The sequence below is a fragment of the Chamaea fasciata genome, unplaced genomic scaffold, assembly GCF_029207755.1.
Source record: "Chamaea fasciata isolate MVZ Bird 193981 ecotype frontalis unplaced genomic scaffold, bChaFas1.0.hap1 SCAF_5, whole genome shotgun sequence".
Taxonomy (NCBI): domain Eukaryota; kingdom Metazoa; phylum Chordata; class Aves; order Passeriformes; family Sylviidae; genus Chamaea; species Chamaea fasciata.
The window spans coordinates 15,532,653-15,821,010 of NW_027094090.1; the positions used below are offsets into that span (position 1 = coordinate 15,532,653).

At 37.2% G+C, this 288,358-nt stretch overlaps 2 protein-coding genes across 3 annotated transcripts; one reads left to right on the plus strand and one right to left on the minus strand.

The window, feature by feature from the left end:
- Positions 1-19,740: 19,740 nt before the first annotated feature.
- Positions 19,741-62,860, minus strand: CERK (ceramide kinase). Of its 2 annotated transcripts, none has more exons than XM_066182936.1 (13): positions 62,607-62,860; positions 53,693-53,806; positions 52,370-52,492; positions 50,276-50,401; positions 49,714-49,777; positions 45,524-45,669; positions 36,234-36,308; positions 34,544-34,696; positions 33,637-33,742; positions 30,938-31,008; positions 26,743-26,945; positions 23,439-23,647; positions 19,741-22,485 (listed from the first exon to the last, which is right to left on the minus strand). In XM_066182936.1, exons 1-13 carry the CDS (start codon positions 62,743-62,745, stop codon positions 22,386-22,388), a joined length of 1,629 nt encoding a protein of 542 aa, XP_066039033.1. In that variant the 5' UTR covers positions 62,746-62,860; the 3' UTR covers positions 19,741-22,385. The 2 variants fall into 2 exon arrangements, with proteins under 2 accessions (XP_066039033.1, XP_066039032.1); XM_066182935.1 differs by having other exon boundaries at positions 26,743-26,948.
- Positions 62,861-89,600: 26,740 nt separating this feature from the next.
- On the plus strand, positions 89,601-232,370 carry TBC1D22A (TBC1 domain family member 22A). The gene is made up of 13 exons (XM_066182937.1): positions 89,601-89,790; positions 92,123-92,179; positions 93,899-94,239; positions 94,537-94,716; positions 108,420-108,490; positions 112,585-112,713; positions 113,845-113,907; positions 119,470-119,584; positions 140,968-141,077; positions 150,926-151,001; positions 164,266-164,393; positions 200,659-200,754; positions 229,123-232,370. Exons 1-13 carry the CDS (start codon positions 89,729-89,731, stop codon positions 229,249-229,251), a joined length of 1,557 nt encoding a protein of 518 aa, XP_066039034.1. The 5' UTR covers positions 89,601-89,728; the 3' UTR covers positions 229,252-232,370.
- The last annotated feature ends 55,988 nt before the right edge of the window (positions 232,371-288,358 follow it).

Here is a 288,358-nt window from a genome sequence, read left to right on the forward strand (position 1 = left end):
GGTTCAGCCCCTGAGTTCAGTATCAGGGACTGAGGCCAGAGGATGTGGGTTCCTTTCCATGGCAGGGACATGGACACAGGGAAGCTGGACCACCCAACTGCACTAGATCAACTGGCCTCTGTTGAGTTTTGTATTTGCTGCCTCTCTCAGTCCCTCAATAATCAACAGAGCTGGCACACACATCTCCCAAAAGATATATAGTGGCACTTTTTGAGATGGGGAATTGACTCACAGAGACACCCTCTATTTGAATTTTTCATAAACCTTCAACCACTTTATCTGCTTCTCAAACCTGATCTCCTAGCTTTTACTTCAACAGTCCCCAAATAGGAACAACTCCACATAGCTAATATTTCCTCCTTTTTATTTCAGACACAGAGTATGTCTTAAAATGATACCTGTGTGAGCTATTAGAAAGGTAAGAATCAGTGCTACTACAGTGACAAATTTTCTTTGCCTAGAAATGTCAGAGCCTTAATGTACCCTATATACTATATTGGATATGGCTAGAAATAGAAATCTTTATGCCAATTGAAAGGAAAAATTCCCAGTCTCCCAATTCTAGAAGACTTCAAAATATCTGACCCTTAAAGTAGGAATTATTTTCTAGCATATAAAACCCATTTTTGAAATGTTACAGCTAATTCTTGGCTCAAAATATCTGGACTAGTAATCATAAAAGCTCTTGGCTCTTGAGAATGGAAGATATGAAAAACAGACCTTCCAGACTACCAAGATTTCTCCTAAACTTTGTAAGTAGGTTGTTTTAATTTTGTTTTCTCGTTGGTCAGTTGTTTGTCTGTAACAAGCTTATGGACTGGGTTAATTCTCACAACAGTCAGGAACATCCTGATTTTTACCTGCAGCACATAAATAAGAGCATGTACTGATGTTCCTTCCCCAGAAGGCACTAAATAGCTCAACTAGACTTCCCAAATTATTATTCTGTATAAAGCAGAACAAGCAGCAGACCATAATACTCTAAACTCCATTAAATTTTTGCATTTTAAATATGATTTGGAGTAGGTTTATTAGGAAGAAGGAATAAAGGTAATGGAATTTTGCCTCTTCATCAGCACCCTCATGTGTGTCTCTTACCCAAGATAGATCACAGTGGATTTGTATTTACACAAAACTGGGCAAATGTGACCTATAGATCTGTGTATCTCAGTGCTTCCCAGAATTCATTAGTAAGCATTTGCAGTAGGTAGCAGGTGGAAGAAGTGGAAAATATTTCACAATTAGCTGGTGAGGCATGGCTTGGGCATTTTCCCAGTGACGTGACATTTCAACTTGGCAAGGTTTCACTACCAACCTCCTTATCAGTGTGCAGCCATTTCCCATTCTTATCATCCTGCTCCACATCAGGAATGTTGTTCCAGGATCTTTGAAATATGGTATGCTTCCTTCCCCCACAGAACACCTTTATTGCTCTGCCTTCCTTGTGCCTGGCAGCAAAAATTAGGTCAGTATATTCTATGCATTGAAGACAAACTAATGTGACATTAAACAAAAATTCATACATGGATGAAGAAAAATGAGACAAAATATCTGTACATACTGACAGATTGTTATGCTGTGATTTATCTGGAACAGAAACATCAAGCCAGTTTACCTCCTTGTATCATACCACAGCAGTCACCAGATCATCCTGTCTGCCCCCCCTATTTAATCAAGCATGAGTCTGAGAGAACACTCGAGTGGTGAAGGCACAGACATGACTGTGTGGGGATCACAGGAGCACATCAGCTCTACAGTGTGTGGGCAGGGATGTACCCTGATACCTTTTTTGGATGCAAACCCCTGACTGCCTCTGCTGCAGATCCATCACCTTGCTTTGGTGACAAGCATCTATCCCACGTCATTCCTCACTTCTGGAGGTAGTCTTCTGTGACAGAGGGAGGCTGTTTGCATGGGCACTTCTGCTGCACATTGCTACACTCTACATGTCTTGCCATATATTTGTGATATACCAAATGACAGGTGCGTGTCTTAATAAGTTCTACCGGGGGCAGGAATTAGTAGATGAGGGAGCACACAGCAGTGGAAGCATCTGGTAGGAAGAAAAAAGATTGTCTTGTACTCTGTCAAGTGTAATTAGAGTTGCCAGTTGTCGTTTCTGCTAGCGCTTACTTAAATAAGTTTCTCTGATGAGAAACTATCTGACAAAACTCAAAAGCATGTAAATTTATGAACAACATAGTACCAAAATGGTCTTATTATTAAACAGTTGTGTTGGAGTTCAATACTCTCTGAGTAGCTTGTTTTGGACATGCTATGGGTGAAGGGTGTAAGGCTTAATGTCAAAGTTATCCATTTGAAGATGTTATATAGAATTTCTGATTTAGCAGAGTGATATAAATTATACTTAAAACATAATACAAATGTAAATTGCATTTACCAGAATATAGCAACAGTTCAAATCACAGTACAAATGTGATTTCCCACTACCATTCTCTTTAATATGCTCACTATCACAGTGGGGGAAGTTCCCAGTTGCCAAGAAGGAATGTGTAGATTGAAGCCCAGGCCATTGCTCTCTTTGAAATGCTTTTGCTGGTTGCCTAGTTTAAACTCTATGTGAGCCTTCTTCCATGGCTGATCTCTATCAGTCAGTCTCAAGTCACCAGCCTTACCAAAGAAGAGGTAAAGATTTCAGCAAGTTGTAAAACTGTTACATTAAAAATGCTCTCAAAATAATTTGCTTTCAACAATAAGCTTTGGGGGAGGCTGGCAATAAGTGTTCTACAGTCTAATTAAGAAGGATAAGCATTTGTTATTTTTAATTGTGTCTGACAACATATTTAATTTCCCCTTCCTGGAGTGCAGCACAGAGGGGCACTTGCAATCCATGCCCCAGCACACTCTGAGGGTATCATGCTGGGAGAGAAGCAGTGCACACCATCCAGCTGCTGCAAACAGCATTTCAGATCTTGTTTTAGATTCTAATCCTTCCTTTAGCACTTTTAATTAATTATAAATATTTGTTACTTTGTTATTATAATAGTGTGTCATTATATAATTGCTTTGTTCCTGTCACCTGAAAGTATTTAGAAATTTTAAGAAAATGATGATGCATTTTTTGTGTTTTCTTGGCAAATTTAAATTTAAATTATGGCTCTTACACAAAACAACCCACAGCTGGACACCTGTATGACCAGTGCAGTCTGTGTTCAGTTAGGAGTTTGACTTTATTTTGGGAGCTATAAATATAGTGGGAGATGGAAAGCATAAATAGAAACCTCTGAGCACAGGTTTTAAGGAAGGGGAGCAAATGAAAAAGATGCTTTGAATGTGATGGCTGGGGAGGAAATATGTATTAGCCAGACATGAACTGTAGTCACGTAATAAACTCCCATAAAATCGCAGAAAACAGCAGCCCTCCACCCCTCTCAAGACACTTCAGGGAGTAATACTGAATGGTGGTTTGTGAGGTCAAAACATCCACATGAAATGTTTTTTAAGAACAGAAACAAAGTCATGAAAATTGATGAGCTAAAATAACATAATATACCCAAAACCAAGGAGTAAACTCCTGACCCTCTTACCTTCAAATGGCACAGTCCCCTCAAGACATGCTAGAATGGTGTAGGAAATAGAATTATTTGCCCAATTTATACAAACTCACTGAATCAATGAAAGCCCATGATAATGGTAATACTTTTGAGATAATATAATTCTGCTGTGCTCCTCCAAAGGGCAAATTTGTCCTCAGGCTAGGTATATGCCAGGTGGATGCTGGCATCTTCCTATGGTATGGCTGGGGCTGGCAGCACCATTGCTCAGGCTCTCACTGAGCTACGGGCAAGCTTTCATAGCCATTTTATCAAGCCATATTGGCAGTGAAGAAATATCACAAGGAATCTACTCTGCACATGAATTACTTTTTAAGTAATACGAGCAAAATAATAAAATAAAAGGTTGTCTCTTCTGGAATAAAAGGCAAAGAGAAAAATGGACTAAATGTATCGAGAGCATTATTAATTATCTATAGGCCAAGTGACTGAGTTTCATCTGCCCTAGTTAGGGCTCTCAAAGAGTGAATTTCCCCCTCTGGGAATGAACTTACACTGAGTAATGATGTAATTGCCCCAGACAGCAGATCTACTTCCCCTGGATTGCTAATAACACCCCAGATATCCAGACACTATTTCGAGCCACTCAGCCCCATTTAGGCTCATTTGCTGGCTCACACCCTCATGCCCAAGAGGTGACTGCAAGATATGCCATCCATCACCCAGCACTCCCATCCCTGCCTTTCCCAGGCAGATGCAGAGTCCTGCTCCCTTGTGCCCAAGGGCCCAGTGGGCAGTGAGGGCCCAGCTCGGATGGGACAGGGGCTGGCCACACGCGTGAGAGCCATGTCACAGTTATCCATCTCTTGGAAAGCCTCATTAAGGGATGGGGCTGCCGGACAAGCTGCCTTCTTGCAGCCACAAGTGCTACTCCAGCACAAGTCTCTGGAGAGGTGGGCAGTCCCCAGTGCACAACGCAGCCTGGGTTACCGGAATCCTGCCCATCATCCATGTTATAATTTCCATGTTTTAGGCTTCCCCAAATTTTTATGAGGACATGTGCACATTGTGAACCTTAACTCTGCTGGAAATAAATAGGGGACAAGAGAAAGAGAAAAATATGCAGGTATTTGGTGATTATGAAAGAAAGAAAGAGTTTCCCATACTCAGCTTCCCACTCCTCACACATACTCACCACAGAAGAGCCCAGAGAGGCAGAAATCCTCCTTGGAAGCATCCTCAGATGCATCAGAGTCACACAGGAGCTTCATACCCCAACCCACATGCATGACTCACAAGCCTTCCCCCACTATGCTATATCATGAAATGTTCTGCCATTACAGACCTCACTGGGCCTTTTTCCCCATTTGGCTGAAGTTCCCATGCATTCACCTTCGAAGACACGCAAACAAGCTGCCCACATGGATAGGGGATCCCTCCAGAACAGAAGTTGTGGGAGATGGTTGGCTTGTCTTGCCTGCATGTATCCCCAGGGAGCAGTGAGAGCCACATCAGAGAGTTTGGAGGAGGTGAGGAGCCAAGGAGAGAGAGGGTTTATGTGGAAGGGGCTGATGGAGGAGTCACAGTTATCACTCAGACTGAATCAGTGACAGTGGACTATGACTGCCACAGGAAAGGAGTCATCAGCAGGAATTTGGGGCGGGGGGGAGGGGGAGGTGTGTGCGCACTACCAGTCACTGCAGTGGGCCATTGCTGTCATAGTGTCCAAAGGTGAAAACAGCACCATGGGCTGGCATACCAATCCTTTCCACCCCACAGCTTCCACTTAACGGGATGGGAAGGAACTCAAGGCCTAATTTTGGGCTCGTACTAGAGGGTATGCGAAGAAATTAGTTTCTTGATGTACTTGCAGGGCACGTTCACAAATTCCCTCAGAGACCACACACTAACCAGTACTAGTCATCAGCCTGGGCATGCATGGAAAAGAGCCAGCGGCCAGAATAGTTCCAGTAGGTTTCACAGACATCTCAGGAGAGGTGGTGACAGCAATTCTGCTGACAGCCTGTCTAAAGGCCATTGCAAAGGCACTGCATAATGCACATACCCTGCTTGACCTAAGATTTTTGATGCAGACCTTGTCCATGAGACCTGAAAACTGGATTGTAGATGAAAGTCAAAGGATTTAACAACCAAAGAGCCTCCTGCAATGCCCAAGTCTGCTCCTTTAGGTCCTCTGAGCAGCAACTAGTGGTAAATGCACCAGGCTGAGTGTGGCAGCTTGCATTCAGGCCCTGTCTTCTGTCTCCTGCTGTTTGTGTCTCCAGGTATAACCTCTCCTGCTCCTCAGCCCAGGTCACCACCCATTCCTGGCCAGACCTACCAGACCATAAGCCATCGTCCTGCCCCACAGCAGTAATGGATCCCTGGCAGCATAGTCAACCAGCTTATTTACACCAATCTAATTTATTTTATTTGCCAAAAACATTTGCTGTTATTTTTACCTCTGATAGTTTCTAACCCAGGTGACATAAAAAAACTGAGACAATGATGACTGAGATTTTAGCTGAGTACAAGATTTAAACAAAGCAGCTGCTCTGGAAAGAGCTCTGAGCCCCAGTGCTGTTGCTTTCATCTGGGTCTGAGTGGGCTCTGTGACACTGGGAGGCTCATGCTGGAGCATGGTACCATTAAAGGATAGGAAGACACAGCAACAAATGAATTTTTAGCAGAACACAAGCCATGAATATTGACTCTAGCTGGTGACCATGTGTTTAGTCTTAAACTTATAAGAGCTGAAGAATGACCCAGATTACTACAAGTATCATTATTTTTTGTTTTGGTATTGTTTACCATTCTGGTTTTGGGAGTTGTTGCTCCTCCCCCCCCCCCCCCCCCCCCCCCCCCGATGTTGGCATGAGTAGATGGCAATATCACGGTCTTACACATTTAATACCATTTTGGGGATGCCATTTTTCATGTACATTATTTACTTCCAGCACAAAGAATATATTATTATTCAATAGGGCAAGAATTGAGTGTCAAAATGCCTCTGGTAATCCTGAATAATAGATTGATCTGTATTTATACATGTTTTGGTCTTATGAGTTGCACTTTTAAGACTCTCTCAGTGAATTGTTCATCAGTATGATCCTGAATTTGTGCCACTTATGAACTATCAGCACAGGGGTACACTCTGCTATTGACAAGGCAACTAGCCTTCAGCACTGTGGTCCTGTTCTCCTTGCTCCAACATCAGGGACTAGCCTCATTCAAAAAAAAAACAAACAAACAAAAAGATACCTAGGCAGTAGCCATGGCCATACACAACTTGGTCACTGTAGTCACTTACCTCCGTGCTCTGGGCAGGGTAGCACTACAGCTCCTGCCCCATGCCAGCTGCTCGGAGGGGAGCCGGTGCCATCACTCTCTGCTCAGAAGATGCAGAGACACTCCAAGACATGCCACAGTCCTGCCAGCATTGTAGTAGGTGGAGCCTACCCAAGTGCACAGGAAGCTGGCTGGTAGAAAATTGGCAGAGGGGGGAGATGGGAGGTGTTGTCTCTGAGAGATACAAGCTGCTGGCAGTCAGTGGTGTCTTGCCCCTGTGTAAGGCAGAAGCCCTCTAGTTCCCTCTGACTTTGTAATTTCCCCATGTGGTGCTTTCCTGTCATGTCTGTGAATGCCCTCAGCACTTGTCAAGCCATGCCTGAAGTACCACATTCACTTCTGTCCTGATAATTTAAGAAAGACACAGAAAGAGGATCCCAAGGAAGGCTATGAAGATGAGCAAAGAACTGTAGAACCTGCCCTTTGAGGAATGAAGGAGTTATCTTTTTAATCCCCAGGGAAGAGAAGGCTCAGTGTGGATCTAATTAAGTATTCCAGTACTTAAAGGGTGTCTACAAAGAGGATGGATGTCCCCTTCTCTTCACAAGGCTGCTTGTGGAGTAGACAAGAGGTCACAGGTAAAAGTTGCACCAGGAAAGGTTTTATCTCAACCTAAGAAAGAAATTTTTTACAGTGAGAACACTAATTCACTGGAATAACCCCCTCAAAGATGTGGTGAAGTCCCTGTTGTCAGAGGTTTTCAAGATGTAATTGGTTAGGATGCCAGGTAATGTCATCCTGGCTCCTTCTCCCACAAAAGTCCCTGGAAACCTGGGCAGTTCTATGACTCTGTGGTTATGGCCTTGCATGAAAACAGTTCTTCCAGTCAGAGTTCTGCTCTGTTAATGATGGCATCATAAGCGTGTACATCCATCCCCTGTTTCAACTCTGAGTATAACCATCTCTGAGTTATGCATGTACTTCCTCACAAATGGCAAATGGTAAGGGAGCATTGGCCACGTGATAAGCAGCTATCTTCCTTTGAGATTGTAGGTCTGGTAAGGGCCATGGAGAATCTAGCTTAGGAGTCCTTAAGAGCAGGCATCTTTCAAACCCATGAAACCACAGACTTTTATACTTCAGGCACTTGATACAGCTGAAAGTAATTGCTCCAGTGCTGAAAACCAAAATTGTTCTCTAGGGATGATAGTGTTCTTTAGTTAAAATCACAGGAAAATAAATAACTTACTTTTCTAAAAGAAAGCCAAAAATGTCATTTAGAGCAGAGCAATCATTCTTAAAAGGCACCACTTGGTCTGACACGACTACAGAAACAGCACTCTTCTCAGGAAGGAGCTTCTGTGGTTATTATTGTAATTTGTGCAGGTCCAGCTGCCTTGCCAGCAGCATGTGGAGCAGCTTTAATCACCATTTTAAACTAATGTGGCAGATATTTATGATAAAAACAGTGGTGTCAGCTGTGTCAGATGCTGTAAAAAAAACCTCAAAACAATCTGCTGTCAGATTGATTAAAAAACCCCACGTTTTCCTCTGAAATAGCTGAGGTAATTTAAGAAAAAAATATAAAGAACAAAATTAATTTAATCAAACGATTTAAATAATAAATTGAAGCTGGAAAAGCCTCCTGGGGTTACAAAGAACATGTTTATATTGTCAGGTGTGTCAAAAGGAAGATTAGACAGAGATATTTTACTTACAGGGAGGAGGAAGGGAAAATTGTTTCTCTCAGTTTTCTGCTGTCAGAGCATCCCAGAAGTGCCATATCCCACCCAACACAGCCAAGTGATGTCCCCTGACAGCTTTCTGCCCTCCTCAGACTCACACCAATGAGAACACTTGATTCCCCAGAGTCAGAAACAGTAGGAAGTCACCTAATGACTTCCTCTTCTGAGCCTGCTCCTAAAACAACAGCTTGGGGTGCATTTATGAGTCATGGTCTGGCACTGCCTGTCCTGCTGTGGGGCCACACAACAGGATGAGCATGTGGCTGTGTTTGCTGTGGTATTGTATCACCCCTCCTCTCACCGCCTTGGTGATGGTGGGCTGGGATCACACCTCTGCTGATTTCTAAGCACAGCAAATTTCTAACAGGCACAACTCCAGAGAGTGAACCTCTGTGAGGAAATACATCCTGTTCCTCTGTGCTTGCTGTGCAAAATGATAAGGCTAACGTCCATCAGGTGAAGGCAGGGCTAAACCAGTTTGGCTTATATGGTATATGCAGCCATAATCCATGCTAAAGAGTAAGAACATTAGAAGGGACGTGTATGAAAATGATCAGTCAGCCCTGTGTATTAATCATAATTTGAGAAAAAACCCCCTGTAAACTCATCTCCTTGGTTGTTTCTGTATTTTTAATGGGAAAATTAATATGGGGAAACAGAAAAATTAAACAAGCTGATCACTCAGTGCCATGCATTAAATGCTATCATTCAAGAGTGTTGTACACAGAGAACAGCAAATATTGTAGATATGTCAGTAATGATTTAATGTTACTGAAATAACTTGAGAATATAAGCTCTCCTTTCCATTGTCAGAATAGCTAGATGTGTTTGATTTAGTTCATTCTGCTGTGCCGTGTTGCTCTGCTTTTTCTGCTAACTCCACAATTCAACCTTACAATTGGGAATTCAGATAACACAGCCCTTCACTTCTGATCTTAGTTGAATACCAATGCCATAATTTTATGCTTCCTTGCTTTCTCTACTCCCTGACCTTTCATGTTTCTTGAGGGACATCTCATTTCCTCTAGCTTTCAAACACCTTAACACACTTATTTCTTTATATTGGTGATACAATTAAGTACACATCCTTAATTGAGTTACAAGCAAATACATGGAATAATAACAGGGTGTTTATCTTTGTCAACCCTAGACAGGTAATTAAAAAGTCTCCTTCACAGTCTTCTAGGCAAACAGAACCATTTAAACTGATATGTCGTCTTTACATAATGTCAATAGACTGTCTTTTCCTCTCCTCTGTTTAGACGGCCTTGTGTATTCAATAGAAAATGCAAATTTGCCTTACTCAAAACTCAGCTGGAAATAAACCTAACACTCCTATTAGTCTAGTTCCTCTGGCTCAGAGTGCACTGAATTAGAATAAAAAGTTACTTCATTGCTAGAGCTGACAGAGCACAATTTCAGAGGTCACACCTTGGGTGCAAAGTCTGTTCAGATTTTCAGTCCAATACTTCCTGATATGTGCTTGGATTTAACATATATATCAGCTAGGCAAACCAGCAGATTTTCATCCGTGGTCAACTGATGTAGCTGTATTAAAGGTCAGAGGAGATGATTTCCATCAGCTGAGGACATAGCTGACCTGCCAGTCATGTCTTGTCCTTTTGCCCTTCAGAAGAGGAGGAAACCCTCTGGCATTCAGGAAGGTACTGACAGCCAAAGGCTCTGTTGAGGAACAGCTGCATTTCAAAACATTTATGTAAGGCTGTTAAAGAGGAACGGTCACATGCCAAAGGCTCCAAAGCACAGTCAGTTTGGATTTTGTAATCAACATGCCACTGGCTGAGACTTGGGCTCAGCCAGTAACCTGACCTGGGATACATCAACTTGCAGAGGTCTGGCTTCAGCTTGTAGTTTGCCCTGCTGTGTATTATTCCTCCACTGCTCCCCCACAGGGATTGGGTACTTCTCCTGCTGCCTTTTCAGTAAATTTGTGTTCTGTCTTATCATTTTCCACTACAGGCCCCAGGGACTGTAATGCTCCTGAATTAAAAGATGCCTGCAGAAACACAGACTACCCAGCCCTTTTGGCCACAGGAACAGCCATTTTCTGGCCTATGGCATCTGATGAAAGCCAGTTACAAGCATTAGGATGGATGCATTTCAATCGAGTGTTGTGTGGATTATGGATCCCGTTGTAAACAAGCCAGCTCATAGTAAGAAATGCAAGGAACACTTGCCCTGAAATCACTCCACCCTATTTTCTGCAAAATTGCTCTTACACATATATCATTGCTCTGCTATAGAGAAGAAAATATGTAGAGCATAAATATTGACATTCATATTGTTCATACTTTTACATGCTAAAGAAATCATTATTTTTTAAAGGCTTTCAATAAAGATGGCTGTTGGAAAGTTAAGAGAGGGAACAAACACCTTAGCAGTGCCTCACAGGAGTTCTGTTTCCTTGGAGATATGTTTTAATGTAGAAGTAAATAAGAAAAGCTCACAGTTCACAGCAATGTGCTTCTTTTACCTAGTCTTTTAGGCAGAAAAGAAGTATGAACATGACAGTGCCTTACCCCAGTGGTGATGTTACGTAGCCTCATATCAGTGATACTTGGTTTTTAAATGCTCCCTTGGGGAACAGGCACTTATTTGCAATTGAACTATACATAACAAATAACAATTTCCAATTGCTATTGTTATTCATTTATTATACATCAATATTCCCCCTTGATAAAAGGAGTTTTCAAGAATTTTCACATGCTTAGACAGAAAAAGACTCACAAAGCCACAAAGCCACAAACCCAAAACTGATCAGTATGGCTTGGATATACCATCAGGCAAAAAACCCTTGGGTGCTCAAAGACATGTCCAGATGTCAAACATCTTCTCTCAGAGATGTACAAGTAAATGAGTGCCTTGTTTCAGATATATTTCTGCATCACAAAATGAAACAGAAAAGTTCTAGAAAAGAAACAACATAGAGAAGAGCTTGATACCCTGTGTGCCAGAGCAGCAAGCAGCCAGACTGAGGGAGTGCAAAGGTGGAGAAAATGAGACCAAAGGAACAGAGAGCAGTCTTATCAGTCCAGTAACACAGGTACTGTACTTTAACTCCCGAAAGTAAAACAAAGGAACGGGAATAGTGAAAAGTCAGGATGGCAATGAGGAAGTGGAAAAGCTGGGGGAGACCAGGAGTGCTCAGAAATACTGCTGTGGCCATAAAAGGAACAAACAGGGCTGAGTCCTAGAGCCAGGAACTGGCAGAAAAAGAAAAAAACCCACACCAGATCTAGTCAGGTTTGCTCCTACCTCCCATACACCACGTGGCACTGACTGAAAATGACAGATCATCTGGTCTATCCTTGCAGGCTCTCTGCCTAACAGATCTGGCAGCTGATTTTCTCTGTTTGTGACATTTGTCCACACTTGCTTAGGGCAGAGCAAAGTGAGAACTAGAACTAGCTGAGATTTGGTGAAAACAAATATTTAAGCCATCTTTAATAGTGTGCCAAAGACACCTGCAACACGGGCAAATTCAGCTGAGTTGAGAAAGTTGGTATACGAGCAAGGGTGCCAGATGTTAAAATTTATGATTGTACTTTCCCCCTGCTTGACCTGTTCCTGTCCCTTTTTAAGGAAGACATTGCTCAAATTGTTCGGTTCTTTGAGACAAAAAGCAACTACATAGCATCTATCATTGTTTAATCACATTGAATCCTGTAAAGAAAATTAAAAGTAGAAATCACCGGTGTAAAGTGACATGTAATTTGAACTGAAATGCGTTACTGCAAATCTCATCTGTAGGGAGCCATAGGAAACGGAGTTGCCAGACTTCCTTAAAAATGCCTGCTGTATTTGAAATGTGGAGTTATTTTCCAGAGAACTAATTTTCAGTAGAGGGAGCTGCAGGATCAGGTCAGACTTAAAACTCTGAATAGCAGTCTGCAGATAAGGTAGATTTAAAAGTATTTATGTCAAAATGTAGAATTATGAAACAGTACCAGAGAGTTTATTATCATAAAATTATTTAAACTTTAGAACTCTCCACTGTGTCTTAGGGTGTGGAAAAACAAGTGACATATATTACTGCATGTAATGGCATTGTTCGATGTTTTACTGAAAAATAATCTTCTCTTTTCCTGGATTATAGGCACTGATTTGCAATACAAAGACTCCAAAAGCAAAATGAAGCTATATTTTTTCCCTTATTGAAAGATAGTGGCAATATTTTGATATGGTAACTGTAGACTGCAGGTTCAGAGACTCAATCAGTGCACATGGGAGAGCAATAGGCAAAGTTCTCTGTGCTGTCTCCATCCACTCATATTTGTATGCAAAATGATCTGCTTCTACCCAAAGGCAAAAGTTGAGTGTGTGCAATTTTCTGTGGATGTGTAATTTTCAAGGGTTATTCTTTAGGCTCAGCACGTGCTTTTTCCTCTGACACGTCTGCCTACCAAGGCAGGCCAGGCAGTGACATCTGAGCACAGTGCTGTTCACAGATGTTTAGCATTGCTCAGGCTAGAAAGCCTTCTTTGTGCTGACACCACTGTGTCAGCAGTGTCAGCCAAGATGGAAAAACAAGATCTTGACAGGTTCTTGAACAGAGAAAAATGAGGTTACAGCAAAATATTTGATGTTATTTACAAGTCTTGTACTGCATCCAAGAATGCAAGCATGTTTTCCAGTGGACCTGCATGAAGAGGTGTCGAAAATAAATAGACTTTTGTCACAATTATTTTATCATGTCAAATTGCTCCCAAATATTCACAGTCAAAAATATGCTGCACCACAGGAGCGGCAGCAGTAGGGCTGCTCTTCCGTCACTCACTTCACTGCACCAGTCCTCTCCATGACACATCCATGTCACCTGGCATGTGACACAAACCCAAATGACAAGGCTGTGCTCTTCCACCTGAATTCTTATGCACCACCATAGGTCCTGCTGCTCTGTATAAAAGGTCATGATGCAGCAACCTTCCAGTGTCAGTATTCTTCCTGCTCATTAGGAGGTTTTAACAGACCGGTATTCGCAGAATCACAGAATATGCTGGGTTGGAAAAAACTCACAAGGATCATCAAGTCCAACCCTTGCCCTGCACAGCACCATCCCCAGGAGACACACCCTGTGCCCAAGAGCATTGTCCAAACACTTCTAGAGCTCTGTCAGGCTGGTCCTGTGACCACTGCCCTGGGGAGCCTGTTCCAGTGCACAACCACCCTCTGGGTGAAGAACCTTTTTCTAATACCCAACGTAAACCTCCCCTGACATAACTTTAGGCCACTCCCTCAGATCCTGTCACTGGTCACCACAGAGAAGAGATCGGTGGCTGTCCCTGTTCTTCTCTTCATGAGGAAATTGTAACTGCAGTGAGGGCTCCCCTCAGCCTCCTCCAGGCTGAGCAGACCAAGTGACCTCGGCCACTCCTCATGTGGGTTCCCCTCAAGGCCTAGCTGGTGGCAAGAAAAGAAAGGCAAATATGCAAACAGGGGCTTGGAGAGAGCTTTGGGTAGGTAGGAAAGCCACCATGCTGCCAAGCCATTATTTAAACAATGGAGGATGAGTAACTTGCTGGAGGCCACCACTCATGAGATCAGGCTTACAGTATCTTAGTGATCTGGGACTTGCATCAGGACCTTTCTGCCTTTCTAGTACAACATAAGCACCTACAAGCACTCAATTTTTAGATCAAGACCTGACTTGCCAGTGCACTGGCTTCCAGGCCTCATTGCTTTCAGTGAGCTGGCTATGCTCAGCCCCTCCAGCTCTATTGCACTGCAGTCCACAGTCACCAAGTCCATTACAGACATTGTTAACACCACCTCTGCCCTCTCCTCTGTTTTGTATAAGCTGTTCTGTCTGCTCCCTGTTGGTTGTTGCTCCCAGTGTCACGTCTGCATTCTAGAGGCAGAGCATGGGCTGTGTCAGAGTCATCCTAACACGAGGTCCTTTGCCAAGCATGCTCCACGCTGGTGCTCCTGAGGGCCACAGGTCACCCCTGCTCACCCACACCAGCTGCCCAGCCATGAGATACCCACCTCTTCCTCCTGGTACAGAGCCGGGTTTCCCAGCACACATTTCAGCGTGTATGAAAGACAACAACTGCATAGGCATCAACAATATGCACCCTTCTGCTAAAATGTCTGAGGCCCCAGCTCAAAGATAATGGCCACCTCATTTCCTGGTGGATGTCAGCTGATTACATCTTCACATGGCCCACAGCCTGTTGGTACTGTCTAAGGCATCAGTTGATGTCAGCAGAAAGGGCACAGCATGGGTCATTATGGTGCAATGTGAGTCGCCCAATCTTTCTAAATATAGCAGAGATGCATTCCCACCTGAGTGGCTTCAGGAAAAACACTAAAACCACAGTTGCTGTAGTTCCTTCCACTGATATCTTGCATTAGGAGCATAGGAAGGCATTTTCTACTCCACAGGAAGCTCTGGCTGTCACTACTGTGGGATGTGTGTGGTGTCCTGGAACAGAAGAGAATTCAAATACAGCTTTTTAAAAGCACAGATACAAATTGTGCTTATTTTTGATTTGGTACAGAGTTTTGGTACCTCAGTAGTTTGTTGGAATGAAGAAACCAGAACTCCTGGTACAAACCAATGCAAGCAGCCATAGCCTCCCACTCCCCTTGCACGTGCAGTGTGAGGGGCATTGTGTTGGGCTACTTCAGTAAGGCCAGTGTGAAACAACAACCCTTCCATGGCCTCCTTTTTCCTCTGTTTTAGCTCCAGTGAAAACACTGAACACAGTCACCTTTGCTAATAAATTCCTGCTGTGTTCTCATAGCAGTGTTTACAGGACAGATTTACCCCAAAACAGTGAAATTTCCTCCAATAAATGAAGGCAGGACAGACAATGCCTGCAATGGCCTTGCCAAAAGCAATTACCTCAGTCCCAAACCTGAGCAATTGACACAGGTACGGTGCAATGCTTTACTTTGTGGGTGGCTGAGTTTGGACTGCTGAGTCTGCATAGCCAGTGATCTTCGGATATTCCTGCTCACTGCATCCTTCTTCTGCACTGGTCCATCCATTAGTGCCAGGTGTTCCCACCAAACAAAAGCTTCAGGATGGACTCCCTGAGCACAGGAAGCAGCAACCTTGTGCTCCTTTCCCACCTCACCTTCTTCCACTGAGTCTGTAAACTCTTTTATGTAGCAAAAATTACAAATTCTTCTGTTGGCTCAAAGCTTTGCCTGCACACAGAGAACAAACAGTACTATCTGCTGTTCTGGTGAAAGAATATGCCTATGTTTACTCTTTCCCAACCCCACTAGTAATGTGCTGAGGATTTTCTGAAAGTCTTTACTAGAAAATTACAACCACAGCAACACCCAGGTGTTCAGGTTTTACCTGTTTTCCATAGAAAATTCAAACACTGTGAGACACAATTGAAATGGGAGGCTCCAACTATCTGAGAGCTACTTATTGGGCTGTTCTTTGGTCTAGGGGCAGGGCAGTATCTACCAGCAGAGTAATACTCAGAGTAGTTGTTTATCTGATAGGTATTGCTGAGGGGAAATATCTACCTTAAATGCACCCATCAGAGCTTTAAACAGCATTCTGTGAAAACATGGTATCTAGGTACTAAACAGTATCTGATTTGATTGAAGACTTTATGCAGCTACTCATTCTAGAGAAACCCTGCGAGTACCAGCTCTCTTCTATAAAGCCCCTTCTTTGGTGGTAAACAAAAATCAGCTTCAAGTGGTTTTTCTTATCAAGCGGTACTTGAATATTGTGGGGGTTTTCCTTCTCTGTCTGAATAGAAATACTGTTTAGGCAAAGAACAGGAGACTGAGAGGCAACAGAATAGCCCAGGGAGTGAATTCCCCAAAGGCAACAAGCTGCTCTCTGTGCCCATATGTAAATACAGCTAGGGAGATTCAGCTAAGTGAGTGACCACGGCTTTCTAGCTAAAAATCTTTAAGAAATTTGATAGCTAATCTGCTTTGCTGAATATCCATCACTGAAAGCTCAGGAGAACATTACACATTCTAGGAACTGCACAGGTATTTCTGTAGGGAAGCATTTTCTGTGGGGACTCCCCTGATGTTACAAGGTTTATGGGACAGACCCTTAGCTGGCTTGAGTTGCTATCCCACCACCTTGACCTCAGCAGCAATGAAGCACTAACCTAGCATTTCTTCTTGTTGCCAGTCTCCCCTTTCCTAAAAGGCAACTGCTAAATATTAACAGAAAAAACAATTTTTGGGAGATTAAACTGAACAGTAATTTCAGAATGTTTCACATTGCTACAGGAAACCATGAAGCTGCTTTTACAATTCTCCTTTAACAGCTCTTCTAGCTATGCTGCTGTTATGGTAAAGTCTGTGAGTGGAAATACAGAGGGTGACACAGCATTTTTTAAGAAATACATCTTCATAACAGTGATGAAGCTTTTATTCTCTCTAGCAGTTGTAAATAGTCAAACTTCTAGCAATCTACTCAAACCTTTAGTGCTAGCTTTACTGTGCAGTTACTGTACACAAACCTAGGCAAAGCTTTCCAGCAAAATAAATGGGGGGGGGGGGGGAAATCTGTATTTTGTTTTATGTCTTCTTTTATTTTTTTTCTTTTTAATATTTGTTTTGCAGTCGTTCTCTTTGATCCTTTCCAGAATTTCGTCTTCATGGATTTTTTAATTTGTATCACTTCTGTTATTCATCCAGTGGTTTTCCTTTATAAGTAATTATTTTTCCTCTTATATTTTTCCTGTCCTACACTATTGAAATATTGAAAAAGAAGATTCAACCCCATTAATTTTATTTATTACTGGAGGATTTCTATGAAATAAGCCAGAAAATTGCACCTTAGGTGAAACAGCTACCAACACGAGCAAATCATCCTTTCAGTCATGAAAGAGTATCAAAGAAGCCAACATTTTTTGAAGACAACCTCATTGGCAGTTTTGGTAGGTACATATTACCTAATAATAATAATAATACATATTATTTTTCAACAGCAGGAAATTGAATAAAAATAGTTAATCTTCTCATTGCAGAATACTTGAAAGGCATGGCTGAAGAATAGATGCCCCATCCCCTCTAATTAAGTGGACTAGTCATGTATTAATTAAGAATATGCATAAGCCTTTGCAAGATGCAGATCGTGTACATGAAAGTGAGTAAGACAGAAGTCTGAGAAGACTGTTGCTTCATTATGGACAGAACTAATTTACTGAAACTTAAACACCAGTCAGAATCTATTAAATTACTTAACTCTCCTGTTGAAAAGTTCAAATAAGACCCATGTCACTAATGAGAATAAAAATGATGAATTCCTATTACTCATTTACTTCACAGGGACTAAGGCAAGAGTTCTAGGGAGATGAATTCTGTGTTCAGTTTGGCCCCTCATTAGAAGAGGTGCCGGATTGTGTCCAGAGCACAAGTTTGGTGAGCAGCTGCTGAGGGAGCTGGGGGTGTTTATTCTGCAGAGAAGGAGGCTCAGAGGAGGCCTTATTACACTCTACAAGTGCCTGAAAAGAGCTCGTAGCCAGGTGGGGGTCTCCATTTCTGTGTAAAAGCAATAGAACAAGAGGAAATAGAGGAAATGGCTTCAAGTTGAGGCCAATATGAACTTTAGACTCAAGCTGATCTTCAAAGTCCCTTCCAATCAAGTTCCTATGAAGCTGTGTCAGGGGAGGTTTAGATTCAGTGTTAGGAAAAACTTTTTCATGGAAGAAATTATCACGTGTTGGAACAGACTGTCCAGGGAAGTTGGCTGAGACACTAGCTCTGGAGGTATTTAAAAGATGTGTACATGTGGCCCTTAGGGACATGCTTTAGTGCTGGACTTGGCCATGCAGGTTTAAGCATTGGGCTTAAAGGTCTTTTCCAACCTAATTGGTTCTAAAATTCTATTACTCTAATACTTGAATTGCAAGACACATGGTCAGAGAAATTTCTGGTTGTAGACCATCCTCCTCAGGATGGGGTAAAAAATGATTGAAAAGCTCAGGAGGTCAAGCTAAGGACAGGGGCAATTACAGTAAGGGGCAAAACAAAGTCATCTTGGGGAAAATCAATTTATTGCCAGTTGATAACAGAGTAAGACAGAAATAAACCCAAATCTAAATGCACCACCTCCTCTCCTTGCTCTCTGCCACATTCCTATGCTCAGCTGCACTTCTGACTCTTCTACCTCATCCCCCCTGCCTTGAGCAGTGCAGGGAGGAGGAGAAATGGGGGTTCTAGTGAGTTCAACACTTTATCACTCTCTTACTTCTTCCTCCTTCCTGAGGTGAAAAACGTCATCCATGGGCCACAGTTCCTGCCAAAAATACCTGCTCATGTATATGCTCCTCTCCATGGCTGCAGACCCTGCCAGGAAACTTGCTCCAGCACGAGCTCTCCATGGGTTGCAGCTTTCCTGGGGGCACATCCACCTGCCCCACAGGCTGCAGGGCAATCTCATCTGGTGCCTGGAGCACCTCCTCCCCCTTCTTCACTGACCTTAAGTGTCTGCAGGATGTTTACTTTCCACTCACTCCTTTCACAGCTGTCAAGCAGTACTTTTTACCCTCTCTTATTTATCACAGAAGTTGCTATCAATGCCATGCCATGAGCTCAGCTTTGCCCAGTGGCAGGTCCATCTTGGAGCTGGCTGGGGAAATGACTGTCTGACATGGGGGCATCCTCTGCTGCCTTCGTCCAGAAGTCACCCTTGCAGCCCCCCAACTACCAAAACCTTGCCACACAAAAACAATACACTGCAAAAGCAGAAGTGTCTACAGTGCTGAAAAACATGTGCTCCTTCTGTGCCAATTGTTTATCTACAATGAACACGTTTTACTTATTAGAATACATACCTCGTCTGTAGCAATTACTGCAACAAAACCCTAGACCCCCCATCTATTTACCACATACTATTTATAGTATAATAAATATTTCACGCTTCTTAGAAATGCAGTTTCTTTTAACTTCCATAATAACTGTGAACACCTGCATTACAGTAAGTTTCATATTTAGTTTACCCTTGTAGAGTTACTTAAGTATTAGCCTAAGTCCAGCTTCACTAGTTGCTTTCCTTCACTCTCAGTGTTCACACTCATACTTGCCGCAAAGCTGTCATCAACCCAACTGCAAGGTTATGAATTGCTTGACTTGGTTTGATCTGCTCACAGTGGTTACACTAAGCATACTACTGCCTGATTTCTGTCAAAGTGAGGTTTTTTTCAAATCAAGTTGTGAAAAGAAGAAAACCAATGTAATGTTGTACAATGCAGTTTTATTTTTCTAATGAAATGCCCTCGCATCATAAAACAAAACACATTTTCTAATCTTGAAGCCAGCAAGATTGGGAAAAAAGAAAAATCAAAGCTGGTTTTCCTATACATAATTTCCATACTAAGATTACATTCGGAGAAAAAAATACCCTAGAATTAAAATGTAAGCAGACATTACTTACACAGCTCTCTTAAAAATAAACTGGACATGTCGTACAACTCACATATGGTGCTTTGCTAGTTTAATATGCTACAAATAGAATTATTCAAATGCAACTATGCAGCTTTTCTATTACCTAAGACCTTTAAATTTTATTATGTTGCAATACCTTTATTATTTACTTCACACTTCTTTACCATACTATACAATGATCTTTCATACTTTTCTGGTGGCTTTTTCTCAAAAAGGAGACCTTCACTGTGGCTTTCTTTGGAAACACCAAGCACTCAGTTACAGATACTCAAATATTCAAAGCATTTCAATATACATTCACTATGAGATTAAGTCTCCATTTTTCAAGTAGGGGTCTCATGACTTGCTAGCAAACTAATGGAAAGAGCTGGTTACTCTTTATTCCAGATCTTATTGATGACAATGTACTCCGGATAGCTGCAATGCCTCAAACTCCCTCACTGTTGGTGAGCTGAGTGTATACCATTACCTCCTGCACAAGAATTACTGTAACTTGGAAGTCTTGGGTACTCTCACAATATTCATGGACTAACCACAATAACCATAGTAATTTTTTAACAAGTGACACTTTCAAAAAATATTCACATTTGTAGAACTGCATAATTTCATTTTCAATGGGATGTTAGTTCAAAAGAACTATTTCACTTATTAAACATGGCTTTAAAAATACAGTATATATAACACCTGTGTTACAAGTGTCAGAAAAACACTGCATGAATAAACATTTCAACTCATTGTATTAATAAGGAAAGCAAAGAGCAGTAGTTTTGGAAAAGTATTCAAGTATTTTCCTGAAATACTATATAACAAAATATAGATCCTAAACTTTGTATGATTGTACTTGAGGCAAATATAATTTGCAAGTGCTTTTTGTCATATAGAGCAATATGAATAATACTTTGTAGTAAAGATACAGAACACAATTTTGATAATACACAAAACAGGAATGTAAGTAACTTCAATAGAAAAAAATAACCTGCCATTTATAACAATATTCAAGTGCTTCAGTAATGAAATGACCAATCACCATGGCTTACACATTGACCACATATATGAGAGACATGAAACTAACACAAGCTGGTCAGAAGTACCAATAATTATACATTAATACAGACTCATCAGCTGTCTGGACGCAAAAAAACCCTCAGACAAAATCAGTTTTAGAGAGAATTTTGAACTTAAAGAAACACTTAAGAAAAGATAGAATAAAACAGGGGCTAACTTGTGTCCTCAAACAGGAATAAATCTCTACAAGAAGAGCACAATTTAGCCCCAACCCTGGACACAAAACATTTATGTGCCACAATACACAAACCTATATACAACTTAGACAATCACTCCATAGCTCTATATGACAGTCTAATTTTTTTTTTATAAAAACAAATCAGCACAGTGAATTCATGATTTGTCAGATGTCAGTTTCTTCCCTTGGCTTCACAAAGCAAATTATTTTGTTTCCTATTTAATTAAATTATTTTAAGGATTTTCAATCATCAAATCGTATTTCTGAACTTAACACTACAACATCTTATTTTGCAAAGACATTTTAACGTATGGAGTAGAATGTCCAAAGAATTGTGTACTGAAGAGAGAAGCTTTTAATATGTTAATATCAGGTATTTTTAAAAATTAAAACTTGCTGGTGTTTGAGAGCTTATTTGTATTTTCCTTTCCTGTGCCTTTCTGATATTATACAAGTACTCCTGCAATTTGCTTGCAAGACTTTTACAGTTGCACTGTGTGGTATTTGGTATCATCCAAACAGTCATAAAACCTTTTATAATCACAAAAAGCATGATGCAAGGAAACCTTCAAAGACAGAATATGTAGGATGAGGTGTGACTGGTATATAGTTGTGCTTTTATTTTTCAAATATCTGTACACTATTATTGTTATTACTTAAAGCCAGGAATGTGTATTTGAATTGCATTGATAAGTTGCAAGGTATTGTCAGAATAACAAAATGAAAGATTTCAATGGAAAAAAAAAAAAGCAAATGACAACACCGTTGTCCAGCATTTAAGCCACATGCAACTACATAACACTCCCAGCAGAAGACGTCTTCTCAGACACTGAAAATGTTTCATCTTGGTGCCAGTGGCAAGTCCAATGTTTCATAACATTTAGATATTATTGCAACACTACTAAATTAGCTCTCTAGAAAAGCACAGAGTATTTATCAGTTATCATGAATACACAGATATAGGCCAATCCCATCTTTTCTAACATAACAGATTACATTGCTCCAAGATACATTTTAATGATTACAGTTTTTTTAAAAAATGACACAATACAGTAAGATGTCTAAAATTATAGAGAAGCCATAAAAAAAACAACCTAGAAGTTTAAAATACTTGTCAATTTGACTAAAATGCATATTTACTCAATTTCCTTGAGCTTTTATTTCTTCTTCTCCCCATTGGAGGAACAATGTCTATAATAATTGTTCAATGCTACTCTGGCTGTGGGCAGCTTCATCTTTACGGTTTTCCTCAATTCCCCTTGCAAACAGTTTCATTAACTGGCAGTGAACCCTGAAAAATAAAGAAATTAGTAAGAAATAAATTGGTTCCATATATTTAATTCTAATAATCCATTAATTTCAAACAGCTGGACAAAGTTACTTACATCTGACTACAGAAACCATGCCCTCATTTTAGATACAATCCTCCCCTGCTCAGAGGGCTGGATGCTTTCACCTATCCTCTTCTACTCCCCTTGTCCACACAAGAAGTTCTATGGCACTTAGATGAGCCAATCTTTTACAATATAGAGCATTTATAAAACTCACCTTTGAACTGCTAAGTGATTATATTTTAATGCAACACACTTGTATGTAGGTATTATGGGTTTGGTTCCCTTTGTTATAAAAACAACTAACAAAACCAGGAACCAAAACTAATCCAAACAAAATCAACAAAAACAAAAAACCAACAGAAAAAAAAGAGAACACCCCAAAAAAACAACCTTTCAAATTTCACAAACTTCTTTTCTAACCTGATTATTTGCACAACTGCGAAATTCTTCCTCCGTATGTGAAGACTGGAGATAAGACTCTGTGCTGTGTGCAAAAAACCACGAAGTATGGGGCATACTCTATTTCTGTGAGACAAGGATTCTTACTTAAGCTAAACAGGAAAAGCTGCTGCTCAGCATAATGAGGCATCCCACACATGTAAACAGAATCCTTCCAACACCATCTTCACTTTCAGCACTTTAAACACATAATACCAGCTCCTAAGAAGTAAGTATGACATCAAAGGTACAGCCATCCATCTCACTCAGAGTGATCATTTACAACATACATGGTTGCAGTATTCTCTGGAAAGGATTCAAAATGGCAACAAAAATATTCATTAGGTTCATTATCAGAAGACTGAAATTTGCTATGCACAGGCATCTTTTAGGGATGACTTTATAAGTATGTTTAAAATCAGTGAGAAGGCTTAATCTGTTCTGCTCTATAGACAGAAAAATCAAAGTTTACCTCACTTCAATTGCTGAACTATCCAGAGTTTCTCCATCACAATTCCAGGTGCTATTAACAATATTACAGCAACAGGCTGGATGATCTCTGCAGAACTGGCCAAAACGTTTCTTTCCTATGTCCATTACATTGCTCTCGTTGTCTTCTGAAAGCTTTGATGTAAATTGAAAACACTTCACCCGATAAACGTCTACAAATGGAAAGTCAAACTAAAAAAAAAAAGAAGAAAAAAAAAAAGTAAGCAAATCAGGCAGTTGTAAGTAAATACAGTTGATGTATAAAGCAACTCAGCATGCAGCATTTTGTACTCAAGGAAAGTCTGTCCACTCCAGTTTTCTAGAGAAGCTTACCTAAGGTATAAAGTGATATTTGTTTGTGAAAAACTGCACAAGTCAAAAGCAATAAAGCCAAAATGAAACCTTCCTTCTCAATGGTCACTGTATAGTGCCTATTATAGCAAAATTGCCTAACAAAAGCTGTATGGAAGACCATCCCACCCCGAATTCACCTCCTGACTGAGGCCCTGGACGGCAAGCTGATGGAGATAAGATAAAGTGGCTCAGGTCTGGGCTGGGGGAGGAGAATACATTCCCAGGAGAATTAAGCCCAGCATCTGCATCTTCGGGGTGGAGACCACAGCCCCGCGGTTCTCAGCTGCCAGGCTCGAACAGACCCATACATCAAAGGGGGGAGAAGGAGAGGATCTGGGTGTGCGGTGAAAAAGCCTCTGGTCAGAAGCAGGGACTGCCCACGCCCCCGCTGTGCAGAGGAGCTCAGCTGCAGGGCCCCTTCACCCCAGGAAAGGCGCATCCAAGGGACATCCACATGAGGGACAGCAGAGGGGGTGTAATGGCCCATCAAAGGCTGCCCTCATAGGAGTCCTCAGATCCCGCACCAGAGCACTGCACATGATGCAAAATGATGCAACAGATCCACAGTCTTGCAAGGGACAGTGTCAAACCTACTGTCTTCAGGGGAGGCACTTGGGTGTTCCCACCTGCCCAAATGTGTATTAATCCACTGGACTCTGTGCTCTTCAGCAGGGGATCCACACCACCAAGAAAACCAGATGGAGGGAAACAAATCCATGGAAGGGTGATACGTTTCGACTTAATCTGTCTCTCCCAATCCCTCTTGTGTGACTCAGCCTCCCCGCCCCCCCCCCCCTTTTTTTCTTTATTTCTTCCTTTCTTTTCTCTTTCTTTGCCTCTTTTACTATTAAATAAAATATATCAGGTTTTTGGTATCAACATCTAACCTCGTTTGGTTTTAATCAAGTTTTGGGGTGTATTTTGAACCTTCCTGGGTTCAATCCATTTTATTCATAGAGACTTAGTTTTCTTTGCTCTTCTGTGCTTAGACTGGATCAAAGCACAAAGTCAGAAAGGTTTGGGTTGCATCTTTGCACCATCTTTAGGATCTCTTCAAGTACAGTCGTTAAGACACATAGGCTTTTCTGAAAGTCTTCTGCTTTTGCACTTGGAACAATGCCCTGAAGGCAAGAATTCCATGGCAGTGTGAGCCCTTTACTTCTCAAGCCTTCCCCTCAGCCTCTGTGACCAAACCACAGAGTGGGAGGTACATGAAAATAAGAATAGAGGGTAGTATTTTTACATTAAAAAAAACAACTAGTTAATTCAGCCAGAAAAAGCAGGTCAATTAGAAGACTGCTCTTAAAACCGAGACTGCAGATTTACACTATGATACTGAACAAATGCTTTACAACAGGCGTCATTAATTGAAGGGACAATAAATTAGAGGATCCCCCATCCTGCCCTGAAAGCAACTTAACAGCTAACTATTCAGCAAGCTGTATCGAATACAGACAGGTCATTTAGCAAAGGCCATGGAGTATATCTGTGTGTGTCTACTGGAAGGGGACGGCAGGGAATCAGATGTGAAGAAAGTTCACTCACAAACCAGTCTGTACTGATATACATACAGTCACCCTTTCCTTCTTTCCTTCCTCCCCCCCTCCCCATTCCTTAAGTTTTCAAGACAGGTTTCCCAAGAAGTTTTTATGGTGGACACAAGCCTGAGCTAAGGACATATGTACAACCCAGCATTTAATCTCCACTTCAAAACCAGCATATCCCAGAGAGAAATGGGAAGCATTGGAAAGGAAATGGCCACAATGACAACCAGAAAAAGCAGAGATGGAGAGACTTCCTAGGTCTTAAGTTCCCTCAGAGAACTGTGAAGTCATCAAACTCTATGCTTGGAAACAGTGGCTACTGGTCCAAACTGCTCAGATGCAAACGGTGATATCCATGGCTGCATTGTCACCTGTGTCTATGCAGAGAGCACCCAAGCTCTCATGTCTCAAGCCTAAGCAGAATGTTGTCCCTTGACAAATGTTACAGCCAATCAGAAAGGTAGTAAGGGATGGCTCCAAATGGTCGAAAATATCAAGGGGACAGTGAGTGAGGAGGAGTGAAGGGAAGAGGAGGAAATTGAGAACAGTGGGAAGGACGAATTTGGACACATTCACAATGTGGAAATAAAGGAAAAAGAATATATACTAATTCTTTCACAATGGAAGAAGACTAGCATCATAAACATGAGAGATTTGTTACTGCTTTTATGCACTAGATATGACATTAGTCCATTGTTCAGATAATTTCCAGAAGATGTTAATAATATCAGGTTGTGACAAATATTAAATACGTGCAGTCACAGCCATAGTTCTGTTTCAAGAGATATTACAATCCAAAGCAGTGATGAATCTTCCCACTTGACAGCTACAACACATGCAAGAAATAATTTTGAAGCTGAATGCATAAAGCTCATATCCTGGTCACTTATATGTAGTAAAATACTGCTAAAAGCCTGCAGTTTACAATCAAATTGCAGTTCTGTTAACTTTCTTCTAAATCACATTTTTATACAGCTCACAAAAGTGATTTATTATTCTTCACCACATCTACCTCGGCTATTCATGCTGTGAGTAGTTTTTCATGCTATAAGCAGTTTTTCATGACAACTACATGAGGGCACAGTTGTGATAAAATAACTTTAAATATTGTTCCAACAGCAAATACACAGAAAATGTTACAAAACTGAATTCAGTTGGCAAAAGTGGAATTTTGTTAGAATGCTGTGGCCAAGGAGTTGACTGGTAAAATGTTTTGAGCTGCCTTTTTTTTTTTCATGGTACACATTCTGAGACTGCATCACACAAAATGTATAAATTTTTAAAAACCAAACAAACCTGCTTTATAGATACTATTTCTGTCCTGTAAGAATATAAAAATTAACACCTTTGATGGACTCTGTATAATTCACTGTCAATAGGAATACACACCTGATCATCCTGGTTTGTGTGTCTGACAAGATACTGTAGAAAATCAAATCTGGAGCATTTCCGAACTAGAATGAGGTCTGCTGAGCCATCTGCCAAATGAGCTGCTGGTGAAAGACCTTTTGGACTTCGTGGACAGGCACAGCTCATGTTTACTGCATTGATAGCTAGAAATTTCCCTTTTATAACCTTCCATTCTTCTCCGCCTTCTGAAACACATCAACAAAGACGTGGAGATAGGTAATCATTTGATCTACTCACAAGAACACTAAAAAGCATTCGACGGCAACTTAAAAGTCTTCCCTGGGCATATCCACGTACTGTCAGTAAATAACTAAAATAAACTACATTTAAAAATGATGTTTTTAGGTATCTGTTTTTCATACACTAATAGAGAGAGTTGCTTTTTCCCTTCAGACTGTGATTATCTGCCATAGCTGCCTGCCTGTTCTGGCATATGCATGTCAAATTCAGGATCAGTGCTATTTGGGAAAACCTGCAAAACCATAGGAAGGGAAAAGACAGAGGCAAGTTACAACTCTTGTAGTGTGAAGGTTCAGAGGGATTAACTTTTTAAAATTCCATTTTTGCTCTTCAACTTGTTAATCTGAAATAAACAATGATGTAAAGATTATAGTTTAGTACTTGGTTTCTAAAGCAATATTCCTCTTCTGCCTCAATGCAGCAACTTAATGTTTTTAAAAAGTCAAAGGGAAGGGATGACTCAGCGTGCAGCAAGGAAGCATATCAGGAGTCTGTGTCCACTCTAGCCCCAAATGTCCCAAGATTAGAACTATTAACAGAGTGAAATGTTCCTGTGTGCAAATCTTCAGAGATTTCTGGAAAACAACACAAAGCCTCTTTCCAACACCTTGAAACTGTGCTGGAGATTACATCCAGACTGAATTTGAATGTGTGCTGACATTGATACTACCAGGAAGCAGAGGAATTTTCTAGAACAAAGAAGCATTGGTAGGCAATGCAGAGTTGTTTCCTAAACTGTATTTCCTTGAATATGGATAAAAATACATGAAAAATGCCTTTTTTAGTTTTAGATTACCTTTAATTGTCTTCCTTACCACAACAAAAAAAAAAAGCCAAAGAGCAGCCATAACACTTTTTCTCCTACAAGTATAAGTGGACTCATTTCAAATGAACAATTCCACAGAAGTAATGACTGCAGAATAGACTATGGACATACATGTTGTTCTAAGACTGGAGTGCCTAAGAGTGAAGTGCCATTAGGGATAAAATTAAGGAATGAACAAAAAATGCTCAAGTTTGTTTATGTAAACAAGATAAAGATTTTGAGGAATGTTAACTGGTATGGACTTGAACATCTAACATTATTCAGTTCCCCACATTTTAGTTAACTTACAGTGATTTTCAAGGTGCTTTTCTGATGGGATTATGATGATGTTTATGCTATGTATTTCATGTCCTGAAATTCTGATATTCCTTACTGTCTCAGTTCTAGGAACTTCATGTTTACTTTAGAGAATCAGCATTACAATTGTCGAGGTTATTTTGAAGTCTATGATGCATTCATTTTGAATTGACATGTTCCAAGCTCTATACATCAGGAAAAAGAAAAAAATTGTTTCCAAACTATTTTGTAGCTGTTCTTCACTCTTTGAACTTCTCCTGTTTCCTGGAATTCATTGAAACTTCTTACTATCCACTCTCTAGTAACAGAACCAAGAAAACCAGGTTGCCAGGAAAAAACAGGTAAGCTTATAATGTGACAAAAGACTTTAAGAAAACAAAAAAACTTTATTATAATTTTTCCATCTAGACTATCTCCTCTACATCCTGAGAAACAAATCAGAAATAGCAAGAAAAAAACCACAGCTTTTAAATTCAACATTTTTGCTCCATTTGCCACAGTGCTCTTTAGTATTGCTTGCTTTACTGCTGATCTTTTTATGTTGCTTTCAAATATGACATTACCGAAAGAAGTAATTTAAATCAGATTCAAAAGGCGCATCTTAAGAGAGATGAGACATACCTAAATGTCAGACTATAGAATGACTATTCAGGCTGCAGGCAAATGACAGGACCCTGCTCTGAGATGAAGGTAACTGAACAGAACATAAATGACTGGAACTGGAAACAACAGGCATTTTCTGATACACAAACATCAGAATGTTAACATCTCCCTTTACTTATAAATCCTTTTGCTGTTTCTCTTAGAAGCATTAGTAATTTAGTCATCAGTGTGTCTAGATATGTGTTAACATTTTAAATATGCTCAGTGTAGTAAATAAGTCTCAAATTACTTAAGGTAAAATGCTTATTTATGTTACAGTAATAGATGGTTTCCATCTGGTATACATCCCAGCATGTAACCCAAAAACACCTTCACTGTTCAAAGTAAGAACGAAGTCAGGGTATCAATCACCTTTTAAATGAACAACTGTTTTCATAACCATTCTACAGTGTGTGTCACTGTAACAGCACAAATTATTTGCTCAAAATATCCTACAGTAGGGCAGTCATAAGCAGGGAGTGCATAAGTGGCACTCATTTCAATGGCCTATTGTGTACACACTGCAAGTTGCTGGAATCAGCATAAAGTACTAACATAACATTTACTCAGCACATGCAAGGAGACTCCTGCACAATACAAAGAAATATGTTCAGCAACAACCAATCAAGCATCCTTCTAAACTTATCTGAACTATACACAAACCTAGCAGGCACAATGAAGAAGTCAGCCAAGACACCCTGCTAAGTGAAAAGCTTATCTGAAACGGAGATTTTAAATCCTTTCTATTGTGAATCAAAAGTAGCTATTGTATTGTTTCCTTACCAGTATGCATGGATAAGAGACTGGACTGCAAAGAAAGCCAGCTACCAGAAATGAAATGGAATAAAGTAAACAATATCCTACATAATCAGTTGCTTAATGTCATCTGCAATGTTGGCTAAAATGGTCTTGATTGCTAACTAACCTGTAGCTTTCTAGTAGCTCCTTTGCTGGATGAAAGGTAACAAAGAGGCAGATTTACAACCATTTTAAACAGTTGTTTAAACGAGAGGAAAGAGAAGTTATGCCCATTATAAAAAAAAAAAAAACCCACACAAGTGTGCACAGGGAATGGGGAAAAAAGAGAATAAAGATAGCATAACGGGAGAAAAAGGACAGAAATCTCATTTATCGTTTATAATGAGTATTGGTGGGATGTTGTATGGAAATACTAAAGTCTACTAGATCAGCTACTAGCTGCCCAAGTTCACAGCCTCACAGTAGGGTGAGATTTGTGCCAACACAAATTTTTAATCCTGATCTATTCTAAAAGTTATCTTAATGAACTGCTTCCTTCTATGACAGCTCACAGTTTATCCATTCAGTCCTTCTCACAAAAACCCATTGTCCTAGCTCACAGAATATTGTTTTGCCTAAAGAAAAGAAATTAAACACACTGAAATATACAAGTAATTAGTATAATTTTATCAGAATTTTCTGAGGTTTGGGTGGAGAAGATACCTTACATGTTCTTAACAGACTCAGAATCATAGTATCATAGAATCATTTTGTTTGGAAAAGACCTCTAAAATCAGAGTCCAAATGTTAATTTAGCACCACTAAACCATATCTGCCCAAGTGCCACAACCATGTGTCTTCTGAACCCTTCCAGGACACCACTTCCATGGTCAGCCTTTTCTAATGCTTGACAACCTTTTCTGTGAAGAGATTTTTCCTAATATCCAAACTAAACTTTCCCTGGAATAATTTGAGGTCATTGCCTTGTAACCTGGAAGGAGAGAGAGAACACTACAAGGCTACAACCTCCCTTCAGACAGTTGTAGAGTGTGATGAGGTCTTTCCTGAGCTTCCTCTTCTCCAGGCTGAACACCTCCAGCTCCCTCAGCTGCTCCTCACAGGACTCCTGCTCCAGACCCTTCACCAGCTCCATTGCCCTTCTCTGGACATGTTTCAGCACTTCAATGTCCTTCTTAAAGTGAGGGGCCCAAAACTGAACAAGGATTCCAGGTGTGGCCTCACTAGTGCTGAGTACAGGGGGGGACAATGACACTTACACGTGTTTTCTGTAAACTGAAAGAAACAATGGATTATCAAATATCTCAGAATGTTTAAAAAAGCAAAATACGTGCACACTTGAACTGGTATCTTCTGAAAAAGAGTAATTTGTGTAATACTATCACATTTTACTTTTTTTGGTGAATTAATTACCTTCATGTTTTAATCCATGTTCCTTGTTCTGTTCTGCCAGCTGTTTCTCACTTTTCTTGCAAATGTGACATCTGAAAATAAAAATACCATTCAATTCCTGAAAGTCCTCCACTATTATTAATTTCAACTTTTTTATTTTACCCAGTCAATACAAGATCTTCCCCCATCACAAGATGCACCACAGCACTGACAATCCTCATGCGGCGTGAATCATCATAGCCCTGCAGGCAGTGCAGTTATTTAAGTACAGTTCTGAAGATTACTGGATGTCAGAGGTAACAGCAGCAGAGAGCCACAGGATCACACGGGTTGGATGGCATCTCTGATGTGATCCAAGTTGGTCTCACAGCAGAGCTCAAAGTTGTTCCTACAGGATCAGGATGTTCAGTGTCTTATTCAGTTGAGTTTCGAGGATTTGTGAGGGTAAAGTCCGCAGACCTCTGGGCACCTTGTTCCAACATTTGACTGCTTTAACAGTGAAAGACACTGACATACTGGAGACAGTCCATCTCACAAGTGCTGAGTGCAGGGGAAGAATCATTCCTGACTATTGACTTCTTCTCTGCTTAGAAAATATAAGGTGGGCTTTCCTTGCTGCAAGGACATACTGCTAACTCAGGTACAGCTGTTGCTCACCAGGATCCTGAAGTTATTTCTGGCAGAGCTGCCTTTGATCCAGTCAGTGCCCAGTCAACACTCTTGCATGGGACAATTCCACCCCAGGTACAGGACATCCACATCTTCTGAACTTCAGGAGATTCCTATCAGCCATTTCTTCAGCCCATGAGGATCCCTCTGAATAGCAGCCCTGACTTTCAAGATAAACCACACCTCCCAATCTGGTATCATCCATAAAATTGCTGAGAGCACACTTTCTGAGACTGTCCCCATCATTAATAAGGATGTTGCACAGTATTAGGCCCAATATTCCCAAGGGACACCACTAGTAATTGGCTGCCACCCAGACTTGGCATTCACAACTTTTCTAGTAGTCCAGCCAGTTTTTCACCCACCCACTTACCTAGTCCACACCTCATCAACTTAAGTCTTAAGAATACTACAGCCAACAGGACCAAAAGTCTTGCTAAAGTCAAGGTATGCAACACCCACTGTTTCCCCTTCATCCAGGAGCTTGGGGACCTGTGCGGCCTGAGGTGAGACTACATTAGTGAAAAATGGGGTAACGGAGTAACTTTGCAGCCTTTTCAATGTATCTTATCACTACGTTCCCCATGCGACTAAGGCAGCAAGCCCACAGTTCGTTCAGCCTTTTTTATCATCAGTTTCATTATTTAATTATTAATTATCATAATTTAAATAATCCCTTCATAAGAAGCAACACCCTTCACATCCCTCACTGATTTCAACTTTGCCTGAGCTTTGGCTTTCTCAATTACATTCCTGCATGTTTAAGCAATGGCTTTTGTGTTCTTCCAAAGTAACCCATTCCACTTTCACCTTGTCTTTGCTACTCAGTTCCTTGCTTGTCCAAATTGCTTTCCTATCCTGGTTATTCAAGTTTCTGAGTATCAGAATGGATTATTCCTGAACTTTGAGGAGGTACCAACCAACTTTCCCATGCCTCTTTGTACTCCAGGACAGTTTCGCATGGAAGACTTTGCACTCCCACAGTCACCACTGCCAAAACTGCCCTCAACCATCACATCCCCACTTTTTATCTTCTGTTACAAGACCAGCAGAGCAGTTGTTCTAGCCAGCCTGTCAATCACCTCATTACCACACTCCAGGATTCTCCTAAATTGCTTGTGCCTGGCCCTACTGCCCTTCCAGCAATTACCAGGAAGTAAAAGATCCCCTGTGAGGCACCAGGCATTCCTTAATCCATTCCTGAGACCTGGATGACAGCTTTCTCCATCTGGAGCCTCCCCTGCATCAGGGTACCTGATGAGTTGGGATAGTTGCTCCAGCTGATACTTGAGTCTGATCTCTAGTGTGCCACAGCACTAGCACAGCAGTCTTATTGTTTCTGGACAAAGTTTGTGGCTCCTTGTATCCTGCTGTGCTGTTTGGTGCTGTGATGAGTACTTTATCTCTGATAGCTAAATTCATGTGTAAAGAATAATATAAATACTAGTGTGTAACTTCAAGCGGGTGAAAACGATGAGAAAGGAAGGAGCACTGGGAGATTAAGGCAGGCCCCCTGACTAAGGAAACAAGTGAAGAATATCACACAGAATTCATACAGCATCACAGTAGTATACAAAGAAACAGGCTAAATAGGCTGATTCCCAAGAGGACTTGTCCTCAGGACAAGCCATGCCAGCTGTTGTTACAGCACTAAAACAACTACTAAAATAGATCCAGTTACAATGTGAATGCTTGAGAACTTCTGAATTATTATTTCCATTTGTAGAAGCTACAAGGCTTCTTTAATTTTTGATTTCTTAGTAGTAACACAGCACAGTATCCTCAGCATCTAGTAACTGGGTCCTGTGCTGTTATATTTTGCTTCACTTAAATTGAGGGAGGAGGATAACCAGCTAACAAAATTTTATTAGATTTTTGTTTAATGACCTGATAAAATGAGGTGTTCTTTTTAATGAGTCAGTAATTGTTTTTACATGCTTATCTCTTTTAGAGTAAGTGTTTTCATATTAAGACCAACAGTTCTGTAACCTCTATTTATGTACAGGCCTTTATAAATCACACTGAATATCCAGAGATAAACATTAGCCTACCCCGTTCTGCAGCTCTCTTTATCTCGTGGAGATCCATGTGTGTGTTTTGCTGGTTGATAAGCAATTGTTCCTTCATAATAATGATGAGAAAGAAAAGTCTTGAAGCCTACATAAAAAAGGCATTATGCAGCATTAAGTCTCTATAAATCCACATGGCAAACATCTACGCACGCATTCCTTGATTTTTCGTCTCATCTCTAAGGACTGCAAAACAATAGTAGCCCTCCTCAAGCTCAGAAGTCTTTTTCTTACGATGTTTTAGACTGTAAGGTACAAGGAAATACACAGCACCACTCCAAAGTTTAACATTTGTCAGAAGTGCCATTATTTCACTTGACATCTTTAAAAAACCACCTAAAAATTAAGTAATGTATCACTGCTGCATCTTAAAATTGGCCTGCACTAAAATTTTCCTCATGCATCCTCTTTCCCTCGCACAAGAAAAATCAAACAAGGCAAAAGATACTTTCCACTAGCATATGATTTATCAAAGTATTAGGTAACATGATTAAATCACTCATCTCTCTCTAATGAGCGCTAGAATAAGTGCAAAATTAACAATTCATTCCATCAGCTGAATGTTCAAGACAAACGAATGCCTATCTTGAAGTGACTAAAAAGAAAGTCAAAATGATTAGGACAGAGAAGTTATTACTTTCTAGGCCATTTTCAATAGGTGGCACATATTCAACACAACTTTACTGAGCCCACTCTCAATGTTAACCCCAAAGTTACAGAGCTTTTTATAATGTGATCCAATATACTTGATGCTACAAGGAGTTTAAAATCAGGTTCAGTCTATTTCTCGTGTTTACAAGCTTCAAAGAAGGTTGGTTTGGAGAGAGTAAACCAGCTGCTCCAATATATTTACATGCTGACAAAAGAATGTAGTAATTAAAAAAATTACCTGAGTAGTCATATCTCATTGGACCCATCCACCGCTTCTTCTCACTATCTTTTAATATATCTCCATAAAAACCATAACCCAGCAATGACACAGAGTATTTCAAAAATGTGTTGTTGTGATGTACAGAAGAGACATCCAGAGGCTGACAGTCACCTATGAAGATTAGAAGTGCAAGAGTCTGTCAAGCCTTATCAGCAGCTGCAAGCACAACAGTAACTTTAACATTGCAAAGTCATTAAAAATGAAAAATACATATTGCATTTATGTCCATATATTTGTCAAATGCATATACTTCTTACACATGAAGAAAAGGAAAAATAATTTTTAATACTAATTTATCACCTACTTTAAAAACATTAAACCCTAAGTGAAAAGAAAGGGCTCAGTAAGCTAAAAATGTTGAATGAAGAATTGACACTCCTTTACCCTGCAGCAGTAGGAAGGGATAGAGTCAGGGAACTATTTAGATTGGAAAAGACCTTTGGAATCATCAATTCCAAATGTTAACCAAGACCTGTCAAGGCCACTGTTAAGCCATGTCCCTAAGTGCCACATCCACACATCTTCTAAGTGTCTACAGGGATGGTGAATCAACCACTCCCCTGGGCACCCTGTGTCAGTGCTTGACAGCCCCTTTCCCTAAGCAGATCAATGCAGCATCTCCTGTACATCTCCTGGGAACTACTTAAACCCCTATGTCATACTATCAGAGGATAACTGAAGCTGGAAGGAGCCTTTGGGGTTTTCCCATCACACCTTCCACTCAAACCATGTTCAGCTATGAGGTCAGATCAGGTTACTTAGGGCTTATCCAGACAAGTCCTGGAAATCCATAAGAACAAAGAGTATACCTCTTCTCTGATGTCCTACTCATGCAAGTTTTGGAGTGCGTGTAGGATGGTGGGAGTTGTGGGGGTGGGTTTTTTTGCTTGTTTGGTATTTTGGAGGGGGTTTTTTTTTTTATTTCACAGGAAGGTTGGACAAGATGATCCACTGAGGTCCCTTCCAACCTGACCCATTCTGTGATTCTGGGACTTAACAGGACAGCTCAAATACTATGATATACTAAAGCCACATCTTTCGAATCCTAGTCCAAAGGCCTTAAGTCCACAGATGCTGAACAGAGTTAACTGCAGGTTAGTAAGAGAAGCAGACGTGTAGATCTTTGCAATACCAGATCCTAAAACTGCAACTGTTGGATATTCAGTAATAATACCAGAAGGTATCACAACGCTAACTTGGCAAGGGAATATTGAATTGCCCAAGACAATTGGACACGCACAAAATACTACTATTTAAGTGTACATGCATTTCTTAAAGCTTTCTCAAAGACAGATATACATATATACAGAGAGCTATATAGTTCAATAACTGATGCTGCTTATTGCATTTTACTATTTTCAAAAGAATGACAGGATTCAAGAAAACTTTTTCTAAATACTTAAGCACAAAATTTTCTAAATATTATGATCCCTTGAAAACAATGAATTACTGTAGAGAAAACAGTTAGTTTTCAACCTCCTGTATTTCAAATCAGAGACTTAAATCCCCAAAAAAACCCCTTTGTATTTCAACTCAGCCATTATGTTCAAATTATATTTCACAGACAGAAAGAAAGAACTAAATGAAAATAGTATTTTGGGCTACTTTCATCATTTTCATAACAAAACAGCAAACTGCAACTACTCACCTACAATAATATGAAGAGCTGAAGTTACTGGATCAGAAATGCCAACAGTTGAATAGCATATGCAATCTGTTGATCCTGAAAATAAAAAAAAAAATAGGCATCAATTTGTATCTTTGCAAAACAAGTATTATTGGCACAGTCCTCCAAATAAAAGCATTACATTCCTTTGGTTTGCTCCTTTCTATTTTATGGAACAAAGTAAATACAAGAATACTCTATTATTATTTTTATTATTCATACTGTAACATTCCCTCCCTCCTCCCACCACGAACACAAGCTATTGCTCTCCATACAAACTACAAAAATTTCACAACATAAGCAATAAATATATAGTAGTCAGTGAAGGGAAGTAAGTTAATTTACACAGAAAATTTCATGATTACATTACAGCTTTTACACCAAATGAGGCAGGCATACATTGATTCATTCTCCTCTGTTTAAGATTTCTTGCTCATTGAGATCTCATGAAAAGAAGAGAAATTGACTGGTCTGCTGTTTTGGTGGTACTGGTATAAATTCCGGGATGTCATCTTATACCAGAAACTTCTGCTCTATTCTATTATTTAAAAATTAGTAAAAATACTTGCTTTCAGGAATCAGTTTCTAGATAGGGTAACAAAATGGACAGAGATGTACCTTTACAGTCTTGATGTAAAATACCTACAAGAAGAAAGGGGGAAACTTTAGGTCTTACCTATATGCTGTTTAGAAATGGACAATTCTCCCTGTTCCCTATGGAAAACAAGAGCCTAACATAGGGATCTGGTTTCTACTCTGCAGCAGGGACTTGGAACTCAGATCCAGACATACAGAAGTGTATTTGTTGCAGCACCTAACTTGGAATTTATCTTACAGTTTCTCCCATCCCTTCCATGAAACTGAATTCCTCCAAAGTCAAGGGTAGATATCTGAAAAGATAAACTTTGTCCACATACATATTCTCATAATTCCTACCAATACATTAGGTGGAAGAGCAGCTCAAATACAGCGTACTTGATTTCTGAGGCCTTATCAAATTAAAATAGAAACTAAAAATGGAGGAATGAGTAACCATTATTTAAAAACCACTTTTAGTTCTTTTTCACTTTGGAAATAGTCAGGGCACCAGCAGTTAGGAATAAGAGCAAAGAAAATCCTTTCCTTTTCAGAAAATTGACACCACTTACCCTGCCTGTGAATGGCACAACAGAAGCTTCTACCAAGACAACACTATGCAGAAATCTGCCACAGTGAACAAGCAGCAGCTTCAGGAGCCAATTAAAGAGAATATAAGGGAACTGGAGAACAAAAGAAACAATGGGTCTAAATAGACCTCTCACTACAAGAAGGTGCCAGTGTACCACTGCAGGCATATGATATTGCAGGACAGAGGACTCCAATTTCCCTCAGTATCACAACAGACAAGGTACACCGATGATGATCTTGTGTCACATGTAAAGTTCTATAGCAGAAAATATTAAGTGGACTTCTGAAGCTGAAGCTATACTTTACTGACAATTTTCATATTGTCTCCAATGCTGATAAACAGAAAATTCTGACTACTTTTGAAAAGAAAAACAATCACTGAGATCTGACCTAAACTTCTGCTGCTGAATGTACAAGCCTAAGACTTTATCCAACATTTTTCATTTCTTCCAGATTTGTGTGCATTCTGCTCCTAGAACTACCACAATCACATTTGTCTTGATGTAAACAGAGCTTCCAAGCAGCTTCATACTACAGATAAGAGGAGAAGAGGGGAATTCATGCAAGCTACATTTCAACACCAGAGGTTCATCTCCCTATGATCTTCAATATTCAGTTAAAAGCTGGTTCATCTGTTTGGCAATTACACAGAACTTACTTTCATTTCTATTCATTAACTAGCAAGGAAGGGCTAAAATTAAAACTGAAGTCTGAATTAATTCTGAGATTCTAAAATGGGAGACTGGGGAACATCCCAACAGTAAAACACTGTTGGTTTCTTTCCTGTTGGAGCTGGTAGCATGGAGCAACAAAACCAGTGACCTATTTACATGGATGTAACTACTATGGCATTCCTCACACACATGAAAAGATAATGTAACTTGCCCTAACACCACACCAAGCATGAACCTAACAGTACTCATTTAAAGGTCACAAAAATGTTCATGATGACTAAGGGTTTGAATCCTTTTGAATACCAAACCAAATAAGACTTCTAGATCATTAGGTGGATCTTCACTAGATGTGGAATCTACAACAGCTGAAACAGCACTCCGAACAGATGCACATGCAAACCCACCAAAATCTGGGTCATTTCATCAGTACAAGTTTAATAGGAAGAGCAGGATTAGAATGTAAATATAGCTCGAATAATATGCCATGATTAATATATTAGAGATAACATATGCCAGAGCACTCAGTTCAGGCAAGAAGCTTCCCATAGAGCATGACTCTTGACTAATGTTAAGTGGTGGTGTCCTGGGTTGAAGTATATTCTATCACCATCTTCACGAACTGTTGAAACCAGGCGAGGCAGTGCTCCCTGCCTCCCCCACTCTGGATTATCTTCTGCTAATGGGCCCATCAGCACCTCTGCCACATGACTCACAGATAAGCCCCTCCTGGGCTATCTCCTGTTAATGGGCCCATCAGGCCTTATCATATCTCACTCACCATCCCATTGTGAGATGCTCCGCCCAGAGGGAGGAACCAAGCATTCCAGCCTGGATATAAGCTGAGACTCTGAACACCAGAGCAGCCCTTACCCACTGGATTTCCAGAGGAACAGAGCTACCAGACCCTTCTACAGAATCACTGCTTCAGGAAGACCACCTCACCCAGACTGCTTCCATCACTCTGCTCAGGTTGTATTCTGACTCTGTCAGTGGTCTTTTGTATTATTGCATCTATTTTATTTTACTTTCCTTTCCTTTCCTCTCCTCCTATTAAATTGTATCTCTGACTTAGAACCTCTCATTTGTTTTGCTGTCAAACCACTACAGGCGGCTATTGTACGCTCTGGCTAAACCAGAACAGAAATATTATTTACATATTCTCCCAGATTTTCTTTGGGGATTTTTAAGGGCAACAGCCTGAGTGAAGGAACATAAAAGAGGTTTTTATGGGTTGCAGAGAACTACATGTAAATCTGAAGAAAGTAGCTGGACTGCTTACTAACTGGGTCCTAATTCACTTAAAAAAAACCACAGAAAATATTTAGTATAGAAACTAATTATTGCATTGGTTTGCTAGTAGAGAAGAAAATCAGCATGCAAAGCAATGATTAAGTTTCAGGGTAAGACACACACAGCTGCGTGTGTGCACGTTACACTGCAGACAATATGCCAAAGCTTCTGTTCTGGCCAAAGACAGCTTGTCAGGAATAGCTGATGGCAGCTTCAGCTTGAGTCAAGGTACTCACACACAAGCCCCAGTGGAAGGGTCTTAGGAAGCAAAACATCTGCATGAGACAGGCAGATGCAACAGAAGATCAAGAAGCTCTGCTGATCCTATTGACCAGATGCCCCCCGCTATAAGTTTAGATGCCCATCTCACTTGCAGACATCAAATGTAAGCATGAAAATCTGAATGTCAGTTTCAAACTGAACACTTACCCTAAGGAGATTAATTCCTTTTTCTAAAATGTCACCAACCACCAGTGCTGCAGATAACTCCGCTTGCCCTCCAACTCCCCTCTAGTACTACAATCATCATGCATAGGGCCAGTACATTTCAACAATGGTGGCTCCACACCACCATACCATATGTAGAGGCTGAATGTCTGAATTCTCCCAGCTGAAGCTTTCATCCCAGATACTTTGATGTTAAGAACTCACTAAAAACATGAAATATGTAGAGGGCACAACTACTTGTCTTTGTTAAAGTAGGTATAATTACTTTGCACTTTTACCATTCAGCACTCATTTTCCCCAAAGTCTAGTTTTTATTAGGAGGTATCATACATCCACATAGTTGTTATACAGGCAAGTTCTTCTGTGTTCTTTCCCTCCGCAAGTGTGAAAAATGCAATCTAGTATATAAATACACTTAATGATACAAAAATTAAGGAAATCCTTCCTTTTAATTAATCAATTGAAAGGAAGAATAATCAAGATATTTATTAAAGTATGAAAGAGCAGGTACCCTGCATAAGTAAGCTTTGCTAAAGCAATATTAAAGAAAGCAAAGTGAGAGAACAGCATTACACAGCTGTTATGTACTACAGTTAAATCACCAGATCTCCCCTTTGCATGTGAACATTGCTAGATATTTGTGAGCAGACAAGTCATGCAGACGTGTATAGTCAGACACCACTTCACAAGTTTAAACTGGCAACAAAAGCACCAAAGTGGTTAAGCAAAATCAGATAATTTGCTGGTTGTATGGTAGAGTTCATGCCATTGATAGGTGGACCAACAACAGACAGTCAAAGTGCTAGATTTAATAATCTGAATCAAGATTAGACTACTAATTTACAAGTAAGGTTCCTTAAACCAAAACACACACATGGTGTGGGCTACAAATATTCATTTTTGTGCTTTTATTGATTGAAAACTAAACAAATTACAAATGACTGAAGTACTAAATGAAGCAGGTGACAGAAGCAAGTCAGCTAGATGTTGATCCTCTGGAAAACAGCGAATTTAATAAAGAAATAGAAATACTTTTAGAGCTCATGAGTGTTGCTCTGTGTGAGACACTCTTGACAGAGGCAGGTGTTCCCACGGCACTCACAGTGTCCTCAGACAAATTAGTATAAGAACAGTACTTGTAGTGAAAATAGGTAGAATAGCAACTTCAGTGGGAGTCTCATAGCTGTTCAGAGTTTTTGTGAATCCATAATCCATTAAGTCATCGCACAGACAAAATGTCAGGTAAGCTGACCTAATGACAGAGTAACTGCATGCTTTTGGACGAAAGAGCATTTAATATTTTGAAAAATTCTACAAAACTGCCCTTCTGAGATTTTTAAATCAGAAGGAGCTGGCACATTCCAAAGTAAGGGGAAAAGTTACCGCTGCAGTGAGAGATGAAGGGTCTGAGCTTACACCTATGTACCTACTCAAAGTTTTATACATCTTCCTTTCTGCAGATAGAAACCAAGAAGTTTAACATCTGCAGAACAACAGACTGGCTTAAAAAGAAACATCCAGAAAGACGTTGACGTAGGATTTTTTTGGCAGATAATTACTTCAGCGTAAGTTCAGTAACACAGAACAGCAAAAATAGATTTATCTAATGATGGCAGATTTTAGAGATGAAATAACTATCACAGGAATATTGACTTACTTGACTTCATGGCAGGCCCACTATATTAAATGCAGTATTTAGCCCTAAGACTCTAATTTGAAGAAGTTTAATGAATTTCAAATACTGAAGGAGGAACATAAAACATGCACTTCAGATTTCAAAGTGGATATACTCAACTTTGAAATGAGATGCTAACTAAATGTCAAAGATCATTAGATCTTTGTAGCTGAGAAGGCTGAGAGCAGATCACTTGGAGTACTTAAACAAGAAAGATAGCTTTTATTGCTATGCTTTAACACATTTTAAGATAATTTTACACTCTAAATGACAGTGATATGAGTCCAGCCACACTTCAAAACTTGACTTGAATTTATTTTTAAGTTTGTGAATGAATCCTCCATCTTTTTCCTGTATTACATTTATACAAAAGCCTGTACTGTCTTCAGCATTCTTAACTTCTACAGTGACACAACAACAGTCTGACTATAATCATACTGCATCCTTCAATCCGAAATATTACAGAGCTGACCACCAGAACACAGAGTGATCTGGATACAACTAGAAGCCTAAAATCACTATAGTTACCAATTTTGTGTCTATACTTTATTCAATATTCCCAAGTGCTATGATTTTCCCTTACAGTGGGTTGCAGACTTGGTTTTTGCAATGACTGCAGTACAACAACACAGAGTGAAGTGGGGTTTTTTTTTCCTATCTGCTAAGATCATTAAAAGTAATTAATCTAGTATGTTCCTTTAAACTAAGAAAGAACACAGTTGGCATCTTTGTCCTCCTATTTTGTGCCAAGTGTAGTAAGAACAGCAAATTACTTACTCCAGAGGGGGGAATTTTAATACTGAAACATCTGGATGAAACCTCAGTGTCCAAGCTGTATCAGGAATGATTCTATGGAGTTCTTAAGTTGTGTGGAGACATATTACTAGTCTGAATGCAGTGAGACCACATGGCTGAAAGTGCTTTCAAGGCTGAGAGGAAGAAATAACTAAGCAGAGGTTTTCAGAGATGCACTAAAGCTTCTAAGTACTCTTAACAGCAAATCCTTCAACAGTCAATTTGCACTGGCAGATTTGAAGAATGGCTGCAACTAAGAGAAATTCAGAAGTTAAAACTGCCATTTGAGTAGAAGTCTTTTATCCATGTCAATAAAACCACAAGCTTTTTAAAAGAAATGCTCCATAATGCATAAGAATAAATTATATTTTTCAACCGTAAGATACACTAAGGAAAGAGGCTATAGGGAAGCTGACACAACTGTAAAAAATAAAAAAGAAAAGAACCAAGCAGAGACTTGCTCCAGGAATTCAGAACCATGATTTACAAGTAGTATTCAACACTCAAAAAAAGAACCTGCACAATGGAATTCTGCTGTGAAATAAAGCTTATCACTGAAACCCAGCCATATAGATGAGTTTTTTAGCATTAAATCTCTTTGTAATTTGTAATTTCAAACCTTTGTACAATTAACTTGTCAGTCTCCAAGCAATGACTATCTGCTGAATTCAGTGTTTGTTTGAATACAGAAACTGTTTAATCACAACCACAAACCACAACCTGCCACGTTTCTCTTAACACAACTTGATATAAGGAACTAAGTGATAAAAAAGGCGAAAACACTCATCCACTCTCACCTTACCCCAAGTTCCTGTCATCACTGAGTAAACCATCTCTGTGTATCAGAAGACACATAGAGCTTTAGATCTTCATCTCTAAACTATCGGTAGTCTTTGTTTTCAATATCTATTAATGAGTTCTTAGGATATTTAAAAAAGGTTGGTTATAAAGAAGTAGAAAGAACACAATGGATGAAGTTTTATTAGATGTATGATTAGTACTTCATTATTACTTTTGAATACTGTTGTATTTCAGGATTGTTGGTTTAGTTAAAAAAAAAAAGTCTTAAGAATTTCACTTATTTTTGGAACAGACTTCTTGCAATAGTGATAGAACTAGAGAATATTTTGGGGTCAATACATGGCCAGAAGTCCATTATATCAAGAAAAGATGAATAGAGAACAGCTTCACCATGGGCTGGAAAAGTACAAACCAGAACAAAAGCCGAAATCTTGCTGCCTTCAGGGAGGGTTTAGCTATTTCATACTCAATTCAAGGGCACTGTAATGACAAGATTTGTTCAGTGACTTGACTACCTTTTTTAGTAAATAAGCACTTTCCCATATATACAGTAATGGATCATTTTAAATACCATTCAATATAAAAACAGATCAAGATATATATTATCCTCTCTATTTCCAAACACTGTATTAATAGAACTTGAAGGCCAGCTTCCTTACATATCATTATAAATAATTTTTGAGGGATCTGAATAATGACTTGGAGAATATTTGAACTATAGCACTGATTACAAAGTGTACCTCATGTCAGTTCAAGGAATAGAACATACAGTATACATCCAAATATCAAAAGATACAGTGGACAAAACACAACAAGCAAAACATGAAAATATGTAAGAGAAATGACTTGATACATGTTTACAAAATTAAATTTATCATTGAAGATCATACTTTTTTGGTGCAGTTGGAAAAAAATGCATTAAGAAAACGTTGAAAAAGCAAGGTTAATTTTTACTGAGGACAAAGAAACAGCTCTTAATATTGAGGTTCTGATTTTTCAGTTCTATCTTCTTATGGTCATATCACTAGTACGCAAAATCTTCTGAAACCAGTCATGTAAGCAAAAAACTTCAGTTCAAGAAATTTGCCCAAGTGAGAAAAAGAAGAACACTTCAAGTTCTATTCTTGTGAAGTTTATTATACATACTGACTTTAATACAAAGCTTTAATAAATAAAATCAGAATATACTTAAATATAGTAGGAGGGTGAAAAACCGTAAGGGGATATTCACATTGTAACTTTTAGATACCTGACATTTATTATACTGCAAGCAGAAAAGATTAGGCTTCTTGCAAGGAACAATTCAGATCAGTTGGGTCTGGATACATTTTTCACAAAGATGTAAGGAGTATAAAATTAGTCACCTACAGCTTGAGAGTACAAACATCATACTTCACTTGCTGTATTTTTACAACCTGTGCTAAATTTTCTCAGAAGCCTTTATTTTAATTCTAACCAGAAGCTCACGCTGTTTATTTCATGTCCAGTTCTTTAATTGAAAGCCCAAGCATGAGACAAGAAAAGTGAACAGCATAGAAAGGATACTGGACTGTCCATCTGTATTCCTACACAGACCTCAAAATTACTGATTTTGTTAAAGAGTTAAAACAGTTAATTCAGTCCTGTAAGAGAAAGCAAAGTTGTTAATCTGCATTGCAGGAATCTTTGAGGACCAAATGGGCAGGATGAGGTAACAGCTGGGACTCCAGATTGAAAACAGCTAGACTGATCCAAAGAATGCCTTTATGGTCAATAATAATAACAATAATATATCGAGAAAGACCTCAATTTGAAGAATGAGCTCTCTCAAATGACAGCAGTCAGGACTGCCTGAAAAAGTGGCTGACATTGAGAACTGTGAATGGGCAGCACCTCTGACGAGGGGAAGAAACTGCAACTTGGTCTGGAAAACGAGAACTGTTCCTCAGCTGTAGATGCCCAGTAATTGCTGTGAGAACACATGGAAGAAAAGAGAGTCCAGGAATCTTAGCATTTGTTTGGAGTTTGCCAGATCCACGGTAAGTTCTCATTATAATTCTAACTAAATTAATGGAGGATTTGGAACTGGAAAAATATCTATCAGGTAAATTTCTGTTTAGTAAATTCCACTCCTTTATGTGTTTAGAAGGGTACTACTGTCAACATCTTATCCCATATTAACACACAGTAAGCCAAAAAAAAAGAAATAGTAATTAAATTCTGAAGTTACACATTAAGATTTGATTTCCTTTACAAAATATTCTTCCTAAATAAAATTGCATGTGATTGATAATTTTATATGGATACAAACAGCTTTAGTTAGGTGTCTTGATAGAGTATCATTGCTCAGATCTTACACTTAGGCCTAAATTCAAGAAGTTATGAATAGGAAAACATTTCAAGAATTAATTAATAAATTAAACTGAAAGTTAACCCTTTCTTACCAGCAGGAATTATGCCAATCCTTATATTGCACTGGACTAACGATGCTTTGGGATTATTTTGGTCTATGCCAGAGTCCTTCTGTATTCTTCCAATGAGACCATGCATCACTTCACTGAACATGCCGTCCCCACCAACACAAACAACACTGCCAGGAAACACAAATTAGAATGCACACTAACAGTCAATAAACAACACGGCAAGTGTTCTACTTAGGGCATGCACTGGGCACACCAAAAAACAGTTGTTCTATTCACTTCCTCCATTTTTACAGGATATAGTAGCCCACAGTTAACTAGGCAATCAATAAAAAGCAGAAAAAAATTTCAAGCTACAAAACCGCAAACATACCTAGACATATCTGTTACATTAGGAAAAAATGTTGGAATGCAACTTGCAAAAGTCTTTATCTTCTACTACTGTGTGCAGACAGACAAATGTTAGTAGAAATTCACTATACAAATAAAACACTGAACAAGACCATACACACAGCTTTCCAAGTACACAAACTGGAAACAGAGTACCTTTACTAAAAAGGGAAAAGTTAATATTTCCCACTTCAGGCAGAAGTGTATTTTACACTATTTAATAGGAATATACAGTAGATGAAAGTCAAAATCCAGAGAAGTGCATGCCTGCATCTTCTTTTGAACATGCTCAGATCCCATCAAACAGACAGAAGTCATGTGTATCTACACAACCATTCATAATGAGACGGAGTTCTAAAAGTTACCAGATGCAAAACTTTGTTTCACAAATATAATTCAGGTTAGAGCTGGTATTACAGCTGCACAGATCCTGAATACGTTAAAGCTCAGCAGAGAGTCCACAGCCAAGCAAATACTAGGAAGTAAAAAGACTCTTTTAGAGCAGAATACATTTTATGAACAACAATCAAGTGCACTCTGCACTATGAAAGCATAAACATTCTTTAACCAAAAAACCTAATTCAAATATACTTTAAAGGAACACATGAGAAATCCAGAGTTACATATGTAGTTCCCAGCACACAAGTCTATGAATGTGTACTACTGTCTACAGCAATAATTTCCAACTCATGAACTAATACTCTTTCACATCATCAGCAACAGGTATTGCAGAATGAGCACTTATTGCACAAGACAATCTAATTCTTAAGTATAGATGATTTAAAGTTAGTTATTATTGCATTTTCAGCAGATGGAAAGCTTGAAAAAACCAGTTATTTTTTTCCATGAATGGCGAGAACAGTCTTAAAAATGTGAACTCTCCAACTCTAAGTTAAGACCTAGGAGACTGAGAGAGAGGGAATAAAAGGATACTTGTTTTCAATTTTTGTAACTTTTTTCTCTTCCCATAGCTTAACTACACTATTCCTCAATTTTAGCCTTATGTTTCTCTGCAGACTCAAAAAAAATGGGTTAATGAAAAAAAAAATTTCCACGTCAGTTCAAGGTCAGTGTTGTCGCAGTACTAGTTTGCTCAAAGCTCCATCCAGCCTGGCCTTTAACACTTCCAAGGATGGGGTATCCATGACTTCTCTGGGCAGTCTGTTTCAGTGCCTCTCCACTCTCACAGCAAAGAATTTCTTCCTTAAACCTAATCTAAACCTTCCCTCTTTCAGTTTAAAACTGTTCCCTGTTGTCCTCTTGTTACATGCCCTCGTAAAATGACCCTCTCCAGCCTCCTTTTAAGTCCCCTTGAGGTACTGAAAGGTGCTCTAAAGCCTCCCTGGAGCCTTCCCTCCTTCAGGCTGAACAAGCCCAGCTCTCCCAACCCGTCTTCATAGGTGAGGTTCTCCAGCCCTCTGATCATCTTCTATATCAAACACTATATCCAGGCTCAGAAGGGACAGTTACATGAATGTCTACACCTATCAAAGGTAAATATAATAAAGAACTTCACATATGCAATAATAGCAGAACCAAATTCACAGCAATCATCAGAAGACCAATGTACAAGTCAGACATATGCTGCACATGTGAAGGCCCCTGGTGAAAAATGTCTGAAAGAAACATCTTAGAGTGACTCTTACTCTTGGGCTTTGTTTTACTAGAGGGCAAGCATTTCACTTTTTAGATAGAGAACAGCAAACAACATCTGCTAGAGAACTTCAGAAGCTGATCCACAAGGTCCCTTCTAATCTCAACCATTCTGTGAACTAACTCAAAAAGTAGGAAAAAGACCCAGACAGAAACAATTTCACAAAGGCTTGTGCAAAAGGCATAGGTATAAGGAACCACAGTGATACATGTCATTTATTCCAAACATGACTATTACCTGCATGATACTACAGCATGTTCTAACTGTTCTGCACAGTGATGTACAAAACCCTGCTATAGTGTAACCAAATGTGTATTTTAAGTAACTGTGCTTAAAGAAAAGCTGTTCTATCACTGAGCTATTAGGTGACTACATTCATGGTAAGAAATTCCTATGAGGCAAAATAAGAACAACAAACAGGAAACAAACATAAGATATTTAAATTAGCTGTCTAAAGTAAAACATTTGAAAATAAGTAAAGCAATTATCATTAAGAATCCTGTATCTACTTGCAGAATTCCACATACGGCTTTGCCACATGGGGAATCTGGAGATGAAATGAAGAAATTCATCAGTGAATGAATGGAAAGCCACACATCAGAACCAGTCTATGGGGACAGCTGAACATCAATTAGATACAGGAATCCAAAGGACCTTTTACTGTATCTGAGGAAAGTCAAACCTGAAGAAACAGACATTTATGTGGATTCAACCTTTTTTTAAATTTTCCAGATGACCACATCATCTGTAATTTAAAAAGTAGTATTAATTCCAGAAGTCCTTAGTAACATCACTGTTGACCATAGAAAAAGAGTTGTATGTGATGGACAAAAAAAAAAGGCTGCAGATCCCAAGCAAACTGCCATTCAGGCCCGGCCCAGCCCAGGAATAGAAGAACCATAAGATTCTAAAAAGATTCAGTTCTCTGGCCTATTGTTCACCTTGTTAGAGAGACAAAACAAACAAAAAAAAACACCAAAGGGAAAAATCTACAATATGAGACTTTGAATTTGCCAAAAACACTTTAGATACCACCACAATTGGTCACTGCCACTTGCTGTAAGAGACAATTTGCTAGGAGTGGACATGGGCTCATTTGCCTCCCTTTCTGCTCTGTCTTGAAATTTCACCAACCATCAGTACACTTATTTCAAATCACAAATCAAATGAAAAGGAAAAAAAACAACTAACTAGGTTTTTCTAGGATCAATGTTTCCCTTCCTTGAACTTCTGAAAAATAAAGAAAAATCACAGTATAGACAAAACTGTTTATTTGAAGGCAAGTCATTTTAAAGCAGTGAAGCCTGGGAAGTCAGCTTATAAATGTAATTTCTTACTAACACCATTTCCCAACATCATGCCCTTACTCAACAGAGACAATGTATATAGCAAAGTACTACAGCAAAAGTACTCTGAAAAGACTGAATGTGTTTTCTTTTTGCACCTTATCAGTTTAAATGTACCTGTCAACAAGCACAAGATACAAATTTAAAATACTGTAGTTATGAGACTTTAACTCTTTTCATGTTTTTTTCAGACTTAAAACTTGTATTATGTCATGAACTGGAAAATGAAATTACTAGCATTTTTATTAAAATATTCTGCTTCTACAGCAGACTTAATAATGGCATGCAAGATCACCATTCAGTCAGGTCTTATTTTAAAGCAGTAACTTCAAAACAGAAGAAATGCAAATAAAGCCAACGATATAGCCACTATTGAACAGTCATCTACAGCAAGACAAACTACCTGAAACATTTCTGAACTGTCCATGGTTTTTTTACACACAGGCTGAATGCTACTGGTAATGTTCTAAACTCATGTATGTCAAGACCACAAAACATTTCTGGGTAGCTTTTGAGCTACAACAGAATGCTCAACTGAGCAGAATTAATGTTACATTCATCTTTTAAAAACAAATCTCATACAAACACTGTTAAACTATGCTTGCATATATTGTGTTGAACAAGTTTACTGAAACAGTTTATTTTTCTTTCTGTACTCCTAAATGTGGATTTCCTACAAAAAGGAGCATGCCCCAGGACTTCCAGCTGTTGCAATAAATGTATTAGTAACGAAGGCCACCATTTAAAATTAGAGACAAGAACAGACCAATTACATACTGTATCAGCTCAAAAATAATTTTAAAAAGGCAAGTGAAGTTACTTACCCATCATATTTATAAATATTAACTTCAAATAAGTTGTCCTTAGCATGGTTAGCGTGTTCAGTTACTGTGAAGAAATAAACACATTAAAATTTATTATTTAAAACAATACTATAAAGCTGTATATAATATAGAAATATAAAAATTATTTAATTAATAATCATGATTCTATTACCAATGTGACTATAAAACACCCTGTCCATAAGATGTGTCTTAGAAGATTTTTGCCAGGGGAAGAATTAAAGGAGACAAATATTTCAGTAAAAATTGTGCGAACGATCAATTCGTTCTAATGGTGAAACTGAAAAAGAGAAGAAAGGCAGTGTATTTTATTAAGAGCTCAAATAGCTCAGGAGCACCAGTAGTTTTATTTTAGTAAGCAGGAAGCTGATAGAAGGTTGCCTTTTATCTGGCTACCTATGCTTTAATTAGAAAACCTTCTCTACCACTTTGTTTCATTTCCTTAGTAAGAAAAGGTAACTAACAGAAAGAACTTTAGCTACTCAGCAATGTTTTAAAGAGTTCATACTATGCTCATTAAGAAATTGAAGTATTCATTACTCACTAACAACATCAGTGGATATAGAAGCAAGACTGAAGAGTGGAGCAACTTTCTGTTCATAAATCCTCTTCCCTTGTCTTTTTCCTCCATAGGGATTAATATACACAAGCAGCTGCTTTGGTCTAGACTCTGCAGTAAGGAAAACCACAGTATACTGCTTTTGTACACAAACCAAAAATGCATCAAGCCATACAAACCCAAACCTATTAACATCAAAGCAAATGTATCATAGAAGACTTGTAACTTTTTAACACAGAGCTATAAAAGCCTGCTTTATCTGCTCTCTTTATTACACTAACACCGACAGTATTGAACAAATTGTTAGTAAGACAGCAGGTCAAATTCAGAACCATTTCTTCTGACTCCCCATCTTACATTCTTACTTGTCGTTCTTGCAGTATCCTCCCACTACAGGATTTACTCTAATTACATGAGTGTTACGGGCATACAAGATGAAAAGGGCAGCAATAGCAAAGCCACTTTTAAGCGAGGCATACATAAAAATATTTTTACATAAATTTATTTAAACTTTCTTGTTCCTTTAATAACATGGTTAAAATCCATTTCCTTTCTGTGATCAAGTCATACTAAGAATGCCTCACAAAACTACATACTACACAGCAAGTGCTTTTCCTACAGTGTTAGTTGTCCTGAAGTGTTACCCCTTCCCCTCTCCAAAAGCACCTTTGTTTTTACTATCTCAAATGTGTCCAAACAGTTATGGATTTACGCTAGTAGTGTCAATGAAAACAACTATTACACCTCTGGATTAACAGAGATACAAAACAGTAATGCTTGCTGCACCTAGAAAATCTCCTTTTTATGGAACAAAAACCTTAACATCTGTACTTCCTCAAATTCTAGATTATTAGCTTAAAATGAAAAAATATCAGACTTATTACAACAGCACAATTTTACTACAAATCCACCCAAGCTAGATACACTGAGTGGTTTAAATCTGCCCTACACTCAAAGCACTATTCACCCCATCTACGAACATATTCCCTTTCCTGAAGAAATTTGTTACCAATAAAATGAACAACTGCACTCAAACAGAATTGACTGCTCAGGCCACAGTTCACACAGGTGTGCTGAATGGGTGCACAAACCCCATTTTTTTGAAAAAGGCAAATGTATCTAACGTAAAGTATACAAAAAACCATTAACATCTTCCACTGCCTGTTCAGAACAGTTTTTCTTAAATATTTATTTTTATTCTGTAAGTTTTAAGTATTTGCTCGAGTCCCACTGCAGGTGTACTTGCGTCCAATGCCTTCTCCATTTCTGTATCTCAGACTGGCCTCAGACCTACACTGTAGGGATCTCATCCCTAGTCCCTGTCTCCAGCTCCAGCTGCTCTGCTCTGGCCTCCCTGGATGGATCCAATTACTTTATCTCACCTGGGCTGTAAACTGGACCTGTTTCTATCCCCATCCCTGCTCTGCCCACCCTGCTCAGAACAGTGGGCAGCAAGGGCACTGCCTCTGCTATGATCACCCTTGACCTCCTTTCTGTCATAGAGTTACTCTGCTTCTGCTGCTTCCTGACATCTATCAAGGTATCTCTTTCAGGAATAATGCCTTCAAAATTACTTTTAACCTCCCATGAAGTAGATGTCCAAGAGTCTCAGAAAAGATTAATGGGAACTCTTACTACTTAAGACACGTTTTATTGATGACAGAGTCTGGAAAGGTGAAACAGACCCATAAATCTTCCACTTGCTACAGTCCTTGACCTCAAATCTCTAGAGTACCTTAAATCCCTGAGCTGACATCTGCCCATTACTTCTTCCAATGCTACGACAGTCATTTAAAGCCACTGCTAACCTTCAAATGTGTCTCTATTTTGTGAAAATAATTTATATCTGGGCAAAATGATATGACACCAACAGTCCTGAATGATTAAAGCACTCAGTACAACTTAGCAAATAGGTAAGATAATGTAGTGATAAGGAAACACTTCAACTCTTGGCTCCCTCAATTTTTGAGTATAAGCTGCTCTTAACAGTTCTAAAAAGCAGATATATCCAAATAACATTGATTGATGTACAAGCCTACAAAATGATGGTGCAAATGTTCATAGTTTATTCAAACTTACTCTGCATTTCAAGTAATTCCTTCAGCACCTGTATCCACTGATTACATAAGTGCTCCTCAACACACCAGAATGTCACATCACTGCACCGCCAGCGGTGATTTCGGGCTTTCTTCACATAATACACTATTTAAATTAAAAAAAACAAACCCAAAACAACATAATGAGATGGTTCTATGAAATGAAAAATGCATTTCCAAAAGATCTCCAAAATACTGACCTGTAATTAACCTCCACTACACACTTCTACAAATGACAGAAGCATTCAGAGTGTGAGCAGCACATTTGTAGAGTCCAAATGAAAATATAAGTGAAAACACTTGCTACAAGCAGACACCTAAACAAAGACTTCTTTTTAAAGAAATCACTTCTTATCAACTTATTAGAGACATATTATAGACTTGTTCAGAAGTTCACTGAGCTTATGTATTATCTGTATTAATGTCTGCAATAACTACTAAAAAGCCACAAGCTTAAGAAGATAAGCCATATTGACATCGACTCTCATGTGACCAACAGGGTAAATTTCATTCTATAAAGCTGAAATTTGAGAAAAAAAGATTTTGTTTTCTTGTGCATTAAGACCTTATATTTACACTTCACATACAGTATCTCCAATTACCCTTACTGGAGGATTAAAGGTGAGGAAAATACTCCACAACATAAAATTTTGGCATGTCATCTTTTTGGCACAGAAGTCACCACCCTTTTCCCAAGGCAGATACTTATTTCTGGCACTTTAAGAATGCAGTCAATAATACAAAGGAACTTTCATGCATACATCCTGATGGTTAGGGGTAATTTACAAAACTCCAAATATTTAGGACTCATTCTTTCACCTTCTCTTACTTTTCCAGTCAAGAAGTAGAAAGCAGGTGTCCTGCTGCAGAGTCATTCAGCAGCAAAAAGACACTAGGGTGGACAGTCAGACATTAGTTTGAACTTCATTAAAAATAACTAAACAGAGAATGTGTTCTTAAAGGAAGAATTTTCTTTTCCAAATAGGGATCTTTAAACAGAAATCAAAAGATTTTTGGTGGGGGCTCTTTTGTTTGTTTTTTGTGGGACTTTTGCTTGGGTTTATTTAATTTTGGGATTTTGGAGGGCGGAGTTTGGGGGGGGTGGTTTTTTTGCGGGTGTTTTTGTTTGTTTGTTTGTTTGGGTTGCCTTTGGTTAGTGTTGGTTTTTTTGGGGGGGTGGAGTTTTTTTGAGAACATAATTTCTTTTTAAAAACCCCAAAACTTTGACGATTCCTTTCAACTCTGCCTTAAACTACCTTCAACAGAATAGCGAGCACAAGCATCCAGAGACTGTTACTTGCCTTACCTGTGAAAGCATGTAGCTTTGCCATTTTTTGCCATCTGCCAATGTTACGTTGTTTCTTGTTAAACTCAGTTTCTTCTACAGCAATGATCTCAGAGATGGGTACAAAACAGTTTTCTGTACGAACACAAGATGTTACATGTTAGAACCCTCAAACATCACCTGAATGATTACTTCTATACCTAATATGATATAGACATATGATTAGAGCAGCTGCTCAGTAAGCACAAGCAACAGCATAACTAGAAATTTTCTGAAAATTTTTAACTTTCTTTTGTCTTTACTCAAAGCACATAATCCATAACCACCTACAAACTACCCAAAACAGTATTTAAAATGTCTATGATTTCTCAGAAAATTAGGTATTTTGTGTATAAAAATATTTTTGCATGAAGCCAAAATCCAGTAACATTGATTTCAGAGTAAATTAAACTTCCCGTCCTACAAGGCCTAATCCAGATACTTGACAGTGAATAGCACAAGCTATTTCAAAGAACGGGCAACTAAATCTAGTGCACAGACTATACAGGCTATTTGTTATTCTCAAGTAAGTAGCTGGCTTAAGAAATGGCATTCATATGAATTCTCAAGATTTTAAATCCCACTAAGCTTTTAAAGTTTAGTACCTCTTAAGAAGAGAATTCTAGATGTTATGTTTATGTACTGTGAAATATTTTCCTCGTATCAACTTCAAAACTACTGTTTTTCAGAATTAAAGGCCTCTTGATCTCAGACTATGAAATACTTTCCTCCAACTTCATTCTCTTTTCTCTTAGTTTCTAAACATCATCTCAGACCTCTTAAGTCCTGTCAAATTGAAGACTTTTGTCTCATTTTCATTACTGATTTCAATGCTGCTTTGTTGTTACTTCATCTCAAAAAAGTGAATCTTAAAATGTATGCTTTGTATTTATGTACAAGCAAGTGCTCTCCCTATACATACACATTAAATAAAGATTTATATTGTTATAATAATAGTCTTATGCAAATAATCTCTTATTGGATAAGAATTATAATATACTTGCTTCTCTCAAATATACAGTGATACCAAGATATTGAGATATTCAACACATAAAATACAGACAATACCACTGTCACCGGGGTTTCTTCTACACTTCATTTTTGTTATTTTCCAGCAGTACAATGGTAGCGGTGAGGAACATAAAATGAGTGAAAAGTTTTCCTGACCTCTTCACAGTGACAACTGCAATTCATTTGCCACTAATTCACTTTTATTATTTTTACCCATCCTATTTAATTGGTTTAGTCAAGAGAGTCTTTATGTATCATCACATGTATTAACAATTTGTGGACTACTCACTAAGGGGGTTTTGGTATTTGATGTGATTTATACTCATTTAGTGTTTTTATCTTCCCAGAATTTTTCAGCATGATTCAAAAGAAACGTAGCCTTCAAACTTTACACTGAGGTCCTTTAGGAATCTGATTGTATTTGAATGTTACAACTCAAAAACAAACTTCAGCTTATAATAATTGCATTTACTACATTCAAGGCATGATAGGGAAGTGCAGCAGTCACATCATGTTGTTACAAAGATCCAACAGCAGAGATAAACTCTGAGATGTATAGAATGTGTACTGTACATATGCACACGTAAGACTACATCTAGTACTGGAAGCAATAGTTATTTGGTCTTCCAACAGATACAAGATCTGCTAAGGGATCTCAATAAGATTAACCTCTTTATCCAAGGAAAAAGAACTACAGAACAGAGATGGAACAAAAAAAGAAAGGAAGCACATTCTTTAATCTTTCTTTCCCAAAACTGCTTTTACTTATTTTTCTACTGGCTCTGCCACTGATCCATATGTCAAAATATGAAAGAAAATTTGTTGCATCTATAAAGATTGCACTTAAATGGTAATTTATTTTGTTACTGCTCAAGGATATGCCATAAAACTTAGAAACTAAATTTAGATAAATATTTAAATGACAGTGCTCTAAATAACATTTTTGGAAGTAGTTGTACATAGTGCATACTTATTAGCACGTATGCTGGGAGCAGCAACTGATGTAATTGTCTTATTAGGTATTTTTTATATAATAAACCTGTCCAACTGTACAGAGAGCTAATGGATTTTAAAGTACTTCCAAATTTGTATCACTGAGAGCCTTTCTTTAGAGTATATACTTCAGCAGATATTACACAGTTTCTATTAACCTTGAAACCACTTATAAGCTCTCCTAATTCTGTGTTCCCCCTCTGACAGTTGCATGACTGTTTTGATTTTCCAGCAAATCTCTTCACAGATATGGCAAAAAAAAAGCAAAAGTAAATATTTTTGTTTTATATGCATTTTTTTCATTTTATGGCATCAGAGTTACAAATCTGAAAACTAGATTCCTGAACAATTGGGGGAGGAAAACACCAAAGGAACAAAAATGAAGAACAGATCCCACCTTCCATCTGCAAATCTTTGGCTTTGGTGAAAGTCTGAAGAATTTCTGTTCTGGGAATATTAGCTCTTCTGATTATATCCCTCAGTACTACTTAGCACCATAAAAGCAGCTCCACTGTCCTGACAGCATACTGCGATCTTAAGGCAGTCAAAATCACATACTACTGAACTACTGAACCCAGTAATTGCAGATGGAAAGAAAGATGCAAATCTGTCTCAAATAACGTGTTATTCAGAACATTCCCTACTGCTTATAACAACAAATTCTAGTGTGTTTGAATAAAATTCAAGAATTTCTATCAGTCCAAATATCTCTATCACTATTTGACTTAGTGCTACACAGAATATTGTTTAATCACTTTGCAAACCAACTACTTAGTCCCACCCCTCCTCCTTTTCCCCAGAAGGAAGAAGCTTTCAGGGTGAAGCAGAAACCTTCAGTATAGCACAACAGTCCTGTTCCTCTGCTGTTTAGTCACCAAAACCTGTCCCATAAAAAACACTAATACCCCAGCCTCTCCTGAAGGTTCACATATGTACAAATTAGTCCTTTCCCACACCTACTTTTGTAGCGTTTACCCTATTATCAAGTAGCATGAGACATTTATTTCACTGACATAGCATAAAGGTGTTCAAAGGCCTTTATGTGTTCCTCCTAAAATATGGAAAGCCTTATTGCCACATTAACAAAACAAACCCACACAAAAAAAAAGTTGCTTACACCCGTACTACAAGATCAACATTAATGAAAAAAGGTTGAAATATGGGCTCAGACAATGTCAAACAAAGAACTTTACTTGGCTTAGTCCAATCTATTCCACCAAGTAGCACACAACAGCTTCTAGACAAAATTTTCACCGTGGTCAATTACATGGTGAAAATTACAATTCACATTAGAGACAAAGAGTTGACCATCCAGAGACGGTGGATGAAAGGGCATGGCAAAAACAAGCAAGAAGTTAAAAAGCCAAACAAAGCACACAGTAAACAGGTGACGGTCTTCTCAGCACTCTGGCTGTGCCAGTCATTCTGGGTCACAGTGCTCTTAATCTCAACATTCTTCCTAAAAGCAAACTGATAAATCAGAAAAACACTGGATTAGATGCACACTATTTCTCCCACATTAAGCAAGTGGGAGAGGAGAAAAAAATACCCACAGAAACAAAACCAAGGTAAGCACACAAATAGTGGGCTTTCTTTGTGTAAAATGCAGCCAGCAGTTGGGAAGTGTTTTTCTGTGTCAAGAAAAGATTTTTGGTGTGTCATTGCTGTCTGCCACTCCCACAGAACACTTCCTGAGTTTGTGAGCAGTCACTCAGAACTTCAGTCAAGACTTGTTCATTCATCACTGCCAGCTACCTCTCCTACAGACTAAACTTCCCCCTCACAAATGTGTTAGCCCAAAGCGACCAAGACACATGCACAAGCACAAAAACATTGCTGATCACAGCATTTGGTTTATTCTCAAAATTCAGCTGAGGCCTACACGGATGCAGTGGCATTTAGAGTTAAACTATTAGCATATTCTCATGACATAAAAGTAAAAAGCTGGGATATAGGTTTAAAGAAAAAAGTGTATTTTAAGTCACTCTGAAAACTAATTTGCTGTTAGAATCCACATGAAGGGTCAAGCTTTCAGGTTTAAGATTTGCCTTCACCTAAAAGCAAGAGAAGAGGAATACTTTAAATCAGAAGGTACATGGTATTATACCAATCATGCATTACAGAAAGCTGTGTTTAATAAACACTAGAGAAGGTAGGATATAGAGCAGAATTACTGACAATTCATATCCTAAGGGAGGAGGAAGAAAAAAGGTAACATGACTGATTTAAATCAAAACTGTGGACGAGTCACAGTAACATCCAAAGACCATGATTTCACCATGTACAACCATGTATAAGGAAATTTGCTTCTTTTATTTTAAAGTAAATCTTCAAGTACTTCGCAAACCAACAGAGCAGCTTTACTATGATCATGTAGTTACTTCACATCACATGAATCTGAATCAAAACACACCAATTTGAACTTGAGTCAACTTGAATATTTAAATCATACAATTGAATGTCTTCCTATTGTTTCTTCTGCATTCCTAAATAAAATCTTTTCTGCTCAACTATGAATATTTCAATGATAAAGCAGCGCGTAAGATGCACATATTTACCTTAATGGGGGGAAACAACCCAGCAAAAAGTTGCATGCTAAAGAACACGTATTATTTAATGCAGTGTGCATCTCCCTTTGAGTAACATATCTTCCAGAAGACAACACATTCCAAAGAAGCAATGCCTCCTGGAGCAATTATTCCCCACATCCTACTTGTGTAATATAGTTGTGGCATTGTCTATAGAGAAACACGGTTCACATTTCTGCACACGCCCGCTGCAGATAGGAATGACTGATGACAGATGACCTTGACTAAGGATGTGCCAACACTCTGCAAGTACCAGGTGCTGGACAGACCTTGTAGCCAAGCTGGCCCACCCTCTGCTAAGTACCCTGTTTATCAAACTGAGATTTCTTTAGAATCCACCAGAATGACATCAGTGCTGTGAACACTAGTTCTGAGTCTTCCTCAGGCGGTTGCTTTGGAAAAGACACGTGGAAGAGAATTCTGAAATACAGAGGCTAAAAGAAAGCACACATCTTAAGTGAAGGCATAGAGTTCAGGGTCTAGTTTGGTCATCCCCTTCATGCTTGTACTTGAATTAAAAAAAAAATCCTAGAAAAATGACAGGAGAATCTCATTCTGCATTTGTAATGTTTTAGTACCAGGCACAATAAAACCTTAGCCAATGCTTCTGAAATACCTCTAAGTATATGCATACATTATACATTCTGCTATGGATTTGGTACAAAAAGTTTTATCATGTGCTACTTGAGAAAAACCTGACTGTGCCATCAACATGAGGCAAATAATAAAACAATTTAGCTGACCAGCTTTGCATACACTATTTATGATTCATGACTAACTCCCATGGAGAAATGTTACAAGGTTGAAAAATAATGTTCATCAGAAAATTTGAAGATGAAGGTATCCCTAGGAAAAAAAGATGCAGAGCTGAAAGTCACAGAGAAACACATGAAAATTCACAGGTAAAACTTTTTCATATAAGTTCAAACATGTCTAACCATCTAAGAACAGGAAACATTACGCTGAAGAGAGAACTTGAAACTACGATGCTGATAAACAAAGTCTAACAGTAGGAAAGAAACTGTACTTCAGAATTTAAAAATGTACCATGACTTGAGCAAACATTTGATGTTTTTGTTATTGTTGGTATTTTCCAAATGATAGCATTAAAAAGAATTCTCCTGAATTAATACTTCTGCATTTTGACAGAATAGGATTTAAATACATACATACAAACAAATATATATATATAAATATCACTGTAGAGAGATGAGGAAACAGAAGAATATCCCCATAGTCTCTAAACCTCTATTTTCCTGGACAACAGGACAAAGTCTGTGTTGTTTCCTATCTGTTCCTGATTTTGGATGCAACAGGGAAAGGGAAATATTTCAAAACTTCTACAATACACCTAGCTATAGGGCTAGTTCTGTATAAGCCAAAGTCTGAAAACCTTGAAAAAACATATACTAAACAATTTTTATTTATATACTTAAATTCAAGACAGTAATAAATGCTCTGAAAATAAGTAGCCCTGCATTTTTACAGTTTAAGGACAACTGCTTCACTGTAATAGCTACCTACTAAACAAGAAATGTAGCACTTTCATACTGCATAACTTAGTCTGTATTTAGACAGTGTAGTCATGTAGTCAAAGGCTAAATGGTAGAAAGATACCAATCTTGGTCAAGCAACTCTTCTGAAATTATATGCTTCTAACTAACCATCTTCCATATTATTAAGTTTATTTATATATTGTCATGTATGCTGCTCATATTTCCAAAATAATTGTAGAGAACACAATGAATCATCACAGGTCTTAAAAAGAGCTTGGAGACAACAGCACAGCAATACAAAACTGTGATGATATTAAAGCTCGAGTGCAGAGAACACATGAATTAATGAGGGTGTTATGAAGAGAAGGTACATTATCCATTGTATTGATCCCTACATAAATTATACTAGTGCTTCCAGAACACTTAGGAATTTCTTTTTCTTCTCTTTTCTCTTGTGATTTCACATCATGTTTTTCAAACTCTTGTAAAGAGCTGTGTTACAAGACAGTGGCTGCACTCAGTAACCAAACTTGCCTCTTAGGGCATCTCCAGCTGGGTACTACTTCAGAAACTGCCACATATAGACTCTAATTTACTGTGTCCCACTCTCCTTCCACCATTCCCAGAATTCTGATATTCAGAACATGCTTCAGGGCAGGTTCATATACTGTTTGGTCTACCAGGAGCAAAGCAAGAAAACTTACAACTTAAAAAGTAGTTAAAATTCACAACTGCAGGCAGCTGTAAACTTTAGAGTGCTCATCATGAGAGAGCTAGTGTGAATCTGTGGCACTCCTGCTTGGTCTAAAGGAATTCATCAGAGAGGAGAGTGGCAATCCCCTTGAACTTGCTCTGGCCTACACATCAACCTCCTAGTGACTTTGCAAAGGCATTTTTAAAAGGATTTTACACAATTCGACCAAATTATCTCCAAAGTAGGAGCTATTTTACCTAGTGGGAACAATTATCCCGAAAGACCTTGAAATTTTCTATTTTAAATTTAAGATAGAGGTACCTTTATCTAAACTAATTTTATTTCATTTTGAAAAGTATACAGCCTACTTTTCACAACAATGCCTTAAACTTGGCAGAACTAAAGAATCAATTTGTCCTTAAAGTCTTAAGTTCCTTTAACTGAGAAAAGTTCAAGAATTTTTGATTACTTTTTTCATCAGTATTGTGGATAAACACTAGATTATGTCAAACTACTTGCACAACAGCAAGGGAAGGATAACAAACTCTATTTTTATATTATGAATAACAAGGGTTGTACTTGAAACATAACCAAATTTCAGTTATGTAAACTGTAACACCAAATTCTTACAATTCTTGAGTTCTCTTTCTCCTTTTTCCCTCACCTTCTTGAAAAAAGCCTCAGGCTGATAAGATATTATGATAAAATCTGAAAAATATTTAACAAAGGTACATGGTAAGAATGGAGTATTTAACTACTTAAGTTTGGGGACTTGCCTGGGATTGGAAACATCTATATTCCAATCTTTCTCAGATAAAACTTCTAATCAGCCTTTCTATGATTAGTTTCTCACTGTCTCATGTCCTGCAACCTCTAAAATGAGGATGACAGCAGTTTCCAACTCTACAGCAGCTGCTGTGAAAAAAAGGGCATTACACATTTTGAAATGTTCACATGCCATGTTAATATGGCTGTACTAACAATGGGAAAAATTACTATATAAAACCCCCAGGGTCAAAGACCCTGAAAAAATACCTCTTAAAAGTAGAGTAGAAAGTTTGATATGCAAACATTGTCAGAAGTTACTCTGAATTTTTTCAGGTATTTCCATCGGTGACTTCTCACATTTCTATAGTACCCCTTTTGTGCCGTTAGCATAGTTATGTACATCCACACTATGCTAACTGCACAAAAGGGGAACTACAGAAATCTTTGTTACCACGTTACCAAACTAGTAGCCTACATTAAGTATTTCCAATGCAGTAAATCTCAAAAGTTAAACTTTCTTTGTAAAATTTCCACTAAGCCCTTAAGAAAGCTAAGTTTTTCAAAAGCTCAAAAAAACCAACCCCAAAAAACAAAACAAAAAACCCCAAACAAAGAAAAAAATCCCCAACAAAAGTAGTTATCGCCTAAGACACTGCCTCAGTATGAAAGTGGTTTTAACCACAAGTCCTGCTGTAACTAAAAACAACCAAAACTGCTTTTAAGGTTTTTAAAGTCCCTTATGTACCGCTACGATTCCTTTAAATACATTAAATACTTTAAACACACGCTTCTCCGTACTCGCGGCGCCAGGAAACAATGAGGTTCAGCCGAACAAATCTGTGTTTTGCTGGGGCAGCTGCGGGGACAGGTGTCCCCACCAGCGGCACGCTCGGAGCAGATGCTCGGCCGGGCTGCCCCGCGACACGCGGGACGCGCTGCGCTCACTGGCAGGGGCTCAGCGAGAGCAGCTCCCGGCTTTGTTTCGGAAGGCACAGCCTTCAGCACTCAGCACAGCCGGCTACTGCCGCGGACCGTCCTGCCTGCATCTCCCCGCTCCGAGCGCCGCGTGGGACCGGGCCACCCTCCGCCTGCCCGTCGGACTCTGAACCCCAGAGGCGACGCACAGGCGCCCAAGGGCAGGAAGCGCTCACGCCGACGGAGCTCTCCGGATGCTCAACGAGCCCCGGCCGCAGGCCGCCCCCGCGTTCCCGCCGGCAGCCGCGCCGCCGCCGCCGGGGACGCTGCGGACGCCCTTCCCCCGCCGCCGAGGGCAGGCGCCCCTCGGGCGGCCCGGGCCCGCCCCAGGCCGCGGCAGGTGCGCCCCGGCCCCCGCCCGCCCCACTCACCGCGGGCTCGGCGCGGCGGGCGGGGGTCGCGCCAGGCCAGCCGTCCCCGCTCCTCGTCTAAGGTGACCTCCCAGGAGCACCGCCCCAGCCCCAGCGAGGACACGAGCCGGGGCCGGCGGCCGGCGGGGAGCCGCTCCATGGCCGCCGAGAGCCCGGCCCGCCGCAGCCGCTACCGCATGGCCCGGCGGAGCGGGCGGGCGCCGCGGGGTGAGCCCAGCAGCTGCTAACGGCGCCCCCGGCCCGCCGCTACCCCGGCCGGCCCGGGCGGGGCGGGAGCGGCGTCAGCGCTACGCCAGCACCGCGGGGCGGGGCCGCGGCTCCCGGATCGGCGGCGGGGCGGGTAGCGGGGCACGGTTTGTTTGCTCGCCCCGCCGGAGAGGGGCTCATGCCCCACGGCCCGCGGCGGAGGCTCTCTCGCCCCGAGCCCCCGGCTCCGGGCAGAGGCTCCAGGGCTGACACTGTAACGGGCTGGAATTGCTTTCGTGGGGGGTTTTGCGGGACGACGAAACACCTATGTCAGTGACGGTGGACTCTTCCCTATTTCCCTTTAGAGAGTGAAAATGCAATGAGTACACATAAATATCTGGTGACACAAACCTCTCTATCTGACTTCACCTCCCTTTACATAAAAAAACTTTTTGGGTTTGCCTTAAATATAGGGAGAGTAATTCACTATAATTGAACTCTTAATTCCTTGCTGCCTTCCCTCCTTAGTGTTGCTGAAGTGTATAACCATCAGCATCCTACCAAAATTACGGGCCAGACAGAGCAGCAGTACCCATCTCCTACCTTCCTCCAAATCTGAGTACTTTCTACAGAGTTTAGTAGGAAATGTCTCTGGTCTCTTTTTACCTGGGTCCAGGCCAGGGCCAGCACTCCAGCTGGCTTTGCTCAGGCTGAAAAAGCTTCTGCACTTCAGCTCTGCTCTGTACTTTATAATATACTCATATTTTACTCACATTTTACACGGGGGAGTGACTTTACACAATTACAAGGGAGAATAACTTTAAATTGAAAGAGGGTAGGTTTAGATTAGATTAGATATTAGGAAGAAATTCTTTACTGTGAGGGTGGTGAGGCACTGGAACAGGTTGCCCAGAGAAGCTGTGGGTGCTCCATTCCTGGAAGTGTTCAAGGCCAGTGGAAGGTGTCCCTGCCCATGGCAGGGGGTTTGGAAATACATGATCTTTAAGATCCTGTCTAACCTATTCCATTCTGTGATTCTATGATTTCATCTTCTGAAAACAAATGAGTTAGGCACTGTCATCCAAGTTAGATGTTGAAGATAGTCTTCCTGTACAACAAATGCTAGTTGTCATCTATCACAGTCATTCCAATAGTCTTTCCTCTGGCCTTGAAAGAGAAGAAAAAAAAATTACCTTTATTGGGAACAAACCTAGGTACGCCACACTTCCACAATTTCAAGGAATACTTTGTCAGTTGGTTTGTTCTTTGCATTCTTTAGTCCCACCACAAACACCTGTAGAGCTCTTTATACTAAGACTTAAAGTTTGTTGCAAAAATCCATTGTGAGCAATAGTCTGCTAAGTGCAGTTCTGAGCAATCATTAGAGCAGTCATTAATATCTCACTGGTTCCTTGTATTTTGCCACCTAAATCATCTCTTATCATCCATCTTGCATTTGCATGGTGTAGCAGGTTGACCCTGTTTGGATGCCAGGCATCCACAAAAGCCTATTGCTCGCCTCTGTAGCTGGAAAGGGAGAGAAAATGTAACAAAGTGTTCATGATTGAGATAAGGACAGAGAGATCACTCACCAAATACTGTCACAGGCAAAACACGCTCAAAGTAGAGATATTAATTGAATTTATTACTAAGAAATTTAGAGCAGAATAATGAGAAATAAAGTAAGACCTTAAAAACACCTTCCTCCACCCCTCTCTCCTTCCCAGCTCCACCTCCTTCCCTTGCAGAGGAAGGGAAATGGGGCATGGGGGTTACTGTCAGTTCATGGCACATTGCTTCTGCCACTGCAGGGAGAGGAGTCTTTCCCCTCCTCCAACACGAGCTCCCTCCCACAGGAGGCTGTTGCTGTTGAACCCTTCAGACATGCTCCAAGATTGAGTGGATCACTAATGCAAAGCTGTTATCTTAAAAATATTACACAGAGGTACTTATTTATCATTTCTCCAATGGGCAAAGTAGATTTAATCTTTTATAGCCTACAGTCACCAGAATCAATATTCTTACACTGTGATCCATGTTAGCTGACAAAGTAAAAAGTTTATTCCTTTTACCATTCCTGCCTATGATGGTTTCCTTTTATTCTTATTAATTTGGAAACTCCTTTTTGCTTACTTAAGGCTAGAGTCTTGAACTGTAAAATACAGAACTGCTAAAATACTTTCTGGTCTGTTAAAAGCCTACTAAGGTGTACTAGCACCACTAGCAGGAATGGCATCCTCATTTCTTAAATTTTAGATAAGAGGAAGCCACTTCTTTCTTCCTTGCACACTGTTTTAGTGTTTTGTTCACAGAATCACAGAATGGATAAGATTGGAAGGGATCACAGTGGGTCACCTGGTTCAACCTTCCTGCTCAGTCAGGGCCATCCTAGAGCACATTGCACAGAATTGCACCAAGATGGTTCTTGAAAATCTCCAGTGAGGGAAGCTCCACAACCTCTCTGGGTGACCTGTTCCAGTCCATGGTCAGCTTGACAGTAAAGAAATTCTTTCACATATTCTGGTGGAAACTATCTCTGCATCAGTTTCTGCCTGTTGCCTCTTGTCCTGTTGCTTGGCACCACTGAGCAGAGCCTGGCTCCATCTTCTTGACACCCACCCTTCAGATACTTGTATACATCAATAAGGTCTGCTGTTATTCTTTTCTTCTCAAGACTGAAAAGGCCCATCTTCCTCAGCCCTTCCTCATAAGAGAGATTCTCCAGTCCCTTAATCATCTTTGTTGCCCTCCACTGGACCTGCTCCAGGAGCAACATGTCTTTCTCTTGTGTTGAGGAGCCCATGATTTGGCATGCTCCGTGTTGCTACAGGAATGTCTTGCAGGAATTCTTACCAGTGCTTTGTTAGGTCTGCTCTGGTACTCTCTGGTAGTTCCCCGAATATCTTCAATGAGTACATCTGTCTTTAGAAAGTAAAGTCAAATTTGAGCCAACATATTTTTATTTTCAATCAGTTTTAGTACTTTATGTTTTTCTTCCCCAATTGTAACAGAGAGATAATTTCTAAAGGATGACTGATTAAGTAGACTAAAGCAAACACATCAATTATTGTTTTACTACTTCTTACCTAAGGCTTTAATTACCACTGAGGGGACATTACTGTGGATACAGTGATGCCAGTAAATTGCAGGATTCATTGCCTTGGTGGTAAAGACACCCCATCACAGGGCTATACCCTGAGAGATGGCATGGTTGTAAAAACACTTCACTTTATTCACAGGTCCAGAGAGGCCACAGGAAAGGTTGCAATTGCAGTCAACTTGGGAACAATAATACATTACATAACAAGTACAATTCACAATGTCAAATGGGAAGAATGCAGGAAGGTAGCACAACTTAGTAAGTTGATTGCTATGATATATTTACTACCTATTTAGAAAACAACACAGTGTTTAAATCCAGATTTCTCTCCTCAGTGTCTGAGTTTAGAGTAGGTCATTAATCTCAAATGACACCAAGTTAAGTGGTACAGCTGTTACTCCTGAGGGAAGGGGTGCCATCCAGAGGGATCTTGACAGCCTTGAAGAGTGGGCCCTTGCAAACCTCAGTAAGTTCAACATGGGAAGGTGCAAGGTCCCACACCTGGGTCAGGGTAATCACCAGTATCAATACAAGATGGGGGATGAAGGCATTGAGAGCAGCCCTGAGGAGAAGGATTTGGGGGTGCTGGTGGGTGAAAAGTTGAACATGACCTGGCAATGCATTCTTGCAGCCCAGAATGCCAACTGTATCATGGGCTAAATCAAAGGAAGTGTGACCAGCCTGCCTCATCCTGGGAGACATTTCTCCCCCTTTACTCTGCCCTTGTGAGACCCCACCTAGAGTGGTGAGACACTGGAACAGGTTGCTTAGGGAAGTTGTGATGCCCCATCTCTAGAAGTGTTTGAGTCCAGGTGTGATGGGGCTTTGGGCAGCCTGGTGTACTGGAAGGTGTCCCTGCCCATAGCAGGAAATCATTCTATGACTCTGAGATTTGTATAAAAGGTACTTAACTCTAGCAACTCTGTTATACTGAACAGGATCATTACAAGATAATGCAGGCAGTCAATTAAGGAACTCTTCTCAGCAGGTACATCTATTTAATCAACAGCAGCAGAGACATATTCTTCAGCATGACCTGCATTATCAAAATATTGATTTAAATCATTACAAACACCAGCTATCACTCTTCCAAATATCTGGCAGGTGTACTTCTTCATTAGGATCCTGCAACTAATTTATTTTCCATAGTGAAAATCAAGCATGCCCTTGTAGTATTTTGGCAGAGGTAGAACGTACTGTGTATCCAATTTTATCTGAGAGAGTGAGTCAAAAGTGAAAAATATCTTAACCACAGTGAAAGCTAGATAATTCTCACATAAGTATGCTGAAAAATAAAGAAGAATCATATTCTACCATAATTGGCCACTCTATGTAGTTATGTGTTGGAATTCTGGAAGGAATCACAGATTTGTAGCAGGAGCTCTGAAAAACACAGCTAGTCAGAGACACATAAGGGAGCCCTTCAGCTGCTATACCCAGTGCTTCCAGTGGGATTATTGCTGCCTCAAGGACTCCTCCATGTCCCAATGAACATCTGCAATTATGCTCAGTCCCACTGAGGGAAGAGAAGGAAGTTCAAGATCAGAGAAGGAGTTCCTAATATTGTTCCTTGAATATGTATACGAGAGTCAGCTGTGGTTTTGTCCAAATGTCTAGTGCAGAAGTGAAACTTTAATCTCATTGCTCAAGAATTTAAAACTGGAACCAAAATCATGAAAGGGATTTTACCTTTTCATGTTTGTTTTTTCATTTCTACTGCCCACAAGTAACTATGAAGTATTTCTTTTCTTCCAAAGAAAAATACCCCAAGAAAGTTTTCAGAAGGCTGCTTGGGAGTCATAAAAAAAATTTTAGCTCAGCTCATGTCAGGCAAATTGGAGTACTTACACATGAATCAAATTCTGTTCTCAAATACACACACAAATCACATTAGAACCGTGTAAATACACCAAGAGGTCAAATCTGGCAATTGAAATACTTTTGGAAAATGAAAACTAGCTGACAAAGACAATAAAACAGAGGAAAATAAATCATACTTAATATTAAAATGCTGACTAATGTTCTAATTCCTTTTCTACTATCAGCAAACAAAGACTAAAGCATGAGTAAATTATTCTTTCTGCTGATGGAAAGAATTACATCACCTTCTCTAGAAAAATACCTGAGCTATTTTAAAGCTCTTCTACACTTTTATCATAAAAGCTTAAATTGCATTTGTTGTTGGAAATGATGGGGGGGGGGGGAAGAAAAGAAAAGAGCGATTTTAAAGGCTTGTTAAAAAGGATGATTGCAGCCCTTTATTCACTTGAGCCAAAAGGTAATTGAGAGAAAGTTGTTGATATAGAGCAGAATGTGGGAAGAGATCCAGAAGGTACTTTGTTTTCTTGCGAAGGGAAATGTTGCATGCTGTTCCTGAACCATGGAAATTTACAAAATCCTTCCTTTCTTCCAAAACTCCAACCTCCCTGAATATTCTCTGCATAAACTGCCTATCACTGTGAAAAATACAAAGTATTATTTGTTTCAAGCTGTTGTAGCTGTGGCTCCCACCTATGAATATACACAGAAATACTGATTTGTGTTTCTTTGTTTAGTTCCTTATTTCTATTTTAATTATCAGTCTCAACCAAAGTACCAGATGAGGTGTAAGACCCCCCTCCCCCTCAACTAACTGCATCCTTTTGAAAAACAATGAAACCTAAAGGTCCCTATCTGCCAGAAAGATGATGCTCTTTGGCAGTGTCAGACCAACCTTCCAGTACCTAAAGGAGTCCTACAAGAAAGCTGGGGAGGGACTTTTTACAGTGGCATGGAATGAGATGACAAGGGGGAATGATTTGAAACAGAAAAAAGGTAGGTTTAGATTGGATTCTAGGAAGATATTCTCTCCTGTGAGGGTGGTGGTGATGGTGAGGCACTGGCATGGGTTGCCCAGAGAAGCTGTGGATGTCCCCTCTCTGGAAGTGTTCAAGGCCAGGTTGGATGGGGCCCTGAGCAACCTGGTCTAGTGAAAGGTGTCCCTGCCCAAGGCAGGGGGTTTGGAATGAAATATTTGAGGTCCCTTCTAACCCAAATCACTCTATGATTCTGTCAGTCTATGAAGAAAGTGCTGGTGACATCAGACAGTTTCTCTTTTCTGCCCACTCCTAAACTGTATAATAAGAGTCTGTTTTTCTCTACAAGATATGCTTTGTTGATACTTCCAGTCCCTCAAAGCTGCAGAAAACCTGCTCTTTACCAGGCATATGCAGACCTTGCCTGGAGCATGCCCAGGCATTTTTTACAGAATCATATACAGGGACCCATCCTCGAGAAGAGCTCTAAGAGGCCTTAACTCTGGGCAGGCAGATAATTTTTTATAGTTCTGATATCAAAGTATTATCAAACTATGTATTATGTTCAATAGCAACCTCCCTCATATGTACTAACTTTTATACATTCTGAGTATAAGAACAGTAGGATTTTTTTTTATGGTTTATAACTGCCTAAAGGGGTTTTTACGCTATTACAGGGCATGTGTGTGCCACCAGCATGACACTGTGGACAAATTTCAAGTGTGAACTCCAATCTATGCAATAAAAGAGCTTCAGTTTGAAAGTATTGTTAACATAAGTATTTCTACCATCACCAAAGCAACACATTTTTGCCCAACTCATTTTTAGACCTCTAAGTGGAGCCATTTTAACTGGATCTTTTATTCCCAGAGTGCTTCTCTAAATGCTTTGCTTCATCCATGTCAGAGCTCTTCTAACTTGCATCAGACAGCATGGCCTTGATAAACTAAAAATAAAGGAAAATTATTCTTACATTTAAGATGGAGCGACTTATTTTTATGCCACTTTTAGAAGAACACACTGTAAAACTACTAATCAACACAGCAAGTGAAATAATAGGAAAGCACAGGGGAGAAAAAAAATCCTCTACAGACTGTGGAGGCAGTAGAAATAGCCCCTTTCCAAAGAGGATATAAACCAAACTAGTTTCTGTTTCTCTGAAGCAGAAAAGAAAAATCTGGAGAGTATACTTATAAGACTTAAAATAACCAAAAAGTGAAATATTTTTTAAATAAAACAATCTCATAATGAAAAATATTATTTACTTCCTTCAGTTCTGGATAGCCTCATTAACAACACAGGAACTAAACAGAAACACAGATAATCAGATTATCAGCACTAGCACAGCCCCATTATTTATCATGACACTTCAGACCAAATATTACCTAAGATATACTTGGTTGGACTAATTAGTCCAAGAGATAAAACCAGATAAACTATCTAGTAATTAGGCAACCATGGAAGCAGCTCTGTGTGCACCACCTCCACCATGGTCTTACTATAATAATATATAAATACTATAGAAATACTCATGATCATCTTATTATACTAAAATAAAATAAAAAAAAAAATTAAAAAACATATGAACAGCAATGTTATCCATGACAGTCAAATCAATTCTTCATTTCCAAGTATCAGTGGAAATATCCGTAGCCTCCCAATGTTAATAAATCAAAAAAACATAAACAACACAGACATCAGAATGTTTATGCGAGGAATCTACTTTCCTACAAAGAGTTCTTGATTCTGTATAGCTGCCAGGATTAAAACTTGAACTGATACAGGCTGAATCAGATAGAACATAAACCTAATTCATATTATTATATTAGATAATTTGAATTTTTTCCCTTATCACCAAGGAAATGACACTGATGTATCATTCCTGACTAAAGCTATAGTCATTCCTGTGAGCATAGGTAGATTGAGCTCACTCAGGAGCAAGTGAAATGCCTAATGACCAGTTACCAAAAAATCCTCCTACTTCCTATTTGACATTTGGAAGGCTTTTCAACACTTTCATCAATTTTTCTCCTTTTGAACTTATCACCTATCAAATATGCTATGAAATGCAAACATTCACACCAGCCTTTTTGGAAGACATTTTGACTGATATTCACAGGCTCATGCGTTTTTCATTACGTCTACATGACTATGAATAATTGGTTAAAGATGGATCTTGAATTCCAGCTTCTTACAGGGGCAAGAGAAGTTCTAAGACAGCCACAAGACAGCAGAGTTACTACATGAGGAAGAAGGATGCTCAGAAGGGCAAAGACATTTGCCTAAAATAAAAATATTTCATGGATTAAACTCTGTCTTTCTTGTGAATACTGTCAATTTTAAATTGAATAGCACAAAGTTAACTTTGCTGAAAGTCCATTTTGAAAAATTAATTATTTATAATCAAGATTTATATTTTCATATATTCCTTTAAAGTATTCCACCATTTTGATTTCAGTAGAAAAAAGCAAACCTACACAATATCTTTAGCAGAACAAAGTTATTCAGATAATATAGGAGTGTATGAAATTAAAAAATAATATTTATTTTCCCCATCTTATTTGTTGGGACACAGTTTTATCAGTCATATTATGGATTCATTGTATAACTGGAAAGTTCACAGGTGCACAATTTTTTTTTTCATAACTACTACCTTTGTAAAGACAAAGATCCTGTTTGTAGATTCTTTCAGAGTTGCATTTTCAGATTTAAGGTAAATGAAGGAAGGGTTTTTTTTCTTTGAACAAGAGTGAATTTTCTCCTAGGCACAAGTTTAGTTAATTCATGTGATATAATTAACAACATTTCTTTCTGTGATTAGTCCAATATTAAAAAATACAATATAAACCTAAAATAAAGACTTAGAAATGTAGGTGAAATGGTCTTTTTCAGACCAAGGTTCTGAATGGTAAGATCAAAGATGGATTGAAGCAGTTTGTCTGAATAGAGTAATTTTCACTTTCATTGTTTTTCAAATCGCTGCTGTAGTAGAGAGGATGACAGCTGGTATGAAGTTGTCTGAATCAGTGATACTAGAATGCAAATACATGCCAATACTTTGCATAAAATTCACAAAGCAGAGTTATTTATGCATATGTCTTTTGACATCTCAGCATGCATATTGACTTGAATTGACATACTTTCCTTTTGATTTTCTGGTATATTTAAATGGAAAGCTAAGAATGAGAATATAAAATCAGGCACAGTAAAAAAGAAGGCAACGGTGAACAAAGAGGTTCAGCTCATAACTGAAATTAAATATTAAGTTCTAGTAAACAAATATATTTAAGCAACTTTTCTGTATCCAACTTCACAGTTGTTCAAAGGGATGACAGTCAGTTTGGGAATAGTTATGAGTATACTGAAAAGAAAATTTGAAGACAGAAAAGGAACATAATAAACATTTATAAGCTGTTTGTCTTACCAGGTGGCAATGGCTGACTAATTTGGAGCACACCATTTCATCAGAAATATATTTAGAGCTGACTAGTCTACATGTCATTTGAAATATAACTTACACGAATTGTAGCTTTTGATGAAAGTTATGTGTTTTTAAAAGATTGCACAGGGCTTTAGTCAATCAGCTAATTTAGTAAGACCTACGAATCAGACTTCAGTGCAATGCTTTAAAAAATCAATCACCTCAAAACTATCTCCAGACAGTGTAATGTGAACTGTTTTGCAAAAATCATGACTCTGAAAGACACAATTCTAAATCATTATGGATAAGAAATGACAATTAGGAGTAATCAATGTTTCAAAAAAGAACCTGAAGTGCAAAGGAACGATTCAAACCAATTGCTTTTATGGTTGTAGCGGTAAGTGGGAAAAAAAGATTATATTCTTAATGGCAGATTCTTTGTCTTGATTAGAAAAGAATATGCAGTAATGAGACTTGAACTAATAAAACATTTGTACTAGATTTAGCTGTGAAAAACTTCCTCCTCTGTCACAGTAGGATGGGCAGGGGCATGTAAGGGGACAGAACAGCAACTTATAATAGAAACCAGGGAAGTAGTATTGAGTTAAAATAAATATTCAGTCTAATTAGACTTGTACAACATTTCATTCCTCTTGCCTTTTTTAAAAAATAAATTATTATTATTGTTATTATTATTATTATTATTATTATTATTATTATTATTATTATTAGGCTGTGACTAGAATTCTTAGGAGAGAAGCTAATGCAATGCTATATGCTTTCGCAGCTAGCAATCACTGGCTACTGAGAAAGCATGTGCGACTGACTGCCTGTACCATATGGTTAATAATCTCAACATCACAAATCGTTCTGGTCTTACATGGAAGTGTTACGAACACTGTGGGATAGCACATGAAGTGGGGAGAGAGAAATGGAGAAGTGTGCTACAGATTGCCTCTGTAAAAACCAGAAATGCAACTCTAGACTTAATAGAAGCTGATAGTACCCAAAAACAAACAGGATGAGCAGAAGGAGATAAACCCCCACATCTTCCCTTTTTAACCAGCACAAACCCCTGCACTCACCATGCAGTGTTTCAAAGACAGGCAATGAATGTTTCATGTGGCTGATTAGAGAAACATGCATAGCAGTGTCGACAGCAACACAGCATGAGGTTGGGGTAAAACAGACAAACTGCTCCTACTTATTTGAATCAATGACATTGTGACTCTCCAGAAACTATCAGATAAAAAGCAACACGAGTAATAACAAAACTGAAGAAAGACAATAATTCCTTTCGCTCTCTGAAGATGCTGCAAAATGTGGGTATGGGTACAGGTGTGCATGTGCAGCCAGATGGAAAATCATTTACCTGAACCTCCAAATTCACTGGGTAATAATGATTTTAACACCTCACCCACTATTTAACACTTCAGAGTGATGAAAGTATAATGCAGCTAGAGTTCTTCATCTTTGAAACTTAATTTGCTAATCCTAAAAGTCTTAAAAGTTTCTCCTTTCTGTGTTCAACTCTCTGGTAATCTACTTACCTGTTCAGAGAGTGTGATACATGAGAATAAATCATGCTTTCTTCACAGAAAGTGAGAAACAGCCTAATGAGTGTTAGAGTGTTGTCTCCTAAATTACTTTTGAAGGTATGAATTATGAAAAGGCATAAACATATGTGGTTAAAGCAGACTTAAAATTCAAGTCCTCACCTTCGCTTCCTATCCCTCTTCCACTTCCTGGACAGATGCCAGAACTCTGAATTTGGACTCAAACCATGGAAGCCATTGGATTTCTAATCTCCTCTGACACTGTTCACAGTTTCAGTTTTTTTTCTGATTTTTTTGGTTTTGTTTAGCACATACTTGGGTGCTGAAGCCAACTGTGATCCAGCTGCCTAAAGCAAAGTGCCCAATGCTAATTGAGAGGCCTCTGGAGAGCCAAGATGCCTGTCTGGAACAGGCAGATTATGACACAGGGCCTCACAAAAGACCCACCTGCTCTGTAGCAGTAGCCAGTGACTGGGGGGTACCCTACAGCTACTCTACATCTAGAACAGCACTAAATGCCTGGGTTTGAGCAGCAGAATATCATGCCTTATGGCTGATGACACTCCCTATCAGGGGCACCTCAAGAATTTTATCACCTAAATCCCAGGATTAGTGTCTTAGCCAAGGGAACTTCTAATTAGATTCATTTTGTCCTCTACTAGAAGCGCAGTCAGATCAAAGTGTGTCATGCTCAGATGCCTTACCTATCCATTATAAGAGGGTTGGGAGGTTCCCCCTTGTTTAGATGTGAGCTGATTTCCCAGTTAAAACATCTCCATTGTGTCCAATGCTCAAGGAAAAATGATAGGCACAAACTGGAGCACCTTTTGGTAGCATATTCCACAACCAAATCAGGAATGTTCTTGAAAAGCATTGCAACACCTGATTTGGTTTTCTTCTAAACAGAATCTGTTTCATGGGTACCACAACTGTCCTCAGAACTTACCTAACAGACAGTAAATGAAGTTTACCAAGGTATTTGCTTCAAAACTGTATTATTGCTCTGCACCATATTGCTAACCTAGATCTGGTTGCAATGCTCATTCAAAACTTATATTTAGCTCAGGGCTTCAAGACCAGACCATTTATTTGGTTTTATCAGCTTCCCTTTTTGGTGTAGTAGTTTCCATGGTTTAGAAAATTTTTAAAATTTTTAGAAATTTTTTAAAAAATGCACCTCTCCTGCCTTTACTGGCCTTTGTATGTCACCAAGGCTCCAAATCATCATGAATACCTAGCAAAAAATGGGTTAGGACAACTCAGAGTTGATGACCACTACCTGATCTTCCATAGTTTCATGCGTTTCAAGTTCCAGCTACAGTTCAAGTATTCAAAAAGCCAAACAGGTTTCAAGGAAAGTGATGGCTGAGTTATAATAACCTTAAGCTGACACCTCAGTAACTTCAAGAGACAGCAGCTAATTTAGAAACATTTTGGTGACCACCAGACTAAAATAGCCTGGTTTTAAACAGTTTTGTAAGGGTGAAGTTATTATCAGGCTCAAGCAAATCTTGTATTCACCCATCTGGAACTGAATCTAAAGAGACACCCTCTACAAAATCAATATTTGGCTCAGTAGCTCACCTCATTATTTCCTCTTCCCCTATATACCAATAATACAACACATAGTGCTTATTTGTTCACTGCTACAAGTGATGTATCACATCTTAAATAAATAGTGTAGAATGCCTGATTCCTTTCATATCTATTTTTTATTGAAAGATGTAACAGACAGCTAGTGAAATAGCAACTCTGTGAAATCACAACCATGTTCATCATCATGGTCTCAAAGATGCTGTTACTGTAAGGGGGCAAGTGCTAACACACTTGTAGTTACTTCTAACGGCATGTAGAAGGTTCCTGTTTTTGGTTTAGGACTTCAGAAGAACTAGCTGTCAGGGTATGTTCAGTCAAACCTGCTTCTAGGGTATTTTTGAGGTATTATCATACCATGCATCCTCCTTTTCACATATTCCAGCTGACTGTATGGGATTAACTTAGTCACTTTCATATAGTCTATCCAAACTATCCTGCACTGCTGGGACTTTTTTATAAATGACTCAATAAAGATTCAATCAATCCAGCTAAACCCCAAAAGGCATCATATAATTTTGTCAAGAACAGGTACACAGAATCCTGCATTGATCAGAAATCCACAGGTGGGTGCATTTTCTGTGGAAATCTCTGACTCATACAGGAGCATGGTAAGCACAGAAGGGCTTCTTTAATTTGGTGAAGAAGCAATTTCATGCTGATGCAATAACTAAACCACACAAGCAGTCAAATTTCAAGTTTATTCCTACCAATTAATTTGGAAAGCATAATACATTTTCCTCTTTAGTAAACAACCTTTTTTTCCCCTTGGAGGCACCAATGTTTGAAAATTGATAGTGGAAGCAGAAAATCAGTCTATAAACTAGTAGCTTGCTCTAAACAAGAAAATCATCTTGTTTAGAGCCAGCTACTAGTGAATGATCAAATCCTGCATGAGATTTTGTAGCACACAATAGCTCAGGAGTAAATGTTCTTCATTATTTGAGGGCAGTGCATAGCATAAATGCATAAAATAACGTAAGCATTGCAGTCTCTAAGATGCAATCTCATTTGCTAATATTCGTTGTGGGGGAAATGGTTGGTTTGGAATTTGGTTGACCTTTACAATGCCCATGGGAAGCTCTCTCAGACAGTCAGTTTCTTCCACTGTGCTTTAAAATCCAGTTTATTTCTCAGCGGGTAAAAACTTTGATCAAATCAGTGGTTGTTCAAAAAATTATAACATTTTTATCTTTGATATAAAATGAGGCAACTTTAGGAATAGTTTCAAGGTTTGTTGGAAATGATTCAAATCACAAACACTTTATTACAATGTTCCAGGACAAGCAACATGAGTTGGTTTTAATAGTTACCCTTTAGTTACCCTTTTCTCAGGCTGCTATGACCTCCCATAACTGGGCAGCAGTCTGAATTGCAGCAGTGAAGCTGCAATGAGAAGCCATGAAGATGCTTTGGAACCCATTATTACTTTGATCAAATGAAGGAAATGTTGGGCCTACTATGCAGTCAACAATCAATTTTTCTACCCTTAATTGTCATTATCATGAGTTAAACCCACAATGTCCTGCTTCCTGCTCAGCATAAAACACGCATTAGAAACATCCAACTGGTGAAAAATGAATGAGAAAGGAACAAAGGTATTCCGCAGATTTTATCAAGACTTTTTTATTACTATGTATGAATTATATATTAATCAATAAATAGTAAGTACTGTTTAAAAAGATTTAATGCTGCCTCTTACATAAAAACCACCCTGATTTTCAGTTACTGATTTGTTTTCAGCCTGCTTATGTAGGGCCACTAGAATAAAAACAGAAATGTAAGGGGTGTTTTTTCTGAAAATTCTAATGTGAAAAGACAGTAATTCACAGCTTTTATATTATAAAACATAGCAAAGAAGACAGAAGCACTGCACATCACTCAGTTCAGATGACTTCTATGTTGAAGTCTTGGGAAGAAATTAATCATTGTTGTAAGTAGGCAGAACACAGCTGGGAGTGGCTGAATTGTACTTGCAACCAAGGCAAACTGAACAGCACTCTGTAGGGCAGCTCAGCTGGATTCCTGAGCAGTGAGAGGCTGCTAACCATCACAGCTTTTAAAACACCAGAGTAGTAAAAGCCCACCAAATGGCTGCAAGAAAGTGTTTGGTCTCAGACCCAGTGGGAATTTCCTCAGATTTCAAATAGTGGGGACCATATGCCAAGATCCCTGCAGCACTTCCTAGCTTGAAAGTAAATAGCTGAATGTATTTGGCACAGTTTTTACTACTGCTGCTCAAGCAGCTTTTGTATTAGTTTGCACAGCTATCATAGCACTGGAATTAAAAAGAATTCTTTTCTAAGTCAATAATTTTTTGCCAAATCTCTGGGAAGTTTGTATAGGGAAAGTATGAATTGACTAAAAACCCACCTTAAAAATAGATGAAATGTGAAGGGATTTTTACTCATCTGAAGCGGAAATCACCCTTCTGTGTAGAAAGACAACACTTCCAAGTGTGGGTTAAAGTAGGATGTGCCCTCCAAAATTCAGGAAGAACTCTTTTTCTCCTTCCCTGTATTAACATATTTCAACCCCAATCTTAATGTTGTCAATGTTGCAGTTACTCTAAGAAAGACATTTTGTTTCCTAATACGCTAATTATTAAAATAGGTAAGTTCCAAAAATGCAGATTAGCACCACCGTGGTCGTGCTTGCATGAGAAAGGCCAAGTTCAAACATCATGCCAGAGCTCCTTGGTCTGCAGCTGACTGACACCTGGACATGCTGAAAATGATGCCTGACTTTATCTTCAAGACTGAGATTACCAAAACATTACCACACTGAGCAGTATCAACACATCTACTTCAACAGTTGATTTGCTGGCAGACTCCAGGGAGATCTCTTATCTTAATGTTATAATGAGATATTAATAGCAACCTCAGAGAAAACTGCTTCCTCTTTCTCAGAGAGGAATTATCAGGAAGTGTGAAACTCCATTTACGGTAGTATAAAGGATGGAAATGTGGTCACAAGGAAGGTGCTCCCCAGCTCCTCCTCTGCCAGTGGGAAGATGCTCCTGAGCTATGTCCTTCTTTCAATAGCAAAAATTGAACATTTAAAGTCCAATACTTCGTCAACAGAAAACTGAAACCAAGATAATGGGCTTTGATGTTAGTTTTATATCAGGGATAATAAGACAAATTTTTATTTTTGCCTGCATAAATGAGAAAAAACGTTGATTATGTGTGAAAGGATAGTGAAAACTACTTATACACTGCTGCTACAAGTTCAGTTTGTTGCATAATAGAGAACTAATGAAGTGGACTAATTCTAACAGAAGGGACCAAGCCGTAAACCCCAATCCTCTCAAAAGCACACAAGGCCCGTCTTTCTTGTGTCTGTTAAAAAGCTCTCAGATATTCTCTGGGAAAAAAAAGATTCTTCATTCAAGGTTACTGTTCTTAGAATTCCTAATATCTGTATCTGAGCTTTTTAGAAAAATCAGTGTTTCTCAGAGCAGTGTGAAACCTTTCCACCTAGGTTCAGTTTCTCCCAGGCATCGTATATGTGTACTTTGAGGCCTATCTGCTAGATAAAAATCAATAACAATGCAAGTTAGATGTGCAGGTGGAAAGAGAAAAAAAAGACTGCATGAAAGAATAAACATTCAGAGAACCACAGATGAGTATTGCTGGCTGATTTCTTCAGGACTCCTAAGCCTACAATAGATCTCTCAGATATTGATCCTTTTTCCTTGGTATCAAAGAGATGAACAATCCCACTGAAGTTTTCAGGAGCTGACAGATGCTATGAAAGGCTTTTCACAAGAGCACTGATAAAGTTCCTTGCCTGTTTCTTCTGCTGAAAAATCATATGGCTTCACTGTTGAAAGAAACAAAACAGCAAACAAACACTGAGGAATTCTTTTAAGGTGAAATAAGTATACAGGCTGACCTTGCCTTCCAGATGCAGAGAATCACATTGTTTCTGTATGAAAAGCAGGCTTTGATTAGGTTTGCAGAAAATAACCATCATTTTTTTCAATAATTTTGAAACTCTTATAAGCCTAATATTATAATCAGAGCTTTTATAGTGGTTGTAGTAGTTAAATTGAGCTAGAATGACAAGGAATTCTTCGATATTTTCAACACCCCAGAACACAAGGAAGAACCTGGAAGCATTTTTGACAAATTAGGCCTGAACAAGTAGGATAGAAGTGAGTAGGCATTGTTAAGAATGCCTTCTTGTCAAGGTAAATACATCTGTTTACTCTGATAACACCAATGAGCAACTTCTTTCTATTAGACAAGTCAAATTAATTTAAAACTCTACTGAGTCTCTATCACACTTTGTATAAATAGACAATCTAAAAAGAGTAAGGAAAATATATACATCATGGAAAGATTTTGAATTCTCCTTTTTTTCCTCTCCTATATTAAGGTTATTGGTGTCATTAATTTCCTCATCAGTATAAAAGGAAAAAGACCATCACAAAGTAATTCCATGTCGTTATGCATCTGAACTCTCAAATTAGATTACTTGGGACTTGAGCCAATAGAAGAATTAAAGGAGTCAATGGGAGTGTTAAATGATGCTTTGATATTTAGCAAGGTAGTGTTTTCCCCTCAGATGACAGGCTGTTCATAAGGAGCTACAGGACTTCCATACAGCCTTTTTGCTAAAGCCACTGCCAACTGCATGAAAAGGATACAAGAAGAATGCAAAAAGTTTTTAAATCTATTTTGCTAATCAATCACGTGTTATACACTAGTGATATTATCCAAAGCAATACTAGTTTAGCACCCTGATCAACACTAATCCCTTCCAAGCCTTGTTTCTCAGCCAGAGGGCTGAGCTTGTTCCAGCAGAGAGCCCTTTAGCTGTATCTGTCCTGCCTTTCCCAGCGCACTGGCCCAGAGGCTTGTGGCTCTGGTTTGTCTCAGCTGCAGGTCCCGAGGCAAACAGAGGTCAGCACTGGCACTGCAGCCTGGCCAGGGAGACGGCTGGGGGGACAGGGGGATGGTCTGCAGTACTGCACCCTCTTCAGGACTGCAGCACTGCACCCTCTCCAGGACTGCAGCACTGCACACTCTCGAAGTTAAGCCTCTGGGGGCTGCCAGCCCTTGCACCCCACCCACTGAAGCGCTGCCAGGGCTGTGTGGTCACACAGACCCAAGGGTAGCCTTGTCTGGTCTCAGCAGCAGGAAAAAGGCTAAAAGCTTTTCCTCTCTTCCCCACTGAATTAATTCTTGGTTTGTGAAGTACTTCCTTCACAAACAGAGTATACTATTTAAATGGCCGAAAGGCTGAAGCCTAATGTGGGCAAAAGATGCATTTTTTTTTATTATCTGAGGTTGGCAGACATATATTTACAGGTGAAGCACCCCATTTTCCTGGGCAGAGAGACAAATCAAATCCCTAGAGCTTCATACCACGGGAAATGCTTTGGAATGTACTCCAAGTGGTCCTTTATAAAATAACAATGCAGTTTTGAGTCAGCAGCTACTCATCAAAGTATTGATCCTTTCCTGGCATAACAACATCTTGTTTAGATGATGACATAATGTTTACAGTAGAGCCAAGGGCACCTCAGCCCCTCTACAGACATGCTTGAGCACACTGAAAAAAGCAATGAGATGCAGGGCTGATGAATAGCTCTTTGCCTTCAAGAAAAGAAAACTTGAATGCAAACAAGGATTATGCTTGTTTCCCATTTTGAGATGGGTGAACACGAAAGTAGAAGCTTCAAACTTATAACAGAAAATTTCCAAGGCTAAGTTAGATACTGAAAGGGTGTTAGGAAAAACATCATGACCAAATTCAAAGCCTTCTAAAGGCAATTTTATCCTAGATCCATCATTTCTAAAAACTAGATGAAAACTGACCAGTACATCTCTGCCATAATGATTTTCTCATTAATTTTACTGGTTTTCAGCATACTGCCAACTATTAGCAATGAAATAAAGTGGACATTTTCTTCTATTGTGCAGTGTGAAAGAGAGAAAATTGGGATAGTATAAAAAATACATGTAGCTGCTGCAGTGGTGATTTACTCCTTCACTGTTCCCATATATTCACACTTCAACTGGGTAATTATTTAAGAACTATGAAGAAATTGCCTGTTACTGTTTCCAAAGGAAAAGGTTCCAAGATAGGCCCCCCTCCCAGCGGAGAAGGTGCCAACTCTCGTGACAAGAGATAGAGCAAATTTCCAGACAGAAGTTTAGATTTTTCGTTGGGCTGACATCCATGCAGAGCCATGTGGCCTCCTTTCTTCACTACACAAACACAGGAAAGCTCATTTTGAGACTTTAGACACAGCAATTTAAATAAATTTGTTCCATTAAATTTCCTTTTGACAGAAAGATGAAAAGTCCACTATTCTTGGTGATACTATAACAAAATCACATTTTAATTTGATTTCAAAATAAGAGTAAGCACCTGTATCTAATATGCAATCATACATATACATATGCCATATCTAAAACAATATAATACTGTTGAGAGTTTAATTCAGTCAAAGAGAGTTGAATAATACCAAGAAATTAGAAACAGAATAGCTTTGAGAGAAATTCATAGTTTGTGCATCCTAAGTGATGGTTATGATCACCTCCTCTGATTTTCTGCACAAAGAACACAGATTTTTCACACAGTAAAAACCTCAGTCAGGACTGATGAATTATAGTTAAAGCATAATTTTAAAGCAAAAGTTTTCAGCAATATAACTGAAACTAGTAATACTTTCTCTAGCAATACTTTCCAATAACTAATTCATGTTACGGCTCTGCTATATTCTGGAGTAATGATTGCCATTATCATTACTTGAAACTTTAAATTTTTGCCATTAATTAATAGCAAATTAATTCAAATTTTTAGAATTTGAATTTTTTGAGCATTAGTAAAAATGTTGGCTAGCATTGACTGAGAACTGATACAAATAGAAGAGCATGGCATACCAGTTTATATAAGTCGTAGACAACAAAGATGGTATGGGATCAGACAGATAGTAGTAATAATTACAGTGTTATTAATATATTAATATGGGAACAAGAATACAGTATGATATGAGTTTGTTTTTGTTTGTTTGGTTTTTTTTTAAGATTTGTAAAAGAATAGACAAAGTTTTATCTGGTAGAAATGCACCTGTTCTTCCTTCAGCTACATTAATTAGTCCAGTGCAAGACACAATCTCTTTAAGCAAGCCTTTCCTCTCACAAAACAAAATCAAGAAGGAAAAGACACAGAAGTTTTCAAACTCCATTAGTATTTCAATATTGTTCCTGTTCTACAGGCCGTGGCTGGGTTTCAGTGTTGGAGAGGTCTAATTGAAAAATTACACATTGAACATAGCTATTTGCTCCGGTTACTTGTGAAATCTTATTTTAATGACCATGCATACTAGAATTACTACCATTATACTTCAGGATTTCAGTAGAAGAGATTAAACCTTTGAGCTCTTTCAATTTAAAATGGCTTTAACTTCTGAGAGCTTTCTGTGATTAACTTACCATTTTCTCTTCAAAACTTAGGGACTCTCTGGTGGTTTTACATCAGTATTTTCAGTTCCTTTCTTGCACTAACATTGCCAGTCCTGAAAATACTGTCAAGAGCATCTAAGCAAAATTGCAGATTTTCATTTCAAGGTTTAGAAGCTAAGCTGTTCTCTTTTATTACTTTACAACATGATGCTACATGCTATGCTATACCAGAAAGTGATAAGAATAGTAAAATGCTTAAATCTTGCCTTTTAGTCTGAGTTATCTTTTTTTCACTTAGCTGAAAACTGTCTGCTATTCCTACCCACTTCTCAAAAGTAACAAGATCTAAAAAGAGAAAAATAGCAAGTTTTGATTTTTCCCCCAATTCCCTCAACAGTATTAAATATGGGAAAACATTTATCGTCTTCAGCTAAAGGCTACTTTGTAAATTCAACTCACTAACAGAATATACCTCTTGGATGAGGAGAAGCAACACCTAAAAGCAAATGTATAAAATACTTTGTTACCGTTATCATATATTTTCACCCAAAAATCTGTAGGTACTCCCAGTTTCTTTGCACTATAATTTTGGTTATGTCTCTTTCACCAAGCTCTCAACCTCCCTGCTACTAAATCCTAAGCCTTGCCAAGAATCTTACTGGTAAAATGGGCAACTCAGCCAACAGCATTACCTCAGGAGCACTCAGTAACTCTTTTCTACTGAAAGTCATGCTGGAAAACTCTGTTACTGGGACTCCAGATGCATTATCGTCATTACACTCCTTGCTCATGTTTACATTTGCTCTCCAACAAAGGCATACACAAACCATGAAACTAGCAATAAATATTCAATAATGGACAGTTCATGAGACCTGATACAGACTTACCTCTTAAGTAGCAAATTCCACTCCTCTTTCAGAAGAAAAAACCATGATATGACTCACTTGAATTGAATAACAACTATAATGTATTACACTGAAGATACTTCTGGAAGTGATATCTACTCAATACACTGTAAGGCCAGCTGTAATTTTTTTTGGTTTACCCAGTATTTTTCATTCACCTTACACTACCTGAACTTACTCTATCGCTAATCCTTTTTTACAGAAATTGTATTAAAACGATTTTAATGCTGAAAATATGTGGAACACTAAGAAAGAAGAGAAGAAGACTTTTCTGTTCAAGTGTACATTTCAAGTGCTATACAGAGAAACCCTGAAATGGGATTAAAAAGCAAAGAGTGAAACTTAATTACCTTCTAATACACATTTGGATCAAAGAGAAATTGAGAGATAAATAGGGTCAAATAGCATGGTAAAGGCATCACTATCTTCAAGAAACACTAATGAAAATGAATCCTTCCCATAGACACAAATGATATGAAAAAGCACTAGCAGCGGCTTTGAGACTTGAAAAGATTTGTCAGTGCTAGACTTAGATACAGAGATCCAAGAGAAAAGCATAAAAGTACTGGTGATGAAGCTGGATAGTCAAAGACAAGGCGAGAGAAAAAAAATCCCCAAGCCCCAAAACTCAAATCCTGCAGCTTTCAGTCATAAATATTGTGAGATAACAAATGTGTCCTCTCAAGATAAATGGTAGATATCAATTAACACATAACTTGAGGCATTCTAACACCTGAAAATATCTGCTGAAGATAATCCATTGAAATTTCTATGTATCCTCATGTCTCCACTACTCTTAGGTACATGGGAGGAGTTAAAGATTTACATCTAAAGAGCTTTTTTTGACCAAAACAAGAAAGGGACCAAAGACATGATTGATGCCACTGGCATGCCAAATGCAATGCCTCCATGCTGAATACACTGGAAACAATGGACCAAACATAAAAAGAAAGACCGACTGTCCAGAGAACTAACTAAAATAATGAAAAAGTAAATAATGCTGATAAGTACTTCAGTCTGCTGGTGTTTTTCCTGAAATTTGAGATTAAGTTGTCCATTAGAAGAAAAATGACCAAAACAGAGTGGTTGAACCAAAGCACCTAAGCTTGCTGTTGAATTCCTTCTTAGAGTTACAAGACACTTTGTTTCAGGTGCTTTCTCTAAAAAATTTCAGTAATACAAACTGTGAAAAGAAGAAAAAAAGTGAGGCACTTAGTAAGATGAGGATGGCTGTTTAAAACAGAAACTTAAGGGATCCGAGAGCCCTGCTCACTCTCATATTACATGCCCAAATCTAGTTTTGCATCCAAATACATTACAGATGATTCTTAAGGAAAAAAAACCAAACTGAATTGTAGTATCAGAAAATCTCCAGAGACACATCTTTTACATTGTCCATGTACATGCCCAGTTTTTTAGCCTAAAGCAATAGCTTTGCTATATGTTATGATTTACTGTAAAAAAAACAAACAACAAAAAACAAAACAACAACAACAACAAAACAGGTTCTGTGTTGTTCCAAGGAGCTGCCTACTCTCAACTGATCTGAGAAATGGTATTGCTATCTCCTCATCAAATCACTGAACTAAGCAGGTCTCCTGGCATCTCTAAAGCTCTCCCAGTATCTTGAGACCTTTTAACTTCAAGAAACATAAAATAATGCTCCACCGATTTTGCTTTTCACCTTGTTCTGATAGTAAGCTGAACATGCAATTCAGAAACTGATATAACTGATATAATTTAAAGAAAATAAGTTTCTCTCAACAATGAACATAAGACAATTATCATGGCTCAGAGACAAATATACACTGATTTATAACTCTGGGCTTGAAGTTCTGTCATGCTGTAATGCTATGTTTAAATGGTTGCTGTATGTAGAGGAGGCACAATTAGATGGAATTTCAAGGAACTAGAAATACATTTGAAAGAGGACCTGTTGTTTTTGCCAACTTCTCTGTCTTGTACCCAGCACTTCCACTTACAAAGTGTCCTTCTTTCTCTGAGTCATTTAAGCCTTAACTGCATATTGTGTGAGACTTCAGGAAAGAGCATTTCCACCCACTGGGCTGCTGGTGAGCAGCAGTCCTTGGACACAGAGTGCCGTGCCAGGCTACACCCAGCAGGCTGTGTTAGCTGATGTGTGGACACAGACAAAAGTAAAGCCAAAAACCTCCACCTAAAAGGTATGAAATGTTAACATGAGCATTGCCACTAATATTTTAGTGAAACACAACTTTTGAAAACTTCCCATATCAATCACTCTTCTAGACAGAGAAACAAGAAAAAGACATTTACCCCAAATCAGCACATAGTTATATATTTTTCTGTCTCACAGCCTTCTTTCACTAATTCTGAATGGAGTGTGAGTGTGCATGATTCCACGTGCATTATCAGTGTAAATGTATTTTTGCAAATTTGCTATTATTTTCAAAATCTTTTTCAATTCACTAATTGAAAGGAAAGGCCACTTACAGAGAAAATGTTACAAAATGCCACAGTGATGGCTTGTCTTCAATGATGACTCCTCCTGGCCATTACTCACTCATGTTGATTCCTTCTCTTTTCCTCTCCAATTTTCTGGAGAAAAATTGCCCCACCCTGACAGAGGTCTTGTGACCATGTGATTTGCTGGAACATGTCTAATTGTTTGTTTGCTCTTTGAACGTAGCTACCCAAGAATAACTGTTGTCTTCCTCTCTCTGATTCTACCAGAATTCTGATTTTGCTTAGTAACTTCACTCCATTTGCTCAATTTTACTTTCAAGAACTTTTTCTTTCATTATATTCACAAAAAAATACATGGAGAAAATGGCTTGGTAGAAAGACATGCCCATGGACCAGACAAAAGAGTGACCAGCAACCATAGAAAGCCTTGTGTACTTCAGAAGAACTTCCACTAGTTTGTAAGAGAAGTAAAAATGTGCATAAAATAATGCTTCAGCATGGAAGTGTCTCATTTGAATTCCCTTTTTTTCCCTGTTGACTAAAGCAAACAGAAAAAATGCATGTATAGACACATGGCCTTGTCAGCTTGTAGAGTGAGTTTAAGCCACACCTCACAGTTGCAGCATGTTGCTGACACAGCAGTGTAAGGATCAGTATGAAAAAGCACTCCCCAATTTATGCAATGTCATCTGCAAATCCTCCTGGTCTGAGTGCAGCTAAGTTAGCAGGGGAGTGCTGTTGGCAGCTCAGCTAACAATCATATACCCTCACCAATCCATACCCTCACATCTGCTGTCAGAAAAAACTCCTTTTCCCAAGACACCACTGCACCTCTGCAGAGAAGTCCACCTGTGTAACCACAGCAGCACAGCAGCAGCTCTCCAGAACACGAGCTAAAACCCAAATGGAATGTCCACCTGGATGCACAGCTCACCACTAAATAAACATCTCAGTGCCTATTTTGTTCAAAACATTGCTAGTGCAAGCTGCAACACTCCTAATTTTGGTCAGCCAAGAGCATGACTACATGTGCACATTCTAGAACATACAGAAACTTCCCAAGCACCCTCAGTAACAGTCACCAATGCAGATTCTGAAAAGTGCTCAAGTTAAAGGGAATGAAAAGCAGAAAAAAAAAAAAGAAAAGAAAAAAAAGAAAAAAAAAAGAAAAAAAAAGAAAAAAAGAAAAGAAAGAAAATTTTGAAAGGGAAAAAAAAGGGAGGAAATGAAAAAGAACGAAGTCTACAAAACACCTTGTAGCTCAATACGTTATTTGACCATACTGGCAACAGACCACTTCCAAATGATAAGTTCTTGCGTACAGCTTTTCATGAAACAAAACAAATACTACAGTAGATACTTTAATATTTTTTATTATTCTGAAATAACAGAAATTCCCATAGAAATGGTACCTGAAATATTACTGCAGTCCCCATGAGGCAAAGCCTAGTTAATACAGCAGATTTGAAATAGCTGGTTGGATGTTTGGATGCTCCTGAGGACTGTGCTCAGCAGCTGCAGTAGGAGAGTCCCAGCAGTGACTGTGGTGCTATTGCATTCCTTGAATGTCAGCACCTGGACACCAGCAGTTCTCCCCAACCTGTGCACACCCTCAGCTCTCCATGCTGCATTTCTGTAAAGTTAAGCAGTAACACTGCTAAAATACATGCTCAGACCAAATGCTCCTTCCCTAGCTGTGACCTTACCTTCCTGTGAAACTCAATTAGTACCATTTGATAAGTTCTCTCCAAGGACACACCCTTTGTGGCCAGATCCACTTGAGTGGTGGGCATGAAGATTTGCACCTAACTTACCTGAGGAGGTCTTGAAAGGTTCCTCCCTCCAAATCCTTTGCATCTCCAGAACCTTGGCAACACAGGTTTATGTCAGGGATAAAACAAAACTCAGGAGAAGGAGAAAATATAAAATTAAATGGGAAGGAAACAAAACCAGTATCCTAGACTTGAAAGTCAACAGCAGCCAGCTCTGTAGGACTTCAGTCCCCACAGGTCTAAAACTGCAACTCTTCACGGTAGCAGAGGAGGGCATTTGCAGTTCTTGATACAAATGTAGCCCCATTTGAAAGTCAGATCTATTCAGGGAACAATCCATGCAACAGCCAATTGTTTCCAGCACAAAATTCTGAACCACATTAAAACCTCAGGCACAAGGTAACATACACATAATACAATGAAATATTAAGAATACAGTTAACCTTGTACTGCCTTGATTATATAACTCAGCAAAACCTCCACTGCTAAAATGAACCAGAAGCTCCACATGGCTGTGCCAGACTGACACAAAAATCAAATGGTGTCACTTCAGGATTCAGGTCAACTGTCACAAGGATGACAGATGTCTTGGGGCATCTAGGCTGAATCTATGTTTCCCTTTGATAAATATCAACAATGAACAAATAAAAACAGCTGAAACACAATTTTAACATCCATATTAATGGTAATGATAGAATGTATGTTTTATGGATTTATCACTTTTTTGACTGTCACAAGTGAAATATCTCATTTTTGTATTCTAGCAGCAACAAGTGTAATTTAAATTTATCTAGTTACGACCACGCAAAATTCCAGTCATGACTTTGCAGGCTTCATTTCACTTTAGCTAATAGACACAGATAATATTACATTTATTTTTCTTGTGTATTCCATTAATGCTGATGATACTCAAGGTCCAGAATCTGTAAGATGAATCTTATTTAAAGGGCACATATGGATAAACTGATACTTCCTACAGCACATATATCTATGAAAGGCATTGAAACGACACCTTTCAGATCAGGTCTTGTACTATATGCCAGATTTTTGGCTTCATTATGGCAGAATGTTCCCTGCACAATCGTTGACATGTTAAACTATATGCTAAATTGCATTGAGATGCAGCAAAAAATCCTGTAACTCAGCACTGTTTTCGCAGGAGCCATACTGCAAAGAATAACATAAAATCATATTTTTTGGGGGGGCAGAAGTGATGTATCCTTGGATCAGAATTGCTGGGAAATCTAGATACAAATAAAACCCCTCAGTCTTGTGCCATCTCAAAGCCATAAAGGAAGTGGGCACAATGATTGGAGAACTTTCAAACAAAGGCAGCTTGAATTCCCCCACTCCCCGCTCCCCATCCCCACTAACTACGGTGATAACTGGAAATAACTGTAAAAAGATAAAGTAGAAAAAATGTGATGGATTTTGTTATAAACCGATGGCCGCTGATCGTCAGTTAACGTCTCCCTCCATTTACAAGGTGAGTTTTGCACTTCTAAGGAGTACTCTGAGGAATTGCTCTGTACGGTTCAATCAAAAAGGATTAAAGACTGAGAACGTCACACTCGGAGAGACGCGGAGCGATCCCTGAGTTCCAGGAATACCTCGCACGGGGAACACTCGCGGGAACGCCCGTGACGGGGCCGGGCCGGGGCCGGGCCGGGGCCGCCACATCGAGGCCTCCCCGCCCACCGTCGCGGCCCCTCGCTGCCATTGGCCCGAGCGGAGCCACCCGGCAGCAATCTCACTTCTGGTTGGCTCAAACTTCCGGGCCCCTTCGGGGGCGAATAAGGCGCGGGGTTGTTTTCCTGTCCCACGATGGCGGCGCTCAGTGGCGCTTCTGTGGAAGGGAATGGCGGGGAGTGAAGTCTGAGGGAACGGGCCGGGGCCGCCAGCGCGGACGGGGATGAGGTGACGCCGCCATGGCGAGCGACGGGGGCAGGAAGCAGTTCTGGAAGCGGAGCGGCGCGAAGGTGCCGGGCAGGTGAGAGGAGCTGCTGGAGGTCGGTGTCGCGGGCCCCCGCACGGTGCCGGGCCAGGGAGGGCGGCTCTGCCCGTCCGCCTTCGCTGTGGACCCAACGCCGGCTAGCCGGCCGGGACCTGGCGGGTCCTGTGAGTCTCCGCTGCAGGGACCGAGTCCGGCCGTGACCCGGGTGCCTTGATAGCTCAGTGTTCGGAGCCTTCCAGTGCCGGGCACCTCCAGTGGTCTGGTGGAGATCGCTGGTGGTCAGTTAGCGTTGGTTATAAGTTACGTCAGAAAGGTTGTTAGGTAATACCCTGAATGTGCGTTCCCAGCCTGACATCGTGGTTAAAGGAGTTAACGTGATCTTCGGAATGTATTCGCCGGGAAATCGTGAGTAGGAGACTGTGTTTGTAGCTCTCAGCAGTGCCAAGTTAGGATGTTTTGAAACTTGATGTAAGTTATGACATTTTTGAAATACTTTGCAGGAAACTGGATTTTCTAGGCATAGAGACATGTTTTAGTTTCTGCTACATATTTCAGAATTTTGTCGGTTTCTCAACTTTGTTCCTCAAGTGTGAGCAGCAGAGAAGACGTTGTGTAGTGCAAAGAACTACAAGCACATTCTCCCATAACATTTTCCTAGGGAGTAGATCCCCGAAGTCACGTAAAGCCTTTTGGCTGTTGCCTCAAGCTGGGAATGCATGTTCAGATTATTATTTAACAATAACATTCTCTGGTCTTATCCCTAAATTGTTCTCACAGTACAGTTTTCTATATTCTTTCTGTAAGAATGATGTGTACTTGTGGTTCTCAGAGAACAGTAACTCTATATTTTATGTCCTTTACGTGAATTCAGCAACATAGTCCTGCTCATCATTTGCCCTCTTACATTTTCAGTTTCCCATAAGCACTATCTGGGAGTGGCTTTGTTTCTTTAGTTACAAACTAACTTTTTCAGTCAATCTGTTGTCCTTCTTCCAATGTTTTCTTTGTAACTTGTTGAATCTCTTAGGGTAAACGCTTCCTCCCTTGCGCAGGGTCTATATATAGTTGCAGTTAATTTGCAGGCTACTGCAGGCTTGGGGAAAAACAAGGGCACTGTGGAGAACGTGCTTTTGATTTTGATTTATTTTTTTCATGGCATGGAGAGGATTGTTGTTGCTTTCTGTTTGAGTGGATTTTTCATTGCAGTTATTTAGAGGATGGTGTAAGGAAAAGGCTCATTATATGTGTGTGGAAATGGACAGTAACACCTGACCCTCATGTGAGCACCGAGCGGGAAACGTGCCTGTGGAGAGGATGGTGGTGTATGGTTCTGTGGAAAGGCTGGTGGAGAATTTATTTTCATGGAATCGCATAAAAATGATTAAGAGTTTTGATAAACCACCATTTTCAGTCACCACTAGGGCTAATTTCACTGGTGTAAATGCTGTACCTGTTGTGAGAATCTAAGCCTTTCTTAAAATCTGTTTTGACTGCAGTCTATTTGGCTTGTTTCTGTCTCAGGTTTACTGAGGTAGGACTTATTTATGGTCTGGAGATTGTTTTTGGTATGTCAGGAGGGCATGCTTGTTCTTTGTGATTTTTATTACAGGTTTGGATAGATGTTAATGTCGCATATGACTGATTTCTCTTACAATTAGACAGTTCTGTAGTAATAATTTCTATTATGAGGCCACATGTAAGTCTTGATGTGTCTTCTGTGGCATTTTTTTACTTACAAAGTAGTGTTATACCCAATAACTGGGAGGTAATGAACTTCTAGTTTGTAGAGAGTTTTGTTTTCACACAATAACATGCTATTTTGTAATGTTAGAGGCTAGTGAATAAGTCTGTCTTTGGGAGCTTGTTTCAAAGCGTTCTTTTAATACTCCTATGGCTTTTGTTCTCTAACCTGTCACCTTCTTCATTTTTCTGTAGCTTTGTCATCCTTGTACTTTAGTAATGGTTAAAAATTTTCTGGTTGGATTTTAGATGACAAGGGTACACAGGAGATTAAATCTTTATAGATATTTCTTTTTTAAATTTTTTGTAAGAGATGAAGAAATGATAAATCTGAGAAGAGAATTTTTGTAGATTCTTACTGCAGAATCTAACTTATTTTTTATTTTAATTCCTGGTTAGGAAAATAAGATGGCCTTAGCTTAGGTCTCACAAAGAGTTCCCCTTTAGCAAATCTATGATTTTTATTAAATTACTTCTTAGTGTGCACTTCAGTTGCAACTTCATTATTTTTAGGTTTTGAAACAGAACAGTTCGAATACTTCAGTTCTGTTTATTATTGACTATTTAATACACAGAAACTCTCCAATTATTTATTATATTTGTGATAAGTCTCTTTCTTTTCCTTTAGCATTCAACATGTGTATGGAGCTCAGCATCCACCTTTTGATCCATTATTGCACGGAACGTAAGTTAACATGATATTTAAATATTCCAAATATTTTGTGTCTCCTCTGTCTTCTCTTTATTTTTTCTCCTGTTGGCTATAAAGTTTATTCTTAATCTTCCTTTTTCAATTTTTGTCATCGTCATGACTTCTCTTTTGTTCTGACTTCTCTTTTGTGGCTTCCTGATGGTTACCATATTTGCAGGAACAAATCAGCTCCTTCAGATAACTAACACAGATTGCCAACTGTTATTTTTTATTTTTGATGCCTCATACATGGAAAATTGTGGTAAAGTAAAAAAAAAAATAGTGTTATAAAGACAAGTATTTGGTTGGGAGGACCTCATGCTTCTACTAGATTTTTTTTCAAGGACTGGTTTCAGATAGTACAAGAAGTAAACATTCTAGTTAATTTTCAGATGATGTAGGGTTGGACAGAGTTGAAATATGTGAAACTAAGGGGAGAATTAAAAGAAATGAGATTAATTGGCTCATAATATGGAGGTATAGAACCCAGTAACAAAACCTGGAAGTTTCTTGCTTGTAGTGACAGAACTAGAGAAGGACTGTGCTGTTTTAGACAGTGATGACAAGTCAGGTGGAAGTGTAAGTATTGTAGCACCTGTTTGGGAAGATACTCCCTGTAAGACATAACAGAAACATTTTAACTGATATTATATGAGAACTGGGTAAGAACTTTTTCTGATTTGCAGTTCTGCCTGCCTTATCTTAATAGAAAAAAGAAAAACTAGCCCAGGTGGAGAGACAAAGAGAGCAGAAATGAACTCAAGAACCATCCTGATGCAATTCTGTGCAAGATGACCCTGCTGGAGCAGGGAGTTTGGGCCAGATGACCATCTGTGATCCCTTCCCATCTTACTCATTCTGTGAAAGCACAATTAAATTAATGGCAGTAACTTCTTTATTTTTTGGGAGCAGACTAGGAAACCCTCTCAACTTTGTACCTTATTTAGCTCTCTTCTGAAGGGTGATGTGGTTGCTCTTCATTCCTGTAAGTGAGAACAAATGCCAGGCTGGAGAGGAATACTTGGTTCATATCTCATCCTGTGTGTTGACAGAGGGGCAAAGGGTTGGGAGATGGTCAGGGTCCACTCAGACTGGTAACTAGAAGAAATATCTTTCCTCTGAGAAGGGCAAAGTTCTGAAGGAAATCCTTGCTGGCATGCCTGGATGGGAAGGAATGATAGATTTAATGAGTCTTAAGGTGAGACTTGGTTTGTTTATGACAGTGATTGTGTTGTGTGATTGCTTGTGATGGCTTAGGAGTAGACCATGACTTGATTGCAGCTTCTGTGCTGAAAGGGCTGAAATCTACAGAAGTGGATGAAGCAAGAGCAGTGCAGTGTGCCCTGGCTATTTTATAAGCTATTCTAGTAGCAATCTGTTCATGTGACTTTGGGGTTGGTCTTTTTTTTTTTTTTTTTTTTTTTTTTTTTTTTTTTTTTTTTCGTTTTTGTTTTGTTTTGTTTTCTTAAGTAAAGGGAAGGAAAGATTTGTTCAGCTTCTATTCAAAGCAACAAAGTGTCAGTTTTTACAGCCCTTGTTCTCAGATTTCTTCATCTGTACCATACCATGAGTGGATGTAGTGTCAACCTGAGTGGAGAGAGATAAATATTTGCTACCTGTGTAGTGTCAACTATGAACTTTTGTGGTTTTGTCCTACTCACTGTTTTGCTTCCTTACTAGTTTTGTAAATTTTGTTTATTTGTTTTTGAACAGCTTGATAAAACCAGGTTCAAAGCCGCCTACAACTCCAGTAAAATTGAAGAAAGTCAGCACCTTCCAAGAATTTGAAAGTAACACAAGTGATGCTTGGGATCTTGGAGATGATGATGATGAACTCTTAGCAATAGCTGCTGAAAACTTGAATACAGAAGTGGTCATGGAAACAGCTCACAAAGTAATTCAGAATCACAGCAAGCTACAAGAGCAGCATAAATTTCAGGAAGAACATCTACAGGAAGAAAAACAAGAAGAATTTGCACATCTGACTTCAGTTGCATGTGGTGATAATAGGCTTGTTAAATCAGTCAGTGAAGGTCATACATCGAGTTCGTTAGGTATGAAAACATCTTCTATTCAGATTCTAGAAATTCATGATTCTAACAGATTCTAGAAATCCATGAACCTTGCTATTAATATGATCTCTGATGTATTTTAATTGTGGAATTCTGCATCAAAGAGAAATGTTCCTTCTGCTAAATCCAAGTAATTTGAAGTCCAAACTTCTGCTATACTTGAGTTTGCATTTTTTCAAAAACAGAATTCTATTTTAAATTTACAAATTAAATTCAACTGAATAGCAGTCTTCTCAGTAGCTGAGGCTAACTGCTATACTTCTTTCTTTTTCCCTTCAGATAATGCTAGTGAAAATTCTTCTATGCAGAGATCACAGTCACTTCCACAAACTTCCATACCTCCCTTGACAAGTGGGATGGCAGACTACAACACCTCAGTTACTCCTGCATTAAGTGAGAGAGAAGCATCTCGATTAGACAAATTTAAGCAGCTACTTGCTGGCCCAAATACAGATCTTGGTGAGTGTTTCTCATAGGAACTGTGGATTATATCTAAATTATTCTTAAACTGTAGAATTTTCCTGTTTGATGTACTGTCCTGCCATATGGTTTGGTGAGAATCTAATCCTTTCAACATTGAAAATTGATCTTGCAAGAGGAAGAATAAAATTGAAGGCTTGTAGTACTCCTGCTTTTAATAAGTTACTTGCATGTGTCCTACTAATATGTAGGGTGTTTGATGGCTTCTTGTTCTTTCTCACATTTTCTTCCTAGTAGACTAATCTCTGTAGAAAAAACCCCAAAGTATAATTAGCTGTGTTTATTGTTAATGCCTGATAATGGAACAGCTTGGTGTATAAGTGTGATTTTCATGCTTGGAAATAAATAGGAGTGAAAACGATGAGGCATGTGAGTATTACTGCTGGTCTACTCAGTGAGCCTTCTTCATGTTCCCAGGCTGATACAGTAGGGCTGTGTCTCATCTCTGAATGCTGACAACAAGTCAATGGGAAAACAAATGTATTGTCAGATAACTTGACTGCTTCCTTTGTATACTGGATTTTAGCTGCTGAATAGTCAATGCAAGTGCTCAGAGGGTATCACAGAATCGAATGGCTTTGTATCCCAAGTGAAAATCTGAAGCAGAATTAGTGCACTGCATTTGGAGAACTTGGTGATAAGGAGTTGAGGGCAAAATAATGAATAAAGAAAACATCTTTGATGTAGACCATTCTGAAAGATATCTCCAGGAAACTTGCAGAAAGAAGTAGAAATTGTTTGCAGTTCTTGGATTGATGCTCTCCTGCCTGATCATTATCATGGGGCTTCTTCAATATAATGCAGTCCAAGCTGTGGCTTTTTTCTTTTTCTATGCTGTGTCTTATTGTGAGATTGATGCTGGGAAAGTACAATTATGGAAACTATAATAACTGCATGAGATTGAGCATTTCAGTGAGTTATAGGACATTCTTATGAAATGCAACTTTGAATAAAGGGAGGTGTTAAAACATATTTTGCATGAACTTGAAAATGATAATCAAATATTGCTTTTTAGCCCTTTGGTCTAACAGGTGTTATGACCTTTGTGATTGTGACTGACATGAAAACTCATAGCTTAAGAATGTTGTGTTGGTAGAAATCTTTGTTACATAAGGCTGCAAAATCAGAGGAAAGACAGAGTTCAGTTTTAACCTATGCATTTGACTTTTGCTGTGTAATTAGTTGGGAATACTTTACCAGTAAATAAGATTTATAGATTAACGGAAAATAATTTTGAAGAAATTTTCTACTATTATTAGGAGTGCAGTCACCCTGCGTGTGGTGAACTTAGTCAATGCTATTTAAACCAACTATTTTCTTTTCTTTTTTTTTTTCTTGCTATTGAACTTTATGAATCTCATACTGAAATATATCTAGAAAAGTGAAATTTGAGTATGTTTCCTTGATATTAAAGTGTGAAAAATATCTAGTAAGCTCTCAATATTATTTCTTGTACAAGCCACTAAATAATTTATTTTCTACATCTGTTTATAGGAAGCTTGTCTTTTTCTTGCTGTGCGAACTGATAAGTGCAGTTTGAAGTTGTGTGAATAGAATTTTATGCTCAATCTTGATTTTTTTGATGCAAATATTTTGACTTTTGTGTCTGGAATATGTCCAATAGCACATATATCATCTACAGGTAATAAATGATTTTTTTTTAGTAAAAGAAATAAACTTGTTATTGATGACATGCAAACTCTTGATGATCATGAAGCTCTTAGAAGTAGATTGTATGTGATAGTAGCGCTTGGACTGCATTGTTGGTACATGTTAGGGAAAGTGTGTGTACACATACATACATACACACACAAATGTGTATATGCTTATTGTCATATGCGCAGTTCATCAGAATCTGGTGTGTGCGTGTCTATATGCATTTTTAATGTACGTATTTTTGAAAGATGTTTGGTTTAGCTCTGTGCTACAATGTTTAAAAAGTATTCTTGCTTTATAATGACAGCAGTAGCCTGGGAAAGTGTTGCAGGTTGTGTGTGGTGGTTTTTTAAAATTTGTTATTGGGGTGGTTTTTGTGTGTGTTTGTTTTTTTTGTTTTTTTTTTTTTTTTTTTTTTCCTTCCCTCCTGTTTTTCTTCAGAACAATACTGGAAATGTACTAAGGTAGAGACTAGGCAATAATCTCCAAGCTAAAATCTGTGGTGTGTGATATAGGGACAGGTGGCTATTCTGTTGCAGATGGCTTATTCTGTCTGTGTATGTATGTGTATATTGATGTGGTATGTGTGGGTCTGTTTTGTGTTAGGGCCACAAATAGTTTGGGCTTTGTTTGACACAATGAACTAAATTAGTAAGACATGGAGACATTTTTGTAAATATTTATTGTCATTTCTTTAAGTATTAGGCTTGGTTTTGTTTGGAAGTAGAAGTAACAGAAATAAAGTATTTCTATTGTGGTTTTTTTCCTTGGTGTAGTTTTGCACGTTGTTGAAATAGATTATGTAACAAGTCCTTTCAAGGCAAAATAAAAGTGTGTTATTTTGTGGAACTGTAGCCATGTCACGCACATATTCTCTCATCATAAGGGGAGAAATCAACATTGACTATGAATACAAAGTATTACAAATGACCTGAAATCCTTTCAGTCACACTTGAATAATCATTATCCTAAAAATATAGTGTAAAATGCAATTTTAGTCTTGGACGCCAACTAGAGGTGTGAAAAGAGTGTGTTCTTTCACAAGAAAACTTTTAAAAAGATGGATTATGTTTATAAATTTGTAAGTAAAGATTATTTAATCATTGCAAACCACTAAAAGATTTTGGAGTTGGGTTTGGTCCACAGACTGGACACTTTGAACTTGTGGAAATAGGTAGTAAGTGCAAGAAATGTGGGCTGGTGGAAGGAGCCTATTTTGGTTGGATGGGGACTTGAGGACTGACCCCTGTCCATTCGATCATAGTGAGGTGCTTGGGTGCAGGTTCAGGAAGCAGAGTGGGGCTGTTGGTAGGATAGCTGAGTTCAGGAGACACCTGCAGAGTAGACTGTAGAGTCTGTTTGTCTGCATGGCTTCCCACTCCCAGTCTGCATGCCAGGTTATTCAGCAGGAATAATTCACAGTAGTTCTGTGCAATCAGCCTGTGTTTATGCTTGACTTGCAGTCAGTTTGCTGTAGACTTACTTAATTTCAGGTCTTGTCTTTCCTTGTAATGGACCTTGTGTTACTGAGTGAAGATGGGCTAGTAGAATCTTTTGCAAACAGTTGCTTGCTTTAAGAGGAGGGAACAGAACTTTAACAAAGCAGTGTAGGGGGAGTATTTCTGAAAAGAAATTTTTCTTTCCTTCACAGACCACTTCGTACATATTAGAGGAACAATACTGCTATGTCTATCAGGTTTCCAGTTAAAGTTTAGTTTTTTTTAATAAACTTCTGTTTTTCAGTCATCTTGTAAAATGCTTTAGGGAATTGTTCACTGTGCAAACACAGTGTAAGCAATGTTGATAAAATCGGACATAGCAACAAACCAAGTTATTGCATACTTGCAACTTCAGCACAGCAGATGTATGATGGGTTTTTAATATAGATTTAAAAGTTAGCTGATTAAAGCATTTCCTTAATTCCTTCTTTATCTTCAAATCAACTATTTTTCTGCTTTTTTACACATGTATGGCTAATGAGTATGTAATTGGATGTGAGAAACATGTTTATTTAAGTAAAACAACAACCAATGGTAAGCTTGGTATGCTGTGTTGATTTAATAAAGCTTCATACCATTGTAATGCTACTGTTATGCAACATAACACATGTATCATTTCAGGGTCAAGCCAATGAATTTCTTCAGTTTTAAAATTGTTTTGCATATTAGGGTGACTCTTTTTTCTATTTAATCATGACAAATCCCAAGCTGAATAAAATAATAAAGTTTTAGCATGCTACCTTGATAAAAATAATAGAAGGCCCTGTAAAAGCACCCATGAAAATTGTCAAGTATTCCCGTCTTAAATTCACTCTAGCTGCTGTACACACTCAGGAGCATTTCTCACTGTACTTTTAAAAAAACCTCATCTATTTCTCCCTTCTTCTGACCAAATCTCAAAAAAGAAAACCTTTTCAGAGGGTACTACAAGCTGCTGAGTTGGGTGCTGTCTCTTAGCTAGTCTTTGCTATGGATATAGTGGATAATGTTGTGAAGTCTTACAGAACGTGTTAAGAATAGCTGAACTTTTGATTAAGTGGTAAAAACTAATTGTGTAACTTTACAGGATTTAAAAATGCTGTAATCTCAGATTATCTCATAACAATAGCTGATTGTCTCTGTGTATTGTAATAAAAGAATTCAAGAGTGGCTCTCTAGAAATTAAGTTCAGGAAGAAGACGTGTTAGATGTCTTGTTTTCCCATCACAATGGTCTTCTGCATTGTTGCAGCAACTTGACAAGCATGATTTTTCTATTCATGGTCACATCCATTCTAGATTTATATCAAACCTGATCTAACACAGTAATTACCTTTTCTTTCACTTATGGCTCACAAATCTAGTATTCTGTTACAGCAGTCTGTTATGTCCTGTAAAATTTCTTGCCAAACTGGTGCTATTGAAAAGTTTCAATAACTTTACAAAATGCATTAATTGAAATGAACTTGATTAATTTTGTTCCCAGCTTCATTAATTTATCTGCACTAAGCTACACAGTGATTTATCTTTATGCTCCTAGTACATCCATGTCATTTAGAATTTTAGTGCCCCCTGCAGCTGTGAATTACTTGTAGTTGATCATGTGAGTGCCTATTCTTCTTTCAGTTTGTTGATATATAGTATAAAGTTAACATGTGTCCTACTGCTGCTTCGTGTGACGTGCCATTAATCATATGTCTTTTCAAATTATCATCACCAAAAGGTGTTCTCTCTGATTCTTGTTCTGTTCTAGTTAGCTTTTTGTCTACAAAATGTGCTTTCCTTTTTAGCTAATAAAAACAATTAATAAAAAGGGCAGTATTCTACCTGTAGACTTTCTTATTTATTAATTCAGAGTCTCCTGAAAGAAATGAATGCTAAATATTCATTATTTATTCCTTTTTTAGTTCCTTTTTGCAGGATTGGTATTTTGTCTTCCTGTTTTCTGTGTTTTAGTCTCATAACTTGTATTTTCATTTAATAGTAAGCATTTATTCTGATTACTGCTCTAGTGGAATATTTCAATATAAATGTATTAACTTACGATTTTTCATTGTAATTAGATGATAATAGTTTCTTGAAACAATTTTGAGAAGATTTTGCGTAGTTTGTTTCTTCAGGATATGTTTCTCTTATTTAGTTAAGATCCTAGATTGACATAGTAGTTCCAGACCTGTGCTGATTCTAGTGATTGCTCCAGTCTGGGTGCAGGATCTTTCACTTGCTCTTGTTGAGCTTCAAGGGTTTTCCTGGGCCCACCTCTTAAACCCGTCCAAGTCCTTCTGGATGGGGTGTGCTTCTTCCAGCAGATCCCCGGTGTCACAGCTTGGTGTCATCTGCCAGCTTTTTGTGTGTGCACTGAATCCCTCTGTCAGTGTCATCCAGGAAGAAACTAAATGGTTTTGGCCCCAGTGCAGACCTTGGTGGGACACCACTCATTACTGTTTTCCACTTGGAGTTGAGCTATTGACTGGAACTCTCTGGATAAGAAGCTGACTGAATGTCTGTATCTAACAGCCCATCCCTCAAACAAATCTCTCCAGTTTTAGTGGCAAGGATGTTGTGGGGGACTGCATCAAAGGCCTTACAGAAGTACTGTAGTTTAATTGTAGATTAGTATTGTTATCTTTAACAAGGATTTGGTCATTCTGACTTGAGCAAAGACTCCTTACTGTTATGTGTTCCAAACACCACCTTTCATTGAATTAAATTTTTATTGAGAAAAAAAAAAAAAAAGAGTAAGACTGAACAGCTGTAGCTCCTATTAAAAAAACAAGATAATCCTTCCCTTTTCTCAGTTCTGAAAAAGGAGGCTGTAACTTGAAGCTTTCCTCTTTTTTGGTCAAGAGTTTTGGTATTCAAGTATGACTCAAATTAATAAATGGATAATAGGCATTGTGAACTACACAGATGAGCCTAGTTCTGTGGTTCTGGACTTCTTGCCTATGTATCGAAGATTTATGTGATTTTTGTTAGTATTAAAATAGCTTAGAGAATAAGCAGTTTCTTTTTGTGAGGATGTCCACAGAGAACCTTCCAGGTTAAAACCTGCTCAAGAAGTATGGTCTTAGTACAGTCCTTAAAACTCCCATTAACTCCATTAACGAACAGTAGAATTCTGTACTATGTCTTTTTCCAAGTGGATTTGGATGTAGAGCGTTACAGTGGGACCTTTAAGTTCAGCTGGTGTGAAGAGGTTACTGTTAAAAAATCACTGAATTATCATTCAAATTCCTGTGTACACACAGAGTTGCATTGGTAATTACGACTGACTCATCATCAAAAAAAAAAAGGAGTTAGCATTCTACTTGCAATTGGAAGATTGATTAATTAAAAGGGTTTTCTTTGTGTCCGTTAAAATTGTAGCAGAATTTTTAGGAGATCATTGTACTCATTTGTGATCAGGTGTTCAAAATCAGTCTGAGTCTTAGCCATGTGAACAATACAGTGAAGAGGGATATTTTAGTGTGGATGAACTGGGAGAGAGGTACTTATATGATGAATGTTGTTGTAGCTTTTGCATTTGTATGGCTGTTTGTTTGTTTCTGGTGTGCCATCTCCCTTCCTTACCTGATATCATCATGAAAGCTGAACTTACACTTTGTGAAATCTGTATTATCCAGTAGAATAAATGGGTGAGAGGTTCAGTGTTCTCTTGAAGTTGCAGACTGGGGGAGCAGCTTTGCCTCTTCCTGTGATGTCCTGGAGGCTTTGTGGCAGGAGAGGGACTTCCCAGGAATGTCACCAACAAGACTACTGAGAACTCTGAACATGCTCTCTGTCCTGAAGCTTTTGAACATCGAGATTAGCAATGTACATGTTGTAATGAGTGGCACATACAGCTTGTAAGTCTGTCTATGAAGGCTCAAGGAAGTATAATTAATCCTTTAGGTTTTCTTGCCAGCATCTCTTTCGCTGTTAATAAAGTAGGAGCATAAGTCATTGTTACTTCATTAGCAGCATGCTCAGAACTGGAAGATGTACATAAAACTTGTCTGGGAAGATAAACTCAGTGGGGCAAATTTCACTGTGTATGTCTGTGGTATGCTGCCTCCCTGATGCAGATTATTGGTTAGGTGTGCTCTCACGTGTATTTTAGCCACAATGGACAACTACTCTGGATGTAATGTATGTTTGCAGTTAACTGAGAAAAACTTACCTGAATTAGAGGTTAAGGGCTAGGCTTATACAAGAATTTGATATAATAGAACCTGATGTAAATCTAAACTAAAATAATACTTCCAGTACAAGCACTGGAGTAAAGACTCATAATTAAATCACTAAGAGCTGCCTTTTTTTTTTTTTTTAACATTCAGGATAGGGTTTAAAAGCTTCTCCCTTAGTTGTACGTGAAAAGTTAGAAACTGCTTCAATGGCATCAATGTAAAAATAGAAACAGTTGATGATTCACAGAAATTGGATGTTTTGGGAGAATGATAAAAAACAACATCTATTGCCACAGTTGTTCTCCATTACTTATCATTTCGATCACTGGCTTCACATATTGCAGGTATTAGCAGTTTCCATAATCTTTTTGCCTTAGCTTTCCTAATGGCTTGCTTTCTTGTACCTTGTAGCACCAACGTCTTCTGCTTCTGCATCTGACTTTTTATGTGAAGTAGCAGACAAGATGTACTTTCCTACTCTTTTCAAGCAAGGGCTCTGAAAAGGATCTTATCCTCTATTTACAAAGGTGGATTGGACTTTATTTCCTGTTTCTGCAGCATTCAAAATAATTCTTTGTTCCAGTGAGATTAAGGGCAGTGTTTGATTAAAAAAAAAACCAACAACTAATGAAGTGCCTAACAGAGCTATTATTCATTTTGAAAACCAGTTGCTGTGGTTGCCATAGTAATAACAGGCCCTCTATTAAAGCTATTTTCTATATGTACTGCCTGTGTTATAACATGCTGTTGGGGGAGCTGCAGTTCTGTGCATCTATGCTTTTGAAAGAATTTTCCTGCTTTGTATAGTTAAAATATCCAAGGAATTTATGTTATAGGAACATAAAACATGTAAATCTAGTTTATCATATCTGTCAAGGAGTTGCTCATGCAGGCCATCACTTCATGTAGCCATTTATAGTAATCTCAATGAAATAACAGCTATATCAAAAATGAATAATACATATGGAGAAATTTTGAATTCCTTTAATATTTCTTATTTTTTATGTATTTGTAATGGATAGAATGATTAGCTTGTAGTTCCAAGAAAAATACTTTGTTGTTTGTCCTCATGTGTTTTAGGTGTAGTGGGTAATAACTCCAGTAATAACTTCAGTAATTGCTTGTACAGTTGAAGGCTGGTAAACTAATGGCATGTTTTCTTTTAAAAATTCCCCATGAAATATTTATGGAAGATGAGAAGTCTTTAAATCTAAATGCAGTAAAAGGGTACTCCTAAGAGTTCTGTTAAAACAATTGCTTTAAACTTTTTCTTCCTCAGGGAAAGGAAATGTTTCTGTAAATGTATTGTAGTACACCAGATAAAACAAAATTTTTCCCAACATTTAATTAATCATATTAATTTGAAGCATTTTCATACCCCATTATCCCATCATAATAAGATATCCTAAAAGCAACAATGTTTCTGTGAAATGTAACTGCTGTCTTTGGAGCAGAAGTGATAGTTGGCTAGTGCCAGAAAATTGAGATACTTTTTGTCTAAAATCTGTGGGGATTTATAAATTCTTTCATACTCATTGGTCACTGAATTATGTTAAATAATGAGGCAGCTGAAAAACAGTAACAATTGGGGTTTAAACTCTTTCTTCAGAAAGTATCCTTTCAACTTGGGACAGAGTTCACAGACAGGGTTTTACAGATACTGTTTTTTGATCTGACTAATTTCAGCTGGTTCTTTGCTCACACTTTCAACAAGTGATTGTGTCTGTAATTAGAATGTTTACAAATGCTCATTTCCAAAATAATTGTTCTGGAAGTTTTGGGAAATATTAATTGTATTGAAGCAAGAATATTTTTTGCAGTGCTATCTTGATTGAAAATGTGTGTCTGATTTGTAGGTACTATTAAAACTGTTGTAGAAAGTCTGTGCTTGGGAACATGCTCAGCAGCTCAAAACTAGGATGTCTAATTCCCTGGGAAATCTACAAGGGGAAGGAGTTGCTCTAATGACAATTCATTGAAGTTATGCTTTGACTAGGGAGAATGTAATGCTTCAGTCAATGACAAATAGTTGAATAATTAATTTAAATATTAAGTTCATAGAATAATTTGGGTTGGAAACTACCTTTCAGCTTGTCTAGTTCAAAACCCCTGCAACTGGCAGGGACATACTCAACTAGATCAGGTTGGTCCAAGACCCTCACCCAGAATGTTTCCAGAGGTGGGGCATTCACAACTTCTCTGGGCAACTTGTTCCAGTGTTTTACCATCTTCACTGTAAAAAATTTCTTCCTTATCTAGTCTGAAGCCACTCTCTTTCAGATTAAAACCATTACCCCTTGTCATAACAAAACACTGACAAAAAATCTGTCCCCATCTTTCTTATAAAGCTCCCTTTAAGTATTGAAAGGCCACAATGTCTGCCCGGAGCCTTCTCTTTTCCCAGCTGAACAGCCCCAACTCTCTCAGCCTGTCTTCATAGGAAAGGTGGTCCAGCTGATGCCTGATACCATGAGCAAGGCAATATTAAGATGGTAAAAAGCAGCTTCCTTTAATGAAGGACCTTCATGGTGCAAATATGGCAAGGTGCACACATAATACAAGACCCTGACAATTTTATTAGTTTAACAAATCAGCATACTGAGAACTGGAATGCAAGTATTTCAATTATGTGTTGTTATTTGATTTTTAGGAACTCACCTGTTGAGTCATTTTTGAGAATAAAGCCCATCTTCAAGACTGTAACAGAGACACTTGCTGTAAAATTTAGTTTTGTATGTCTGATAAAATGCACATGTAGTTAAGGTATTTTAACAGCAGTATTATTATTTAGCTTCACTGACCGTCTTTTATGTATGTCTAAAATGGTGCTCTTGTGTATATGCTTCAATTTTTTTTTCTTGTCACCAGAAGCATTTTTATTTTATGTTAGTGTTAGACTAAGTCTTCCAGGAGCAACTTCTGTCCTGCTGTTGTAATTGTTGTTGGAAAGGGGTAGGGTCCTTTGTTTTCTTTCCTCTTGTTTTGGTGATGAACCATCAGAGGAAATCATAATGTGATTTGATGCTTTAGCAATAGTGTCATGAAGGGTCAGACTGTGTGCTTTTGGGGTTTGCTACTACACCTGATAAGAATTCTTGCATGGCCCCTTCGAGTTTTACTGTATGCTCTTTGTCCCTGGCAAAATAGTAGTTGAGCTCACCGTAGTGCAAAGTAATGGCCAGAATTTTATATTATTTTTTGGATTAGTCTGAGATCCTAGAATTTTGGAAGACTGTGATACTGGACAGCAGTCAGTGTGAAGAAATAGAATTATCACATACCCAGGTCTAATGGTTTATGATGGAATTGACTTAACTCTCAGATGTGCAATCATCTAACAGTTCTCTATCCTGAAAGCAATTACTGTACCACTTATGAAAGCAAAGCTTGAAACAAGAGCCTTGAGAAAGTTCAGAAGGATGGCATGACAACAGAACAGAGGAGGCTGTTAAATACAATAGGTTATTAAATACAATTCAAAAGGTAAAGTTCTGTGTCAAATAAGGAGAGCAGAGCAGAATATGAATCGTGTCAGGCCAGATAAATGGAAGCATTGCTAAAAGAGAGTTTGAGAAACAACTTAGAACCGTAGAAAAACTAGCTTTAAATGTTTTTTTTCTCAGATATATTGGGAGAAGGAACATCACCAGAGATTTTGTAGGCCCAGCAGACAATCTAGGTGTAAAAAGAGCTCCCAGAGAGGATAAGGCAGTGGTAAAGCAACATAAATAATTATTTGTGCTCAGGATGGAAGAATGCAGGGATGTGTTCACTCGCAAATCCTACATGATGGATAAACAGAGAATCTGTTTCAAATAAGTGTTATATTGTAAAAAAACCCCGAAAAACCTAAAAACTCACAAAAAAACCCAAACCAAAAAAACCCCAACCAACCAAAAAAAAAAAAAACAACCCCAAAAAACCCAACAAAACATTTGTCCTTGGTTTTTACTTCCATATCCAGTGCAGAGATTTCCTACCAGAAAGAGCAGTCCTTTTGAACCCACTCCCAATAGTAGGTGGTATTGTTTGGAATTGTGTGATAGCCCAAGCTATCCCTAATAAAAGGAAATGTATGTTCATTGCAGAATAGCATCAGGAGGGGAAGGAGGGGAAATAAGTTGTGTTCCAATTTGCTTGTGTACTTCCTATCTTTGGCCTTAAATGAGTTACTTAAAAGTAAGTAGAATTTTTATACTGGGTGATTTGGGATGATCTGTCACTCATTTAATCACATGCTTCACATTTCTGATTGTGACAGTAGATCTACATATTTTTCTTCTTTATAATTTCTTTTTCTTTACATGGGCTGTTGTTAAAGGTTGGTACCCATGTTTGGACTTGGATTCGTATTGAGTCGAGTTAAGGGTGGAGCAAGAAAATGGAAAGGTGTAAGATTAGAGTGGGTTTGGTGGGTATAGAGTTGAGAATGGACAATTGGGTTACTAGAAAATAATAAAAGTAGTTGCTGAGTTACAATTTATTTTCAATTTTCTTCATATACTAATTATGTAATTTGTAAATGGTATGACTGTGTAAAGGTAGCCAAAACTTGAAACTTGAGCAAAATGGTTGTGTAAGGAAGTAATAAACTGATGCACTAAATCCTTTTCAATTCAGCCTGGGCACAAATAGATTAGGCCCAGTAAAGCATATTTGTTCATAAATGCTGCACAAGGAGGAATAGAGCAGGAAGATGCAGAGTTGGAGATTTTGCTTTTGAAGTCTTGGGGCTTTGATTGGTATTAAAACAACTGGAGCTAACTGTCTTACTTGGAGGTGGAAGGGAAATACATATATAATTTGTAGATTGTTTAGTCAAGGCAGATATCTTTCTTTTAATTGTTTTTCTTCATAAACTATACAAAATACTGTTTTTCTACTCTTGTTCATATTATATATTTAGTTTGCCTTTACATCTTCTGAGCAGTTCCTTCCTTTCTGGCTTTTAGAAATACGTAACCAGTATTACTGTTACTTATGCTGTAGATGCTTGGTATCCTGGGAATTTACTTGGCATCAAATCATGGGTGGAATTGAAGCTTGTTGCAGAAGTGGTAGGAGCTGCAAGCCAGTGCTGAAGCTGCTTGGAGGCTGAGCAAACTCCCTGGGGTGTGGAGAATTACTGTAGGTGATGTGAGAAATTGCTGTATGTAACAAACCACAGTGTGAGAAGATGACACAAGTTGTAGATAGCACCCTATGTGTGCCTGGATTTGACAACTAGTAAAGGGGGAATTGTGTGACAGCCGCCCAAACAGAGCCATTGAATGGAGAGAAGCACTGGGATCACTTGGGGAAGTGCAATGTTACAAGACCAACAGTGCGTGATAATTGTTTCAGAAATACCAAATTTGGGTATAGCAGTAGCAAAGCTGGGGCCATGAAGGGAAGAAATAATTGTAGTGGTTTGTTAAATGGGGACAGAGAAAAGGAAGTAAAAGTGGGCTGGAAAAAGTTCAAAAAATGGGAAACAGGGTTAAATGATGTGACCAGGTGCTGTCTGGGGTTTCTGTTGGGCAGCTTGTGAGTGATGATCACAGCTGGAGTATGACAAGAAATTGAACTTGTTTCAGTTACTTACTGCATCTTTTCCCATTGAATCCTTGTGTTTGCTGTGATAGCATACTCATTTGAAGTGTATTTGTTGTGCCAGCTTGTGACTTTTTGAACTTATCTCTTAATATGTGTTTATAGTCTGTACAAGGTCTGCTTTCATTGTTTCTTTGAGACTTTGATTCACACTGAACTCCAGTAGTGTCATATTTTTCTGATGTTACTGATCCTTTGGTCATTTTTTTATTCTTCCAATGCCTCTCAACTTCTTGAGATGAAGGATAAAGGAGGAATTTACTGTGAAGTGTGAAATTTCTTGGGGTTATGTGTATGAGCATGCTTTTGTGCTTCCTCCATCCGTGCATATTTAGTCTGCAGAAGTACTGTGAAGTTCTTAATGTTTTTCGAAAGCATATGCTGCTGTTCCTTATTTTGTGTAGACTTTAATAATATTACAACTGCTTTACCTGCTTTGATACACTGTTATCCTTTCATATGTATCTCAAACATACTTGGAAGAATAATACATTTATGTACTAAGTTGCCAACTGAGACAATATGAGGCAGGTATACCAAAAAGTAATGCTGAGAAATACTCCAGAGAGTATTACTGTATCACACTCAGTACCTGTTACTATAGGTGTCCCTATGGATAACAATTAGCCAGTATTTTATTAATGCAATTAGGATTGCCCTATATTTCTGTATTCACTGGATTTGCTGAAAAGCCCATTGTTGTAAAGACCTGTGGGCTAATTTGAACATATCTGTGTATGTAAACTGGTAGTAGTTTCCTTGCTTCTCATGAAACCATTGTGTTTTAATAGATGAATTGCGAAAATTGAGTTGGTCTGGCATTCCCAAACGGGTTCGTCCAATTGCATGGAAGCTTCTTTCAGTAAGTTGTATTTTTTTTTTATTATTCCTCTGCATTTAGTACTACCAGCTTTTTCAAACATTGCAAGTGATTTTTGCATGAATTGTAATCCATCAGTGATGGTTGGAAGCATGTCTTATGCTGAATTGTAATGGAAGTTATGTTCTTTTACTCAATTTCAAGATTAATCTATCAAACTGAAAGGAGGGGGATGAGAAGTAGTAGTAAATCATGCTAGCTGTGTATCTTTTCTTTTCAGTCTGGCTTTTTTATGAAAGAGGGGCTTGTGATAACAGTGGCTTCTTTCAACCAGTTTTGATGGAATGGTGGAGAGTTCAAAGACAAGTACATTCTTAACAATTTTCTTGAAAATAGACACATAGTAGGGGAAGCGAAGACTATCAGCGTCCTATGAAAGGCTTCATTCTGACTTCACATTAAAGTAACTGCAAGAAAGGCTTAACACTATAGTGAGGAAAAGCAGTGATAGCATCTATAGGTTTTTTTGACTGATTCTTCTATAGTGCTTTAAGATGAACAACTCTGAACCACTGTGTCAATTAAGTTGTGGCATTGGCTCTCCTGATGTCAGACCTGTGCCAGTTCAGAGAGACAGCCTCATTAAAAAGCTAATCACTTTCTTATGGTGTGAGTTTTTGGCTGGCTGAGCATTCTGGTCTTTTCCCTATGGCCAGAGGATTTTGCAATGGCTGTAGCTTGAGAGTAGGTTGGCTGAAGTACCATGGAGGTGTTTCAGTTGGGCATCAGAGAGAGGCTTGTGGGAATATGTAGTTCACTGGGTTTGGTGTTACAGAACAGGATTTTTTTCATCTTGGTGTTTGCACTGTGTTGAAAAAGGTTCTTCTTCAAAAATACGGTTTATTCTTCATAGAGGTATTTTTCATTTCAATCTTTTCAGTATAATGCTTGTGATGGCAAACAGTTAAGCATTTTACCTGTTGTTTATCTCCTTGTGGTTGGGAGAAGGTTTATGAGGATGTTTGTATTAAAAAGAAGCAGAACTCTCATGATGTCTGCTCTTCAGAGGCTGTGAAAGATACTTTCTCAGCAAATCTTCATACATTTAAGAACTGTTTAAAATTCTGAGTTATGCACACACCAGTTTAGCACTATCGAATTTCTCAGAGAGTAGACTTAAATAGCTTTGCTTTTTATGGAATAATTCTGTAGGGAATGCAGAGTATTTACTTCAGATTGACACTGATTTCCAGTGACTGAAAGAGTTTCTCTTGCTGAACTAAATTTGCGGCTTAGTTCCTTCTAATGCTAAATGCAGATGCAGCTTAATGGTGGATATTCAAATATCCTGCTGTAATTGAAATGAAACATGGAGCTTACAATTTATTTTAGCTCTGTTTCCAAAGTTTTATGTGATTTTGGTAGTAAAAAAGGCATTTTTTTTCTCTTGAAGTTTAGGATGTCTGTTTTAAAATACTAAAAGTAAGAAAAATTACAGCTAACTCAAAGCTGACTTTGAAACATAGTAAGCTAAAGGATAAGCATTTTTTTAAGTTCTGAATCAGAAGATTGACACTGAAGTTTTGAGAGTTGGTATTATGCAAATTATAAAAATATAAAATGAGCTGACTCCTCTTGCTTTTCAGTAAGAGCATAGGCTTTCCACAACCGTCAACTTAATTTTGTAAATTGATTTTAGTTTAGTATCCGTGGTCTAGAAAAATGCCTAAGTGTAAAGTTCTCTTGTTCTGTTGCTTTAACAACTCCAGTTCGGGATCTATTTCAGTTCAGTTTTCATCTTGCCATACCTCTGCAAAAACTTGCCTTCAGATTACTTTTTTTAATACTTTAGCAATTAGTGGATTTTTTATCGAGTAAGAAATCTACACAACTGTGGGTTTTTTTTGGTTTTTTTTTGTTGTTTGTTTGCTTTTTTTTATACTTCCAAGTTGGCAGTATTTTGAAAATTTGTAACTTTTCTTAAGTAAGTCCTGCTGTGATCTCTTATCTATTATGTTGTCCTCATTTAGTATGTTTTGGAAACACAAAGATGAGTTGCTTAGTAATCATTACTTTTCTGTACTGTAAGGCAGCATTTTCTGTCATCTTCTTTCCCAAATGGGAAAGAAAAGTGCTTTCAGTTTGTGTGGTCATAAGGTCCACCATGCTTTTCCCTGATGGTAACCTAACAGTGAGCTACTGTTAATGTCCCAGGTAAGGGGGAGTAATTATGGTAATCCCTGGAAGTGTTTAAAGCCAGGCTGGATGGAGCTCTGAACTACCTGGTCTAGTGGAAAGGGGGTTGGAACTAGATGATCTTTAAAGTCCTTTCCAGCAGAAACCATTTTATGATCTCTACAGTGCACCAGGAGGTCCTGGGGAAATAAGTGTTCTAAAAAATCAAGTTATATTTTGATTAAAGATGAGTTGTAATACTAAAAATCAACCAGAAAACTGAAGAAACTGAGGCATAGTCATGGTTTTAGGATATGTTTGTTTCAAAATTATTCAGAAGCCTTATTTAAAAAGCCCAAACTTAATTTTTTTTCAGGGAATGGAGTACACTTGGTGTTATCTGAAGCAGATGATGATTATCTTGTTTGTAAAATCAGCCTAAAAACTGGAATTTTAAAAACATGATTTAAGAAATTGATCAGTTGAGATATTTGTTACACAGTCAGCAGGTTAATAATATTAACAAGTGTTTGATGAAGACAGTTTTTCGATGTAATACTCTGTTGATGTTATGCATGTCTATGGGAAACAATATATATATAAAAAATAACATTATTTTTAAAATATAGCAAAAATGTTAAGTAAACTCTACCTAAATAGGAGGAAGAACTATACAGGCTCTCTTCTCTTTTGAATAACAAAACTGAAGATCTGTTCGCAAAAGTCTTTGGAGGAAATTAATGAATAAACAGATTTAACTCTCCACTGATATATTTGCTGCTGATATGTTGCAAGCCTTCCCAACTTTTAAAAATAGAACCTAATTTGTAAAGTGAACAGGAAACAGGACATGTTGAATTGAAAGATTAGTTCAGTCTTTGAAACTGAATATTGGCAAAAAGACTTGCTGAGAAAGTATCAGTGTCCTTTAAACAATCACATTTGATTCCCGAACTGAATTATTTTCTAATGCAACCTACTACCGGGTTGCATTATCTACTATCCTACAGAGAAGAAACCATAACTATTGACAATAAATGGATGGCAGAATTCAGTATTTAACATAAAACGCTGGGACAGGATATTAAATGTTAGACAAAGTCTTTAGGCAAAAGTGAGGCTGGTGGGATTTAAAGTAGTTGGAATCAGACACAAGTCTGTGTATCTTAAAGGAATTCATTTTGCCAAAGAAAGTACCTCTTAAGGTATCTGGAATGTAATATGGCTTGTACTTATTCTGTTGTCATTATAAACTAAGTAATTAAAGTGTACAGGAATAACATTTTCAATAACTTTAATAAAGAATCATAGAATTGAATAGGTTGGAAAGGACCTTTAAGGTTGTATAATCCAACCATAAGCCAAACACTGCCAAGTCCACCACTGAACCAAGTCCCTAAGGGACTGCATGTCTTTTAAACCTCCAGTGATGGTGACTCAGCCACTTCCTTGGGCAGCCTATTCCAATGTTTGATAATCCTTTCCATGAAGAAGTTTTTCCGAATTTTGAATCTAAGCTTGCCTTGCTAATGTATATAATTCCTTCTTGAAGGCAACTGAGTTAATACTCATTTAAAAATTTAATAAAATTGCTCCAATACTGGCCACATAGAAATTAAGGAACATGGTATTAAATTTACCTGAACTTCTTCATTTAAGCTTTTCTCCTCAAAAGTCAACGCCATCTTAGAGTTTTTGATGAGAAATTGAATTTTTTAGGGGAAAAAAAGGAAAATGAAGAAAAAAAAAGCAGCTATTTTTATAAGGTTTTTGTATCTGAACTTTTGTACTACCAGTTGGAGTGATTAGAAAAATAATTTAGTAAAGGATTAGTTAGATTTGTGTGGGAGTACATGGCACTACATCAGTTTTTTAGATCTCCTGTCACATGTAATCAATTGCCAGCAGTGCTTTTTTGTAAGGCAGAGAGTAATATCCTTCTCATTTCACTGTTTTTTCAGGGCTATCTTCCTGCAAATGTGGACCGAAGAGAAAGCACTTTACAAAGAAAACGCAAAGAGTATTTTGCATTTGTTGAACAATACTATGATTCCAGAAATGATGAAAACCACCAAGATACCTACAGACAGGTAGAGCACCTACTGAATTGAATTTTATCTACAGAACACTTGCTAAAGGACTTAGAGATTATTTTTGAACTTTGGTACTGTTTTTCTCTTTCTTTAATCTTACCAGATGGGCAATCCTCTAATAATTTTCCTAAATTTCAGGAACAAAAATTTGAAGTAGTTTTGATCTGAAATTTGAGGTAGTGGATTTCCCCTAATTTCAGCATTAGTGTTGCTATGGTTTTCTGTTTAAAAATAGTTGTATTTTTAAGTCTTTCATCTCCCGCTCAGACCCTTTTTTAAATGAGTGGAGATGGACAGGGAGAGTACGACAGTGACGGTTTCTTACTGGCTCCGAACTTCTGCTTAAGAAGTTGAAACTATATATGGTGTGCAATAAACATAGGGGTGTCAAACTTTCACGCTCACCCAGATATGCAGATAACTTTTCTTCAAGTTTGTAATGAAATGAGTAGTTTGTAATGCTAAGCAATGATGCTTTAGCCTTCCTTGGGACAGAAGAAGCTGAGATCTTCCTTTCAGCTTCAAGACTAACTTTAGTAGCAAGAAATATCATCACTAACATAAGGCTTGTGAATGGAACCCAAAATCATCACTTGAGCACTCTTGCATAACACTCCATTGTGAAGTTTGGAATAAAGATTGTAGAAATACCGATATTTTTGGGCTCTCTTTTTGATTGTCAAATACATTAAAAGAGATGCTAAACCCTGCTTTTACCTTTGGACGTTTGGACTTGATGATCCTACAGGTCTTTTGTAACCTAAATGATGCTATGATAGTGGCAATTGAGTATGAATTTACAGGAGTAGTATGTATTTACTCATTATTACCCTGAGGTAATGAGTATTGTCAATATGATTATAATTTGCAAAAAATTAAAATGTGATGTAAGGATCCTGGAATGAGAATACAAATATATGTGGTTTTAAATTTTGCTTCATTTAAAGATTAACTGAAAGATTGGCTGTATGTTTTGAAATACAGTAAAAATCCATTTTATCCCAAAAGTAATGATACAATGGGATTATTACAACTAATAATGTAAGCCAATAGAATTATTTTAAGTGTTATGTTGTTTAGAAAGTGTGCTGTTGGTTCCTTTTACAGTATTCTTCTTTGTCTAATTAGATCCACATAGATATACCACGCATGAGTCCTGAAGTTTTAAGACTTCAGCCCAAAGTAACAGAGGTAAGAGTGATTTGTTTTCTTTTTGTTAGAGAAAACATTTTATTAATGAATCTGATATCACAGTTTGATTAATAATTAATTTGATTACACTTGCTATTTTGACTTCAGAACTAGCTTAAAGAAGTAAAAAAATCCAAGGATATATAAGTAGAGACTAAGAATAGCAGTGTAAGTATGAGTAGTAAAAGCAAAGGCACCTCATTAATTTCCTGTATTGAATCTGTCAGTTTTTATTGTGGTCTTGTGCCCTTGAGGATTTTTTCCCCTTTTTTTTTCCTTTTCGTATATTTTGTTAATACTGTGATTTTTAAGTAATCCAGAGCATAGTCCTGTGGTTCCATGTATTTGTCAAAATCATTTAAGGTCTGGAAGCTCTTAGAGTGTTCCACTTGGAAAATTCTCCTTTTTGAATTTGTAGCACCACTAGGTTTGAATGCCTTATCTGATTTTTCTTCCTTGTAAGTTTAATATGTTGAGTGCACTATTTAAATTGTTTTACTGCTGTTGTAGCTATATAATTAATGTAAATTTATAATAATGTGATTAATGTTAAATATATTAATCAAATTGGTCTATATTGTTGGGGAATTGAATCTCTTGGGGACTTTAAGTTTTGAAGTATATAGGTCATAAATAGCATAGACGGTGTGGATTCAATTATTTAGTTGAATTCTTCAACTTACTCTCTAATGGTTCTAGTTAGGCCTTCAAACGTATAGCCATGTTGCTTCTGTTCATACAATTATAGATCCAAACACAATATAGTCTGGTAGTTCATTATGAGAACTTAAATGCAGAACTACCTTTTGTTTGGTTTTCCATTGTTCCAATTATTTATTTAATGGCTGTGCTCTTCCACACTTTGAAGAATTGGTTTGAAGAAGTAGCCTAGTACAGTGTTTCAAAAGAAAAACCAATAAATAAAGGGCTTTCCACCTGCTTTCTACACACTGGTGTTTTTCCTGGGCTGTTCTAGGGATGAATCGAGGAGTAATGTAAGTGAAATCAAGGGACAAGAACAAAACAATGCCAGTAAGAAATAAACTATTAAAGAAATTAATTAGATGGAGGAGCTACTAGGGCAATGGGCTTGCATCTGTCTTTTACTCCCTCTGTGATCTTAACCAAACCCTACCCTACCATTGCTTAATGCCAGTGTACAAAACATGCTGGAAGGGTCATACCACCCAATTTCTCCAGTATTTCTTCCTCTTGCTTTCTGAGTTTCTGGAGACTACCATAGCACCACTGAATCCCTCAGCCCCCCAGGGATCCTTCCTTGCTCCCAAGGGCTCTTGCAGAATAGGGTATGTTATTCCCAGAGCTGACTCTTCTAGAGAGAGAAGATGGTGCTGGTCTCTGGTGAGCAACAGGCACTCCCCCCTTTTTAAGGTGAGATTGCAAGGGCTACAAAATGGAGAAGGCAATCAGAGTAAGTGTAATCCTTTAAAACCTGTCTTTGACTCTGTGTACAAAACCGTTGTGGGTATTATGGTGAGCTTTTATGTACTTCTGATGCTGCAAAGATTTAGAGTAATGATACCACTACTGGGAAGAATCTCACATAGGGTGAGGTGAGGAGACTGTAGTTCATGGAACTGGACAAAAGCAGTGGTTAAAGCTTTGGAAAAACAGCACACGTATAAACCTCATAATCTCCTGACTTAAATTTCCAGATGCTGCTCTTGCAAGATTTTTGCTGTTCTTGGTGGGATCAGTGTCTCTGTTGCCAAAGAACTTTTAATTAGAATCAATAAGGCTGTTTTAATTTATCTGAACTCAGAGTTTGGTTTCTCTAGTAAAATGTTGCAGTTTAGAAAAAGATGTTTTGAACCTGATGTGTGGAAATAGCTAGTTATTATGTGTTCCTTTTAAAATCAGGTTAAAGTGTTTATTTTTTTTATGGGCGTTAAATGGATCCTGAGTGAGAGGAAGGTAATGTTGGAGCAAGGATTTAAAGGACTAAGAATGACTTAATAGTGTCTCTGAAAGAGGAGAACAGGAGTTGGAGGCAGTCTTTCATATAGTGCAGTCAAGTTACTTTAAAGACTACTTATTATTTAGTTATAATAAATTCGATTAGCTAACATGGAGTGGTCTAACTTATCATCTTTTCTTGCTTTAACTAAATTTTGTTGAAATGGAAAGTACATGGCTGTGTATTTCCCATCTATGCTTGCATAGTATACATTAAAATTTCAAGAAAACGGCACAATTTAAAATAGTTTATAATTTTGTCCCCCCATCCCTTTTTTTCTTTCCCTCCCCTACTTAGAAAATAAAAAGCGAATTTTCAAAAGCTTTAGAGTTAAGGCTTTGGAGGTTTTGAAGTTCCTCTGAGGTGGCAAAGCCCACAAGTAATTCAAACCTTCATTTAAGCTGATGGATTCTTTTCTTTATGTATATGAACGTAATTCTTGCTGTAATTATGAATGAGAGTCAAATTCAAAAGAGAATAATAGATTGGTAATGACATCTCATGAGATGTAGTGGTTCACAGTAGAAAAATAATTCCACTTTTTGTTTCTGGTTTGGAAATCAAGAAGAGATCCTTTTGGGAAAGTGACCTTTTTAATGAGTCCTATTTGAACACAGTCATGAGTGAGTGTTGTATAGAAACTTAAATCAGTCTGCTGTTCAGATTTTCAGTGCTCATTATTTTTGATTCAGAACAGTAAATGAAACTTTATGAAAATGGGTAAGAAATTGAAAGTGCCATTTCAGTGTGTAGTTGAATTTTGGATTGGAAGCATTTGGGGATATTAAAGCTGATGTGCCATCACTAAGTGGTGCTTCCTGCTCAAAAATATAACCCCCCCCATACGACAAATGCAAACGCCATCCCCCTCATACCTGGATTTTAAAATCCATAGGCTTCTCAATTTGCAGTGCAAGCTCTCTATCTTACCAGGTTCTGAGGAAACAAAAGGTTGATGGTACAAATTTGTGAATTGTTTGACTTCAGACATGCCTTAATGAAAAAACATTATATGTTTGGAGTTTTTGCAGTGGGTATTTTGATTGACTGTTCTTACTGAATTGCTCTGTTTTTTTTGTTGGTTGTTGACTGTGCTTATTTTGTAGCCCTATCACACCATGAGTTTTTTCTTTAGCCTAGTGCCTAACCCTGTTCTACATTCTGCAATTGCTACTTTAATAGGTTTCTCCAGTCAGCTCATTCTGATATTTGTTATTTGAGAAAGTTGTTTTTATTTGCAGTGTGTTAAACATGTCCTTTTTCAGAAGTGAAATGATAATGATAAAGTGAAAAGAGAATGATGACTGATAATACTGAGAAACTACTGTTGTTGAAAGTAGTAGTGGCAATGGACAGAAGCTGGCAGAGTGGCTGTGAGCTAACCAACCTTACTAGATTGGCAGTTTTCCAGTAATCCTAAAAATATTACACCAACAACTGTAATTTCATCAGGGTATGATTATGTAAAATGTAAAAGCATGTTGTAAATGGCAGAGTGTAAAATCTTTATACAGTTATTGATAGACAGTGAAACACCACTGGCTATTGCTTAAAGGGCAGAAGTTGGTTTTGGTGGGTTTTTTTTTTTTTTAATGTGCAGTACTTGTTAAAATGCATGAGGTGACCAGACTAGTACCAAGAATGTGTAGCTAAAGGAATAAGCATCTTGGCTAATGGAAACAAAAGGCTTCTGTGGAGGATTTGCTGATGAATACTTTCCTTTTTCCTAATCTCTGAAATCACACTGAGCAGAAACTGAATTTCAGTTTAATTGATCAAACATGAGCTGTCTTAAGGCTTTCTTTTTTTCAGTGCCCATCAAAACTTTTTGTACATATTGTTGTTGACTGTCTCCCCTGTTCCGTGAATTTTCAGCCAGGGAGACATAAAACCTGGAGGAGAGTTGACTCTCGAAAGCTTGTAGGAGAAGGATAGATGTGGATATATTTTGGCTTCAGGTGGAAGCCTGTGGTGGGAATTTCAAGCACCAGGATGTGAGTCCTTTAAGCTGAGATCTTTCCTTACTTAAAAATGGCTGCAAGAAGACTTTTAAACTAAATAATGAGATTTTATTTAAAATTCAATTAAAACAGTCGGCTTCTTTATCTAACAAAAACTTAAAGTGAGATTGAATATAAATAATCCTGACTTCACAAATAAACTTCCTCCACCTATTGCATGCTTTCAGGGCAAGTCTTTTACCAGCTTTCCTGAAGCCTGAGCATTCATTGACTTTTGGAGTTGCAGCAAACCACAGAATCCTTTGAGTCCTTCCAAAATGTCTTTTTTCTTAGTACTGAGGCCAGATCTGAAGAGCAACATAGTTTGTGCTCTCATGAATGAGCAAACATTATTTTTTTACAGAAGATGATATATCCCTGTTTGTGTGCCTGTAGTTAGGACAAGGCGTGTAGCAGCTTTCACTCTGCTGCTTATTTACAGTCTTTCAAAGGCACATAGTATCTTCAGAGGCAAATAATTGAGAGGAAATGCTGCCTGTCAGAGTCCTAAATGGAGTCAGAAAAAAGTTCTCTGATTTCCTTGTTATTTTCTGTTCTCATGCTGAGATATGGTGTGGCCTCATGAGCTTTTGAAGATCCTAAACAAGCTTCAGTTAACAGAGTTGAGAGTGTGAGGTTCTGTGATATGGCAGGCAGTTGCCTTATTTCTACACTTCCTGATTGTTTCGGGTTTTTCATTGACTAGTAGGCAGATGCCTGGAGTGTAAAACTCCACACTGCAATATTAGGCAAGCTTAACTGTTGTGGAATCTCTTTTTATGGGCATGTTATTAAAAAATCTAAACTATATCAAGACCTTCTTTCTGTTACTTAGGGATAAATGGAACGTTACATTAATGGAATACTTCTTTCAAGGAGATAAAAAATTAGGGGAAGGTCATTTAATATTTTTCCCTTGAGAACAGAGGAATTTTATATGAGAAAAGCTCCAGTGTACAAGAGCTACTTTGTATTAACTACTGAATTATATACTAGGTTGGTTTTAATATGTGCTAATATCCTGTAAATGCTTCCTTTTGAAGAACTGAGAAGCTTACATGGCACTGAGAGTTGGTTATGAATGCCAATGCTCATTTATGCTTTTGTATGCGTTTTTTTTTTATACTACTTAACTCTATGATATTAAATTTATCTGCAAGGAGGTTTTCGACATCCTTGTGAGGGGAACCAAATGGGCAGGTACCAAATCTCTTCACTCTCATGACCAGTGACAGGACTCAAAGAAATGGCACAAAGCTGAGTTGGGGATGTTTAGGTTGGGTATCAGGAAAAGGGTTTTTCTCTCTGAGAGTGGTTGACACTGGAACAGGCTCCCCAGGGAAATGGTCACAGCACCAACCTGACAGAGTTCGAAAGGTGTTTGGACAGTGCTCTGAGGCACATGGAGTGATACCTGGGGTGTCCTGCACAGGGCCAGGAGCTGAACTCAGTCATCCTGATGGGTCCCTTCCAACTCAGGATATTCTATAGTTCTATGATTCTATGATAATTTACAAGTGTCTTGTTTAAAATGTGCTTATCACTTGTTAAAATAAATTGATGATTTCTTTAACTCTTTTTCAGATCTTTGAAAGAATTTTGTTTATCTGGGCAATACGTCATCCAGCCAGTGGATATGTTCAGGGCATAAATGATCTTGTTACTCCTTTTTTTGTAGTCTTCATTTGTGAATACATAGGTAAGATTTGTCTTTATACTGAATTTTGAATTGATATTGGCTTTGAAACATCATTTTCATTTTAATCTAACAGTTTGGATGAGCTAATCAAAGCATAATTTGATACATTAATTTTATCATAAATGGTTATAATTATAAATCTGTATCACTCTAAATATATACTGAGAAGCAACCAGATTTTAGGTAGTCAGTGAAGTTCAGGAATCATCTTGATTAATCATCGCTGCTTAAGAAGTGTTCGCTGTTTTATTTTCCCTTTCTCTTCTAATTCATGTGTTTTTTGAAAACTTTATAGTGTATTTATGTACTGGACAACAGTAGCAAAACAAAAAATGCCTGCCCTGCAGGAAAAAAACCCACTGAAACAAAAAAAGTAACCCATAAAACATGGATATTTTTAAATCAGTTGTGGGGAAATTGGAATGAAGGGAACCTATTAAACTGTAACTGTGACTAAAATAATGGCATCCTGGAATCAGGTCAGAAAATTAAGACAACTGTAATATAATTTCTCTGGTTAAGAACTCTGCTCTTCTGAGACTTACAACATCAGTAACAATGGTAGTGTCAACAACTCCATTTGTGTTCAGTTTGTGGCTGTATGTGTGAATATACTTTTGAAAACATAAGTAACTTAGATGTGGGCTAAATCTTAAATTTACAGATTTGTATTTAAATTGTTGTAAGCATTGAGAGAATGGCTGACTGTTAATAAGTCATTTATAACTTGACAATAACTATGGATATAAAAGGTAAGGTTTAACAGTAAAAATGAGAATGTTAATCTGGTTTGGATTAAAATTTTCTTGTACTTGTGTCTATCACACACACATACAGTAAAAATTTAAGTGTTGTATATGCAAACTTGAGCAATGTATTGTCTGACTGCTTCAGTGGGGCTACATACAGTGGATTCTTCCTACCTTGTCTGTGCAAGATATCCATTGGTGTATTAATCCAGATTGATTAGTTTTAATGAAGGACAGATTATCCTTGAGTGGATGATAGACTATCCATTTATTCATTTGCATGGCAACACCTCTGTTGCTTTGTTCATTTCTTGTTTCACAGGGGGATGTTTCATTGCTAAGCAACTAATGAGAACTACTGCTGCTTTCTCCCTAATCATCTCCTAAGTAGGGCAGAGGCCTACTCCTGAGAGTATTTGCAGTTTCTGCCTTTTACTCCCTCATTTGACAGATCATGAAAATGTTCTTAATGATCCTAGAACAGTAGGGTCTCTAGTAGACTTTAGGGCTGCTAATTGAAATAAGTTCAAATGAGATGTGATTAGAGAATTGATATTCCATGTTAAATAGGCCATTTAATTAATATGGTAAATAAGTTTATCTTTACCACCAACTTACATTTGGAGATCCTGATGATTGTTAATGTGTTTGCTGCTTTGTCAGGATTGTCATATTGGAGAGCACAGCTGTTCCTTTAAGTGTTTGGTGAAGAAAGACAAAATGTGAAAACTTTCAACCATAAAAGATAGTTGGGGGAAATGTATGAAGGTCAGAAAACTGTATTCTGAAAGTTCATTTAAAAACTAGTATCTATATCATAAGAAAAATAGCAAAGTGAAGGTCTGTCTTTCAGTGTAGTGGTGGTCATGGCTAAGTGCTAACAGCAGTTATTTCCCCAAGAGACATACAAAAACTTTCAAAGATTTTTCTTTTAATAGCTTTTTGATTTGAATCTTTCTGATATGTTCGAGTTACACTGAGTGATGCACTCAAGTTAGGATGAATAAATTAAATGGGATATTGCATTTATAAAGCATGTCAAAAATCCTGTAACAAAATTACGGGATTCAAAACTAACACTGAATTGGGCTTTAGTAATTTATATAGAAATAAACACAGAATTGCAGAATTTTCCTATCCAAACCATTTACACTCGTAGTATATTTATATTTACTTTGGTAACATTGTGTATTTACTTCAGATTTTTACTCTAGATTTCACTTCTTTGTTTTACATGAATATTCGTTTGTACATTAAAATTTTTTTTTATTTATTAAGATTTATTGCAGTCTTTTCATTACTGATTTTTGTATTTTTCTTAATTTAACTGAAACTTTTTTACTGCAGTTTAAAGTCATTTGGATCCTAATTTATGCAGATGAAAGTAATAATACCTTTATTTTAGGTTTTCTGAAGTTAAAAAAAAGAGTTAATTAGTATTATTAATAAATTCCTATGATTAACAATGCCATTGCTAATAATAAATCTGTGCTGATTAGGTCATCTGATGGTGCATCCTGGTAATTTTTAAACACATATGCAGTTTTGTCAAGTGTTTTGGTGGGAGGAAAGCCATTTTTATTTTAGCTTTATGGCAACTGAGAGAGCCCTTAATCCTTAATCTTACGTAACAAGTATGTGACATAGTTATTCTAGTGATGGGAGTCTTATTGCTCTGCTAAAGACATCTGCAAACTGTTTGGAAAAGTGTTGTTGAGGAACTTCTGAACATACAAATGACACGGATGAAAATGCTTATTTACTTCTCATTCATGTCTGAATGCCATAAAGTAGGTTTTTGGGTCTGTATGTAAGGACTGAAGTTATCTATGTTTTGCTGGTTTAGTATGGATTGAGGTACCAAATTTTAGCACACAGATTCATACATTTAGAATTATTGAGTTATTGAATGTAGAAATTAGTATGTTAACTGTTCAGGACATTCTTTCAAACTTTCCATCAGTATGATGAAAGTGAAATCTGGTAATGTCTCATTAGTTTCCAGTTTGCAATAAAAGCAGAATGCTGTAACATGTTCAGCAAGATAAAACTTAATTGTCAAACCAAGCCAGGAGAGGAAAAACCATAATTAATGGAAATTTCAGAGGGGATGCGTACTGGCCCTGCTGGAATATGGTAGTTTCAGTTTTTATTTTTTGGTCTAAATTAGGAGGAGGATGATTTTAAACCTTAGGTTTCTTATACCAGATGATTGTGTCTGTTATTCTCAACATTTTTTTTCTTAAATTTTTCCTCATGAAAAGTGCTAGAGGTATTTAATCTTATTTTCATCATTGTATAACAGCCTCTTTAGGAATCCAAACGCTGCAGGTGCAGGAAAACTATTCTGGGCTTACTTCTAACCTCCTGCATGACATAGTAGTGTTGTAAATGCACTGTCAGAAGAAATGTTAATTACTGTCAGGGCAGTTTTCCTGAAAGCCCTCTGTGTTTGTAGCATATTAGTTTGTGTCAAAATGAATCTCATCCCTGCAGATGCACCAGAGGGGTTTTTGTTAATGAGATAAGATATACCATGTGACTGGATGCTTACTGTTTGTAGACTTAATGTGGACAAGGAAAATTTGCACTAGATTGCAAGTCCTATTTATTGCGAGTTGCCAGATATGCTCTTTGTACACCTTCCTCTTGCCCTGAGTTCCTGTACAGCTACATTGTTTCCTAGTGTTAAGTTGTGCTCTACAATTATTTGTGGTCTCTTGCTCACCTACGCTTCACTTTATCTGACATTACAGTACATCATCGTTCACTGGGCTTGTATGTATATCTAAAACCTGAATTTATTCACCATCCAGAGAGATGAAAGTTTCAGAGAAGTGCCACCATGATAAGGATGCATATCAGATTGTTGCTAAGTGGAATAGCTGTATGAAATAATTTTAAGACACCTAGGAGAATCGGATCAAGGGAAAATTAGCAGTTAGTAGGAAATCAAGGGCAGAAAATGAACACTATTGTAGCACTCGGTCATTTTATGTTGGATAAAGGGCAAGAGAAATAAGGCTGTTGAAGACAGGAATGGCCATGGAGATACTGTCTGCAATCTTCTTGAAACAGAGGAGCCTGAGACAAGCTGATGATGCTTACAAGAATTCATGAACTGAAAACTTCAAAAAGAGAGATCTTACTCTTGTAAGTATTTTTTCTTGTCATCTTAAATCCTTTTGTAGATGGCATTAAATGTAAATGAAACTTCTGTTACCTAGTGTTTTTTGAATTGATTCTGCTATATCTTTATGGGATAATTAATCTAGGCCCAAATCCTAGTGGAAATGGAATGGGATTTATTCCCAGACTACTTTTACTATGAATAAAGAAAGGTTCTTTGGTCCTGAAAATGCCTTCATCTGCCTATAACTCCCTTGTTTACTGTTTTTTTTAATTCCCTCATATGTTACAGGAAGTCTTCCTGCCCTTATAACTGGTATGCAGTCTCACTTTTGTCTTCCTTTCACCCTTTTCAACAGTGAATAATTATATTTAAAGCTATTAATTTTGATTTTTTTTCCTCACAGTTTGAATACTGCATCAAACCAGTTATTTTCATTGTCTAATTGGAGTAAAGTTTTGGGGCATTTTATCATGGCCATATCTGAGGTAATTCCTCAGTGTTTGTTTATAAAATATGAAAAATTGTTAGTTAAGCAGAGATTTTTTTTTTTTCAGGAGAGTTGTAACTTTTGCGGAGTAAATAGATCTGTTTGAAAGGTACATAAAACTGAATTTCTGAATGATGAGACAGCAAGCCAGAGAGCAAAGAGTATTAACGCATTGACTTTAGAGAGCTGCTTTTCTTCATACTTACAGGTTTATAAGGTAAAATTTTGTTCAGCATGCATTATTTCCTTTACAAGACCAAGCTGAAGCCTTGATTGCTACAGTATATAAATTAATTTGAGATAATTTATCCTGCAGTCTAAATGTCTAGACCTTTTATTATTCAGTTCCACCAATTCACTAGTCCTTGGAGAATTATGAATAGGACATGTACCTTGAGGTTTTGAGGGGAGGAAATGGAAAAGATGTTACATATTTCTAGTTATTTAGAAGAGACTGAAACTGAAGGATGACAAATTGCTTTTACATACTTGAATAACCATCTAGAACTGGATTAACTGGATGCTTCTCCCTCTCCCAGGCCCTTCCAAGTTTCTCCATCTTCTGATTTACCAGGAGAGAAATTCTGGAAGACTTCCCAGGACTGAGGTTCAGGAATATGAGGGATTTCTTCAGTTTGAGAGAGATGCAAAAATTTTATTTGCAATTGCAGTACGCTCTTCAGCTTTTCTTTTAATTTTGGCATTAAACTTTGTAATAAACTTCTACTGTTTTCATGCTTTTCTTTGTTTAAATAAATAAAAGGTTTTGCACAATACTATGTTGAAATGTTTTTATTTAAACTTTTTTTTAATGATTTATGAAACACAAAATGAATTTGCATGAAAGAAGGGACATAAAGCATAATTGGTATTTTAATGTTTTCCTGCAAGTTGTAAAAATATTGAGAAAATGTTTTTTTAAAACCCTTGTAAAATGTTATGAAAAGCTACTCAAAATAATTTAAATCACTTTTCTGTCAAACAAAAATTCCATAACACTAGTTCCATTTAATCACATTGATTTTTTCTCCTTAATGTAAATTTCTAGGAATGTAGTTTCCATATGCAAAGGTATATTTCAGTGCTGTTTCTTAATATTTCCATAATTTTATAGTAATACTCATGACATCAGGAAAGTTGACTCAAGTTATCATAAACATGAGCAATATTCCATGAAATATTCTTCAATAATAAAATGGAGTATTGTTGTGTGATTTGAGTGAGCAAAGAATGAAGAAATCTTACACAAGTGTTAAATTTAAGACTTGAAAGTACTGAAAAGCAAATTACATCTTCTGTGTAAGTCCAGAAAACGTCATACGCATTCCTCTGAAAGAGCTGCAATACACGAGCCACTCAGTGACCTGATTCTTTTTACTTACGCACCAGTTTTCTTTGCTGCCCTCCTTGCTTTTATGTATTATTGAACACTTAGTGTATGTACACCTGGATGTACATATATATTTGTAACTATAATGTGGCATAGAAGTTCAACATTATCTTAGCTTGCTTTGAGATATCTGCTCTTCACCTTTTCAATTTCTAGGAATGTTGCCCCACTCTCCCCCTAATGCTGTGGCGATCTGTTGTCAGTGAAAATGTTTTGTACTTACTGCAGGGTAGCTGAAGCGAGGGAGAACTGTAATGAATAAGAGAGAGAGCATTTGAATTTGGTTTTACAAATTGATGATTCCTGCTTTGCAACATGGAAAAGGTCCAGAAGAAAGCAGAAACCTGTGCTGAGCCCACACACAGAGGACTTGGTACTTCTGTGCTGTGAGGCAGGACTGATTCTGATTGCAGTGGGAAAGCAGAAATTTTTTCCATTAATTTAAATATTTTTGAGTTGTGGGTTTTGCCAAAAATCCAAAGTTCCTTCAGGTAAATTACTTGGAAACAAAGACAATAAGAATATAGACCTGAATTTTCGTGCTTTAAAAAGCACGCTTTTGAAGCACTTGGACAGATTATACTTTTAAATTGTTAATTTGTTTTTATGTATGTCTCACTTAAGAAAAATGAATTATTCACTATGTCTGAGAAATTGTCTTAATTAATATATAATATTGTTTTCCAGGCATAATTGGACAAAGAAACCTTACTATTTTGCATCCTTTTATTCACTTTAAACAAGTAGCAGAATCCATGTGAAAATAACTAGCACTGAATTCTTTGAATTGTTTGTCAGCTAGCAGTGCTTCCCATAATATACTGTTCTGTCTAGGGTTGGTTCATAAAGCAAGATGTTTGGAGGCATTCCAAACAGAACTAAGGAAAACTGATAGAGTATTAAGGGGAGATCTCATGCTTAGTTTGTGAGGGTTTAGGGAGTAAGGGAGCATGAAGAAGAGCAAATATGTTGTCAGAACTTGTATAATGGAGAAGATTGATTGATAGAAACCAGTGAACTGTAAATTCCCATTAATCTTTTGATCCTTTTATTTTCTGTTTGAATATTTATTTTAATTATTTACTTGGACAATTTCATCTTTATCTTATAGCATAACTTGTTGGAATATTACTTTTTTCGTTGCAGTGGACTCATTCTGGAGTGGGCACTTTTTTCTGGCTTAGAGTTATAAAATACTGATTTAGGGATTATTTTTCAACATAGTTACAATAGTATAAAAGTCTTAATGAATGTACTTAAGCTTTACTCAGATATGCAGTTTGTGTGTGACTTGCTAGAGGTAGAGTTTATTCCCTAGTTCCTTAACCTACTGGAAGTTTGTGGTGGTATTTGGTATCAACTATATGAGTGGATCTCATATTGTTGTTTGTGTAAGTGCTCTCTATAGGCTTTGATAAAGTGAAGTGATTTACTTCTTTAGTTAGTGGATTTTTGGCTAATTGCACCAACCCAATTTTGGCCTATTTTAGAATATAGTAACCGTGAGAGATGGTGTCAATAATGAGCAGCTGAGCATGTATCTCCAAGTAACTGTATAGTGTACTTGGGTCGTATATTGCTGCATGTGTTTTATTCATTAATGTAGTTGATTCCTGTGAGGGCTTGGGACAGTGTGAACTGGATTCTTATGTGCTGAAGAATCTTCCAGATCCCGTTTGTTCTTTCAGGAGGTCAGTGTACCCTGCCTGTTCCAGCTTCATTTCTCTATTCCTTAAACTTCACACTGGAGCCACATGTTTGAGTATTCCCAGATTGGGTTTAGTTGGTCAGAAAAGGGTTTGCTTGCTGTGTACTTAGATGACAGAGCTGAAGCAGAGATTTCTGGTGTCAAAACAGGTGGCTTGGCGTTTTCTTTTCCAACTCAAGATGTGCGTTCCTGTCTTCTCCTTTTGGTCTGCATTGACTTTCCTTGGGCACAGTTAAACTGGCTGTAAACTAGGCCGATAATAAACTGAATTATTTAACTTTCTGCCCTCATCTTGAGGATCAGAGCAGAATATCAGTGCTGTTGTGGGGACAAGAGCATGTTAGGGAAGAAGGGAGAAGCAAAAGTCTGTTTAGTGCCAGGTGAGACTGCTTTAGCATTAATGCTAAATAATTAGTGTTATTTAGTAAAAACACATGCACATGATAAGGATTTGTGAATTATGCTTTCTTTTTGTTTAGCAGGTTAGGGAGCAAACAGACAGATAAAGGATATGGCAACCTGCTTTTGTATTATTTTGCTTCCTAGTACTGTCTTCAATCACCTTGATTTACTATTGACAGTGCAGTTTTACAAAACCAGTTCTTCTCTGTTTCAATTTTTATTTCGCTCTCTAATATACTGTCAGATTTCTGAGCTAATTGGAATAGTTAATCTGAAATGTTGGATGCACTGTTGCATCCAATAGACTTGGGTTTTGCCCCCTTCCTTTGCTTTTCCTGTGTAGACTTTTTAAATGTTAATTCTGTCACATTTTCTATAATCTTACTTTTTTTTTTTATTTTAAGTACATTTGTAGTTCTTAGTAATCAAACTGTTTAAATTCATATCATATTGATGCGGTGGAGAAAGTGACTCCAGTAATCTTCATGACCTCTACTGAAACAATGAATTTCTTGAAAATCTGTTCAGTTAACCATACAAACTGTAAAATGAAAATTCTCGTTCTTATGAACTGGCACATATTCTAGCTTGAATAAAGTGTGGGCTGTGATAAAATATCTTCTTCAGTTTGATTACAGATATCGAGTAGTAATAGTCCTGGTTACTTAAATCGTAAGGATGTATTAGTTGACAAAGTAGGATGTACCTCAGCTTTACTATCTTTCAGGAAAAAATTAATGTAATTCAACTAAAACTGTTTTTGTGGATAATTTATAAAAAGGCTTTTATCTATTTTACAGTGAAGTAAGCCTAATTATAGTTGGAATTCACTGGCTGTTGTTAACAATAACGTCCAGAAATGAAAAAGAGACGTTATCTTCAGTATCTCCAACTGCTTAATTGCCTGTTATTTTTAGCTTTGTGTGAGAGAGAAAATCAGTAATTTGAGTAATGGTTTTAATTGCTCATAGTCTCTTATGAGTGTCTGTTTAAAACAAAGCAAAAAACCCTCCAACCTCCCTTAATGCCTGAAATTTTAAGGTTTATTAGCCTTTCAAAGTTTTTAAATTTTTAAGTGAACTTCAAAGTAAGAGCGATCTATGTAATTTTGTTCAGAATAGCATCTACCTACATATGAAGTTGCTGTGCTCTGAATCTGAAACCTGTCACTTTACCCTACATAAATAAATGTTTCAAAATAGTATTGTAACTAATTATCATATTTTCATTGAAAGTTGCTGCAACAGTTGCTGCATTTTTTGATCTCTGTCTTACAAGCTTTAAAAAAAGTGTCTAAATGGATTAAGAAAGGTTGGCAGTGGAGAAAAGCTCTAAGAGCAACTATGGAGGAAGCAAACACTTACTTTCTCAAAGATTAAGGTAAGTGTTGGACAGAGGATTTTTCAGACCTAATGATTTCTGATGACTGGTAGTACTAGCTTCAGTATACCGCTGTTTAAATTAAATATTGTTTTCTTAAAGATGTGTATGACTGACTTTCCTGTGAAGTAGGGAATGAAAAGAAAATAATCTTCAGTGGCATAAAATAGGAACTGAAAAATTCACAATTGCCATTTCATAAAAATTTTTTGACTAAATCTGTAGGTGTGATATTACAATCATCTTCCTACTCTTCCTAACAGTACAAAGTTTTCTTATTGATGTTAAAGCAGAAATAATTGGATTATATTTCCTTAAACTTACAGCTTCTTATTTGTTGTACTGCTCTCCCCATTATCGCAAGTGGTTGCATCTGTGGGTAGAATTCCGTGTTTTGGGTTAGCCTTTATTTTGTTTGTTTGTTTTAAATATTTATTGTATGCTTCCATGTCTTACTAAAGAAGTATGTCTTGAGAATACTGATCAGCATACTACAGTGTATGGCCCACCCTCCATTTATTTTTTGAAGTGAAGCTGTGATTTAAAGTGAATACTTTTTTGAAAAGCAGCTGGGTAGTTCATGCCCATGTAAAGCGCATCTTTTAGATGACTGTCATCGTTTTTACACTTTAGAGAAAAAAACAAGTAGGAACTTGGAAGTTACTAATAAAAATTTCTTTAGTCATATCAGTGCCAGGAAGTCTATCAAAGAGGCAAAAAATCTGAGAGAGGCCTGATGGAACCTATAAAATACCACCTCATAGCAGGAGATTGTGTGGATTTTTTGCTTAGATATTTTGTGAAGAAACTTTCTAAACTCTGTCTTATGGGCAAAATCAGAGGCATTCTTTTGAATTTTTGCCATAAGATATGTATAGAAGAAATATCTGAATTAATAAGAAAAATTCTTAGGCCAAATGGGACTAATCAAACTTCAGTCATAAGTAATCAGAATAAATAAGTCAGATTTAGCTTTTCTATTGATTTGAAGCATTTGATGTTTTCAACTAACTCAGATTTGTCTTTTAAATCATGGTATTTTTGTGTTTTCAAGTTTGCTTTTTTCTTCTTTCTCTGATGTATACTAGAAAGAACATGAGGAAAAAGAATTTTTGTTCCGCATGTGTATATTAAAACAAATCTGTCAATGAAAATTCTCTTTTACTGCATAGGATGATGTGGATTTAAATTATCTGCTTTTAAAGTTTGTTTTGCATCTATATATGTGTTTTGAAATTTTCAAATGTATCTGTCCAAAGATGTGCTATTTCATGATACTTAGTGCACACTCTTGATATTTTAAAAATGAAATTAATTTTGTAATATGAATGCTAATGTAAAAAAACAGTGCATTTCTCAAGTTTGAAATACATTTTGTGGCTTATATTATCTCATTTTTGAAGGCAATTAGGAAACTAATATTATGAGAAAGTAATGAGACATTAGTGAAGGGTATTCTGTTTGAAACTACAGACTGGAAATGTTGGGTCGTGGGAATAAATGGAAAAAAAAATCTTGAATAGTGGTAGAAGGAGTAAGCTAAAATTGAAGAGAAACCGTAAGATTTTTTTCAGCTATAAAAACGCAAGAACTGTGAAGAAGGAAGTTAATTGCAATAAATATAGTTCTGGGAGAGGCATGTATTCCAAAGGGAGCAGCATATTTCAGTTCTGGCTTCAGCATTCTTACTTCTCCTCTCCCCATGATCTCCATATAATTAGTGATCATCTTTCTATAGTGAAGTGGCACAGAGGTGGTTGTACTTTCCAGATCTAAGTCTTCTGAAGCATGCTTTCCAACAGACTGGGAAATTACTTTAAAGGTTTTCATGCCACTGAAAGTGGCTTTTTATATCCAAATATCACAGGTTTGTGTATTTATTATGAAGTAACTTGTGGGAAGGAAAGCTACAAGAGAAGGAGTTGTTTAAGCAATGACAACATGCTTTACAGATGGCAGAAGTGTAACATTCCAATCCTCTTGCATAGATCTAGCAGCTGAAGATCTAAGAAAAGATTTTCAGATTAGGTGGATCAGTGCTTTAAAAACAATTGTAAGAAAATTTTTTTGTCTTATTTTCAATGAGATATATGGTTAGTTAATAGCTTATAGATGTCAAACCAATACAGATAAGTTTGCCAGAAGTTTGTGTGCTGAAATTTCAATTTGAGGTGGCTTTGCTTGTAGTTTAAATGCAAACTTTTTAAAATCACAGTAATGGAGTCATTGGGGCTTTCATTAGCATGGGGATACTTTGCTTGTTTCTTATTTGAGAAATCTGATATTTTAAATTTTTACTTTAAGCTATGGAAAACAAATTTTTAAAGCAGAAGTGAAAAATTATGTATTTAAGCACAATAACAAAAAAAAAGGGGGGGGATGTTTTCTTGCAAAACAGTTTTTCTTCTGTAGGCTTTCATTGCATTATTTCATAGTAGCAGAAAGTACTTAATGCTTTTATAGCACATTCATTTTGACAAAACCTAGTACATAAAAAATATATGCTTTTGAATTGTATTCTCATAAAAAACATTTGTGAATTGATTTATGTGTTCATCTTTAGGTAATTATGACATAAAAATTTACTGTGGTATGACTGAAATTTAAAGACAACTGCCTTTCTTGCAGTAACATTCTTGCAGAAAATCAGAGATCATACTATTATTTTTGAACAGACAAGAGCAACCATTTTTTTTCTTAGAGGTTTGATTATTCTTTATCTTGACAATAAATACCTACACAATATGTAAAAACATATTTGAATTTTCTGAAAAAAGCAAGCCTTAGTAAGTAGCGTTTTCATTAGGAAAGTGTGAATCACAGCAGATTAAGGTAGTTAAGGAATGGATTCAGCAATTAAGCAATGTAAGAGCTAGTGTTTCCTGCAGAGTACATTCTCCTCAAATATGCTGCTTCAAGTTCAGTATTTGAAGTTTGTGCTGAGAAGCAGAAATAATGGATGTTACTCAATTTCTGTTGTAAATAAGGCAAGAAGTCTGTAAGATGGTTTTCTTATTAGCTGTGAATGATTAGTGGGAGATTACTAAACACAGGAGCATGTCATTTTGGTTAAGAAAATTGATATATATCCAGTTGAAAAATGGATATTGCATAGTGTGTGTTGCAGCAAACTGCCAATGTTGTAGACCTGTGGGGATGTTGCTGAGGGACAGTTGTTTCCTCTGCTGTCCATTTTTCTTTGAGAACTTATTTTATTATGCCATTCAATCACCTTAATGGGTTAAAATAAAAATTGCTACATGAGTGAGTGAAGTTACATTTATGCAGAGTTATGATCATATGTAGAGGGTTTATGAGCTTATGTAACAGTGGCAAATTTTTCAGTCTTTAGTCACGGGAAAAATTACATTCCTGAATTTTTAGACGTTTTTATATTTATGTACAAGTTTTTGGTTAATTTGTATTACTTTTATATTTATCCAAATTAGAGTTGAACCTTTGAGCTTTTTAAGTTATCCAGGAAATATATTAAACATATTGCTGTTTATGGAATTGCTCAAATGAGTTCTCTTGCCAGCCTTCTATTATTAAGTAATTACATGGGAGACAATTTCTTTTTTTGACTTTTTAAAAATAGTTTCAGTAAAGAAGTATTGATTTTCAGTACTTTTAAAGTTCACCCCTGCATATGCAGTTACATACACTGGTTTCTTTATCTTTTCAATATGTTGTAGTCTTTAGTACAGTTGATTTTTTTTTCCATCTCCAATAAATAGTTCTTTTTCAAAGCTACATGAATTTATAGCTTCTTTTTGAAGGCTTTTCCAGTGCTAGAATGATAGTTCTGAAGTAACTCTCTAATCAATCCCATACCTGAACACAGGGAAGGCCTGTGTTCCTGAGGTTTGCTTTAAACTTGTTTGACTACGCTACGGTTTTCTCTTGTCCCACACTTGATGTTTTGTCTCTGTGTGTTTGTGGATATGTGTGTTGATGCTTTAAAAAATTAAATGATAAAGCACAAACTTTAGCACTTAGCTAATTAAAAATGCAGTGTGGGAGACATGTTTAACCTTTAATCTTTCATTTCCTATTCTCAAGGCACCTTTTGAATTTCTCAGGGAATTCCCTTATGGGGCATTCTAAGAAAATACTCATCAGCATCCTGTGCTCATCATGCATAGTGGTTGCTAATTATGAGTCCCTTAATTTGGTGTCACATGCACAGCTTCTCCCTGGCAAGCTGTTTTGGTTGACAATAGCAAACCTATTGAAGTGAGTATTATGAGAAGAATTAGTGCTGAGCATTGTGTTCATTGTTGCTGAAATCCATTTTTAAGGAGAGCTGCCATCTTCCAAACTTTGAAGGCTCCTGTTTCGTAATAATGTCATGCCCAAGGATGTGACTTATACTCTTCCTTCTAATTTCAAGCTGCATTTACTGGCAGATTTCTCACCTATGTGGAAGAGGTTCTCAATCCTGTATTTGGCATGATGCAAGTTCTTTGAGTCAAAGGCCTGTTGATACCACCAGTTTTACTTAATTCTCCTTTATACCCTATTTTGGTCATAGAGCTTTTCATCTTTCTCCCATCTGACTTGTGGAGCAGTAATCTCAGTCTGCAGACTATGAGGAATCAAGATCTTTTGTTTAATTTGCAACATGACCTGAGAGTTTCCATTTTCAAATAAATTTACCATCCTTAAAAACAGGTCTGCTTTTGTGTATGTATGTGCAGTGGGTTATGTATATGAAATAAGGGCAAATTCTGGATTATTTGGTGTAGAGGAAAAATATATACTTGCCATTAAAATCTTGCCAAGAAAAAGCCTGGGAAGAAAAGATCTTACTGGCAAGCAATGCAGGCCCACTAAAGGAAGTCTCTGATTGATTTACTGATTATTTTCATACAGAATCTGGAATTAAAGAAAAAGTATATGAAGTGTCTACTCTTTTGTGATAGAACAAATTGAGAGTACTTGTAGGGTCATACATTAGTTTTGATAAGCATAGAAGTTCAGTCCATGTGATCAAGTTTACAGTGTTTTTGGATAGGATGATTTGCCTTCCTTGCCAGGTCACGCAAGATAGCTAATAATCTTACATTTGTTTTCAGTTGATCCTCCACAATTTCCTTCAGATGCAACAGGAAGCAAGATAAATATCTTTATACATCCGTATAAGAATGATGTTTCAAACATTAATCATTATCTTTTACTGATATGAATTCTCTAAATAATTTTACTGCACATGGTGACTGTTACAATGTTAAAATAGACAAGTTGTCAATATATCATGTATGTGAGAACATGACTGCTAATAGGGGAATATTTGAAATGCAATAAGGTCATGTTTTAAGCCTGGACTGAGGAGATGATTAAGGTGTTGTTGTTGTTGTTGGTTTTTTTTTTTTTTTTTTTTTTTTTTTTTTTTTTTTTTAATTTTACCTTTGTGACTGCAGTACCACAAAGAAAAGGGAGGGTTTCACTTTGGTGATTCATCCTTAACAGCTCAAGAGCTATTTCAGTCAAGATTAATATGTAACTAGGACTTTTTCAGTTGGAGATATTGATATGGTAATATACATATTTAATTAGGCAATTGTTGCTGAAAGAATGAACATTTAAATGCTCTATTATGTCCTGATCTACTTAGAAAAACATTGCCTTAGTGCAGCAGTGATTGAATAGGTGTTTAATAAAGCTTTTTGAAAACTGAGTTTGGAATGGAATGTGAAAGATCTAGCTGTGGAAATAATTCTGTGCACCTCTGCATGCAATCATATGTGTATGATTTTGTACTTTGCATACTTGGGTGGTGACCTTTATGTTAGGTCTCCCTTCAGATGCAACATCTGAAGTAGATTGCAGCATAAAGTAAGCTTTATACAGAGAAACACCTGTGCATCTGTGGTCAGAATGGTTTCCATGTACTCCTGCAAAAGATACGTAATTTGGACTTCAGGTGTATGGTAATGCTTTTTCTACATTTACACAAATTAGTGCTAGAAAAAACTCCGAATTTATCTTCAACTCATTAACTGATCTTATGTTTTTTATATATTATTTTGTATACTGGGTGTATGTAAAGAGCACTCATAATTTATTAGTGATCTTTCAGTCTGCTTTGGGCTTCAGCACTAGGTCTTTTTTTATCCTGCCATCCATTTTATCCCCTACCTCGCACTCCAGTGTATTTGTCTGAGTTTTGCTGATTCTGAGTGTTGAGAAACAATTTCAAGATAAAAAGCTACAGCTAAAACATTAGTAACACAATTAAATGTGTGTTTCACTAAAAATAATCCTTTGAGAGCAAGTGTGCTTTTTTTAACGGAGATAGCTTTTGTAGGACCTTGCTTAGCATAACGAAGTATGAAAACTATCAAGTTACATTTTTTTTTCACACTTTATAAAGACTGAGTTTTGGTGTTGGTAACAGGTTTAGAGAATTTCTGAATGCAAGCTACCTTTTTGTTGGTTGTGTGTGTTTTTATCCCTGATCTGTACTGAATAGGTAAAATTCCAGCACTCTTTAGAAGAAGTGTATTACATTTAAAAGAGAGAAATCAGTTATGAACTTAATTTTAACCTTCTGAACAACTTTAAAAAAAAATCATCCATTGGCCCTAATCTTGAATTAAAACCTACTTTTAATGGAGGCAAGCTGTTTAGCATGTTTACTTTCTGCTGTCATTGGGAAACTAAATCTGTAAGTAGCTGTAAGCAATGTTTTTTTAAATTTTGATTTTATCCTTATATCTCTGCCTTTGTGGGTGTATCCAGTTAAAGCTGTTTAGAAAAAGTTAGTCTTTTTGCATGGTGAGAAGTTTCAGAAGCATACCCTGGGAGTGAGTAAAGAAGAGCTAACACCATGCTTACAGCAATGCACATATTCAGATCAGCATGTCATAGGCTCCATGCTACAACAGTTTCCCTTCAGGCAACCATTTTCCTGTCTTTTACAGTTGTATAGATAACATGATAAAGATCTCCACAGGAAACTGAAGATGATAAGAAATGTTTCTGTAAGACTTTGTAATTGGGAAGTTTTAGGCAGTGATCTTTTCTCCCCCAGATATTGCACATGCTGGCCTGCTATTTCTGTCCACGTTCTTTTATTCAGTCTTTATATTACTGTCCATTCAGATTTCACTCATTGAAAATAAATTGAAGATTATTTAAAACCAGAAATTGCAATTATGTTCTCAAGCACAAATAATATCTTACGTACTTTTGGGATGGTTATTTTGTTATTTTTGCTTCTGTTTTTCCTGAGATCCTTTGTGGTCTTTCTTTTAAAACTTTTCTAGTGTGTTTATTTCTTCATCCAAATAAGAAACAAAAAGAAAAAAAAAAAAATAGATACCAACATGGAGCTTGACTGCCTTTCTGTTAAAACTGCAGGCAAAAAGAATCATTTTGCACTATGTAAATACCCAAATAAATGAATAAATGCTAAATATGTAGATTATGATTTTGCATAGCATTCTGCCAATCAAATATTCCTTAATTGGAGCTCGTTGTCAAAATGGATGGGCTTTTGAAATTTCATTTATACTGTGGAAAAGAGTTATTGGATATTCAGTGTCAGTTTTGAACTTCCTTATTAAAGTGTAGCAGGTAAGGTGGATTGGTGGAGCTGAAACCGTTGACGTCACTGAGCACTTGCTTGTTTGAGATTTAGCTTTTGTGATGCTGTGCCATCTTTATTAGAAGAGTTCTTGGTGCTTCCACAGTGTAGCTCCTTGTTCCTTATACACCACGTTTGAATCAAAAGGTACCAGTTAATGTAACATATCCAAAAATGTATATCTTAGCTGATTTAATGAAACCATAGTTTTGTATAGCTCCAAGTAATTAGATTATTCGTTGGAATACTTGGTTGCAGAATTTTAAGCCTAAGTTTGACACAGTTGCTTTACACAGGGGAAATACTGCTAGGGTACAATCGAAACACAACTGAGTTGTCTTAAATGCTTAATTGGATTCTTTTTAATTTCAAAACTTTATTATCTGACTTCGGAATGGATGACTTAGTATGATGTGTTGGAAGCACAATGGGATTGAAAAGTGGTCTAGAAGTAGCTTATATATTTAAACAACGTATAAAAGATCTTGAATTATTTTGTGTTTAAGGGGCTTATGGAAATGCTAAAGATCAGTCTTTAAGCCACAGAAAATCAAAATGTTCTTGGATATCTCTTCAGAGAGGGGACAAAACAAGACAGCTGGACAAGTACTTCATAAAATTGCTATTTTTGTGTCTGTAATGGCTGAGCATTTGGTTCTGTGACATTATAATTGGGGACTGCCAATTCTTTCAGTGAGGAAAGATTGCTAAAAGCTATCTATGTTTGTTGTTGTTCCCTGTGGAATAATGAGACTTTTACTTAGAGTAGTGAATTTATGTCAGACTTGTGTTCTTTTCAGAAAGGCCTGTCCTGGCTTCCTCTTTGTGCTTGGGGAATATACCTCTGATGAACAGTAGTTGGAACCATTCAAAGATATTTCTTAAAAGCTATATTGTATTTTCTGGGGAAAAAAAATGGTCATTCTAATTCGATAATCCATCTTTATTAGAACAATCAGAATCTAGTTTTTCCAAAATATTAGTGCTGGAGTGTTGTTGCTGTCCAAGTTGCTTCATTAAGCATATCTTCACAAACTGCCCTGGTTTTCTCACAGCTTGCAGGTAGTTCAGTGACAGGACAGCAGATCATTTGGTGGGTGTTTAAAGCTTTATTTCAGCTGAGTTTAGACTTCCACAGTTTAGAGATCTTCATTCTGAGGCAGTCCTTTTAAGAGCAAAATATAGCTAATACTGAGAAACAAGACCTTTTTTTTTTTTTTTTTTTTAACTGTGATTCATCTGATTTATTTCTTTCTAGTTTAGAACAAGTCAGGTAGTACTCTGTCACTTCTTGGTCTTAGTTGGATGTGAAGGGAGGTGAAGATGCCCACCTTTGATGTTTATGTGGATCTTCAGCTTTTTTGTTGGTTTAAAACCTGATGTGAAAATATAGTGTGAAATGGTAGATTTTGAAAGAGAGAGACAAAAATGAGGTAAGATAAGAAAGATGAGAAAGAGAACATAAAAAATCTTTTTCATTTGCTATCTTTTCTTACCCACGTGTGTTGTGCTATGGTTTATAGCTGCCTTTTCATTCAGAAATGTGATAACAGTGTCATGAAAAGAAAAGGTGCTCCAAGGCAGAAAATTTGCAAAGGAGCACATTGTCAAAGTAGTTGTGATCTCATTCTTTCAGCAAATGTTTTGTGGAGGAGGGCCTGAAGACTTCATTCACAGGGAAGACAGTTCGGTATATGTTTGTGTTTTATATAAATACAAGGAACTGTGGTACATTTACTGTTTTTCCTGTAGACATAGTGAGGCAGAGTGAGAATGGGTTGCTTCTTTTTTTTGCCATTTGAAATATTAAAATGAAAGTTAAAAATATTGACTAGATTTTTTTTCCCACTCTGGCACTGGTTTATGAAAGTATTATAAACTCTGTAATTGTAAGACTTTTTTTGTGAGTTAGTATGTGCAAGATGTACCAAAGTTTTTTTTCCTGCTGTAGTGGGTATATCATTAATTTTTTTTTCTATTTGGAAAAGTTTTTCTTTTCTAAATTCATGTAGATATTTATTTTTAATTTTGGAAACTGTTAAAAAGAGCTTCTCCGCTGAAATTGTGGGGTTGTCTTTGTGGAGTTTAAAATCTTGAGGCAGATCAGGTTGGAGGTAGACAGATAAATACTTAAAATTGACGTTTTTAACAGGTTCATATGAAACTTGTCATCTTAAATTGACTTTTCTTTGTCTGTCTGAAGTCTAGCAATTTTCAGTCTTTCTATAAGTCTTACAGAAGAGTGAGTACTCTTTGTAATTTTTCTGTTTGTGGACTTAGTAATGGACATGTTGATATTTCTTTGCAACTTTTTCTGGGCTCTCAGGGACCTAATTTTTTTTTTAATTTTTTTAATTTTTTTTTTTTTTTTGAGCTGCAGAGCTGGCATTTCAATTTGGATTAATTTTGCTAAATGTACATCACTTTATCTACTTGTCTAATTTTAGTTAGATTATTTCAACATGTTTTGGTTCTTCTGCTTATACTGACCTGCATGCCTTCCTTCAAAGGTTTCTTGTTATCTCTATTCTATTCAAGCATTTTTAGCATAAAAATACTTTTATATTATGTTAAGCTCTTCTCTTAACATGTGTTTTTTTGTGGAGAGATTAAGTTTAATAAATGAAATGAAGCCAGGTTTTTTCTAGAACCTGTCTTTTATGTGAGGAATCTAACAGAGAAAGATGATGGGTACCAGGGGACTGAGAGGAGGAGCATTTGCTCCCACTTGCTGCCAATGCTGCCCCCAGTTTCCATAGAGCATTGAGAGAATTTACTGTCCATTGTGGGGCTTCTCCCTCCCTTTTATTGAGAGGAATATGCTGCTGACATAAAGACTTTCTTCCTCCTCACAAAAGGATGTGCTATTAAAATATACTGGTGCTGCAGTCTGCTGTTCAGTCATTGTTCTGAAAGGTAGTCTTATATTGGAGTTTATTGTATAGGGTGTTTGAAATATGTTGAGTACTTGTTTATCTTCTTTTAGAAACTGGGTTTGTGAAACTGTACTCCAGTGCAAAGGTGGCATTCCTTTAATTACCAGTAAATGACTATTGGTTCATTGTTTACAACCCTGCCACCTCTGAGATCATCCCATGCTAATATTTTATGCTGCAATCCCCTGCTTTATTTACCACATTTCCCTAGTAGGTAAATATCTAAAGTAACCTTATTAGCACAACCTAATCTTCTTGTCCTACAGCTATTAATATTTCACAATCCAAAACCATTGATCCCTTAGAAGATGTACACCCACATATAGGAAACAGTGCACAGAGGAATGCTTTGGTAATGCCTTGCTACCAGTGTCTACTAGTAGTGGTAAAATCACAGGTATACTGAAATGATTCTAAAACGTATGTAATGATAATGGTTATTACCAATGGACAAATAGGTGCTTTAAGGTAGCATAATCAATTGTGACAACCTAAAGATGAACTTGGGCATCTCTAATTACATACTGCAAAGCTACGAGACAGGTAATAGAGGAGTTTTAAGATAACTATTCTTGGCTTTCTCTTACTTCTTATTCTATGCTAGCTTAGAGGTGTGTAATGGAGAAAATTCCTTCTTGGGTATCCCATGCACAGTTTAGGTAGAATAAATCCCTTCTGCATGTCCCTCTCCTTGAGAATAAACCAGGGCTGGGACAGATGCTTCCTTGATACTTATTTTGATACAGTAAGACACTGTGAGCTGCTGCAAGAAGGAAGCTACAGCTTTTGCTTAGAGCTGTAATGGTCATGTTAAATAACTCTCTTCTGGGAACTTTGAGAGTTAGGTGTCAGGACAGCACATTCTGTGTCTTTTCAAAATGGATCAATGCAGATTCCATGCCTTTAAAAGACAATGTAAATTTGTGGTTCACTTTGAAGTGTGAATTTCTTTAAACCCACTTGTGTGGTAGAATTGGTTTCCATGAATTAGATGTCTTTTGGATTCTGTGCTTTTCCAGTGTTGATAATCACAGGGTTTTTGGGGGATGGTGAGTGGAAATCATCTGTTTTCTTTTGTCTGATTTCCTTCTAATTCCAAATACTTCCCTGAAAAACAAATACTCCTTGAAAAGCTATAGTCTGCTTTCTAAATAAAGTTCAGTGGTTTTCTGAGAAGTATTTTTCAGGGCTTTTTCTTCTGTAAAGACTGGCAACATATTTGCATATTCTGTGCATGGTGCAAACATAGTCATCTTCTTCAGGGATTGTTCATATATGGCTTGAGGGCTCTCAATGTGCTTCTGATTCTCTTTCAGATGTGAAATGTTTAGAATAAAGTAATTTATTATATATTAATTCTGGTTAACCAGGCATGATTTGAGATTTTCACAGTCTGCAAGAAATTAAGTATTCATTAACATTTAAAGCCATTAGATGACACAGTTTAGCAATAAATGATTCATTTAGTCCCTGTTAAAGTAAATGTGCATTGGTTTCTGACTAGAAGATAAGTGGTGGCTGTCTTTGTTTTCAATTATTTTCCTCATTCTTGCTTTATTTATTCTGTGCACTTCATTGCCTTGTCTTTCTCTCTTTTCCTGAAACAGAAGAAGAAGAAGTGGAAAATTTTGATGTTTCCAGTCTGCCTGAAGAAGTGCTGCAGAACATAGAAGCTGACAGTTACTGGTGCATGAGCAAGTTGCTTGATGGCATTCAGGTAAATTGATTTTTCCTGTCTGTAAGTAGTGGAGTTAACTGATTAATGTCATGGCTTTGAATTACTTTAAGGCTGAAAAACAGTACATCTATGAAAAACAGAGGAGAAGTCGATTTTCTGATTGGAGAAATCCACTGAGAGTTTGGTGTAGAAAGGAAAAGGGAAAAAAAAACCTGTGCAACTTCTCTTCATCAAAATGTCTGCTTTATTGTGTTTGAAGTTCTAGAGCAGAACAGAAACCTCCAGTTCTAGATACAAGTTTTGCAAATCTGTTGCCAGGCATGAAGAATAGTTGCTTAAGATCTCACTGAGGTGGTAAAAACCTGCCTTATTTATTAATTTTTAAGTTGTTAATATAGAAGCCTAAAAGTGATTGCTGTCTTAATAGTTCCTGAAATTATATTCATATTTTTAAAATGCCTATTTAAAACTTGATACTTACGCTACTTCACTGAGTGTTTGAATTTTTTCTATGTGGAAAAGCTGTAAATGAAGGCACGATTTTTTTACATGCAGCAAGTTGGAGTCTAATAATGATAGATTTTTGTGTAAATGTTCATGGATTTAAAAGTCTATGAAGATTAGAAGTATCTACAAGATTCTTTCCTTTGACATGTTTTAATATGAATGTTTCATTGGCTAAGGTGCATTGTGAATTGAAACTTGTAGTAGTTCATTTTTGACAAAATGGACATGGAATTGAGTCAGCAACAAAAGGCTTTGACTTTTTTGAAGGTGTTTTAGGTGTATTTCTCCTGGTTAAAGGTCAAACAGCTTAGTGTTTTGTGTACCATTTTTGAAATGCATATTCATTTTCCCACGTCAATTCCTGTAACAAATGCTGGTTTGCCTATGTCTCCGAACTCCTAAATTTTAAAGTATTTGACCACATAGCAAAAATATGTGAAGAGTTATAAAGAAAAAAAGTGAGAGCTTGAAATCTACTGGAAAGGAAGAAAGGCAGGTAAAGAAATACAAACCCTACAACTGTTTTATCTGCCTCTGGGACATTGTTGTCACTGGCCTGCTTTTTTTTTTTTTTTTTTTTTTTCTTCTAGGAAAGGAAGTTCACAGATTAGGTAACTTCTCCTTAAAATTCAGTTTTCATACAAAAACTGTTTCTTTGTTTCACTGAGAAACAAAATATGGAAACCAATTGCAATGGAATTAAACTGCATTGATGAAAATTTAAGCTGTTACATAAATGGAATAGTGTTGGATGTATTCAAGGGTACACTCATCTATCAAAAGAAGGCTTGAAAGATTATGCTAGTGGTGTGACTAATGATGTTACAGTTAATTCAGTGCAACTGCAGTGCTGCTGAAATAAAAGGATTTCTTGTTTTTCTTCTCCCATTCTCCTGTTTTGTTTCCTTTCTGTGATGATACCAATTTACTTAACAGATGAAACAGTCATGTAGTTACAGGTTGAGTTGGTTGGAAGAACTAGCCCTGTAGAGAAGGCCTCAGGATACTGGTGGACATGACCAGCAATGTGCACTTGCAGCCCAGAAAGCCAGCTGTGTCCTGGGCTGCATGCAAAGCAGGTGGGCAGCAAGGTGAGGGAGGGGATTTCCCCTTCTACTCTGTTCTTGTGAGACCCTGCCTGGAGTTGTGCAGCCATTTCAGGGATCCCCTGTACAGGACAGACATAGTTCTGTTGGACTGGGTCCAGAGGAGGGCCATGAAGGTGATCAGAGGCCTGGAGCATCTCTCCTTTGAGGAAAGGCTGAGAAGATTGACACTGTTCAGCCTGGAGAAGAGAAGGCTCTGGGGAGATGTTACTGTAACCTTTCAGTACTTAAAAGGAGCTTTAAGAAAGCTGGTGAGAGACTTTTTACCAGGGCCTATAGTGATAGGACAAGGGGCAACATTTCAAACTGAGAGGAGATTTAGATGGGACATAAGGAGTACACTTTCTATGATGAGGGAGCCCAAAGCAGTTGTGGATGCCCTCTTCCTGGACGTGTTCAAGGTCAGGACTGATGTGGCTTTGAACAGCCTGATCAAGCTGAAGCTATCCCTTCCCGCAGCAGGAGGTTTGGACTAGATGAACTTTAAAGATTCCCAGTGAGTTCATTGTGTGATGCTGTAGTTCTGGCTGACTTGCATCCTGGATGCACAATCATCTTTCTCTAAAAATATGGCATAGAAGACTCTTGTGTGATGTATCTGTTGGTTTTGTCTGAGATGTCTGAATGAGCTGTACAAGGATATGTGACATGTGGTAACTGAAATCAAAAAACCTCTGCAGAGTATTTCCATTAATTTATTTGTCAATATAAGCTTCCATTTCATGTTGCCCTACCAGTATTGAATAAGTATAAAGAGTGCAATTTGATAACAGGTAGGGTCATCTTGTGAAATTTTTGGCTAATATGAGCTAGATACATTTTTTGGTGTGTTTCGTCTTTTCAGTGCAGAAGGGTGTAATGGAAGAATGATTGTATTTGTACCCCTTTATCATTCTTAACAGAAAACTCATTTATTTTTCCAGTCCATCCAGACAGACTCATTTTCTTGATTCTAGAATTGTCAAAGGTGTTATTAAGATATATTGCATTTCTTGCTCGAGTTTTACCACACATAGTATCTATTATTTCTTCATTCCTCACTCATATTACCTCCCTCCCTTATGTATCTAGTGTGACTATGTATTTTTAATATAAGAATGCATCTTTGAACCACAGAGACCCGTGCAATAAAGAACAGGAGTTGCCATTGGGTGCCTGGATAGTCAGTTCCTGATATGCCTTCAGTTCTCAGCTGAGAGAAATAAAAAATTGTTCAAGTCATCTGTTGCTTTAGCTGATTCTTCTGTGCTTTTTTTTTTGTCATCTGGAGGTTCCTATGCAAGTATGTTTTTGGCTTCAGCTAGAGAGTTTGCAGAACTTTTCCAGTAGTTAATGTTTGATCTTGCACAATAATTTAATCTATTTTTTGTTCTAAGATTACTTTGCATCTTCTTTCTCTTTTAGTTGTCTCTAAGTTTAGGCTTCTAAGTGACTGCGCATATGTCATATTACAGTTTGATTAACGTTTTAAAAATTGATCTAACAAATACTAGGACTCTTGAAATATAAATTTATCTCTCTAAATTATCACTTAATCTTGAAATCTGTAGCTGTCTTCTAGCAGTCAATTCTGGATGATGGTGTATGTAATGGTTTTCCTTTTCAGTACTTAATGAGTCTGTGCTCTAAATTTTTTCTTTAGATTTTGTCCCAGAAAAACTATGCCTAACTGCAGTTGCTTCTTATTTATTTCAGGAGAACAAATGACAGCTTCTGAAATCATAAGAACATAGGATAATTCTGCTCCATGTAGGACCAGCTCTGAGATCAGACTGAATTTCTGAAGGCTTTGTCCAGTTGGGTCTTGAACCCTCCAAAGACAGAGACTTCCCAGTCTCTGAGGGTTAACCTATTCCAGTGCTTCCTTGTCCTTATGCTGAAGTTTCTCCCCAAGAGGCTGATGGAGCATTTTTTATTTATGCTGCTTGTCTCTTACCTTCCCACTGTGCACTACTATTAAAAATGTATGTTGGTCATCTTGATAACATGGGTTTTATCAGGCTGTGCTTAGGGGTTCATGGAGCTTTCATTTCTTCAGGCTGAACAAGCCCAGTTTCCCCATCCTCTCAAAGAGCACGTGCTTCATATTTCTGAGCATCTTGGTGGCCTTTTGCTCTTTCTTCAGTTTATTCTGAAGTTTATTACCTTTTTCTTGTATCAGGGTCCCTAAAACTGGATGTCGTATTTTAGATATAATCTTGAAATACAAGAAATTCTTTTTAAACATTTGAAGGAAAATCTACACATTAAATATGGAACTCTGGAACTGTTTGATTAGAGAAGTTGTAGGATCCTTATCCTGGTAGTTCAAAACCAGAGTCCACATGGCCTTGAGGATCTTGCTCCAGGTGACTTGGCTTTGGGCAGTGCTTGGACTTCTTTGGCCTCCAGAGCTCCCTGCCAGCCTCTGTGATTCTTTAATGAGTGCTGGGTGGGGATAATTACTTCCCTACATCTGCTGGCCCAGGAGTCTGCTGGTTGGCTTTGCTACCAGGGCTTATCAGTGACTCAGTCTGAGCTTTCTGTCTGCTGAGATTTCAGGTCGTTTTCCACAGAACTCGTCTCCAGTCTGTATTCTTGCAAGATGTGCTGATTTATGCTGATTTATAAAAACCTGCTTCTGAGGCTGTGTGTGGCCATATGCAAAATAGCTCTTCCATGTGTGTGATAAAGCTGGTTGTCTTTACAGTACTTCTAAACTGTAGATGATACATGAGCTTTTTTGTTTTTTCACCTGTGGCTGTTCATGTGGGAAAACTAGAATTATCCCATGAGTATTTTTTCCATGTAATTGAGTAGACATTCCCATATATCCAGATTAACTTTTTTCTATTATTAAATTGTCCTTTATAACACTTTCCTCAACAGTGTCTCATTAACATTCAAGTAAAAAGTTCACATTGATCTGTGCCACCTGAAAATGTAATGTTCATGTATAAAATAGAGTATAACTTTTCATTTAAAGTTTGAATATACTGGTAATAAAATAACCAAAGGGGAAATACATGCATTGCATAATGATCTAACAAGATGTATTAAAAATAGCACTAAAATATTAATATAATTATTTATTAGGGCCCGGTAATTTTTAGAATAAAAATGAGATAATTCATATCCAGGGACTGGAATGTGCTGAGGTACATATTAGTTATTTCTGAAAAAAACCCCAAGATTTATGACCTTCAAAGGGAATCCTGCAGAGTCCTTTCTCACTCCTGAGTTATGGAAAGTTGTTGCTGACATATGCCTGAAGTCTGGATGATGGATGGATGGAAGGATGGATGGATGGATGGACAGACAGATGGATAGATGCAAGGAATGGTGCTTGGAAAGCCTTTCAGAGGTCTGCTGGATCAATAACATGAACATGCATTTCAAATGCTGAGAAGTATGTGCAGAAATAACTCTTCTGAAAATTCTTCACAATACATTTCTGAGGTTTATTTGAAAGGAAAAAATAGGTCAGTTATGGCTTTCTTTGTACCTTTTAATTGAACTACTGCAAGACAAGTTTCTTGGTTATGTCTGCAATTCACCTGGGTGGTTAGTTTAGGGCTATGCTGAATTACAGATCTGTTTTCTGTGTGTATGAGTTTGTTAGCCTCCCTTTGGAGGCTAATAATGCAGTCTTCTAGCCTGTCACTGAGAGTAAAATTTTCAGAAAGATAGCAAATCTATTTGTAATCAGTAGATGAAATACACTGTGCTATGAGCATACTTTAGCATAAAAATATTTTATCCCCTACGTGAAATTTGCAGCATCAGCTTTTGGGATTGTACCAAGTGTTTGTGTTTATGATTTCTAGCTCTCACGCAGATTTGAACTGTTGTCTGGCCTATGATGTAGTCCAAAAATATACCCTGAGCACTTTTGTAATTTCTACTTTAACAGTTTTTGTAATTTTACATCCACTTGTGTAAAACTGAGGTTTGATTACACAGATGAGTAGAAGGTTGTATCTTTGGTTCTGATTATATGGATGCTACTCTAACATGAGAAACAGTACCTACATTTTAATAAACTTGCTTTTTTTGTCCTGTTATGTAAGAATAAGTAAGATACTGTTTCACATGTAAAAAATTTTGGGCTGCAATTGTAAATTTTTTTCCTACTACTTAGGACATTTTGCAATTTGAAAAGTCAGGCTTAATAATTATAATGGTCCAACACGCTTGTGTGTTTGTTCTTGTGCATACACAGTCTTACTGTCCTGAACTGTATTCAGGAGTGAATTTACATTATAGTCCATCTTCAAGACACATTTTGGGTAAACTGTGGTTCCACTGATAGTGTTAATATATGTGGTGGCTATCATTTAGTGTCATGCTTCCCTCCCTCCTGCCCCCATCTTTTTGTATAACTTTCTGAACGAGGTGAACGAATATTTTTAATAGTAGTTTGCTTAGAGAAATATGTGAATGAAGTACTTAAATGGGTAAAAAAGAATTCAGGAGATCTCATTATGACATAATGAGAATAAGAAAACCTTTTTCTTTCAATTGTCATTTGTTCATGTGATACTTTTCTTGAACATACTAAATTGATGCATAGGAATTCTTAAATATGTATCAGCAGAGAAAATAGACATGCAAGTCCGTATGATTTATACGGATTGCTAAGTATATCTTCTATATTTAAAAGCTCTGATCTCATTGAAAAAACCTTGTTAAAATGAGCAAACAAACATGAACGCTTTGTGTCAAAACTTCCCATTTGCTTCTATTAATGTTTCTGATACTTTCTTCAGTACATTTTAGGTGAACAGTGTGTATGACCTGTAAAGATGAGGAGCATTGTGCCTACGCCTCTGCTTGGCTGCAGTCATTATGTCAAATTACTGAGTGTTTTTTCTTCTAGTTTGGCTGGCTCTGTTTCTCCTTCATGATGGCATGAAAAATTGTTTTCCATTCCTCTTCAGCTTGCTGCGTCTTCTTTTAAAATTATTCCATCATCGCCTATTAAGAGAAAAAGATATTGGATTTTCTTCAGCTAGTGCCTATGAAATCTCTCTCCCTCCCTCTCCCTCTTCTCCCTGCTCCCCAACCCTGCCACAGGAGGACAGTCTCAGTTAAATTTGTTATGAGCATTTTTCCAAGTTTCTTCCATTTGGAACTTCTCTACCCTTAAAAAAAATGTAAGGAATTACTTAATTCTTTTAAAAATGTTTAGTGAAGTCTATAATGTTAGTATTTTAAGTTATAACAACTGGGTTTTGAGAAATTCTGCCAAACCTAGTTGTAGTTGCAGGGAAGTAGGGTGATTATACCATCTTCTACAGAATGAGTACAGACTAACACAAAGCTTTGAAGCTGAAGCAAGTTTTGATCTCTTGTGACATTACAAAGTCCTAACCTTCTGTATTGTGAGGTGAGACTAATTATGTGTCAGTCTGAACCAGATACTGTAACCATTCAGCTGTGAAGTAGGTTGGCGTAGTTCACTGAAAGTGTGTTCGAACCTATGTGAGCAGAACGTCAAGGAATTTAGATATTCCTTGCACACCAGTGCATGAATTTTTATGTTCATCATGGATTCTGGTGTGTAACCATACATACTGTGTCATATGTTAATGCTTACTAGAAAGCATCATGAACACTGTTTAGAAATAAGAGATATTTTATGTGAACTCCTTGTTTTGATCCTGAAAATTTTTGTTTTATTTCCTCATTTGAAATTTTGACCATCAATAATGAGCAAAAGGCAAACTCTGAAGTAATCATAAGTAATTGAGAAAAGAATTGTCTTGGCTCAACAGCCCTGAGCAATGATTCATGAATTTTGTGAGTTTGGAATATTTTTCCTTTTCTATTTTACTATTTTTCCTTCATCTATAAGCACAAAAGGAGCAAGAATAGTGGGTAACAGAATATCTTTTAAGTTTACGAAATCTTTCTCACAGTTTCACAAACTCCAGGAAGTCAACTACAAACGTCATAGGAGGGGATATGTACAACACAGTTAATTAGAGTACTGAGGAATCCAGTAACGATATTTCCAGTTTAGATGAGTCAGCACAAGTAGAAGAGTGACCCCCAGCTGTTTTCATTTGCAGCTGAAATAATGAACAGAAAAATAAATAGGCAAAAGATCAAATGTAGTGAAAAGCAAATTTGCCTGTTTTCAAATCAAGATGGCAGTTTTGGGTTGCATTTCCAGGTGTGTATGGAGTAATTAGACTTTGAGGAAAGAAAATCGTTTCAGATTCATAGATCACAGTCAAGAGTTGCACTACCTGGAGAGAGACTAATGATCGAAGCACTAGTGTTTTAACTCTGTGTTGACTTTCACTGTTAAATACAGGAACATCCTTTTACAGAGGATCTGTTACAGTGGAAATAATTAAATACCATGTTCCTGTACTTTGTGTGCAGTACTTCTTCTAGAGACACCAGTTAATTTTGTTTAAATAAATAAGTAGAACAGTATATAAACATTTTAAGACAAAAAAAGTGAATGCAGTTTTTGTTGTTAGAGTACATTCTGTAAATAAAATGATTATGATGCTGTACCCTGGATATTTATTATCCATGGCTAATACAGGTTATGTGTCAGACTTGTATAAAAGGCAGTGTTCCAGTGCATGGCATAGTTTATTTCTCCCCAAAATGAGATTATAATGGATCCAAATTCTCTGTAAATCTTTCCATTCTTTCTGTTTTAGTGCTTTATTGCATTAAAAAGGATGCTCATTTTCTGTTTGTGAAATAATGTCAACAAGCTGAAATTGTTGTATATTTTACTTGGTGATTCCTGTGGAAAATTAAAAAATTCGGGGAATTATTCTTGCTTCCTTGCCCATACTGCTTGGCTTATACACTGAGTTCTAATATTAATTACTGAGAAAGGGCTACTGCTAGACCAGTAGAAAATTTTGCTGTAATTTTTAATGTAACTACTGCTGTGATCAGTTGCAAGTGATCAGAGCATACAGTAGACTTTGATACTTTTTCATACTGTAGATTACTTGTTGGCTGAAGTACTTTAATTTACAGAATTATTAGTGTATCATTTTGCCTTGTGAACTTTTAGGCTTCATACTTTATAGCAGTTTTACAGAATTTGAAGATTAAATTACATTTCAGTTTCCTAAATCAAATAAAACTTAAAAAACTCCAAGTAAATAAAGTCAAGAGAGTCAATAAGACTTCTATGGTTTTAAATAGAAAAACATATCAGGATACATTAAAATGAACTGATAATCATTTCTTTTACTCTAAGGCCAAGTTAAAATTTGAAATAAAATCAAGAGAAATTAATATTTCAATGTAATTGAAAAAAAATTAGGGTAATTTTTGGGATTACTTGTCTCCAGTTGTTAAAGGAATTACTCAAACAATAGCAGTTGAGGCAAAACATCCTTTACCCTTATTTTCTAGGCATGTGATGGTTACACACAAAAAATTCTACATAGCAACTTTCTTTTAAAATATTTATGTATAATACTCTTTTTTTTGACTCTCTCAAGAACCACAGGAAGACAACTGTAACAAAATTAGCTGAATAGAGGGATTGTCAATTAAATATTCAGAAACATTGCTGTATATTTAAATAATGTCATTATTTTAAAAGATTGATCACTTTGGGTTTCAAGTGGAAATATTGCTCTCATTATTTCAAACTCAAGTCTATATTATAGAGCTGCAATCCACAGATTAAAAATCCATATAGAGTTAATTCATTCAAGGAAATATATGCAAATATAATGCTCTTTTAGCTACATAGCTTGTGTGTTATATTTTGATTCATAATATTAACTGTAATCTTGAGTTCAGAACAGTTATGAGTACGTTAAAACAGACTTGATTTCTTATGCTGCTTGAAGTTATTACTCTGTACTTCAAAAGATCAATTTTTTTCCCTGTCTCTGATTACAGACTAAATTTTTGTATTTCCTACATTATTTGTAGAATTGTAAATTTCCAAGAAGAAAAATCACCTTAAAAATCCCTTGCATGGCACATTTTGGTGTGTAAGATGAGGGCCCTTTAAAGCCACTTGGATTTCTGCAATAAAGTAACTTCACTACTTTAGCAAGTAGCAAGCAGTTGATGCAGGAGTAGCTATACAGAATATGCTGTTAGAGGTAGGGACTCACAGGAATGTACAGTGTGTTGATTTATGATTTTACTTAAGCATACCTAGGAAATGTAGTCATGAAACAAAAACACCATAAGAAAACAATGAAAAATACACGGATTTAGAAAGTTAGTTGAAAGAAAAGAAACCTTTTTTGCTGTTCTGCAACTAATACTTGTATGTGGTCTCCTCTTTAGGATAACTACACGTTTGCACAGCCAGGGATCCAGAAGAAAGTGAAGATGTTAGAAGAACTTGTTAGTCGGATTGATGGTAAGTCTCAAAAGCGAACTAATTTCTAACTGATGCTACACTGAAAGTGTTTAGCTAAAATGTTTGCAGGAGAGGCCATCACTGCAGTCACCTGCAATGGTGCATTAACATCCCCTTCCTCAGGTGAGGTGTCATCATTAGTTTGTGGCACACTGGCCTTTGTGGATCACTGTCGTGTATCATTTAAAAGAAAGTCACTAGAGCATGAGCCTCTTTCATTACTTTTTATTAAGGCAATATAATCAAAATTCAATGGCAATTTCTTTGCAGCAGAATAATGACCACATACAAAAGGCAGCCAGTATTCATTTCGCATTAAGCCTCAATGGTTGTTGTAATGCAGGCAAGTCACGGTGGTTGTTTATGGTTGTCCTTCGGCACTATGTTTTGTGCCTTTGTGCATCATTTTGCTGTCTGGAATGCCTGCATAATTTCTCTGTGGAATCCAATTAATTATGAACTCTGGAAATAACATCTTTAATTTTATAGATAAATTACAGTATGTGCAGGGGTAATTTTAGATCATGCTTTCATGTTTTAGCAGCGCACTTAGAAATATTTTACCTTCATCCTTAAAATAATTCCGTTCATGAAATGCTGACTGTCATATAGCTAGAACAAAGTTTAATTAAATGAAATGCAAGAGATAATGCTTGCCCATTCTAAACATACTCTCTTGGTAGTTTGTTAAATTAATGAACAGAGTATTAACAAAATGTTGCCAAGCAGAACCAGGCATATATTTGCAACGCTAGCCTGTCAGTGATGACTTAGAAAAAATATTCCTTGTGTAGCTTTATATTTGATAATCTTCTTGGAAACATTAATTCCCTCTTTTTGTTACATATACTGTGAAGTTTTTTTTTGTGCCTGTGCTTGTCATAGGAGATTTTGCCTGCTTGTATGTACATTGTTAATATTTGATAATGGTCTTTCTGCTTTTCTAGGATATTAGGGTATTTTTAATGATCAAAAACCAAGGGCAGGAGAAAAATGTGTAAAATTGCAATATATGTATGTAAATGTAAATATATGTATGTAATATTAAATGTATGTAAACATTTTTGTTGTAGATAAATTTTCTTAAAATGCTAGTGAATATGAAAAATATAAGGACATAACTCTGTATATTGGGTGGCTAAACATTTATATTTAAAATATTGGTAAATCAGTGTATTTTGTTACTTAAAAATAATCTGACTTCTCGTAATATGACTTTTTATGTGTGTCTTGCATCAATATTGATGTTTACATTTCTGAAGCAAATGATTATATATGAAATGAAGTGTATAATTAAAATTCCTATAAATAGACTTCCTTGACATGGTCAATGAACATTTATATAAACAAATTGTTTAACCAAGTTTTTTAAATTAGAAATAGCATTCTGATAGTCAATTTTGTTGTTTGATTGAATAAAAAATATTAAGTATAATACAATATATTATTGTACAGTTTAAGGAAAAAATAAATGCTGAAGTCTTACTTGTACCTTCAGTGCTTTAGGTATATAGTTAAATAATTTCTCTCACTTATTAGGTTTAGGAAGCATTATTTTTAAAGCTTCACACTTTAAAAAATATGTCAGTTTTATCAAATAGTTGTGTCATACTGTCCTTTGATCATCCTTTGTAACTGAAAGTTAAGTGTGGGTTCCTGTTTTTAGCTAATTTAAAATAAAGTTGTGAGGCCTTTATAAATTTTTTGTAGTTCTCAGTATACATTATGAGTGTTTGCTAGTAAATACTGATGGAAATTTAGAGCTGCTTAGGTTATATGGGGCCTCTGGAAGTCAGTGTTCCAAGCCTTTACCCTTGCCTCGATTGCTCTTTATTTAATGGGACAGGGCCAATTTAGAGCAGGCTGTGTGGGGTCTTGCCCTGTTGAATTTTGAGTGATTTGAAGATTCTAGAGCTTCTTTGGGTAAAACTTGGAAGTTTGACTACTTCCACTGTTGTTTTATTTTTTATAAAAATAATTATTTTTTTTTTAATGGAGCTTATGTCCACCACCTTTTATTTTATCTTGGTGTACCCCGGAGAAGAATTTGGCTCCAGGTTCTCTACATGCTCCCATTAGTAGTTGCAGCTATTCATAGACTTCTTTTTAAGACTGAGAAAACCCAGTTCTGTCCAGCCTCCTTTTATGTGTGAAGTGTTTCAGCTTCCTCTGCTGCACACTGGGCTTGCTCACATGTGTCAGTGTCACAGAATTGATGTAATGCTGCAGACATGGTTTCCCAAGTGGCAAATACAGAGGAAGAATCACTTCCCCTGACCCATTAGAAAGACTAACATATGTTTGGCCTTTCTTGCTGCAAGGGCATTCTTGACTTGGGTACAGCCTGTTGTCTGCCAGGATCCCCAAGTCCTTCTTGGCAGAGCTGCTTTTCATCAGACTGTGCCCAATCAGTGTGTGTTGAATGAGACTATTCCATCCTAAATAGAGGACACTCCCCTCTCCTGAACCTCAGGAGGTTCCTCTTAGCCATTTCTTCAGCCTGCCAGGGTTCCTTAAATAGTAGCCCTCAACTTTCAGTGTGTCAAGCACTCCTCCCATTCTGGTATCATTTGCAAACAAAGTCTATTTGATGCTGTTTTTAGTTTTTAACAAAGATATTTGCTCCAGTGCAGACTCTGGAGGGATACCATTAGTAATTAGTTATCAATTGGACTTTGTATTGCTGACCACTCCCTTTATAATACAGGGGTCCAGTTAAAAGTTTTTTAACTACACATTTTTCATTATTCTTTGGGCTGTTTCTTTTTGGCTAGAAGACTGTCCACTCAGTTACTTTCTTTTGCAAGAAAAGTACACCAAAGTATGTATAAGATTAAAATGAAGTTTTAGTTGTTCATTAGACAATGGTGGTTGTATACTGCAGTCATAACCTTTTGGATGCCTCAGCTAAGGCATCCTGAACTTATTGCTGCAATCCTGACATAGCTTGATTGAATATTGTGGTTTACTCTTAATTTCCTTTTTGCTTTTGTCTTTTTATTCTGGGTTTGCTATACTGCAGTTAAAGGGAAATGTATGGCTAGTATAAATTCAATGGCTTTGTTTTTTAAAAAGCTTCTCCTGATCTGTATTTACTGTACTTATCCTAAGTGCTCATTAAGGTTACTGTGCAGAAAATAATATTCCTGTTGGTACTGTGTCACATTATTTTCTTGATGCTGGGTAACTGCATGGTGAAGCAAATCTTGATGTAGTAAGTAGCTGTGTGAGTGGATGAAGCCTGTACTGCTTATTTGCTAATAATAATGGATTACCTGTGGATGAAAAATGATGCTTGTGCTTTGGAGAGTGCTAATGCATTACGTCAGGGATTCAAGCAACCTTCATTAACCCAGCCTTATGGATCACAACTCCCCTCAAAGTAACTGTCCTTGTACGTACACTGCAGGATATTTCAGAAGACTTCAAACAGCCAAAATGCTCTCTTAATTTAATCATAATCTCATTCTGCTTATACTCTGGAAAATAATTTTGATGAATTGTGTTTAATTTTTCTAGTTTGTTAATGGAATGTTCATATAGACGAGATGGAGTTTGAAGATAAAACATTATTCAATCTCATTAGTCTACTTATCATCATCATTCAGATTTTTCTTGGAATTATACAAAAAAATGGAGTGGGAGGATCAATAGATAGCTCAAAAATATAAGGAATCTCTTATAACTAATTATCTTTTCTCTTTCCTGTAATGCCAGTAGAGCTTCTCTGCTCTAAATCATGAACCATTTCTCATGGTTTGTAAAAGATCATACTCACATGGCACACTATTTTCCATTTTTACTTCATTTTGGCGTGAAATCAAAGAGACATGGTATAGGAATGCCCAAAGTAATTCAGGATTTGTGTTGCCAAAATTTACAGGTGCTTAGTACTTGGCTGGTGTCATGCTTGAAAGAATCTCAACTTTTTCAATTTAGTATAAGACAACTGGTAATTACATGAGAGTTTGAAGTAGCCATTTGGAGAAAGCTGAGCATTTATAGAGAAAAGTAGTCTGGGGATTCCATAAACATTGATAAAAGATGTTAAAATCATGTAGAGTTCTCCTCTCCAAATTAGCAATAAGGCAGTTCTAGGGAAAAACCTTAGCTTGTTATAATGTTAAAAGTATTTTTAATATATGTTGGTTTCTTATTAGTATTACAGAAAATTATAAAGCCAGTATTGACAACACAGTATAAATATCCTGCATCTTCTGTGGGGATAAGTTTAAAAACATTTTATCTCCATCTTTTCTAGAATAACACAACCCAGGTTGTGCATTTGTGTTCTGCACAGTCTGATCTTTTTTCTTGTAGATAAAGAAATTCTCTGTTACTACTGTTTCACATTCTTTCACCAAAAATCACTGATCATTTTGTAGAATTTTCCCTTAAATTTTAGTAACTAGAGATGGAAAAATGCAGAAAATGTTTAAAAATAATAATTAAAAAAGCTCTTACTATTGCTGTATATACTTTAGCTCTTCTCTTGTAAATGGAAGTAATAGAAAAATACGTAAGAACATTAAAAAGTGCTGCATTTTAACTTTCTCATAACGAACTTTATCTGTAATTCAGCTACATTTTTCAAAGGTTCAGTAAAATTTCAGAATTTCTGCTGTTTCCACTGTCAGTGCATCTTCTGATCATCTGTTTTGGAGAGTTACCACAGCTATTCCTACATATGATGTTTTCATCGGGACAATTTCTAGTTTGTTTCCATTTTATTGTTGTAAAAAAATTAAAATTTTTTGAGAGTAAGGTATTTTTAATGTGAAATTTAAGTTGTTATAATTGGATTGCTTAAGAAGTATTTTTAATGTGAAATTTAAGTTGTTATAATTGGGTTGCTTAAAAGAATGATTTTCAATAAATACTGAATAGTATTGTTTGAGGAAATACTGTTAGTTATTCCTAAGTGCAGTTAAGTTGCTATTTCACCTTTTAAAACTGTGTCCTATTAATAATTTTACAAGCCCTATTTTTCTTATTGCTGACATGTTTTATATGTATTTTCATCACACCAAATGACAGGAATATTAGATAATGCCTCTTGTCTTAATCTTCTGAGCAAATTAATCTTAACTCCACTAATCATACTTTCTTTACTTGTTTCTCTCTTGGGTAACAAGCGTCTTGGTTGGCCCATTATCTGGAGTTCTATAGATGATGCCAAAACTAAGGGGTTGTAATAAAGTCCTTTCATGTTATGGCCTTAGATTTGTATTTTGTATAGTTTTGGTATTCACATAAAAATTTTAAATATAAGTCTCTTGTAAATAATTATGTGTTATGTGTAAATATGTGCAGATCAAGTTCTTCATGAAATGTAGTCAGGTAAAATTTTTTCATTTTATATGCATTTTTGTTTAACCAGAGTGGAACATTCTGTGTACTTCTCATGCTTTGAAATATTTGCTGTAGATATGTCTAAAAGATTGGTTGATAAAGCTCTTAATATGTATGTATAATATGTCTTCTTATTTAATTGGAGAAGTTTATAAAACGTCCTTTATTAGAATAGGATTATAACTGGTAGGATTATGCTTTCTAAGGTCTGAGTTTATTTAAGAGCCGTGTGGTTTTAATGGGCTGCTAAAGTTTTAAATGTCCAGGCTTGGGATTCTTACAGTTTCTTCTCTGAATGTTGTGTGGATGTTTTGCATTCAACAGGTTCTTGTCTCTGGAGGCAAAGGTGCTTATTCCCATAGAACTGTTCAGTGCTCCAAACACAAACATTTTATAGTTCTACTCAGAACTTAATTTCATATGATGAGTTAAGCCAAAAAGTACTTAGAGATACCTCATGAGTAGTTTTAATGCTTCCATAGTTTCTGAAGGACATTCAGTTTCTCTGCTGATAGAACTTTTTAAACTGCAGAGAAAATTGTTTTGCTGTTTTCTTTAGAATAATCTGACTCTCAAAACCACAAAATATCAACCAAGACTAATACATTTTCTTATTAATCAATTTACTGTTGTTTAATCAGAACTCACAGAACAAGTTATCTGTTCAATATACGTGATGGATACAGATTAATTAATTTGGTTTTTAATTTGAATCTTGGGTGTTCATACAATGAACTGATAATGAAACTGTGGTAATAAATGGCATTTGATCTGTCTTTGTTACGTATTCAATCATGCTAATGATTTTTTGCTTGATGGTTAAAGAATGCATAATTGTATGTGCAAAATTATGTTCATGTTTAATTATATTGTAAAACATTTTACAGACACCGATAACTTTGAATTAGGACTGTGTTGAAGTATCTGGAAAAAAGAGCTCTAATTGCAAGAATTGCAAAACTGGTATTCTCAGCCATGTGAAAGCATTTTGAATTGGAGATGGACATAGAATTTATTTAGACCTTACTGCTGTGATTGAGAATGAGTGATTAATAAGGACCTTGTTTCTTGGTCCATCTTTTTTTGTCAGCTTGGTGCTGAAGTGATGGAAAATCTTGTAAGCATTTCATAATTGTTTTAATTAATTTGTACTCCAAAGCTCTTTCTCATTTTAATAAAGCTATTTTATTTAGCTCAGCAGTAGTTATTTTATATATCTGATTTTATGATTGTAATTACTGTATTATACTTTAATCCACTTGTAAGTGCTGTTCACTGGCAATTATAATTAATCAATATATCTTTTAAATAATATTTTTATGTTTTACTGTGGAGATTGTATTTGTATGCTATTACAGAGTTCAGAAACCTTAGCAAGAGTTGAGACTGACTGTAAAATAATTTGTAAATTCCTGACTGCTTGTAAGCACTTTAACTTTTAAATAGCTAAACCTTACTATTTTCATAGCAAATTAAAAAAAGAGAAAAAAGGGAAGAAAAAAGATTTTTCACATGATGGGGAGTCTAGAAAGTGTCAGGCATAAACCCTTTTATGAATGCACACAGTTATGATTTAGAAGAACAGTCTTGAGAAGTCCAGTGATGGTACCTAGAAGTACAAGTGTCTCCTCAAACATATGTTTTCTTTGTTGCACTTGGAATATTAAGTTTGAGGTCCATCTGGAAATATGGGGTTTTTCTTAACTTCTAGCTAGAAGGGTAGATATTTCTTGATTACTACTAAATGTTTTTGCTAATATTTTCCTGCATTTGGTGTTACATACCACAAAATTGTTTCTTCCATTTGTTTCCATGAGGCAACCAGGCCTTCCCTTCCCTCCTCTAGTATATTCTTCTTTTGCTTTGATAGCAGTGTCTTGGGCTTTTCAGTATTAGTATATGGACTATATCTTTTGTTATGATGAATATACTTCTTAGTCCCAGCTACAAGCTACACGTTTAGTGAGCTAAATTTAACTAGACCATTATCTTTAAATTGTAGGTCATGAGGAGAATGTAATACTTCTGTGTTTCTGCCAGACATATTTTCATTTTAGCACTTTTCAGTGTATTTTTAATGTTTTTGTTGTAATTTTTCACAGTGGACGATTTTAACCAATTATAAAAAATAAACTAAATCTGGAACAAGATATAATCAGCTTGTAAATATTTGACTTGGATCTCTACTATTAGTTGAAGTAGAATTATGTATCATGATGAGATCTTGTCTTGAAGTGATCTTTATGATCTTTAGAATGTCTTCTTCAGTCATCAGGAACTTAATTTGTAATTAATGTGTATTAATAAAAGTTAATACACATAACTATGAATAACTCATTGCTAAGCTGTAGTCTTGAAAAAATTACTTTTGTTCAGAATTTCACATTGTAGGTTGTAAGCCTTTTCTGCATCTGGCAACGTCTGGTGTCGAGATTTTACTCCAAACTCTTACCTTTGTAGGCCATAAACATGCTGGCTTTGAACAGTGTAGAAATTATTCAGGAGAGACAATTAGATTTAAAATTAGCTTTCAACAAATAGAGTACTCAAAAAGAAAGCAGTCGCTGACTGGTGACAAGGTCCTTTCTTTTGGACAGCAAGATTCCGTATGTGGGAACTGTAACATAGGGATGGAGTGCACCCACAGTCAGTTTGCACCAAGTCAGGTGGGAGTGTTGATCTGCTGGAGGATAGGAGGACTCTGGAGAGGGATCTGGACAGGCTGGATTGATTGGTCAAGGCCAGTTTTGTGAGGTTCAGCAAATCCAAATGCCAGGTCCTGCTCTTCAGTCACAACAACCTCCTGCAGCACTACAGGCTGGGGCAGATTGACTGGAAAGCTGCCTTGCAGAAGAGGGCCTGGGGGTGCTGATTGACAGCTGGATGAACATCAGTCAGCATGTGCCCAGGATGCCAAGAAGGCTAGTGTAATCCTGGCCTCTGTCAGAAACGAGTGGCCAACAGGACCAGGGCAGTGGTTGTCCCTGTTCTCAACACTGGTGAGGCCACACCTGAAATCCTGTGTTCACTTTTGGGCCCCTCACAACAAGAAAGATGTTGAGGTGCTAAAACACTGGTGTTCCAGAGAAGGGGAATGGAACTGGGGAAGGCTCTGGACCACAAGTCTGATGAATGAGGAGTGGCTGAGGGAGCTGGAAGTGTTTAGCCTGGAAAAGAAGATCAGGGGAGACCTTACTGTTGTCTACAGTTGCCTGAAAGGAGGTTGTAGCCAGGTGGGGGTTGGTCAGTTCTCCTAAATAACAAGTGACAGGACAGGAGGAAATGACAAGAGGACGAAGTTGTGGCCAGAGAGGTTTAGATTGGATGTAGTAGTGTACCTCCCACCGTAACGGGTGTTTCCATATTAGGAAAGAGTTTAAGTTTCACTCCTGAACTTACAAGGAAAAAGAACCAGAACTTCGATGCTCTTCTCACCATAATTGGCCCAGTTCCAGCACAAAGACCCCTCTTGGATCCTTGAAATATAACTCAAGACTTATAGCTATTTCTATTGGACAGCATGCCAGAAACCCCTCCTCAATCATTATATACTTTAAATGCATGGAGACTCTTGGTGCATTCTTGGGGTATCTTAGCAGGTGTATGGATCCTCCCTGCACCATTCACAGCTCACTCTTTTGTTTTGTATAGTTTGTTATTTTCATGTTAATTAAAACCTTTTGCTTTTCAAACACCTCCGATCATGCCGCCTTACTATTTTTATACGCCATTTCTGAGGGGCTGCGGGCAACCCTCAGGAGTTGATGCACCTTTGTGGGGCTAATAACACTCTGGCCTCATGTAGAAACGCAGCAATTGGATATCTGGGAACATTTCTTCACCAGAAGGTTTATCATGGACTGGAACAGGTTTCCCAGGGAACTGTTTGAGTCACCATCCCTGGAGGTATTTAAAAGATGTGTAGATGTGGCCCTTAGGAGCATAGTTTACTGGTGGGCTTTACAGTGTTAGGTTAATGCTTTAGTATCAAGATCTTACAGCCTAAATGATTATATGATTCCATGGAAAACAGGAGTGCTAATGTGTTTCTGTAACATGTTTTTGTACGTTAAGGATTGATGCAAAAAAATTTTGCATTGTGCCTGCAAAGGGGAGAGCCAATAAGCTCCTGTGGCAAAGATTGGCTCATTATTTAATTTTGCTTTGGTATCAGAGCAGTTACTCTTGCACTTCTTAAGAAAAATTGTGTGGCTTTTCATGAGAAATACTTTTCTTCCTGTTGTTGAACTATAAGGCCTCTTTATGAGAGATTGTTAGCTTACCTGCATTTCTGATAATTTTTAACATTTAGTTCTTTTTATATTTACAGTGAAATATGTATAATATATTGAGAAAATAGAGTTAAAAATTGTTCAGGGTATGAAATTTGACTGAAAAATAAACTTTAAATAATATTCAAAATTTCAAAACTAGGTCAAACATCAGAAACTGTTGCTAGCTAGGATTGATAGGAATCTTTGAGTAAAGGTGAGCACCTAAAGGCTGATGTTCTCAAATGTTGAATTGTACAGATGGATGTGGTGACACTGTGCTGTACCACAGTAATCTGGCAGTTCGGGCATAATCTTACATTATTTTGTCGTTTTTCTTTGCTCATACATAAGCTTGCCTATGGACTCGTTCTAACACCATCCTCCTGTCAGGACAGCAGTCAAGTTGTTTAGGCAGGTTGTTTCTGTCCTTAACTGTTTGCTTCATGATGCTGTAATCATACAGATTTTAATTTTCAATTCAGTGAAACAGCATGAGATGCTGACATTGAACATGAAGAATAAATATTTAACTGTGTATAGGCCCATCTCATATGGGAAGCATCTGTTTAGGGTGGCTAAATGTGATCATTCAAAATAAGGTACTAATAAGTGTATTTAATAAAAAAATGAGTAGTTATAAATGGTTTTTGTCTACAGGTTACCCATTTTTGACAGTATGCTACTTTGGAATACATCTCTGTAATGTATTTTATTCTTTAATCAGAAGACTTCCTTCACCTGAACTTTGTATGTGGATTTATTGAAAGTGTTGGCAAGCTTAATAAATGTAATTTTTATTTCTTTCAAATTTTGATTAAAGAATTATTTTTTAAACTGTAAAATAATTTTGTTATCAGAAACTGCAGTAGAAGTAGTTTTTATAAAATACTTGAGGCCTTAAAGCTGACAATAATTATATATCTTCTTGTTCATTGCACATACATACTTATTTTCATTGAAATGGAAAATTTAGATTTAGATTATGCTGGTCCAAATTACCTTTATCAGCAAATTTGCTTCTGCTTACAATTACTTACAAAGTAGGAAGAATTAGCTTCTTAACTCACTGCATCTTCTATTCCAGTCTTGCATCAATTAGGTATAAAGCAGAGTTTAGTAATCCATTTTTCAACTTATTTAGACTAGAAAGCAACTTTCAAGAAATTCATTATGGCAATTAACTACCATGGTTGAAATATCACAACTGGCACAATTTATTGTTCTTCATTACTTACTTTTAATGGTTACAAACAACCAAATAAATATTGTTTCTGCTGTGTGAAGAACAAAAATTTTGTGAGTTAGTAATTTGCTTAGAAATAAGACTGCTTTTTTTTTGCATCGTGCTTGATGTACTAAATTATCGAATCATAGTAATCTGTAACATAGGTATCCAAATGTGACATTCAAATAATAAATTTAACCCAGTATCTCACTTCAGTACATTTAACTTGCAGCTAGATTTTTCTAAAGCGAAGGCAGACATACAATAGTAATTCAGCATTTGGTGTAAATAAGTGATCTAATAATGGTGCAATGGGTGTAGAACTGGCAGAGGATAGGGCGTAAAGAGTTGTAGGGAGTGAGGCTATATTTGGCAGGTGAGCATTTACCAGTAACTTCCTTAAATGTTCAAGCCTAAGGCCAACTCTATTCAATGTTATCAGTGTTCTGGATGCAGGAGTTGAATGCCCCATTACCAAGTCTTCAGATGATGCTACAGGAGGGCACTGTTGACTCTTGAGGAGCAAGATGCCTTGGAGAGGAATTGTTAGATTGGAGCATGGCAGTCATCAATGAATAATTCATTTGAAATTAGATTTGAAAATTTAACAAGAACAAGCTGAAAGTTCTGCACCCATGATGAAGTAATTCTGAGTGCAGGTATAGACTGGGAGAGGAGGGGCTGGAGAACAGCCCTGAAGAAATGGATCTGGTTTGTCCTGACCAGGGGAGCAAGTCCCATCCTGGGGTGCTTGTCAAACACAGCATCAGCAGCTGGTCGAAAGAGTTGATTTTCCCACTCTATTCAGTGTTGGTGCAGCATCACCTTGAGCACAATGTGTAATTCTGGGCCTCACAATTTAAGAATTTGTCTATGTTTATTTATGTTTATATTGTGGAAGGATGTGACTTTAGGAACATAGATACCAGGTCTGCTGAAGACTGCTCTAGCCACAGATAAATGGATACTGACAAGTGCTATGGAGAAATACCAGGGCTTAATACATTTTCATTGATATTTGTTTTCAGTTATCTTTGGAGACAAGATGTGATAAGTGGACCTTTGGAGTAATGTCTTGTGATGTCTTGTTTTTTAAAAGACTCCTCATTCTTGATTGTTTTTAAAATCTAAAAGATTTCTACTTCCAGCTTCCATATTGAGACAACTGTTTTATATTGGCTGATACTTTCATATAGCCAAAAAATACATCTTGAGGGGGAGAAAAAAATGAACAGCTTCAGTCTTTATTATAATTTAGTATCACTTAATTTCTGTTACCTTATCTAGGTAATGCTTCCTGTAATAGTGCTGCCATACTCTTGGGACTATTCTTTTAATTAATTTAGTGGTATTGTGCCTTTTTAGATATTTCTTAAATTTGTAAAATTTGGAAGATGAGCATTTACTCACTGTTTTAGCTGATAATACACCTCTGTGAATTTGGATGAGCGGATGATCTGGGCAGCAGAAATCTGCAAAGAATGTATTTGTATACAGAAAGACAGTAGGAATGTCTTACTAGGCTTTAACAAAGACTTCTTGTCATAAATTTGTCCAAAATAAGACATTAGCATTTCTGCAGTATTTGTCATCGACACCATGCTAATGTCATATTTGAGCCTGTTAACTAAAGCCTGTTAACAGAATGTCTGTGATCCTTTTTGCAGAAAATTCTCTCAATATAGACAAGCCATGTTGCAGATTATTTCTATTACTCTAGCAATAACCCGCGCAAGTGATTATCACAGCTTTCAAATAGTATATGTTCTACAATAAACACAGTGTTTGAGAGTACTGGTTTAGAAACCATTGATTGGTACTGGTTTTATTTGCATTTATTTGTAGTACTAAGAAATTATTTAAGCTGCAAATTAGTTCAAGTTTTCTCACTGTATTTCCTAACATTAATCTCACTTCTTCTTGTCTCAAATGAATGCAACATTTACATGTCCTTTCCTTATATTTCTTTACCTTCTTAATTTAATAATTTTCTTTTTTGATTGCCAAAGTTTTATTTTTGAATGCCATTGTTATTTGAAGTGATGTTTCTTTTAGTGTTGACCCAAATAATTTGTAGCCTAAGGAATTAGTGAGCATATATGTACCTAATAATTTCACAATTATAACTTTGTATATTTTTTTTGTATTTTGTAAAACTCTGATCTTAATGTTTTATTAAGATAGTGCAACTCAGACCAGTTATTTAATCCATCTAGTGACAGAAAAATCAGTCCAGTGTAATGTTTAACTAATTTATACTTTGGGTGTTCTCATTTGGTTGTAAGAATTTGCATGCACGACCGAAAGTTATTTCCTTGAGATTGGAGGAGTATTTTATTGTTTTAGGCACTGCACTTGATACTTCAAGATTTCAGAGAAGTTGCAGTAAAATACCTGTTTATTCTGTCTTCAGAACAAGTTCATAGGCACTTGGATCAGCATGAGGTGAAATACTTGCAATTTGCTTTCCGTTGGATGAATAACTTGCTGATGAGAGAAGTCCCTTTACGGTGTACCATCAGGTTATGGGACACATACCAAGTAAGTACTTTCTTAAACCTCCGTAACTCTGGTAATATGTTTTGAACATGCCAGTATCTTTGTGAGTGGTTTTTCTTGAATACTTTGCTTTAGTGTCATCTGAGAATCACCATAATAAGAGAAAAAAACCTTCAGTGATCACCACTACTTAGAAACATTTAATGTCTTCAGTCTTCTTGCCCTTCAAAGCCAAGCACTTGATGTGATGATATAATACTAAAATGAACACTCACTCAAGGTTAATATCAATGTTCCCTTCTGTCTCTTCAGAGAAGAAAAACATTGAATTGTACCTAATCAATGTCCTCCATCAATTCTGAGTTTCAGGCTTCTTATTGTCCATCTGCTTAACTATTCAATCCAATATCAGCTTCAATCTTCGGTTCCTCATCCTTTGCCATGTCTTTTGTCTTACTGTTTGTCTAGACAAAACTCTTTATGTTGCTGACCTCTTGTTGTGGTAATTATTTTTCCTCAATAATTTCTTATTTTCAAGAGAAAGAATTATTATTTGAGAAAAGTGGTTTACCCATTCTTAGTTCTGTTACTTGATGTTCCAGTAGCTTCTGGTTGCAATTTTTGGCTATATGTTTAAACTATATATCCTTATCTACCAACTTTGTTGTTGAAGTTAGCGGGGGGAGGGAAAAGTAATAGTATTTTAAATTCCGTAAGAATTTTCAGCTGTATTAGTCAGTAAATATGAGATTAACTCATAACTTATGCCTTGTAAAGAGATATAATATTTAATATCTTTAAATATCAGTGTCTATATCTACTCATTATGTAGAAATGTTCCAATAGTTTCATACACTTTAATGCCAGAATGTGTAGTTAGATCATCTATCCAGGCCTGTAACAGAGGGTGAAGAACTGCTTGCTCTTCATTTAATGAGTCCAGTAAGTTGTTTCAGTGAAGTCTGATGGTATCCAAATCTGAAAAGAACACGTTAAGAAATGAGTAATCTATCTACTGTTAATCTGTTCTAAGAGGTGGTGTCCTTGCAGAGTTTATCTTCAACAAATATCTGAACTGAACATGGCTATTGTTTCCATTTGAGGTTCTTTGGCCTCCTTTGTTTCATTACCAGGTGTATTATTCCAGTGTAAAATATTTATTTTTGTAAGACCTTTCTGATAATTTGAAGGATTGAGCTATTTAAATGCTTTACTGTAAGTAATTTATCTCCTTTTGAATAATTTTTGTTGCTGTTGCTGAAGTATTTCTAGCTCCTGAAGGTTTTTTGCCATGCTACCTCTAGCATTGCACTTAGTTCCTAAACATTAGCCTTATCTATATGATAAAATCGTGTAAGAGAGCCTCCTTAATCCGGCTAACCACCCATATGTGCCCCAAAAGTAGATGTTTTTGACAGAATTTCAGTTTGAGCTCATCTCTGAGCTATGATTCTATGATAATGTTGAGAATTTTCCTTGGAAAATGAAGTCTGGGGTTAATTCCTCAACCTATTGCCATGCTGAAAGGAATCCTTTTTCATTGGTAGTCTGTAGGCACCTCTCAAGTTGCACTTCAATAGGATCTTTATCCATAACAAGTGCTTCTGATTATTTAATTATATTTTTAAAAAAATCGGATGTATTTAAAGTAGTATTTAAAAGCTTAATACTTAAATCTTTGCATGGGATTTCCAAGGGTATCTTTTAAATCAAGGTTTCTTCAAGGTATTTATATCTAAATACCTAAATGGAATTCTTATACACAGAGGGGAGACTATTTTTGTATATTGAACAAGCTTAAGGAGTAATTCTGTGTTTTGACTCAGCAGGTGCAGCAGATCTGTGCTGTTTCCTAGGTTTCATTATTTAGTAGACTGTTCTGTATGCACATCTTATTTAATCGTGTATTTAAAACCAATAAGGATGTCTTAATGTAGAGACCTTTTTCTGATGCAACTTCAAGCAATTCCTCAAGTTACTAATCAGATTTCAATTGTGCTTATATTACACTGATTATCAACCTATAATATGGATCTTTTCATCCCGATGCTATGGATAATGAATGCAGTGAACCTGCAGGAGCCAGTAAAGTTCATGCAAAGCTTTTGCTTAAGTATTAAGCAATAATGTTACAGATTTTTACCCAACTTGTCATTAAGCCATTCTGTTGCCTGTGATTTCTAACTTAATTGTTTACAACTGTATTATCAGTGCTGCTTTCCAAATGGAAAACACTTCAGTGACAGAATTTGTTCAGTTGGTTTTCTTGTGGTTCATATTTTTAACTGTAAAGCCTGCTATAAGCCAAAATATCTCTTGCACTTAAGAGATATATTGTTAAAGAAGTTTTACAAAGGGCTTAGCCTGTGATGTTGGATTTGAAAGAGAGATGTAAAATGAGTAAAGGCAAGAAATATAATCAGCTTTTCAGGTAAAGATGGGAGGAACAATCCTACTAATAATTGTAAGAGCTGGATAGATGTTTAAATACTTTTCTCCCTGAACTCAAAGGCTGATGATCCTGTTATCAGGCTTGCTTTTGCTAGCTCATGTATCCTAAAGCGGTATATTAATGGCACATGGGAATTCTGCTTAGATTTAGACAGTTTTACTGTCTCCTGTTTCAGTGGGTACTTAGGATGTGCCTGTACTGACTTCTATTCCCTGATATTTGTGAATTACTGTGAACAGAAATAGCTTTACCTGCACTTTAATTTCAGAAAGGTGAGCTAATCATGTTGTTATGTAACATCAGCAGGGACATTTACAGGCATTCATCCCTACACTGTTGATGTCAGGCTTTTGCTAAGACTCTACCTACCTTGTGGCTCATGGGAAGGGTGGGGCATTTTGAAGGGCCTGTTTACTGTCATCTCTAGTCCCAGTGAGTGTCATGATGTGGGAATGAGAGAGGAACAGCATCAGAGGAGGGTTCAGGATGGGTGGGACAGTCAGATTCCTTATTGTAATGGCAATAGAAAGGCAGGTGGAATTATCAGATCCCTTCATGTCTGCACCAGAAGTGCACCCTGGCTCTGTTTCCTGCAGAAATCCAATGAGAAGAGACCAGTGGCACCTTTTGAAACAGAGGATCTGCTGCTGCTGCTGTTTTCATGGAAAATAAAATTTTTCTCTTTTGTCTTCCTCTCTCCCCAATAAAGTTGAAACCATCCCTTGTTTTGCCAAGCTGCCTGTTTACCCGTTTCAGTGAAAAAATAAATACTGTGCTGTTTCCAGCTTAAGTTCTAGACTGGTGATTCTCACAGCAGGCCCCAGTTTCTCATGAGCTGCAACAGAGGGTTTTCAGGGGAATAACAGCACACTTAAATAGCCTGCTGTTGTGTATTTCCTAGTGTGAGAGATAACTGCTCTTGGCTGGAGGTGTTGGAGCTGCATTCTGTCTCTGTATTTGTTACTGTTTTTCCAGTGACTTTCGTGAGAATCGAATTGGACACTTTAATGATGTCCACCTCTGTGGTGGAATATATTGTAGTAAGAGTACTCTGGCTGGAGTCATATTCTCTGTCTAGTTTAATTTAGGATTTATCAGTCAGTTGTTAGGGCCTGTGGAGTAAGTCATTGAACATATCCAAAATACCTGTACTTGAGCTAGTTAGAGTTGAGGGGAAGAGAAATTTGGAAAGGCTCCCAAATCCTCACTTCACTAAATACTCTGTCATTCTGTAAGTGCATCTGAAATCCACTAAAATACATCACTGTCTTCTGAAGGACAGTGTAAAGTAGAAAAAGTAAAGACACTATGCAATTTTGCTTACAAAAGATATGTTGGGAAAGCTTTTTAGCTGTAAGTATTTAGTTTGATTTATTCTTTAACCTGAATTGCATTTTAATGAGTGAATTATCCCACTTTTTCACTTGTTTCAAGCCTTGGTTTTTGGGTTTTTTCTGTGGTTTTTTTTTTTTAATTCAGTAAATTCTTTGTAAATTTTTTCAAAATAGAAATTGCTTGCTGAGTTATAGCCAAGACATTTAAAATTTAAATCCACAGAACTGAAACTGATTAATATGAATGTTCATGTCCACAAACCAAAATAATGTAACATGAGACCTGAGTTTTATCTTTTATTATATCTTGCCTTTTATGTTATATGTTATTATCTTTTTTGGCACAAAGGATTGGTAAAATGAAGTAGCATGTTGGCTGAATTATTCAGTATATCTAAGTGTTTAACATAATTCTATGGACTTACAGAATGCAAGTTATTTTTATATTTGGTCCTTGACAGAAGGATGCTTTGACACTATTTTAAAGATTGGTCTGCTGTTTGGAACTGACTTTCATGGCCTTCTAACTTTAACTCAAGATTCCACTTGCTGTATTAGAAAAGGTGGAGACACCTCAGTGCTCAGCATTTGTGCTGTCTTACTTTAGATAAAGTATTTTATGTGCTTACCCTCAAATCTCAGAAAGTATCCCTCCTTCAGACTAAGACATTTTATGGCTGTTTCCATTGAAGTTTTTATTTTCATTTATTTAAATTCTTAAAATATGTGTTGACCTTTGAGCATTTCTAAGATGTGCTGTGTTTATGGAGCTGTGTCCTCCTGTGTTGGGGGATAGGAAGCAATGCTATTCTAGTGATGGCAGCCATTCCCAGTTCTTCCTCCTTGACTAGAAATGGCAATACAGAACTTGAATGTCAGTGCTTGTATACCAATATTTAGAGCAGAACAGTGTTTAGTTTTGATTATCAGTGTTTTCTAACTGCTTAAATAACTGTTCAAAACTACATTTAATTTGTAGGCAGTTTGCAGCTGGAAGGAATGCCATCAAATTATCCGGATGCAAGATAACAAGGTGTTATACTGACTGGTGTTTTAAATAGGATTGGAATTTTCATAGACATAAAAGTACTTAATTGTATTTATTTTCCATGTAGAATGGAGTGGATGTATTTTTCATTAAAGTGTTTACCTTCTGATCCGATGTTCTCACATAAATCACCTTTTTGTGTGGTCTTTTGTGCAGTGATTTCTCTGTGTAACTCACCATAGTAGTTGTACTTATTTTGCAGAAGAGATATCAACACAGGTTTCATATCTAAGAACTTGCTCAGAAAAAAGAAAATGGAAAAAAAGTAGCAGCTATGTATATTAGTTTTCAGTTCCAAATACATGCTGTCATATGCTGTGTGAATGTTTAGAGTTGAAGCGTACAGCCTTAAATTTTCACCTGCCAGGAGGCATTTTTGTTTCATACCATGTCGCTGACTGCTGTATTGCCAGCTCGCCAGTAAGTAGCTGGTGCAGTTGACATGAATAATGCACTCAGACTCATTGGAAACACAAAACCAGGGAGGTGAGGTAGGTACTGTTTATGGTCCCCTGCTGTCCTACTTTGCTGCATTGCCCTGTTCTTGTATGAGGAAAACTTTATGGTTACCAAGGTACCTTAAAGCTTACTGTGTAAAATTAGGCACAAATGAAAGAATTTATAAAATCCTGCCATGTAAAATGCAAAACAGTTATGAAGATTAACAAAAGACACAGAAAAAGGCAAATAATAACACCGATGGAATTTGACAGTACTGGTGTGTTGATTTACTTTATTCACTGCTTGAAATAGGTTTTTCTTCTAGTTTCTATTCCCCTCAGCTCCTTGGTCGTATCTATTAGTTTTCTTCACATTAGGGAAGTGAGGAGGCTGATGACTACCACAGCCAGTGCAAAGGAGAGAGGATGAGAGAGAAGAGCTGTGATTTCAGCCCTTGTGTTAGATCAGAATGATTGCGTGTCCTTATTTGCCATCTTTCTGAAGATTTTCTTTCTTGATAGATAGTACATTTCTCAGATTGCATCCTTTAGACAAACTTCAATACAAACTTCAATAGGGAGCACCTGTTGCTGGTGGAGCCTGCCAGCTTCTATCTTTCTCTCTGAAATCCTGCAGGTGGGTCTAGAAAAATGCATTTTTTTCTTCTTGAAATTTATTAATTTTTCTTAATCGAGGAGACCAGTGCTTTCTTTGCCCACAATAAACACTATTTTTTTTTCTGGAAAAGGTAAATGTATTGACCACCATTTATATCTTCCCTTCTTCAAGGAAGACTGAAGTGTATTTTTCATTTCTTTGGCTTAATGTTCATTTTTATTTTCATGTATCTCCTATTGGACCTCAGGCTTTATTGGCCAAGATGGTAACAGACATATTTGTTTCCCATTTATTTGTTGGTATAATTTATGTAGCACATTACTAGCTCTTGATTAAGGGGATATTGTTTAAAAGTAGGCATCTAATATTAAGTTTTAAGAAATAATATTGGTATAATTTTCCAATTGTATCTGAAGTTCTGAGAATCCAGAAATCTTATGAAACTCATGAAAAACTGCAGAAGCACATTTTCTCTCTTTCCAAGTGGAAAGTAGGCCTCCAAGTCTAGGGAATTATTAAAATAAAATTTTGGTTACATAAATTGTAACACCACCACCTCTTGCTCCTCCTTTTCCCTACCCACCCCCCACCAAAAAAAAAAAAAAAAAGACAGATTAAAGAGTGGGAAAAAGGTAAAAAGGTTACACATAAAAATGAATTTTGTCTGTCAATAAGTCATTGGAATTTAGGAAGTGTTCAAAAAATGCAGTTGTAGTTTTTTCCTATCTTTCTATTTTTCACATAGAGCCAAACAGTGAATTTCATTCCCTGAACATGAGAACGATTTAAGTGTTCTCCAGTAGAGTTGTCTTGTGTTTTGTGCTTATTTTAAAAAAAAATAATCAGTTAAAGTTGAAACTGGAGTCCATTTCTCAACAGACACTGTGGAATCTATAAAAGAAAGATATTGCTGTATTGCTACTCTGGTCTCAATCAAAGCCTTAAGCCACCTGAGACAAGAGAATCAAAATAAGAGTATTGAAATCAAATTTAATTTTCATGGCCAGGAATTTGGAGTGTGAGACCTCTCACTGTTCCGGTCTGGTCTTTTTGGACCACAAATATCCTTGAACTGGATTAGGTTAAGTGAACAAAGACACATTTAGGTGAGAGCAAAACAGTGGGGAAGGATATACCCTCCCATCTTCTTCTGTTAACAGGCTTCATTATATATTTATCTCTTATACTGATTTTTAATGCCTATTAAGTATTATTAAATATTTATCTAATTGTTTTACAGTTTACTGCTTAAAACATCCTGTGACAGTGATTTTTTTGTAATTTCCTTATGCAGTGTGAAAATTTCCTTCTTTGTTTTAATAAAAGATTCTTTTGAATTCACTTCCACTTACTTCTTTGTTATGAGAAATTGTGCCAAATCATTCTTTATTCACTTTTTCCCCATCAACTGTCTCACAACTGTTTCTATCTCTCTATACATTCACTCTTTTTACAAGCTGAAAATATCTCTACTTACAAAAGCCATTTCTTGTGCTTTTTGTGCTTATTTCTCTTGTGTAGTAAATGGAAACCTCTTAAACAGTTGAGAACACCATAAATGAGATTTAAGTTGTTCATTTCCTTGGTTTTTTTTATTTCTTTATTTATTCCTTTTCATGCCATTTCTCCTATCAAAGATGAGTACTTCAGGTAATTGTTCATAGTTAGTTCGACTTGACTGTCTTAGTTGTTCATGTCATGGATGACATCAGGTGTTTATGCTTTCCAGTGTTTTTACCTCTGTGTGTATATCCAGACTGAATTTCACTTGTCATTTTATTATTCAGTGACACAGCAGCTTTCTGGAACTTTTTGAAGGCAGTTTTATTTTTTTACCAGTAAAAGATATTCTGAATAATTTTGCATCTCTACCAAACCAGTATTTTTCAAGACCACTTAGTATTTCAGTGAACAACACTGATTCTATTATTTTTGTCCTTTTAATTCATGAACATTTTCTCTCTCATTTGACAGTACTTTATCTTTAGAGTGTGGCTTAGTTACCTTGTAAGAAGTATCTGTACATACGAATATTTAATATCCAAATACTAACATTTGGGTAGGATCATGTCTTTCAGATTTCTAGCCATTTGTCACTTTGAAACTGGCCAGTAGGTTAAATGTTCTGGAGTAGGGGAGACAGACATAGTGGGATATCACCTTTCCTGCCAGATGTAAAATGTGAACATGAAATTTTAATTTTTTCAGGAAATAAATGTAATAATACTTTGTGTCTTGATAGCGACTCTTCTTGTCACTACCTGCCATAGTCTGTAAGAGAAAACAGCTCCTGGGTTAAAAAGCTTCAGTGTCCTCAGGAGGCTGTACTCAGATCATGCCTCTACTTTTGATTCTGCCACCTCTTGTTTTCACTTGGGAATTTTTTTAGCTCCCTTCTTCAGAGCTGGAATTCACCATCCTACTCTCTACTGAGCCCAGCCTTGATCTTTCCGACTTCCGTTATAATTCAGGAAAACCTTTTCACATTGTTCTCTTTAAAAGTAAATGTAAAAGTATGGTTTAAATCATATTTAATTATTTGGAACCATAGGAAGATATGAACAAATAACTTTGTTACCAGGGCAACCTTCCACTGGCAAGAGTTGTGCTCATTAGGAATTTATTGTGGCAGACAATTATATTTCAGTGGTACAGCACCACTGAAGTCACCAACCTCTTATTGTTTGTCTTGTGTTAAGTGTAATCTGAAATAATAGAAAGCTTGAAGAAAAAACGGTAAGAGTGTTAGTCAAAAAAAGAACCACACTGCTTCAACCATATATAGATATGTATAACTTTATGTGCAGTCTTAAACACGCCTAAGGGTTATGTGCACAAGGGAGAAAAACAAATTTCTTTAACAATAATTCAGCTTTTCAGTGTGAAATTAGAGTACTCTCATTCATATATGAGAGTATATATGACTATAGCTCACAGGTTTTCTCCTAAAATAGAAAAAAGCCAGATGGTATTTGTCGAATTATAATTGTGTATATATATATCTTTTGTTGATCATCCAAGTCTAGTTTGTTAGTTTTTCCTATTTATTTTATAGTTTCTTGTGGAGAGACAGAGTTCCCAAATTCTCAGTGAAAGCAGACTAAGTGGGTCGTGATTTTCTGCTGGACCACATTCTAGCCTAGAGCAGTGTGCACATTCAGTTTCCCAGCTGTGATCTGCAGTTTCACTAGCACTGGCAGATACAAATCTGACAGTAGCAGCCTCTATTAATGCTTAAATATGACTCCCCATTACAGCTGAAGTTGTTAACTTCACACAAATACATGCCTTTGAATGGGTTTGCATGTTACTTGGCAATACATGGGAATTTCTGTGTTTAGAGGTCTGTCAGATCCAGAACTCCAAAGTTCCTAGTCTGTCCTTCCTACCAGTGGCCTTGCAGTGAGCAGCAGAGGTGGGGTTCAGTTTGAGATATAAATGCAAGGAGATAGGTGTCTTTCTGTAAGTTTGTGTTCATTGCTGCGTTGGGTATCTAAGCTTCACCCAGTAAATAAACTCAGGAGCCTAGAGAGAGATTTAGAGTGATTTATGGGATTTATGGTTTAGAATGGCTTATCAGCTGAATGCCTTTTTAGGCTCCATTGAACATATTGATTCCATCTTCATTAACTTTGTAGCATAAGTACACAGTGTGCTGGTAGGCACTCAGATTTAAAAATCTTCATCTCAAAATGGAAGCTCTCTTCATTTTTGCAAAAAGTGACTTAAAATTCTTTTCTTAATATTTAAAAGGATTTCTTATGGTGTGAAATTCTTGATCACTAGATCAACTGTTTTAAAGTAAGTGTGAATTGGAAATACGTTTGTGTATTGTTAATTTTTGTCCATTTTTCTTTGGTGGTATTCATTGAAATCAGGGAAGATTCAGTGTGGAAAATAAAAGGAAAAAGATGAGAACCCATGCTTTTTTTGAGGAAGGTACTTAGACATGCAAAACCAGAAAATCAAAACTCAGTGATATGCATAGGGAAGCCTGTAGGTTTTTCTAGGTTCAGGTTCTTTAGGTAGCTTCCAGTACTATTGAAATAGATGTTAATTTTTCTAAAATGCAAGTTGATTGTGAATGCAGAGAGAAAATACTTTTTCTTATGCTTAGCTTAGCTTGAAGAATGTGAGTAATCCTGTCTTGGTTTAGATAGACAGGTATCTGCCAGGGAGGGTTGGAGTCTCCCTTAAAATATAAGCCCCTCCCCCCCTTTTCCAAATTATCATAAATTTGCAATTAAAAGGCTGTCAGGCAAAGATTTTGGGAATAGGTGTAGCAGTTCTTTACTAGGAATATAAAAATACAGATGTTGTAGTACAGAAGAATAAGCAAACGAATAAACAAACAAGAAATCCTAGAAAACCCTGACAGAGTCAGAAATACAACCTGACACCCTGTTGGTCAGGGTGTTGGAAGCAGTCCAAAGTAAGCCCTCCTGGAGTGGCAGATGTGCTTCTGTTGGAGTAGAGATGGTGCCGTTGAAGAAAAAGGGTCCAGTAATGGTGAGATGGGTCCAATCTTCCTCCAGAGATCCGGTGGAAAAACTGGATTCCTAGTGGGACTGTGGCTCCTTTTTATCTAGGTTAAGATGGTTTGGCTCCTCCTCCCTGTGTGGAGCAGCTTACAATAGTGCACTGTAATGTGTAATGTCATTGATGAGCTCTTAATGGTCCATTAGCAGAAGACATTGCCATGGAAGTAGTGAAACAAAGAAGAGAGATAAGTAGCACTCCACCATCTGATAAGTGACACTGACCCATTTGGGCAAAGATAAGCAATTCTGCTCCACCCAGATGGAATAGAATAATATGCTCTTTACAAAACCCATGACAAATCCCATTGACTTCAAGAGAACAACTCATGAATTTTTTTATTTAAGCACATACTCTCAAGTGCTTTATTGATCAGGGTTTTGGTGAATGCATATAGAATATTTGTAGAATGTTAGATATAGTCTAGAAAAATTTGTTTTGCTCCTTGGCTACTTTGAAGTAGCCAGTGTTACTAGAAGGCAGCCTTATTAAAATTGATATTGTTCTCAAAGACCCAAGTCTGGAAGAGAATTGTGTTGCTATATGAGAAGACAAAAAGGAAAAAAAATGCCTTTTTTACATTCATGTGCTCTTTAATTATATGTGTCCTCTCATAGAGCCCTTCCTCACTGAACTTCATTGATGTGTTTTAAGACTACATTACATTTAAGATTACACTACAATTTCAAGTTGTTTAGTATTTTAAATCCACTTAGTTTTCTTTTCTGAAGCTCCAGTTACTTGTGTCAGTTACTGTTGTTCATAGAAGTGAACACTAACAAGTAAACCATGACTGCCGTTTGACTTCCCTTTTTGTTCTGATATCTTGTGGTTGTTAAAACCTGAACACATGTACAAAGGTCCTAACATGTTGTACAGTTCTCTGGTTCCTTGTTTCAAATTTATAAAGACATCCATAGCTAACACTGCCTGCAAGGAAAATCTATTAAATGTTAAAGATAATTTTAGCTTTTTGCCACTATGTAAGACATCATACCTAAATTCAAACACAACTTTGGCGGGGTGGGGGCAGAAAGGACAAACTAATATTTGACAAATCCAGTAAAATTCAGTAAAAATAGCTTCTTTATAGCAGCGCAGATCCTTGTGAGGGGCGTATGAATTGGTATAATTAATGTTTGTTTCTGGAATGGGCAACTTCATTAGAACTACATGAAATAATAAAAAATCTTATCTTCTTTTGTCTCTCCAGTCCTTTAGCTCTTAATAGTGATCGCTACTTTAATACTTTGGCCTTTCTTGTATTGCTGATACATGACAGTCTTGTGCTTTGCTCTGCCACTTGCATTATCCTTGGCTGTCTATTTTGAGAGCTATTCTATCCTTTCTTCCAGTCTCACAGGGGTTCTTGGTTCTTTTTCACTCTTTCTCCTCCATCCTACTCATGGGTGATCTGAGGCTTTCTTAAAACTTCACTGTCAGCTTATGCTGATGATTTGCATATCTACTTTTTCCGTGACCTGTCTTCCTTAGTTAAGATATGCATTTCAGAACTGTATGACAGTTCTCCTGAGATAGCTGACTACAGTTACTGATACCAAGAATTCCTCTTTTCCTCGATAGAGCTCTTGCTTTTCTTATTACATAACTTTTTCTAGTAGATTCTGCATAGATTTTTTTTGTTCAACATATTTTTCTCTTACATTTTCCAGACAATCTGTGCTGTACTTTCCCCTCACAGAATTTCAAAAACCCCGATTCCTATTCTTGTTTTTTTTTTCAATTTTCATCTAATACAAATAATATGAATCCCTTTAAATCAGATGGAATATGTAATTTTCTTCTGTCATTACTTGGATGTTCCATCATTCAGTTCCTTAATTTTCTTGACATTTTTCTCCAAGTATTCATATGGTTATCCCAATTTAGTTTGTATTCTCTCAACAGTAGTTCAGAAACTACTGATCAAAAATCTCCAACTGTTTCTAGGTGTATATAAATCTGGTAAATGTTGGCTGTTCTGTGCTTAGTTGGAATTGCTTTTTTTGTAGTATGAAATTGAAATAATACTACTAGTGCTGCAGGTGTGTAGGTGAAAATGAAGAAGTTCTAAAGTGATGCCTAACATGGCATCAGGCATGGACAGGGATTTTCAAATGTAGTCTGATGTCAGCAGTCCTCTGGGCTGTCTTTAGTAAGCATTATTCCACTAAATCTTTGCCACCTTTAGCTGTTAAGATAATTCCTACACAACAAAAAACCTTCAGCATGGAAGTCTTCAGTTGGGCACTACTTCAAAAATAAAGTTGTCCTGATTATTCAGATCTCTGAACAGAGTATATACTGTGAAAGTACAAATTGTGAAATACGTAGTTAATATATTGGTTATTCTGATTAACTATACAAATATTTTATTTTATATTTTAAATTATTTTTTAAAATTATGCTAAATAGTTTGTTTAGCATATTTTAAATTAGTGAATTAATTTTATGCTACCATCTTTAGTTTTGTTTTAAATTTTGACTAATTTATTTACCTTCTTGAAAACATATGTCTCTGAGTGAACATCCATTTCTATATTCAACTTTTTTGGCTACACCCTAATCCATTTTCACTACATGTGCAATAAACCATTTAATAAACTTGTACATGGGAATCAGTGGGGAAGATTCATTTCGTATAACTCCCTTGTCTTCAGTAATGTTCCATAGGGTAATGATATCTTTCAATGAAGCTAAAATTCAAATTTCTTTAAAACACTCACTCAAGACTAAATATTATATCTGAATCACAGCTTGAGCATCATTACTGTGTTGCAGTACTGTCATGAATTTGTAAAGAATGAAAGAGTTTACAAAGTGAAAATAAATAGCTGTTGTGGGAAACATCTTTCAGAGACGGTGACTCCACGTCTGCTGTTGCAGTTTTTGAAAGCTGTGACTGGTGGTATACTTGAAGGAAGATAAGTTTCGATTCAAGTTGGAGATATGTGGGTTCAATTCTGGAACTGTATTTTTCCACATTAGGGAGGGCAAAAAGGGCTTGATTTTTATTTAAGAATTAATTGTAAAAAAGAACAATGTACTTTATATGGCTTTCTCAGTTTGTATTAGCCCTGATGCTTGGGAAATACTGAGTTTATGCAATCACATAGAAGTTGAATTGCGTGTTGCAAATGGCACATGTTACTCATTAATGTATGCTGGCAGAGGTTGCAAAAAATGCCTTTGGAAACTTCATTTGAAGATAACTTATGAAATGAATTTAAAAAGTGATGCTCTTTTTTTTTTTTTTTTTTTTTTTTAAGTGCCTCTGGTTGAACTGGTAATTTTTGAAGTTTAACTATACCCTTTTCTCTAATATTTATAGTGGACTATATACTGAACTTAGCTACTATTATTTTGAAATGTTGAATATTATTACACTAAGGATACTTCAGCCCACTTTAGCAGAGTAATAAAGCACACTTGTATTTAGTTGATTACTGTGATTTCTTTTCATTCCATTTGCAGGGATTCACAGTGCTTTAATTTCACACAGGCTAGCTTTTATTTCTCCACTTTTTAAAGCAGCACTGACAATTCACCAACCTTTCTACCTTTGTTTCCAAGTCCTTCAGTTGCAGCTTTTGTATTTTCCTTGTTTTTTTGAAATTTAAAATGTTTTCTCGATCCAGTACCACTAAGTTGTTGTTTTAAAGATGTTTTTTTTACAGCCATGGAAATGAAAATTTATAGCTTTTTTGAAGAGTGTGGTGCCAATAGCCATGCGGCTCATTATGGGGTTTGTACTTACATGTGTTTATAAGCAATATCCTGTGGGAACCTCAGCCCAGACTGCTCTGACCTTCCCATCATCTCCCATTGCCTTCAATTACTTGCTAATGTGAGTGCTGACATAAGCTTTCAGATAACCCTATTCAATCCATTTTATATAATCCTGGATTAATTAGACATAATGTTAAGGCCAGTAATGCACTTTGTTATTATATGGAGATCAGTGCAGTCGATCAAATGGTTCTTAGTGTCTAATGTTACTCAGTGCATCTTCAACATCTGCTGAAAAAAATGGAAAAGCTGTGCACGTTTTACAGTAGTCATTTCAGACTATTTGTGCTTGGTTAACAAAAAATCACATATATCTAGATTTGATGACATTGCTGTATCATTATTACACGATAAAATTAATAATTTATTTTTGCAACTATAAATCAGAACCTAGCACAGCAGGTCACCTTGTCATAGAAAGAGCTCTGGTTAGTCAATCAGGACCTGCTTTTCATAAACCCATGCTGACTATTTTGCAGATTTTTCAATTTCTGTTTTAGTATTTTTTTTCCTGTGTAGCTCAACAGTTCCAGAAATTGTCATGTAGTTTTCCATATATGTAAAATAGTTACAAATTCCATGTACATTTTTAAAATATAGTTGCATCTTCATGAGAAAACATACAGGTAGTTGTGCTTCATTTCTTTTTAACTTATTCTTTTGTGAGAAGACTGTGTTTATAAATGCCATCAGCAGATGCTGTCAGTGTATTTCAATTTTTTTTCCGTGGAAATTTGCATTAGAAAGATGTGATACCAGTGCTTTTCCATTTAAATGCATTAGCATCCACTAAGGAAGTTGCAATACCTGCATTTTGAAGAGCAATGTATGTTGTGCAAACTGATGGATTTTGTTAATCTAATCAAACTGTCAAAGCAATCCTTCTTACAATATTCTTCATAAACCCAGTAAGCATTTGAACTTGTGTTTTATGCCTTTCTTCTAGCAGAAAGTAAGCACTGATCACACTCAAAGTATTTAGAAATGAGAATATTAACAAAGATTTAACTGGCAAGCTGGAATGCAACTGAGTAATGAAGAGGAAAACCTATATCATGCTCATCAACAGTAATTAAAATATAGTTTGTAAACTTACAGCTGATACTTTAAAAAAACTAAGGTATATATTATCTATACTTTTTAATATAGCATTTCAATCAAATGTACTTTCCTTTTTAGGGATAGCTGATGAGTAGTGATTCATACAAAGCTCAAATTATCTTCTGATGTGATAATCTTTCAACCTGCAGATTAAGTCATACTTTAAAACAGAGATTCATTATAAGAGGGTATTTCTAAATTTAATGTGATTTTTTTCTACTGACTAAAAAGACATGTCTAAATGTCATTTTATCCTAGTATACTTTAGATATACTTAGTTATTTTAACTCTGTTGTTATTTTCTGTTGTATCACATTACTTCAGAGACTGAACACAGGGGAAATATTAATAGCTGAGTTGATTTATTATTAAAATGTCAAATTGGAGAAAACGTGCTCAGAAATACTACTGTTGGGGAGCAGATCAGAAAAACCCTACTAAACATATTTCAGGATAGTTTGCACTTAAAGTGTCTTTGAACCTTTTCTTGTTATCAGTTTTGACATAATAAAGTTGCTGAGTAGTTATCAATTCAGAGGAGACAGTGCAAGCCTCTGGGAAGTACTAATGGAAAGGTATTTTGAGTACCACTCAAAATTACTCCTTTATTCAGTGTGAAGGAACTTTGTTGATTAGAAATTTTTTTAAAAAAAGGTCAACTTCAATTACTTTGAAATGCACAGTAGATGAAGTTGAAACTAAACAGATATTCCTTTATTTCGTATCTGAACAAAAGAGTAGTATCTGGTCGGATAACCAGCTGAAAGTTTTCAGATCAAAATAGTTTTAAGTTGGTGAACAGAAAGTACTGCAGATGTCTGTACTTTTCCTATGTGTGCTAGTTGTACATCTGATATGTAGTGTCAACAGAAGTGATCAGGAAAGAAAAGTGAATAACAGAATAGGAAGGCCTGCAGCTGGTAAACAGTCATTCAGAATAAGCATAGAACTGAAACCAAGAAAAGCAGAAAGACTGTCTAAGACAGAGGGACAGAAATACAATGGCACTTGAAATTCCCATTCATGCAAATGTAAAGGGACATGGAAAGATTTGGGTAGGAATAGGAAATTATATTCTGATACATAATCTTTAACCATGAACTGTGTGTTGCCAATTAGGAACAAGAACTGGAGGTCATAATACTATTAGGAAAATGTTAGAACGAAGAACGAAAGAGACCTTAATTTTGCCATGATATAAATCTATGGTGTTCCTATGGAGCAGGTTGGAGGAAGTCAAGAATAAGTGAAAGTGAAGAATTGTACCTTCAAGATTCTTTAGCCTGGTTGGGGTTGGGGGGGCAGAAGTGATTGAGAGGAGAATGTAGCATAGGTGTACAAAGTACATGTGACATAGGAAAAAGTTCAGTCACATTTAAAAACTTGTGTCAGGTCCAAGTCTAAGATAATTCTTTACACAGCACACAGTTTAATTGTTGAACTCTTTACCACAACACTCTATGGGTCCTGAATGTTTTGTGGATTCTAAAAGGGGCTGAGCAAACTTGTGAAAGAAAAATCTATCATTAGGAATTGAAGCAGATTCCAATATCTGGGTCAGGATACCTCTGTGCTATGATGCTGGTGGATGGGAAGAAGTTTCCTAAAGCTTGCACTTCCTTGGGTTTTCCCTTACCCAAAGACAAGATATTCAACCTAGATTCTTTCAGAGTAGCCATACTGGGACTGAAACTCTGTTGCTAACATTTGCGTATATGCCACATAGAAAAAGATCTTTAGGTTAGAAAGGTTAAAAAAGATGCTATGTTTTTACAATTTTTTACAAACTCTGTATGATTCAAGACTGTCTTGTTCTATAAGGCACTGTGTTTTTTCACAACCATATAATGGTTGGAATGTTTTATGTTACCTCTAAGGTCTAAGGAATGCAAAGTTGACATGCAAAATTAGGCAGCATGTCGTTGTCCACAGTATTTTTTAGCTTGCAATATTGATATTGAATTTTTCTTCTAATTTAAATATTTAAATAGAAAAGTGCAATTTTGCTCTGTGAGGCATTGAAATCTGTGTTTTCTATGTAAATTTGTTTTGTTTAAAAGCAGTATTCTTAAATGTGTCCTCTTTTACTTTTCAAATATATTTTCTGTTCTTCCTTCCACGTTTAATTTGAGCACTTGGCAGTATAATACAGTAGGAAAATTTAACTTCCTTGTTTGGTCTTCAAATATATGAAGAAAGCTGTGAGGAGAGCTGACTTCTTCATTCAGTCCAGGTCACCAGGTTGCTTGATTTACTGGCAAATAAATAAGCAGAGGAAAGTGTCAAGAAAAAAAATCGATACAAATATTTTACATAAAATATGATTTGTATTATAGGAAGATTATGTCTTTGCTTCTAATTAAGAAAGCCTAGAAATAATTTTTCATCAAAGTTCTTATTTTTAATGGGATTGTGAAAGGTAGACCTTTTTGTGTTAGTAAACTTACTCAAACTGCAAAGTCATTTCCTTTAGGTGTTAATATTGCTCATAGAGTAAAGACTTGCTTTTTGTTTGTCTCCTGTCTTTACTGCCTCCTTTTCCTGGTCTCAAGCAAACATCCATTTTGACCTCCAATGTTTCCAGTAATCCCCTTTTTCAAAATTTATGTCTTATTTAGTTCCACATTATTCATATCAGAAGCATTTTGCTCTTATATGTGTTTAAATGCCAGAAGTGCATATATTTGGAAATAAATATTTCTTTAATTTTAATCATGATGATTTCCCACTACAGGTAAGACATTTATGTTGTTTAACAGCACTAACAAAACCTAATGTTATGCTTTCAGCAGGTGTGCAGGGATGAAGTGGGGAGAGCAAAGTGTAGGAGGGATGAATCATCTTGTTTTTAATATTTCTAAATAAATTTCTAAATAAAACTGTTGTGTTAACATGCTTTGATTCCTCAAATAAGTTCTTGGAAAATGAAGGGAAGATAAAAATTTCTTTCATCTTTTGGGTAATTTAAAACCATTCAGAATTTGGTTTTCTTCCAGGTTGTCCCTTTATATGAGTACTAAATACCACATTATTAGGTTTTCCATCATATTGCTAAGTCTAAGTAATTAACAGAAAATTTTGCAAAGTCAGAGTAACGTTGCAGGTACTTTTATTGTAGTAAATAAGTCTTGTAAAGTACTTCTTGATTGGGAATTTAACAATTAACTAATTTTGGTATTAAAATGTAATGACTATCTGTTTTCTTTTTTTCTCTGTTTTATTATTTAAGTTACTCTGTGCATTTTATTCCCTTAACTTTTATTCAGATTTATCAGCTTGTTGTTATAAATATTTTTTCCTAGTGTCATGTCCAATAATTCTGCTAGTGTCAGTAAAAAAGTAGACTTTGTAGGGTTAAATCTTCATTAAATGTTTTTACTCACCAAAGCAGTTTGTTTTGTTTTCTTCTTGCCCTTATTCTGCTTCATTGCTTTTAGAAGTACAAATAAATCCTGAATCAGAAAACTCTTCATATTTTGAAGGATTTCTTGGAACTCCACTTCCTGGAAGTGTGAAGATGAACACATGTGGAATCATGCATGCCTGTTCGAAAACAAACCTAATCTCATGCATAATCCTGAAACTGATGCCTATGAATTCATTAATGTTGTGTAAAAACAGTATGTTAACAACCTTGAGAAGTCTCTATCTCATCAAGCATGAATCTTCTTGCAATGTACCTTTGGTGCAGCCTAGTTCTTTTGAATAATGCTATTTACTGACACCAAGTGTGAGTTGTCAGTGCTTCCTTGTTCTCCTGGCAGAGAGGGGGTTGAACTTGCGGTATCTCAGCTGCCATTAAGTTCTTTCCTTCTGCCCATGGCTATGAGGAGGATCTTTTTCTAATTTAACACTGTTGTTTATTAGACGTGATTAAGTTTAGGCAAAGCAGAGCTAGGCAGTTCTGTATCATGCTGTTGTGAGGAGGCAGGAAATGGCTGCCTGACCATGTTAGAACTAGTCATTTCTGGCCCATTTCTACATGAGACGTGAGTCAGTTTTACTGACTGCATGTGCTAATAACTGGTTTTTTATGATGTAATTAGTAGAACTGAATAGAATAATTAATTTGAAAGAGACCTACAGTTATCATGTAGTCCAACTACCTGACCATATTATGATGAATTTTTGTTGCTCACCTGCACTAAAAAAAAGAGAAAAATATCAATCCTTGACTGATTTCTGTTGATGCCTTCTCCTCCTTACATTACTAGGAAAGGGTGTCACCAAAATCCTATGTACTAAAGTCTATCACCACTGCAGATACAATTTTAGCTGTATACTTTCACTGGGGAAGGTGTTTTGTAGAGCTTCGTCTTGAGTTTTGATCTTTTTACAAGCATGATTGAGAGGTGCAGGAAACTATTTAACACATTCCTACTGGAAAAGTTGCTGTTTATGTCACTGGAGCAGTGTAGTTTCTCAAGAAAATGTGATCAGTTGAGTCACTCATTAAGTTTTACTGCATCTCTGGTGTACTGAGATGTCAGTTCATGTTCTGAGAACAGTGTTCAGAAGCCTCATTCACTTGCCACATCAATGCCTTATTCCTGAGAAGAAGCACAAAAGTCATTCTCTGTTTCTCCAAGCTGGAGTTGATGCTGGCATACTTCACAGCAGAGAGATTTCACTGTGTTCCTGTTCACTCTAAAATGAAGTGCAGAGCGTAGTGCACTATTGAAATAATCTGCTTCTGGTCAAACACAAAGGCATTTCACAGTCTACAGCACCATCCTTCATCCTTTATGGAGCAGCACAGGAATTTAAATAAGCTCTCATGCAAGGAAGATTATTTCTTTTTCGTATAAACATTTTAAATGAAGGGAGAAAGTCAGAATATCTTAATGACTGTCAGGAAATAGAAGCACAAACCCATTGGGTTTGTGATTATGAAGTATAAGATTTAGAGAATTAATGGACTTGCAGCTTAGTGTAGATTTAAAAGAGAAGGTCCTACAAAAAGAATTCAGTTTTCTTAGCTTAGATGATTTGTTTTCTTTGCCAGCTTTCTGGTGTCTGTCCTCCTTTCAGCCGTTCTATCTTATCTACAAGACTGTGTAGATTTTTCCATATAATTGTTAAAATAAGTTTTGATTTAATAGATTTAATATTTAAAAAATATTTAGTAGAAATAAGCTTTCTTGAGGAAAGACACTGCTTTATAGCTGGTCAGAAAGTGGAATTTATCATAACTAACTATTGAGATATAAATTTTGGAAAGCACTTTATAATGTATTTATTACTGAATATCCACTGATGTACATGAGCTAGAAAAATGCACTTTTTATTTTTCCTGCCAAAGCATAGCTTACTTTCATGGTGGAGTTTTGATTATGTATTTCAAATTATAGAAGTAATTGAGAAAACCCTCTGAGTTTGTCTTAAAAGCAATAGTAACTTATAAATGGCAGTTCAGTTACTTTCCTGAGTTGTCTGATAGCTTTGTCTATATGGCAGTCTAGATTCTGGGGGCATATTTGCAGAGATTTCATATCAATCTTATCCCCTTCTTTTGGCTAAAGCTGTGTACACAAGACCAAACAGTGCAGGGAGGAGACAGGCTGAGCTACCAAAAGATTCTACTTAGAATATCAACAATCATCCATTTTTTGATCTGAGCTCTAGTTTTCATCACTTTATTAAAATGATTTAGAACAAATTTGTGCTTAGGTCCTTGCATTAGCAAAAAATAAAAAGTGCTTAAGAAGAATTGTGCATTAATAGATAAGACAGACTCAGAATTTCTACACAGAATTTCTCACTAGTAGCATAATTATTCCAGTCATCCTTTTCCTCTGACAAATGGAACACAACTGCTGCCAGTCGTCTATTAATTGCATCCTTTTTATCAACTTCCAACTCTTTCTATTAAACTGTGATATGCTCTATTTAGTGTATTATTCTGTAGAATTGTTTCTGAGTATTCCCACTGAACAGACATTTATTTTTGTCATGCATGTGTTTCTCTGCGAGAGTGAGGGAGTGTGAAAGAAGGTGTTGAGCAGTGTCAGATGAAGCTCATTGCTATTCTAACGGCATGACTGAGCTCCTTTAGGAGGGCATTCAATCCTTGGCATTCATTCCCTCACACTGATGTGATAACAGAATAAAAGAGCTTTACAGCTGATTGAAGTCAAGTAGTAGAGCCATTGTAAAGGCTCAGGAGAAGATTACTGATGAATACCATTACTCCTGGAGGTTGGAGTAGCAACTGTGCATGTCCCTGCTTTCTTAAAGAGATTGAATAATGAAAGAGAGCATGTGACAATAATTCTGAATTAACTATGCTTTCCTTCCTAGAGGGAAGATGGGGGTGTCCATCTGACTTCAGAGTACTAAGAATTATGTCATGAATGTTTACCAAATTCTGAGAAATCTTCATTTTTAAGTGATAATTGGAGTTGTGACTCTATTAGTTCTCTTTTTTTGAATATCAGAATAAAGGAAACTGGGCATGATATTCCTCTTTAGTATGGAGTGAAAAGGTGTTTGTCCACTTCAGGTATTAAAGGAAATGCATAGTTTTTCCCATCTTTCACACTGCAACATTCTCATTTTTCTTATGACAGGAGACAGATTGAAGGCTTTGAACTTACTGCAGTACATGGAGTGGTCTTTGCTTATAAATGGAACAGAAGATGGAGATAAAATCAAAGGCTCTTCTGTGGTTTAGTTTGGGAATGTTTTTGAGACTAAAATAGTTTGTGTCTGATTGTTTTTTCCTGCAGAGAGGGAGTGTATGGGAAAACATTGCATGAAATTCCTAGTCTGACTTACTTTTTTCTGTTACGCTTTTAAGTAATGAAGGAATAGGAGATAAATGAAACTGCAAGAAGACTTTCACGTGCAAGAGAATAGTTCATAACTACATGTACTAGCTCTGACAAGACCCTGGATGCTCTATAAAACCTCAGGTTGGCCTTAGCCGTGGTTCAGTACATGACTGTATGTGAGAATGTGCTTCAAAAGAATGTTTGCAATCCACACCAAATCACAGTAGTTGTGTTATTCAGAAATTACTTTCTGAATCCTAGAAAACTCCTCAGAGCCTTCTCTGGCCTCTGCAAGATTCTTTTAATCAAACTCTGTTTACCTCCTGATCCTCTCATCAGTCTTTCTGGCTCTGGTTGGTGTTCTTTGCTGTAATTTTTCTCCTCATGTCCCCTGGATCCCTGTGATCCCGGGAAGTTTCAATTTGTCTGAAGGGGAGCTCCTAAGGGATCTCGCTTTTTCCTCTGGAGACATCATCCTGACCTCCTGTGCCTGTTCTTGAAAAGGAATACAACCCCGACAAACTGAAAGCATATAATAATCTTTTGCAATACTCTTCAATTGGATCATCGTAAATATCCATAAGGATTATTGTACATTGTATTGCATAACGTTTAATACATATTCCATTGATTGTGGTAGATTAGAACAATTGCATGCTGTGATTATTTTTTGTCCTTTATCTGTCTTTGAGAACAATGGCAGAAATTCCATAGATTGTGTTGATATATCTGAATGAAAAAGGTATTATGAAAAGTAATAAATGGAAATTATGCCTCCAACTTCTATTTGCACTGAATTTGTTTCTAATGGAACTTTTATGAAACACAATAAATAGTATTGAAAATGCAAGTTTTATGAAGTGACTTAGGAAATAGTAATAGTACCTTGAATAAGCTAAATAGATACAAATAGCTGTACAGCAGACTTTTTGCATTCTAGGCAGAAATTAATATTTTGGAGAGGAAACATGGTCTAGTATATAGGACAATAGAGATAACAGTTGAAATACCTGTGCTTTCCTGCTTTTTCATTTCAATACAGTCAGTTTTTTCTTTCCTTCTTTCTTGCAAAAAGTTATGGATGAAAATTTCCAGATAACATTGCCTACTGTTTCCTTTCTGTAAAAGGAGAACAGACTTTGTGAAAGTTTATATAAATTATTAAATACAAATCAGCTCAACAAAGACTGTATCTTCTGATTATCCTTTAATAAATTCTCATGTTGCAGAAAAGAAATCTTATTCATTGTGCTCAAAAAGTTCCACGAAACTAGTAGCATTTTTGTGATCTGGCCTTTAAGTTCTAATAATCATCCTGTTTGTTAATAAACAGGTTTTCTTCTTTCTAATGATATTCTTTCCTTGTTAAAAGTAATTTATCAAGACTGTGGAAAATTGGTGTCTTAATGGGTAAACAAATCAATCTCTCCTTTCTGAGAAGTATAAACAACTTTCATTGGTGATAATTTTTTAAAGCTTAGGTTGCAAACAGAAAAGTTGTCTCTTAAGTATGTTTTAACTTAATTTTAATATTTCAGAAAAAAATATTTTTCTGGTGGTTATGTGCTCTTGATTTGTCTTGAAACAAGACAACACCTGCTTTTTAGTAAAGCATTTTCATAATTAAAAATACCAATTTTATTCAGTTTTCCAGAAGATACAATTTGAAACATTTTCTGTAAGATACAATTTGAAACATTTTGTTTCATGATACTGTATGACCTTTGAAGTTAAGTATTTAAGTGCAGAGTAAATGTATGATTGCAGTATGATTTTTCATGTTTTAAGTGTGATTATTTATATGATCTCTGAATATCTGCTATGTAAATTTGGTATGCGGTAAAGAGATTTTTGGGTTTCTGACTTGTAGATTCTCTTCCTCTTGATATTGAGTCCCATTTCATTACACATGGACTCTTCATGGCTTTTATTTTATCTGGGCTATGACTTCTTTGTTTGTTATTTATCTTTTTGTTTTAAATTCTCTTTGGTTCAGTACCTGCTACAGAAACAAAACTGCTGTTTGGTTACCTGTAGGCTCTTACTGAGCAGTACTGACACTTCCCACCTGTTTCCATAGCAGCAGCACCTTGTAGTTTTTGAGAAGTGATTATTAATTTGCTTTATTGTTTAAATGTCCAGGGATGCAGTGAATTTTCACAGCCTTCAAAGGTTAGCCAAGCTTTAGTGGGATAACATGGAAAATTTACAACTCTTGGAATGTTCCTGATACAGTCCTTGCTATCTGAATTTTGTGTGGCAAATGCAGATTCTTGAAAGGTGGCCAGGATCCATCTTCAGGAGCTCATCAATAAGAATGGTAAAACTTCTGGAATCAGTAGTTTGCCTCCTCTCTTTCTGTCACTCTGCCTGGGTTCATGGCTCTGGGAGTCTCTTCAGTGTATAAATTCTCAGTATAACTTTGTGTGAGCTGATCACTTTGTTTTGCAGCTCGTTTTGCACATTGCTTGTTTCAAACATGTTTCTTCCAACTATGCACACTGTGGTGCCTTTGTTTTGGCTGGAAGGAGCTACAGATGTTGTCAGTGTGTGGTGAGCTTCATCTTTCCACAGAGCCATTCTGTAATAGCAAAGATTTTATACCAGTAAGTTTTTAATGCTATCCTGAAAAATAAGGTATACAGAAAACAGTTTTCCAAAATGGCATTGGATGATCGGTATTGATTACCATAAAATATCTGCTTTTATTTTTTGTGAGGTATCTAATTGCATTAAATATAGTTTATCTTTAATTTTTTTATATCCTTTGCTATATTGATACTGCTTTAGGGTGTTTGGGAATCAAGGAATCACTGTGTACACAAAGTAACAGAGTAAGCTGTGTTAAAAATCTTGTAGCTATGTACCAAATGAAGTTATATTTGCAATTTACATTATTTGTGAGATATGAAAACATTGACATTAACTTAAATTTATGCTTGGACATACAGCTTATCTTCCTTCTTTCCAACATTTTAGGATATGTTATTTAGATTTTAAAGTCTAAAAGTTCAATGTCTTTAGTCTTCATTGCTATAAGCAAAATCATGGGGGAAAAATCAGTTTGATTAATTTGAAAAATGTTATAAGGCTGAAGGACAGATACAGTTAACAACTACATTTTAATGCTACGTCCTTTATTTAGTAAATATTTTAGTTCACACCTTTAGTTCACACAAAAATAATACTTTGTTTGGTTTCTGTTTTAATTTTTTAGAGGCTGAGTTGTTACTGTGGAGCATATTTGTTTTTTCACATAAATTTTGTTGATAAAATTCATCTTCAAGCCTGGCAGCTTAATTTTTTTGTTGTTGTTGTTGTTTTTGTTTTTGTCTGTTACAACTTAGTAAGAGAGATTTAAAGAAAATTGTATGTAAGTTTTTTTTTTTTTTTTATAATAGTCGAAAATAAATCCAGAAAGAGCAATTTATAACTTCACTACGTACTCTTTTAAAGTCTTAAATAAAGTAAGTAGTAAAATGCTTCTGAAAATTTGGAGAGATGCTTGGGAATCTAATGCAGTGTCCAGATTATTTCGGTGGGACTAGTATTGTCCTCTTAAAGTATTTGGTCAATAGTTTTTGATAAAGGAATTTGCAGAAGTACTATACGAGATGGTTTACTTTGAATTTCAGCTGAAGATTTTGTGTTCGGTCAAAAAAATCAGCCAAAAAGCTTTTTTTTTTTTTTTCATTTGGATCAAAGCTGTCCTCCTGTTTTGAGCTGCTTAAGGGTAGGGGTAGTGTTTAGGGCAGTCTTGTTTGCTTTGTCATCTGTTGGAAGTGTCTCAAGCTCCTGGTACTGAAGACTCAGTCCTTTAAATGTCAGCATGGATTAGTGGAGTGTTGCTCACAAAAGCTGATGGGAAAAAAAACCAGCAAGTCATGTTTATTGACAGCAGTAAGAGATTTGAGTAACCTGAACTTCACAGTCTGGTGATGTCATGTCAAACAAGAAAAACATGAAGCTGTGCAGATTACCTCAGGCTGTCAGGACGGGAAAAACTGTTGAAGAGCAAGAGCCTTTTAAGCCCTTGTGCTGTAGTTGTGATGGAGTAAGGTTTTCTAGAAAAAAAACCCCAATTCAATATTGGTAATGTTAGAATTAATCAAGTTGCATGTAGGTGGTAGTACCTTAAAATTTGCCTCGCTTTCTGCCACTTTTTTCTTCATTTACACTGCTGCTGGATATACTTGTAGGAGCTTTTCTAAGGTAGTGGCTGCTAGGAAAGCATTGATGGTTAGTGTCTGATACACCTGAGATGGAGAAAAGTATAAATGTCTTACTGTTGTAAGAATCTCATAATTGCTGAGGGTCAACATAGAAATTTTGTTTTTCAAAGAATAGTAGCATCAGAGGTAACCTCCAGAGAACCTTGATAAAGCAGATTACAACAACTCTACAGGTGCTGCCATTCCCACATGAGTATTTTGCTTTTTATTGCTGTCTTCAATCAGTGGTCTGGTGTGAAGGCTTATTATTAAAGCAGACTTTGTTTTGATTGTTCTGCAGTTTATTGTCAGCATCTTAAGAAGATTTAAATCAAACATCTTACCTTGATTCAGTGTTCTGAAAGATATTTAAGTTCTGAGCAGGCTGTGGCATCTATGGAGTCATTTAGCATCTTCAGAACTGTAATGTTATTCACAGAAAATATTTTTGCTAAATCTAATAAAAGCACTCACATTTAGTAGATGTAGGCTCTCATTCTGATCAGAGTTCAGCAAAGCTGCACCTGATCGTCACTATTAATTCTTTGTGTGCTAAGCAGTTGGTGGATGGGAATAGAAGTGGTCTGAAGAGTAGTTTTTGGGTTAGCTCAGTGAGTCTTTTGTATTAACAAAAGAAGCAGCTAGTCTTATTCATCCCAACAAGATCAAGCTCCTGGTGATAGCTATCAAGTATTTAATGAATTTAATTAAAATTCATGCATTATTAACATTTCCAGCTGTGACACTGAGTGACTAGCAATTTTCAGATACTTGGAATGAGTAATGGTGTTGGTTTTCAGTTGCTTTTGACATAAGCCCTTTTATAAACCTGCAGTTTAGCACAATTACTCTAGAGCCTCTGTGCTGGACGTAGCTGAAGAGCATCTGAGTAATGTTGTCAGATGTTGTACTTTTTCTTTTCTTTAATCAGAAAAGATGTTGCTGCATTCAGCAGCTGCCTACTTTAGTTTCCATGGCATTATTTGTTTTAAAAGAAGTTGAATGAAATGTAAAGCATGCAGACCAAGGAATGTTGTAAGCAGTCATATGGTCACAAAAAACTTGGTACAATTAAGTCATTTTCATGAAGCAAGATTGAACAGTCAGACGAATTGCCTTCCCTAAGTAGAGACTGATTCAAATAGTGTTGCTCAGCCATAAAGCAGTGTTCTCATGAATAAGATTTTTGCAGGACAGCAAATGGAGCAAAATACCAGTTCCAGCTATTTCCTAGTCTCTAACAGGAATAATGGTGATCAGAAATTAAGGATTTTGTTGCTTGTTTCTTGTTTTCTAGAATGTGGTTTAATGATGGGAGAAGGGCAAGCAGCCAATTATGTGTCTTGAGTATCCTGATAATGGCTGTGCTAGGAAGTTGGATGATCTTGACTCTCTGCTATGACTTAACTCTGTCATGCCTAAACTTGATAGCTTGGAAAACAGGAAAGGAAGGTAGTATCTCACGCTTACTACTAAATGTCTTTTTGATGTTTCTACTTATCTTCTTAGTCAACAAGACCACCTATTAGAAAACATGTGACTGAACATGTGACATATTTATTCTTTGTCAGCTCTTATGGTGTGTCCCTTGACAGAAATAAAAAGTTTTGGAAATAGTTTGCTTGAAATTTTATTTGTTGTTATTATTAAGAAGAAAATAGGTTTTTCTTAGAACAGACAAGGTTCTGGTGTAAATGTCAATCTAAAAAATCTTCACAAAACATTTACATTACATTGATGTAATTATCCCCGGATTTACAGAAGTAGGAATTTGGGGATTGTAGGCTTTTTATTTACTGAGCAAGAATTCAGCAATATCTTTGTTGGATTGTTTTATATGCTTTTCTCAAATGACCTCTAATATTTTATTTAAGAGTTCTTTGTAATCCAACCACCTACTTTGTCCAGAAAGGTGCACAAGAACCTCGCTATCTGGAAGTGACATATGTAGCCTAAAACATATTTCATGAGAGGATTTCTTTGAATTACGTGTTGGCAGTGTGTCAGTAAGCACTTTCTTGTTACTTGATGAGAAGTTGGAATAAGCAACCATTATTTTTTAATACTGTTACTTAGATTTTGCTTTAGTCTTTCGGTATAAATATGTGATATATATGTGTAGAGGTATTCTCACTACTTTTTTCAGTTGTGAAATGGTAGACTAGCACTTACTACTTTCTGTAGGTCTGCCTTGAAGTATTAGTTTGATTACTTTTATGAAAGCTAATAATATGATAAAGCTAAAGCCAATTAATTAAACAGTGATACAGCTATTATACAACTCTTTCAGTGTCTTTGAAATCCTTGACTAAAAGCTCTAGTGATTGTCTCAAGCATGTATTTCAGTAGATTTGATAACCCATGAATATCTGCAGAAAAGAATATCATTGTGCTCTTTTTAATGAACTAACAATTTCATACAAAAAATTCAGCAGTACCACTGTTTAGAATAAAGGGATACATGTAAATGAGGCTAGTGCAGAAATTATATTTAAACAATGCTGACAGTTCTTCTATTGTGCCCATTAATTAATTTTCCAGTATCGAGGTTCTCTGGGAATAAACTGTAAAAATAATTAAAATGATTCATGAGGTAAATAATTTTGAATTTCAAAAGGTGAAATAGGGAATTAGTTTAGTAAATATTAGTCATACTGCTTATTCGTGTTCATTTGCCTTTTTAAAAGGAGGTTAGTGATGAAGTGTGGTCTGGTTTTGGTTCACGTGATCTGCTGAAGTTCTGACAAATGGAAAAGTTGCCATATTCCTTTTTAATCAATTGTGCTTGTCCCTAAACCAAATCAGTAGTTTGCTTAAGGTGGGTTGGCATTTATCTGAAGATATTTTGCCTTGCAACAAATTAGTTCAGAATTAAATCAGTTGCAGCACATATTTACTAATGGTCTGGATTTAGTTTGTGCTTTTTAAGTTAAATCATACTTTTAAATGGAATTCTGTGACTAAAAGCAGTGTTGGTTTTAGTGTGACACAGCTTTGCTTTTTTTCCCACCACATTTTTGGACAGCTGATTCCTCAAGTCACAACTTGAGACGCAATTTGAACGTTAAAGTACAAATTAAACTAGTGATTTCAGATAAAATGAACAGGGTTTTAGTTAGAAGGAAACTTCAGAACAAATTTCTTTCCAGATGGACATTCATGTGTGAATAATTGAAGCCCAGTTTTCAACCTAGCTTAAAATATAAGAAGTTTTTGCAATGCATATTCTTTCTATCATCAAATGGTGAAACAAAGATGAAATCCTAATTTTGGTATCCCAAATGTGTATGCCTTTTGAAAATTTTGTCTGGATGTTTTTAGTCAAATCTGCCATGTAACCTATTAAAGAAATAGCCTATAGGTTTTAGAAAGTTTTGTCTGCAGCTTCACCTATGCTGGAGAGGCAGCTAGTTGGTCACTTCTGGGTTTATCCTTATTTTATTGCTCCTCAGACTTTCCATACCAAGTGAGTACTTCAATACCTTCACACTTGTGGGACGGATTTTGAGTTCAGGTGGAGTGATCTCATAAAATTAAAGATACAAAGTGAATTTTCTGGGAAATAGCTAGAGAGTTAGACTTTTCAAGCATGTGGAAGTTTTTTCAAAGGCTGTTGGTAGTGTTGTCTTCTCATACGCTCTTACAGCTTGTGTGATCTATCTGCCTAAGCCTTTACTGAGGAAAATACTCAGGACTAAGGTGTGTAGGGAAGTATATGGTTCACCTTTATATACATGAATAACAGAATTAATTGTATGCTTGTATTTCATGCTGTTAGAGGAAGTAAATGACATAGTGGTGTTCAGTGTTAATTACACAGAGATTCGCTACTTTGAGTCATTGCGCTGTGTCATGGTTTGGTAGGATAATTAGGAACCATATTAATGACTCTAACCTAAATAGTTTGTTTTTTAATACATCAGCTATGGTGAACAAAGAAAATATAGCTGTAAGTAATCAACTGCTCTCTAAAACCTAAACAGTGTAAATTATCTATTGTTATTGATGTGGGCTTATAGTGTTATGTGGTTCCTACTTGTTTAATGCACTGAAACCAACCTGGAAGTGTTTCATTAGTTCTTGCTGCTGGTTCTTCCATTCTCACTGCCAAACAAATAACTTGCAGAAAGTAATTTTTTGTCCTTATTAGAAGGCCCACAAATATGTATGTTAGATTGGGGTTTTGTATACAGCCCTCGCTATTGTTATCTAAAATCACAGTGATGGATCTATCGCTGGCAGAATTCATGCTCACGTTGCCACATCTCTGTTTTGCTATGTTCTATGTAGTTATAACTACTAGGTAAAATGGAAGTTGTTTGCCTTGTCAAGTTGTAGAAATTCAAAGCAGTAGATTAAGAAATAGTTTCTCTATCAAGTACAAAGAACAACTCATGGTCATTCTTCACTACAGATAGCAAGAGGTTTATTAACATGGGAAATTAGAGGAAAGAAATTGTTTTCTGAAAGTCTCACTATCCATAATGCTTCTGTGTCTATCTAGGTTATTTTCAAAATAATGTTAGAAATAAGTGTTGCCAAGTGTTCTCCTTGTGTAGAGTTCAGCATCTTCTTGCATTTGTATCCAAGATATTTTTCAAGAAAACTGCTGTATTCCACTTTTTTTCTGTTAATATTCAGCAAGAAAAGGCTTTAAGGGAGTTGCATAAGAAGCTCCATTCCTTTGCTAAGATCTAGCAACACTCCTGTGTGCAAAGGTAATAAACCACCACACAAGAGGAAGAAAAATAGCTGTAAAAGATGACAGTTCAGTCAGTGTTGGATGTGAAAGTGTTTCATTGAGTGAGAATTCACTTGACATCCTAGTCATGACTGAACTGTTTAAAAACTTCATGGTGAATTCTTTAAAAGAACCAAATGAGAAACATTGATTTTTGTTTTCCACCACAGTTTATTCTAGAAAAGCTAGGATAAAAAAGTCAAATACACACTTTGTTAGTTTTTTTTGAAATCTATTTGAATTGAGCATGTTAGCAAGGGAAGAGGGCAGTAATTGAAACTCCATTCTGAAAATGAAGGTCATGTGGAAATTTATATGAAGGGTGCTTCATAAAACTAAATTATTAGTCAAAGAGTAGATGAATCGGGTAAATAGTAATTATCACTTGCATCCATTTATATTTGACATTGATTCATAGTCTTAACATGAATTTTGCATGCTATATGGGGATTCCAACAGGGTAAGGTATTGATCCAAAAAAATTCCAGCAGTGATCTGTGTTCTCTGTGGCTGGGATTTCACAGCAGAGGTTTATATCACTAGTCATATTTTAGGAGTTGTTGCCAAGTTGGTGTTGACTAGATCAGAGAGGGTAATGGCTAAATTGTTGTGAAAACTGATCTTCACCTCATTTTCAGCATAAATTTGCCAAATCTGATGGAAGATTGTTTGATAAGTAATTTTTTTGAACATGCCTAGCAGAAATAGGGAATGTGAATACTATTATTATAATGTTTTTTTAAAAATAGCTCTTCTATAAGGGATTTAGTTAACTCTAGTAGTTGAGATATCTGCATAGTTTTTTTTGCTGTGGCAGATATTTCTAGCTTGATGTTATGACCTGGAGCTGTTACTTTCCATTAAAGATTTTGAAATGCTATGAAATATGTTTGGATCAGATGTTTTTTATACAAAAATCAAACCTGCCCATAAATTTTCGTGTTAATTGATGGATGTTCACATTAGAAACAACTGCTTGTAGGCCTTACCTATATGTTATGTTTTATGCTTGTTTGTTTGTTTTGGTTTTTTAAAGCATAAAAGATCCAGTTTCATTGCTGTGTTTATGGTGAGATTGGATTCAGCTTAGACTACTGCTCTTGGTCACTTACTGCTTTTAGGATCATCCTCTTGGGAATAGTCATTGTGAAAGGAGAAACAGTGATACAAGACAGTCCAAAATGTGAAAACTCAGCAAAAGTGTTGTTAATTTTTGCATAGAACTGTAAAAAAACCTTTTAAACATGTGTAATGAATAAAAGTAAAAAAATTACCGCTTTTCAAATAATTGAAATTTCATTATATAACTGACTGGAAAGCTGATCCCACATGAGCTGGTAGGCTGCTGTGTACAATAAAAATATTTGCAGCCTACAAAGTATTCCAGTATCTTTTAGAATGTCAAGATTAAGGTGACTTCAATTCAGTGTCGTCTAAACTTGATTGTAATATTCTTTCACCATGACTAAATACGTCATTTTAAGAAAGTGCTGACATGATTTTTGTAGGGAAAAAAACCTCATAAAGCTTTAGCACCAGTGAACACATGTACTAGGTTGATGTAGAACATTGACAACACTGAAAAAGTTTCTTCTCTAAAGGTTTTTAAAGAAGAAACATGACTGTGGAATTCAAGGGAATGCCTTTGTATGTGCAATAACTCCTTGGAACATAGAAAACAAATGTTAAGAACAAGCAGGCAAGTTTCAAAATTTAAGGAAATTACATGTAATTCTTTTGCAATTTGTCATGAGGCTTAAGCTCTTTCTGCTGAAGAGATAAAAAAGGGATACAGGAGCAACTGAGACAGCAAAATTTGCTGCCAGCACCATGTTACTAAGGGTGGTAAAGGTGAGAGGTGGACAGCAAAGAGTTGCAGGACTTCATGTTTCTGTTAGCAGCCTGGCATAAATAACAGGTAAAATTGGGTGTGTACAGATATAATGTGATATTGCATGTTTGAACCAATCCTCGCTTTACTGATATTACAATGGGCTTCAAGGTAGCTTCCTACAGTCAAGCTCGAGGGGAAAACACAAGCTCAGTAGCAGTCAAGAGCAGAATAAAAACCAAACCCCAAACCCCAAAGGGTAGGAATTACTGGAAAAGATAAGGAGAACAAAATGCCATTATGAACACTATGAGAGTTATATTCTTTCTGCAACTTATATGCCATATGCAGTTCAAACCCTGTTTCAAAATGAGAAAACTATAGGAAAGGATACTTAAGAAGGCTGAGCAAAGCTGGTGGAACTGGTACATGAGGAACAGTTCTGCTCTGAAAAGGAGAAGGAAATATGAATGGATTGAAGAAAGTGAACGGGAAATGATTCATACTCTTTCACTGAAAATATTTGAACTACTTTGAAAGAAACTAGCAGGTTTAAACCAGACATGCTATATGGCATGCACTCATGTTTTGGAATTCTTTGTTCCAGGACTTGGTGATTCACCAAAAAGTTTACAGTTGTAAAGAGGTTTAGGAAGTTAAGACAAATCCATTAACTCTTATTAAATGGACACATTCTGCAGCTTCTCTTAGGACATCTCTGAGCATGAAACCTTTGAAACTTGGAGTATTCTGTGGAGGTACTGCCATACCTTGCACTCTTATACTCAGTCATCTGCTCATGGTCATTCCTGGTGAGAGGCTAGTTACTGTGATGGACCTCTCTGGTGTGTTCTTGCTGTGTTTCTTCACAGAATAGAACTCGTGAGTCTGTTTTGACAGTGGATTGAATCTGTGCCTAGGAAGTCAAGGCTCCTGGCTGATCAAAAATGCAAAACTTGGAGCAGCAGCCAAGATATTCCACTTTTTGTGATGTTCATGTGTTGTCTTCTTTCTCTTTTTCTGCCATAGTTTGCTTGGATATTTTGGCAAAAATTATTTAAATCTCTTTTCACCAAACTATCTGCTCTTTGTAATATTGTAGAAAGGAGGTGCTTAAGGTTGCTTTATTCATGTGTAATTCATGAGTGTTTGGAAGTCTTTATGTCTGAGCTCTTATTTGAGTGTGAAATGTGGTTTAATACCTAACCCTGAAAAAATTTCATAGCTTTAATTTTTCTGAGTACTTGAACAATAATCTTGTATTGTATATAAATACAAATATACGATAACATTTGAATATAAATATAATAGCATGAGGTATTACACTCCCTAAATGTTGAAGGGTAGAAGGCTGCTTAGACTAATCATTGACAAGACAATGATCAGTCTTGTCATACAAAAAAATTTGCATTCTTTTGGTGGTTGTCTAATTTAAGAATTTTGGGGACTGCAGTCCAAAGAATGCTTTTCATTTCAGTTGCAGAGGAGATCCAGCATTTGCAGGGCAATGAGATATTTGTGATGTTAACAATCTAAATGATTTTTATTGTTAGTGACAGATGGTTCTTAGATAATGTGCTCAGAGTCGTCTGTAATATGTTCAGAATAAGTCTCCTGGAAGGTTGTACATCTGCCTTGAGATTTTTTTCTAAAATATTTAAATCAAGGTCATTGTTTATACTTGATTTTAAATAGCTTTTAGCTGGTAGTCTGCATTTCTGTACATTTAGAGATCAAACTGTTTGTAACTTCAAAAGCTGCAAATGGAAAAGTATAGTAGGTATCAGGTGTTAGAAAAGGCAATTATGCATTAGCTGTTTTACTCAATTTCTAAAACTGTCTAAAACTATCCATTGGAAGTACTTTGTACCTAGACTTATCTCTGAAGCATGATGAATTTTTAAATCTGTAGGGGATATGCATTTTTTTGTCTAATGAATTGCATTTTTAAACCTATTTTGTTTCATATAAAAGAGTGTCATTTTGAAGAAACTTTTATTGGTGAAAAAAACCCAGAAAAATCACGAGACCAAGTACATGTTTTTATTTATACATGTGTAGATAATTTTTCTACAATTCCTTAAAAGTATTTCCAAAATTAACTAGTTTTTATTTTCAGTTCCAAGTACACTTTTAAAGTTTAAAACTTCCCTCCAAATAATTGGCATTATCTCTTTTCTGGAACCTTGCTGATTTGGTGGACCAGGTGGTCTGTACTTTCTGTAGCTGTTAACAAGGTGTTTTACAAATCTCTTGTAGCACACTCTGCTCTTTTGTCAGTCATGGATAGAGGAGGAGGAAAAGCAGTAGTAAGAGAATATTTTTCCTTTGTCACTTGTTGTAGCTGGGAAGTTTATTTATTGCACGAATTTTAAATACCATGTTCTAGGTTAAATAGCAATAAAATAGGTATTTTACCATGTTATGCTTTATATAAGTAGTTGTTTCAGTTCACTATACTTGAGTAGAACACTGTATTTTTCTGAAGAGTAAACTTCAGTTTTGAAATGACCAGCAGAGAACATAAAAAACTTGCTATATTTTTAAAATACTATAATTAAATCTTATTAATTATATAGATATCAGAATTTAAACATACCTCCATTTGCCATATTATGTAGTTTAATTTTATGATTGTTATTTTCAAATTTTATTTTAATGAGATTTTACATAGCACTAGTTCACAGTCATAAGATTGAAAACTTAATATCATAATAGTTTTTTGGTTCTTAGTGGTATATAAAATAAAATATAAGATTAATTTGGTAATATGAGAAAACTTAGTTATGTCTTTTAAAGACTTCATCACAAAATTTGCTAAACTCTTACATGAAATTAAAAAATACTAATTTCTAGGGGGAGTTTATTTTATAAAGTGATGGAACATGCTGACTTGAACCAGAACAGAAAGTTGCAGATCTGAATGCAAAACTGAGCTGTAAATATTTTATCTGACTAGTAGTGAAAACATGTACTTCGATTCAATATAATACAAGTTATTTTTCTTTTTAAAATGCTTAATAATTTTCTATTTTAAAATTTATACTTCAAAAGCTCCTGCTAGTAGTAGAATTGACTTAATGATGGAGATGAAACATATATTCACGCCACAGTGTTGAGCTGGACAGTCCAGTATTTCATACCAGATATAAGCTAATGGATAACACCAGAAATGGAAAACACATCAGTAAAGAATGAATTTAAGTATGAGAAATGGAAGCTGCCTCATCTCTGTCCCTGGTACAGATAATAGCAATGAATAGGTTTGGCACAGATTACATGGAAGCTTGTTTGTGATACAAAGAGAGACAGATGTAGCTGACATTTGTAGTTAGAAGTAAATGTCATAAAAATACACTCGGGGCATATGGTGATCAAAAGTATTGTTATTTGTGTATTGAAAGGATGATCTGTTTTTATTTTTTCTAGTCTGAACCAGAGGGTTTTTCTCACTTCCACTTGTACGTCTGTGCTGCCTTCCTTGTCAGGTGGAGGAAAGAGATCCTGGAGGAGAAAGATTTTCAAGTAAGTGAAGGGGATATTTTTCAAGCACAGGGTGGCATTTCTTAGATTTACCTTCCTAACATTACTTGGGGATGAATATAAGACAAAATAGGAGCAGCAAGACTGATGATATCTTACTGTTAGTTAGAGTTACTCCAAAACTGTTAGACCTGAAGTGATGGACTGTAAGCAGTAGGAGATGTGTTTTATTTGTCCACTCTGGAAAAAAAATGTTGTTTAACTGAGGCAGGCTTTGAGAAGATGATCTCTGGAGTTGCTGTATTTTGCAGAGATTTTCTGAAGAGGTAACTGTATTTTTTTAATCTTAAATGCAGCACTGAAGTATTTATTTATAATTTCTCATCTGTATAATGTAACATTCTCTAACAAGGTCACGTTCATTCTTTCAAAAAAGCTGGGCAAGCTGTCTTTTAAAATAAGGAGCCTGTTTTTCATTAGGAAGTAAAAGGACTTGAGGCCCCTATGTTTCAATACATTACATTTTTCCAGCAAAAAGCATATCAGGAAGTTGTTTGTAGGAAGATTTGAATATGGTAGATAGGCAAATCATTTGCATGTATCCACAGAAGTCCAATTATTTTGTGAACTGGTGACAGTTCACTTTCATAAAAATATTTATATTGAATTTTACCCTACCATACACATTGAATGCCTAAAAGCCTTCAAAGTCTTGTTTGAAGGCTGAATGTGAATAGCCTGTGCGGCAAAGCCCCCACCATTGCCTACCCTGGTGAAATGGCCCATTACCAGCTTATTTTCTCTCCAGCTGACTGAACTCTGTTGCCCTCTACAAATGAACCATTGTGCAAATTTGTGTATCACTTCAATCTATTTTATCTTCATGAAAGGATTTATTCAGAGCTGTCATAGTCTGCCTTTGAAATGAATAAATCCCTAAGGGCACAACATAACAGCTTTAATTTCTACTACCTGCAAACACTGTCAGATTTTCTCAATCTATGGTACTTTGTCAAAATCATTTCTAATGTTGGTATCCTTACCTCTCGACTACAATTGTTCACTGTTAATCCTCCCTAGTAAATTTTTCATGTTGATTTCCTGCACCAAAGACCATAATTTTCCTTTCTCTATCAAATCTATTACAACTATGCTTCAAGTAAATAATACCATGGTATAGTACTATGATGACTGGTTTTGTTCTCCTTACACACACTTCAGATTTGTGTACTTATTTAATAATGAAGATATTTCTGTATGATTTAATTTCTTTATAAACCATGTAAGCTAGAATATAAAGTACAAAAATCAGGAATACACTGGAATGCGTTTATCACACTGCTTTGGATTGCTTACAACATAGAAATGCAGTTGGTAATTTTGAGGATCTGTAGATCCATGCTAGTTTTATCACCATCATATTTTATCTCTAAAAGCCTTGGCCTTCTTTATTGTGTAACATGACCTTTTAAAATGGCTAAACAAAAGTGTTATCAATTCTCTAAATGATACTTCTGTCCCACAGGCAAGAATAATATCCATTATTCTTCCACTTTGTTAATAATAGCTGTAGATCGTTGCCTAGTCTTCAAAGTAATAAGCACTTAAACTACATTGGAAAACTGGGAAGTTCAGTAAGTGCTGTTTGGAGTACTCTGATTGCATTTAATTCACATTATTGAGAAGTCATACCTATAGTACATTTTGTACAGAAGTTTTTTGTTCTGTAACCTGTATCAAGAATCACATGCATTCAGTCGTTTCTCTTGCTCATAGCGTGTGTTGTGTTTGTTTTTCTGCATATGACAGGAATAAGGGAAGTCTGTCCTAACTCAGTCAGAGGGTCTGGTTCTTTCCTATGAACTATGAAAACTGTTTGACCTCTTTCAATAGAAATACAGACCTCACAGGAATTTTAAGTTGGAATAATTTCCCAAGAACATCAGGTGTGGCACTGTGCCAGAAGAGACACTGAACAGATTTTGAATGAAAGACCAATTTTCAAGGAATTGGTTATGCAATACTTTTATTCTTATTATTTGATGAAGTAAATTATCAGTAGTATTACAGACATGATGATGATTGAAAATAGTCTTTGCTCTTAAGGTACTTGTTTTCATTCTTTTAAGTATGTCTGCAACCAAGCAATCAGTATAACTACAATATTTATTCTTCCTGATGTGAACAGATTAATTAACTTAGATACCAAATGTTCCTCCCTAAATATTTCCATATTAAAGACACACAATGTGTGTGATTGTAGTTTTGGGGACTTTTTTGTGTATTGTCATGTAGCAGGGAAATAAATTTTGAAATGGAAGAAGTTAGGCTGGACTCATACTATAGGGTGATACAACCTAATATCTGTAGAATTAAATATTAATATATGAAAGGAAGTAAGTTTTGATAAGGGAAGGGTAGAACAAATAAATGTTTCAACTCAGGCCTCCAAATGTTCAAAGGTTCATGTGTTTATATTATATGTATATATTATAGAGGTACATGTATATACCTAAGCAGGTGTATAGACTTGGAACACAGGCATGTGACACTGTGTTGATGCTCTTTTTCATGTTTGATATTTTTCATGTTTCAAATAACATAATGAAGTAATTTTTTCATTGTGAGATAATAATCAAGTCATTATGATAATTGTCCTCTTTTGAATCATTTAAACAAGTTATTGCTCTTGCTGCCATTTATTTGGTTAAGTACAAAATATCAGATGGTTTTATTTTCCTAGGAGTTTAAAGCTGCTTACATTTTGTCCTACTTATTCAGTAATCTTTCTAGTAAGCTATAATCCCATTTTGAAATTTGCTGTTTAATGCAATGAGCTGTGTGATGCAATGCTATGTAATGAGGACAAAAATTATTACATTCAGCAATTTTCAAATTCCCCAGAGTCACTTTTTGATAGCAGTGAAATTAAACTGACATGTTTTCAGGGAGATGTTTTAAATATTTCATGCCCATGTATAATACAAAGATTAATATCATGGAAAAGAGTGAGGGGTTTTTGAGTTTTCACTAGAGCTTGTTATTCTCTCTTGATTTTCACTTCTACAGAGTCCTCTTTAGGATGCCTCACAAACCCAGGTACAGAGAGGTAGTTTGGATAGCTCTGTTACTCTATTCATAGTTCAGATTGGCAGTTTGTACTTCACATGTGGCGGAGCAGGGAACACAATGGCTAGGCAGTAAATGGCAGAAATTTTAATCCTTCCTTGGATTTTCCCATGTAACCAAGTGTGATGTTTTATAGACTCAAACAGGTCATTCTTGGTGTCTGACGTTTCTGTTGATGATATGAATATTCAACGTTAATTTACTGGTTCCATACTAGTGTCAGACAAAAAAAACCAAAAAAACCCCAAACCAATAAGCTTAATATAAATATTTTTTTAAAATGTGATAAAGTATGCCTTTTGAATATGAAATGTGAAACGCAGTTACCTTCTACTATCTAAGCTTAAGTAATTAAATATGCAACTAATGAAAACCTTTTTACTCATCAGCATGTCTCAGACTTTGGCTTTCTGTTACTCATTTTCCTCACTACAGCCATAATTCCAAAATTCTCCTGAATTTTTGAGAGGTGTGGATAGCTCATGCTGTTAAATGATAAAGTATTCATGTATGATTTTGAACATATTTGGAATTAAAATATTAATAGAAAATATGGCTACTGAGTTTACTGTTGGAATGTACTGTTGGAAGATATCTGAAAGATTTTACAGAAACAAGACTTCAGGGAGTAGATTCAACTGTTGAACTGAATATAAGTTAATGGTAATTATAATTAAGTTAGCAATAGTTGAATTCATTCTGGCATATCTGTTAGATTTGTACTTAAAGGAAATTATCATTTTGTTGACATAGCTGAGCTACAAAAATATATTCAGTATGTTGTGGTAAGGAATCTGTCTTGCAGATCTTTTCTTATTCATGATTTTAAGATATAGGCTTATCTAAAAGACATTTTCAGCCATGCTGTCACCAACTCACATCTTTATTACTGCATTGTCCTTTTCTTTGTCTTTGACAAATGCATTTTCACTCCAATTATATTCACCCACACTGCAAAGAAGCTGTAAAGATTATTTTTCAGTCCATCATTTTTTCTTGCTTTCTTGCTTTCTTGCTCTGCATCTCCCTTAGCTCCCTTTCTTTTAGAGCACCAAGGGAAACTAAGACACTTTCTCTTTTGAGGCCTTTAATGGACTAATCCTGACACCTTACATGGTATCTCAGGTTCAGCGCTGAGATGTGACTCCAGTCTATCAGCCCGTGATGACAGCTCCATCACTCACTGGCATTCACAGGAAGGAAATGGTGCTATCTCCCACTTTGCCACCTTACTTAAATGGAGCACCTAATGCAGATATTCAGCTACTTTGCCTTAAGTCATGTCAAGTTCTGGTTTTTTGCTATGCCCAGAATAGATTTGACAGGTTGCCTTGAGTATGTTATTAGCACTTACAGTCACATTGATGAGTTTTGTGTTGCTTCTTTTATGATTTTCTGCAAATTTATTGTCTTTGCTTTATACTTGAGCTATAAAATCTTCAGGATAGTGACTGTGCTTTATCCCTACTTACATAAAGAATTATTATTTAATTATTTTATTTATAGGAAGTAAATCTTATTGAATTGTTTACCAAAATAAATGCATGCTCAATTTTATGTCTTTTTAAAATTTAGAAAAATACTGAATAAAAAGATGCTTAGATGACAAATTCATTTAATTTCATTTCTGCTGTCTATATAAATAGTGAGCTTTAGCTGAAAAGGTTGATATCAATATCTTTCCTAGAAATTATGTACTGTAGAAACATGTCAGACATCAGAGATGTAATTTCATACCATCTTTTTACACTCAACCACAATAATACGGATTTCATTAATCTTTTGTGATCTTTACATAATTTATGATGTAAATTTTTAAATTTTACTTTTTCTGCTTACTTCATATTATATGAGATGTAACTAACCAATCCATTTTAACTTAGCTTCTTTGTGTGTTCTGTGCTAAAAAATTGGTTTCCATTGCTTCTGCAGTAAAAATAAATGTTTTTCAATTAAAGAAAAAATTAAAAATTTATGTTTCTGAAAGGATTGGTTCTTTGAACAGAGGAATGTTTGCCCTCCTTCTCTCTAAGCTCTATGATTAGATGATTTTGTGGTTATGCACCCTGTGCCCTCATTCTTCTGTGTATGGAAGCTAATAGGGTTTTTTCTGTGAATGTGCCAAAACCTGTAAAGAATTAAAAACTGTGAACATGACAGTCTCTCTAACTGTAAAGAGCCTGACTACTAACACTGCTGTGATTTTATTCCCTGCAAGAGCACTTTTGGAAGATGTTCCAAATATTGTCATGTGTTTCAAAAAACTGGAGGCTCTGCTGGTTTAGACTTTGAAAGTCATAGCTGGTGATCTAACGTGAGATCACTTCTTAATCTCTGAGTACTGGTAGCAGACAGCTGGGATTCAACGCTCTTGAATCATTTATGTTCAGAAGAGCCAATTTGCAATAATAAAATTGCTGACTTTATTTTTGCATGCAGAGCTTAATGAACAGAGAATTATGTGAGTGGTAATAGTTTAACTGCTCTTTTATCAACCCTACTCAACTTTGTCAAAAGCTTCTGCATATTTGATTGTCACGAAAATCTTGACTTGGTCTCCACATGTGACTGTGTTGTAAATTAAACACGATGGTGCAAAGATGTTTTACATGCAGTCTTAGAAGTACAGGTTTTGTCCCACAGAAATTATTATTGCAAAATTTTAATATTGCACTGAAATGTAGCAGACTGTAGATCATCATTCTTTTACTACTGGTACTTGTCTAGTACTAGGAGGAGAACTTGTCCTCTGTCTGGAAAGCTACTGGAAAATTCTGACCTGCTTATATGGTACACGAAAAATGGCTTAAGAAGCATGAAAAAGGAAATAAAAATTTTACTTACTTATCTCTTTCTGAATGGCTTTCCATTTTCTTTTGAGTATATTATAAGCCAATTTTTGCTATGTTATACATTGTTTTCCCCCAAAGTTTGCCTTCAAATGTGCCAAGCTGAGAATGAAAATATTTTTTAAAAAAACAACAAGCAAATCAACCCCACTTTTGATTTAAATCTTATACAGCTAGCAATGTGTGTATTTTCAGTCCTAAATTCACCTCTTTTTCTTTCTTTTGCTTGAGTTTCTGAGCCAAGAGACTATGGGAATAATATATTACTCATACCTAGCATGTTAAAAATAATATTTAATATACTTCCAGTAATACAGATAAATTTTGTACTACCTGAATTTGAAATCTGCCTGTTTCTGTTGCCCTCCTTCCATCTAGCTCTCTCCCAGAAGTCCTCCTTCCTCCTCAAGATATTTGGAACCGTGGCACATAGTAAAATTACTAGCTATAGTACAACGATTTTGAATTACAAGTAGCTTAAATATATGTATTTGCTACTGAAACTCAGAAGTTATTCTGTGATAAATCACAGCAGCCAGTGAGACTGAGCCCTGCTCTCTCTAAAGCACTTGAGGAAGAAGTAGTCCTTGAACACCTAATCACTGCAGCCATGGCTTATCTTGGGAAATCTGTCCAGTTTTTTTTTTTTTTTGTTTGTTTGTTTTTTTAATATACTGAAATAGCTTGGTCAAAATAGGAAGAAATTTTCAAAATCCCTGCTGAGGGAGATTAGTTCCACAGGGCTAGCATACTGTATCAGTAGAAATTTTATTTGGCATACAGCATGAAAAGTGGAAAACTGAAACCTTGCTGATAAGAAACAGGACAAGGATATTCAGCTTCTGATATTGATATAAGTAGAATATTTTTTAAAAAAATTTAAGATCTTAATCTTTTATAAATATTTCTTACGTAATCTTTGTTATGAATGTTAAGATTTAGTAACTTCATTTTTCCCTTCTCCTGTTTTAAGTGTAAGTCCAAGGCATGTGGCTTTTACAAAGTCATTTATTTCTCAGGAGTTTAACAAATCTGAAAGTCAAGGTAGAGGGAGATAGTAATAAGTGCCTTCTTCCCTACCACATCAGTTGAGAGCATCTCAAAGGGAATTACGTACTTCACTGTAAAAGCTGCAACGGCTCTTTCTGGAGGAAATGTGTAAGAAGAGTACAGAGAACTGTTTTGCAATAATGGTCAGCTAGTTTTTCTTGAAAGTAGATGGGAAGCATGCTTGAAGAGCAAAGGTCTTAACTTATGTCTCTCACCGGAACAGTTTGGAGATATATTTTGACTCATTACACACAAGTGTCAGTTTGTAATACTTTCACATTTGCTTACTATTTGAAAAAAAAAATACCAGAAGGGATGTAGTAATTTATAGTCCTGTATAGTCTGTATTTTCTTCCATGTAAATGTTCATGCCATTTGAAAAATTGCATTTCATTAGGGCTTTTTTCTGCAGTTAGTTTCAAATTAGGTTGTTATTTGAACAGTTTGCTTTTCTGATAGTCAGGGGATGTGTTGCAAATTTAGATGATGCATCAAATTAAAAGGTTCAAAGGTAAGCACTGAAAGTGCAAATTTGTGCTTGGATTTTTCGTGTGTGACGTACTGCAATTCATTAACTTCTAACCCTTCTTTCATACAGGGCAAAATCTTTAACAACAGATGTAGTGTATTAGATAGCTGAGTTCATAATATCATATACTAGTATGACAGAGTTCTTACTCTGGTGTTTCTCTGTATCCTTCAAAAAAACTCTAAGCAACTATATCATAAAGGGAGCAGTTATTTCTATTTTCTAAATCAATTATGTGTGATATTAGCTAATGCCTTCCTAATTTTTCAAATATTAATCTTTTAAGTAACAAAGATGTTAACCAGCTGCATAGTTCAGTACAAATATTGTATGAAGATATGATTCATGTTTCAGAGACCAGTTAGATTGAAAATGTGTTACATTATGTACTTTGGTTTAAGGTTTAGTGAAATAAAGTGAATCCTGTAACTTAGGTCTAAATTAGAAATGAAGTCACTTTATATTACCATCATAGTCCATGGAAAGACATGTATGAATTAGTCACTTCTAATCTCACTCTATCCTGTGCAAATATTTGTCACTTCAGTATTTATGAAGGAATATGGCATTGACAGAAAGTAGAATTCATCTGTTAAATCCTACATTCAATGGTCTGAATATTAAATACTCTGTGAAGACTTCCTTGAGGGTGTGAATGTCTCTGCAAGCTCAAATGTTGTTTCTTGTACTGATCATTACCAGAAAAGAGGAAGGATGGAAACTGAAGCATCCAGGAGCAAATCCAGTGGAGACTGCTCCATAGAGGGAAAGAGATATTCAACATAATTCCTCTGAAACTTGCTGTTGTGTGGAGAAAAACTGTAGGACATAGTGTTTATACAATTCATATTGCTTGAAAGAGCCCTTTACATTCTGAATGTTTTCATGGAAAAGGAATCCGTTTGTTTAGCACGCATTCCTTCTTTGGAGAGTTACCTGACTCTTCAGAGACTCCTGAGCCTTTGTGTGCATCCCTATTCTTATCACTTGAATTAAAAGAATTTAGTGTTACAGATTTGAATACAATTTGGGCTTTTTTTGTGGGAAACACATCCTTGTGATAATAATAGGAAAATAACTCTGTTTTAGTAAAGGACCTTATCTTTTACTGTCACTGAGTGAGCTCTAGAATTAATTTTTATTTTAGTTTATAGTTATTCTGTAAAATTGTAGTATGTATTCTCTATATTCTTGCCAATAATTGATTTAATGTGTTTTATTGATTGGGTTTAAACCTTTCCATTACTACTCATTTTGTATAGTGACTAATTAGCAGAACAACCTAAAAAAAGAGTAATACCAACATATCACTTGGTCCTTGACCATCTGCCAGTCTCTTTGGAATCAGAGCTTCTTTAAAAAGGAAATATAAAGGATTAAAACAAATAGAGGACTTGGAGATTTTCCTGGATGTAGACTGTCAGAGATCATTGCAGTAACAATGGCATAGTAATAATTTCTGTCTCCAACTCTGGGTACCATGAAAGCTCCAGGATCTCAACTTTTTAGTTTTGTGACACTGAATACATAGTGTCTGCAAAGTTCTGCAGTTTACCAAAATCTTTATTTTATTTTGCTCCCTGAAAATTGCATATTTCGAATGTGATTAGATTATTCCCATTAACCTTATAATGTAATTGGTCAGCTTTTCCTATTTTCCCCAGGAATTAATTGTCAAATTTTTAATGGAAATTGCTTAGTGAAATTTGTGCTAGATTAAGTGCTTTTTTCTTTATTGTTTTCGTTAATGTTTTTTTTTTAATTGCAGGAAAATGTTTAATATGGCTTTATGTCCCTTATGTGATTGTTTTTCTTGAAGGTTGTCCTTGCAGAATTAACTGCCACCTAATAAATAGGCCCAGATGTAGCAACAAAAATGAATAGCAAATGCAACTGGTAGAGGGAATGAGGCTGGCCTGGACCAAATGTAGCATAATCACTGCTATTTTAAAGGAGGTTTCTTTATGAACAGTGTTACAGAAACCAGTGTTTGGATCCAAATATTCTGATAGGGTCATAAAGCATTCATGCATAAGATATTTAGTGATGGATAACAAATTTTTCCTGAGCTGAAGAGCAGCACTTGAAGTTTCACACTTGCTTGCCTGCATTAAAATATATTATGAAAAAAAATCAGGTGAAATTAATTCTAGTGATTAAGAACCATTACCAGTTTCAGATATAGTCACACAGAACCCTATTTCGATGATTATACAAACACACAGCCATGTTTTGCCAAAAACAAGAGAAAAATTGAGCTGTTAATTAATTAAATGTGAACCGTTTAGTTGCATTGAGATTTTAGCATTAGTTTTTATTTTTCTTTGATGCAAAGAAAAATAAAAACTAATGTTAAAGTCTCTTTAGCTCTGAAACTTCTTCAGCTGTGTGTGTTCTTTGTATCTTCAGGAATACTGTGATTTGGATTTTTCTGCTGTGGATTTTACTGTGCAAATACTTGAACAGTACTTGGATATTGCAAGATCAGAAAATGATTTTATGATACTGTTTATAATGTGGATTTTATATTTTATTGTTGGTTGGGATTTTTTTAAACAGATCTGTAATGTCACCTTACAACTGATGCTACCCATATTGTTTTTATGTTTCTTCACATTATCAGAATATTACACACGGTGAAGATAGTTTTTTAGGAAAAAAAAAACCCAAATGCAAAAAAACTGCCCAAAACCCTAGTATCTTTTTTTTTTTCTATGATACAGGGGAACCGCAGTTTTGCTATATTCAGCTGCAGAAGGTAGAGGTTGAAAAGCTGTAGGAAATCTATACTGTTCAGAAAACACATATTATTAATGCTACTAATGTGCAAAGACCACAATGAATTCAAATTTATGAAAATGTAATTATCGTAGAATTCGTAAGTCTGTAAGTTAAAATGAAGTTGGTAGGAAGCTTTTTTTCTCCTCCAACTCTTTAAGAGAAAACTACATATGAAGAGGGAAAACATCTGTTTAGGAACAGAGTACTCTTGACAATCTCTAACAGATTTGGTCTTTTTTCAGTAAATTTATATAAACAACTTTTGCTAAATCTTTATGGCTTTGGCACAATTTTCTAATAACTTTTAGGTTAAGTAGTTGTGATTGCATCCAAAAAGTCACATTGTGCATGTCATAATTGAAACAGGATTCTATTTTGCTTATTCTAGAAAAAAGAATAAGGTTTAAAGTATTCACACAGAATGCAACAGGTGATGAATATTGCTGGGTTAATAACCCCTTGGAAAGGATGCAAGAATACAGATTGATTTTTGTTCTCTTATCCATAAAGTAGTTTCTTGATAACCCTCTAGGTGTTTGGATGGCTTTAAGTGAACCAGAAAAATAATTTGATTTTGGCTTCAGTTGAGTTATTTGACAAATTGAATTCACCATTTTTCGTAAATGCTGCTGTTGAAGAGTTAAATTGATCACAGAGAAAAAAAAAAAGGCACAGTATTTTGAAAATTTTGAGTAGGCTCTCAGGGATCCAGAGGCACACTGCTGCTACATTAATACAAACATACCTCTTTTCAAAGGATATTTAATTGGGCACATTGAAAATCAATAGAAGTTCAGTAAATAGGCTTCGAAACAAAGAATGTTTTACAAATATAGAGCAATTTAAATATAATTCGCAGAGCATTTTACCAAGATGAAAAGGTTTTAGTCTTTCTGTTTTATAGTGAAGACTTACACATACCATTGTTAATACTGCATAAAATCCTGACAGAAAATCATATGAAGAAGCTGAGCTGAGGTTTTTGCATCCATATTCTGGTGTTAATAAAAAGTGCTGTTTCATTCTGGATGTGTTGTTCTTAGCTGATCTTAAGTAAGTACTCAAACCAGAGAAGGCCTTCTACCAACAGAAAATAAAGTTGCCGCCAGAAATTTTCAGTCTGGTAAAACCTCAAAGGTATTGGATCTCCCTTTATATTAAAAAACCAAGCAAACAAAGCAAGAAGCCCCAACAAGCCCAGCCAAAACCATCCAAACCACCAGAGGCGGTCTATGCTATCTGGTAAAAAACCCACATGAGTGCTTTTTAATGCGTTCATTTATATACATTCCAACTATGATTTGTGCTTTGGAACAGCACATAATGTGTAATTTTCCATGATGTTTGAATTTTCACCTGACAGAATAGTACACTTCTGGGCAATGGAGGGGATTTTTGATTCTTCTGAATTCCACTGAATGTTCTTGTCAGTCCAGATTTCATTTTTGCTACATTACAGTCATCCTGTGTCTTGAATGGTTTCATCATAATTACTTCTTTCTCAGAGGAAACATTGGGTTCATCTTAATTGCAGAATTATCATACTTTAACTTCAGTAAAGTTGCCTGTCTTAACAATTTGAGCCTTAGGATAAAAAGATCTGCATAATGGTGGATATTTGCTGTAGAAAAGCAATGCCAGGCTGTCAAGCATGTCAACAAATTATCCTGAAGCTAATTCAGCTAAAATTGCTGTGGTGAAGACCAGCAATTGAGAAAGTTGACCAAAGCAAAATGACTAATGCTGGAAACATAAAATTGGAAGGTAGTTTAACATTTATTTTATATAAAGCCTATTTCTACGATCTTAATGGGGAGAGAATTAGAATATAGATTTTACTTACAGAAAGATGAAAATATCTAAAAATATTTTAAGTAATTAAATGAATACCACAAATTTGAAAAAATATTCCAGTTTATTCAGAGCAACCAAAGTCCAGCTATTCAGCAAAAGAAACTCAGTACCCAAAATTATACTCCAGTGGAATGATTGAACTTATTTGAAGATTTGATCAAAGAAATTAGAAATTAAAAGGTGAATTTTTCATTGGAGGTTGCAGGCGATCAGTAGACAGTATTTCTTTAATGCTTTCCAAATCTGGCTTTTCAGATAAAATCTTGTCAGTAAGCCACGGGGTTTTCTTGCTGTTTGGGTTCCCAGGAATTTTGTTCAAATTATTTGGTTATAGTTGTCAAATAGAATTGCTGAAGATACACAATAGGAAACCCTAGAAAAATCCGAACCACAGTGTTCCTGAAGATACAAAGAACATACACAGCTAAAGAGGGACTCTTTGCATCAAAGAAAAATAAAAACTCATGTTAAAGTCTTAACATAAATGAGCTGTTCTCATGTAATCAGCAGCTGAATTTCATTTGGCAGACATGGCTGTATGTTTGTATAATCATTGAAATAGGGTTCTGTGTGACTGTATCTGAAACTGGTAATGGTTCTTAATCACTAGAATTAATTTTCCCTGATATTTAGACTATATATTTTAATGCACACAAGAAACTGTTGTTTCCTCTTGACATGTAGTTCGTCATCTGCTCTGGCTCTGACCATAATGAAGTCTCCCATCATAAAGTAGCATGATAACAGCATAAATAAAATGTAGTAACAGCATGATTTAACTGCATGAATCAGCAGTGGACTGTTGTGGCTTTCCAAATCGTACTGCAACTTTGCTATCTCAACACGGTGTTAGAAAATAAATGAGGTAGCTTTAGGCTTGGAATAGTTTCAGTCACCATAAGTAGTCTGACTTTGTGCTTTGCTTGGGCTGCAAGGATGCTATTTCATGCTTCAGTCCTATTTCAGTCTTGCTGAGTGTGTTATCATTTCCCTTGTGACAACATGATCACTCACCAATAACCAATATACTCTAGGTCATGAATGTGCAACTGCAATGAAATAATTTGCCATTTTATTACCTTTATTTATGCTTACTTTTCAGGAAGAAATTGAAATTATTTTGGATATTTTTAGCTATTTGGATAGTTTTGTGTATTTATTTTTTGCCTCCATGTAGATTTTGAATACTCAATCAATTTTTGTTACTATATCTACATGGTTATCAGAACTCTTCCTATTGATGGGCTTGTTCACTTTACCCATAGGCTATCCAAAGCTTTTCCTAATTTTCAGGAAGACTATAAATAGGGAAACTCCAACATGTCAGAGGATAATACTGTAATGTTTTCCAGTGACCACAGTGTATCCAGCTAACAATAGTAATGAGTTATTGTCTGCCTAAAGAGCTTTATGTTCATTTTCCTCTATGGATTTTAATGGAAATCTTGTAACATGTAAGTGCTTTCTGTCTGTGTGACACTTTTGTTTATCTATCTCAGAAGGCATCGTGGGAAGAAAATACTATGTTCAGGAAGATAATAAAGATATAGTTTTGTTTACAAGTATTCTATTATCTTTACTTATTATCTGTCTAATAATAATGATTATTTATTACTATTTACTTAGCCAATTTTCTTACTATCAGTTAAGACAAATTAAACATTTTTCCCCCATGTCATTCTTAACAGCTTCATTTCTGTCTTTAATTCTGAAAAGTGAATCTACACTGGTGGATGCAAATATGCAATGTAATAATTTCACACTGTGGTCTATTTTATTCTGTACACTTAAATAGAATTTAATGGTAACAACAAAAATATAATACAATGTCCTACCAGGAAGAGTAAGAAAATACTTTTTTTATTAATCATCTTCAAGAGGAGCCTTGTCTAGTGAGTGTCTGTGGGCGTCAATATGAGGCTATTCAGCATTTCCACTAACAAAATAACTGAAAATAGAAATCTGCAGATGACACAGATTTACCATTCTGACAAAGTGAGGAGAGCAGAGCAGTTGCATAAACAAATCTTGAATCACTTGTTCAGTTGAACTCTTCAGGTGAGCCATATTTTGATATAGTCAAATGAAAAAGAATTGCAAATAAAAGAAAATTAAAATAGGTCACACCTCGGGTGTTTTTCCTAAAATATATAAAAAAAATCAACTATATGTTTAGGTTTAGTTCCTATTATCCACACAGGAGGTCAGAACAGGATAAGTAATGATCTTGTCTGGCAGTATCATCTATGACCCTAGGAACCAGCCCCATATTTATGTTGTGTACCTGCCGAGATACAATACTTCCACTGGCATATGTGGTTGCTATCATGTGTAGGTACAAAAAGCATCTGAAGCTCTCACAGTTGTTGAAACAGTTAGATAATGAACTGGCCCTAGAGTATTATTTTGAAATGTCAGTCACCATTTCTAAAACATGTATAATGTTTTTGTCTACAAACAAATGCCTTCTAAACGTTTTGGAATCTAGAAATTTTTACTTACCCTTACCAACTGGGAGTACACAGTGTTAGAACCACATTGCAGTGGTAAATGTGTCTAAAATTGTGATTCTCTGTAAAGCCTAGTTGCAGAGAAAAAAGCACTATTTTGGTGAAAAAAAGGTTCAATAGTTGTTGAGTAATCACTGGGGTTTTTTTACTGTTTTTAATTTTTGTCTCCGTATCCAATACATTATTGAACTCTAAAAGCAAGTTGAGTTTGTTCTGCCTCCAAGTTGTGTCCTTCCTTGTCCTGGAATGCTGCATGAAGTAAAAAAGAAATATATGAATATTTTCTGTTCAGACCTCTATGCCTCTAAGGATGCTAGGACTAAATTCCTTAGAGATTGAGCAGTGTGGTTTGGAGGCTGGGATACAGAACTGGGGTCTCCTTCATCTGCACATGTTAGCAAGAGTTGTGTTTGGTTTGATTCCTGCTGTAGGAAAGGAAAGATGTGATGCTAGGTGCGTATAATCTGAAGGGATTTCCAGCAAGCCTTGTTTTATGGCTTCTATTTCACAGCACTGCTGTTGCTGTCCAAGTTTTAAATCAAATCTTCCACACAACGAAAATCTGATTTTACTGTTCTGTAAGTTTCTAGAAAAAACATTTTCTCATTCCTGTAAGATATATTTCTCTCACCAACCAATGTTTTTATTTATTTTCAGTAAATACCACAAAGGGATCTCTGCATTTTCTCCATTTCAATATAAAAAGGATTTTTCTTGAAAAAAAGAAACAACTCCTGTTCATCCTGAGCAGCTTAAGTGACCTGCTAAACTAAATGCACTAGCAGGACTTCCATTTAGTTAGTAATTCACAGCTGTCACTGGAGACATTTCTCTACAAAGAAAACTGTTTTCTTTCCATGTTTATTTGTTCAGCAGAACCTGCTGCATAACAATGTCAATTATTGGCCTTATCAGTGTGTAACCCTGGAGAAGACTGAAATCACAGGAGCCTATACACTTGACAACCAAACTCAATCAAAACTACTGATAAGAGAACAAAGAGAAACCAGAAGCTTTTGGAGTATGAGCTGAGTAATAGGATGAAGTGACACATGCTTTTCTTTGAGACAAGAAGATGGAAGAGGATTAATTTTCTTTCTTTCAATTTTCTGTTCTCTCCTATGGTTTCCTAAATGCTAGTGCATGTAAATTTTGCTGTCTTACAACAAAATTGGCTCTTTGCAACTGCAAGACAGTAAAAATAACAAGAACTGAAATGCCTGTTGTTTTCTCATCCTTGTAAAGAAATCAGAATTAGATTTTTCCAGAAATGTCATTATGGCAGATTTACTATTACTATCATAACCTCCTGGTTAGATCTTTCAGCTGCCATAAAGAGTAAAATCTTTGCACAACTTGTTTGCTCTCCCTAGTGTTTTTTGCATTAGACATCCTTTTTCAAATATACTAAAAGCTCTTTATCCCATCTTAATTTTTCTTCAGAGTAGAATTTGCTTGCTGTTAGCTGAATGAATAGCAATGGTTCCATCCAGTCCTTGGGAGCTGATTCACTAAAGCTTTGTGTTAATTATTTTCCTCAGAATTCTCACACATCTTTCTTAGTTTCAGGAGCTGATCCCCATAGGTCAGCAGGTTGAAAAGGGACATCTGAAATCCTTAATAGCTGTTGTTCTCTACCACATCCTTTCTTAAATATTGCCACCCCTGAGAAAAGATGACAGAGCATGGCATGGAACTGCTATGGCAGTGCCAGCTCGCAAGCCTATTAAAGCAACACAAAATTGCCAGCAGCAATATACCTCTGATAATTGTATTTCATGTAGTTGATATCTTTATTCTCTTCTGTGAGAAAAGGTCACATCTTCCAAGATGTGCTATGGTTTCCTTTCTAGAAGATTATTGTGATAAATACAGGAATTCCTCCTCTCATCTGCCTGCTAAAGAAGCAGAAACAGATGAGACATGCATCACTGTTGGTGACAAACACGTTATGCCACACAGTGCATCACTGAAATGCTTATCCATTAGAACTGTTAGTATCTTTTTTGCCAGACCCTGAAACACTTTTTGGTCATGTTGACTTATTTAAACACAATGGCTTTTTATTCACAAGGTATGGTTTTGTAAAAGAAATAGAAATAATGTTGTCACAAGTCCAGGTATCCAAAGAAAATGAATTTAGGTATAATGTTGTCCTTAAAACCCATTTGGTTTATTTGTGGTTTTGATTCTTTGGATAGCCATTTCAGATAGAGTTTTTGAGGCTTTTCTTTGAATCTCTAAAGGCCATAACCTTCTTCTTAATGTAATTGGAATTTTTACAAAACCAAGTGGGTGTAAGAACGCAACACCTGGGAGAAATACAGCAAAATATTACTCAGATTCAGTTTATGTAATACTAGTTGTCACAGGTTAAAATAATTATTATAAAAACAGTATTTGTCTCTCCATATTGATTCTCTTTGGTTTTAGAAATATTTCTCCTTACATAGTGGGAAATTAAGGACTTTGACCTATTTGATCTTTGATGACCATTCTGGAGCTGCTGTGCAATTGCCAGAGTGTTCCTTGGCCAAACTGCTCTTTGGGTATTGATACAATGAAAGAGACCACTGCTTTCAATGTGCAGATTCTTTTAAAGTTTGAGTGTGAACTTCTATATTTCCTTATGTATGTGGACCAGGATTGCCAAGAAGAGGTAGTCATAGCCTAAGAGCTTTTAGGACTTACATCTTGGAAATCTTAAAAATGAGCAGTCATAAAAGATTAACCTAGCCCATTGTCACCCACTGTACTGAAAAGACATTCAGTTCTCTCATGTTTTTGTCTGGAGGCTGTTCTTTTGTACATAAGTAAAGAATAAATCCTGCATTCAGGTGTTGGTTTACACATATTTTTCATGAAAATTGAGGCCTTTATCATCTTAGCTAAAAATTTGATCTCAAATTCTGTCTGGCCAAAGTTGAGTTGTAGCTATCTATTTTTATCAGTATAGTGATGTGTAAGAAAGGCAATTAAATATATAAAGAAATTGTGATAGTATTTTAATTGTCTTAGAAGTCCGGGGCCTTAGGATATTTGGATGTACCTTAGGGCTTCTAAGTACTCCATTTAGTGTTACTATTTTTCTGTGGCTCCAGTAATATATTCTTTGTTTTGAAAAATTGCATTTCTCTGCAACTTGCATGAGAATTATGTATTTGGGTTTTATGTAATTTCTTTAGAATTGTGTTTAACAAGAGTAGACTGGGAAATGAAGAATTGACCTTAGCAGAGAGTATTAGAAGAATGTTGCTTGTTTAACCTGATGAAGCAAATCTTGACAGAGAATATGATTACCTTCTGGAATGCCTTTGGATTGTACTATAACGGGGGTAAAGATTTAAGTCATGATGCAATTTTGGTGAAAGATCAAAAGTATATAAATTCTTTCACTTTGATTTATAAGCTATTAGATAAAGTAAAGCTTCTTTTATGTGAAATATCAGGACATAAAGAGCAGCATATATTTTCTAACAAAGCTTGATAAATTTATGTCATTGTGTGGTACAGGAAGATTAATCTTGGTTTGGGATTTTTCTTGTCCCTAAACAAACTGAAGGTGTCTTGAGCACAGCCTCAGTTATTAGTCATATTTCTCATGTAGTATTTATTGGTTTAGGATATTTTAATTCTTTAGCTTATAGTGTACAATTGGATTACATTGTGTTAATTCGAATTGATGCCTCAGTCTATTGTCTGTGGATGCACTTTTGGAATTTCTCTCTGACTGAAGCATTCTATATCATATACTTTTTTCTTAGGGCATCAAGGAGTGGATAGAAATTTGTGGGGATGTTTTTGTACATTGGGAAAACCTATACAGCTTGGGTGATCCTCTGTCTTATGTTCTTGTGCCTGTGTGCTGTGCTCACCAAGGAAACTTAATTGATTTCTTAATTTGAACAGTGGCATTTTCCTCAGAGATGAAGGGATTTTCAGATTACTTCTTATTGATTTTTGTGAGACTTTTCAAGTTAACTGAGGAATTTTCAGTTGTCAGATGGGGCAAGCTGTTTCCTTTAACTGTGATATCTTCATGAAGGTTTCTTCCACTGCCAAGTCATTGGTTCTCTATACTGCTGTCCTTAAGTCTCTTAGAGGTGCACAAATGCTTTATGGGCTTTGACATGGCAAGTGGGGAATGATTGTTTGTTATTCAGAACAAAGCACCAACATGTGGCTTCATTTGGCAGTGATTGAGCAATGTAATGGAAATGGCCTTTCAGTCCTATATCCCTATGGATACTGAAAATATTCCATTTCAACTGTGTTTAGGACTACTTGTTTAACTTCTAAAAATACACTAGTTTAAGTAGGCTCTGCACTGTGACATATTTATTGGATGTAAACGTTATCTATCTCAGGCAGCACTTCTAAGTCATAGAAAACAGGTAATTTTGCATCAGCCATCCTTAATATATGTTTTCTCTAAAACAAAATGAGATTTTACTCAGAACAATTTACAGCACTTTGTCAAAGCATAATAATTACTTTAGGTTAGAAATACACACAATTCTGATTCACTTTTGTCCTGTGCTTCATTATATTCAGTTGGTATTTTATGATTTTCTTTCCTCTTTTTTTTTTTTTTTTTGGCTGAGCTTTTAGCTATTTATACTACAGTGTTAAAATCTAAGTTGTTGTAGATAAGGAATTGAAATGTGTGTGAATTTGTAGCTGTATAATTGTCCCTTTTAAAATGCATTGCCAAATTATGGTCGGAAAACCAAACCAAGAAGAGTGGTTAGCATATGGACTTCATGGAGAGGCAGAATTGGAAATTTTCTTTTGGAATCAGATATAGAAATATTTTGATCTTGCTAGATTACAGAAAAATAGATAAAATGTAGTAATTCATTGGTAAATCATTTCAGAAATTAAATTCTACCATAATTGCTGCAGCCTTAAGTGGTACAGTATGTTCTATATTTGGATGGATTTTGTTTACATTTTCTTTTTATAGAATGACAACTGATCTTCCTACTTTTATATTCTAGATATTTGTATCTGTTCTTTATTTGTTGTGTTTTGGATAGAACTAGTGGTAAATGTCATACTTCGGCTTTTTCCCATTGTTTGTTATGATTTGTATGTTTGTACGTAAGAAGTACACATATCTCCAAATACCATCAATATAACAATATTTCATAAAACAATATGGAAAAAATTATAATCAGAGTGGTTCAGGGCTGTTCTGTTCTGAGCTCTAGCAACTGGAACTGTCAGCTCTGTTGGAACTGCTCTATCAACTGTGAAACTTTCCTGGATACAAGTGTGAAGCTTCCTGAGATACTCAGTTTCCATGTGACATATGTAAAATGGAAATTCTGTTTTCTTTAGTTTAAATGTGAGAAAGAACCTAGGACTGGTTTTGTTTGACTGTCCAATCTAAGTTTGAATTTAAATCAGTATTTGAGTATCATAGAATCATAGAAGGTTTTGGGATGGTAGGCACCTTAAATCCTTTAGGTTCTGTGGCAATGCTTGTTTTGATTCCTTAGCCTTGTCTTATAAACTTGAGATAATAATGTGTGGATAGTAAGTTAATTGATAAAAAGATCTAGCATGTAAATTTGATTCTTGTTTTAGGGTTGGAGATTACTTGTGGGTTTGGTTTTTATTTGAGACCAAGGTAACAAGACTACCTATAATACCAGCTGAGATGTGGTCCTTTAATGTACCTTTTAAGCAATACTCTTGGAAATGAAGATGTAAATCTTCTCTTCAGCTAAGTGTGCTGAAGCTAAGCACAAGTTCTGTGACATAGTCCTTTAGAACCACATATTTTATGATTAGCAATTAAGGTTGCTAATGACTTGTGTAAGAGATCCATAATGAATGAAACAGGACTTTAATTGCTAGTTTAGTATGCTGAGTCCTGGAATCTTTTTCAGTAGTCATGAAAAGGAAAACATGAAAGGGAAATGATAAAACCATCAACTTTCCATAAGCTTTCATTTTCAGGACGTTAAGGTGTGTTTCTATGAAGTTCTTATTAGGAATATGAAATTAATTATAAGAATAGCCTACTTCTTTATGTTTTCATAATATTAATGGCAGATTTAGCAGCTGAAATGAAGAATTAAAATGTATATTTGAATCAAAGAATATATATTTATGTATATATATTTATACTGTATTTGAATCAAAGGATAAAAAAATGTATATACATGTTGAAAACCACTGTGTCCCTGACGTGCTGAATGTAAGCTGGTAGCAGAAGAAATTAACCTTTAAAATATTTAGATTTTAAAAAAAAATTCATTTTAAGATGCAACAAGTCTAGTTCTGAATAACATTTTTTCTCTGTAGTTAGATTCCTACTGTTCTGAGTTCCACGTGCTATAGTCTGTTGATTGAGATGTCATGATGTATGAAAAAAAGGTCAAAATTAAGATGTATAAGACTGATTGAAAGAATTAATGTTCCTTTCAAGGAATTCTAGGAGCATAATGTAATTAATGCACAATAAAGGAATGTACGAGAAAAGATCAAATGTAGCACTGATTTTAGGAAGTTCAATGTTACAGTATTTCAGCGAATATTTGAGTCAGGTTTTTTTGACTCTTGTTTCTTTCCTCTAAACTTTCACGTTCCAGGTGGAAGTTTTTGAGTGACACTGATTTATGACTGGCCAGGAAAAAGTCTCTTAAATCTTTCAGACTGTGTTGGGTGCAGACCTCAATGCTCCTACCACATAGCATAGATAAACCAGTGTTGCCCCATTTTGTGCTTATCAAAATTTTGGTTCATCCATAGTCTTTGAAGTTACAGGAACAAGGAAGGCATTTTTGCATCCAGGATCCAAAAGGGACTGTTCTGTGCTACCTCAGGCATTACTGCCATGTGCTTTCCATGCTCAGGAAGCAGCACAGGCACTCAGCTGTACTACTGAGGGATCCAGGTCCACTTATGTCTCTTAATCCATATCTGCAGCAAATATTTCTTAAGCTGCAGTAGGTGACCCATTCCTACTAACTCTTAATATTAGACTTTGAAATCTTAGTATTCTTAATTCTAGCTGGGCCCAACAGGAAAGAAATGTTTTCTCTGACTCCAAGACACAAGTAATTAAGAAGATGCACAACACTCCAGAAATAGAGCTCATTTGCAACTCTGTGTAGCAGGTGAGGACATCTGGAGAAGTAAGAAGTTGGCAGCAGCATAGGGAATATTGCTGAGCATTTTGCAAGAAACTGCTCAAGAAAGAAAAGAGAACTTGTCTCAGAGCTAGAGCTGTATTCATTTGGTGCACTATCATATCAGCAGCAAGGGGCAGAGAGAAGGGAGAGGTAGCACTAGGGCAGCTGAACAAGGTCATCCAGGCTCTGCAGTGTGTGCTGGACCTGTGCTTTCATGTCACCAGCCAGTGCAGTTACTGCTTTGATAGCAGGCTGGAGGGGGAGGATTTCTAGTGAGCTTGGCTGAGTCCCAAAGCAGCAGGTATCCTTCATCCTAAATATGTGGGAAGAGGATTAGAGGTTAACAGGGCACAGCACCATGCCAGCCTGGTTCCTGCAGCTCTTACAGGGTGTGACGCACCTGCCTGTCTGCTCACAGTGCAGGGAAAGGCACTGAGGCTGTGGAGGGCTTGCCCATTTGGCACTGGCCATCCTTTCCTTTAACACTTGACAGTCCCAAATGCAATCAAGTGAAAAAGAATGTTGTAAAGGAGAAGGGAATTAAATAATCCCTATATTAAGGAATTTTTTTCCTGTATAATGGTTGTATCTGGTTGCAAACAAATGTATGAATCATCGTCTAGCTCTGTCTCTGGTCCAACATTATGCAATTTCCCATAAAACCATTTAGATTTCTTTTAATGCATGCATAGGGTTAATTTCTCTTTTCTATTATCTAAAAAGATAAATGAGAGAATTTTTTTCCTCTTGCAATAATTGGTTTCCTCCTTAGGTTGTCTCAATAATTACTCTAAATAAATTTTAGTAGAATTTCTCTTCATTAGTTCTTCAAAAGTAGGTGCTATGTTCTGGGATTTCAAGTACGACTTTGGAAAGTACAAATAACTCTCATAAAGGAACCATTTAATCAAATTGCCAGCATAAATTTTGCTGTGTTTTTTATGTATTCATAATGTGTAATCCATACAGCTCTTATTAAAATTATAGCTGTTAGCATTTTCTTCTCAAATCATTGAAGATTATATATAAATTTTATTTACCTTTAAGTTACTTCTATACAGTCCTAAAGTATAATATTGTAAAGTTTATGATCATAAAATATAGTAAGATTGTAGGTTCTGCCTATCAGTATAAAATAGAGCTGTGGTAGACCAGGAGTACTCAGACCATAATTGCATTGCAGTTAACAGCAGGAAGGATTAACAACTCTCATAGAAAAATACTACATTTTAGGAGTGCCTTTATTTGGTAAATTAATAACTTGGTTCTCAGTTTTGACACTAAAAACTAACTCTGGTAATGTCCTCAGTATGTTCAAATTTGATTTTAACTTTAGTTACTGCCATTTTATATTTTCTAAAGTGGAAACACTATTACTGGTTTTTATGTCATGTTAAGTTTCTTCTATTAAAAAACAAAGACCTTGCAATTGAACCTTGTCAATAATTCACACAGACAAAAACTCTGGATTTTCAAAGTAAATATATTGCTTTGACTAGCACAGAAGATACCTTAGTGTTCTACTCATTAGAATAACATTTTATGTTTTATAAACCATCAACATGTTATTTCTTCTGTTATTGGTTCTGATGTTCCTTCCTTCAAGATCCACATATGGAGTCAGAGTAGGGGTGATAATAAATAGCATAGCAACTACAGATAGCCATTGTCAAATTACCAGTATTATTGGCCAATCTTATGCTAAAAATTGTATTTCTAACAGGATTATAGCAGACGTCATAATGTAAGGAGATTTGGTAATGAACTACATTCCAAAACATGATAAAATTTGCTTTCTTTGCTCTGGATTTGGGGTTTAAAGATTGTTTTAATATGCTGAGGTTTCACTGGGTTAAAATTTCAATGAGGAGAAAGAGGCTGTTAACTTTGTAATAGTTATTATAAATATATTTAGTGAAGCTTTGATTTAGTCTGCAAGGAGCAGACCTTGACCTTTTTGATTTTAGAGCAAAGTGAGGAATAAAGGCTTTGGAAATCACCTTTTTCAGCTATCTATCTGGTAGCCTGGTATTTTATTTTAGATATGTGTATTGGATCTTCTGGGATAACATTATTTTCCCTCAAGAATAATTTTGTGTCTGACAACAGCCATTGCTTAACCTGCAGTATTACTCTTACCATTGTGGTGTGTAAAACATAGACCTCATGCTTTTACTCTTCATACATCTAGAGCTGTTTTTATACCACAGCACTTCCAGCATGTTTACCACTGTCTTGTCTTGACTACAAGGTGATGAGAATAGTTCTAGAATACATGTTAATTAACTGAGAAAAATTAGATTTTGAAAGTACATTTACTTTAAAATTGCACTCTATGTAACTGCTTTTAAGTGTTTAAAAATACTTTATATATAGTAGCATAGTTGAACATGCTAAATAAAAAGTGTTTTAGCATATTTTACAAACACACATATGTAAAGTATCATGTAAATCCAACTGTAGTTAAAGCTGTGGAAATACAATGAGTGAAATTCTATAAAAGATAAAGTTTTTGTTTGGTAACAAGAATGTTGAATTTCAAGTGTACTGAAGAATTATTTCAGAATTGTGGGTGAAATATGTCCATGTAAACCAGAAATCTCTTTAATAAAAGGCTGGTATATAGTTTACATTCAGATCTTTTGCCATACTTAAAAGTCAGTTTGATTTATAGATTTGTAATTTATTCGTGGCCTGACCCTGCTGCACCAGTCCCCCATATCATTTAATTATACATGTGACACTTCACTTGTCAGGAAACAAATCTTTATTGTATCTTGAAATGATCCGGAGGGGTAAATGTTTAGCTTTTTTTGTGTTGTTGTTGTTGCACTTTCAGATTTCTATTTAAGCCCATGTTCTTTAAAAAATAAAACACTGGAAATTTTTACTGTGGAAGGGAGGTCCATAGTGCAAATTGCTGCTGCAAGCCAGGCTAGCATTAGAGCTTGAGCAGCGTGTTCAGGGATGTGCCAGTCGAGCTGTGAAGATCCCAGTGGACAGATTTACAGTTTCCCTGGCAAGCTGCTCAAGCACCCTCATTGCAAAGGATTGTTTTCTTATGACAAGTTAGCTTCAGCTTGTTACTGTTGCCTCTTGGCACCTCTTCTTTCCAACCTCCTCTATGTAGAACTGCTCTCAGATCCTGCCTTAGCCTTGTCTTCTCCCTGCTAAAAAACGCCAGTTTTCTCACACTGGGTCACATCAGCGGCAGCCCCCTAACCATGGTAGTAACACTGTGACTAAAATCTCTTCATTTGTGCTTGATGAGGGGCAGGAGCAAATTCAAGTGAAAATACCTTGATCCTCCTCTGCTGGGCTGGCAAGGAGGGAGGGAGGATGGAGATGCCTTGTGTGGTGAGGCATGAGAGCGCAGACACCACAAAACAGACCGAGCTGAAGCTGTGCTGGCAGGCAGGGCCTTGCAGATGGGCCCCAGTTCAAGGCATTAATGCAGCTGTTCCTCTCAGTGAGAGTCCAGGAAACCAGGGCACTTCATTTGCCAAATTCAAAGGACATAATTTTGAGCATATTTTTTGTTGATACAGCCAAAATGTAAACAAACATTGGACTGGGATTTTAGAAACCCCAGCTCCTGATGATGGTCTCCTGGCTGCCCTGATTCTTCAGCCAGGTGTCATCACAATACCATTTAAATTAAGCAGAAAACAAAACTCTTCCGGGAATATTTTACAAATATTGATTTTTAGACTCAGTTTTCTTCTGAAATAGACCAGACAGTTTATCACCTACAAGTTTTTAATGGGAAATATTAATTCACATTATGATTCATCATATTTCAAAGAGCGCCTCATATTTTAATACTGTTGTGGATAGGAAAATGTATCTAAGAAGTTAGTATGCATGCCATATTTGTACATGCTGCTTAGTAGTTCCTGTTTATCTGTTAACAAAAAAAAATTAGAATGATAATTAAAAATAAATTCATAAGCTTGAGTCACTTGTAGTAATTCTTGCTCTTTTTTGTTTTTTAATTGTCGTATGATCTTGTAAATATTAAGTAGTGTGTTTGTACTATTCTTCAAATCCAAGGACTTTTTTGGGGGTTTTTGATTGTTTCTTTATAGTAGTTTCCTTATTTCCAAAGAATGCTCCATATGCAGCAATAAAGGCAGCATGATTTTCTTTAGCAGTTAAATAAAAACAAAATTTTCTTATTTAAAGAAAATAACATTTTCTTTAGCAAGGTTTTAGCCAACTTTTTCATTTCTTAAAAGAAGATGTAAACAATATGTCTTTGGCCAGTTGCTTTACTTGGATTTATAACACATTCACTAGTCAGTATCAGTCTTAGACTTTGGTAGTTTTCCTTGGTAACAGTGGCAAAATGCCCACTCAAAGTGGACTTGGGCAGTCAATGCATTACTCTGCCATTTATTTATACATTTAATTCAGATGAAAATTACTATCAGATTAATGGTAGAAGTATTAAACTAGTTAATTACTAAGAGTCCTATTTCAGATTGGAGCTATATGTTAAATTTCATATAGCATGGATATCGAAGCTATAGTCTTTGGGTGTTCCAATGCCCAGAGAAAACCAAAGCCCAAAAGAAAACCAAAACACTGCTCCAGCAATATGAATTAGTTGAACCAGTTTGCACCAGAAGTCTGACCCAGAAAAGTATTAAGACTACAAACAGTAGAAGAGGTAATTTCACAAAGCTCATTGAATTAATTGCTGTGTCTTAGGGCTGCTTGAAAGTTACTTTTGTAGAAGGAGAAAAGAACTTTAATGGAGGTAGGCATTTATGAGCCCTCCACACAACCCTCCTACTCTCTACTGCTAATTTATTAATTACAGTTATCAGCCTAACTGTCAAATAAGTACATAGAAAAATTTTAAAAAGAGTAGGATTTTGACAATTGTACAATACTTTATTAAAAATGTGTTCTCTCAAGTGTAATAGAGATATTCTCATGCTAACTCTGTTGTATTACTACTTATTATTCATAATTAAATATACAGTACTGCTCAACTTCTATCCTTTCTCTTTTCATATTACAAGAACCAGGATAACAGGACCATGAAATAGATGAAGTCAAAATAATTTTCTCACAAACACAAAGAAATCATTAAATGTTAATTTGTGCTCCTGGCTGTTTCCTAAAATCACTGGATCCTTGCTAAGGCTTCTACAACAATCTTCTATGAAAGCAGGTGCAGAGGAGGGAGAAGGGGGAACAAGGAAAATAAGACTCTTATGAAGAAGAATAATTTCCCTGGGTACTTATACATGATACTGCAGGATTCTGATTTATAATGAGATATTGGCTGTGGTTTTAATTGCATTCCCGTTCACTTATTTCTGATCTTTAGAACAAACCTTAACAGACATACTCACACAAAAATATACTTACACACATCCTCACAAATACATATGCATGTATACAAATGTGCACAAATTGTCTGCATTTTTTCTGCAAAAATAGAGCACCTAGAAGATACAAGCAGGCTTAACAACTTCGCTTATTCCTAAGATTGCCTTATACCTCCCATCATAAAAATCACATTCATTTTGTTGTGATTAATCCAAAATTTCTCTTTTGCTGTTTTGCCACAGTTATCAAAACAATTAAAAGCATGAGACAGGTGATCTTCTCTATGGAAATTTTCAAACATGAACTTCAAATTTGGCCTAGGGTGGCTTTTGCATCACATTTGAGGGTTTCTGACCTTATGGGTTACCAGTTTTCTTTCTTTAAAGAGCAAACTAACTTCCTGAGTTTAGTCAAATTATGAGCTTTATAAAAATTGTCATTTGCATGAAGTCAGGAGACGATTTGTGGTAGCTGATCTTCCAAAGAGTCATCTCAGAGCAGGCAGGTTTCAGCCTACAGATGAAGATTTGAGGCTTTTGCTGCTGCAGATCATGGTGGATTTTGATGCACGTTCATCAGAAGTGAACACAGAGGCCATGTCCCAGTGAACTTGTTATCACCTCTGTTTCTGGGCTTAGGCTTCTTGGAAGTGAATTTTGCCTAAACCTAATAGGAGAGACAGGAAAAGATGACCCACAGGAAAATATTTTGGGATCAGAAACCAGCAGGGAGTGGGAAACCTGGGCTCAGAATCAAGGTGGGAGTTGACTACAACTGACTGAAGCAATAATTTATTTCATAATTCTTCATGTATAAGTAGAGAAGTGGCTTATCTTTGCATTGGTGTGAGAGAATCCCAGACTTAGGGATTCTCTCTAGTAATCCATAATTTTAAAAATGTATGCAATTGTATAACTTCATGCCCTGGACCATAAAAATAATTTGGATAGGCAAAAACACAGATTATTTTTCTCAAAAAGAAAATCTAGCGAATAACCATATTTCAGCTACAATTACTAGCAGGTTTCTGAACTGAAAGGTTGAATAACAAGTATCTATGTGAAAATCACTAAACCTAATTGGATCTCAGGTTTGTTTGGGTTACAGAGGTGCTGCATGAGTGGTTGCTTATAAATGATCATTGTATAATACATAGCTCTTACACTGGTATTTGAAAAAAAATATATTTACTTCTTTCTCTTTTTTTTCTTTTCAATTAGGAGTTACTGATATTTTTACAGAATTTGCCCACAGTACACTGGGGAAATGAAGACATCAGTGTACTCCTAGCAGAGGCCTACAGACTGAAGTTTGCATTTGCAGATGCCCCCAATCATTACAAGAAGTGAATATAAAAAGACAGAAATCATTAGAACCAATGTGTTCTGCAGTATTATGGCATCTGTTGTTCTGGTTATGCTTTCAGCTCATTGCTCTTTCATTTGAAGTAAGATGACCATTAAAATTCTGTTAGAATTTGTAGAATGAGAACAGAGTACCAAAGAAGTGGACAGAGCAGGATTTTGAGCACTGAATGAACTTAAAAGTGAATTTTTTTGCTCAGCATGAAATACGAGTTCAAAATAATATAATATTATAACATAATTTTCTTCTTTTTTGCCCTTCTCTAAATAGGAGAATTGTAGTCTGTCTTATTTATGTTGAGCAATTTTTCTATGTACTTTAGACTTAAAATTACTTATAGAATGATTTTGTCATTGTTTCAGTGTCACCTGCCATGACTTTATCAGCCAGTTTTGTTCAGTGAAATTTACCTGCCTTAAGTGGCAAAAAGAACTTTTCCATGATAGTACAGGCCATATGAGACAGCAAGGCCTGTGCTTTGAGGTCTAGTTATAACTCAAAAGACATTGATATTAGCACACCATCTGTTGTTTTTCTATTGAATTAGGTTAAAATACTCCCATAATATAAGGATATAGAAGGTTGTAATGCAAATTGGTGACATTTTTCTAAACATTATTCAGTCTTGAAGGATGCTATGGAAGCTTTTTAGCCATAAAAAGGAGTTACTTAAAGCTGAAGACTCATCTATTACACTGAAATAAATCCCTCTCAATACATTTTGGAGTGCTTTAAAATAGTGAATTAAACAGAAGGCATGGTCTTGTCAAAGTAATTAAAGTTTCTCTTTTAAGGCCTTGCAATTTTTCAGCATGAAAGTTCACTTTTAAGAAATGTATTAAGAAGTTTGGTTTACAAAGCAAGATATATTTTAATCTCAGTTGTTGCCTTATTCTCCATTTCTAGCAAGTTAGAAAAGGAAAAGTAATACATCTTTCCAAAGCTTTTTTGTTAAATAATTTAATACCTTTTTTTCCTGATTATTCAGAGGAAGAGAGCTAGCTCCCAATAACAATAACAGTAACTGTATACTCAGATTGCTTGTGGGTCATTAGCAGAACAAAAATCCTCTGTGAGTTTATAGACTAAAATTAATATTTCCTCATATAACCATGGGATACTGAATAATTTCTTAAAACTTACATAATTTAAGTGCACTGTTTTTTTTTTTCAAGAAATATTTTCTGATAAGATTTCTAATTTGCTCTGTTGGATGTAAATAACTCATATTAATTTGTGCCTACCATACCCATCAAGGTTATGAAGTGTGGGAATTGCAATAAGCAATACACTTAAAAGTTCAGACTTATTGTTCCTCAGTTTGGTTCTTGAGTTGCAGTGTTGCACAGAAAGTGTAGTGCACTTTTAAGTTTGAGAAGTAAAAAACCTTCAAGAGATTTTCTCTTATGACTTGTTATTGGACGATTATTTTCAACTTCTTAAAAATATGTAGATACATATTGAAGAGAGCTTTCTAAATGTGTTAGTTACATTACTTGCTTTAGGGGCCTTAGTTCTTCACACAGACTTTGTAATAATTAGGTGTTTCAGGGTAAATAAAGTAAAATACATTTTTACCAACATGTGATTATGAGACCATCTCTATTTTAAAAGTATATGAAATCTTTGGTGGAAGATAAAAAAAAGAATTATTTCAGAAGCCAGAGTGTTTGGCAACCAGGGTGCATTTCCTTTTCACTGGTGTCAGCCGGGTGTTTCAGTTGTGATGGACACAGGGTCAGGCCTCCCAGATGGCTGCATTTGTACCTGGAATGTGTAGTGGATCTGTGCTTCTTACATGTCTGTGTACTGCTTTCTGTAACTTCAGTTTGTGGTCTGATGTATCAAAATTTATGTTTACAAAGAATGTCATATTGTGCCTAACAGTGTCTACCAATAACAGAATAAAAGAAACATGAAATCTATGACCATTTGCTTTAAACTTGGTATCTGCAATCATTTGTTAATAGAAATGCATATTATTGTAATGAGAGAAGACAACACAGCATTAACTGTTGTAAGGGTTTTCTGTAATTAACCTTTTTCTATTAAGACATTATTTAGGTAGTTACATGTAACATGGAAAGTTGATCCAAAGTTGTCTGCTGTGTCAGATGCTCCTGCATAACATTTCTGGGACTGGATATATAAAATTTCCTTCATTGGGTCCACATAAGTTGTCTGCCATGTCTTCCAAATTCAACTGGTACCTCTTCCCTTGGAAGCAAGTATTACCATTAGAGGTCACATTTACTATTGTGTCTGTGTCAGAAGTTGAATATTGTACTTGAGCACATTGCTTTTTAAGGATAGTGGGAAGTTTCCTAATATAATACCAATGTTTATTTATGTAGATATAGATTTTTCTGGAAAATATAATACAGATATATAAATAACATTTATATATCTATACAGATAGGAGTAGTTCCCAGTAAATAGAAGGCTGGCATTTATGTAAAATTTCAAATTTTTATCAAAAGCCCACACATTTAACAATTTTACATCTCAGGTAAAATATCATTAAAAAAAAAAGTATTGCATAGAAAAGGAAATAGCATTATCATTATTACATCCCTTGTACTTAGTTTTTTCAAAATTCAAGATTCTGAATATTATAAAATTCCTTTGTAATATGTATTTTCTTATGAAGGAGGCATCTTGACACATCACTAGTGAAACCAGGCAGTAATTTCCTAGAACTTGTGAAATATTGAAATTGCAGTGTCTGAAATGCGTGTTAAATAATTTCTGTAATAAAAGTTTAAACTAGAATGTATTATATAAAAAGATTTATGGCTACAGAATTTGAAAAATGTAAATAATAAATTAGTTAACTGTGTAAATACAGTACATGGAGTAAGATAGAAATGTAAGTTGAAATCTTATGTAACTCTGTAATATGTTATAAAAATTAGTTTCATTATTTTTTGGCGCAGTTCCATACAGAAAGGCCTGTTAAGTTGTTTTTAATTTCATAACTACAGAATAGAACTATCTGAAGTTCCACTGTATGCTTCTGACAAACATTACCACTGAGGCACTGGTTAAAACTGTAAAACTGGTGAAGGATGAGGAAATAAACACATATTTATGAAGTGCTATACAGAGTGGAAAGTTTGCATTTATTGTTTTCTTCCAACACACTGCCCCCTGCACCAAAGCATGGGTTGGGTGTGTGTCACTGTAGGACATGAAAGACTCCAGATATTTCAGAAGGTAAAGAGTATAGAAAAAGAAGGCTTTATTGTTTAAATTCTTACTATTTTTGATAAGGTGTTCTGATACAGACTTAATTTAACATGATTGGTGAATAGGAACGACACCTCTCTGATGTCATTGGTTAAACTAGAGAAACAGCAAACACTAGCTGGACAAAGATTGTTTCGAGAAAGGATAGTTGTTTACCAAGATTGTTTTGAGAAAAAGCTTTCTTGAGAAACTTTTCCTTAGGAAAAAGTTCGTAGCTGCTAGCACGCTAAAATGTCTCAGGCCCACAGGTGTGTTTCTGTTTTACAGCCTCAAAAGCCTTTCTCACAAGAGGAAATGCCTTAACAGAACCTCAGTGCTCAGTTACATTTCTGACACTCTCTGCCTGTAGATCTTGTAGATTTTGCAAGTCAGTAATACAAGCAAGTTCCAAGGGTGTGTCTTAGACACATGAACATACAGGGTACGGAGCAATTTTTGGAAAAAGCAAATGAAGATAGATTTGACACCACAGCAGAATTAAACTGAAGAGAAGGTGGAGCAAATCAGGCCAAGGTGCACAGAGGAGGCACAGAATTCTGTATGGCTCTGGGGGGTGCAGGAGAAGGGGAAACTTCAGCTCATAGTGAGGAAACAGTAAACAGCTGATAGGGTAAATAAGACCTGGAAACTAAGATGATTTAAGCAGATTAACTGTCAGGGAGAGATGTCATATATGTATATGTGCATGTATATGTAGCTCAAGTACCTTATGACAAGAGAGCTGCTGGGAGACTTCCAATAATCCAGTGTGTCTGGTGAGAAAATATACAAGGAAGGCAAAGACAATAACTCCTCTCTTTAGAACTCCACACCACATTCAGGAGAAAAGAGACAGGGATGCAGAGGCAGTCTGTTATGTGCTTGAATGACAATGAATTGTAACCATGCTGGTTTCTCACCTTGAATAAAACATGTGTTTCTTTATCTGCTATAATCCTCTAAAGATCCTGCATAAAATCAGCAATGGGAGATCTTTCAAATTGTTTTTTCAAAAGCAGAAGAGATCAAGAAGGTGGAGTAAAGTCCCAAGGGGTCACAAGGTATGTGGGGGTATTTGTTTGTTGATTTTCTTGTGCTAAAGGAGCCCTGGAAAACTAATATTCTGGGGAGATGGAGGACTTTCCATGGGTATAAATGTGAAGTACAACAAAAAGGACTTTCTGAAAATCTGATCTGTGCTTCAGGTCACTTCCTCCTTGAAAACAGAGTGGAGTGGAAGATAAGTACTTTGTAGCACATTAAATTCTTTGGAGATCAGAAGAGGAGGTGAGGTGGAAAAGCTCCCAGTCCAGTGATCACTCAGGCAGAATTCTGTGCCATGGGAAAGAACTGCAGCTCAAGTGTTTCTTATCACTGTATGATGGAGAGTCAAGTTCCTGAGCAATTTAATTCCAGATCATTTGCATTTTTATAAGTTAAAGCTAAAATCTTGCATCCCATCTAATTCCTTTAGCTTAGTGTAGCTGAGGCAGCATGTGAGAAAATAATTAATTGCTATGGCACTATATCAAAGACTCTTTTAACACTTCAAAGTCTTCTGTGTGGAGCTCACAGGAGAGTCAATGCATGTGCCAGAAATAAGAGGCTGAGAGATGTGATGCTAGAGAAAGCTTCTCAGAGACAGGTGCTCTGAAAATTGGGATTTTTCTGGCCACAAGAATTTCCTACAAGCTTCCAAAGGAGAATTAATGTGCACAGTACATAGTTGTTTGAACTGGGCTTCCACATTTGTCCTTGTAATCAAGCTTCCTCATCAGAGAAAATTAAAGTCTGAAATTGCAACCAGTATGGACAGAGGTGCTTGGAACCTCGTGCCCCAGGCACAAGCTTGAAAGTCTGAACTACATTACAGTTACTCATTTTGTTCCTAGTACAGAATCATCTAGAAAGGTAAGCCAGAAATGGCCAAAAGTTGTAGCAGAAGCGTATTACAATGTCTGTTGGTCACTCTTTGTTATCAAACCAATTTAGTATACATATTTCTCTGATTTTCCTGTTATGTATCCCTCAGAACTGAGATCTCATTTCTGTGAGATCTGGATTTGGGGATCCAATCCACTTTATTCCAGAAATTTCTTATCCAACCATCACTTACTTGTGCCTTATCAGAGATCCTCCTCATGGGAAGAAGAGCATTCTGAAATTTAGAGCAATAGAAGAAAAAAAAACCCCAAACCCCACAAAACCAAACAGGGAGAATAGAGGAGTTTTATTCCCATTAATTTCTTATTTCCAAACAGGAAAAAACATGCCTCTTGGGGTATTTAGACAACTTTATCCTTAAGCTTAGGATACAGCCTCTCACACAGCGCTTTTTTGAAATTCAGCGTATGTATTTCCATATATTTCCATTTTCCTCCAGAAAGATCTGGGATTTCCAGTGAACAGTTCCTGCTACCAGCCCATTTGATCAATTCTGTTCACTCTTTTAGCAGCAGCAGAAATGCAAACTACGAAATACATAGCTGTCATGACAACTCACAGGAGGTAATGAGATACCCAGGCTTATCAATAGTTAGATGGCTATCTCACTCATAAAATCTCATTCAAACAGCAAACAGACTTTGTAATTTTTCATCTCTTGTGGTCAAAAAAGAAGTCTGTAGCTCCAGCTCAAAGCTGTGCTTGTAGAAGCACTTTCAGACTGTAGCTAACAATAAATCATATATCTGGAGAAAGAAATTTAGTTGTATACTTACCTCAAATAAGTAAGATCAAGTAAAAACTTTTCCTAAGACATCAACAAGTATTCGCTGCAACTGTATAGAATAAATTCCCTCATGCAAATAAATAATTCAGCTTTTGCATGCAGAAATGAATAAAGTTGGCATATCAGTAGAGAAAATTTTGACTGTTATATTTTTTCCTCAGATATTTTACTATTATTGCATCAGTGAAAAATTTCTGTATAAATTTTAAAAAGGAGTAGTTTTCTCTCCATCACTGTCATCAAATACAGGGCATCAGACTTGTTCACATTCAGGTGAAGCAGCCATCACATTCTCAGTAAAGAAACTTTATGTGAATGTTTTGATGGTAGGGGCCGGCCTGTTGTTACATGCGCAGCCATCCTCTGGGTTGTAATAGCTATTCCAAATAATTCAAATCATACTGGATAATATTGTTTCTGTTATCTGTAAAAGAGTACTAAGAAAAAGTCCATCTCTTCTCATCCAAGAATATCTGTTCAGTTTTGAAAACTTGTATCCAGTATGGAAATGCTCTGAAAAGAATATATTTTATATATAGTCTGCATATATAATATTATTCAATTTTCATATCAATTTAAGTAAATTGGTACTTGTAGTCAGCAAAGGATTCCCAAATCCAACAAGCATTTCCCATGTATGTGTAATGTAGTAAGCACAAAATATTTGTCTTGACGGGGGATATCAATGGACAAAAGATTTAGTGTTGGATAAGTAGTAACTTTGCTTATTTATGCAAGTTACTATCTCCCCAGTCTTACAGCATGCCAGAAAAGGAGGGACATCTACATCTGAGCTTTTGTCACACTCCTTTCCTAGCCAGGGGAGAGAATCAGGTCTTTATTTCCAGACCACAGAATGTTCTGACTTGGAAGGCACACATCTTGAAGTCCAGCTCTTACGTGGATGACTTGTTCAGGATTGAACCCACAGCCTTGGTGTTATTTGCACAGGCTCCAGCCAGCTGATCTCAGGCCCTCCAAGGTACCATCGCCCCTGCCTCTGAGTACACCCTGGACTGTGCCAAGTGCCAGAGCCACGTCCTGCTGCCCCCAACATATGGAGAACATGGAACTTTTGGAGCAAGTCCAGAGGAGGAACATGAAATTTATAAGGGGACTAGAGTACCTCCGCTATGAAGACAGACTGAGAGAGCTGGGGCTGTTCAGCATGGAGAAGATTGTGTGGAGACTTCACAGCAACCTTCCAGTATCTGAAGGGGGACGGTGGAGAAGGACTCTTCTTCAGGAACTGTAGTGACAGGACAAGGAGTAATGGGTTCAAACTCAAAGAGGGGAAATTTAGGTTAGATATAGGAAGGAAATTCTTCACTGTGAGGGTGGTGAGGCACTGGAACAGTTTGGTCAGAGAAGCTCTGGAGGCCACCTCCTTGGAAGTGCTCAAGGCCAGGTTGGATGGGGCGTTGAGCAATCCAGTGTAGTGGAAAGTGTCCCTGCCTATGGCAGAGGGCTTGGAACCAGATGATCAAAGATTCCTTCAATCCCAAACCATTCTATGATTCTGTGATTCAAAGTGAGTGACTCCCAAAAAGTTTTCTGTTTCTCCACTGGCTCTAAAGGAGCCCAGAGGACAAATCATGGACATCTATAGAGAGATGTCAACATTGCCAGTTTGGTATTCTGGAGTGGCTGCTACAACTTCAGTTTGAAACATCATTCCTGTACATAAATTAGAAAGAACCAGAAGCTGTCTCAGATACATTCTTAAAATGCACACTTGAACTTCAAATCTTATATTCATTCTCATGGCCCAAATGAGTTGTAATCTGCAGCTCACATCAACTTGTTTGCTGCAGCTACTGTACTGTGACATCAACCTAAGGTAAGCGTCAGCTCCAGCTAGATGGTGACTCAGCCCATTAGCTTGCTGTTTATATTTGCCTCTTTCCTGCTGTGCATAAACTATAGCCCTGTAGCACAGCCAGAGATAAAACTTAGTATCCTTGCATGCAAATTGAAATGAGTGGAAAAACAAATGTTGACAAATTACTTGATTTTAAAATGGAATCTTTGCACTGTGATCTTCTTCCTACCGCTTCTTATGTAAATAAACGTTATAGGCTGCTAAGTGAAATGTATAGGACACAAATTCCCATTCTGTCTAACCAAAAGTAATAGTAATGGTTGGGTTTACTCTTCCTATTTAAGTAGCATGCAAACTGTATAATCTGTTGTCCAGACAGTAAGGAAGATAAAGATCCTACCTCACAGAATGTAATGTACATAGCACTACAGGGAGTGTTGGCTGGGATGGTGATACCTGACAGGGACTGAGAATTTGGCAAATGTCCAGAGGAGGCCCTGCTTAGCTGACCAGATTTCCAATCCACAAATTAGTGTGAAATACATTCACTTCATATACCTGCATGTTTCTTGGGAACACAGTATGTTAGCAACAAAATGGCCTGATGGTGTTCTGACTGAACGTGTTCTTTATTAAAACAAAAATATAAAAATAAACAACCCTCCCAAATAAGTAACCCACCAGTAGCATATTATCAATCCATGGGATAAACAGAGTAACTTCATTGTTGTGAAACCATTGATGAAGTACACTGATATCAAGCAACAATATTAGCAATGGGAAAATTGGAGGCTGATGCTGAAGTTCAGAATGAGTCCAACAGCTATCTGAGAAGTACCTGCATGTGATAGGTGACATGTGGTGTCTGCATATTAGAGGTTAGACTAGTTCTCAGAGCTCTTTTAAATCTTGCATTCATTTTTATGAATGGGGTCGTATTTTTTTACCGTGTCAGGAGAAAAGACAAACTTTGGTACAGAGGGCTTCAGAAATGGGAAATTTCCATGATGTCCCCTCTTTAGTTTAGAAACCCATCTCTGTATCAGAGCCCAACCAGTCCACTTTAAATTGTTGTTCCTCAACTAAATTAATAACATCAATCTTCTGTCTTGCTACTCGCATACACTGATTGTATCTTCTACGACATTCTTGTAAAGTATTGATGTAGAAAGTTTCTGTAAGAAATCACAGGTACTCTCTTAATTTCAAATTATCAAATAGAGCTAGGGGAAAATACATCAAGTTTTATTGAACAGGAACATTGTGAAGATGCCTCTTTTCATTCTGAATTATTGTTTCAGTTCCTTGAACTGCTCTAGGCTCTTTATGTAGATTTTGTTAGACTTCTTTCTAACTGGCAGGACAAACCCAACTTTCCTCTAACTTTTGAGATACAAGAAACGGTTGGAGGAAAATAGTGGTTAGAGGGCATAGCTGCTATAATTGGTAACATGTGGAACTCATGCAAGCTACCTGTAAATTATATGGATTGATACAGCCCCAACAAATAGAAATTGGTTTCAAACAGTATAGTTTTGGGATCCTGAGGGCCAACATATATCTTGGACAACCTCTTGGAGGCCAGTAAATACTACCAGCTAGGTTTTAAACTCAGTTCAAAAAGCAACTCTGCAAAACATTTGTGTGTCCTCTTGAATTATTTTGTCAAATCCAATTTTGGGCCCTAGGTGTTAGAACTGTAAAAGAATCTTCCTAATCTGTCATGTTATGTGGTAACTATATTGTATGCATCAAATATATTTGAGAATTTTGTAATGACACAAACATTAACCTCCACTTTCTTATAATCATCTTTATAAGGATTTTTTTTTTTTTTTGTCCACTGGCTTTTAAGGCACACTAACAGGAGCTACAGAATGAGTAAATGATTCAGCATCAGCTTATGACTTATTAAAAAAGGAAGTGATTTAAACTTGAGAAATAACTGGTGGGTTTCTTTTTTTGGTTGGCCTGAGTGAAGAAAGTGTCATTTCAGGAAACCAGGTTCCAATTACAAGATTCTTTTTTATTGAAGGAAAGAAACAAATTCAAGCAAAAAACCCCCAACAACAAACCTGATAGATCTGAGGCAGCTCACAGCGTAAGAGCAGCCTGAATGGGGACTAAGTGTTGCTTATGTTTAAAGTGCAAATTAATTTTCTCTCTAGAGAAATGAAGTAGCTCAAAGCTATGAAAATCTCATATGTGAACAAGGACTATTAAAGAAACTGCCAGTTAAGACAACTGGTGGAACAAATGCAGCAGAGGAAGAACATTGAAATTTATGATGACTAGGCAATCAATAGAAACAAAATACATCTGGAATTTCCCTACCTACAATAAGAGATGAAGAGGAATAGCCTGAAAACTATCCAAAGGCAGAAATACCACTCCTTTCTATAGAAGAAAAAAGGAAAAAAGGATAGACAAGATTTAATCTGACTGGATAATCTGTTGAAAGGAAAGCAGTCCAATACATCTCTAACCAAATAAAGATAGTGACTATTTGATTGTCCTGGATAGCAGGTTAAAGAAAGAAGAAAGGCAAAGCATTTTTTTGAAGCAGCTATGTTGTCACCCCACAGATAGTATTCACAGTACCACCTTTCAACAGCCAGTTTACTGCCTACATTGCTCAGAGGATCTCTTTAGGTTGCTTCCAGGGACCATGAAAAGACAAAGAGGCCTCCAGCCTCTGTCCTGCGCCCAGTCACTGAGGATGGGTGCCAAGAACTGAGATGGATAAGGCAACTACATGAAAATGGGCAATAGGAATACTTCCCTTTCCTACTCTATGCCATTGCTGAGGGAAAACAACTGACGTAACTCTTCTCCTACTTGAAATAGAATTATCTTCAGGACCTTTTCCTTTCCAATGAAGAACATCTCTTGGGGCAGTTTGGAGATTCTTGTATTACGGCTCTGTAGTGTGGATACCTTACAATTTAGTAATATGCTCTTGTACTTTAGGAAGAAACACAGACTCTTAAAAAACACAGTAACTTCCACTGTTGTGCATGGATACTGATGGCCACTATTTTGATTTGATGTTTTGTAGTGAATCGATGCAGTGATGATGGTGTCAAAATCAAAGTAAATAAAAAGTAAAAGATTTTTCTCAGTGGTTCTACCTAAACTCTGTTGGTTCCCTGAAATTAAAATGTACAACTGGTGCTACACTCCTTCAAAGAAGTTCATGCAAAGGGACTGTCGCCTTGAAATACTTCTTTCTTTACCCTGCTCCATTTGACAGAAATTTTAATGATTTTACGAAAGGTGGATGTATGAAGTCATATTAGATCCTCTTTGGGAGTAGCAAAATCTCTTGCTGGATGTATTCTTGTTTCTTCTGACTTGTGTTCTCTGCATAAACAAAAAAAGCCATGTGAGGTGACTCAACCCCACTAATCTTATTGCTGTTTAGCAAGTCTAAGCATCTCCATTTTTTCCAAATTATATTTTTATTGATAAATTCTGGCAGATTGAATAACAGTTTTTGCAAGGTTGCTATTTGACAAAATTTTGTTAAAAAAATAAAACAACAAAACCCCAAACCTTCAAATCTCCAGGCAGCTGTCATGATGTCCAAATGCTGTAGCTCTGCAAACACTTCAGAGCTGGTACACGGGAGGGCGCATCTATCCTACAATTGCAGCGCCTCAGCCGCACTCGGCAGTCGGCTCCGCAGCAGTAACCCTTTGCTTCTGAGAGACAAAAGCCGGCTTTAGCAATCAAGTCTCCAGCCAGAACACAGGAATAGTAAAAATAGCCGCGGTCCAGGAGCTTCTGCCAGACAGGGACAGTTACATTACAAGCCAGGCTTCAGAAATTACTCGCTTCCCTTCAGTCAGGCCAATCAAAAGAAATTTGCTTAACCAGCCATGATGCTGCATTCAGAACGAGGAAAATCATGTGCATGGTTTCTGTGGCTTTTTGGGGACTGGTCAGATCTGACAGGACGCATCTTCAGGGGAATACATCTAGCAAAATATGGCCTTTAGTGTACATCTTGCTATGCTTTGGTATATGAGCTGAAACTATAGGAAAATAGCATACTGAAGACATGGACCATATGGTAAAATTAGTGAAATACCAGCAGCAGCAAGACTGGAATGACATATCTCTTCATACTGGTACTGTGTCTCATTAAAGTTTTATATTACAGGCTGTCCCAGTCAGAATTAGGGGCCTCTGTGTGAGGTATTCAACAACCACTTTGCCTTGAGCAAACAAAGCTGGGAAAACAACAAAGACTGGGATTTAAAAATCCCAGCCTAAAGCAACAAACAGCACAAAACAGAGTCTCATAGCTCGTTGTAAATGCCTCTGATCATGGGATTTATCACTCTCTCACCTGTATTCTTTTAATCTAGCTACTTAGCCTCTGCAAGCTGATTCAGAAAATGACTATCTGAATGCTTCAGCTGTTCACCTTGAGTAATACCACGGGGCCAGAATTTGTCTCTGCAACTTGGTTCAATATTGAAATGGAAGGAGACAAAATGAGCACGTGCATTGTGTAGGAATGAATCTCAGTTAAAGTGTCTATAATTTCTTTGTTACAAGGACAGATATTGGCCCATGGTATCATGAAGGAGAAAAGCAGAGTCATGCTCCTGCCTCATTTTTTGCACACGGCAACCCTGTCTTCCTGCTCCAATGGGGAGACCATACCAAAGTCCTTGAGACAAGACCAACCTCTGAAAGTTCAGCTATGGTGCTCATTTCACCTTTTCCAGTTTGAACTCACTTGTCCTTAGCAAGACATTATCCCCTGAGGCAAAAATTTCAAAGCAGTTCTCTCCCTGCCTCTGAAATCTGGGAAGCTCTGGAGCTGCTGCATTGCGTATCAGCACAATGTGGTCTAGTACTTGAGCATTGGTCTTTGTATCTGGGGTAGTCCTTCTCCTAATAAACCAAAGCAATCAATTAAAATGGCAGCAAAGGCACGTAAAACCTCCTGAAGCAAGCTAACAGGTGAAGAAATGCAACCAGATACCAGTAGGGCCCCAGATAAATTAAATCTGCAAACTAATTGTTTCCCGAATGGGATAGTTTTTCTGAGGACTGCTGTTTGGAAATGCAATAGCCTGGAAAACGGGGTCAATAAAGCAACAAAGGACAACTAACATAGCTGAAAGGGGGAGCATTTGTTGGAAATAATTTAATCACCAAACTAATTCCTTATCTGTTAAGTAGGGAATGCTGAGTTGGGAATGCAGTGGAACATGTGAAATCTTATCAGCTGAAGTCCTAGCAATGTAGTTAGATGCTCTTTAACGTAGCAACACACACCCTTTGGGATGGAGCAATTCCTCTTGTGCTACTTTTCTCCAAAAAGTAATAAAATGGCTAGAGCCAGTAACAAGACTTGTTTTGTTGATGTTGAGACTAGGGTTATTCTATATGTACAAAACACTATCTTCATATTTTCTTTCTTACTGTATTTTTCTTTCTTACTAAGTCACCCTGGATGCTGTGTACTTGATACCAGGTCTGCCACAGTGACTCTGGTCTGACAGCTGATGGCAGGCCCTTTGTGAAGTCCTGCACCATTACCACTGAACTCCTGCCCAACACAGGACATGCTTTAAGGTGAAGTTTAGGACACTCAGATGAAATGAAATCCCTTGCAAGAATTCCTCCAGTGTAACTCATCACCAAATCCTCTTCTTCTATTGCAGTTTGTCCTGGCCAAAAAGTGGTATCAGTTTGCTGCCTCTTATCATCACCAATATGTGACATAATGTCATGTAATTCAGACTTCCAGAAAATCAGGAACCATTGCTGTATAAAACATTCAAAAATAGTCTGCCTAAAGAGAAGACTCAAGGAAATAATATAGCATCTAACATAATAAAAGGCAGTAGGACAATAAAATAACAGAAGTCTATGTTGTTCATTGACAGTCTGTAGGCAAGCAATCTAATGTTACCTGAGATTTTTTGAGCCACAGCCCTTTCTAGTGTTAGTTCTGTGCTTTTACATAGATTTGCTTTCAAAATATTCGTTTTTAACTTGTATATAGCACTTAATCTTTCAGAAATATGCAGTTAAAATTGAGCTAGGAAGTACAGCTGCGTCTGTCCCTCTCAGATAAGGGATAGGAGTATTCATCTTTTTGTTTGTGGTAGAGAAAGGCTGGAGACCAGCCAGTGTTAAGCTATATCAACATTGTAAGGTAGACTCTGAGAGTTCCAAGCAGTATCACAAGTCTGGAAAAAGTGGGTTAGCGAAATGACCTGTGTGGATTAATCCAAGGAATTTCAGAGAGGAGAAAATGAAACCATCAAATATGTAGCTAATCAGGCTCATGAGAAATAAGGAGACCAAAGAGTGAAGAATAAATAGTCCATAAATAATATGATGCCATGCTTCAGGGATAAGAATGTTGCTGATTTAATATGATGTGATTTAACTGCCTGTGTTTCCTGTTAACAGACCCTTTCCAGCACAGTCTGATCATCGTTTAGGTTTTCATGTTCTCTGCCAAATGATGCAAATACTATGCATATGGAGAAATGCACTGGAATGTGTAATGCAAGAAGAAAGAAGATCTTTACCAAAAGGTAAGCTCAATAACAAAAAAGCAAGATATAATCAAAGTTCCAGAGTTTTTTCCCTTTGCCTTATTAATATGTTTTCTCAGCTTTGATGTAGCAAATCACCTTCAAACACAGGATGAATCTTGAAAGCTGTGCCTCTGTCAGAGCTGATGCTGTTCACTAATGATTTGCTGCTACTGTCTACTGGAGAGTACTCTCATTAAGCCTACAGCCCTCTTTCAATCAGGAAAGCAACCTGGGGTAGAGGAACCACAAAACATCTTAGTTTGTAAGAAAAGGTGTCTCTCTTTATTAGTCAAAGAGGTGAAATTTTATCTATGGAGTTGCAAAGAAACTTGTGATATTTTCTGAGAGGCATCAGAGTGTGCTTCCACAGCAGCTCAAGGTAATCTAGGACTAGGTAACTGTAATCTGCACCTTCCCTGTGGGCCAAGGCTGCACATCTCTATCCCCACTCTTGCATTAGCCCTGGCATCTCTCTGATTTCATGTGGATCCTATCCAGGGGATTTGCCTTGCTGAAAACTAATTATTTTATTTCATAAACTTTCAGTTTTTCCAGCTCTGTGAACCACTTCACTATGCAATCAAATAAGTGTTTGTGCTAAAGTCACAGAGAAGGGCATAAAAAGATGGAAATGGGCAGGGTAGTAGGACCAGAGCTTGATCTAGATTATCTTAAAACACATGCTGAGACACTTTTCCTGAGGGCTCTAAGTGGGGCAGGCCACAGAGGTCTGATCTTCTGCCAGCTGCTAGCTAACCTATGCTCACGGTTTCATACTGTGTTCAGGCCTTTCTTTTTCCTCTACTGCTTTGTCTACACAGCTTAAAGAGAATAATTATTTCTTCTAGTCAGGCTTTCTCTATCTGCTTGGTGTTTGCCACTGGTCAGACGAGAAGCAAAGCAAAGCTGAAGTTCTGCTGGACTCATGGAAAAGGCACATCTGCTATGTGAGCAATGATGGGCTGCCCTCTCCATTCAACAGATGGTCAATATTCCCCCCATTTATTGTTCAAACTCTAATTTACAATCTTCTCTCTAAGAAAATAATCAGTTTTGCACAAGAGTACAGCAGAGAATATGTACAGGGTACTTTAAGGATGCTCATCTCCCTTCAGCCCTGCTCTTCCTGGTCATTGGAGTCATCTTCCTCTGACAGCAGCCTGCCCTCTTCCTCCCCCCCGTCCTGTTCCTTTACTGTGCTTCCCTCTATTTCCCGTTTGTTGGCACTTTGCTTTTCCAACTTGGCCAATGTTTGCATACTTTTTCTTTGTACCTATATGTAAATGTTTTTGTCTTTAGACCTTCAAGAATGTTCTAAACAATTTTTTTTTTTCTTTTTAAGCCCCGGCTTGTGTACTCATTTAATCAGAATCTCTTACATAAAATGTTCCCCAGAAATCAGTCATCTCTCTTTGGTTTACATTTCTTGTATTAAAAGTCTTGCTTAAAAATTCACACTATAATTCTTACTCCTTGCTTCCAAACCCAGTGGATAAATCCTGACACAGAGATGGACTCTGTTATATGACAGGACATTCATTATGTATCATTACAAAGCACACGAGCTGTTATTCAGTGTTGTTAGCTTGGCTTCACTGGAATTCCGGAACACATCTGTACACAATTTATAGTTGCTTATAACATATGCTATCACACAGTGTGTGAACAGCTAGAATTTAAACTCAGATCCTGCATGAGGCTCTTTACGAATCACAGCTGCTGCCAGTATTGCTTGGTCTTGGAAAATAGGAACAGTGGAATTCTACTCAAGGCAAAATGAAGACGAGGCATAAATACCAAGGTTCTAGGAAGGGGGCAGAAATTTGGCTGACTCTAAAGTAACTTTTTCTTCAAATAGAGATATGTAGAATTGTGGGTAGATTTTAGGAGTTCTTTCTGAACATTCAATTTTATTTTTTTAAAAGATTAATGATTGCCTGACAAAACAGGAAATAAACTTTCAGAGTGCAAGAGAAGGTAGTAATTGTATTGTAAGTTAAAATTGCAGTGCCTATATTGGACTGACATGGAGCCTCTCAGAACGCGTTTAGGGGTCTTGTATTAACATTAAACAGCTGTCGAGATCTTGTCTTTAATAATGCACAATGTTATTACTCTGAAGAGTACTAGCACTGACATCTCCAAGCTCATATTAGAAGGAAAGCAGACTACTTTAATTGTATTATTCACTATTTTGTATGTCAGCACTGCCACTTTAGCTTTCAGGCTGTGTCTTATAGTCTGTAGTAAAAACTTTCAGGCAGCAGAGAATGATATTTAAAAAGTAACCCTTCAGCTTTTCTAAATTTAATGGATATTAAAGTACATCATTTCATCTCAACAGACTGTAAATATAATTTTTCAGTGGCAAACAATGTAGATGTTACTGTACCTTGTGAAAACCAAACACTGTAATTTCCCAGCCTGGATGACTGAAAGTTTTTCTTCTCTCAGACTGCTTCAGACAGCTTGGCTACAGATTTGCTGTCTTTTGTGCCTTGAGTCAGCTGCATCTTTTACAGCCATATGTGGTCTGACAGGTGCTTCCTAGGAAACCCAGCCTGTGAGTGTCTGCTTTCAGAGTCCAGAAAATTTAACTGCCATCCTGCTATCCAGTTGGTTGTCTTCAAAGTGAATCTTTAAAGTTAAGCTTGTACGAGGGGGGATGATGTGAGGATCCCAAATTCACTCCCTTCTCAGAGCTGGTTACCATTCTATCTAAACTGACTGTTGGTAATACAATGCATGTATCAGTCTGGCTGTGATGCCCTATAAAACATGATTAATAAGGTGGATGTATATGCAGAACTTAAGGTTTAAATGTGAAAAAGTTTATTCCTGCTTTTGCATAACATCCCTGGAAAAGTCATTATGATAAGCTAATATTCTACTAAGGTTTATTCTGGGCATGGTTGCTTCTGGTCAGTAACAACCAGTTGAGAGTGACTACCTGTGTGAAGTAGTTGTAACAGACAGTGACTTCGTGTGAGGGAGGTAGAGATGTTTCTGCTTGAGATAATAAACCAAAAAGCAGGAAGAGTTCAGAATTTGACATACACCCAGGCATGGAGCTGGGTTGTGAAAGAAACTAGGATGCCCTCCAACCCCATCTTTTTCTAAGAGTACAAATGGAGGACATAAGGTTGGATAAAAGTGTCCTCAACAGAAGGGCTGACAGTGGCTGGCAATTTCTCAGCTGGACCACACCAATGGAGCAGTCACATGTGAGGAACGCTTCGTTTCCCTTCATTTCTGTCCAACTGTTTCCACAGACAGTGGAGCTGCTCTGCTTGAATTTGGTACACAGATTTGCTTTTGGCTTTTCCTACCCTTTCCTAAGGGCAGTTTCAGAGTAACTGCAAAGCAAAACTGCAAGGCTCCATCATTCTTTGGGTGGTTATCCTGAGGACAGGAGAATGGACTTCCATTTAACCAACCAGAACTCCTAGGGAAAAAATGGTCCTCAGTGGGCAACAGGAGTCAGGAAGTGTCTGACATGCAGCTGGAAAGGGGGAAAGATGAAGGAACAAGCAGTATCAGTGCCACTAGGAACTGGCATTACACTGGGCTAACAGACTGTCCTGGGTGGCCCAGGTGGGCCCTGATATGGGGGCTGCTCAGCCAAGACATCCCCGTCATTCCCACTTCTCCAGGCTGCAAAGTTCAAATGGAGTGTGGGGACTGGTGGCTGGGGTACAGCCTCAAGGAGTCTGTCCTGCTGGGGGCTGAGGATAAGCCATCTGAAAACTACAAATATTCCAGTTGAATCCAGTCTAATGAGAGTCTGTGGGGTCCTTCCTTCTTCTTAGTGGAAAGAATCATTGATATTGACTTTTTTTCCACAAGGAATTTTGCTTTCATTTTCAGACTGTTTTCTGACACAAACTTTGTGAAACAAAATATTATCAACAGGCTATATAGAGTGCCAAGGTTATGCTCAGCCATTGATCTACTGTCCAATGTCATTATGGTCAGAGTGGATTGGTATGACTATCTGATTTAAACAGCTGCTTCTAGCCTTGCCTCAAAGGTTCTACAACATCCCTCTAGCTTCTGTTCCAGTCAGAAGTTGAAATTCAAATACTTCAAGTCATGGAAAGTGATATTTTTCTTTCCGTCTTTTCCAAGGCTCTATCAATCAGAAATATGATTTAAATTTTCTTATGGCCCAGTTTGTCATGCACCAAGAAGAACTTAGCCCATAGATCTCAGCACTGTGAAGTGAATTAAGTTTTATAGCTGGTGTGTCTGAGAAAGAGCAATTTGGGTCATTTTGTTGGTAGTTATAGAAATCACCGAAATAGGAAACTCTTTTGTTAATGCACTGACCATTGCAAAGTGCAATTATATATTTTTATTCCCGACACTTTAGGACGTGGAACCACTGCTTAGTGATGGCTGTCAGCAATGAGTGCCCCAGAATTCATCTGTTAAAGAAAGTGCCACTCATGGAAGGACAAAAGCAGAAACCTCCAGTTTCACGAAATCTGTCCCTACTTTTCCAGCTGTGCTGAAAACCCTTTTCCAATTTAAACTAGCACTTGAACTAGTGTTCACCACCAGCAGAGAAGGACTCGTTTGGAGGTAACACAACTCTTTCTGAAAGATTTTCTAGATTAATTTTGAGAAGTACCGTGCTTTTCTGGTTTCTCCTGATGGTAATGTGGCTTCAATTTTTTTATGACAGTGAGAGAACCAAAACGTCCTGAATAAAAACACCTGTGTTGAATGACAGAATTACATACAAATCCCATCAAAATCAATGGCAGCCTTTCCACAGAGCTTCAAGAGAGCTGGACTAGATGCATTAGTGATCATATTTTATCTTCACTCCATGGTTCCTTTGAGTACATATGTTTATTCATAGCCAAACTGATTACAGGTCAAGATGACTCCACATAAAACTTGACCCCACATCTGAAAGGAATTAGTTTCTCCTTGGATAGTACTTAAGGTGAATTACAGGCTTTCCTCCTTTAGAGTGGACTTGCTTATCTTTAAAAAAAAGTTTATTTTTTTTCTTATCTGATTGTAGGACTTGCTTGTATCTCTTTCTTGAACCGTTGCAATAAATCTTCGCAGGATTATCAGAGTTTTACAGGCTTTTGGAAGCTTTGGATTTGCCTTCATGCTGTTAGGCAGCGCAGGCATGAGAGGATGAATCTGCATCACAACTAAACACCTGCCACTTCAAATCCTGCAGTGACAATCAGAGTGTCCCAGTAGGATCACCCAATTACTGCAGCCTACAGCACACATGATTTTTCCTGCAGCCACAAAAAATTAATTCATGTTTTGTCATAGGCTTACTGTGCCATGCTATGATGCAGACAAATTTGAGAAGGCTGGAGCCTATGACAGAATAAAAATGAATTTTCTATGAAATTATGTAGTACTATGATTGGAGGGATAAAGATAACTTGCTGTCCTAGAAAGTGGGTTATGTATTGTTCCATTTGAATAGAAATCCCTTTGACAGATGATATGTAGGGCTGTGGAGGAGAGGAGGGCTGTATTATTGCAGACATAAACACCTTTAATGGTAAAAACCAGGTAAAACAATAGTTTAGAAGAAAGATGTTATCAATGAGCTGCAAATAGCTGTCATGCTCCAAAGGAACTACTGATTTTGCTGTCCTGAAGGAGAATAGGTGGAGGAGTGCTGGGAGTCTGTCGTGGCATCAGTGAAGAAGAATGGAATGTCATCTGCACCTCTGCGTTACTTTCCAGATCTATAACTAGGTGACAAGGAAACACAGATGCAACAATTCAGTGACAGTTTGGGCTGTTACTTGTTTGGATGAATTTGTGCTCTTTTTATAAAAAGCTGTTTTATATTTTAATTGAGGGATTTATGAAAAGGTTCAACTATACTAAAAAACCCTGACAGCAAAGCTCCAATTTCATGCAAATGTTCACAAGAAAAAAAAGGCCAAATATGTCTTTTAATTGTAAAACTATTTGATCTATAATTGCAGCTTGATACATGTTATGAAAACAATCTTAGAGAAATACTTTATACCAGGAACTAAGAATATCCTAATACTTTGTACTAGCAGCAAAACAAAAATAACTTGTTTTTCAGAAGTGTGTCTAATTATTGCCAAGCAGTAGATAATTCCAGATTCTTGAAATCAAGACTCAAGGGATTTGACCATAATTCAGTCATTCAGAATGACTACTGACTGCAGCATCATATCCCAATGAAAATAGCTTGAGAATATTACCTGAAAAAAACCCTGAGTTTAGATACCCAGTGAATGGCTTCATGCAGCATCATGGTTAAAATACCACCTGTTCTGTGGTTCCCAGCAATGCAGTTTACTTTGTGCAGTGTAATAGATACATGGTATTAAATTCATGGATTAAAATTGTGTGTATTAAACTTTGCAGTGGAATGTAAAAAACCCTGAATTCCTGGAAACAATTCCAGGGTGTCTCTTTGCATACCACAGTCTTTTCTTAGTCCAAAGGTGTTACCTCGACATCTGCCAGAGAGATAACCGGGAAATGGCCCATTATTCATGGGCTGACCACATCTTCACAGTTCATCAGGAGATCCGATATCCATCTGGGCGGAGGGCGGCAGGAACCTTCCAACAGAGGATTCAGAGACTTTTCATTCAGACATCTTTTCAATTTCTCAGGAAACTCTTTCAGATATCCCTTGCGGGATACCGGACATTTCAATGATTGTGTTACGTACATGATGTCATGTTCTTCGGGTTCTTTGTTACCATCTTGTTTATGCCTCAGGGTAGAAAAATAGTATAAAACACCTACCCTGCGACCCTGAATTTGTGGGCAGTACTCCGGAGACGCACCCTTTGCTGCTCCTGGATTGTCCACCCAGCATTCTATCGATGTTGTCCGAGTTTATCGTGGCATTTTCCGAAATTGCTTTTCAAATTTGTTAAATAAATCTTTGATTTTGGAAATTAGCTCTGATCATTTATAACATGCAGGATCTAACATTTAGAGATAAATCTCTGACCCAATTAAATGTTTCCTGGAGAAGACTGAACTGTAAAAATTACTAGATTAGTGAATTTAAAAGATCTCAAATAAAAGCAGAATTAAGGGAACAGATTAAAAGTGACAAGGATGAAGGAGAAAGAAGAGGAGAGAAGCAAGAAGGATGAGTGAAAAAGAAAAAATCTCTCTTTAGGAAAGCTGTGTTCAACTCCACAGCTTCAGATATTGACTGGAAGGCGGATATAGGGTCCAAGTGCTTTAGCCTTTTACATGGCTGTTTACTCTCAGTTCTTTTCACAGGAACAGGTAGTGATAGGACAACGGGGAACGGCCTTAAACGAAAGACGGCAGGTTTAGATTAGATATGGTGAGGGTGGTGAGGCACTGGAACAGGTTGCCCAGAGAGGTTGAGGATGCCCCATCCCTGTGGGTGTCCAAGAGCATTTTGGATGGGGCTCTGAGTAACTTGGTATAGTGGCAGGGGGGTTGGAACTAGATGATCTTCATGTTCCTTTCAACCCAAACCATTTTATGATTCTATTGACTCCTGAGATAAAAAACATGAAGTAATAACTGCAAGCTGCATCTATCATTTTGACTGACACCTTAATTTTATTTTTTAAAAAATTTCCCCTTCCTTTTTCTCTGCAGTCTCAAATTTCTGTGTGCAAATGCTACTTCATAGTGTTATAAATGATAAGTCAAATCTGTGAATTAAAAATATTAATAACAAATTTATTAATAAAAACAAAAAAAAAATCAAGAATTTGAGAAATAGAAAAACCCCGATAAAACCACAACCAAAGCTCAGTTCCGATCCCGGGAGTCAGTGCTGGGTGAACTGAAGATCCTGCCCCTATGGCACAGAATCCCCTTCTGGTTCAGAAATTCAGCGTGTGCAGGGCCCCATTTTTATACAGTTTTTGGACTTGTGCAACCGATTACTACATTGGTTCTTTGTGTAATATGGTCCTTGATTCATATTCGTATGGTTTCCTTTTTAGATGTGAATTCGGTGAATAGTTTTTCCGGGGAGACACAAACTTATGTCTGGGTTTACTGGAACCAGGTATTGAGATGTATGTCCTTGATGAGATTGGGATGATGGATATGGGGTGCTGAGCACTCGGCCAATGGCCGATGATGGTGGTGCTCAACTCCATCACCCATGGGTGGTGCCTTCCTTTCTTTCGGTGATGGGTGATTCTCTGCTATTTGGCCGAGGAATGTCTTCCCAGAACCCTGCATTCCTTAGGCTTAAAACATTATACAATTACACACAAACTAACTCTATATAGGTTTATAAAGTATGATAAAAAGAAAACAGATTAATTGTAGAATTAATCCTACAATATCTATCACAATAGAAAAAACTTTGGAGCAACATTTTATATAACTTAAAAAACTTAATAAAGATTCCTGTATGTGAACCAAAGGTTCCCCAAGTCCATCAGTATAGTGCTGGCATCTTAATTTGTACCATTGGGGCATCCTCCAGCAGCTTGTTACAGCAGCTGAACCGGGTGGAAGAGAGAACAGATTTATGAGCCCTCCAGAAGCAAGGTCTCTGGGACTAAGACAACAATCATAAAGTGGTTTTTCAGGTTTCATGATTCCATGCTGATTTTCTCTTGTGAAACAGAGCTTTCCACATGCTGCCTGCACTTGGTCTCACAAATGCAATTGCCTGTTGCTCATGAGCCAAACCACTCGTGCAATAGGATCAAAGTAAAATATTTTTGAGTGGTAGTTTTTGTCCTTTTTAAAAAATGTTTTTTATTTAAAAAAACACAGTCATATGACTGGTCCAGTTTAGAACATTTTTCTAACAGATGCATGCACAACTGGGTGCAGAAAATTGCAGTGAGGGAGGATCGACAGAATGGGAACTTCTTATATTGCCTTTGTAGTAGAGGACTGGCATCTAGTCACTGCCTGAGACGGGATGAATGATGTGACTGATTACAGCAATATAATTTCAGTTCTCTTGTCCCATTTCTATTTTGCATGGAAAAGTGTGATCTGCAACTGCAACTTTTTGATCCCAAAGAGAGAATTTCAGTGTTGCTGCCATGGAACCCGCTATGCGCACTTGATGTTAAGAAAGGGCAGTTTACTGGCCTACATTAAGTTGGAAGTGACCTTTGAGGTATATTCTATATAGGTCACTCTAGAGGAGTTTAATTGGCTGCAGCTGAAGAGGTTGCTCTAAGCATTGCTTTTTTATCTCTGGTACATCTCGCGGCAGTGTACTAGAACAGTGCCACTGGATGCTGGGTGTGGGCAGTGAGCTGCCTGGAGGAGCACTGCTGGAGAGGACTGGCTTAGCAGTCGAGCTGGTTCAAGCACAGCAGCCTTACTGCAGCACCATGTCAGCTGGAGAGCGGGGCAGGCTGTGGATGGGTTGTTGTTTAGGATGCCAGGCACAAAGAAAACTGCTATTTATCCTTTCTTCAAAAATACACAGTAATTGAAAATGCTTCTGCAAAAATCTGTCACAGGTGTGTTGTCACCGGGTCACTATCTTGGTCTCAATGGAGTTACATTAGCACCTTGTTAAATACTCCATTGATTTTAGAATTGCTGTAATGGCCTATAAGTATTGCAGGGTTCTGTGTCTGTATTGATCTCAGTGGCTGGTCTTGCACCGAGCCTAGATGTTACACAGCAGGGTTCTTTCAAAGTTGTACTGCAGGATATTTGAAAACACAGATGCAGAACTGTGCGCTTTTGCTCGCTGAGCATGACTCTTTAGGCATCAATTTGCAACAGAAGTCTGTGACTCTGAGTCATATAAGATGCCATTTTTCTATTTCTTTAATAAGATTCCTATTATTCTGACAGCTTTTAGAACACTTTGTTGACTGTTAATGCCTAGAGAGGTGTACACTTGAAGAATTGTTTTATTTTATTAATTACAATTTAATCTTTTTCTTTAGAAGACAAAAGTCAACAAAATGATAAAACAAGATCTTGTCTCTCCCCTTTCTTTGTCAGGACTTTCAATTTCACTTTAATGAAATACAGCTGAATGCAGCAATCATTTGATGGCTGATGCTCTTATTGTTTGGGGAAGTAGCTACCAGTGAGTTAAATACAGGGAGCCCAAAAGCTAAACTGATTCCTTTATGTGTGCACTCTGTGAAGACACTCTAAACGGTCTCAGCTTTGCACCATGGGGGCCTTAGTGTCCCTCAATTGGAAACATACATTTCAAAATTACCTTGGCTATCCAATAGCCACATCCCACAGCACTGATTCCCTGAATAACAAGTTGACTGCCTTCAAATGCAGAGGGATGGAAAAAAGAAATTGCAAGGAATAAATTTCCTATATATTTTCCATGGTTTTGGCTATTAGGTGCTGATGTCTAAGAAAGAGGCTTCTTTTTGTCTTAGAGGAGCACTGGGCTCAGATCTTTAGACTTCTGGGGTGACTTGGGGTTTCCAGTCCTTGAGTAAATAATCCCTCTTTCAGTGAATAACCAGAGTTAAACAGCAAAAATTAGTTTATGGTTTCTGAGAGAGAGGGAGAATAAATATGAGGCATTCTTTTGGAGGTATGGTTGTGTCTCTATTTAGGTTCAAATGACAGCTGAAGAGGGGTTTCTCAGGTCCTTGCAGAACCCTGTTTTGTCCCAGACATTCTCAAGCACATCCGTCTGAAGCGCCAGCAGGGCTTGCTGGCACAGGCAGCACACTTGGATTGCTGGTTATCACTGTATACCAGGTAGCAGATATGGACAACAAGGGAACAACTAAAAAAGACATTCCTTGAATATTCCGGAACTTATTTACTGCCAAAGACAGAGGGAACACTGCAGAGTTCAGACTGGGAAATAATTATGTGGCACAGAGGCACAAATGTTAGTATTTAGCAGCTCCTGAGAAAACAAAACAAACCAAAAAACCCACAAAAAGCTACAGAGACTTCTGTAAAGAAAACCACTGACATGGGGCTAAGGTGATGTGCATATTTCTGGTCACTCCTGGTCAAGAACGGGGATTTCTATATTTACTAGCTGCAGGAAAAGTTGGTAGGGTGGAGGAGTGGCAAGTCTGCTTTAGAAGGTGGAAGTTCAGGTTCTTCAGTCTAGGAGAAGCGAAGCTGAGAAGGGGCTTTCTCTCTATAAATTCATCAAATACATGTGAATCGTCCTAGAGGAAACACTGAACAAACAACGAAGACTGAAAAAATTCAACTGACTGTCAAAAAAGCCCTTCAAATATGATTAGAGGCTGGAAAATAAGTCTAATAATATCAAGTTCAAAGAGATTGCTATGGTAAGATTTATCAAAAAGGAAAGAGAGATGATTACTCCAATGTGTAAGCACCTCCCAGGAAAAAATCATTTGATATCTAGGAATCATAGAATCATTAAGGTTGGAAAAGATCTCTGAGATCATTGAGACCAACCTTTGAACCATCACCACCCTGTCAACTGGACCACGGCACTAAGTGCCACATCCAGTCATTTCATTAACTATCCCAGAGACAGTGACTTCATCAACTCCATGGGCAGCTCATTCCAATGCTTAACCACCCTTTCTGTGAAGAAATTCTTCCTAATGTCCAACATTGCACCTCATCAGGTGCAATTTGAGGCTGTGTCCTCTCCTCCTGTCACCAGTTGCCTGGGAGAAGAGGCTGACCCCTACCTGGCTACAATCTCCTTTCAGGCAGTTGTAGAGTGATAAGATCCCCAGAGTCTCCTCCAGCCAGACTAACTCAGCAGCTCCTCATTAGACTTGTGATCCAGACCCTTCACCAGCTTTGTGGCCCTTCTCCAGTCTCACTCCAGCACCTCAATGTTTTTCTTTAGTAGTGAGGGGCCCAAAACTGAACACAGGGTTTGAGGTATAGCCTCACCATTGCCAAGTAGCGAGGGACAATCAATTCCTGCAGCTCACACTGGTTCTGATAGAAAGCAGGATTCCTTATTGGCCACCTGGGCACACACAGGCTCAGCATCCCCAAGTCCAGCACCCCCAGGTCCTGTTCTACCAAGAAACTTCCCAGCCACTCTGCCCCCAGCCTATAGCACTGAATGGAATTATTGTGAGAGCTCTCTCAAACAGAACAGGAACATGCTGAGCAGCCTGTAGTGGTTTGAAAGCAAAACAAATGAGAGGCTCCAAGTCAGAGATACAATTTAATAGGAAAAAAAAAGAAAGAAAGTAAAATAAAATAGATGCAATAATACAAAAGACCACTGACAGAGTCAGAATATAACCTGAGCAGAGTGATGGAAGCAGTCCAGACGAGGTGGTCTTCCTGAAGCAGTGATCCTGTAGAAAGGTCTGGTAGCTCGGGTCCTCTGGGAATCCAGTGGGTAAGCGCCCCTCTGGTGTTCAGAGTCTCAGCTTATATCCAGGCTGGAATGCTTGGTTCCTCCCTCTGGGCAGAGCATCTCACAATGGGATGGTGAGTCATGTGATAAGGCCTGATGGGCCCATTAACAGGAGATAGTCCAGGAGGGGCTTATCTGTGAGCTGTGTGGCAAAGGTGCTGATGGCCCATTAACAGAAGATAAGCCAGAGTGGAGGAGGCAGGGAGCACTGCCTCACCTGGTTTCAACAGTTCATTAAGATGGTGATAGAATATACTTCAACCCAGGACAGCAGCCACTGCCATGAACAAAGGTCTTTTCCTGTTTCAGGGAGGAAACAGAGCTCAGGTCCTCCACATAAGGATTATCTGTTACAGCGAACTATGAGAGAGAGTGCTGAATGCTTCAGCTCCTAGTGCTCATCTAGAAGACACAGTTTTAGTCAAAAGCAGTTAATGCTCTGTGCAAATATGTGTTGGTGAACTTCCATAGACTGAAAGACGTAAGGCCTGTTGTGACTTTGAGGTCTAAGAACATACCCTACAACAGGACACAGAACATACAGCTCTGGAAATAGAACTCTACTGAAACCCCCAAAATGAACAAGCAAACACATACTTTCTCCTCCCTTCCTGAATGAGTTTGATCCATTGATTCTGGCTTTTTGCTTCACTTACAGACACTCCTGTTCTGAACTAAGTCACTGTCAGTCTCTTGCTTCTCTTCTGCTTACAGAATTGTTTGTGCCCAGTCTCTCTCTCTGGCAGCCATTTGGTTAAGTCCACCTGGTGGCACCAAGGACATTTTACAGCTTTAACTCACCTTTGGTTCTTTCACTACTTTGTGCTACTGGAGTGTCTTGGTTTGGGAAGACAGGTATCTGCCAGGTAATAAAAAAAAAAAAAAAAAACCAACTCTGCAGTTTTCTTTGGAAAGGAGAGTGTAAACCCCTCCCTCCACCCCCTTTTTTTCTTTTTCAATTATAAATTACAATCAGAGGCTCTTAGGCAGAGATTTGGGAAATAGGAATAGCAGTTCTTTACTAGTATGTATTACAAAGCAAACAAACACAACCCCCCCCCCCCCCCCCCCCCCGAACAACTACAGCATTAATAACAAACTAAAACAGTACCAAAAACCTTGAGGGCTTTGTTTCACAAAACCCAGGGCAGTTTGGTTTCGGTGTCCCTGCAGGATCCTCAGAGCACCAAGCTGAAACAGTGGAAAAGTCCCGGGCTGGTAGCTGGGATGGCAGGGTGTCCCGGCAGGCAGGGGCAGGATGTCCCAGCAGCGCAGGGGGTGCAGGGTCACGCTGTAGCAAGAGGAGCAGCGCCGAAGAAGCCGAAGGCGAGGCAGAGACAGCCCAGCTCCTGCCCGTGGCAGAGAAAACTCAGGATTCAGGCCGAACCGGTGATGGTAGATTTACCAGGACTGGATCCCTTTGGCCACAGTGAAACTCTTCCAGCCAGCAACAGCCGTTCTCTCTCTCCCCGAACGCCGGAAAAAGAAGAGCCCGAAGCTGCCTCAAGCTCTTTTACCTGCGTTATCTCCCCCTTCCAACTTTGTCCACCTCTTTGTTTCGGTTAAGTACTCTCAAGTATCCAACACTTGGTCTCCTTGGTAACTTATGGGGAAAAAATTCTTTAGAGATAGAAGGAACAAACCTAACCCCCAACATGGAGTTTGTATTCCCCTTTCCTCCTCACCTGCATAAACCAGCCTTGTGATTAACCTGGCTGTGTCCACAGTGGACAGACCTGCAGGCAGGTAATTTTGATCTCAGATATCAGACATGCCAAATCCTACAGCTCACTGCATGCAAAATCCTTCCAGATAGCAGGGGACATCCCAGTGTTTACACTTCATATCTACTCCCACTTTCTAGCCCCAAAGTCAATTACTAACAGCATTTCCTGATAATCTTTTAATTTCAGAAATGTAGCAACCACACATACACAAATGCATAGAAAATATTTTACAGTAAACAGAAAAAGAGAGACCAGATCATCATTACAGAACTTTGATGCAGCTGACTTGCTATTTGAAAATTGATCAGTTTGCCAGCTAATAACTGATAACTGTGACATGGCACAAGGGATATTTGCCAGTCTGGTTTTCATATGGAAAAAACATAATTAGGAGACAGTTTTGCTCAGAATTCATGTGCAGCTACCCCTTTGTGCTATGTGGAAAAGAAAAACGGATGCTACCTTGTTATTCTGACTAGGCTCAGGATTTGACATCTTTGTGGGGTGATGTCAGGTGTGCAGGGAACTCTGCTTGTAAGTCCTGAGAGCACAGGATGCAGCCAGCCAGCACAGCTTTAAGTGACAAAAGGCAGCTTAGTGGGCTCGGGCACTGTTCCTGCCAGGATTCCACTAGCTCACTCCTAGGAAGGCTTTAATAAGCTCAGGGCATGATGAGAACCATAACTGGTTCCTATACATCATATTTCTCTCCACTCTTCCTAATTTTCCTGTGGCATGTAAACATTTATCTGTCAGCTTCAGAAGCTGAAAATTGAGTGAGATCTCAGTAAATTCTCTCTGCAGCTTCATGAAGCATAGCTGCAGAAATGGGCACTTTTATTCCTTCATTATGAAGCTGACTCCATGAGATCACCACAGGCTCTGATTCGCAATTTAATATCTCTTCTGCTAACAGTGAGATGAACTGAAGTAGCTACAAAGAAACTCAATTAGTATTGTAGCTAATAAAAATGATAGTTGTGATAGAAAACTGATTCATAACTGCAGAATGTGCTTCTGCATGTTTTTCATTATTTAGCCTGCACTAACTCTTGTAATATATTTCCCTGCACTTTCTGAACCACACATCTTCCCACTGAGTAGCATCTAAAATTTGTGTTTACTCCAGAGTGGTTTTTACTGACACTTACTTTTGCCAGTATCATCTTCTTCCACCTAAGGCTGTAGTGTAAAACATGAACAAATATTTTAGACATTGCTATCTGCTTCTGCATATAAAAAAACTCCACAGAAGGGACCACATAATTGTCAAATAAAATTTGTCTACAGACATGCTTCCTTCACTGCTCACCTGGCAACAGCAGTAGTGAGCTTTTCAGTCACCTCTGGATGTCAACTGTGGCATATGTAGATTTGCCACTGTTTTTCTAGTGTTTTATTTTGTAAATTGGTTATAACCTGTTTTAGTGCTAACGAGAGATGCTGAAATTCATTAACAAGGGTATTTTTCACAGAAGCATTGATAGCATTCAGTGGCCATGGAGATTCCTGGAGAGGTTAGTGTATAATTGCCACTTGTGACTGTGAAAAGCTGTTCCTCTCCTGATGTCTTTTACAAATAATACTTTACTCTGATGGTAATTATCTTCCACCTCTGGTGGCAGAAAGAATCATTCTGTGTTTTAAATTGCTTTTCATATTTTTATTTCTGTAATTAAAAAGCCCAATTTATTATACAAGCCTAATAAAAGATAATTGGAAAAAACTCAGTATTTTTAACTATAGAGATGGAAAGGAAAAGGAGATGTCAAAAAGACAGATCCTTTTTTCACCTGAATTTTCCAGAAATTTTGTTACTGGACCTGAGTTAAGTCCTACTGAGTTCACTTAGTTGAGAGCTACAGTTTGGCCTTTCAGAATGGGTTTTTATTTCCAAAATATGTTTCCCCAATAATCATGGTAAAACTTTTACTGGCACAAATTGAAGGTCTGATTATTTAAGAGCAATAACATATGCCAGGATGAAAAGGTAACATTTGATGATGCAAAATCTCTACCGTGAATACATGAACATTATTCTGTTCCTCTGTGTTGTAGAAGTGCATACACTTTCAGAATGGCAAAAAAGGAAAGAACTTGAAAGCTGATTCTGCCCTGGCACAAATGAGTTAGAACAATCACTGAACACTAGGATGCAACTTCTAAAATAATTTGATTAGGAAGTTGCTAATGCATTTTGATTAGTACAAAGTAGACTGTAAAAAAACCTGCTTGTGGTACAGTTCATCTCTGGTGCAACTCCACTGATCAGGGCCCAGTGGGAACGATAAAAAAGAAAAAAAAGAGACCTATTCTTCCATTAATAATTTAGATTCTGTTCTTTGTAAGTGACCTACTAAATGGAAATAAAAGAATCATCTAGAAATGTCTCAAATATAAAACTAGGTGCACAGTATCTCTCTGTATCTCACTCCCAAGATTTTCAGTTGCTCAAGGAGAGAAGCTTTTTCTAGTTTGGGGGGTTCATGGCCAGGCATTAGAGGAAAACAGACATAAGGCAGCAGCTGTAGAAACAGCATGATCTTTTCCTTAGTTCTTTGTGATAAATCTCAGCCCATGTGAAGCAAGTTATGATTATGGTGTGGAAATATGAAGATATTCTTAGAAGGTACATATTTTTACTGATCACATGAATACCAGTAAAATTTAAATACCCTCCAAATTATAGTTTCCACAGTAAAACTTCTCATTTCAGCACAACATGGAGATACTAACATACATTTTTAAATTATGGGATTAAAAGACCATTTCCACACACATATGAAGAACACAGGGGCACAAGGGAAGGCAAGAAGGTAAGGTCCAGTAGCCCAGTCAGGCAAACAGCCCCCAGTCCGGGATGGGCACTGGAGGGTCCAGAGACTCTGAGAGTTGCCTACTGGAGGGACTGGAAACCTGGTGTAAATTGTCCCTGAAGCTCCATGGATTACCAGGAGGCAGCATGGACCTTCAGGTCCCTTTGGGTTGGTCCTGGGCACAGGGAGCAGTGGCAGCCTCTCCTCTGCCAGGCAACTGAATTTGGCAACACTTAACAAAGTACAGCCTTCACTCCTGGCAGTTTCACAAAGGAAACCATCTGAGGGGAGGGTCTACAACATCCCTACAATCCCAATCCATTAGAATGCTGAGCAGCGCTAAAACTCCTCCCATGGTGGGCAGTACTCAGGAGAAGACAGAGCTGCTTTGGCAGGGGAGAAGCACCAACCAGCCACTGGAGAAGGCTACCGAGACTAAGAACCCTTCCTTTGGACATGAGCAGATGGACTGACAGAGCCAGGTCTGGGGTGTCCCAGCTCTGCAGCAGCATCGCCTGCACACAGGGAAGGCCCATGGCATCCTCCTCCCCTGCATTTCCACCCCTGCTGTGGGAAGACCCACACATCCTCCTCTCCTGAGTTTCCACCCCTGCCATAAGAAGGTCCATGCATCCTCCTCTCCTGAGTTTCCAGAGGGACAGCAGGGAGGAGTTGGAGCCAACACAGTGTTTCAAAGACCACAAACTCCAAAGCCTGGCTCCCTCCAGAGGATCCCATCTGTTAATAAGTCCTGCTGCTCCCTGAACTGAGGAGTGAAAGTGGCTGTAAGGGAAGAAGGAATTTCTTGTAGTGGTTGGCTGGTCTGCATTTACATAATAGTTTTGTTTTCAAAGAAACCTCACAACACATTCCCTAAATGGGTATCTACCATGCACAACTGAGTTCTCCTTTTTGTTTCTGAAGTTGGTGCTACAGAAGGTACCTGGGGTCTGGGAGATGTGCCAGGCAGGTGCTGCCAGGCAGGTGGCCACACACTGTGCCTTGCTGTGCTGTGGGAATTGCCAGTCCTGGGAAACCTGGGCATGAGGGGAAGGGAATGCCTTGGGGGTGACTGAGTGCTCTTCTCTCCACAGCTGGTCCCTGTGAGGCTGAGCTGTCCCCTGGGGCACAGAAGGCTTTTTGGGGATATCATGGGGGAAGTGGACAGGGGAGCAGATTTCTCACATGCTGTCCTGTGCTGTGCAGCTCCAGTGTGTGACTGCAAAGGTTCTCTCCTCTTGCTCTATAAGTTAAAGCATGCACTGTTCTCCTCCACAGCTGGCTTCATGCTAACAGGTACTTTTACTGAGATTGAAGGCAGCACTTATTTGCAGAATAATCATTTTAAGCTGTGTTTGAAGTGCTCCCTTTTTTTCCCTTACAATGATATTTTCTGTGTAGTTTTGCTGGAAGCATTTCTTAACAAGCTTCTTCAGCTTGCCTTGCAATCTCTGCAGCTGGACAGGTGCTGGGCCACTACGGCTGTTTCATTGAACATCACAGCTCTTTCCAAAGGATTGTTGCAGTCCTCAGACCCATAGATGTCTCAGCATCTGTTTGGCTTTAAACTTGTGAGCTTGCTCACACCACATGTGCTTGGAGCATGTCGAAAAAGTCCTCAAAATAGATTTTCAGGTCCTTATCTGTCCTGACTCAGTTGTGAACTCTGTGCCCAGGCTCTCAGTTGAATTTTAAGAAACTTTTAAAGCCTCTCACAGTCACTCTTGCTGCTGCTTGGGACTTGACCCTGGAGGGAGCCAATGCAGGCTCTTGTAATACTGAAGTTCCTCCTTATTTTTCTGGAGTCAGACGCTCAAGCCAAGCATCTACCTTCCAGATGTAAAAAATCTCCAAATGTTGGGGTATTTCACTGGTGGAAACCTGAGAAACTTCAGTAACACCAGGGTAACACAGAGCAACAGTGCATGGGTGTAGTGGTCATATCACTTGGGAGTTTCAGGCACCAGTGGTAGTAATCCAGTCCCCTTACCCAAACTGTGTCTTAATTATTAAAATCTGCAAAACATGTCTCACCTTCCATTCCTTTCAGAAATTTATAAAGCATTGAAAATAATGCCTGCCCAAACTTGCTGTTAAGCCATCAGTTTCTGGAATATTTTTTTTTAGTCTAAATGTTTTATTCAATTTCCTGTTGTTCTGAAGGTGTTATAAAACTGAACACATCCTTCTGAAGATTAAGCTCAGTATTTGGTACTTATTCTCTGCAAGACAGTGGCTTTTTTTAAAACAGAGAGAGAATAAGTGGGGTGTTTTTTGTATGGGTTGCTTTTATATTTTGCATTTTCAGTAGGGGAACATACTTTAGAAAGCAAATTAATATCTTGACCCAGAGTGATGAAAATATGAGTTCCTCATGAAACTTGCAGAAATGATCTAGATAGGAAAAGCATCTACGTAAGATAAATGTGCAAGAAAGTGTGGGTTGTGGCTTTCTTACTGAAACTCAATCATTCCTTGTCAAGTTTACATGGGAGAAAGTTGATATTCAAGGGACACTGATTCAAGGGACACTAATCATCTGCTTTTGTAAGGGGAAAATGAGAGAGCTTTGTATGAGAGAAACAATTATTTTGTGTTAAAACTCTCTTAGCCATTTAACATGTGCAGCACTACCACTTTTGAGTTTGCTCAGATATTCATGAGTAAATTTGATCCCTGCACTGTACTGTTCTTTTAATATCCTCTCTCCTGTAAGTTTTCAATTTATTCCAATTTCTCTGGTATGCTTTTCATAACTAGAATATATTCCAGTATCAGGCTTTATAATTACTTGGACTCTATTCATTTCCAAATTTATATTTCAGGCTGTATTTCCTCCTGTGCTACAAGGAACAGATCATTGTACTGAAAAGCAATCTAGGATGTATGTTAAAGTTATTGCAACAGTAGTGTTGGAAATCTAGTTTAATTTGGGGAGTGTCTGGGGTGGTGACCCCATGAAGAGCATGGGGGAATTATTCAACAGAGATTTGGTAAAAGGATTTGATACATCTATAGACAGCTACTGGGCAATGTGGTGATTGGCAGGTGGGTGTGTCTTCCAGCATTATATTTGGTTTTACTGAAATTAAATGTCAGCACTGGAGGACACAGAAGGCACAGAATTCCCCCACGTTAGTATTACAAAAACTGTAGTGTTTTAGGTCTGACTCTGGAGAGCTCAGTGCTGTATGGATGTGGTTTGGCACTGAGCAGTACCCCAGGATGTCAGAGGAAAACATAAGGCTTAGCTCTGCAACTGAACCCATGAACTCTGATCCACCCAAGGACTTAATTTCATACTTAAATTTAAATATGTGAGCAGGTGCTTACAGCTAGGGCAGATTGCATGTGTGCTGAATGGGAAGTCAATATTTAAGGGCTCCAATGCACTGTTAGGCTTAGTATACTCAGAAGCTGAGCTCTGAGTGGCTTGGGACAATGGTACAAAAATAAGCTATGGGTCTGAAAGATGCTGATTCTTCAGTCTGGAGAGTAAATATGTCACAAATATGAGGAAAATCAGAACATGGGCATTTTTTAAGACAGGGAAAACTGTAAACTGCATTCAAAGACTAGTGGAGGGTGAAAATAACTACTTGTAGGATCACTTGTTTCTGCAGAGCAAAAAATGATGAATTTTGTGAACTGGAATAGCAAGCATGAAACAAAATTCAGTGCACTAATGTTCAGAAGGTAAATGTGTAGTTTGTCCAAAAATATGAAGGATTACAGTAACCATGCTGTTTGTAACATGGGAACCTATGTGAAATGAGCACTGAGGAGAAGAGAGGTAAGAAAAATACAACAACCCTTCAGGGATCATACCGAGGGAAATGGAGATCGAAAATGTGGTGGGAGTTGACAAAAGATACCAGCACTGATAAAAGAGTTCTCAAAAGGCACTGAAGTAGTGATTTTTGAATCAAAAAAAAAGCATATACTTTTGAAAAAAAGGGCTTAACAATGACTTTTGTAGAAGAAATGGAATAAGAGGTAGTACAATGAGCACTGGAAGTGGATCAAAAGAAAAGGTGATCTTTTTTTTCCTAAACAGAACAGTTACATTCTTTGAGTTCATAAACCAAACAGCATAAAGAGGAAGGAGCACAGGAAGGTGGGGAGGGGTGGCACAAAATGAGCCAGAGGGAGGAAGGGAGTGCTGAGAGCAGAGTCCTGAGTTCGGCATGTCACAAATGGCATCAAAAGGAATAGAAAAAAAAAAACACCCAAAAATGAAGGAAAAATGCAAATTTTTCTTAGCTACCATTCTGAAAAGAACAAAGTTTTGTTGGGAAATAGGTCACAAAAGATGTGAAGAGGCGAGGAAAGAAAGCAGGACCTTTGTTTGCAAGTGCAACATAAAAGTAGGGTTGTTCTGACAGAAACATTGTGATCAGAGAGGAGACTTCTGAGTCTGCAATGGACAGCCTGCTGCTTTTCAAAGTCTCATTGTATATAAGATCAATGGATAGCCAGAGCATTGTAGCATCATTGCTTACAGATAAAAGTTAGACAGGTTTTGAGACAGGCATTTTCATTATGAAATGGGGAATTAACAGCTTTATTAACATTTGCAGTGATTACCATGCTTAGGAGTGAAGGAAGTGCAATTTTTTGTTTGCTTTAAACAGTTTTCCATCCCTGGGGTATCTGAGTGACTTCCATGTAAAACTAATAGCTGAAACTGAAATCCAGAGGGAGGTAGAAGATAGCCAGAATTCTTGCTAGTTTGAGAGTACACAGGGAAATTTTATATTGGGCGCCATCTGTATGTCTCTTGCACCCATCTGACTTTGAGGATCAGAGCCTGATTTACACCCCACTATGTCCCCCAGTCCCTGGGCTGCTCAGCCCCAGTTACATGCTCTCCCTCTGCAGCTGCAGAGCAGTGCCTGACCCTCCCATGCCCCACAGCTGGTCCAGGTGGCGAGACCCAGCAGGAGCAGCAGTGTCACCCCTCTGACACCTGTCTGGGCTGGCAGCCACTGCTCCTCCTTGCCAGGCTCGGGAAGCCATGAGGAACCACTGCATCTATCCACAACTGTGGACCAGGCTTTACAAGTGCTGAGTGTTCCCTGCAGCCCAGTACTCTTGGGACACCACAGTGTCCATGCTCTGACACTGGCAGACTTCAGGAGAATCCCATCATTGTGCCTGAGCTGTTTGCCACCACTTGGCTTCTGCTGGTTTGAGCTGCACTCAGAGAAGGATACTGAGATCTCAGGGGCTACTTGGTGACTATGGGGACACTGAGACATCTGCCTCCAGGAGGTTCTAGATCGGGCTTCAGAGCTTAAACTAGATACCTAAAAAGCCTGCCTGACTATGGCTTTCCTACAATAAGTAAGAGCTCTCCCAACTATGGTAAAATAGAACTTAGAACAAATATTTGCTGGAATTATTGTTTCTAATTCTTGCTTGTCCCTCCATTTCTATGACAAATACCCTTCCTGCAACTGAGCTGCTGTGCACAGGAACAATTTACATGGAGTAGTTTGGTCAGTCGGCTGGTTTATGAATTTATAATTCAAGTTACACTGATTAAAAATAGGAGAAAATTTAATTATATAGTCTTGCAGGTCCAGGAAGTCAATATTTCCTACCTCTTAATCTGATAGTTGACTAATGATCACCACCTTACTCCAACTAATTTCCCCACATTCATATGAGTGTACATTTATTCATAGAGTAAATGTAAAAAAAAATCAGCTGAATTTTAGGCATTTCAGGTATGTGTACGTGGCATTAATTCTGTCCTGTATAATATTTCACCTAAACGTTTGCAATTCTATTCGGTAAGTTTTTCTTTCTTACCCAAAAGTATTATTACTGAATCATCTTCTCCAGAAAGAAAACAATCATTAATCTGCTGAAAGTGAATCTATGAGAGTAAACAGAATCATTATGAATCTTACATGGAATCAGAATATCTCTATCATCTGAGTAGTGCCCCACTTAGGCCAAGAGACACTATGGCTCTCCATTGTACAGGAAAACAGAGAAAAATTTCATAAAAGTTACTTGGTAAAGGCTTTGATTTTTCTCAGATGATGATGTGATTTCATTACCTTCACATACCACTATACACTGAGCTTAATTTTCATGTGAGAAAATCACAGTCAGTGGCAGGAACATTTCTATTTGGCTGCAGCTTCAAAAAGAGAATGAAAAATTTAGAAGTTAAGATCAATAGCTGGAAAATGAAGCTCTTAACAAGGAAACTTAAGGCTTAGAGCCATGCAAAACAGTTGGAGAAGCTGGGACTTTCAAAATCACTCTGGATGAGAAATGATAAAGTTCAACTGAATGAAGCAGCTGTTAGGCTAAAACAAAGAAGTGCAAAAGGAAAAAAATCACCTTTCTTCCCCCTTTCCCAAACAACTTGGAGATAAAATTTGGAACAGTGGCTCCATCCACCTTCCATCCCTGGCTGTACAGGCCAGGTGTACCTGCAGAGCACACACCTTCCCTTCCTAGTGCCCCAGATATGTGGCAGCCTTTAAGGAGCACAGAGAAGGGGCTTGGAAGCTTATTGCACAAAGAGAAGGCACTGAAGACAAATTTTCTATTTCCTGATTATTTGTATAATTTAATGGAAGTGTTGTAGAAAAGAGAGGAAAAGGATTTTTGTCCCCAGCCACAGGCATAGACTCATAACCACAAATAAGTTCACCTGAGGACCACCGTGATGGTGGGGAACTGGAGCACGTCCCTGTGAGGAGAGGCAGAGGGGGCTGGGGCTGTCTGGCCTCGAGCAGGGATAGCTTCTGGTGGGCTAAAGAATACTCCAGGTTCCTGCCGGAAATCATTGAGGAGGTCGAGCCAGGCCCTGCACAGCAGGAGTGACAACAGGCATGAGCTGAAACAGGGCTGTTCAGATGGGAAAGGAAAGGAAGTAAGGACAGGAAGGAAAACTGTGGGTTTGCCCCACACTCTGAGGGTCCAGCCTGGCAGAAAAGTAGCTATAATAATTTAAGCGAGACTGCTCCTTGAGGATGTTTTGTAAATCAAAAGGTTTAATAAAGAAAAAATAACAAAATAACAAATGTTACAGAAAACAAACAATAAGCTGCACATAGGCACCTGAGAAAACTTCAGACACCTTGGTACAACATCTCGAAAAGCCTTTACTTTCTTTTGTACTCTTTCTTAAATAGTTAATGTTTTAGGAGGGATAACCTGGCTTTCAGCCAATAAGATCACTAAGGGGTTTTGAGTTACATTCTCAGAGCTCAATCTATGCTCCTGTGTTGGCACTGAGCCAGTCCCTGTCAGGAGGCTATGGAAGAATTTAGGTAAACTTCCTAAAATGTCAGAGGTAAACTGAACTGTCGCCATTAGGGACACGAAAGAGCCACACTCACTCAGGTTCAGAGGTGAGCAGAGAGAGAGAGAGAGTTTATTATCATTTGTGATTTAAATAGGATTTGGAGTTTGGTCAAGGATTGGTAGATGAGAGGAACACCTTTCTGACCCTAGTGGTTAGTTCACCAGTCCATCACAGACTGGAATGAAAACAATCTACTTGTTTATGTTACATTCGTGAGAAACTCCACTAGAAATATGTAAACAGTCATCAGAAAGCTAAAGAATCAGAGCGACACAACCTCTTTCCCTATTTGGAAGCACTTGCTGGGGGTGTGGGGATTGCATCACTACAGAAAACCATTTTCTCTGTGCCGACAATGAAGCTGGGCTGCCCACAAAATATGTGCAGTCTTTATCCTTTTAGGTTTTCAAGACTCAGCTAGATAAAACCCTGAATAACCTGATCTTATGTAAGGGTTGATACTGCTCTGAGGAGTAGATTTGCCTAGAGACATCCTGAGGTCCCTTCCCACCTGAATTTATTGTATTAAATACAAATATGCACACACAAAAAAACCCCCCATAGATGAAAGCTCTGTATATCAAGACTGATATGAGAGCACTTCACCCTAAGAAATGTTTTCAGACCCCCTTTGCACAAAATATTTTAGATACAGGTTTCAGTTCAGCATTTCTTTTTTGTTGACCTCTTGCCACACTTCTATGCTGCTGCAACAGTTCCAGACCAAGGTACCCATTTCCTACTGTGTGGAGAAAAGGGAATCCATGTCTGGAACATAAAATGTGGCAGTACTGTGTGAGAGAAGATACAAATGCATTTGGGACTTTGGTCTAGAGAGTATAATAAGCCAGATAATAAGATAATGGCTAGTAATTCATTTCCCTATATTGCAATTACTTTGCAGACTTATCTGCTACTTTGGAAGCTGTACCACACCTACTCATTCCTCACAAAACAAAGTCCTGTAGACTGATTTCTAATCCTGCAAATTAAATGAGCTTAATTCTTTTCCGGTGGCAGATTCCACATGCTGAAAGTGGCTTGTCCCTGAGGAAGCTATAATGGCAAGCTCCAGATGGGCCAGTGACAAAGTATCAAACAATAATCCCACTCACGGGTTTGAAGATCAAATTCTATATCGCTCTGAAAGACGTAAATACCGTTCGATGACTAAATCCCAAAGCATTTTGCTCAGCTGCTGGATAGCCTATGTACTATAGAAACATGGAACTTCACCTCTGTACACGCTCACAGATGCCATGTATTTGACAATATCGAGAATTTTGGCATCTGTGTTACACCTGAGTGCATTCACGTTTCACAAAGTGGATGCTGTGCCATCTGTCTCAGCCTGGATACTTGGTGTATTAAACATGCTCTCAGCCTAGCTCCTGGATCAGAAATTGGAATCCTCACTTGAAAGAAGGGATAGAAAAATCCTGAGTTGCAGTCCTTTTCTGAATACTGTTGATATACTATGCAGTATCTGAGTAGAATGCTAGCTATGTCATAAAATGCTTATATCAGGATCTGAAATGCCAGAGACCCTTCCCCAATGTATTTCCTTGTGGTGTAGGTAGCAGTCCAGTTTCATTGCTGGGAGCTTTCTTTGTGCCTTGGTTGGTTTTTCAGCCAGGACTGTGCTGTGACTTTGACAAGGGCAAGAGCCGGTGCTATGATTTGGTTAGTGAGAGGTGCCTCTGCCCAAAGTAAGGTGCAAATGAGACCATATGCCAAAGTCAGTAATATGGATTTTATTTAATGGTGAGGTAGAGAGATGGAAAGAAATACAGAAGGGTGACAGCTGGGTAAGAGAGAGATCAAGCAGAAGATAGGCACCACCCATGGATCCAGTAGTGTCCTGTTGGTCCTTCTTCACCCTGGGCTTCTCAGTGGTGGGGACCCTAGAGTTGCTCTTCTGTAAGTACCACCTTTATAAAGCCCAAGTTCGGTGTATCCACAGGGTGATTGGTGATGCTGTCCCTAAAACTTGGGTGATACGTGTATGAGCAGTTGCCTCCTTCCTCACAGTTTGCCACAGTGGGATTTTTTTTCTGGATACATTAACCAGGATGTGTGATTTAGATCTCGCCTCACCAGACTGTGAATTAGCACCTTCCTATCGCAAATTCCTCCCCTCTGCGCTTTTTTCAAGTAACTGCTGTGGCGGCTTTTCTTATGGCAAGATCCTTCCATGGATCAGTGTTTTGAGACAGGCTACTTTGCTCTTTAAGTCCTTACAGCTTGTCCTCAGCCTGGCCAGCAGTTTAGTCTCCTCCAGGGAGGAGAATGAACTGAAATTTCAATTTCAAAATATGCAGAGATGAAGGGAATGGAACAGCCTGCGTCTTAGGTGGGTTAAATACCATGAACTGAATGAAAGCCTGCTACTTTCAGGGAAGAAAGATTTACCCTTGGGCACTGAGTCTCTCAGACAGATTCCTCCAGATGGGAGGAGATGGAAAGGAAGGAGAACAGGGAAAAAAAAAATGGAAAAACCTGTTCTGTCTCCTCTGGGCTAGATAAGCAGCTTCCCCTTCAGCAGGTTTATTTTGTGATCCTTTCTAGAAGCATCTCTTCAGATAGGGAGCCAAGTTCCTAAAATGGGGCTGTGAGACTGAACACCTTGTCTCTTTGTAATCTGGGCTGAAGTGTTTGTAATTCAGAAGCAGCACATAGCTCATTTCTCAGGAGTATTTCCCTTCACTTCAGGGTAGGCATAGATTACATACAGTGTTTGATCAGGTTTTATTTTAAATTGAGCCTTGGAGTCTCTGATGTTCTATAAAGGGCCAAGCACGCTGACGAGTCTGTCTGAAGGACAGCCCTTATGCAAACACAAGTGTGCTGCCTGCAGCCAGATCCCTTAATAGCTTTCCACTGCTATTTTATTTTTCTCACTTTTACCTCTTGGGCACTTTAAAGTAATCTTTACTTTATCCCACACCTTTCTGTTACTCAGTCAATCAAGAAAGGATGGACAAAAGGAGTCCTTTACACCACTTCTAAATTAGTTGTGCTTTTTCAAGTACTTGTTCCTACCATGAGTTCTTTCTACTAAGGGTTACTTTTATGAAAGGATTTAATCAGTGTAATTTCTTTTATGGCTAATTTATAAAATATAGAGCAGTTACCTTACATGAGGCAAAAGCTGAAAATAAGAGAATACCTAAAATTTGGAACAAAGACAGCTTTTTAATTGACTCTTACAGTGTATAAACTACTGGGACTGTGTTTCCAGGCAACAAGTTACCTAACTATATGTGACCAGCAAAGACAACTGCCGTCTTTTACTGTCTTTTAAAGGATCCATGATGCCTGCAGTCCTTTTTAATAAGCCTGGAAGGGTGAGTAACCTCCTCCTTTGCATGTTTAGCCAGAAGATTTGCTGGTACTAACTGTCCTAGTCCATCAAACTGGATCACTGACCTGACATAATGAAATCATCATGCAGGTTTTCTATTTCACTGAATATTTTTTCCTTTTCCTCCTACAGAAACAAAAGCTTTTCTCCTTAGGTAATACCCACACCATACCAGGCATGTCATGACCTATCAGCTTTTGATGAGTATTTGCTCCTGCTCCTATTTTATCTCATAGAAAAATGAGATGCTCTTTTCTGAACTCATATCAATTAAAAGAGAAAATCATGTAAAATAGAACACATTAAAATAGTTATTAGAATTTCTGCTTTACCTCCTTAGACATGCAATTCCTTAGCAGTGCTGTTGCTCTGGTGTGCTGGAATGGGAGAAGAAATGTGGAATATTGCCCACAGAGAATTCACATGATGCTTTTTCTGAACAAATTGTAATTCAGGATGTTTAAGAACTTTCCATTTGGAAGCATAGGGTACAACGTACGTCATGCTTATACCGCATACATCCCTTAGATTGGACAAAACTTGTATTATAATGTCACAGTTACTCTTGCAGAAGGGCAGGAAAAAAAGTTCTAAGACAGAGTTAACATGAATCTAACACCAAGTAACTGAAATTTTGCTTTGACCACTCTAAAGCAAATAAACTTCTTTTCGGTGTGCAAATGAAAACTCTATAGGATGTAAATTACAGATTTCCTGTAGTTTTAGAGGTATCTATAACTGATTTGAGAAATGCTTGAGGCACACATTTACATGCTTAGGGCTCTGTCTAGCGTGCTCCTCTCAGCATTTGAAGATTTCTCAGTGAAGGGAAGGAGAAGGGTGTTTGGTGTCACTGGCAAGAGCAGGATAATCACACACTCTAGTTCCAGGAGCTGGCACTGGACCTCAAAGCACCAACCATGCTGAACACACTTCCCCAGCAGTTTCTGCCTGATCTTGTTAGTTCATTACCTTCATCCTTGTGCTTAAATTTCTCATGCAATAATGTAATGAGCATTTTGTCCCCACTTCAGATTGAGCTTTCTTCAGCTCCCTGTGCTAGTCTGTCACTTAGCTGCACGTATCTTTGTACCAGGGTGGAGAAATGCAACAGTAGGCAGGAGAAGTGGAGGAAGTCAGCAGGGCAATTTTCTTAGGATCAGTGCTGGCAAATTCCAGCTTAAAGCACTTGTGAACTTCTGGCCTCAAACTGGTCATGAAAAAGAATGCCTTGAATTCAGCAATAATACACATTTTTGTGACGGAGGGACAAGTCATGAACAAAGCTTTTCTCTATGTTTAAAGATGGTATTTTACATAAGTAAAAAGTAAGGCACTAGCTGCAGCTGCTTGTAAGATTCTGAACCCTTAATAGAGTAACACTATTTATTATGACTTCTTTATTCCATTCTTCAGTTGCACAGGTCTTGGGTTCAAAGTATGGTGTTTCCCTGCAAATTCAGACTGCAATAAAGGATTGAAACTATCCTTCATCCAGCCAGCTCTGGCTGGATCAACCCAAACTCCATTTCAGGAAACACATTTCTTTAATTTTACCTTGAAATCATAAAATGGGTTGGATACAGCTTTCAAGAGGGAAAGATTGTTATTATAAATAGATAACATGGCTTCAGGCTGTACAATTTGTCACTTCAATCTCAGTTATGTTCACAATAATGTTTGTGCTCAGAAAATCCTCAAGAGCATGAGAGTGAATTTGTATGGCCTGTTAGGCACAAAATTGCCTGTTTTATTGGTGCAATACAGGTGCACCATTTAAAAATTTTACTCCCTTTGTTTATAACTGATCAACCAAAAAAAGATCTCAAAGTAAGTGTGACACATTGCCTGGTGATATGGAGATAGTGTCAGATAATGCAGTGTACACATAATTCAATATGTCACATTTCTTAGCATACTAATATGCCATATTTCTTTAGCCTACTTATCAGAATTCTTTCCTAAACAACTTCCACACCAAATCAGAGACAGATGCATTGAAGCAGTGGTATTGCACTATGACCTCATGAAATAAATATCAGTTTTCCTTCCTTAAATAATTTTGTTAGTGAACAGGTTGAACTCTACTACAAGGATATAGCTTAAGAAGTGCCTGCACTGTGTTTCAGTAAACAAAAGTACTTCTAGTTGTTTCATCTATATGGTTGGCTAAATCACCCCACAAAAAATATTTCAGCATTCTGTGTTTTTGCTCACTTCAGTAGCAGTTATCAGCTTAACTGTAGGCATCACTGTTGTGATGATAAGCTCATGAGTTTATATCTTGGGTTTTGAGAAAGTGCATTACTTTGTTGTAGTCTCACAAATGCAGTTCAGGTTTCACAGTGCAGTCTATAATAATGCAGCCAAATCATGATTCATGTACCCTTTGCATCTGACCAGAGAGGCATTCTCACTGACAAGGTGTCTTCCAATGCTGCAGGTCCATAAGCCAGGATGTGTATGCTGCCAGTAGCTCTGATTAGGATAAAGAATTTATCTCTTTCTGCTAAAGAGAATGGAATCCTCAAATAACTTACAGCTCAGAGCCAAACTCAGTGGTCTTATGCAGGAGCTTGAAGAAGGCAAGGTCTGGGTAAGCTCATGACAGATCCTGTTTTCTCCCTTTTTTCACTGCTGACAGTGTTGTGTGCCTGCAGGAATCATAACTTCCAACTGGCAGAAGCAAAAAAGCTACATCCACTCCATCTCCAGTGCTCTCTCTTCCTTCTTAAAATTTAACCTCTTCTCTAAGGCACTTCATTTTCCCATATATTCCTATTTTGTACATACCTCCACTAGCACTAATATTGTATTATATCACACCTAAAACCTAGGGTAATTTCATTAAAGGAAAAGCTTTTGCAGAAGTATCAAATGAGAGAAAGTGGACAAATTCTTAAAGGACACACAAAGGTATTTTCTTTTACTTATTCGGATATGTGCAATTTCCAGAATTAGGCAAGGGTTTATGGTCATACACTGACTACGTATTATCTATATATCAGAAACTTTGGACTGAAGCAGAAACAAAAAGGATATTACACAAGATCCCCTAAAATGTCTGTGCTGGCACTAGAAACTGAGCTGAATATATGCTCACCCTGAAGTGAAGCCACAGTCTGCCTCTGTTTCTTAAAGTGGCTACTGCAAAACATATCAGACTACATTGAACTTCTAACACTATTTTTTATTAGAACAGAACAGTATGTATTTTTTTCAAGTGAGAAACTCATAATGGGCTTCAAACAAATTACTACAAAACTTCATCTCCTATACTGTACTGGGTAGGACTTTCTTTCCAGCCCTGTTATTAGTCTAGAACATTTAAATAGCCTGCTGCTTCGGATCCGCTTCCACCATCCCACCAAGTACCTCAGAAAATTCCCTTTTCTTTAGCTCTGGACTACATGTGTGTTTTCTGCTCCTCTCCACCTGTTTCTCAACCTTAGCAGTTTCCTGTCTGCCAAGTCTGTCCCTTCCCAGATGTTGAGCTCTGATCTCCTCCACTTTTTCTCTGCTGAGCAAGTTCAGTTGCTGTCAAAAAAGAAGCAACTTCCCCATCTGTAAAACGTTCCTCTATTGCCAAAGACCAGTGGCAAAGTAGTCAAGGCAAGGCAGACAAGCAGTCTTCTTACCTGCTACCAGCCACTGATTTTTAAAAGGAACATAAAAAACACTAACTGCAAACCAGAAAATTAAACAGATGCTATTCATCACAGTCCCACCTGCAGCATCTGGACTGATACACCATCCTCTTTCTACCTCATCTCTTCTGTCTCCTCTACACCTTCTTCCTGTGTGCCCATCCCTCACTGTCACTCCAAATCCTTTCATATTTCCTGTAATTCATATCAAAATAATTTAATTTTTATAGAACTTTTCCCCTCTTGTTTCAAAGACTTGATTTTCCTTAGATCATCTTTTTTTTTTTCTTCTGCTCACTTGTAAATTGCTTTTAATTCAAGAAGACTTTCTTTTCTTTGATTACCTAAAACCTGATATGCTGTTTCTGATTATTTTTCTTCACTCTGAATCTACTTATCTCAGTCTTTCATTTCCTGACAAACTCTATGCCCTTGGCTTGCACACATTTTTGAACAGCAATTGCAGTGTATCAGGACCAGATCCTCACAGGGAGCATGCCCTGTAGGTGGGCTGACATCAATTTTGATTTATTTACAATTATGCTAGCTCAGAATTTGATTCCTCTTTTTTAATATTTTAATTATTATTATTATTTTATCCTCTTTCATTTAAATTTGGTCTAGTTAAAAAAAATCCGTACAATGATTGTATACTTACCAGTCCTGGTTTAGTTTGCAACCAGGTAACAATGGTTACTTCTCCCTTCTTTTTTCCTATTGCTGACAAATAATTGACTGCTGTGCCTTTCCAGGACTGAAGCTGCCTTTTTTTTGCTTGTATTCCTACTATGATCACTAATGTCTGTTCTCAAACTCCTTATTTACTTTTCTCTCTTTATACCCCAGAAGTTTTATCTGATCTGTCAAGCTTCCTTTATAATTGTGTTCATAATCTTGACCTTGTCATACGTTATTTTCTTTATAAGAACATGGGAATTGCTAAATCAGAAAACAAACAATGATTCATCAAGCCTACTAACTTGTCAAAGAGGGCAGAATAGGCTCACAGGATATCTAGACAGGAATAAAATATTATATAAGAGGATGTAAATCCTCTTTGGCTTCCAGCATTGATCAGCTTGAGCCCTCAGGCTTTAGTTTATATAGTTTACTGTTCTTATTTCAGCTAGTATGAACTACTTATGGCCTTTTCTTCTGCAGTTGTATTTTATGCTGGTAAAATCTTATCATTTTAACATTTTGGCTAAAAAAAACTGTGTTGGTTATTTGCATATTATATGAGTAGCCTTTTTTAATGCTAAGAAAACATCTGCTTACAAAAAACATTCCTGGTCTAGCTACATATAACCAAAACAACTGAAAAAAAAGGCATTTCACTTTATCCAGCTTTTTTGGAGCAGGATCCTTCCTCTCTTAGTTTTAATGTTTATATATGACTCCTAAATTTTTCTTAAGAACATTAAATTGAGTCTTTCACCCACTCTGTCGGGACTTGTGGTCCAAGATAAAAGAAGAAAAAGAATAGCTTTCCAAATGGAAAGGAAAATAATTTCTGTAGATCTACAGCAGGACAACACACAGGACAGGGTTGCAGGGTATTTCTAGTAAGGCTCAGCGGCAGGGAACTGAGACAGTCACTTTACAAAGATAGACTTGAGACGACAGGTTCAGACAGAAAGTTTTGGGTAGCCTTTACCTAGACAATGGTTTTCCTTAAAACCTCTGCCTTTGGGATGAGACAATCACCAAGATGCCACTTGCTGAGGAACTTCTCTTAAATGAATACCATGGATACAGTGTCACTTACATTTTTTGGATACTTTACAGTCCTTACAGATTTTTCTTCCCCTCAGTTATGAAAAAATGCTTGAGAATGGGATATGTAGGTGCCTTTTGTGGGGAAAGCATCTGATGTGTTATTTTCAAACAGATGAGTAGAACTCCAGCAGGAAATCAGCCGTGTGCTGCAGTGCTGCACCAGTTCGGCTGCAGTTGTCCTATTTGGAGCCAGTGCTCGGATGCTGTCCTTCATTCCACTTTGACACTTCACCCATGAGTTGAAACTGAGCATTATCTGCCTCAGCTACAGACAGAAGGCTCCCCAGTGCCACAGTCTCCACTCAGCAGAGCCATCCCCCACCCAAGGATAGCCCAGCCAGCACGGCTGGGTCCCACAAAACCAACCATCAGAGCATGTCATGGACCAGCTGGGAAACTTCAGAGAGTTCATCTCAAAGCCCTTTAAAATACTTTTTCCCAAATGCCTGAGGGACCATTGTGAGTTCTTGACTGTTAATGAGGGTCTGTTTTGAGCAGTTCACAGAACATTATCAGTTACGTCAGTTGAGTCATTATTAGTTTTGAGTCTCATTAGTTGTAAGATGAAAATAGAAAAGTTCAGAGTAACAGTACTGCATGCTGTACTACACTTCAGGTAAATTAGAAAGTTGGGATAGAAATCATAGACCAGAAATTAGGTTTTTCCTTCTTTAGCTTGTAGGTGGAGGTAAATATCTCATATTTTATCTCCACTACTAGTACTAAGACTCAAAGAATGTATCTACCTTGTCATGTAAATGAACTTTACCAGAGCTAGTAAAATTTTCCAGTATCTCAGTTCCCTGTGATATTTTCAGCCCAAATAGGTGATGAATGAAGTCTTTCCTTGGTTTAGTATCACAGGGTGATCTGTGGTCTTCCTTTAAGCATCCTGAATTATTTACCCTCTTTTCAACTGAAAAGAGTGCCCAGCACTTCCTCTTTCTATAATTATTGATATGACCTTCGACAAATTTTAAGTACAAAAGGTGGTGTCTAAATGTGTCCCATGGTTTCCTAGGAATCACAGCCCTGGAGGAGGCTTATTTCCATTTCACTGATTGCAGATGAGCAGGAACTTCAGGTGCTATGTGTTGTTTCCTTGTTATATCAGAGAGGCACCCAGAGACACCAGCTGTGTGCAACTCAAGCTCAGCCATCTAGCCGAGATATAGCTGCTGGGTTCCATCTTGCCTTGGTTCCTTCTCAGGCCCCTCTCTCTCCCAGCAGAAGTCCAGGGAGGAACTTGATATCTGAAGTCTGTGAGGAGGAGGGTTCCAGTGTGGATAGCCACACCCTGGTGAGGAGGAGTGTTCCAGTGTGCATGGCCACACCCTGTGGCTTTCTAGATCAGAAGAGTAAATTGTTTGTTTGAAGTGTGTTTTCTATATCTAATTGAAAAACATTTGGTTGTCATTTGGTATCATTACATTCTTGATGTATAAGGATTTAAAAATGAAAAGAGAGCTGGATCTTAAGTAGAACAATAACATTTGGTCTGAAGGATAGCTCCCACCTTGTAATGATTATGAGGCTGAAGAAACCATTTGCTCTTGAATACTTAGCAGCTGATTCAACACAGGCTGATTAGATAAAGAAAAGAGACTGGAAGGATAATAAATAAAAAGAGTGATGAGAGTTCTAAGGAAATGAAAAACACTTTATTGATAATCAATCTGTGCTAGATTTTGATAATGAACTCCTGTATAATAAGCAGCCCATGTGCTCACTCTGCCACTGGAATTCTAATGAGGAAGATAATAGATCCAAATTAGAAGTTTGCCAGTGAGCCTGTTATTAAAACAATCAAACATTTTAAATGCAAGTAAACAGAAGTTGGAATCCCTATTTTGCTATTAGGTTATATACTGTCTTCCTTTTATTTCCTTACTAATGAATGGACATATCCATTTGTTATGGACATCCTTTGGATAGATACCATTAAGAGTTTTATGATTACCTTCTTGAAGCAAGTGGGACTATTGTGGACGAAATGGGATTAAACACTGATATAACATCATGTAATTATGTTGTATGGGGCAGGTAAAAATAAGTTTTCATGTCAAGACACAGAAATACGGATATGAAAGTCCTTCTGCTGTTAAAGGTTATAAGCCCTATTGAGCTGTGTTCTATTGCAAGGCAGCAGGTCTGTACATGGCACAATAGTTAAAAGTGTATTTCTATACACCTAGGGGTTAGTCAGACTCTTTCTTGCATCCTGACAGCTCCAATCATCCTCTTGCTGAGCTCTGCTGGAATAAGCATTGACCAGAGCCACTCTCACATTTGAACAGCGGTGTTTTCCCAGCTCAAACCCACCTTCTGACGATGCCCCTATGCTTAATTACTTGCCATAATTCTGCCTCAGTGGCTGTAATATTCTCCATCAACTGCTTCTCATCAGCCTGTTGAGAATCTGCCTTTCCACCTTATTGAGCTACTGTTTAGCTTGTCCCTTGTTATTCTCATTTTCTTTTTCCAATGAACTTACTGCATGATTGATTCTTGTTGATTCTGCCAGACAGTCACTAACTGTTGCCAAAGAGGCTTGTCACAGCACTTCAGCAATTTTTTACTTTGCTCTTCCTCTCCTCTTGTTCCCACTGGTGCCAGCACTGAAACCAGGGCCCAAGAGGTTGCCTGAAAGCTGAAATGTGGCTCCATGCACCATTTTGTGTCTCAACAATATCTCCTCTTCCCTTTTGAAAATGCAGGTTAAGCAGTTGAGCAATTGATCTGGAGGTGGAAGTGGGTTTAATATTTCCTGTTTCTTTGAATAATTCAAAGTGAATTTAATATTTCCACTTCTACCATGCTTGGCAGAATACTCCATGTTTGAGAGTTGTGTGTTGGGAGGCAAACAGGAGGAAGGACATGAGAAAGGAAAAGAGAAGGACCAAACTGTTCACAGAATGCCTTAGATAGCTTAATGAATTTCAGTTTTCCCAGGGAGTGATCCTTTTAGGGGGAAAGATGACTCAACACAGAACAAGTTTCTCAAGTACACTTGTGGTAGATAACATGCTACTCATGAGTGGAGAAAAGCTTTTGGAATTAGTATCAGGGATCCTCAAGGAGCCCCTGACCCCCCTCACCCCAGACCCTACTGGAATACCCAGGGCTCCAGGGTCTCAGCTCACCTCAGGACTGAGCATCTGGCCCATACTACTCCTACAGTTACCCAGTAGGATAACTTGATATATATAAAAAAATTAATTGCGGTTCAGAAGACTGCAGCATGACCATAGTGTATGGACAATTCCATTTCATCTGGAACTATGAAAAATGTCTGTGCAACTGGTAAGTGAATTGTTCACAAATCATGATCAAGGGAAAAGATTTAGCAATTTTAATGCAGAAGAGATTTAAGTATTGAAATAAAATATAAAACAGTAGCTGCTTCAGTCTTTTTTTAAAAAATGCATCAGTCTTCCATTTTACTGCTACCTCTTTTTGACATGGACTCTTAAATTTATCTTGCAAGTTCTGTTGTTCAGAGGAAACAGCTAACTTTTAGAGGAGATATGAAAGGTCTAAGGAAGTGTGGTTGAATTACTAGAAGTTTAATCTCAGACAGAGATTTCTATCTAGTGATTAAATCATTTAATAAAACTTTTACTCATGTAGGAAAAGAGGGGGGAAAACTACATTACTGAAAACAAATTGAGTAGTACAAGGCATTAGAGAGAGATTGATTTAACATCATGTGAAAACAAGAGGCAGACATTTTGGAGATCATCTAATTTTTCCATTCAAGAGAATTTTGTGGCTGAGAGGGAGCAGAGTTCTTTAAGTTTCTTATTAAAAGGGGTTTACATCACCTGTGGCTACTCTACATATCAGACATATTTGAATAATGCAGATCTGTGCTAGCTCCACTCAGAACACAGTCTATGTAAAAACTGGTGCTACCCAATGGGATTTTATGGAAGTATGACAGTTGTGGTGGAATGTGAATCTCCCTGAGGCGTCTGCAAAATGACACTAATTTCTTACAGAATATTTACATTTTTTTCTACAGAAACTAGAAATGTTGTGGGTTTGTATCCTTTTACAGAAGATGGTCATGTTGGTACCAGGCTGAACCTTAAACTGCAGTCAAAGTACATCACAGGTTTTTGTCCTGTAGGGGTTTCACAGCTTTTCCTTCATAATTTTTCTTGTGCATGCACCCCATTTTTGACAACAGCACCAATTTCCACTGGTCCAATCACTTCTACAGACAATGTGCTCTTTTCTCCATATCATTAATGCCATAAAGAAGGTCCCAAAGCAAGGTCATTTATTCATGGTTCTTTCCTCGTCCCTTGTGTACATATAACAAATTCTTTAATGTTAATAGTCTAGCATAATAACCATGGGATTTTTTTACAGCCTTCTTACTCCATTCCTTCTCACTCATTTTGTTCCAATTGAGCTGCAGTCCATGGGGGCCTCTATCTATCAACACTATTTAACACAATGAGTGCTTAATAGGGTAAGACACGGTTAAGGGAAAGGGAAAATTCTAGGTGTTATAATATAATTGGCAATGCAAATTAAAATCTGTCTTCTTTAGAGTCTATTTTTTTCTGTGCAAGGAAGGCTGAAAAATTCCTTGTATTTAGTCTTCTACACTCTGACTTATTTCAATATGCCTGAGGTAAAATTCAGAGATAGAGCATTTCCCTTCTTGGGTCACTGCATTAAGATACTCTGCCATCAGGAAGGATACTGGTAATGGCACTCATGTAGGATGGCTTTCCATTTAAGTGAACTATCATGACCAGTCTGCCTTTTTTACCCAGCTCATGTAGTTGACCTTCATCAAAACAATTTGCTTTCTACAGAAGATGAAACCAACAAGTGACACTTGCATTGTGAAATGAAAAAAATAATGATAAATCATACATGACAAATGAAGTTCTAGAAAAGTTTAGGGTTCTGTTTACCACTGTTCCCTGTTCTGAAGCAGATTCAATTTACTGTTCCCCTAGGAACAGATACCGTAGGTCATGCAGTAAGGTGTTGATTTTGCCAATTACTGAGGATAATATATTTTTGAGTTGTTACATTATTCTTGAAACTTGTTTCTTGGTTACTAAACAAAAATTTTTTTCATGCATATGTTTTTCCGACCTGTCAATTTAAAAACCAAGTGTGTTTTATATAATTTTCTAAATATAGAATCATGATTTCTGTATAAAATTCTTTCTCCATATTATTGGTGGAATTTAGGTTAAATTTCTATATGTATTTTTAAGGACTTATTTCAGAACTGCATTGTAACTACTTAGTCCTTAACAATTGCCTAAGTTAATATTTTGACTACAAAGAACTGAACCAATAATTTTTCTTGATCTGAAATAACAAGTTCAGAATGGACTGTTTACTCCTTAATTGAAGATGCCTCTTAAAACAACATTAAAGAAGAAAGAATCACTAGAAAATCAGAGGAAGACTGTACTAAGAAGGAATTATTTATTCCTAGATGAAAAGATTAATTTACACCTATTCCCTAATATAGCTGATTTTCAGAAATGGTCTGATGTAAACCATTATAGGAACCATAAACCATTCATAACATTGCAGCATCATTTTTATGCTTACTGCCTAAATATTACTAACTGAAGGAGACAGTTGTGACTTTGAGTATGTCTTCTGCAGATGACTTAAGTACTATATGGTAAATTTGCACCCAAGCTTATGGTTAAGCAGTATGGACATATGGGTCTAGTCATGATTTTGAACTGCTTTACTCTTCATATCATTTTTTTTCCAGAATTTTGTTCAAATGTCCTTAGGGAACAGACCTTGAAAATAATCTATGTGCTAATTTTTAAAATTTCAGTACAGTTGATCACAATTAGATTTGGACTTTGAGAAAAGGCTAAGGTCCTAGTAGACAACTTGTGGACTCACTTTATATTAAAACCTGGTCACTTCCTTTGGTGTCTTAATGAGATCTGAACTTTCTAAAGTATTTTGTCCCAGCTATTGAGTTTTAGTTATTCTGAAAACTGTAGCATGAATTGCTGTCTTGATACTCTCCCTGAATTGCAAACAGGCATATTTTGTCACTCAAATGTTTTTATAGTTGCCTATAACTTGCTGTGTTCTGTCATTGCAGAGTTTGCCTCCTAAACTTTCAGAGGAACTTGGACTTGTTTGTACCAAATCTATATGTGAATTTTTGACACAGAGAGAAGTATAGCAGTAAAAAAGATTTATACTCAGATTTTATTACTGATGAATAGAATCATGCTAGAGTAAGGCTTGAAAAGACATGTTTACTGATAGTAAGTCTTCTATTTAAAGTGCCAAGTCCCAAGTTTGATGGGATATGTGATTTGCAAGCAGAGGACAAAATTTTACTGAGGTGATGAAATGAATATAGTTTTCAGAAGGATTTTTGAAGGAGTGCAGAAAAGTTAGTCATTTACCGCCAGGTGATGTTCATCAAAAACTGAGTGCCAAAGTTTCTTAAGCTCTCCTTTACACTGTGTGCAGCAACACTACTGTAATTTTCTTAGACTTATTTATCAAGACAAGGAAAGGTTCAGTCTTTTTTCTTCCAATTTCCCTTACACTAGATGGGAAAATTTGTCATCTTGCTTAGTTAAAAAGGGTGGGTGTGGTTAATGTTAATGAGATCCTTTGTTTTTTTCACATAAAATGAAAATGTCCCTGTTTTATTGTCTGTGGGCTCTTTACTGAAAGTGTGCAGGATCATACTAGTTTTCAGCATGAGAGAAGATTATTTGCTTGGAGATCATCCCCATGTTAGGAACACAATCTATAGGTAGTTTGGGAATTATAATTTTTTTTTCTCAATTTCAGAATATTTGTTCCATTAAGATTTGCAGATCCAGTTGACTTTCCTCCCCCTTCAAGCTCTAACTCCATGCAGGTGTGTCTCTAGCCATTACCTTCAAGCACTTCTGGGTCTCTTTTAGGGTGCAGACTGGGATGGCTCAGTGATGCAGGGAGGCATGTGGGAGAAGGGCTGTGCAACAGGACTTTGGTGCATCTAAACAGTGCTTCTAAAACATATTCCTAAAATACTGCTCCAATGAATATATCAAACTCTCTGTCCTGGAGTATCTTCAGGGCTGTGTGGAGTCAGCCTGCTAGAGTTCTTGGGGAGCATCAAATGGGTCTGCTACTTCCCACATGGACCCCAGGTCTGATTTACCTGCAAGATATCTGGCCCTGACTCTCTTTGCAGTCACTGGCTGCCCCATCAGACCCTACCATGAGATAATGGGTGTGCACTTGCAGAGCAAGGGGAATAACCTATTACTTTTCCTTTCAAGACCTAAGACAGCTCTGGGGATATCCATACTGTGGTGGTGGGGAGTTGTAGGGAATCTAAACACATGCTCAATGCTGGTTACCTTAAAGGAAAAAACTGGATGATCTGCTGTATCCCAGGAGTGGTCAGGGCTCCATGGTGTGCAGTGTCTAGCTCACACTACAGCTTCCTTGGGCAGCATGGACATATGAGCATGTCTTCATGGGAACCAAGGTCCCTGGGCCAAAGCACCATGAAAAGCTGGGAAGAAGCCTCGGCTGCACTGTGCAATAACATTACACTCTTTGGTTATGAGCTCACTGTTATGTGGTGGAGCAGATGCAAGAATGTTATGTTGCTCTTGTTAGGGAAGATCCCATTTCTGTCCTTGCAAAACTTCATCCTATACACAAGTTCAAATTTGATTCTCTCTGCAGTTGTTAACAAAATACCCCCTGTACAGTCTTTCTTTTTTTTTTTTTCTTTTTTTTTTCTATTACCATCAAGCTCTTCTAAGGTTCACTGGACATGTTGTAAGTAATTTCAGTGTATGTTAAAAGAGAACCCTAAGAGCAGGGCAGGAATTCAGTCTATTATGGAGGATTTTAGTTGATTTTTCAAATTAATGTTTCAGATCACCGTGAAGCAGTAGATATAATCAAGTGTCAGAGAGTGAGGGCTAAATGCATGAATAAAATAATTATTGTATCATTATACTTTTATAATAAGATTTACTTGTCAACTTATAATAATGTAACTAACAAGATAATTTATTTCGCAATGTAATGAAGATGTACAGAAGGCAGAGGCAGAACTTGTGAGATGCCAGCTTCACTCTGTGGCTGAGCTTGCTGGGTAGCATGCACATATAATGAAGGAAAAACCCTACTGAACTGAAGGAGGGGGCGTAGGATGGATAGCGGATGAGGAAGGAGAAGGAGTAGGCATGGAGTTTGCCTTTGGTACAGGAGTGAAAGATGAGAGAAAAACTGTGATAACAGAAGGCGTAAGAGTCTGCTGGAGAAGACGATACTGAATGTAGTTCTCCAATTGGTAGAGCAAGACATTTCCATATTGTAAACTTTCAGAGAAAGAAGGTTAAAATAGCTAATTGCCTTGGTGTGGGCTGAGAAGATAGGTATGGAAAGCTATCCCAGACTGGATGACACATGCTGTTGTCTGGCTGTGTAAGTTTAATGATGCCTTCCTTAGGAAAAAAGAGGTCTACTGGATGTCAACCAGGAAGACAGAAATCTTCATGAGTTTTCCCCCACTTTAGCTACATCTGATAGAGACTGGTTTATAGAAATGTGAGAGCTGCTGAAAGAGCTTGTGAGGAATAACTTGCTACCATCTCATTTCTAGGACTATGTATCCACAACGTCCTGGAAAGATCCTTCTTGTCACTGTTTCTAGGCCATGAGGAATGCCCCCTACCTGCCCTTTCTAAATTTCCGTCGGTGGAACTCTGTAGGGACAGACATGTATTTGCAAAGAAACAGAAGACTGTGTTGGCATTCTGGCTGACTTCAAAAATAACCTAGGGAGCTGCAAACATGAGACACTGCAAAGTCTGTGGTTACATCCTTCCTGGCTCCTTCCCCCAGATACTGGTGCTTCCAGTCACCACCATAATCAAGCAAGGAAAATGGAGAAACATGTCTCCCCCGGTCTGAATGGAGAAAAATTTAGATGCAGATATGCTGGGGCTATGTACAGCATCGCTGAAGAGGTGAATGGATGCAGGGTTCTCTCAGAGAGAGAATGGGACATCCTGAATTAAACTGTTGATTCTTATTAGACGCAGGGTTTGGCCAAGTGCTGAGGGAACTGACTGTTGATGTCTGTGTAGTTCTGCAGCGATGCAGTGGGAACCTTTGCAGGATAGGCTTCAGTCTGTAGGATTGCTGGAGCAGGCTATGAGGTCGTGACAGGGTCCCTGTATCAGCACGGTGGAAGAAGGAGTTGCTGTGACTCTCGCCTCTGGTGCAGCGCAAGGCTGTGTTGTGGAAAGTATGTCATTTCTGTACAATGCATTCTCTCTCATATATCCCATGCAATCTCTGCAGCTAGGCAACACATGGAATAGCAATGGCACACCATGTAAGTGCATTCCTGAACTATGTAGCATAAATATGAATAAGAGGGAACATACTGCACTTTAAATATTTTGTGCATTGTGCTGTGTGTTATGACAATGAGTACACTGTGGTACCTTATTAAAAATGTGAGAAGTACAGTAACCTGCAAATGATGGTTTGTTTTTCCCTTTATAGCTGCCAGATGGTGGAACCATTTACACAACATCTGAGTGTTAGTACATTTTAACCAGGGAAAGAAGGATCCTGCTCAGTGTTTTGCTTTTTTTTTTTTTTTTTTTTTTTTTTAAATTCTTGACCACCTAGCCAGCATATTTTTGCTGGAGAAAATGAAGCCTACGTAGTGTTACCTTATTCTGTATTTCCAAGCCACTTCAGGAGCTTTGGTTTAAGGAGAGAAAGAACAGTTACTCATGGCTGCTTTTATGACAGTAGAAAAATAGCGAAAGCTTTCTTTACTATGATATTTTGTTTCTTCACAGGGTATGATAAGATAGTGCTTGGAGATCCAACCAGATCACTTGTTTCAGGACTATTTTAAGGGATCTCTTAGACATGAAGGAACATATGTACCACATAGATTTAATGACATAAGACAACATTATATTGTCCTTCTGTTTAACACAGAGGACTTACAAAAGAGATCTTCTACTTGTATGCAATTCGATAAACATACTATTCCTAAACTAAGACAGTAGGTTTAGTCTTAGCTGGTTTGTATTTTCTTGGCTGAGATGGTGCCACAAAGCACCTCTCCCTCTTAAATGAAAAGAATCAATACACCTTGATGATCAACTTAGAGAAATTAACACTTTTCTTACTTTTTGTGGAAAAATGAAAAAAGAAAAAAGTTTTGGTAGAATTCTGCAGCTGACACAGTCTTTTTCCTTTGAAAGTGTGGATTAAAATAGTGACCTTTGCTGAATGTACAAGGGAGAAGGGAAGGAGAACTGTTGCTCACCTTCGGTTTCCAGCATTCTCCCACCTGTTCACGCTGTAGGAAGTCACCAACATTCAAAGTCAAATTCCTAAAGTATTTGAGCATTTGAAGTCCACAATATAATATTGGCCAGTGTAAGTGACTTCCATCCAGTCTTGGAGAATGGGAGGATGAGAGAAAAGGAGGAGATATTGCATAACATTTCTAGTTGATTAGGGTCATTCAACCTTACAGAATACATGTATTTAGATATAAACTGATACAGTACATCTTCCAGAAATACAGTTTTCACAGTGGGTAGAAGCTTGTGGGCAGGTAGTAAAATCCCTGCACTGACCAGAAACTGTTGTGAACATCTGTTCCCTGACTACTTAAATTATACTTGGACAGTTTGATGCATCTCTGGCATCCATCCCATGTGCTAGCAGAATGAAAGTAGAAGAGAAGAAGAATGTAAAATCAGGAATCCTGTTGGGTTGTAATATTTCTGCTCTTTCTATTTTCTTCTCCATCCAGCAAATGTAACGTCTTTGTTTAGCAACATATGACATTTTTTCTTTCCCTCTATTGTATTTGCACCTGCCTGCTTACTTATTTTGTGAAGATTACTTTGAGCCATGAGAGACTTTAAACCCAATTAAAAGGCATGACAATAGAAAGATATTTCTATAGAAATACCTTCTTCTGGAATGTCCTGTTGAGTTAAATCCAGCCTACCAAACAATAATTTCTGAAATAAATGATTCTTCCATGAATCTCATCTTTCAGTACCATCTTCACTTGGATTCTTCTGCATGACTTGTGCCATGCTCAGGGGTTTTATACAGCCTTGGGAATGCTGCTAGAAGGATGATTAGTTTGGTTAAAACTATTGTGGTGGCACACGGAAATGTGAATTGCCTTCAGCTTCCCCAGATATTACAGCAAAAGAACAATTAATTCCCATCCTCATGTTAGCTACACTTGCTCAATTTTTAGACTGCACTTATGCACTTGAAGTGTTATTGCAATGTGACAGATTTTCCATTCCGGTGAAAACAGTGCTTGATTTAACAAAAAGTGAAAATCAAAGCCACTGCACAAATTTTAAACTCCATTTTAAAAGAGCAATAATATTGATTAAGTCAAAATTATTAGTGTTTTTAAGGGTCCTTTTAATTGCTGTTTGGCTCAAAGATACAATCTCATTTTGGCATGCTTGCATGAAAATGGGTTGGTGCCTGAGGGTTGGCTTTCCACAAGAGTTATTTGGAATATGACTCATCTATAATTAGTTTAAGCACATGTAAAAATATAGGCCTTGTGTTCTATAGCAGTGGAGAAAGACTGTAACATGTAATAACAGGTGTACCTCAACTGTGTGGCCTTAGGAGATGCTCCAGATGATATTCTTCACTGCCAATGGCAGAGAAAGCCTTTTCTGTATGCGCTG

Coding starts and splice junctions, on each gene's coding strand:
- TBC1D22A (XM_066182937.1), top strand. CDS start 89,729: ATGGCGAGCGACGGGGGCAGGAAGCAGTTCTGGAAGCGGAGCGGCGCG. Junction 89,791..92,122: donor GGCGCGAAGGTGCCGGGCAG/GTGAGAGGAGCT, acceptor CTTTTCCTTTAG/CATTCAACATGTGTATGGAG. Junction 164,394..200,658: donor GGTTATGGGACACATACCAA/GTAAGTACTTTC, acceptor TATTTTTTCTAG/TCTGAACCAGAGGGTTTTTC.
- CERK (XM_066182935.1), bottom strand. CDS start 62,745: ATGGAGCGGCTCCCCGCCGGCCGCCGGCCCCGGCTCGTGTCCTCGCTG. Junction 52,493..53,692: donor AAAGCTACATGCTTTCACAG/GTAAGGCAAGTA, acceptor TAATTTAAATAG/TGTATTATGTGAAGAAAGCC. Junction 45,670..49,713: donor AATATTTATAAATATGATGG/GTAAGTAACTTC, acceptor GTTTCCTGGCAG/TGTTGTTTGTGTTGGTGGGG.